This window comes from Antechinus flavipes, chromosome 2 (assembly GCF_016432865.1).
Source record: "Antechinus flavipes isolate AdamAnt ecotype Samford, QLD, Australia chromosome 2, AdamAnt_v2, whole genome shotgun sequence".
Lineage (NCBI taxonomy): Eukaryota > Metazoa > Chordata > Mammalia > Dasyuromorphia > Dasyuridae > Antechinus > Antechinus flavipes.
In genome coordinates this window covers 150,016,638-150,239,230 of record NC_067399.1, presented here as the reverse complement: position 1 = coordinate 150,239,230, position 222,593 = coordinate 150,016,638, and the positions used below count along the sequence as shown (strand labels likewise).

The window sequence follows — 222,593 nt, the reverse complement described above, 5'->3', positions numbered from 1 at the left end:
ACTATTAGATCCAGTGCAGTACTCTAAGAATTCAGTATCTTTTCGATTTTGACTGTCAGTCAATGTGCTTCCTTCCCAACTTTATGTCATTTGCAAATTTGCTCAACATACCATCTATGGCTTTATCTAAGACATTAACAAGGGTTTTAAAGCAGTTAGGAACAAGTTCAGATTCCTGAAGCACTCCATTGGAGACTTCTGATCACATTGATAGTGAACCATTAACAACTACTCTATGGGTCTGGCCATCCAGCCAGTTGTGGATGAGTCCATCTGATTAATTTATTATCTAATCCATATCTTTCCATCCTCTCTGCAAGAATAATATGAATTCATTTATCAAAAGTTTTGCTGAAATTTAGGTAAACTATATCATTGTCTTCCCTTAATCTATTAGTTTAATTATTCTATACAAAAAGGAAATTAGGTTAGTCTGTTATGCCTTGTTCTTGATGAATCTATCATACACAACCTCTGTTTTTAGAAATTTACTAAACATCTTTTTCATAAAGTTTTTTGAGATGTTTGCAGCCTCCATTTTCTTCCCTTTTCTGAAAATAGGGCAGCATTTGCCCTCCAATTTCATGGTACCTTTCATGATCTTTCAAATATCAAGGATAGTGATTTATAAATCACATCTGCCAGTTATTTTATGAACCAAGGAATGACCTTGTTCATTTGGGTCAATTTAGGGCCGTTAAATGGTGTCTTTACTTACCTTGATTGGCAACTCCTTGTTAGCTATTTTTGTTTTATCATTTCTAAAGGCCATTTCTTCTTTGCAGAGAAAACAAAGTGATAACTGAATAGTTTTGTTTTTTTCTTATTGTTAGATTTCATCCTCTCCTCCACCCCAAGCAAGGAAACTATCCATTCTTTGATCACTTTTTTCACCAAATGATAAAACTTTTAAAAAATCTTTTCTTAACTTTTATATCCCTTGCCTGCCTCAGCTCATTGGAGACACTGAGGGACTTAGCTTATTCTGATTTGTCTTGTATAATGTCTGGCTTTTCCCCTTTTTTCTAATAAAACTTCTCTCTGATACATTGTGACCAACATATGTAGCCTACTGGGCTTCTAAGTATAGAGATTTTCCCACATTTGAGTTGGGCTCCAAGCCATGTGACCTCTACATAAAACAGGCCAGAATATTTGAAACAAGATTGGCATGTAATTAAAAGAGATATACTGCAAGTTAAGTTGTACTGAGGATGATAATGAATACTCCAACTGTGATTCTCATTTTAACTGCAAAATAAACTATAAATATGACTACTATTCCTTTGCCTCAATTATGTTTCTCATTTTAATTGCAATACCACATAACTGTTCTATTGTTGTATCCCTGTTTTCCCACCAGTAAATGACTCCATTTATCACAGCATGTTCTGGTCTAAAATATCTGCTACCCTTTCCAATAAATAGTCTCTCTAAATCTTCAGGTGGTCTGTCAATGATCTTGACAATCAAATCTGTTTCTAATGGCTCAATCCCTTAGATTCATTTTTAAAGTATTCCCTATGACTAATTTATAAATAATAAATATAATTATATAATATAAATTTATAAAGAAATTACGAAGAAAATTGATTCTGTCCTTTTTGCTCCCATGAAAAGCATTAGGGAGAGAACAAAGTTGTGGATCAGCAAACAGGCACCCAACTTTTGACTCTCTTTCCCAATGCCTACCTGAACTCTCCCTTAACTTATAGAAAGGCATAGATTGAAATCCTTAGAGATTGCTTTCCCCTATCGGCTTCAAATGTACTTGCCCTAAGGATCCATATTTCTAGTTTAAAGCTCTGAAGTTAAGGTTAATTTTTAGCTATGGGAACCTCACCATGTTTGTTTGCTAAGTGTTTATAATTAATGTGTTTGTTCTTCATGATATATTTACCATAGAGCATTTTGTTTTATTATGATTTCTATTTTTGTCACATCTACCTCTTTGTAAGCTACATAAGAGCATGTTTTGTGTATCTTATCTATGATCTAGCTCAGAGCTCAAAAAAGCAACACTAAATAAATTTGAGGTAGATTTAATTCTTTCTCATTATTTATAGTGTCTCCACATGGAGACCAGATGACTGCCTCCTACTTAATCCTTTTCTAAGTGATTTCGCCAGAATAAGTATTTAAGTCAGAAGATATATTACACCTCATCTGATATTAACTTAAATTATTTATTATTATTGATCTCAATTCAATATATAAAATATATTATACATTAATTTAATTTCACATTACTATATTGATATCACAAAACAGTTATCTCTGTAACAGTATAATCTGATATCCAGGATCTCTTTAGTAAAAGTGATTTACTGAGTTTTGGATTGCATCTCCACCCCAAAATTCTGGAAAAGTCTCTCTACTGAAGAGCCCAGTAAATTGGCAGAGAGCTTTCAACATTTTACATAGAAAATCTCTCCTCTTTTTGAATGTATTTGGGACCATGAGAGAAATTTAGGTTTGGATTCAACTCTTCTACACTTTGGTTTAAATTTCCTTTCTTTATCTTTTCATGTCTGCCCTCTAGTTTTTACATGTTATTAACTGAGAACAGGAAGAAAGTAATAGAAAAACAGATCTCTGCATTTTTCCTTGTGCTAAACAATATATTGTTCCTGACTTAACTCAGGCATTTGACAATTTAAAAACACTTTCAAATACAAATAGATGGTCCTAGACAAAAGTGTCCTGGAGTCAGATTTAGAATTTTGGGGAATTCTGTTAAATTTCAGTATGGATATTTACACCTCAGAAATTGCTACAATTAGGGCTTGATTTATTGTTTTAATGATGTCTTGACTTAAGAATGCTAATAATACAGATTAAACTTAAATATGTGTATATATATATATATATTTTTTTCCTCCCTTCAGAGAGCCTGGGTATTAAACATTTACCAGAATTCTGTATTGTTTTATAAACATTGTTTGGGCCTGGTTATTACTAGCATACCTCTATATTGTTCTATAAGCACTGCTTGAGCTGAGCAGGAGTCTGGGAGGTGGCTCGAATGAAATCATCACCAGATTATAGTGTGATGATGATGATAACTAACATTTAAGGTTTGAAAAGCGTTTTGCATCCATTATCACGTTTGAGCCTCATACATCTGAGTGTACACCAGGGCTAACGAAAGGTTTCCAAAGTTTATTAAAAGCATTATCAATCTCTTTTTTAAATTCATGGTTTCCTTTCAACATACTGTAGGCATTTCTAGAATCTTAGTATGTATTATTTTACTTGTATGTACTTTACTTGTATGTACTATTTTAGACTTAAACAAACCTAAGGAGCCTTAATACACAGCATAATTAACTCAGTGAATAAGATTCATGATCCAAAAAATCTTAACAATCCTCCCATGGTTCAAATCCTTTCGACCTCTCACCTACTACATTTGTCTTATTGTCATTTATCTATTGAATTCATTCCCCATGTAGCTGATATTCCCAAAGACAAACACAACAGGGGGTTGATTAGAACAATTTCTGATTAATATGAAGTCCTGACTCAAAAGACTCTACTTGATGATATATTTTCTCGTTTTTGTATATGATGTATCCATGTACTAGAATGTAAGTCTCTTTAGGACAGGAACTGTTTCATTTTTGTCTTTGTATCTTTATCTCCCAATACAATGCAGGATCATTTCAGGCGTACAACTCATATCTTATCAGAATTTTCTGTTCCTAGGGCTCTTCCTAAAGTGAGGATGGGGAGGAGGGAGCTCCCCAATATCTCAAGCTAAGGAGAGTGCCCAAAACAATCATCTTTTTATTTTGTACCAGCTTCATTCTTTCTGGACTTCTCCATTGTACTTCTTTACTGGAAAACTTCCTTCCTCCCCTCTTCAACCTTTCATTTTCCTTTTGTGTTTTATTCCTTTATTACAGTATAAACTTCTTAAGGGCAAGGCCTGCCTTTTGCCTTTCCTTGTATCCCCAGGGCCTAGCACAATTCTTAGTATATGGAAGTAATAAAAGTGTAATGACTGTCTGCCATGTGATGATCAATTGAAGAAATTGAAGTTGTTTAGTTTGGAGGGGGGAAAAAGAGTTAGGATGTCATGGTGGCTTCTTTAAAGAGTTTGAAGAACCTGGAAAAGAGATTAAACTTGTTCTGTTTGGCCCAAATAACAGAACTAGCTAGATCAGTGGTTGAAAGTTGGGGGGAAAAAAAGGACAAACTTGGGCTTGACATGAATTTACTCAAAAGATAATTGGTTAGTTCCTTTTCACTGATGATCTTAAAGCAAAAGTTGGATGGTCATTTATTTGGTCCACTGTAAAGAAGATTTTTGCTAAGATATGCTACCCATCAAGACAAGATACCCATCAAGATCCCTCCTAATTGAGCTTCTGTTAATTTAGAAATTAATATACAAAGGGTTAATTCTTGATTAATTTGACTGATTGTATCTTTTAAAGGAGGGTATGGACATAGCCCCTTGGTGCCTCCTGGGGGATAGTTTTCATTGATTTTAACTAAAGTGGTTATCTTCCACTTATGAGGGAGAGACTTTTATAGAAGAAACCACTCCTTTGTGCTGTGAAGCATTATCCTTTTTGAGGAAAAAAATTTCTGTGTGGCATAGCTTATAATCTAGCCTGTTCTTCCCTCTCCAGGAAATTTAAACTCCCCTGTAGTGAAGAAAACTCCCACTTTAGTTCCAGTCCCACAAAGCTTTCTTAATTCTGAGTTAAGAAGAAAAAAATACAATTCCCACTCCTTAGCATCATAGGATCATAGAATTTAGAGAAGGAAAAGATTCTGAGAGCAGAGGTATTCTAATTTTCAGCATGAGTATTTATACTTCAGAAAGAGAAGAAGAAGAGAGAGAATTATCTTCCTAAATTCACTCAATCCCTCTTGGCATGTCTCTCAAGAGCTCTAATTCCCAACTGGTCTAAGGTGATCAGGAGTGACTGAGGAGCTTATCATTCTGATCAATATACTATTCCTTTTAGGACTCTTAGATCATTTCTCTCATAGTTGAAGGTGGCTAAATCAAGGGCCCCTGGTCCATGTCTTTGTCAGGTCATAACCCTAATTATTTTAAAGAGGTGTCCTTCCAGTAACTGATTTGAGCAAGGGGATAAGACTTTGTTTAGGAATTGATAGTGAAAGAAAGGCTGATTAGTTTCCTCTTTCAGATGAGTCCGAATGCTTTAGACTGCGATAATTTTAAAATGCCTTTTTAAATATTTCTAAAAGCAGAGTATGGAACTGTGCTTTCTTGAATGTAGGTTTTTTCCCATCTTTTTAACCCCTAGTCCTGTTCATTTTGTTGTTTGTTGATTTGAATTATATCAGCTTCTGCAAGTAATATGGAACTTATTACCTCTTGAGCCAGCTCATTCCATTTTTAGACTTTCCAACCCTGGTCAGAATTACAACACCAGAAACAAAATGAGCAAATTGTGAGTTTCCATTGTCCAGGATCACCAAAGACCCAAACCAATCTAAAGTGAGCTGATTTTTTTTTTTTTTTAATCATTATTTTCTTAGCACCACTTCTCTGGGGCACAAATCTTTGTTTAAAATTTGTTATTCACCTACAAGGGCAGCTAAATAAATCAAATCATCTAGCTCTAGATCAAGCTATAATTCTGAAAAGTCTGAAAAAAAGCAGCAATGTATCTGACTAATCAAGTAAAGAATATATGATAAAGCTATTTGCTAACCTGCATTGTTCCTGCTAGATACTGGTAGATGACCTATTTTCTTCCAACACAACAGATTTACTGTAAAATACCTAGGATCTTATATTTTGATAAAGCTTCAAAATTCCTAGCCAGAATGTGCTAGGCTTGGTTGTCAGAAAGAATCTTTTTAGGGATTTAATAGTTTGCTAAAACTCAAGCACGCCAACTAAAATGTCTTCTGAAGCAACCACAAAGTTTAGAGGTCACATAAAAAAATAATTTGTATTTTGGCATCCAAGAGACAGTCATCATCATCATCAAATAATATCTGTGTCATTATAATCATGCTACGAAGGATTGTGCTAAAAATAGTTTGAAATAAGAAATAGTTCCTACAAGTCTAAAGGCTTATATTCTAAACCCACACAGGAATGTACAGATTCCTGACTATATTACTTTCAAAGTCTATTCTTTCAACATCTGTTAAATTGGTTTTTCCATCTCTCTTACTTTTTTATTGATAGCCAATGGAAAAATCCCCTCCTCCTTATTCCCTTAGTTTTTATTCCAGATTTCATAAATAGGTTTTGTTTTTTTTTTTTTGGCTGAGGCAGTTGGGGTTAAATGACTTGCCCAGGGTCACACAGCTAGGAAGTATTAAGTGCCTGAGGTCAAATTTGAACTCAAGTCCTCCTGAATTCAGAGTGCTCTATCCACTGTGTCATCTAGATGCCCTCATAAATAACTTTTTAAAAAATACTAATGTTATATATATCTCAGAATTATAAAGTAAGTTGAAAAGGGAGGGGATGAGAACATTTTTTAAAGTTTTAGCAGAACCTGAGATATGTAGCAAAAAAAGTTGACCAATTAATCAACAATCATTTATTAAGAAATTTTTTGAACAAGACACTGTGCTAAATGATGGAGATAAAAAAAAATCTTATTGGTTGAATAAATCAATGAAATTATCCTATCCCATCCAAAGTAAGTGATAAATATTATGAACTAGCTAATTAATAGGTAGAAATTCAACCTGATTGAATCAATCATGCAATTAAATTCAACTAAATGTAAAAAGTACTTTACTTTAAATGTCTCTGGAAAGCCAGCAATCATTTCATACCAAAAGTGTTTGAATTGACTGAGGAACCTCAGTCATACCCTCAGAATTGTTTATAAATGTCAAGCCAATTCAGGACTGAAAGAATTCAGGCTCAAACTAGTGTCTGGTAGTGGAGAGGAGAAAGAACTTCCATTTAAAAAGAAATTACATGGGAAGAATGTTTGGGAATCTATTTGGGATGTCTGGAGTTTGGGAATCAAAGTAAACTAAGCAAGGCTTGAAACAAAATAGTAGTTAAGAGAAGGTTTGAAATAACAGTTGCTAAGAAAAGTTCCACAAGTAGATAAGGGCTGAGGGAGATGATAAAGTGATAATCAAAGATATGTTAGGATGAAATCATCAAATGGGGAAGCATGGAAGTGCATTAGATTGAGTCAGCTGGAGGTCAGAAAGACTTCAACCTTAGGCACTATCTATGTACAACTGGGCAAGTTACTTAATTTCTGTATGCCTCAGTTTTCTTATCTGTAAAATGGAGATAATAATAGCTTTTCCAATTATAGCTATTAAACAGTGAGAAATGGCATATCAAGAATAGAAAACCTGCCCCAAAGCCATGAAGACCCAATTAAGGGTTAAGTTTCACCTGTGACACATACTGACTATATGAACCTGTTCAAATTACTTAATATCTCAGTCCTCTAGGAAATTCTGTGAGGTTATAAGATGTTGTAAAGATCAGGAAAGGATGTTTCCTTCCAGACTGTTCTGTATACTAATGAAATCCTGAGTTTAGTCTCAGGCCCTATTTAATCTTTTTCTAATTAGAAAAATTAAACATGTGCTTAATTTACATTTTATTAGCACAATAATACATACATAATTTATATGTATATTGGAGGTTACATGTTCAAATTTTTTAATTGATTAAAGAAAAAAACAACTGAGTTTTTCTCTGGTCCATATACTGGAAAGTACAACACAATGAATCAAATGAGAAGCAGAAAGCTTGAGTTCTATTAATATGATGAATAATTAAACAGTTATATGAAAAGAGCTGACTGAAATTTAAGCTTCTCTGAAAAATAGGAAAGTAGTGGGACAACATAAAGTCCATAATTATTTACCAAAACTCTTTATGGGGTGAATGGATTATTAGAAAGACATTTTATCAGCTTTTCCTCAAATGATAGCCTAATCTCATCTTTCTTAACCGAAAGCATCACATATCACTAGTCAAAAAATGGGATTATCAATGACTTCTAATTATATCTACTTTATATATAAAATCTGGTTTTTTATATATATGTATATATACATATATACATACATATATATATTCTAGTTAGAAGGAAGAGGAGGAAGGAGAGAAGCTAGATATGAGGAAAAGGAGGGGGAAGGGGAGAAGAGGAAGAGAAATTGATAAAGAGGAAGGAAAAGAGGAAAAGATAAGGGGGGAAGGAGGAAGAGGAGAAAAGTAGAGAGGAAGAGATGGAAAAAGAGAAAGAAAAGGAGGAAGAAGAAGAGATGGAGAAGTTAGAAGAGGAGGAAGATGACAATAGGCATTAAGGAGACCTTTTCAGAATTGTTCATACAAACATGAGGATAGGCAGGGGAATGACTTGAGTATCTCAGGCCAGGTGGCTTGTCTGGAAAGAGAATAATGCACAGTCTTACTAGCTCAGTGAAAAATCAGGGTTTGACAGCCAAAGGGGGGAGACGGTAGCCCAAGGCTAGCTGACTGATGGGAGCTGGCTTTGGAGTAGCTGGCCTGCTGAGAAGGTAGTAGATATCATTTTCAGAGGTAGGAGGCAGTCAAGAATACTCTACCTTAGGATGCTGGCATCTGCTAGTTCTCGTTCTGTGTTCTTTGGAGGGCACCAAATATGGTGAAGGGTCTTGAGTTCATACCATATGACAATCAGTTGGGGGAATGAAAGAAGATATAGAGACCACATGATAACTGATAGCTATTTTAAAGTATTTGAAGGACTATACTGTAGTAGAAGAAAGATTAGATTTTTCTCCTCTTCAGAAGATAGAACTAAGAACAATTGATTTAAGTAAAAAAACAACAACAACAAATGGAAATTTAGGCTTAACATAAAGAAGGACTTGATAACAATCAGAAAGATGCAAAACTATAATAGGTTGCCACTGATGCCGGCTTACTGGAGGACTTCAAGCAAAAACAGAATGGCTGCTCATTAGGAATATTTAGAGATCCTTGCTTAGAATTGAGTTATATTGGATGGCCTCTAAGATCAGTTCCAGTCTTGATGTTCTGTGATTCTGTGGAATAAACTGTTTAGAGAAAATGAAAAGCAACTATTCCCTATCTCTATCACCATTCAATGTCCTATAAGAATAAAAATGGCACCAGAATAGAGAGAGGGCGACACCAAGTGGACATATGTGAGACCTAGAAAGATAAAGTACTCATTTTTGGAAAAGATGGAAAGTTGGTGAGAGATAAAGAAAAGGAAAGAAATGAAGCTCTGGAAAAAGAAAATAATATTGCTGAAGCATTAAGAGAAAATGCATTTCCTCAAATAAATTGTAATTTTTGACCTTCTTATTCATTGAAAGAGCTAAACATGCTTTTAATCATTCTAGCTTTTCTAAATTCTACCATCATTCCACTGAAGAAAAATGGCTGTTTGAATTAAAAAATATTAATTAGTTTGTAATTTAGCAGTGTCAAGTTAGGATGTGTAGAATTTTGGATCTTGCCCCTGATACATGAATTCTCCGTGTACGTAAATTATTGCTTATCTTCATCTGTATCAATAATAGGAGTTTTAATACTGGTTAGAGCTGGGCTAAAATAAAAAATGGATTATATTACTAGATTACCTCATTGTAAAGGATTGTAATGCACTACTAATTATATAGACGACATTATTTTTCAGCTTCAATGTAGCTGTGATTTCATCAATGTGGATGCTACTAAAATGGTGCAGATTACATCTTATCTATGCTTTGTTGTCCTGGGCTACTTTGATCCATATGTTCTAATATATATATTACAGGGGAGGTCCATAAAATGTAAGTAATCATTGTAATATAAAGTAAAACATTTTTATTTGATAGGGTTATGTTAAAAATGCCACAGGTTTTATCTTAAAACAAATATAATAATAAAAGCTGGAGCCCTCTTTAGCAAAAGAACAGAGTTACGTGGTGCCCAGTGTGGGTGGTCCTAGAGCTTCATGGCAAAAACCAAGTTAAAGAAAAAAAATTACTTCTGTACTATTTTAAGGCACATGTCTCATTGAAATAACTTTAGCAAAGTTGCAGGATATAAAATAAACCCACATAAATCATTAGCATTCTTATATATTATCAACAAAGTCCTACAGGAAGATATAGAGAAATTCTATTTAAATAACTAAAGACAGCATAAAATACTTGAGAATGTACTTACTAAGACAAACCCAGCAACTATATGCACACAATGACAATACAATTTTCATACAAATAAAGTCAGATTTAAACAACTGGAAGATATTAATTGCTCACAGGTTGGTTCAGTTAATATAACAAAACAGCAATTCTATCTAAACTAATTTGCTTATTCAAGCAATATCAACCTAATTATCAAAAAATCTGTAAATCTAGGAAAAAATATAAATTCATCTGGAAGAACAAAAGGTCAAGAACATCAAGGAATCAATTAAAAAATTGTGAAAAAAAAGTTGCCTTAACAGAACTGGATCTCAAACTGTATTACAAAGCAGTAATCATCAAAACAACTTGGTGCTATCTTTGAAGAAAATCAGGGAATTGAGGGTATAAAATTAATAAGTGGTAGCAGGAATTGACCATTCTATAATGACTCCATCTTGACTCAGTTCTGGAGCTGGTTAAGTTCCCTTTCTATTCAATTAAATCTTAGTACAATTTTTGTTTTATGAGAAAAATTTATTTAATGGTGGGAATCATGAGAAAACCTTATTGCTTTGTCTGAACCCAGTCCTGCATGGCTGGAAGCTGGACCATCTCTCCCTGATGCCTAGAGACCCTTACCTAGGTTATGTTGACTAGAAACCTGGTCAGGTCTGATGATTGATGCAAGGAGTTTTCTCACAATTATACATCTCAGGCGACTTATAGGTCTTACATGAAAACTGGTTCTATACTGCTCAAACATTTGTTTCCAAGTTCCTTTGACCAAATACAAACATTTGAGAGGAGTAGGACATGTCTTTTTCTGAATTTAGGGAATTGTGTCTGTTTACTTTCCCCCTGTCAACTTGGAAAATCACTAATCTTTCCTCCAATCAAAAATCAGATTATCTAATTTTGTATCTTGGTTAATTTTTTAAATTAATTGGTTTTAATCAATTAATTGTTTTTAATGTATAAAAATCTGTCTCCCTCATATTCAGAGTCCAGTGACAACAGTGAAAAGCCTGAGCCTGGTTTGTCAAGCAATTGGCATACATTGCCTAATAAATTGATGTGCTCAAAAGCTCAAGTCTTTATTTCCTCAATCAGTTCATATTTCATCTGCCATCTGTAAGAAAGTGGTAGATCAATGGAATAGAATAGGTACACAAAAATGATATAATAACATAGAGTTTGGCAAGCATACAGATCCAGGATTTTGGGACAAAAATTCATTCTTTGACATAAGCTGCTGGAAAAACTGGAAAGTAGTTTGACAGTAATGCAGTATAGGCCAACATTTCACACTATATAATGAGATAAAGTCAAAATGAATACATGGTTTAAGCTTCAGGGATGATATCATGAGCAAATTAGAAGAGTATGGAATATTTTATCTATTAGATTTGTGGATAAGGAAAGAATTTATGATCTAACAAAAAATAGCATTACAGAGTGTAAAACAGATAATTTTCATTGCATCATGCTAAAAAGGTTTTGTACAAACAAGACTATTGTAGTTAAGATGAGAAGAAAAACAGGAAATGGGGAGGAGGATTTTACGGCAAGTTTCTCTCATAAAGACCTCATTTCTCAAATTATAGATAATTGAGTAAAATTTATAGGAAAATGAATCATTCCTTAAGTGATAAATGGTAAAGGTTATGAAAAGGTAATTTTGAGAAGAAATTAGGGCTATCTATAATCATATGAAAAATGCTCAAACTCACTATTGTTTAGAGAAATGCAAATTAAAGTTAAACTACCACCTCTCATGTACCAACTTGGCTAATTTGATGGAAAAGGAAAATGACAAACACAGGAGGACAATGTAGAAAAATAGGAAGACTATGCAGGACTTCTTAAACTTTTCTGACTTGTGGTGCCCCCTTTTTGCCTGAGAAATTTTTATGTGACCCCAGGTATACAGGTATGGAAAACAGGTGTACTAATCAAACATTTACTGATAATAGATCATAATTTGTGATCCCCACATTCAGTTACAAGAGCCCATAAGGGGTCACAAATCACATTTTAAGAAGCAGGGAACTAATGCATTATTGATGGATTTGTCTACTGATCCAATCATTCTGAAGAGGAATTTGTATCTATGCCCACACTATAAAATTGTGCACACTCTTTAACATTTAGACTACCATATCTATATCCTAAGGAGATTAAAGAAAAGACAAATTTGGTACAAAAAAAAGGTACAAAATATTTATGGCTGTTGTTGTTTAGTCATTTCAATTGTATCTGATTCTTTGTGATCTCATGGACCTCTGCACGTGGGATTCTCTTGACAAAGCTATTTTCTTTTTATTGTGACAAAAAACTGGAAATTGAGGAGATACCTTCAAATTGGGCATTGGCTGTACAAGTTGCATTATATAATTGTGATGAAACAGTATTGTGCTATAAGAAATGATAAGCGGATGCTTTAAAAAAAACAAAACAAAACTCTGGGAAGCCAAGTGAAGTAAGTGGAAATAGGAAAACACTGTACAGAGTAACAATAATGTGTAATAATCAACTATGAATAACTTAGCACTTCTCAGAAAAATGATCCAAAGACAGTTCTGAAGAAATGATGATGAAAAATGCTATCAACCATTTAGGAAAAGAAGTGATGACACCTAAACACAGACTGAAATATATTTTCTTTTTTACTTTATTATTCTTGGTTTCTTTGTCTTTTGCAACATAGCTAATGTTTTGTATTATTGCACATGTATAAATCTATTTCAAACTGCTTGCTTTCTCAAGGAGGGGGAGAGGAACAAAGGAGGGAGAGAATTTGGAACTCAAACTTTTAAAAACTGTGGAGAATTTTTGTTTATTGCAAAATTAAATGTAAAAGCATTTGAAGATTTTTAACAGTCAGAAAATCCACTAATTATCTGTGTTATAATGGCTCTCTGGTGTTATTGCAGCAATACTTGTTTATGAACTAACTTCTCATTACTAACCACACATCACAATGCACGAACTATTTAGTCCCCAGATCCCTGGGTCAGAGCCCAGATTCCTGGAATGGGACCATAGACATGAAGATACATTATGAGTGATTGTATCCTTAATCCTAAAAACCTCTCAACATAACTTCACGGTTATAGGGTCAGGAGTAGTTTTTGATCCTTTGAGTTGTCTGGCCAGTTCATAACTGAGGTCCGGCTCATATCTGGTCATTCAAGAAATTCTGGACCTCACAAGCATTGTTCTGTCCCATTGAAGTATCTCAGCCTATTAAATAACTTCATTCATCAATGAAAAGAGGCATTTTCCTGTATTGCCCTAGTTATTATGACATGATGCATTCTGAAACCTGAATGAGATTGATTAAGTTAGGTTCCTTTCATAAGAACGATGGCTTTTCTTGGAACGACTTACGTGAGCTGATGCTGAATGAATTGAGCAAAACCAAGAGAACAACAATAGATTATGCAATGATTGATTGTGATGGACTTGGCTTTTCTCAGCAATATGTAATGTAAGACAATTGCAATCAACTTGGGATAGAAAATGTCATCAAATCTAAAGAGAGAGCTATGAAGACTTAATATGGATAGAAGCATAGTATTTTCACTTTTTTGTGTGTTTGGGTTTTTCTATTTTGTATTTTTTTCCCTTTTGTTCTGATTTTTCTTGCAAAACATGAAAAATATGGAAATATGTTTAAAAGAACTGAACATATTTAACCTATATCAGATTATTCTGTCTTGAAGAGTGGGGTGGGAAGGGAGAGAAGAAGAGAAATATGTTACGAAAATGAATGTTGCAAACTATCTTTACATGTATTTGAAAAATAAAATATTATTTTTTAATTTAATAAAAAACATTTTAAATAGCTTTTTTAATTGTGCCAACTAGGGGTATTTTTCTAGGCTTTTGAATATATTTTGAATGGAAATTAGTGTTGGATTTAATTTTTTTAATTAAGTAAACTGGGGCAGCTAGATGACATAGTAGGTAGAGTACTGGCCTAAATCAGGAGCACCTGAGTTCTAATCAGACCTCAGACACTTAATACTAGCTATGTGAACTGAGCCATTAAGTCTCTTAAACCTAATTGCCCCACAAAACAAGCAAACAAACAAAAAAGTAAATCAATCTCACTTCTCTTAGATAGTGAAGATACGCAAATGCTAGTCAGTGTTGGAATCTTTACAAACTGCTAACTCATTAGAGTTGATAGATTATTGATCTGATCTTACAAGAAGATATTTTGGGCCAGAACCTGAAACAAGGTACTAAGTAGAACTAATTGATACAATGCTTGTCTTCATACCTTTACTCATTGGAGTTCACAAGTATGGGACATTCACAAAATAAACTTTGTAACTTTGTGAATTCACCCTTGAAGCTCTTAGGGCCAGAGAGCACTATGGGAGAAAACCCATAATCCCTCTCTCTCGTATCCCACAATCCCTCTTTCTCGTATAAAACAGACAGAGGCTCTCGGACAGATTTAAGTGGAATTACTCCAGAAGCCCTCTCTCTGAGGCAAGAGAGAATTTTTTCCACTTGGCTGGCTGGTAGCGGAAGAAGAGTTTTCAGAGGAAGAAGCTATGAGTCGAGAGCTCAGTGAAGATTGAGAAGGCTCTCTCAGAGGCACAACCAGACCTTTGTGGTGGCTGGGCTCCTGCACCTCCCCCACTGAGACCAAGCTGGTCTGAAAGACTCTGCAGAAAGCTAGCTGAGCCCCAAGTGAAGGAGACAAGAGATTCATTCCATCTTTGTGCTGGCTGGAGGCTGAAGAAAGCAGAGGTGGAGGCTGAAGGACAGAACCTTTGTATTTGGAGACATTCGGAGGGTTGATCTCTGCTGCATCCCAGGATTTGCCACTCCAAGACTCTTTTCTTCAATTCTGTTTCCACATGATGCTGGGGTTTTCTCCCCTTCACTTCCCTTTTTCCTTTCCTGAGTTGTCTGCTGATCCTCACCTAATTTCTGGGCCAAGAAGACTTTTCCACTGGATCAGGATCAGAGACTTTTCCACATGAGTCAGGATCAGAGCCCCACGTTGGGCGCCACAATGTGAAGTTCTTGTTCTTCTTTAAAATATATATGTGAGTTCTCTCTGGGGGAGAGAGCTGGTTTCTCGAGGAAGGTTTTCTGGAGGCAGCCTTAGTTTCAGTTCAGATCAATAATTACCCCAAATGCAGCCAGGTGGTAAAAATACAAACATTTATTTTCTCCTTCCAAAGTAGCCTGGTTAATTGAGGCCTCTCTCTCTTCTTGGTTCCAAGAGCTCCCTCTGAATGTCTCCAAATACAAAGGTTTGTCTTTCAGCCTTTGCCTCTGCTTTCTTCAGCCTCCAGCCAGCACAAAGATGGAATGAATGTCGTGTCTCCTTCGCTTGGGGCTCGCCTAGCTTTCTGGCGAGCCTTTCAGGCCAGCTTCGTCTCAGTGGGGGAAGTGCAGGAGACCCAGCCTTCTCAATCTCCCGCTCAACTCTAGATTCGTAGCTTCTTCCTCCCAAAACTCTTTCTGCCACCAGCCAGCCAAGTGGAAAATATTCCGGAATAGATCTCTCTTGCCTCCGAGAGAGGGCTTCTGGCGTAATTCAGCTGAAATCTGACGGAGAGTCCCTGTCTGTCTGTTTTATACGAGAGAGAGGAATTGTGGGATACGAGAGAGAGGGATTATGGGTTTTCTCCCAAGTCAGGTCTTCAAGTTGTATGAATCAGACAACATCTTAGAGTTGCTAACAAAAGTATTGATAAGATTGTCAAAAAAAAGGTGGGGAGAGGATCATTTTAACAAATACTAGCACAACATTTATAATATTCTTCTACCTTCTTTCCGATTTCAGATTGTGTTTAAAATATATATATATATATATATATATATATATATATAGTCTCATTCCAGATCACCAGTATTAGGAACCATGGCTACATCTGATATCTTAAAAAATGCAGTGACATGATTATAAACTACATTAGATTCATCAATGGTAACAATTTGAAAATCAGTCATTATAGACACTTTCACACAATAGTATAAACACTTAACAAATACCCTTTTTTTTTTTTTTTTAATAGCTTTTTATTTACAAGTTACATGCATGGGTAATTTTACAGCATCGACAATTGCCAAACCTTTTGTTCTAGTTTTTCCCCTCCTTCCCCCCATCCCCTCCCCCAGATGGCAGGTTGACCAATACATGTTAAATATATTAAAGTATAAATTAAATACAATATAAGTATACCTGTCCAAACAGTTCTTTTGCTGTACAAAAAAAAATCAGACTTTGAAATAGTGTACTATTAATATCCCGTGAAGGAAATAAAAAATGCAGGCGGACAAAAATAGAGGGATTAGGAATTCTATGTAGTGGTTCATAGTCATCTCCCTGAGTTTTTTCGCTGGGTGTAGCTAGTTCAATTCATTACTGCTCCATTGGAACTGATTTAGTTCATCTCATTGTTGAAGAGGGTCATATCCATCAGAATTGATTATCATATAGTATTGTTGTTGAAGGATATAATGATCTCCTGGTCCTGCTTATTTCACTCAGCATCAGTTCATGTAAGTCTCTCCATGCCTTTCTGAAATCATCCGGCTGGTCATTTTTTACCAAACAACAATATTCCATAATATTCATATACCACAATTTATTCAGCCATTCTTCAATTGATGGGCATCTACTCAGTTTCCAGTTTCTAGCCACTACAAAGAGAGCTGCCACAAACATTTTTGCTAGGTGGATCTCTTTCCCTTCTTTAAGATTTCTTTGGAATATGAGCCCAGTAGTAACACTGCTGGATAAAAGGGTATGCACAGTTTAACAAATACCTTTTTAAAGAAAACATTTATGGTAAGTGACAAGCATAGTTATATAACATAAATGCAGATGGCTTTTTTTACACAATACAATTCACACAATACTTTTCACATCCCATAGACCTTTCACAATTCCTTTAAGTAAATTTATACCAAGTACCAGAGCAAAGCAAGAATCAGTTTAGGAGGAAAAAAAAAAAAACCTTCCAGTCTTCTAATAATCTGAAAAGCCTCAGGCAGAGCCCAGTAAGGGAGGGGCCCAGAGCCTCAATGAAAAATCTCAGTAGTGGGTAAATTACAGAGTCTCATGACAAAAGACTAAGACCCTGAACAGAAATCAGCATGTGACAGGTCTGGATTTCCTTAGCAGCAAGAGAAAAAAAGGTCTTGGGGTTAATACTACACAGGATCCATGCAAAGTAGAATTGAGGGGGCATCCAGGCAGCCCCAGCCTAATAGCATTCAAGAAGCTGGGGATGAACCACAAGGAGAGATAAGGCTAAATCATTCTTGTAGAGTTTAGTGTTAGCCATAAAACTCAAGCCCTAAGAAAGCTCTGCCTACATCATCTAGGGCTACAGAAGTATAGTTCAACCAAAGCTCAGGTCCCTGAACTCAGAATCTAGGTTGCAGATATGAGTAAATCAAAGAAAACACATAATATTATGAAGAAATATCTTGGATTGAGAAACACTCAATAGGTGAATCCTGAAGAGAGTAGTCCCACAAAAAATTCAAGTAGAGGGGGAAAAAATGTTCTGATCTCATGGATTACAAGAGTTTCTAGAAGAAGAAATGAAATAAAATGGAATAATTAAGGAAGATATAATGGTAAAGATTTGATAAAAAATGATGATAGGAAACCTTACACAAGAATTAAATGCTCTGCAAATCAGAGAGGACCAAATAGGAAATAAAGACTTAATGAAATATCAAAAGAAAAAAATTCCAACAGAATGAAAAGATTGAAAAGAATTTCAAAGTGAGAAATATAACAAGCAACTGATGTAGAAAACAAGTCAAAAGTGATAATTTAAGAATTATTTGACTTTCTTAAAATCATGATAAAAAAATAAAAGCACGGATTCTGTATTTCAAGAAATCGTAAGTGAAAATTCTTAAAACACAGAGGGCAAAAAGAAGAAACAAACTACTATGTACTTCCTGAAAGAAACCCCAAATAAATACTCCAAGAAACATCATAAACAAAATCCTGAGATTTTAGATTAAAGAAAAAATATGAAAAGCAGTAAAAACAAACAAAAAACAATAACAACAACAACAAAAAACCAAGCAAATATCAAGGAGCCACAGTGAAGATTATACAAGGCTTAACAGCTACCATTATAAAAAAGACAGGAATAAATATGATGTCCCAAGAGGCTAGATTTATCATGAAATAGAGGACTTCTACATATCACTGGTGAAAAGGGCTAAATTGAATAAAATTGTTTGAAACGGAAATACAAAAGCCAAGAGATAAATAGAAAGGTATACATAGTTCTTCAATTGGAAAAGACGTTGGGACAAACCGCTTATATTCTAATAAGAGGATAAAAACATGTCTTCTCAGAATTTTAATATCTTTAATGGTTATAGACAAAGGTAAATTTAACAGATCTAGAAAGCCTGGGATTATTATATTCTTTTCTGTTGATTTCAAGAGATAGAAATAGGAGAGACTGAGAAATAAAAGGAGGGGGAAGGGAGAGAAACCACTATTATACAGTAGAGATACATAAGTATTTAAACATAGAAGAAGTGGGGGGTGGGGAATAGACATTCCATGAATTTCACTTTCATTTCTACTGAACAAAGGAAGAATGAACACTTACAGACATATATACACACAGACACACACAGAGAGAAACACACACAGAATGAGATATAGAAATATATTAAATTCAAAAGGGGACAGAAAAGGAAGTAGGAGATTGTAAATTAGGTAGTGCAATAGAGTACCAGCAACAACAACATTTTCAGATTAATATTTGTGAAGATGTTTATTGTTTTAGGAAAACACAAATACTCCTGACATTTGCTTTTCTCTTAGAGTACATATGAGATTTTAGATTATAATTTATGTTTGACTGAAAAATAGGAGTGGTGAAGGAGAAAGAAACTGGTTTCCATTCAGAGAACTTCTCACAGAGAGGAAGTAAGGGTCTTTTGTATTTTTCCCAATAGCAGGTTAACTCAACATACAATCAGGTTATACAAATTTAAACAAAAAATCATTAGTGGTTTGGTTGCATTTTCATTTTAAAATTTTAATCCATCTTGCATTTTAAATTTATTTTTTACAATTATTTCTTCCATGTTCTCAACCATTGAACTATTTAACTAAATAAAACCTTAATATTTTCTAAGTAAACCATATTATTTGCAAAAATTATTTTATTTCTTCCTTGCCCATGCTAATTTCCTTAGTTTATCATCCTATTGTTATGGCAGTTTTTTCTAGCACTTTGTTAAACCGTAATGTTGATAATGAAAATTCTTGCTTCACTTCTACTCTTACTGGAAAGGCCTTTTTAAATTTTTCCCCATTACCTATAGTGTTTCTCTTGATTTAAAATAGATATTATTTACTAGACTGAGGATACATTCATTTATATGCATACTTTTTAGTTTTTGTTTCCCCAGAAATGGGAATTGGATTTTTCATAAACCTCATTGGTATCTACTGATAAAAATCATGGGATTTTTTTTTTTTTTTGGTTATAATTTGTATTATTAATGTGGCTTATTAATGTTTTGGTGTTCCTAATATCGAAAGAATCCCACATTCCTGACATAAATTGAGCCTAGTTATAGTATATATTTCTAATGTGTTGTAATCTATTTGCTAATCGTTAATTTAAAATTTTTGCATCAATATTCATTTGGCATAGCTTTCTATCACTGCTTTGTTCCTCTCTGGTTTAAGAATCAAAGTCACATGTTTCTAATCACAGAAAAGGATGAAAAAGATCCCTTATTTTACTATTTTTGCAAATAATTCATATAATATTTGAATCAATTGGTCTTTGTTTGATAGGATTTACTTGTAAATTCATCTAATCCTGGAGTTCTTTGCATTTGTAGCTTAGTCAATTCATTTTTCTCATAATAATGTAAGTAGTCTATGCCATTAATTTATGTATTTTATATTTTGGTAAATATTGATCCACTTCTTTTAAGTATTAGTTTTGTTTGAATATAATTGAGAAAAAAATTTCAGATAATTTTATTTCTTCTTCAATTGTATTGAATTCTACCTTTTCATTTTCAACATAAAGGACTTTCTTTTCCTCTCTTTAAAAAAATCAGATTAGCTGTATGCATATATATATATATATGTATATATATATATATATATACACACACACACACACACACACACACATATATATATATATATATATATAAACTCTCCTGGCTTTTATTTCCATTTCATTCATCTCTCCTTTGATTTTTCAGAATTCTTTTTATTATTTAGTTAATGCATTTTGATTTGTTGTTCTAGCATTTTTTTGTTTCAGGCCCAATTCATTGACTTGTTATTTCTCTCTTGATGAAAATCTTTAGAGATATAAATTTCTCCCCTAAGAACTATTTTAGTTATATCCTGTAAATTTTGTTGTATTGTTTCCATATTGAACTTTTTGATGAAAGATTTTTTAATTTTGTTTCTATAATTTGTCCTTTGACTCACCAATTCTTTATAATTAAAATAGGTCATCTACTAGTATCTAGCAGGAACAATTCAGGTTAGCAAATAGCTTTATCATATATTCTTTACTTGATTAGTTGGATACATCGCTGCTTTTTTTCAGACTTTTCAGAATTATAGCTTGATCTAGAGCTAGATGGTTTGATTTATTTAGCTGCCCTTGTAGGTGAATAACAAATTTTAAACAAAGATCGTCCTTGAGCTGGGTCTTGAAGGAAGCCAAGCATTGGGAAAACAACGAAGTAAATGAAACAGTCCTTCTCCTCCAGAAGCCAGCATTCCACAAGGAGAAATAACTGGTTTGCATATACATATAGCTATACAAATTAAGTGTATATGGGTAAGTTCAGGGTAATGGGGGACCCCTAGGCCCACTAAAAGCAATTTAGCTGAATTTTAAGGGAAAGGGGGGGAGTTTAAGAGGCAGAGGTGAAGGATGGAGGTTATTCCCTGAAAGGAGGGAGGAGGTACAAACAGCATGTGCCAGGGAGGCAGCAAATGGGAAATCGGGATGAGGCCAGTTGGTTGGACTGAAGAGGGCTAAATGAAGGGTAACGTACAGTTCAACCCGTAAAAGTTAAGTTGGAGACAAGTTATTAATGACTTAAGACTCCATCAAAAGAAAGCAAAAGATCTGTGTTAACGTAAGACTTTTAAAGATTTCCCTCCACCCCTAACTTCCCCCAACTAAATGCAAAGAAATAAAAAGCTCCAAGGGCCTCCTTCCCAGAGCCGGGTGGAGTCGGGTTTTGGAAATGTTCTTTTCTCTTTCAGGGTCGGCGTATGAAGACCAGAACTCCAAGAAGCTCTGGGAGATCCTCAACCCTGGAGGATCAAGTATGACGGCTTTGCTCCGCCCTCCTTCTCCCTCATTCGCTCGCTAGCTTCCTCCCGCTAGCTGCCTAGGCGGATCTAGGGACTCCAGACTCCAAGAGGAGGGCAAAGAAAGGGGCGGAGCCTCCGCATCAGTTCCCGCCCCTCAAAGACGCGGGGCATGACGGGACATCCAAGATGGCCGCGCCCATTTGAACCTCTTGCCCGAGCCGCTCGCGCGTCCGCCCGCTCGGTCTTCAGCCCTCCCGGATACTAGAGGCACCGTGTCGCCCTCCCGCCTTCCCCGCCACCGCCACCGCTTCCTTCACAGCCCGGGAGGGAGAGGGAGGGAGGGCATGAGAAGTTGCAGCGGCCGAAGAGTCACCGCGACGCATCACTCCGCTTGCCAGATCCCGTCCTCGCCCCAGTCCCCGCGTCTCCGGGGAGCAGCAGGGGCAGCGCCCGACGTTTCCTGGGTCACTCAGGTGGGCGCGCCCCCCTCCAGAAGGTGCTGGGGCTAGCCTTGCCCTGGGTTCGGCCTGGGTCCTCACCCGGAGCCGCCTTCTCCCTGTGTCCCGGGCTCACTTCCCTTCTCCCGCCAGCTTCATTTCACCCTGATGCCCGTGGCCCTGTCGTTTTTTTGGCTTAGAGGGTGATGGTTGGGGGCATCGGGTCTGCGGGCTGGAGGGCTGGCTCCGCTGAGGCAGTAAAGGCATGTGAGTGTAGTCTCGTGGGGGCAGCCCGGGCCTTGCCCTAAAACGCTTTAAGTTTTGTTTGAGGTGGGGGTGCAAAGGCAGATGTCTCCCCAGTCAGTGCTGGCAGTCTTCTGCCGGCGGAGAAACTTGCAACAACCACCGCGTTCTGCTTTCCCCTATGTACCTTTCCCTCTCTTCTCCAGTGTCCCCAGAAGTTCCCCTCCCCCTCCAGCACATGTGCCCGCTCCCTCAGTACCTAGGGATCGCAGAAATTCTATATGTAGACAAATATATAACATCTGTACACACACATCATATTTGGCGCGAGTATTTTTTCACTCTTAAAGCACTGTTCAATCAAACCAAACTGCCCTCATCTCAGACACCCCATTTCCTGACTGTGCCTGCCTCCATGGCCCACGCTGGTATCTTCTTACTTTTCCTTCTCGCTGTCTTTCTCTGTCTTTCCCTCCCTCTCCCTCACTTTTTCTCCTCTCTCTTTTGTCTCTGTATAGTGAGAGAGAACAAAATCTATAGATTGACAAGTGAATGTGTATACACATATTTACACACACAGAGAAGTATATATATCTGTTTACATCCTCTTAGAGGTTGTCTTTCTGGGTCTTCACAACAGCTCTTGGAGATATGTGTTCTTATTATCCTCATTTTAGAGATGGAGAAACTGAGGCTGAACGAGATTAGGTGATTTTGTTAGGAAGTATGAGACACACTCAAATTCAGATTTTTCTGACTCCCACGCCCAGCAGTATAAACATTCCTCCATATAGCTGCCACTCAACATATTTATAACACTATTACCATGGACCATGTTTCTCCACTGCCTTTTTTTCTTTAATGAGTTCACTTAGAGTCCTCGGTTTTTGAACTCACATCTTCCTGATGTCCAGTTCAGTATTCTTATCCATGCTTCATGCTGTTTCTTTAGATTATAGTCCTAATGAAATGCTATGAAAAAGCTGTCCTAAATTTTGAAGTATGAGGGTGTCTGTTTAATTTTTTCAAGATTTGAAAATAGAGGCAGCTTTGAGAACCAATTCATCAGATTACATCCTTCTTAGGTCAAATATTATTTTGGTAACATACATTAAAAAAAATTATTTCCCAGCAATTAATAAAATATAGGTTCTGTGATTTATAATCTGACTTTATAACCCCTTTGTGATTTTACAAGAACAACAGTTCTTGAATTTATAATACCTGACTGCTTTGAAGTCTATAAAACACTTTAAAATATATCTCATTTGAATATGCAATTTTTTTTAAAAGGAGAAACACTTTTCAGTGGAATTAAAAATGTCCATATCTAAATCTTTTTTTTTTTTTTTTGGACTGTGTGGGTTTTTCCCCCTAAATCTTTCTAAAGGTTTTATTTTGAGTAAAAGAATTATTTAGTACCAACATACTGTATCTTATTGATAATGTGCTAAGAATGAGTGTTTTAACTTTGGTGCTGAATAGACTATGATTTTGTCTTCTTTGTACCTTATTCAGTGCTTTACAATTCTGACCTATGTCAAATTTCAATTAAAATACATTAAAATATAAAAGATAGGCCTATTTGAAAATGTATCTAATTTCTGTCTTTTTTTCCATAGGATCATAAGTTTAGCGCTGGAAGAGAACTAAACCATCTTAGAGATCTAAACACAAACTTAGTGTTTGTGAATTTGTTTTTAAATATTTAGTTAATAGTATTTCAGTATAATTGGGTCCTTTGTAAGTTTATACATTTTATTTTATGTATTTAAAATCATTCTATGAAGGGGATCCATAGATGTCATAAGGCCACCAGGGTGTCCATGTCATCAAAAGGAACCCTCTGTCTAGTCCAAGCTCTTCAAGAACTAAATCAGAAATCACGTTTAAGATGTTTTCAGATTTGTCAATATCATCTAATTCCATAACAAGTTTTAATAGATTTAGTTAAAATATAAACTTCAGAGAATTTCTAGTATTGAAATTACTTCAACTAGTGTAGGAAGGCAGTTATAATTCACTACCTGTAATTTCTCACTGGTCACACATGTAATGTGATCAGTTAAGATCATAACTCTTAAACCTTATGTAAATATAAGATAATTGACACAGCCAAGCTTTACTTTCCAGATTTTGCCTCATGTTTCAGCTGCCTTTTTTTTGCCCTTGCAGTTCTCTTTCTCCCCACTTAGGGAAAGGGCCTAGGAATGCCTAGATTCTCTTGCCTTGACATGAATTCATGAAGACATGAATTCTTAAGCTTCTTGTTAGCCCCTTTTGAAGTATTAGCAGAGAACTTGGCACATTCAAACTGGTTAATTGTTGACTTTTATGAGTCAGAGGCAAGATTTGGATCCCAGTCTTTGACTCCAAGACTATTTCTTTATCTACCATGCCATACTTTCTCTTAGTTTGTCTATCTAGATAATTTAGTTATCCCTTCCCTATAGTAGAAGTTAGGGGCATGATACTCCTGCAATCTGGAAAATTTGCATAAAATGTTTTGGCCTTTCCTTTGTACCAAAGAAGAATTCTGAATTATTAAGGTATTAAAAGATAAAATCTGTTAGTATTATACATATAATTCTGTTTCTAAACTTTTTCTGTTTCTATGACCTCTTGTAATCTGTAGCTTCTGTAATAATCCCTTTAAATGTGAATTTGGAAATGGGAATTAATTATGCTGAATGTTAATATATCAAAACCACTGTGGAGAAAGTTGTAATGGGGAAGGAATAATTGTACTTTGAACTGAGAATTTGGTATTACCTTTACTTAGATGATTTTATTCAGTTTGGTCTTTGTAGTACACCATATTGCTAAGGGAAAAAATGACCTAAATGGTTTTGGTGGATTATCAAGGAGTATATGAAGCCACTTGGTGATTATGAAAATTTTATTTGCAATGTACACAGTGACTTCTGATTATCTACACATGATAAATTTTACATACTACATTTTTAGTGGCTCCCTGCCAATTTTTTCCCTACTCTCTCTCTTGGTGTATATTTATAGAACACAATTTAAGTTAATGTCAGATTCATGTTGTTGGTGTTGGGCAGGAGTCACCTATCTTATGGACTATATTATATAATATCAAAATTTTACTGAATATACTTGATGTTTTGAGAGACATGATTTGATTCAATCAAAAACTGAAATAAACCGTGATACAATATACTGTCCTAATTAAAAAAAAAAAAAATCAGGAACATAAATCTTTTGCAAACAAAACACTTCCAAAACTCAAAATCTAAGTGATTTTAAGCAGTTGTTTTAAGCTAACTGTGCTTTGATTCTCTACTTTTGGTGCAGATACAGAATTGACTGTAATAGTATATATAAGTGAGATTTCTGTCTATGTAATATAAATCTTATCAAAAGTTGTTTACTGTATTTGATAGCATTATTTCCTTTATCCTTAGGGAAGGGGAAAAGGAGACAAATAAAGCACAGCTGAATTATATTTAAATATCAAAAAGTTACTTGGTACTTAATCATTTTGATTAAAACATTTTAGTCAACTAGAGGCAGTAGTTTCAGTTAAACTTATGGCAGTTCTCAACAAATTACAAGTCATATTTTTGGTGTGTATAACATTAGCCTATGATCTCACAACTGTGGTCTTTAAATGAATTCTGCAAACCTTGTAAAATTCTAAACCACGGAGTAAAAAAGAAACTATGTATGTATAGAAAAATATTGTAAAGATCTGGATTCAAATTTAGGCAAATAATTTCAGTCTCAACCTGTTTCCTTACCTGTTACATGTACAGTGATATTCCTGTTAAAGATACTTAGGAGAGTTTTTATAAAACTTGTTCAAATGAATGGAACCATTAATTCAGGGGGAAAAGTTCCATGGCATAATGAATAGTGGGGACAGACTTTTAGTCTAGAAGACCATGTTTCATTCCTGCCTATGACATAGACACTGAGACCATGAGTAAGTTTCTAAATCTTGAAGCATCCCAAGTACTCTAAGACTGAAAAGTAAAGATGAGTTTCTCATCTCTACTAAAATAGAGAGTTTCCAATTCAGGAGTTCTTACACTGTTAAAATTATGAATAGGCCAAGACAATCCATAGTATATGTTTGCTTAGGCTAGAACTGTATACTAATTAACTGTTCTTTCATTTCCGGAGATAGAGGTTTTAGCCTTTGCTACTATAGAAAAATCAGTCTCTGGATCTGTTTTTTTTTTTTTTTTTTTTTTTTTTTTTTTTTAATGTAAAGAATCATAGATTATGAGAATATGATGTAACAACATACACAAACACACAAATTATAATCCATGGACAAGTATTCTGAATAATTTTATAGTATTTTTTGTTTAGCTTTGCCTCTGGATATGGACATATCTTTTATTTTAATGCAGAAATAATGTTGATATTTGGAACCCATGTCGAACATCTATGAAGAGAAGGTAACGATGATTGCAGCAGGGGATTTGCAGGAGTTTGTTCCTTTTGGCCGTGATCACTGCAAGCACCACCCTAATGCGCTGAATCTTCAACTTCGGCAGCTGCAGCCTGCTTCTGAGCTGTGGTCTTCTGATGGAGCTGCTGGTTTGGTGGGATCCCTTCAGGAGGTTACAATCCATGAAAAACAGAAGGTTCTATTAAATTTCCAGTTATATTTTGGAAAGCTAGAATAATATAATTATCCAAGGTAACCTGCATGCAAGCTGAGAAATGACATGCAATTTCTAGGATGGAAGTTATTAAATCTGGTGATAGACATTTTTATTAAGAGTATAAAATTAAAAATCTCCCTTAGATCAGAAGTTGCTAAAATGAGATTTCTGAACTTGTTTTCAAAAAATTGTAATAAATTAGTTTCATTTTGTTACACTTGTGTTCATTTAAAAATATTCTGAAAGGCTGTAGTTTTCATGAGACTGCCAAAAGGATTCAAGGTTAAGAACTCTAGATTTAGGTTGAGTCTTTTTTTTAAAATTTGTGTCCCAGAAATACAAACATCTCCATGTTTTGGTTATTATAATTGTGCTTTTCATGGAGTAAAAATTCATTTAATTATAATCTAAGTTCACTACTGCATACTCATTCAGCAAAAATTTGAGATTATTTATGGGGAAATGGAAGAAAATTGGATATGATCTTTGCTTTCAAAGATCTTAAATTTTATTAAAAGAGACAAGAAAACTGTCAGCATTAGTGCATATGAGTTTCTCTGCATGTTATTTCTGGTATCAGAGATGGGTCTGAGTAATATTTCTTGCATATTCTTTTTTTGCCATAGATACATATCATAAAGCTTGATATTAGTAAAATCTTAAGTTCCTGCTCATAAAGTTTTTTTAATAGTATAATTAAAATGTTAGGTTCTATATCCACAGTGTTTGCCTTTTTTAAGAATTTTGTAATAGTCAAGAATATTTTTACTCTGTTAATTAGTGAATCAAATGAGACACATTTTTAAAGGTAATATTTGAGAAGAATTTTGTTTTCTGAATCCTATTTCCATTTTTAAAATCTCTTCAGGAAAGCTGGCATTTAAGAAAAGGTATAAGTGATGTTGGAGAAGAAGTTGAATATGATGAAGAATTGTATGTGGCTGGTAATATGGTCATCTGGAGCAAAGGAAGTAAAAGTCAGGCTTCTGCTGTTTATAAAGCTTTTACAGTGGATAGTCCTGTTCTTCAGGTTAGAAATTATTTAAGTTTTAACACATGAATGACAATATATTGCTTAAATCCTCTCTCAGTACATTTTATTTTTAATTTTCTTCATATTTTTTCAACAATAGTAATATAAAATTTATAGAGTGGGATATTTTATGTAATTTATATGCTAAAAATAAAAGATTTTATTGTTTTGTTTATATTATGTCTTGTTTAGATTCTTTTTTGCTTGTTTGTAGAGGATATAAATTATCTTCAAAAAATGTCTTAACTTATTAATAAAATTTTAAAGAGACTTACAGAATTATAAAAAATAAGAGTTGCTCTTGGGGTAAAAAAAAAAAAAAAAGTTTTAATCTGTAGTGATGCTTTATCTAGCCCCTAATATTGCCTGAGATTGTAATTTGATGACAGGATTCTTGATATTTCCTTCTTTACCTCTGTAGATTTCAGGAGCCCTGGATTCACCTTTTATCTTTGCCGTTGGCTAGCTTTGAGATTTTATGCACCCTAGGCATTAATTACTTCAAAATGGGGAGATTGGACTAGATAATCTTGAAGTCTTTTCCTAGCTCTAAAATTTCATAAGCTTGTGAAGTTTCCTCCTTTGGATTTGAGCCTAACTCAGTAGGTTGCAGGATATTTGGCACCATGTACATATTCTTTGTCTAAAATCAGGAACACTCATCTTCCTGAGTGTAATTCCAGCCACAGATGCTTACAAGCTTTGTGACTTTGGGCAAGTCACTTAATCCTGTTTATTTTAGCAGTTTCTTCATCTATAAAATGATCTAGAGAAGGAACTATTCCAGTATCTTTGCCAAGAAAACTCTCAAAGGGGCCAGACGGACAGCAGTATGTTAGAGTGTTGGGCTTAGAATTGAGAAAATCTAGATTCCTTTCCTACCTCTAATGTTTATTAGCTATGTGACCTTTTTTTTTTTTATAATTTATTTTATTTTATAATAACTTTATATTGACAGAATCCATGCAGGGTAATTTTTTTTTTTTTTTTACAACATTATCCCTTGCACTCGCTTCTGTTCCGATTTTCCCTCTCCCTCCCTCCACCCCCTCCCCTAGATGGCAAGCAGTCCTATATATGTCAGATATGTTGCAGTATATCCTAGATACAATATATGTGTGCAGAACCGAGCAGTTCTCTTGTTGCACAGGGAGAATTGGATTCAGAAGGTAAAAAACAACTCGGAAAGAAAAACAAAAATGCAAATAGTTCACATTCGTTTCCCAATGTTCTTTCTTTGGGTGTAGCTGCTTCTGTCCATCATTTATCAATTGAAATTGAGTCTTTGTCAAAGAAATCCACTTCCATCAGAATACATCCTCATACAATATCATTGTCGAAGTGTAAAGTGATCTCCTGGTTCTGCTCATTTCACTTATTAGCTATGTGACCTTGGACAAGTCACTTGACCTCAGTCATAATAGCACCTTATCTTGCTGGGCTTTAAGGCTCAAGCAAGCTAATATTTGTAAAAAATGTGTAGCATAGTGCCTGGCACAGAATGGATACTGTATAAATCATATTCCTTTTTTTCTTCCACACTTACCTTAAAAGTCTTTTGCACATATAGTTATATGTTTTTGTAGCAATACTTTCTACCAACCTTCACTTTATTTTTTTCCTCACTTTTCAGGTGCTGTATCTAGTAATTGTCTATATGATTTTCTTAGATTTATATTTATTTATTTTTCAAGTGGATCTATGATTATATTGATTTAGAGGAACTGGTGAGGAACTTTCTCTCTGCAGATCAGCATCTTTAGCAGTGTAAGCATGTAGGCTTTAGACAATCTCCTGGGCACTAACCACCCAGTGTCAGAAGCCAGATGTTTACATCATCTCTCTGACCCCAAGGCAAGCTGCTTAATCTCTATGCCCTATATTGTATTGGTAGTTCCTTTTTCTCTTTGCTTTTTTTTTTTTTTAAGAAAGAAGGCCAACTTGCCTCTTGCCAGAGAGGTGATAGATTTAAAATACAGAGTAAGATACATATTTTTAAAATTAGTAGAAACTAGTTTTGCTGGACAGTGCATATTGGTTATGAGTCTCTTTTTTTTCTTTAAAAAAAAAAATTGTTCCTGAGGGTAGGCAAGGATAAAGGGATAAATTAATTATGTTTAAAAAGAAAAGGAAGCAGCACTTTCCATTTATTATTGTTTTGAGTACATCCCAAACAATGTCTTTGGGAACTGAAGAGTCGTATAAGAATATTTCTTGTAAGTGTAGTTATTGTGATGTTGAGGACCTTAATTAGGGCACAGAACATCATAGATTCTAAGATAAAGAATTATTTGAGGGAATTAAAAAAAAGATAATAAAATTTAATTTCAAATGATTGAACAGGAGAGGTTCAATTTTTTGTTTTTATTTTACAAATGAAAGTCTTAATGGCATCTCTTATTGGGAAGGAAGGAAAAACATTTCCTAGATACTGATTTCTTTTTTTTTTTTTTTAGTAAACTTGTTGTTTTGATTTTAGGCACTCTGGTGTGACTTCATTATATCACAGGATAAATCTGAAAAAGATGATAGTAAGTTTCTTTTTTCTTTGAACTTTATTTCATCTTGGGGTACATTCTGTCATCTATTTATAAGAGTTCTACTCTACCTAAGTTAATTTGTAATATTTTACTAATAACACAACTGTTTGCATATTGAAAAGATGTGGCTATAGGATTAAATAACATAACATAATATTAATAAAATAAATAACTTTTATGTTTTCTTTAATTTCAGATAGCAATGAAGTAGAAAAATGCATATGCATATTACAAAGTTCTTGCATAAATGTGCATAGCATGGAGGGGAAGGATTATATAGCTTCCTTACCTTTTCAGGTAAACTTGTTTAAAACTTTCATCCTTTTGCATTTATTTTCAGTTTATGGATAGTTTTATGATAAACTATTGCATATTAATGATCAGCAATATAAATACTGATCTTGTGAGAATATTGTCACTTTAAATTACTAAATGGTGATTATATTCCCTTCACTTAAGGTTTGTTCATCCTTTATGAGGGAAAAAAAAATTGTGTGGTGAATATCAAAATACTAAATCATAGTTATACTCTATAAGTCATTTTGATTAAAGTTGAATAATTGTTGATTTTATTGTTTTTTCATTATTGAATAATTACAGATTAACAAGAATAGTATTGATGAGGTTAAAATAAACATTTTTGAATGTTTAGAATGTTTAGATCAGGTTAAAAAATCTTGATTATATTAAGGAATTGTATATCTATAAAGTTACCTCTTAATCCTATGTTTCTTTTCTGTACATTATTAATTGTATACTTTTCTGATAACTTCATGTTGTTCTGAAAGCTTAGTACAGTGTTCTATTTTAAATCTTGGTTTTAATCATGAGATTTTGAAAGTACAAATACTATTTCATCCTTGGAGTAGCTAAATTAAAATATTTATAGAAATGATGTTCCTTTATTATGTCCTTATTGAAATAGGGAAAAATATCTCCAACTTACTGTTAGGATCCCAAAATTATTTTGTTAATGTAATGCCTTAATTCTTTTCTTTCCTCCTTCCCCTCCCAACTGGTAGGTGGCAAATGTCTGGCCTACAAAATATGGTTTATTATTTGAAAGAAGCAGTTCTGCCCATGAAGTACCGCCAAGTCCACCCAGGTATTCATTGAAGAATTTGAATTGAATTGAAAGAATTCACTTAGACTATTTTTTATTGGACTGTTGTAAAGCAACATTTCTTTTGTATTTTTTTTTTTTAGATTGATGCAGATAAATGTTTATTAAAAACCAGTTTGATAGTAATAAAAATAGATTACAGGTTTGAAAAAGAAAAATGAAAACTATCAGAAACCCCTAATTTTTTTTCTAAATATTTAATAATGCAAATTAAAACAACTTTGGGATACCATTTGAAGTAGAGTGAGGAAATATGATAAAAGATGTTGGAAAGACTATGGCAAATTAGGCTTACTAATTCATTTTTGGTGGAATTACAAATAGATTTAATCTATTCTGGAAAAGTTATTTTGAATCATGAATGGTTATTAAATTGTACTCTTTGTCCCAAATTTGGAATATATCTAAAGGGGTTACTTGTAGTAGAAAAAAAAAGTCCAAATATACAAAAATATGTACTCACTCTCTCAGGAGTAGTTGAAGAGTTTATGGTGTTTAATAAAGCAAAATTTCTTATAAGCAAATGTTTGGGAGAGACCATTTGTGGATATCATGCATTTTATTGACCATTCCTTTCATTTGGCATTTAATCATTTATTGTTTTGTGTTATTATTTAACTGTGTTTATGTCTTTTCTCCCTATTTACATTGTAAACTCTTTGAAAGCAAGGTATAGAATACCTTGCAAAATGCTAATGCACATAGTAGGTGTTTGGTGGCTTTTTTTTTTTTTTTTTTTTTTAAATAATACGGGGTCTCCTTATTTTACCCAGGAGATGGGTCTAGTACCAAAACTGATCAGCACAGAAACTTTATCCTGCTCTATTTGGTTGAGCTGAGATTATTTGCCCCTCTTTAGGCATCCTGGTAGTTCTCTTTTTCTATGATTAACCATATTGGTGCCAGACTTAGTGTACACAGTCTCCTGTCGCTCAGAACTCCCAAGCTAAGTGATCCAGCATCCTTAGTCTCCCTGGACTCAGGAACTTCAGGCATGTACTATCACACTTGGATCAGCATCATTTTTTTTTATTAATATTGGGTTTTTGAACTTTTTCAAAGGAAGAGATAAAAAAAGTACTTAAAATTCACTTTAAATTATAAAACCCTAAAAAGACTTCTCATGCTGCTAAATGAAGGGTATGGGTATGCTTCTTTCTGAGAAGATATAAATCTGTTAATATTTTGATTAGTATAGAGAAGTTGCTCATAGAAATATGATTTTATTCTAAATTTTAGTAGAAACAATTTAGTAGAAATAAAATATCTTTATTAATTAATAAATATTTATTAATTTTCTTCTGAATTGTGATTAGTGCTCAATGGGCCATTTTCAGTTCAATTCAACAGACATTAAGTACTGGCTAGCTATAGTGCAGAGTGAGATGGAATAGAGGGGCTTAATTATTTTGCTGTGCTGATGAACAAGTCATGTAATGATTGCCCAGGCACTTCTCTAAGATTGTTTATAAGCATTAAAGGGAACACCAGGAGTTGTCCTCATTGATGAAGTCACAGGTCTGAACATCCCTCAGAATATGCTTTTGGAAGGAATTATAAAAATTGGAAGAGGTTGGAGGTAATAAGTAAACTGGAAAAAAAGTTATAGTAACTAGGGTAGAAGCATTAGAATAGGTAAAGGAAAATTGACTTTTGGTCAAAAGTTAGCTTCTGTATCCATGTTTTTTTTTTAAATACATTTTTATTGATCATTTTTACATCACATTTATTTTCTCTTGCATTCCTTTTCCATCACAGCGTCCTCTCTTATAATTATTATTTTTAAGGAAAAAAAGAATACTATTTTAAAAAATCTGACATATTAATTGCTTCATGGATGTTCTTTTCCCCCATCCTTTACCTTTCCATATTGGTGCCAGATTTAATGCATACAGCCTCCTGTTGCTCAGAACTCGCAAGCTTAAGTGATCCAGCATCCTTAGTCTCCCTGGTCTCAGGGATTCCAGGCATATACTATCACACTTGGATCAATGTCATTTTTTTTTATTAATATTGGATTTTTGAACTAAATATTTTAGTGTATGTGTCAGCTTTCTTCATATCAATAGTGACTTTGGGATAAAAGCCCAGGAATGGAATCTCTAGGTCAGAGGTTATGGATGTTTTAGTCACTTAATTTGTATAATTCCACATTGCTTTCTGAAATAGTTGAACCATTTCTCACAGCCCTAACAGCAATACTTTAGTGTGCCTCTCTCTTCATATCCTTTCCAACATTGACTATTTTTGTCATATTTCATCATGCTAGTTTGCTAGATATGAGATAAAACCTCAGAGTTGGTTTGACTTGCATTTCTCTGACTGTTGGTCATTTCAAGCATTCTCATGTGTGGTTAATATCTACTTACTACTACATCTTATACAAGTTCTTTTTTGAGAGCTGTTTGTTCATATCCTTTGACTACTTATTTATTGGGAATTTGAGCTTTATAATTCTGATTGATTTTATAATTTAGAGCAGTCCTCTACAAGAAAAAATTAATTTTTGTGCTATATAATAATATAGTTATATTTGTTTTAGTGCTCATTTCATTTAATTTCTTTCTCTCATTTTTTTTTTCCTAGAGAACCTTTACCCACTATGTTCAGTATGTTGCATCCACTGGATGAAATAACCCCTGTTGTTTGTAAATCTGGAGGTAAGTGGATTTTATGCCTGTACATTGAGTTAAAGTGATTCATTAAAACTACAGTTTTACAATAAATTTTGTTTTTAAAATATATTAAAAGCAGTCATTTTTATGTGATAAAGTTCGGGATATGTACTTACGTGCCTCAAAACCTTTGTAGTATTTTAATGTGCTTTAATAGATGGTTTCCTGAGCTTTTGGCCAGAAAAATTTATTACCTTGTGCCCAGCTTTCTATTGATAATATCTGAACAATATCTGAATTTAGCTAGTTCTTAATTTGTTCTTTCTTTGATTTTGCAATCTAATTAGATTGTTTTTGCATGGTAAAAACTATATATTTTTTTCGACTGCTATCTTATCCTTGTAGAGTCTTCATCCCCAGTGAGGCATCATAGTAGAACTATAGTCAAATATTAAATACTATTAGAATGTTAATTTTTGAATCTACGATTAGGCCCTTCCTCATGAGTAGACCATAAATTAATGATTGGTTGGTTAACAAACCTGAGAATCTCTAGAAACCAATAGAATAAAAGTTGGTAGTTTTCTTGAATAGATATTAGTAATATCATGAAATTAAGGACAAAAATAAGATGTTAAACTTTCAGCTTATACTTTGGAAACATGCTATCCTCCTTTATTTTCCAGTTTTCTCATTCCCCCTCCTCCCTTTGGGCTTAGACTTTTGTTCTTCCATGTCTCTCTAGATATTTATATCTAAAATTTTTAATGTAAAATTTAAAACATAGACTTGAAATTCTATAAAGATATGAAGAAAGATTTTGTAATAACAATACAAAAAATTAATTAAGGTCACAAGGATAGATTTAGTTAATTTTTTAAAGTTATTATCTTGTAGTACTTGATACTTCTTCAGTTCACTTGTTTTGATTCATACATTTATTTTTGTACATGTCATTTCTTTTGACTAGATTATTAGCTCCTTGAGGGAAATATCAATGACTTATTTATTTTTATATCACCAACACAGATATGTGTATAGTGGGCAGTTAGTAAACGTTGAATGAATAAATGAGTGACTCTTTAAAGAAGTTGTTGACATTTGTGATCTGACAGTCATATTCCATTATTTTCCTGTTACTTAATTTGTTCATATACTAGATGTAGGGCAGGAGTGCTGGACTGATCCTGTAGAGGCCAGCCTACTGACAGAAGGAATTAGTAAATAGAGATGGCCCAATTGGCAGAACATTGGGAGCAGCTGGAAATTATGAAAATTCATTAAGTAGATTTAAGGGAATTTTTTTTTTTTTTTGGCTGAGGCAATTGGGGTTAAGTGACTTGCCCAGGGTCACACAACTAGGAAGTGTTAAGCATCTAAGACCAGATTTGAACTCGGGTCCTCCTGACTTCAGAGCTGGTGCTCTATCCACTGCGCCACCTAGCTGCCCTGGAAATTGTTTTTAATCAGTGACTGTGGAATATCTAGGTCACTAGTATAGATTTTGGAATTTTTATCTGTTATAAATGAGGACAGACTGTTCAATTTTCAATCCAACTTTAGTTAGGGAGATCATAATCTGTACAGTAGTAGGGATACATGTACATTTAGAAGAGACAAAAATGCAAGAAGGCTAGTAACGAAACCTGTGGCACACAAATGCATGAAGATAATATGTGAGGAGACAAATTAGACTTCAGAAATATCACGAAGAATTGTTGGGATGAGACCTATGATGGCAATATGGCCCTTAGTCAAAAGAAACAGAGTAGATTAAAAGGAGTGAGAGTAGACTAACACTGAATTTTAAGAATGTAGTTTCATGTAAAGAAATAATAGAACAGAGTGGGGAAAGAATAGTGGAAATCATTTGGATAAAGATAGGAGAGGCAAACATAGAAACAACATAAGTCATTATTCTATATATTCTATTAAAGGTGAAATAGATGAGAATTTTGGGAAATGGAACTTGAACCTGGCACAGTTATGATATAGGGAAATTTCAATTATTTGGACATCCTTCAAACTCCATTTTTGATTAAAAAAACATTTTATTTTTATTTATTTATTTTTTAATTATAGCTTTTTATTTACAAGATATATGCATGGGTAATTTTTCAGCATTGACAGTTGCAAAATCTTTTATTCCAGTTTTTCCCCTCCTTCCCCCCACTCCCTCTCCCAGATAGCAAGTAGACCAATACATGTTAAATGTGTTAAAGTATATAAAACAAAGCCATTTTAAAGATATGACATAAATATTTTTTGTACATGTAGTTCCTTTTCTTCTTTTTCTGAAGTATATGCCTAGAACGTAAAAAAAAAAAAAAAAAGTTTGTCATGGTTTAGTTCCTTAAGATTGCTGATTCATATTTACATTTTTGTGTTTCCCTTGACTTTTCTGTTTGTTTTTCAAAGTTTCTATGCAGCTTTTATCTTTTTGTCATGAATACTTGGAAACCTTCTATTTCATTAAAGGTTCATTTTTACTCCCTGTAGATTGATACTCAATTAAGTAAATAAGGTAGTTCTGATTGTTTATCTTTTACTTTTTGATATATTGTATTCTAAGGCTCTTTATTATTTTGTAGTAGTAGCTGCTAAATCCTGTGTGATCCTGACTGTAGCTTCTCAGTATTTGAATTGTTTCTGGTTGCTTGCAGTATTTTTTCTTTGAAGTGGAACTTATGAATTTTGGCTGTACTGTTTCTGAGAGATTTTGTTTCAGAGTTTCTTTCAGGAGATCACTGGTAAATTCTATTTTCTTTTTGCTCTCTGGTATTAAGAGATCTGGGCAATTATATTTTATGAATTTTTTCTGAAATATGTAGTTTCATATTTTGATTATGGATTTTTTTGGAAAACGTTAGAAATTCTAGTGGAAATGTGAGATAAAGTTCAACTTTTTCTCCTTTCTCCTTTGTTTTATGAAAGAAATGTGAATTTTAAAGAAGACGATTGGAAAAGAAATGAGAATAGTAGGGGAACAATGGAAAAGAAATGAAAGCTTTGGAACAATATTACTCAAGCAACAGACTTGTTGAAAATTATGGATCAAAAAAGTTAATCACTCACTACATGAGAAAAGAAATATAATTTAAAAATATTCAGGAAAAGTGTAAGGATTCATATTTTTAAAATTCATGTAGAAAATAGATCAAAAAGATCATTTAAGAATCATTAAATGATATAAAAGCCATAATCAAAATATGAGTCTACATATGTTTTAAGAAATCATAAAATAAATTGTCCAGATGTTTCCTTGAGGCTTTTCTTATATAAAAGAGCAGTAAATAGAGCTCTGGGCCTGGATTCAGGAAAATTCATCTTTGTGAGTTCAAATCTGACCTCAAACAGTTCCTGCCTGTGTGACTTTGGCCAGGTCATTTAACCCTGTTTGGCTCAGTTTCCTCTTCTATGGGAACTACAGAAGGAAATGTCAAACCACTTCTGTATCTTTGCCAAAAAAATTCCAAATGGGCTTATGAAGACTCAGACAAGACTGAAAAATGACAACATTTCTTATGTAAATTTTGGAATCCTTTTCTTTTTCTGAATTTACATCTTGTTGTTTCCTGTCACCATAATAGCACTTTATGGTGGGATTCTTTTTTGTTTGCTCATTCTTCCAGCTTAGGTATAACTTTGTACTTTGTATTAGGGATAGTTTGGTTACACAGCTGTTGACTTCTGGACTATTTACTTAGTGTCACTCAGCATGGGGTAGTGAGCAATAGAGCTACATGTTGATAACTTTTTCTACTCTTTGGCATGTCTATGCCAGATATGGCAACTCTTCTTGCCCAGGTGTACAGCCATAGACAAGTCTTCATTCAGTCCCTGAATTAGAATGTGTAGAGTATTTTGTAGAATGTGTAGAACTGTGCAGCGTATTCCTGGCTTAGGCCTGTCTCTCATGACTGAAAATCTCTCTTGTTCTCTTTATTGATATGAGATGGAAAAATACTTCATATAATTTTTTTCTTGGAATTTCCTAATCAGGATTATATTTGTTGTATTTACTAGATTTTGTGAAATAGTTGTCAGGAAGATAACTGGGTTTGGCTCTTCCATAAAAGAGTTATTTCTTGCTTTACATTAGTAACAGTTTTATCCATCAAATGGTGGAAGAATCAATCAAGTGAAATTATTTTCTGCATCAGATTCTTGTTGAAATTATATCCTGAATCATTCTTATTAAACATGGAAAATCTGGTTTCTAAAGTGGATGGAAATGAAGAGAACATTAATTTGAAGAGACTATCCCATCTTGGAATTTGCAATAGAAAGGGGGAACAAAATTGGAAATAATTTATTTTTTCTTCTGAGTTTTAGGGTGCATACGTCAAAAGATTCACAGATAAGATAAGTAAGATTTTACAAACTCATGTAGGGAAATTCAATCAGTCCAGAAGAGAGAGGAAACTTTGGAGGAAGAAATTCTTTAGAAACATTTATGATTAAAATAAAAATGGTGAATTGATCAAAGTAGTTCTTAACCTAGGATTCCACAGATAAATTTTAGGCTGTTTGTTGACTTGAATAAGAACAAATTTAAGGCTTTATCTCACTTATTTTCTTACTTTACTTTATTATTTTCTTTATGAATTAAAAAAAAATTTTAGAAGGGGTTTTTAGATTTTACCAGCTGTGAAGTGGTTCATGACACAAAAAAGTTTTAAGAATCTCTTACCTAAATAGAAATTGTGTTTGCCAGAAAATTTGCCGACCAATTTAAGTTTTGAAAAGACTTAGAAGATATAGAAGCAAGACTAAATAATGAACTATGGATTTTAAAGCATGAAATGGCCCTAGAAGAATGGTGTCAGACTTTCTTAAGCCTGGAAACAGTAGATGAGAAAGTAGTCAAGGTAGAAAAGGAACACAATTTAATAAAATATAATTTTGGGTGAAAAAGTTATATTGGGGAGAAGATGAGCATTAAAGAAGAAACTATCCTGATCTTTAGAAATGGGAGGGATGATAATTGGTGAGGAGGCAGAATAATTTAATAATTAATTTGTTTCTGTTCTCCCAATCTTAAAGATTTTGGAACTAGAAAGAACAGAAGAACAATGATTAATTGGGAATTAATATTCAGGGTAAGTTAGGAAATTTAATGTCACTTGGACCAGAAGGATTATATACAAAAGAACTGGTATATTGTTGCACTGTTGGCACTGATCTCTTGAAAGGTGTTCATAATTTGTCAATTACTGGGCTAGAACATCAGACCAAATCTAGTAAGATGAATTTTGATAGAAGTTAATGTCAAGTGTCTCATTTGAATTTTAAAAAATCAATTTTGTATTTACAAAATGGAGGAAATGTGGCTAAAAGTAGCAATTTGTCTGAAAAAGATCTGAGGTTTTTTTTTAGTGCATTATTGGGTCAGTATGAGTCAATGTGATCTGGCTTTAGAAAACCAATGTAATTATAGGTTACCATTAAAAAGGGAGAGGGCAGGAAGTATTGGAGAAATATTAGTCTTGCTGTATTATTGTGCTGTATAATCAAGTCAACATATATTTATTAAGCAACTACTGTGTGCCAAGGCTATGCTGTGTGCTTGATCTACAAAAGAGGGTTGTTCTCAAGGATTTCACAGTCAAGTGAGGAAAATGACCTACTATAAAAGGTCATTTTCTAATAACTATGTACATATGAGATACATACACGATAAGTTGATAATAATATTATGACATTATCATTAAAGAGAATTGTGAAGCTTCTTGTAGTAGTGTGAATTTTATCTGGGACCTGAAAGAAGCTATGAGACAGAGATGAGAATGGAAAGAATTCCAGGCATGGGGGGATAGTCCATAAAAAAATTTCCCAGTTGAGGGAAAGAATATAATGTGTGAGGAACAGCCAGGAATCCACTATCAATGGTCTAGAGAGTATTCCTACATTTTTTTAAGTATTTGAAAACATTATTCTGAAAAGGGTTCCAAAGGCTTTCTGGTATTTAGTAAGCACTTAATAAATGTTTGTTGATTGTTTCACTAGACTATCAAAGGGTAATCTATAACACACACACACACACACACACACACACACACACACAAAAGATTTAAGAACTCCTCATTTGGACCATAGTGTGCATAAAGGGAAATAATTTGTATGGATGTAATAAGGTAAGATAGTCTGGGACAAAATTTTAACAAGCTTTCAGTATTGGAGGAGTTTATATTTGGCCATTGGAGTTTGATAAAGGAATGACATAATCAGACTTTTACTTGATGAAGATCACTTTGATAATTGTGGGGAGAGACTGGAAACAAGGAAACCAATTAGGAGGCTATTGAGAAATGATCAAAGTTTGAATAATGGCTATGTCAGGAAATGACATGAAAGAGGGCCTTTCAACTGCCTATTTACATGGGAAGAATGAGAAAAAGTTGCTGAGAATGACACTGAGGTAGTGAACTTGAGTAATTAGAAGAATAAGGGTGAGTTCAGTAGAAATGAGAAGTTTGGAAGAGAGTGGATTTTTGAGATAGATAATATGTTCAGTTTGAGATCTGCTGAGTTTCAGATACTCCCTGAAGCTTTTTGTAATTCTGACATTCAAGTAAGAGTGTTAAAAATAAAGGATAAAGTATGCACTAAATTTTTAAAATTTTATATTGTATATTCCTTGCCCCAATTTTCTTTGTATTTTATGTGTTTTTAATGTTAAATCTTGATTCTTAGAAAATAGGGCTCCCATCTCTTTTAGTCAAGTATCTTATTGGTGACTGATTTTTAGTTGAACCTTTATTTTCATTATTATTGCTCTTTTTACTCTAGGTCTTTTTGGAACATCAAGGGTACAGTATGTTGCTGATAGTGCAATGAAAATTGTTTTTCTAAATGCTGACCCTTCTATCATAATGACATATGATGCTATTCAGGGTTTACATTCTCTCTGGATTCTGCGCAGAGTGAAACCTGAGGTAAGAAAACAAAAGTAAGTCAATGTTTGCCCAATTCAAAGTATTACAAATCCTTGTTCCCTGCTTATATTAAAGGAATGTAAGAAATATTTTTTTCTGACACATATTGCACAGCTGTGTGTTTAATAGTAGCTGACATATATATAGTACTTTAAATTTTGTAAAACACTTTTTATACTATTTCTTTTAATCCTTATAACACTTTGAGATAGCATTGTTAGGTGTGATCTCATAGCTAGTCAGTGTCAGAGGTAGAATTCAGGTCTTTTAGGTTCCAAGTATGTCATTGACTCCACTGTGACATGCTGCCTTTCCAAAAAAAATGTAGTCTGGGAGTCAGGAGACCTGAGTTCAAGTTTTATTTCTATCACTTTTTAGCCATATGACCTGTAGCAAATCAAAAAAAAAGATGGTGGTGGGGAAATAGTAGTATAAAATAAAAATTATTTAATTCTGAGATTAATTATTAATAAATGTTATATACAAAAGAAAAATACTCAAAAAGTCATTCTCATTACAAAAGTTAGTCTCATTATTGAGAAATTGCTGTTACAGTATAATTATTTTCTTTTCTTTTTCCTTTTTAAATTAAGGAACAAAATGTGGTTTTAAAGTTCTCAGAGCAAGGGGGTACTCCACAGCATGTGGCTACCAGCAGTTCCCTTACTGCCCATCTCAGAAGTTTCTCAAAAGGAGATTCACCTGTAACTTCACCTTTTCAGAATTATTCTTCCATTCACAGTCAGAGTCGGTCAACATCCTCACCCAGTTTACATTCTCGTTCACCTTCTATTTCTAATATGGCAGCTCTTAGGTAAGTACTAATGGTGGTTGTGCTAAATGACTTTCAAGTTCCAGGGAAAATATATAGTGTAAAATTAGGAACTTTGCTGTTGTTATACAATTTCAAAATTTTGCTGCAATGAAATACTTAGAATTAGTAAATAGGTAGTTTGTCTTTTATTTTAATTTACTTCCAGATTTATTCTGTCACTTTATTAAATCCTTTTTAGAAACTTTTTGTTTTCTCCCTAGTAGCCTTAATTTATATCATTAGGGGCAGTATGCTGATTAGCTACTGTTTTAGTAGTTCTTCATTGTTTGACATATTTTGAAATTTTCTGGTTTTATTCCTTTTTTATTTGCAAATGTAGAAATGTGGTAGATTACATGATCATAATTCAAACCAGGGTAAGTTATTTTGATTGTAGAATTAGTTAGCTTGCTAATAAAAGCTGAAAATAAAACTTCCCCAGCAATAGTTAAATGCTTTGTTGTATATTTAAGTTGGTTCCGGGAAGTACTAGCATGCTATTTTTAATACATTATTCTCAGAATATCCTAATCCTAGAATGTTACTATGTGTGTTTTTTAACTTTATGTTGATATTCCTTTATTGCTGCTGATATTCTGTATTTGGTTTTGCAGTCGTTCTCATTCTCCTGCCTTAGGAGTACACTCATTCTCAGGGGTGCAGAGATTCAACTTTTCAAGCCATAATCAGTCTCCAAAGAGGCAGAGTGTTTCTCATTCTCCAAACAGCACTTCTAATGACTCCTTTCTTGCACCAGAAATGGAGCCAATTGTTCCAGAACTTTGTATTGACCACTTATGGACAGAAGCAATTACCACTACGAGGTTTGTAGTGTACATTTTCAGTCTTTTCAGGAAAAAGCATTGATATTTGAAATAGTGTTTCATTGCCTAGAGAGTAGTTTTCTGTTTTACATTAATGACCTGTTTTTAATACATATATATACGTGCATACATATATACATAATGTGCATGCATATATATATATGAATAGGCTGGGTAGAAGGAGTGTGTCGTGCTCAGAGCAAGAAAATGGGGCTATAGGAATGTGACTGAAAATAGCCATATTAATATGTGGAGACTTGATTATAACCAGGATGAAAGTGATTGAAACAGTAGCCTCTTATTTTGGACAAAGGTTCTTAGCTTTTTTTTTTTTTTAATGAAATAGTCTTCTTTGGCAGTCTGATGAAGACCATGGATGCCTTCTCAAAATAATATTTTTAAATAATTGAAAAATATGCTAAATTTTAATTAGAAATCAGTGAAAATTAAGATAAAAAATTTCCCCCTTTCCAAGTTAACTTCTTAAACTTGAGTGCCATGAAATCCATCCATAGACCCCCATAAAATATATTGGCTAAGAGGAAGTATTTGCAGTTGTTAAAGAAAATAGATGTAGCCAAGTTATTTTTTGGGAGAACCTGGTAAGAAAAGGGGGAAAGGGAGTTAAAAGAGCAGTTGAATACAAGAGACAGGTTTTAGTTTCAAGACTGTGTAAGATGCTATCTTCTATCCCCCATTAAGATAATTTGAAGAATATGATTTACAGTTTGGTAAATTATACTTGTCAATTTGTGTCGTATAAAAGAACCTATCTTTACCTGACTTTGAAAATTTAAAATGTGTTTAATGAAAATGCGAGTAGAAATCCTATTTTGCCATATCAGAGTTCTTTGATCCAAATTTAACCCTCCCCCATTTCTTGTTGAATATTTTTCTTACATATTTTAACAATGGTTTGAACCAAACCACAGTGCTGACAATTGTTCTTTTTTTTTTCTTTTCAACATTTTTAGAGAGAAAAATTCTCCAGCTTCAAAAGTATTTATTACATCTGACCTCTGTGGCCAGAAGTTTTTGTGTTTTTTAGTAGAATCCCAACTACAGCTTCGGTAAGTGTATGGATATGCCTATATATGTGTATTTTAAGTTTTTATAGAAATGACTGGTATTTCTGCACAGATATTGACAAAAAAATTCCAAATTAGAAAGAAGATGGATAAAATCTATAAATTTACAAATTTTGGAAATCATTGCACTGATATAATCTGTTGATTCCTGAACCAGATGACCTAAGGTTTAAACCTGACTCTAACTCTGAATAAATAGATTTTGTTATTTAGGCCGATCCCTTGACCTTTGTGAATCTTCCTCAATTGGAAATTTGGGAGGGGGGTGTTAAGAATTTTTCCAAAGTTCCTTTTAGTTTTAGAAGTCTATAAATCCCTAACAAACATTTGTGGGTGTGAATTTTAAGGAAAATACAGAACATATCATCATAAAAAGTCTGAAATTCTCTCTCCCAGTTGTTTAAAAAATCCAATTTTTATAAAAACTTCTCCTGTTAGTATTGTTTATTGAAAGGCTTAGAGGCTGCAATGAAGGGAACACTGCATCAAGTTAGACTTGGATTCTAGTTCAGAATCTTCTGCGTACACATAAGCACATTCATACTCCTATAGTTTGGGTGATGCTTTTAAGTTTTCAAATAATCTTCCAACACATTATTTTATATGTTTCTCATAAGAAGCCTGTGAAATAGGTTTAGTCAACAGATGGTATTTCTAGTTTCCTCAGGGCTTTTAAATGACCTGGCCATCATAATTCACCTTAGTATTAGAATTAGATCAGAATCCAAGCCCTTTCCTATTCTTGTATTTCATCAACAAAATGTCTTAGCTTCTGAACTGAATAACTTAATCTTTTGAGATTAATTAGTCAATAAACATTAAGAGATTACTATGTACCAGGGTTTGAGCTAATATGTTTGTATGTATCCTCACATAATGAGCATAAGAAAAAGGCAAAGGACAATTTCTGACTTTAAGGAACTTATTACAAATAAGCTACGTATGGGATAAATAGGAAATAATTGACAGAAGGAAGGCATGAAAATTAAGCAATTGGGAAAGGCTTCATATAGAAGGCGGGCTTTTGAATTAGAGCTTAAAAGAAGCTACTGTAGCCAGTAGGTGGAGTTAAACTTGCATGGGCAACACCAGCCATAGGGGACAGCCAGAGAATATACCAAGAGCCAAGATTCAGTTTCAGAGTTTTGTATTAGAAAATTTTAAACATTTCCTATAATTCTTGTAAGGATAAGGTAGCAAGTCTTTAGTTCCCATCTCTACTGTTCTCATAGGGCCTTGAAAATGATAGATATAACCTTGTCATTTGTGCCCCTAATTTCATTTTTTTCTTGGTCTTTGTTGTCTGAAATTTCTACATTTATCATCTAGGCTTATTTTGTTAAAAATGTTTTATTGTGACCTAGAAAACCATTAACATTTCCATAGACAAAGAAGACCAGAAAATAGGAATTATGCATGAAATTCTAAATAAATTGTAAATTCTAAATGTTTCTTTTGAATTTAATGTGGTAGTACTACTATTGCCCTGCTTATAGTCCCTCTCTGAAACAGTGTCCTATGTTTATTTAACTCGTGTTAAATATGTTCTGGTCTGTTTATTTAACAATGTCTTAACAGTTTTTTCTTTTTTAGTAGCATTTTCATCATTAATCCCAACTTTTCCCATTCCCTCACATATGTGTATATGTATATGTGTGTGTGTGTGTGTGTGTGTATACATAGTTGTTCTAACCACATTGATCTTGTTTGTATGAAGGCATTTCAGTTTTATTTCACCGAAGTTGTGCTTCTTATCTCTTGTGATTCTCTTTCCCTTGTTTTCTCATGAATCATTCCCATCTTATAAGAAGTATCTATTCCTTTTCTTTTCATTTGTTGATAATAGGATCTTTTGCATCTAGTATAAATAACTTTTTGTGGTATTTGATATGAGATATTGGTGTAAGCCTCAGTTCTTAAAGACTGCTTTCTGATTTTCACAGCAGTTTTTGTTAATTAGCATGTCCTTATCATTGTGTTTTGTTTCATTAGATTTATCAAACATTGCTTTGCTTCTGAATTTTCTGTACCTAACCTGTTCATGGATGAATTTTTTAAATCAATATCAAATCCATATGGTCATTATTGCTTTGTAACACTTAAGATCGGTAATTCTGGGTCCCCTTTCTTCTTGCTTTGTTTCATTATTTCTCTTGAAATTTCTGACTTTGTTCCTCTAGGTACATTTTATTATAATTCTGTCTAGGTCTCTATATAATAATAGCTAATATTAAGTTTTGCAGAGCATTGCACATATATAATCTCCTTTGATCCTACCAGTGACCTTGTGAGGTTGATGCTATTATTATCATCATTTTATAGATGAAGAAACAGTGATTTGCTCAGAGCTACTAAGTGTGGAAGGGTTTGAACTTAGTTCTTTAATTCCATGTTTTGCAGTACTTTTGAAAGGATCTGGGCTTATTTTAAACTGTTGTGCCTCCTACAGCTTCCATAAGAATAGTCTCTTAGAAAACCAGTATAGCTATTGTGAATTATTTATTTGTTATTTGAGAGTCAATTTGGACTTGAAGTAAAATACACTAGTTCTATGATTTCATTGGTGTGAGTACACCCTAAACTGATATACATCACAATTCCTCTATGTTGGCTAATGCTGCATGATTCTTGTTCATGTTTTCATGAAAGGGATGCTTGAGATTTAAAATGGCTAGTTTCATGAAGTATTATGACAACTTTCTTTGCTACACAAATCTGGAGGTACTGGACATAAAATAGGAAATTATATTTTAACAGTCAGGAAATGACTTCTTACTGACCCTGGGAGTTATTTCCAAAATGTCTTTCAGTATAATCAGGCCATCTTTTAGTAGCCAAATAGAAATTAATATAAAATTAATAAGAACAAAAATGAGAAGAAATACATTGTTTAATTAACTCATTTTAAATTAATCTTCTTAAATTATTGATTCTGAAAAAATGGAAAATAAATGGAAGAACAAATATTGGCATAGATTATAACAGTTCCCTAAAGACATTTAACTGATGTAAATCCCTTGTTCTAATGAGGACACTTAAATAGCCTAGAAGCCATTTCATCTAACATGTAAGATTTTATTTTTTTTTGCTGAGGCAATTGAGGTTAAGTGACTTGCCCAGGGTCACACAGCTAGAAAGTGTTAAGTGTCTGAGAGCATATTTGAACTCAGGTCTTCCTGACTTCAGGGCTGGTGCTCTATCCACTGTGACACCTAGTTGCCCCATACATCTTATTATTATTACTTTTTTTTTTTTGCAAAGATATACCAAGTCATAAACAAATAAAAGATGAACTTTAGTTTTATGTGGCTTATTCTTTTTCTACAAAATTATTACAGACAAGGAGGCGTAGGAGACTTAGAATTACATAAATATTAGAGCTTATAAACATTAACTTTGTCATTTCAAAATGGGAGATTCTTTGAGCAGCAAGAAGTTGGTATTATAATAACTGAACTATATTAATACTGATATTTTTGATACAAATGAAGTCAGAAGACAAAAGGAAGTTTGCAGGGAGTAGGTTAACTCATTGGTCCTTTGTAAATTAGGCAGAAGCAGACTTGGTTTCATCTATACATGTATATACCTATTTTAATGACTTCATTGCAAAGATAGGCAACAGTGATTTGTACAAATTATAATTGGAAAATATTGTCCAGGATAAAGAAAGAATGAAGGCTTATATTGATTAGCTTTATAATTTTATGTTAGGAGTAGTTTCTTTAAGAAAGGTAGTGGAAAACTTGAATGTGGTGAACAGCCAAGTCACATCAAAAAGCTATACTGACTTTAGAGAGAAAATTATTTTGTTATTAATGTCATATTTGTTTCTTGATTAATTATTTGTACATGGCTAATTTAAAGCTATAAAGCTATGGTTAAAACAGTGTTGACAATGCCAAATTAGAAGAAAAAAATGAAGATTAGAAGGTATTATGAGCAAGTTCAATAGATCTAGCTTGACCTACTTAAACAAGTTTTTATTTTTAAGCTTTTTATTTTTTAAAACATATGTGTGGACAGTTCTTTAACATTAGCCTTTGCAAAACTTTGTTTTCCAATTTTTGCTCCCTCCTCTACGTCCTTCCCTAGATGGCAATTAGTCCAATATATGTTAAACATGGTAGAAATATATGTTAAGTTCAATATATGCATACATATTTATACAATTATTGTGCTGCACACAAAAAATCAAATCAAACTAGTGAAAAAAAAAAAAGGCAGAATAAAATGCAAGCAAGCAACAATGAAGAGTGAGAATGCTGTGTTGTGGTCCATACTCAGTTTCCATGGTCCTCTCTCTGGGTGTAGATGGCTCTCTTCATTACTGGTTTGAATCATTTCATTGTTGAGGAGAGCCATGTTCATCAGAATTGATCATCATATAGTCTTATTGTTGCCATATATAATGATCTCCTGATTTTGCAAATGTCACTCAGCATCAGTTCACGTAAGTCTCTCCAGGCCTCTCTGAAATCATCCTGTTGGTCGTTTCTTACAGAAAATAATATTCCATAATATTCATATACTATAGCTTATTCAGCCAGTCACCAATTGATGGGCATCCACTCAGTTTCCAGTTTCTAGCCACTACAAGAGGGCTGCCACAAACAGTTTTGCACATGTGGGTCCCTTTCCCTTCTTTAAGATTTCTTTGGGACTTAATCCCAGTAGAAACGCTGCTGGATCAAAGGGTATATATAGTTTGATAACTTTTTGAGCATAGTTCCATATTGCTCTCCAGAATAGTTGGATCCATTCACAATTCCATCAACAATCAAACAAGTTTTTGATGTTGAAAAATGAGAAAGTTATAAAGGAAAAACACCACTACAGCTAACCACAATTTTCTATTTTAAACTTGTGTAGGAAGATCTCTCTGTCTCTCATACACACACACACACACACACTCTCTCTCTCTCTCTCTTTCTCTCTCTCTCTCTCTCTCTCTCTCTCTCTCTCTCTCACACAGAATTGTTTCCTGAAAGAGCAAAGAAAAACCAAACTAAACCTTATTTCCATGTTTGGTAAGATTACTAGATTGGTTGATTGAGTATTGCCTCAAGGTCAGCTTTGAAGAAGTTCTTCAACAGAATGTTCTACGACTCTTATTTTTTGGCCATATGCTATTTAACAACTTCTTTTGGAAAGGGTTTTGGTTTTTTTTTGCCTTTTTCTGTACTATTTTGATAGGTCTCCAAGATTTGTTATACATGTATTATCATTAAATATGATAAAAACCTATGATAGGTGCTGTTGTTCCCATTTTATGGATGGAGGAAATGAGACTGGCAGAGGTTGACCGACTTATCCAGAGTTATCCAACTGAGTGATTGAGGCAGATCTTCTGGGCTCCCAAGGGTATAGGACTATTTCCCGTTTCATGTGTCTCGATTTAGGGAGGAAAAAAAAAACACACACACACACACACACACACACACACACACACACAAAATGAGTTTTACAATTGAGGCTTAAAACCTGTGTTGTGGAACACCTTATTTATTTCTGAACTGGAATTTGTTTTCAAGAATTAATAGTACTTATTTAAATTGACCAACAAATAGTAATAAGCGGGTTAATACTTTGATCTCTTAACTTTTTTTGGGGGGGGGGGGAGGAAAGGAATTAGATGTGAGATGATAAGGAGGAGAGAGACAGAAAAGCTAAATGAAATGAGAAAAATACTCATCAATGCAAGTAAGATTACAACATAAACTATTTTGGAAACATATTTGGAAATATGTCTTCAGCATATTTAATGATATTTGGACTTCTCTCCTTCCTTTGCTTGATGTCACTGTTATTTGAAGGAAGAAATACATTTTTGTTGTCACTGAACTTATTGTAAAGCTTTCTTTTTTTTTAATTCCTTTTTTTAGCTGTGTAAAGTTTCAAGAGAGTAATGATAAAACCCAGCTGATCTTTGGTTCTGTCACTAACTTACAGGCAAAGGATGCAGCACCAGTAGAGGCAAGTAAAAAAAAAAAATTGAATGTTATCAGGCCTTTTTAAACTTTCATGATAAAAAAAAAAAAGTTAGCTTTTGTTATATTAGCAAACTTAATTCGTTTATTATTTCTAATTTTAGAAAATTGATACCATGTTGGTCCTAGAAGGTAATGGAAACTTGGTACTATACACTGGACTGGTTCGGGTATGTATTTTATTGCATTTGCAATAATAGTTTTTTGTAAAATGCCATCTTTATTGCAGAACTGTCTTTATCATTCCTTTTACACCTGATAGTACTTTTAATTACTTGAATACAACTGTCATGTCTTTATGTCTTCTTTGTTCCAAGCTGAACATCTTCAAAATCTGATCATCATATGACCTGATCTTGAAACTTTTTTACCTTCCTTGTTGCCCTCTTCTAATGTCTAAAATGTGCTTGCATAGACTAAAAAGAGTATTCCAGATTTGGTCAGATCAGGGTAGAATATGGTACAGGAAAGACTTTCTTAAATGTAGACTAATTTCATTCATGTAGACTAATGTTCATTAGCTTATGTGACTTCCATATCAATTTTTAAAAAATCTGTATTGACAGAGAAGTCTACTAAAATTTCTGGATCTTTTTCTTAAAATTCTTTTAAAAATATTTTTTGTCTTTAAACCTTTACTTTCCAATGTATTCCTCCATTTTCCCTTCCCAGAGAGACATTCTTTATTTAAAAACAAAAAAACAGAAGCATAAAAAGAGAGGGAAATGTTGAGCAAAGTTAGCTATCATCTCATCTGAAAAATCTGTAGTGTTCCACACAGTAATCCTATTTCCCAGACTTTACATTGTTCTCTTTTACATAGCTTTTTCATCCTCACCAAAATGATTGCTTACTCTAATCTAAATTTAGTATTTTATTTTTTATATCTGTATCTTTAGAAGTTTTTCTATGTGACTAAAATGCACTCCTTTGCTTCTACTATGAAAATTCTTAGCTTTCTTCAGGGTACAACTTCTTTTGGAAAGTTTTTTTTCTTTTTTTAATTTCCCTAACTAGTAATGAAATCTCTGGATAAAAAAAGAGCACAGACATTTTTGTCACTTTCCAGGATCGTTAGACAAATTATCACCTCTATTAATAATGCATTAGTGTGCTTGTTTTTCTACAACCTCTTAAACCTTGGCTTTCTACATTTTTTCACTTTTGTTAATTTTGTAGATATGAGGTGAAAATTTAAACTTGTTTTAGTTTTTCTTTTAATTATTTGGAGTATTCTCTCAAATAATGACTAATGGTTTTTAATTCTTATTTTGAGAATTGTTGTTGATGTCCTTTGACCACCTAGTAATCAGTAAATATTACATACCTACTCTATGTCAAAATGGGAGGATACTGGCAATGGTGGGAATACAAAAAGAAGAATAAGATAGTCCCTGTCTGGTGTTCTCTTCTTTTTCTATATGATGGTTCTCTGTGGGAGCAGGTTTCTTGGGGAGGTTTCTGGAGGCAGCCAGTTAAAATTAATAATCACCTCAAACACAGCCAGGGATTTAAGTACAGTCTTTTATTTTCTCTTCCAAAATAGCCCAGTTAGCTTTCTTTGGTTCTGAGAGCCCTCGTTGCTAGTCTTTTGCCTCTGCCAGCCTCAGCCTCTAGCTCAACTCCGACTCCTGGCCATCTTCCAAACTGACTGACTAACTGACTGACTGACTGAAGCTCTTTTTATGCTCTTTTAGAGGTGTAAACTCAAAGGTTGACACCTCCTCTGAGAGTGGGATTATGGGAGATGTGAATTCACAAAGTTACAAAGTTAACTTTGTATATCTCCTGTACTTGTGAACTCCAATGTGTGAGCCTAATGTGTAAACTCTCTTAAAGGTGTGAGCTCTAATGTGTGACCTCTAATGTGTAAACTCTTAAAGGTGCAAACCCAAGCACACAAGCATTACTTTCATCAATTTCCATTGAATTATCACCTTGTTTCAAGTTCTGGCTCATAACACCTGTCCTCACGTTGTTAATTTAATGGGGGAGACAAACTGCAGAAAAAAATCTACAAAGCAACCTGTGTGCTGGATTAAGAAATGAGGGAAGGCACTAAAATAAGAGGAGTTGGGAGTGCTGTAAAAAAAAAATAGAATTTTAGTTGGGACTTAAAAGGAAGCTGAATTAAGTTAGTAGGTGGAATTAAGGAGGAAAAGTGTTCCAGGTATAGGGACAGCTAGAGATTTGGATAGAGTGTTTTGTCTGTGGAGCAGCCAGGAGACCTGTAGCACTGGATTGAAGAGTTTGTGTCACTGACTAAAGTGTAAGAGAACTGGAAAGACAGGAGGGGTAATAGGGAACAACAAAAGTTATTGAACAAAGGAGGGACATGGTTGCAAAAACCATGCCGTAGGAAAATTATGTGGCTGAATGGATGGTGGACTAAAATGGAGAGAGACTTGTGAAGTAGGCACTCATCACCAAGCTATTGCAAAAGACTTTCATGAGGTGATGAGGGCCTGCACTAAGAGAGAGGGAGGCATATTTAAGAGACACTGCAAAGATGGAATTGACAGATTTTAGTAACAGATGTGGGGGATGAGAGATGATGAGCAATTGAGGATGGTTCCCACAGGAGGTTTTGGAGAAAAAAATACTATATTCTATTTTTGGACATGTTTAGTTTAAGCTGTCCACTGGGCATCCAGTTTGAGATGTCTCAAAGGCATTTGGAGATAGGGACACTAGAGATGAGAAGGGAGTTTGGGGCAGGGTATGTTAATTTGAGAATCATCAGTCTTGAAATGGTAATTAAATCCATGGGAACTGATGAGATCCCTAGGTGTAATAGTATGCAAGAAATAGATGGAAGTAGTGAAATAGATAGAGAAAAGAAGTAATATACAGATTCTTTTGCTTAGAAAATATGATCTGGAACAAGATCTAGCAAAGGAGTATGAGAAGCTGTCAGGAAGGAAGACGACCAGAAGAGAGTCTCAAAAATCTAGAGAGAAGAGAGGATCAAGGAAGAAAGAGTGATCAGCAGTCAAAGACTGCATAGAATTCAAGGAGAATGAAGTTTGAGAATAACCTTTTGGATTTGGCAATTAGGAAAACAATAATAACTTTGTGTATTAGTATTATATAATGCAGTTTGAATGCTCAACAATTTCTGGTAGTCGTGATGTTAGTGGCAATAAGAGAGTTATTACAATATCCCCTTAATCGGCCACAGGTTTAAAAGTGAAAGAATTCACTTATTCCCAAATTATTAGTTGCAAAATGAAAGTTTGTTGCTGGATAGAAATCAGTTTGCTAAGGGACTGACTTCTATAGTGTCAGAGTTCTATTTGGAAATGGAGTTTTGGCACTGAGAGAATGCTCAGTGGACAGGGCCTTAGCAAAGTACAAGAGCCATCTGCAAAACAGCTTAGCTGTAGGAAGCTGTTATATTGGGTATCTTGGTGGGGGCTAGGATAGCCTGAGCTGATCAGATCAAGATTCCTCAATTGAATGAGAATTTAGAATTTCTATGGGAGTTGATTTGCCCCTGAATAGTATTGCTTCTTTTATTCTGGGAAGATGGGCTCTGTCTCTAGACTTCTTGGCACCTGGGAGATCCTGGTCTCTGAGATCAGAAAAGGGGACACAATCTCAGAGTGATGATCTTAAAGGGAACACAGCTTAACAGTTTCCCTCCCTCTTTATTATATTTGGTAAAATGGCATTTTTCTTTGTCATCTATCTATTTCATACTCATGGACTTTAGCCTTGGCAAAGGAAGAGGGAAGAAGTATCTTTTCATATCCTCTTTTAGAATCAAGAATGTTGTTTATAATTTCATAACATTCCCAACATTTGTTGTTCATTTTAAATTATGTTCATTGTTTTCTTGGTTAGAGTAACTTCAGTTTATATCAGTTCATGTAATCTTTCTATGCTTTCTATTTACTTGTTCATTGTTTCTCAAAACACAATATTTCATTTCTTTAATGTATCTTTTTAATCACTCACTCCTGAAAGTGATGGATGGATATCTCCTTTGTTTCCAGCTTTTGACAACTGTACAAAGTTGTGCTATAAATGTTTTAGTAAAAATGAAGTCTTTCTTTTATTATTTATCTCTTTGAGATATTTGTTTAGCAGTGGAATATTTGAGACATAGCAGTTGGACATTTTATTCACTTTATTTGAATGATTCCAAATTGCTGTTAAGAATGGTGGTATCAATTCACAGTTCCTCAGATAATGCATTAGGGTTTCACATGCCCTCCACATTGATTCTTCCTATGATATGAAGTAAAATCCCAGGGTTACTTTGACTTGCATTTGTTATTAGTGAATTACAGCATTTTTAATATTTTTACTTATAGTTGGCAGTTTTTTGAGAATTTTTTATATTTTTTATTTCTCTTGGAAAATGGTCTTTGTAGTTGTCTATTTATCCCAGATATCAAACTTTTATCAGACATTGATACAAATGTTTTCCTCTTTGACCACTTCCCTTTTTATCATAGATATATTGATTTTGTTTGTACAAAAAGCATTTCAATTTCAGGTATCCAAAATTATACATTTTATCTCTTATAATTGCCTCTAACTTCTCTTTAAGAATTTATCATCTCTCTATAACTATGAAAGATAACTGATTGTGATGAGATTTAGATTTAGGGAACCAAAATGAAATTAGGGTTCTGGTGGTCAGGGAGTTAAATGATAAGGTCTAGTGGCATGTTAGGGGTTCAGGGAACCAAATAGAGAGGTTTGGCTCCCCTGCAACCTCTTGGGATTCAGTGCAAGGTTAGGGAGTCTTGGGGACTCCCTTCTGGTGGCGCAGGGGTTCTCTGTAAAAGAATTTACAGATCTGAAAACCTAGATTGATAAAAGAGTTTATCATGTAGTATAGTATTCAAGGAGAATGAAGTTTGAGAATAACCTTTTGGATTTGGCAATTAAGAAAACAATAATAACTTTGTATATTGGTATTATATAATGCAGTTTGAATGCTCAACAATTTCTGATAGTCATGAGGTTAGTGGCAATAAGAGAGTTATTACAATATCCCCTTAATCGGCCACAGGTTTAAAAGTGAAATAATTTACTTATTCCCAAATTATTAGTTGTAAAATGAAAGTTTGTTGTTGGATAGAAATCAGTTTGCTAAGGAACTGACTTCTATAGTGGTTAGAAGTAAGGTTAGAAATCCTGACAGAGAGGCATAAAGTCTGTTTAGGGAAATAGGTGAGGGTAAAGAGAGGATGGCACTGAAAAGAGTATTCCAGTGGACAGAGGCTCCTTGGCATGTTAAGCATGGCATAGGATAGCATGTTTGGAACCTCTGCAAAGAGAGGGTTTTAGTTTGGCTCTTTTATGGCTATAAGCTGAAGGGGGCCCGAGGGTGGAGTCCCAAGTTGGCTCTTCCCCTGGTTTCACCTTGAGCTAAAATTTGAATTGAATTCAACTAGTTTCAGGACTGAGCCAACCCCACCCAGATAACAAAGAAGAAACTGTTTGTCTTTTGGGGCGAGGTCCCTCACTGAGGCAGAGTTGAAGGAGATATTTTTTACTTGAAGGATTTTCAGAGTTTCTGGGTCCCCTCTTCAATTGCATTCTCTTTTAAATTTTCTTGATAGTATGATTTTTAATAAGATATGGTATAATTTGAGTTTCTTGTGCTTTCCAGTGTAAATGGTCATGTAAAGTTATATTAAGTTATATATAATATAATAATAATTTATATTAAGTTATATATTATATATATAATATAATAAATTATATTAAGTTATATAATAATATATATTAAGAAATTGTTTCAATAAAGAAATTGTTTTTTGTTTGTTTTTGTTTTTGGTAATTTATGATTTGTAGTATATCAGATAATGAGTTATCAAGTTTAGTTATTTCTTTTTCTTTCTTGTCTATTATTCCATTGATGCACATTTCAACTTTTTAACCAATTCCAGATAGTTTTGATAGTTACTTTGATATAATATATGGAAGTCTGGAAATGTTACATTCCTTATTTTTCATTATTTCCCTTGGGAAGGCTTCTGGTATTTTCTATATTGTAATGTCGAAGAAACTGAGCAAGACAAGAGATTAGAGACCAATTCAGTAGTTTATTAAATGGAGAGAAATACTGGGACCAATGGATCCATGGTTGATCCCAGGGCTAGACGAGACTATCATCTCAAAGAGTCTAGCCCCTAGTATCGGGACAGCAAGCTTTTTATAGAATAACAAGAACAGTGACGTAGTGGAGGTACTTATGTGGGGATAACCTAATGGAGGGAGGTTACTGATGTTCTAATGACATCTAAAATGGATAAACCTTTATCTTGTCAAATATTAAGAATGTCTATAAAACCTTTATCTCAAACATTAAGAGAGAAAGGTTATAATCTAAGGTAGAATAACTAAATTGGACAATTGGAGAAACTGGGTCATGACATTAAAGGGGAACTTTGGCATAACAATATTGCATGTTATATTAGCTTATGGTTTTAGATAATTTTAAAAATTATTGTATTAAAAATCCTATGCTTTTGCTTTGTAGGAGTTTTAGCAAAAATTTTGTGCTTTATCAGAGGCTTTCTTCATTTATTATTCTGAACCTTTTAAAAATCCCCTTCTTTTTTCCTCTACTAATCTTTTTAATTAATATGTTTTGGAATCTTGTCAGAAATTGAAATCCACCTCATTGGTATATAGTTTGCAAAACTTCTCTTCATTCATATTCTCAAAATATGGTATTACAGTTTCCCTTTTTAGCTCTACATCTATTCCCTCATTCTGTGAGATCTTTTAAGGATGGATAGTAACTCATTAGTTAAATCTCCTCTCTCTAATTTTTCTAGATTAACTAATTTGGGGACTTAACATTAAGGGCACTTAGGGGCTCGATTACTATTTTCCTATTTATCCTGGATTTACTTTTTGTTAGCCATTTTCTGTTTTATCTTTTCCAATTCAATGATAATATCCTTTGCAGAGAAAATAAGCAAAATTAGTGTTGATTACTTCTGCCTTTGTTCCATCATCTATTCATTGTTGCAGTCTTCTTAAACTTCCCCCTTTTCCCAGCATAGTTCCAAAACCTCTTTTGTTGTTCTGGTATTTCTTCCTAATCAATTCCATTCAGGTTTTAGTACTTCTGACTGTATTCCTACAGGGCTGTTCTGTATTCATTCTTTATTGCTTATTTCTTTTTATAATATTTAATTTTATAATAACTAGCATAATAGAAATAATACGTTATTTCCAGTAATTAGTTGGTTTTGGAAGGCTCTATTCTGCCAACTTATTCTCGTTAGATAGTTTTATCTCTCTGCCTCTTATTTCACATGATTCCCAATTTGATTTCCCCTATAGAATATAGGCTTTGGCTCCTTCCTATCACTTCTTTGAATCCATTGAAATCTCTCCTTAAATCTAGCTTGCCTGCTAGATTATGTCCCTCCTTTCTCTTCTATCCAAAAATAAGATGGAGTATTCACTTTTCTCTAGAAGTCTTATCATTGCTATTTTAGCAAGTACACATGTTCCTTATTATTAAGAATTAAATTTCCTGGTTTTCATTCTACCTTTTTAAAAGTGGAAATTACTATTGACAAACCAAGGTTTCTGTTTTGCTTTTGGCAGAAGAATTGTTGATGATGTCCATTTGATTCAAGATCTTTATTCTTACACTATCATGCTTCATGAGAATTCTGTAATTTGTTTCCTTAAAGGCATTGTGTATTTTTCATTTTTTCCATTGTGGTCTGTAGTTTACTCTTGTCACAATGCTAGATCTGTTTTGGTCCCTGATGATCTTCATCTAGGTCTTTTCTATCAAGCTTCTGCTCTTTGATGCCTAGATTTTCCATATAAATATATATCTCAAAAAAAAAAAATATATATATATCTCATTAACCTCTTATTTTACCTTTCTTTCTTTCTTTTTTCTTTTTTGCTAATAAGGTTCATTTTTACAAAGCAATATTCCAGTCAAAGGTACCATTTCTTGATGCCTATTTTTTAGGCTTTGTATCATTGTGTTAATTCTCTTCATGGCAGAATATTATCTTTTCGTATTACATGTAATAGTCAACAAAGAGATAAGATATTACTTTTTTGTAGAACTGATGAGAAAAGAAACTACCAAATTGAGCAAAGAAAAGAATAAAATAAGATACTGAGATTTGTGTGGTGTTACTTTCAGTAAAAATAATCTTAAATAGCTAAGAAGACTCAAATATTTTTCCAGTGTTGTAGGATTCCTTTATTATATAATCAAAAAATGCTCTTAATGAAGTTTTTATTTTTTTTGTGGTAGGAAGCCTGAGATATAAAAGAGTATGCTATTCAGTCCCAAACTCTGAAAAATCTTAACAAACTGAAGAGATTTAATATGGAGGATATAGCAGCCAAAGTGTAGCTTAGCCAAGTTGGAGCAAAATGGCTGGCTTACCAAGTACTAAATTTTTTGGCTATAGCAACTTGTGAAAGTTTCTTCTGTGGAGGGATTTTGATCTTTATTAACAAAAAGAGTACTCTTATACTAATGGTATCATAGGTTTTTTAAAGAACTGTTAGAGTTTCTTAATCATTTCTTGATCAGTATCACATTAGGAAGAGTTTACACTTTTTATATCCTTAACCCACTTTTGACTTCTGAGTATTGTGCATTAACAGTTTAATACTGTAAACTCAGATTAGTACTCTCATTTTAAGTGATTTATTTATCTTCAATGTATTCTACTGTTTAGGATGATAAGAAAGTTTTGTTTTAAATTATTCATATATAATCATGATTATATGATATATATCATCAAAGTCAACATTTCCTTCTCCCTTCTCTTATTTATTTACAAAAGGTAGGGAAAGTTTTCATTCCTGGACTACCAGTTCCTTCTCTGACAATGTCAAACACAATGCCAAGACCTAGTACTCCCTTGGACAGTGTTAGTACTCCTAAGCCTCTAAGCAAACCACTTGGCTCCTTGGATGAGGTAAGAAATACATTTTTAAATGTTCAAAATTATCTTTGTAGTTACAGCTTCTATTAGCCATCTAACTATTTTAATTATTGCATCTTTCTAATAGTGAAAAAATCTAGAATAAAATGCAGGAATTGAGGTAATATTCCTTCTGGAAATAAGACAAAGATTTTGTTTGGATAATATCAAACTGCAGAAGATGTAGGTCTAGAAAGAGGGTCATAACGAAAGTTGTAGATAGGAGACATCTGTTTGTAAGGAGTAATGTTTGTAAGAAGTGAATGAATGGGTTAAATTACTTTTTAATGTGTTTTTATTTTTGTCTATGGAGATTTATTAGGTCATAGGTCATGAATTCTAATGGGAAGTAAATAAAATAAGATAAACAGTTAATAGAATTACAATAACATTGTTAGAAAGGAATATTTTTACATAATTAGATAAGAAAGACTTTAGCCCAGATTTGAACCTGTAAAGTCTTAAATTCCTCCTTTTGTAAAACACTGAATTAGAGGGTTTTTTTTTCCCCTTTTAAAAGTTAGCCCTTGACTTTAAAACATTCCATACATAGAATGGTTAACTGCACATTCAGCCAAGCAACAAACAGCTCATTACTGGGGACCAGGTATTTTCTTGTCATTTGGGTGGTGCTATTTTCTGTGATTGTATTGATTGTTTTCCATTGAACTTATGAGTAGGTCTTAGAATCCATTTTCCATTTGTAATATTACATGATAAGATGTGATCTAAGTTCCAAACAACTAATTTAAAATTATATCCTGTAATTCAAGCTATTTGTAAGTTGTAATCTTTATGTATCCAAATTTTCTGATTCTAGACTTCACCTTAAAAATTTAGTGTGTATAGGGGAATTACTAACTTTTCATACTGATTTCATTTCAAAGAATGGATTTTTTTTTTTCTTTTTACAGGTAGTACTGCTATCTCCAGTTCCAGAACTGAGAGATTCTTCAAAAGTTCATGATTCACCTTATATTGATGACTGTACTTTTCAGCAACTTGGAAGTTACATTCACTCTGTTAGAGATCCTGTCCATAACAGAGTAACACTTGTACGTATGTATTTTGTGAATAGCTATCTTTTAAAAAGATATATTATCATGATTTCAAATTTGATAGGATACATTTTCAGTTTGAAGAAGAAATTTTTCTTTTTTTTGTTTTGTATACCTTTGTCACCTGTTTAAATGCCTTGTATTCCTCAGCATTGTTTTCTTTACAATTTCTATAAAGATATGTCAGCCTAGATTTTGAAGGGCTTGCTTATTTTTTAAAAATTAAGTTATTAATTTTTCTTGCAGATTTTCCACCCTTTTTATTAGAATATTGATCACTCAATGCAGCTAAGAATTTAGGAATATAATAATGACTATTTTAAGGATCATTACTTGTATACTTTGATTCCAAAAGCTTGTTAGTATTTTTACAAGTGGGCTAAAAGTTATTTAGAAAATGAGCATATTTACAGATTGTTAGAACTAAAACATTTTTTAGAAGGTGTAGAATAACATCCTAATGGTTTTTCAGTGTTTTAACAGATTTACAAAGGATTTTACATAAACATTGTCTTGTAATAACATAGGCTGTTGATATTTATTATTTTGCATTATATTAATTTGAAAATGTTTATAAATAGGAATGTATGTTTTTAACTAGGAGTATGTAAATAAGAATGTATCATAAATAGGAATATTTACTTCCTAATAATTGTTTCTATTCACTTTACTAGGAACTCAGTAATGGTTCAATGGTTCGGATCACCATTCCTGAAATTGCCACCTCAGAATTAGGTATGATTGAAAATTAACTTAAATCTCATGCATCTATTGAGTTTGGTTTGAAGTATTTATAATTTGATGTAATCGTTACAGCATTAATATTACTCTATTTTACATCAGCAGTTTGGGAATTTGAAACAATTTTATTCTAAAAACTATTTTGAGCTAGTTCTTTTTGCAGTGTGGTTAAGAGTATGTTTTGAAAGGAAGATATATCTTCTTTTGTTTCTTTTTTGGAGGCAATCTTGATCATTGCTATTTCTCAGCATCCAGTTCCATTTGTTTGTTCTTTCAAAGAACAAACATTTGTTGTAGTCATTGTCTGTATTTTTTCCCTGGTTCTGCTACCTTTATTTTTCAATAGGTCATGTCTTCCCATGCTTCTTTGTGTTCATATTATTCAACATTTATTAAAATATAATAATATTCCTTCAATGCAGTTATCATAATATATTTGGCTATTTATAACATTACATGGTAAGATGTGATCTAAATTCCAAACAACTAATATAAAATAATTTAGAATTCAAGCTATGTAGCCATTTCCCAGTTGATGCACATTTATTTTGCTTATAGTTTTTTGCTATTACAAAAAAAAAAAAAAAAAAGCTGCTGTAAATATTTTGCTCCATATGCGATGTTGCATTTTATTATTGACAAATTATATGCATGATAGTGAAATCACTGAGTCAAAGAGTCTGGATGTTTTTATCATGCTTTTAACCATAATTCCAAATAGCTTTCCAGAGTGATTAGACAGTTTCTTAGTTCATTAACACTGCATTGATGTGCCTGTTTTGTACAACATTTCCAACATGAATTCTTTTCCTCTTTTTTTTCATCTGTGCTAATTTTGTAGGCATGATTCTGCACCTCAAAGTTATTTTGATTTGTATTTCTTTTATTTTTAGTGATTTGGAATGTTTTTATGGTTATTAATAATTTTTTCAATTCTTTTGAGAACTTTTATTTAATCATGTTAATTTCATGTGTGTAATTAAAATAATTTTTCTGTGGAGGAAGCAATTAAAATAAGAACTGATTTAAAGTTGTCCTGGCTTTGTACATAGTATTTTTTGCAAAGGAATGTCCTATTGACAATAAAAAAATCTAAGTAAAAAAGTATTTCTTTCAACATAATCAAACATAATTGGTTACAAGTTGTAGTAAACAATAATAGCTGATTTTTTTTTTTTTTTTTGGTGCTTTAACTGCAATGTAGAGCAGTTTACATAATCCTATGAGACATACAGCAACTCTGTTGGGCCCTATAGACATTATTAGTCAGTCCCTTTATATAGATAAGGGAACTAAGAGTTACAGAAGTTTTTTTTTTTTTTTTTAACATTAAAAAGGATTTAGTTGTTGTAAGACTCTTTAAAAACATGTAATAGAATTGGTGACTAAAACAAAATATTACAACCAAAATTAGCCATAGGAATTTTAAGTGAGTAACCTGGTACTGTTAATTTCTTCATTTAGTTCTAGTTTTGAAAATAACCAAGTGAAAGACATTTATTTATTTTCTTTTTTCTGACCTCTATAACACTTTGATGTCCATACATTTGGTTATCTGACTAAAAGGACACACCAAGTGAAGAATATTTATAAGAGGTATGGGACAATCTGGAAAGGGAAATTAAATTCTCAGTAGAAAAAATATGCTTAAAGTACAAATTAAGAGAAAAAATGGGTATCTAATATGGTGAAGATAATGAAAATTGATAGTTATTTTATGATCCAAAGCAATTCTTATCTTGGGGAATTAATTGAGTCATGTGTTTCCTTGAATTTGGTGTTAAGAGAAATTTTCATTGAAAAACTTCTCTTCCACTGGCATAATATATGATAGTTTGTCTTGATATATTAATATTTTTTTTGTCATAGCAGCTTTTTATTGAGTAAATAGTTCAAGGAAATAAGAATGACCTCTGTGTAGGCATAGCTATCATGTAGGTTTGCTCTAAAAGCTCAGGTGCTCAACTACTAGTTTGTCAGTTCCTCATTTCACAAAGCAGCAGTACCTCAGAGGCATCTAGCCCAGATTAGCTGAATTTTATTTATGCTTATTTCATACCTGTTTCTAATAAGCTTTGTTAACAGGTTTTTCAGCCCAAAGCAAATTAGAAAGTTGGCTTTATGGAGGAAGGCATACTGATTCCAGGAAGTAACATTAAAGGAGTATCTGCTAAACTAAAACAACTTAGCAGTCTCATAGCATTTACTTTAGAATCAGAAAATCCTGCATGATTCAGTAACCCTTGAAGATATATGCCATTAGGTGTCAAAAGTGCATGGACCAGAGGGCTGTATCGGAAGTCAGAGAGCACCTACTTAAAATCCTGCTGCACAGATGTTTACTAGCTCTTTATAGAGAGCTATACTTTTTCCACAGAATTTTAACATTTGCAAATGAGTATACTAGTGTTATCTCATTTGATCTAGTTTTGTGGGATAGATACTATCTTCATTTTACACATGAAGAAACTGAGGCAATGAAATTCAGTGACTTACCCAGAGTCCCACATCTATTAATTACCTGATTCACTTTTCCTGGCTTCTAAGTCTAGTGTTCTTTCTGCCACCAAGGTGCCTCTTAATACAGGGATGGGAGTAGCACCTACCTCATTAGGTTATTATAAGGCTCAAATGAGATAACATGTTTTGCAAACCTTAAAGCACCATATAGATGCTAGCTGTTGTTATAACTGGCATTACCATTATTATGGCATTGTTCAGTATTGGATACTGATCCAAGTAGAAGTTTTAACTGTTACTTATGTAGAGGGAATTCCTGATTGGGGAGAGAGAGAGACAGAGATAGAGAGAGGGAGACAGGGAGACAAAGAAGAAGAGGAGAAAAAGGGATAGTGTGAGAGAGAGAGAGAATGCTGAATCATCAAAAAAAAAGTTGTCATCTTTAATACTAATTATTTCAAAGGTGATAAGGGCAACAACCTTTAGTATTGTTAAAAATATATGTGTTTATATATATGTATGTAAGTAATATATATGTATATTATATACACATATACATATATAAGTAATAGAATACCTTTCTTTTGAACCACTTTTCCATCCAGTAAATGGATGGAAATGATTTGAGATCATTAAGTTGGTGATTTTTCATTTTGTTGTCTTTTTCAAACAGTGCCTAGTTTTTCACATCTTAAACATTTTAACAATTAATCTTTTTGAAGAGCGAAAAAAAGTGTGCTTAGAAAATATACTAAAACTAACCTTTGTCTCTGATAGTAAAAAAGTGTTTACAAGCTGTCAAGTCTATACTGCCAAAAGAGGTAGCTGTGCAGATGCTTGTCAAATGGTACAATGTTCACAATGCTCCAGGAGGACCCAGTTATCATTCAGAATGGAATTTATTCGTAACTTGTCTAATGAATATGATGGGCTATAACACAGACCGCTTATCATGGATCCGTAATGTAAGTCAGGCTCCTTTTTTCTCTTTTGTTTTTGTTTGTATCAACATAATATTTGCATAGTTAATGACACCACAATTTTCAGAATATAGTCAGGTAAATTAAATAAATCTGCATTATCTAAAAAAAAAAAAATCAAATGTATGAATAAAGTTTACTATTGCTTATTTTTATATATTTTGTATCTAAGTTGTTTAAGGCAAAGTTAATTTAAAAATCTAAAATCATTCCCTATATCTGTATAACATTAAAAAAAAGAAATAATTATAATTATTTCTTACTAGTAAAAGTAAATGGAAAGCAATTTAATGATTTTACAAGCATTACTTTTATCCTTTCTAAATACCTTTATATATGATGTTATTTTATTCTTATGCCATTCCTCGCAAGATGAGTCACTTATACCTAAACCAAGGCATCAAGAGATTACATTGTCTACAATCAAACAACTAGTTTGTATTATGATTGAATCTAGAACCCTTTTCTTCAGATTCCTGTCCCATTGAATTTTCTTTAAGCTAATATTCCCAATCTTTTTATACATTTATACATGTCTTTATACATGTACTTAGGAGGCCTATAGTTTGTGAGAACCACTTTATTACCTCTTGTTCTGTTCCTACTCTTCCACTCCCACAAAAAAAGGGAGAAAGATTTTTACAAGACACCCTGTACTTATTAGGCACTCCTAAACTTATTTACATATGGTTAAAAGAAAAAAGAGGGTTGTTTTCAAGGGACATTAATCTTTTACAAATAGTTCTTTAAATGACAAATCCAATTTGTCATCATGGGGATATAGCTTTACTTGCCTATAAGTTTAGCTAGCTGGTGCAGTGGATAGGGCACAGATCCTGCAGTCTGGAAAACCTAAGTTCAAATAGGGCTTTAGATACTTGATAGTTATAGTTGTATAACCCTGAACAAATCAGCCCCACTTGTTTTTCAAAAAAAAAATTCCCCTCAAAAGTAAGTTTAGTCTCTAGTAATGATAAATCAAAGCTCACCCCAACTTTTCCTCTGTTTTTAGATCTTTCCTTTTTCTCTTTATCCTTTTTAATTTCTGTCCTCCCCCCCACCTTTTCTTTTCTCCCTAATCTTAACTAAGAATATGCTTTGAAAAATATTCTTGCTTGCCATTTTTATCACTAGCATACACAATCTGATTCCTAGGTTAGAAGTTCTGTTTATAATATGACACAAAAAAGAAAAGGTTTAAGGAAGAGTTCATTTAATCATATAGCCTGACTTATTTACAGTGTAGCTCAAGCATTCATTAAATATCTACTAAATATCTTTAGTATGTCAGGTGCTGTGTTAAGGTTCAGTGTTTGTTGTTTGACTGATATGTATAAGAATAAGTTCAAATGAAGATGTTGCTGGGTTACCTTTATCAGGTCTTTCTTTAAAAGATCATGTTCCTTGAGAATAAATCTTATTGGGAAAATAAGAACAGTTTTATCCAAAAAGTTAGTCAAAACAATTATATATTTCCTCTTCTACATAAATATTCCATTCTTTTGAAATATAAAAATAAGCTGCTTTAGGTAACTTCCCTTCATCTTTTTAAAAATTGTTATATTCACTTAGGATACATGACTGATAAACATATAGCTCACCATATTTCATCCTAGGCAGAGAGCCAAAATTTGTAAGAGAGAATATTAATGATCATTTCCCCTTTACTTTTTCTTATTGTCATTTGAGGATCTACTCCATTTTCCACATTTCCTTCCATCATTCTTCAGTGATGAAAGTTAGAGAAAGCTCTCTAACTTGTCTGTTATGTAAGAGGACCACAGAAAGAGGAAATTTCATTTTTTGAGTGGAATCACTTTAATTTGTATAGTTAGTAAAGCAACATAGTTGTAATATTTGAGAAAGCTTGAGAATTATTCTTGTTCATTGGTAGTTGCTTGGCTTATGATGTATCTGAGAAATTCATTAGGTTGGAATTCTTTATATTTGTACTGTTCAAATATACTTGGTTTGGATTCTTGTTATATGTTTATGTGTACATGGTGTGTAACCTTTGAGAATGCAATCTATAAGGGCAAAGGCTGTGAAACTAAGTAGCTATATAACTGGGGAATTCACTTAAGTTCTTATTTCTAAAATGAAAAGGATTGTAATACTTCTTTCTAAATTTCCTTCTAGCTATATTTCAACCAGAGAATGATTGAAGAGGATCAAGTGGTTAGGGAGAAATTCCAAAGCTGTGTTAATGAATATGAGCACAGCAGAGCAGACTCCAAATAAATGTTTGTTTGATTCTAATTTTGCACCCTAGATTCCTTTAAGACTCAGCTCAATTATTATTGAGCGCAAGAGGCCTTTCCTTGTCCCTTTGCCTTAATAATTCCTTCCTTGCTATCTGCCATGTCAATTCCTTGTGTATGCTGATTCAGTTACATATTGTTTCCCACATTAGAATGTGGAATTGAAGAAACTTGGGTTTTCTTGGTATTCTTAAATCCTAGCCTAGTGCCTAGCAAAGAGTAAATTTAAAAAATGTTTCTTGATTAAGCATTTTTAGATTAACTCTTTTATTTCCTTCTACTCAGAGTAGGCCATGTGTTCTTGTCTCCTAAAATACAAAGGTGTTTTCTGGAGAATATTCCACCATTTTTTCCTGTGCTATTACTTGTTATAAATAATATGCCCTTAGAGGAAACATAATAGCCAGAACTGAGATTCACTATTTTTTTGTCTTTTCTGCAGTGTAAGAGCACTCATCGTAAAATTATAATTTACAGAGAGTGTTCTTCACAGAAGTATATGAGAAAGTTTTACAGATTAGGAAACACAGGCTCAGAGAGGTTCAATGACTTCTATACCATCCTATAATTTTTAAGTGCCAGAGCCAGAGCTTGACTTGAGGTTTTCTGACTCTGAAACCAGTGACTATTCTGCTGTTCTTCCATCTTCCTATCTTTATTGTTCTGCCTGTGTCAGTGGCAACTTCACTTTCCTCTGGTATAAGGTTAAAACTCAAGGTGACTCTTTATCCAGTTGACAGTAGCCTTTTTGAGAATACTGAGCCTTGGGTTGCTTATCCTTATTTTGTCTGAGATATACGTGTTGTTGTGGATATACATTTAGCCCAGGTGCCAGCTGTAAAATTGAAATAATTCCAAATCTCAGTATGTATTTTTTTTGTCTTGTGGTTTTAGGTGCAGGCACTTTAAAAAGTTATGGTTCACAACTTTAATTTATTTTTAATCTCCCATTATAGTGTGCAACAAAACCAATTTTGTTATTTATTTATTTTTGGCATTTTTTTCTTTTTAATTTTTGAGTTCTAAATTCATTTCCTCACTGACAAGGCAAGCAAATGATAACAATTATATATATGAAATCATGTAAAACATATTTCTGTATTAGCTATATCACCAAAAAACAAAACAAAACAAACCCCCCCCCAAAAAAAAAAAACAAAAACAAATTTTACTTCAATTTTTACTCAGAATTCATTAGTTTTTCCTCTGGATGTGGTTAGCTTTTTTTTTTTTTCATCATGAATTCTTTGGCATTGTCTTAATCATTGTATTGATCAGGGTAGCCAAATCTTTTAGTTGATCTTCATTACAACAGTGCTACTGCTATGCACAATGATCTTTAATTCTTTTTGTATCAGTTCACATACATCTTGTCATTTTTTTTTCTGAAACCACTTCCTTCTCATTTCTTATAGCACAATTAATACTCCATCACAGTCATATACTAGTTCAGTCATTCTTAATTTTTGAGCATCCCCCAAATTTCCAGATCTTTGTCACCACAAAAAGAACTGCAATAAATATTTTTGCATATATAGATCCTTTTTCTTTGATCTATGGGAAGTGGTATTCCTGTATCAAAGGGTGTGCAGTTATATAGCCCTTTGGCTATAAATTGTTCTCCAGATTGTTCAGACTAGTTCACAGTTGTACCAGTAGTTCATTATTGTACATGTTTTCCCTCATCTCCATCATTTGTTATTTCTAATAGGTTTGCGTTAGTAATTCAGATTTGTTTTTAATTTGTTTCTCTAATCAATAATGATTTAGAACATTTTTTCATGTAACTATAGAAAGCTTTGATTTCTTTTTCTGAAAGCTGCCTATTTATGCCTATTGAACATTTTTCAACTGGGGAATGGCTCTTATTTTTCAAAATTTAGCACAATTTCTTTAATACTTGAGAATTTTTTATCAGTGAAACTTGCTATAAAAATTTTTATATTACTTTATTGCCTGTGGTAAAATGTAGTTTCCCTGATTATCTCCTTTAATTAGATCTGCTTTTGCATTGTTTGAGATCATGATCACCTTTTATTACTTCAACTGAAGTATAATAGATTCTATTTCAGCCCTTTATTTTGTGTCATTCTATTTCAGTTATATGTCTTGTAAATAATATATTGTTGGATTCTTGTTTGTAATCCATTTCTGCTGTTCACTTCCATTTTGTGGGTGAACTCATCTCATTTACATCTACTGTTATGATTATTGTGTATTTCCTTCCATCCTCTTTCTTCTGTTTATTCTTTTCTTTCTCTTTTTATTCTCTCTCCTCAAAAGGCTGTTTTGCTTCTGACCACTGCCTCTTCTCTGTTTTCTCTTTTGTCATTTTTCTTACTCTTCCTTGCCATCCTTTCCCCTACATCCATATCTTTTATCTCCTTATCTTCTTGTTTTCCTATTAGTTAAGAGAGATTTCCAACTCAAAGTGTATTCTATCTTCTTCCCTCTTGAACCAATTCTAATGAGATTGAGGTTCAAGCATTGACTACCATCCTCTCTCCCCCATTTTTTCCTTTATTATAAGAAGTTTTCCTTGTGCCCTTTCCTCATTCTGTCTCTCCCTTTCCCATTCTCCCAGGGCATCTCTTTCTTCTTCCTTCCTTCCTTCCTTCATTCATTGACGATCGTCCAATTTAATTGACTCATCTTCATGCCTTTATAAAGGTAGACTCCTTCTAAACTGGCCTAATGATAAAGTTATTAGGAGATATATATATCATCTTTCCACATAGGTATGTAAACAATTTAACTTTAGTGAGTCTTTTGTGATTACTTTTTTTATGTTTACCTTTTTAGGTTTCTCTTGAGTTTTATGTTTGAATATCAAATTTTCTATTCAGCTTTGGTTTTTTCATCAAGAATGCATGAAAGTTCTCTATTTTATTAATGTCCATTTTCCTCTCCCCCTCCCATGAAGGATTAGTAGTTCATTAAATGTTGGATGATGAATTGACTGTCTCTTTAGCAGTAAATTAAAGTAGAATAATTTAACTCAGTTGTGGTACATAAGAATTCTTAAAATGTCTGTACATTTTGATTATGATATATCATGTGATAACATGATGCGGTAATACTTATTTATGATGAGATTTACTTCTTAACACAAGAATTACTGAGTTTCCTCTAATGAAATTACATAATAAACTTAAATTTTTGTTTCTTTTTTGGGGGGAACTTGTAATTTGTAGCTTGACTTTGAAGGATCTCTTTCTCCAGTCATTGCACCCAAAAAAGCAAGGCCTTCTGACACTGGATCAGATGAGGTAAAAATTGTGATTAGTTGGTATTTGTATTATAAATTTTTATTGTTTTATTGTTTCCATTGTCTGCCTACAGATACCTATTAAAAATTAGGTCAAATTTATATGGACAGCAGCCACATGCCATTAAGCATAAAAATAAAAATCTAAACCCAAATGTTTTGCCTTTAAGGCTATATTTTTCTGGTATCAAAGTCATTGATCAATTTGGGGGGGGGAATGAAAAAGGTATTTACTATTTTATACTACAAATAATTGGCTGATAAAACTTTTTACATTTGAGGCCATTATTGTAGCTTCTTTCTAAGACTAGAAGTTACAGATTGGTTTAGATTTAGCAAAAGAAAGAATTATCATAATGATGAAATCACAGGTCTTTAGGAACTATTTATGTCCAACCTCTAGCAAAACTTGCCAAGCTAGAATTGGTCTGCTCAGCCACAGTTGGACACAACTTTAGCAAAGTGATGTTATTTTCATCCTCTTGGAGAATGAAGAACAACCAATCAACCAGCTATAATGTAGTAGTTTGCAGTATCATAGTAACTTAATCCCTACCTGAGATTAATCTTTCATCTCTTTCAATTACTGTTTCAATTGCTATCATATAGTAGTTTTTTTTTTTTTTTTTTTTTTTGCATGCAGGATGCACTCCAATCCCCTCCCCCAACTTTATCACTCTTTTATCCATATATGAATTTTCCCCCTACCTTCCCAAATTTTTCTAAAGATGATCTGTCATAATATTTAATTCTGAATCATGGCAACTGTTTGGCTATCCTTGTTTGATATTTGACATTGACTTTTTTTTTTTTTTTTTTTTTTTGGTACTTTAAGATTTAATCTCTTAACTAGTAATACTTGAATTATCACAAATACTTTTTTTTTTTTTGGATGTTAAAGTGTTTAGTTTTTCACTAATGAAAAGTAACTACTAGGGATAAAATTATTTTTAGATTTATTAATAATTCATCTGTCTTTCTGTTCTCCTAATTAGGACTGGGAATATTTACTAAATTCAGAGTACCACCAGAATGTTGAGTCTCATCTTTTGACTAGAGCTTTGCATTTGAATCCTTTGGAAGTTTCACTGATGAAGGAGGATGCTTTACATAATCTTACTTTGGATTCTTCTACACTTCTCTTCACTCATATACCTGCTATCTTTTTTGTGCTTCATCTTGTTTATGAAGAATTAAAATTGAATAGTTTAATGGGAGAAGGAATTCGCTCACTTGTTGTTCTTCTAGTTCAATTGGCAAGGTATGTGCAGTTTGTATGTAGGTTAGAAATATCCTGAAGATTCTTGTGAATTTATACTGACTCTTAAAAATTTTATGAATACTATATAGCAACTTATGCAAATTAAAACTAAACATTTTCCCCAGTTTGTATACCTTCTACCAATTAACAGTATTTGTACAGTATCTTCAGCTTTTAGATTAATTGGGTTTAAGAAATATTTAGATTGTTCTCTAATTAAGCCTATCTTTGTTTGTTATGCTCTTAAAATACATTCTGACTACCTACCAGAGCCAATTGTGGGACTAGTGTAATGGGCTACATTGTACTATTAAAGGGAAAGCATTTATTTAAATTAATTAAGGCCATATGAGACTTGAAGCTTCTGCATTCACCTTTAAGTGAATGGTATTAAATACTGTTGTTTTGAGCATTAATCAATTTGTTCAGTTATTCATTTGTGTCTAACTCTTTGTGACCCCATTGACCATAGCTCACCAGGCCTTTTTAAGTTTATGTCACTATACATATCATCCTCTGCTGTCCCATTTCCTTTCACTTTCAATCTTTCCCAACTTCAGGATCTTTTCCAGTGACTCTTGTTATTATGTGGCCAAAATATTTCAGCTTCAGTATTTGATCTTCCAATGATCAGTTTGAATTAATTTCCTAAGTACTAACTAATTTGATCTTTCTGTTCAAAGGACTCTTAAAACTCATTAAAAGTGTTGATTCTACTGCACTTGATTTCATTATAGACGATCTCTTTCAGGCATAAGTTGGACCTTTGTTGGCAAGATAATGTTTTTGTTTTTTAGTATGCTGCCCAGATTTGCCAAAGCTTTCCTCCCAAGGAGCAAGCATCCATTCAGCTACACTCAACATCTGCAGTGATCTCTGAGCTCAAGAATATAAAATCTGACATTGCTTCCATTTCTTTCTATTTGCCAGGAAATGATGGGAACAATTGCCAAGATTGAGGGAGGGAGATGTGGTTATGTATTTTTTGTGTTTAACTTCAAGCCAGCTTTTACACTCTCCTCTTTCACCTTCATCAATAAGACTTTCACCTTCTACATTTTTCAACTTCCACCATCAGAGTGGTGTCATTTGCATATCCAAAATTGTTATCTTTCCTGGCTTTTGGTTCATCCAGCCTGGCATCACATGATGTACAACTTAAATAAGGTGACAATGTACAGCCAGTTTTAAGTGTGGTTTCTTATTTGGTTCTAACTGTTGCTAGTTCTTAGCAGACTAATAAAATCTGGTACTCTCTAATCTCTCTGAGAAATTGTCACATTCTGTTGTAATTTACATACTCAAAGGTTTTAATGTCTTCAGTTAAGCAGAAGTAGATGTTTTTCTGAACTGTTGATTTCTCCATAATCCAATAAATGTTGGCAATTTGGCTTCTAATTCCTCTGCTTCTTTGAAAACTAGTCTGTGCTTCTGGTAATTCTTAGTTCACATATTGCTGAAGCTTACCTTGCAGAATCTTAAGTATGACCTTGCTGGGTATGTGAAATAAGAGCAATTTTTCAGTAATTTGAACATTCTTTAACACTGCCCTTCTTTAGAATTAGGATATAAGCTTATCTTTTGTAGTGGCCACTGTTGAATTTTCAAAATTTGCTGGCTTATTGAGTGCAGCACTTTAACTGCATGATTTTTTGGCGGGGGGGATTTTGAAAAACTCAGCTAGAATTTTCTCACTTTGATTAAGTTTATTGTTAGCAGTGCTGCCTAAGGCTTGCTTAAAATTCATTCTCCAGGATGTCTGAATCCAGATCAGAAATCATACTCTTGTGGTTATTGGTGTTGTAAGATCTTTCTTGTGTAGTTCTTCTGTACTTGCCACCTCTTAATCTCTTCTACTCCTGCCAACTTCCCACAATTTTGTCTTCTATCATGCCCATTCTTGCACAAAATGTTCTCCATATATCTAATTTTTAATTTTCTTGAAGAGATTTCTTGTCTTATTCTATTTTCTTCTATTTCTTTGCATTGCTTGCTTGTGAAGACTTTCTTATCTCTCCTTGCTTTTCTCTATAATTCTTCTTTAAATTGAGTATATTTTTCCCTTTCTCCTTTACCTTTCAATTTTCTTCTTTCCTCAGTTATTTGCAAAACCTCATCAGCCAGCCATTTTGCAGTCTTGCTCTTCTTTTTCTTTGAAGTGTTTTTTGTACTTGCTTCCTTTATAATATTATGAACTTTTTCCCATAATTCTTCATATACTCATATTTACTAAATTTAATTGTATAAACAAATAAAATTGTATAAACTAATAAAAATTGTCACTTCCATATCATAGTCATAAGTGATGTTATTTAGGTTAAACTTACGTGATATGATGTTTTTTTCCTACTTTCTTCAGTTTAAATTTGAAATTTGCAATTTGAAGCTCATGATCTGAACCACAGGTAGCTCTGGGTCTTTTTTTTAACTGACTGTGTAGAATTCTTCACCTTTGCTTGCTAAGTATATAATTATTCTGATTTTGATTTTGACCATTTAGTAATGTCCACATATAGAATTGCTTTTTGGGTTTCTGGAAAAGAATGTTTGCTATGACCACTGGGTTATCTTAATAGAACTTAATTAATCTCTGCTTTTCTTCTCATGTTCCTTTCAAAATTCAGGCAAGAATTATTAGGCAAGCTAGGTGACACAGTGCTTGAGGTGCTGGACCTGGAGTCAGGAAGACTCATTTTCATGAGTTCAAATCTGGACTCAGACACTTACTAGCTGGGGGAGTCTGGGCAAATCACTTTACTCTTTTACCTCAGTTTCCTTGTCTGTAAAATGAACTGAAACATAAAATGGCAAACTATTCCAGTATCAAGAAAACTTCAAATGGGATGATTGAGAGTTGGGTGAAATTTTGAAACAACTGAACAATGGCAAGCTAGTTGTGTCTTTAAATGATAACTCAGAAGACATGTTTTTAAGAATAACAAATTTTCCTTTTCCCTTTTTAATTCTTTATTGTTTTAGGGATTTGCAGTTGGAGCCATATTTAGATTATTACTATAGAGATTATCCAACACTTGTGAAAACTTCCCGACAGTCATGCATAATTGATCAAGGTAAGCTACTGTAGCATTAATGATTTTCTAGGCAGTGATGTGTCATTTATTAGAATCTTTCTCAGTAAGTTTTCCTGTACTCTTGGAGTAACAGTTACATAAGATTTAGACTTGGCAACATTTTTTAGTAGCTCAGATTTAGAAACTGCTGACACTGTTGTAAATGTGCTTCCAATCTGTACTGCATATGTACATTTAGCTAAAATGACTTCATGATGGATAAACACCAAAGTTGCTTATGTAGTTTTTTCAATAACAGCTTTTTATTTTTCAAAATAAACAAAGGCAGTTGTCAACATTCACCCTTGCAAAACTTTGTGTTCCAAATTTTTCTCCATCTTTTCTTCTTCCTTCCCTAGATAGCAGGTAATCCAATATATGTTAAACATATGCAAATATGCTCTACATATTTCCATATTTATCATTTTGAATTGCTCATATTTAAACAATCTTTGATTTACAAGACTTGTGTTGTCAGAGCATTCATTTCTATAATTGACTTAAAAATCCTGGATTTCGCTTTTCTTAATAATTATTATCTTTAATGAATTAAGACATGAAAGAAAAGAAAAAAAATATTTAAATTTATTTAGATGCCTGCTATTTCTAAAATAATTGTTATATTTATTCTAATTCCTACATTTTTTTCATCTGTCTTGTTACTCTTAGAATATAATAATTTGAATCCCTTCCCTCTATTGTCTGGTCTCTGTGTAAGAGACAAATCTTCCCCACCAAGTTAGTCTTTTAGTATGATTGAAATTTGAACCTTGTGAAGCCAAAACCTTCATAGATTATTTGGGAAGCTTAACTTCAGCTCCTTTTTGGCAGACAGTGGGACTGATATTGCTGTGTATTTTATTACAGTGATAATAGCAGCTGGCATTTACATAGTGTCCTAACGTTTTCAAATTGCTTCACAAATGTTTTCTCATTTTATCTTTGCAACAGTCTTGAGAAATTAGTGCTGTTATCCCTCAGATAAAGAAATTGAGGCTGAGAGCAATTAAGTGATTTATTACTCAGGGTCATACAACTAGTAAATGTTTGAGGCAGATCTTCTGACTTCAAGTCTAGCACAATCCATTGACTCTATGTTGTCATCCAGCTAGTATTTACATTGCACTTTAAGGTTGGCAGAGTAGTTTACATGTGATTTTATTTGGTACTTAAAGTTTACCTCAGAAATAAGTGCTGCCATTATCACTTTTAACTGATGACAAAATTGAGGCAGAGAGAGATTGAGTGATTTAGGATTAACAGTTATGCTTTAAAGTTCATCAACTGCTGAGTCATATGCTATTTTACTTAATTTGGTATTAAGAATTACAAACTGATTCAAAAATTAAAATTTCTTTAAATGTCATTTAACAATCAATTGTATCATTTCTGCTCCTTTGACAGTGTTCCCTGTGGTTCTTAAGTTTAAGCATATATAAATATGGAAAAATCTCATTGAAAGTGGTGCCATGACCACATTGTATTTGGACTTTAACTTGAGATTCTGAGGGGAAAAAAAGGACTGATGGATTTTAGAAATGTGATATAATTTGCAGTAGAGTGTGTATATATATATATATATATATATATATATATATATATATAGAGAGAGAGAGAGAGAGAGAGAGAGAGAGAGAGAGAGAGAGAGAGAGAGTAAGGTTTAGTATAAATGAACCTCATCCCTACTAGCTTTGCCTCTCTCTCTTCAGTTACAAGTTTAGCGGGGTCTTAAAAGAGTTCTCTAACTTGAGATTTTAATTTGATTTATGTTTTGTACCATGCAGTATTTTCTCTAAGTAGAAGTGTTACCTTTCTATAGTGGAACTTTTTTTCTTTAGCATATAATATGAAGCACTGGTGAACATGTTTTTGTCTAAAATTCTAGCTAGTCTAAATATTTTTGAATACTGATTATCATTTAATATATCTTCATTTTACCCATTTATTAAATTACTTTATGTTATCAAAATTGCCTATCTTAGGAACCCCTACTCTATTGTGGGATGCAGTACTCCTTTTATTTATACTGCCCATGTTTCTATTCTGTAACGCTTATCTTGACACTTGTTACTATTTATTGTTGAGTCACTTTTCATTTGTATTCAACTTGTTGTGACCCTATTTGAGATTTTCTTGGTAAAGATACTGGAGTGGTTTGCCATTTTCTTCTCCAGATCATTTAATAGATAGCTAATAAGTGTCCGAGGCTAGACTTGAATTCGGGCTTCCTGCTCTTCCTGTTGCCAGACCCACCACTTTTCCCACTGCACCACCTAGTTGCCCCTATTCCGTTCATCACTGTAGTTACCATTGCACCTTTGAGCAATAGACTAGATGTTAGCTATTTACAAATTGAAAGTAGAACTTCAAATGTAAGTACAAATTTTGGGGGCAGTATGACTCCCAATAATCTCTTCCCCTTTATTAATTTTGATCTTTTTTGGCACTGACCTACATGATAGAGAAAGGGAATTGATAAACTTTTCAGAGATATCTTAGTAAGAACAAAATAGTTAAAAATTTTGATTCTGCTTATAGAGACCAGGAAAGTCTAAGATATGCCTGTAATACAACTGAGGTTTCATATAAGCCAATTTTAGAGGAAATGGAGGACCATCTTTTGACCAATACAGCTAAACTATGTATCTTTTATATTAGAATGGGGGGGGAAATGGTCTTCCTGTGTGCTAATGTGTTTTAAAATATCATCTACTTTAAAGCCCAAATAGGACTTATGCATCACCCTTCATTTTTTACACCTGAGCCTCCAAGTATATATCAGTGGCTGAGTTCTTGCCTAAAGGGTGAAGGAGCATCACCTTATCCTTACCTGTCTGGAGTCTGTGAACGAAGCAAACTCATAGTATTGGTATGTACTATCACAACTTTAACTTTTAAATAACTGTCAGTGTTTCAAAACCCCAAGCAGATACTGTTAAATATCTTAAATTTAATCAGTAATAAATATTCTGGAATCAGAACATTAAAAAAACAACAAAATCCTTAAAATTTTTCCGATGCCATTTAGTAAAAACTTCTCACAAGAGAAAAAAAAAAACTTAAAAGGGAAATAAATTTTGGATACATAAACAGGGTTTGTTTGTTTTTTAACCAACAATGTAGAGTGCCATTGAGATATTTTAAAAAACTGATAAAATTCTGATCAAAAGTAGGATTAATATAGGTTAGTCCTTTTTGTAGACTATTGAATGTGGCCTAAACATTAGTAAGGAAGTATAGTTTGGCAACATGATATTGGGAATTAAATAGTTTCTGATAATTTACATGCCTCTCCAGAGCATTTGATCCAATTATGAATTTTTTCCAGTCCCTTATATGAAACCATTAATTCAATTTTCATTCTCTGTCATAACTATTTTCTTCATTATTTTGAGAGGAAAAAATGCATGACATCCTTTAAGTATAACTTAGTTGTTGTTATAGCTTATGTAACCTTTGTGGGGGAGGAATATATACCTACATATTTTTTAAAAATATATATATATTTTTTATATTTATATATATATATTTGATTACACATGTGGATGTGGGAACTATAAATGAAAATTGTAAACTGAGTTTTTCCCCTTTTCTGTGCCTTTTGATACTATATTACTGTAATAGATTTTGTATGATGTGAATAAATTTATGTGTGATATTTTCTCCCTGCAGAGTGTTGCACTCTATATACTTGGTGATGAGAGAGCCGTTTCTAATGAAGCATCACAATATTTATGCAAAGTAAACTCAGGTAGTATGATGTGCTTACTATTTTGCTTCTTATTTTCATTAGGATAAAATGCAAGTTCCTCTGCATCATAGTTCAGGTTCCCTTCTTTCTGGCTCCAACTTACCTTTCAATTTGATTTCACATAGCTTTCCCTTTTTATGCTCGCTCTCTCTCTCTCCAGACCAAACATAGCTGTTTTGCCAACTTTTCATATTCTGTCTTCTATCTCTGTCCATAACTATTTATTTCTTCATGCCAATTTCTTCTTCACTTCCATCTATCAAAATCCTTGCTTTTCCTTCAAGTCTTAGTTCAGGTGCCAGTTTCCTTGGTTAAATCTTCCCCAATCCATTTCTTTAACCCCAAGCTGAAAGGTTTTGTTCCTCCTCTTAAATTTTTCTCCTTTCCCCTACTTATTCAGCCCTATTATACTTATATGTAAAATAGTTGCTATTTGAGTGTAGGAACTGTGTCCTTTTTTTGTTACAAAGATTAAATGTAATAATGAATATATTCTACTTTTCAAACTGTAAAGTGTTATATATGGTCCAGTTAAATATAATTAATAATAATAATAATAATCAATGATAAAATCTAGCTACTTCATGTAATAGAAAACTTGAATGCCATTACTTTCAAATTCAACAAAAAATAGAAATATTTAGCCAAATCCCTGAACAGTCTAAAAAACAGGAGTATATCAGAAATGGGAGTCAAAGCAGTGCAGAAAAAGAAAAAAAAAGAAAATTTTATATCCATCAAAAACTTTACTAGAGTATTGAGAAGCAGAGAAATTCGAGGAGACACAAGAAATATGAAAATTCAATCAAATAAGAAGCAAAAAGCTTGTACATTATTAATATAAAGAATGTTAAGAATTATTTCAAGGGAGGTACCTGAAACCTACCTTTTCTGCAAAACTGGAAGGCAGACAGACAAATTAGAACCAATTATAGGGCCTAAGTGCTTCACTGTGGTTCATGCGTCAAGGGAAAAAGCACTTGATCACCTTCCTTTCAAATGATAATCTGATTCTATCTTTTTTTTAATCGAAGATTTCATGTATCTTATTACCCAAAAATGAGAATATGAACACCCTCAAAAATTATATCTTTATGTACTTTATACACAACATTCACAAATACACACACACTCACACACTCTCTCTCTCTCTCTCTCTCTCTTAGAAAATAATATATTGACTGAGAAGCAAGAATATTGTCGTTCCCCCCCCACATCTCAGGTGTCTAAAGAGTACATTCTAACAATTGAATGATTATTGAACAAGCTATTTGAAATCCTTCCATCATTTAATGCAGTGCATTTAATATTTCTTGTATTGATTATTCAAAAGCCTGCAACTCGGTTCCACATTTAAACTTTTTTCACAAATTGTCAATATGTAAGACTCAGGTAGAATGAGAACTCTTAAGAGTATTTGCCATCCATGGGTAAAACTATTCTCTTTTTTAAAATATGCCACTGAAACAGTGATGCTAAGAATAATTTTACAGATAGTCTGGAGTAATGGGTGCAGTGCTGGCTTTAGAAATTGAACCACAGATCAGAATGAGATGTAGGTGTACTTAGCAATACGTTGAAAGTTTCTAGGCAAAATATAATGAAGAAAAGCTATGAAGGAGAAAACCATGGCTTAATTTTTCAGAGACTGTTTGACATCTTGAAATCAAGTAAGTAATTTCAAGCAATTAAGAGCTAAAAATGCTTAAATTATACTTTATAGATATTTAACTTACACTTTTACAAAATCTTAATTACACTTTTGGAACTGTAAAAGAGAGCATAATAGATTTTGAAATTTTCTTATCAAGAAGTAATACATTATCAACAAAGGGTCCATAATCTAAAAGAAGTTAAAAGAGTTGACAAAAAAGGAGGATGAAAATTGATATTTTCTCAATATACAATAAACACATAAAATCTTCACCAAATAATAGTAAACAGTAATAATATTAATAATAATGCCAAAAGCTGACGGAAAGGTTATGTGCCACTGAATTTGTTAAATGTCATTGAGAACAATCTGACACTGTGTGAAACTTATTGAAATTGGGGCAGCTAGGTGGCGCAGTGGATAGAGCACCAGCCCTGAAGTTAGGAGGACCCGAGTTCAAATCTGGTCTCAGACACTGTCTAGCTGTGTGACCCTGGGCAAGTCACTTAACCCCAATTGCCTCAGCAAAAAACAAAGCAAAACAAAAAAAAAAAAAAGAAACTTATTGAAATTACTTAGATCCAAGGAAGGAAATTAAAGACTTCTTCCTTCCCAACCACCCCACACACTATGGGTAACTTTTGTACAAACTTTGTGAACAATATGTTGACAAAAATGAGGAAATCCTGTGGCTTTTTTTGCTTATGATGCCAATTTAGAATCATGTCATTACCATCAGAAATTATGAATTATCCTCAAGGAGATTAGGTTTTGTGTTCATTAATGATTTTTTTTGCTCAGTTACCATGTTTTTATTATTTCATTCTTTTGCAAATATTTTCTAACCAGCAGTTTGTTCAGGGATTTGGCTTTAATCCAACCAACTTTTATTAATCATTTATTATTTAAAGAACACTAAGGCCAAGCAGAAAAATTTAGATGAGATTCACTTCCTGCCTTTGTGGAACTTACATTGTAGGAGGATCAAGGAACAAGGACAGATAGATACTAATATACCGTCACTGTTTAGAAAGGTATGAAATATAATACTACATGAGATATGCTAGAAATGCTACTCTTAAAAGGAAAATTTTAAAAAGTCTTCTGGAGGACGTGATTTTTCTTTAAAAGCTCAGCAGGAATTCAGTTTTTGAAGAGGAAAGGGAAAACATTGCAACCCTAGAAAGCAGTTTGAAGAAGGCAAGAGGGAAACCAATTTGGTTGGGTTCAAGCAATTTTTTGCATTCAGGGATACAGTTGCAGGGATATTGCAACTTCAGGTTGCAGTAAAATGAAAATCATTTAAACAAAGTAATGGTTTTGTGTTTATCCTTTCATTATGTATCAGTTATTTTCATGTACTGCTAAGATACTTTCCTTTATTTTAATCCATTTTTCCTTCTCACTTAAACACCATGAAAAACCATTTTTAGTAATTCATTAAAAGTGGATTACCAGGATTCTCCCTTGCAACCCATAATACCTCTCTATCTATCCATTCATCTAGTGGCCTGTAGTACTGCCAACTAATTTTTTTTTAAGTCTGGCAAAAACATTTAGACTCAAATGAATTGCATAGGAATTGAGTAGAATATTTTTCTTAAAATGACATAATTTTGTTGTTTCTTTTTAGCACCAAAAAAGAGTCAAGTGGACCAAAACGACAACAGGTAATTTTGAGCTGAGTTATTTTTGTTCTTACTTTTTAATTGATAAATTTAATAATTTTGTGTTTTGTTGTTTTTTTTTTTTTTTTTTTGGTAGATTTAGTTTCAGACATAGTACACCTGTTAATAGCCTAGCTGAAAAATTAGTACTCTGGATGACTAATGTAGGTAAGACAATTTTTTGTTACTTCTTTATTAAACTTAAAATTAATAAGTAGAAAACTGTACTTTTCCTCTACTATCTAATTAGTACCTGCCTTTTCTTTGCTAGAAAAGAGGAACATGTAAAAGGGAAGGGCTTTAAACAATACTTTCTGGAAATGTTCCATCAAATTATAGAATATAAAGTATAATATAAAGATCTATTTACTTTGCAAAAGGACACTGCTGTTTTAGTCATCTCTAATCTCTAGGAGGCATAACAGCTTGGAAGGCCATTCTATGGTCAAGGAACCTTCCTATCATTATACCTGTTAACTTTTGCAGTATTACAATGGTAATGGTAAAGACTGTCCTTAGAATGGAGACCATGAATTTATGTTTGAAGTCATTGACTCCAAAGAGCAGAATATATCTAGTAAAGTTTGAAAAATTATTCCTGATCCTCCTCCTTGTTGGATGCTGCTGTGGTAAGCTATAAATTAGCATTCACCAAGTAGCGAGGGATGTGATCTAGAAAGGGAAAAGGGGAAGTGATGAGTACTGAATCTTGTGATTTCTAGGACATAGCTCCATTTTTTTAGTTGGAAAGTTTTTTAGGTAGGCACAAGCTTTAATTACTCTCAGAACAGTAGAAGTGATGGTTTTTGCACAATTTTTATTAAGTAAATTCAAGATATTTTAGAAGGTTCTAAAGATTCTGTTTTTTAAAATGAGAGAAAAGTAACAACCCTCCCATAGTTTTGCCTTTTTTCAAAAAATTAATTTGCATGTGGAGAAATTCCTCTGAAACTCACCCCAATAGTTATCATTCTCTTACTCCTTTCCCAATCCTCATATTGTGTGTCCATTCCCTCCTTTTTCTCCAACCCTCTCAAAAAAAAAGAATAATCATCATATAGGATGTCAGCATAGGGATAAAATGACCATTTGAGCTCTATGTAAAGAAGCACTGTTATTTTATCTTATTTGTGAGAGATCTTCTGGAGCACATTTTGAGAGATCTTGATTGTAGACAAGAGGCTAACCTAAGTAATAAGTGTTAGATTTATGTTTTACTGAAAAGATTTTTTCTTTTTTTCATCTCTGTAAGGCTTCACCTTGAGAGATTTGGAGTCTCTTCCTTTTGGAGTTGCTCTTCCTATCAGAGATGCTATTTATCACTGCCGAGAACAGCCTGCTTCAGATTGGCCAGAAGCTGTCTGCCTCTTGATTGGGCGTCAGGATCTATCCAAGCAAGCCTGTGAAGGGAACTTACCAAAAGGGAAATCTGTGAGTGTCACATTTGTTTTTATTGAATTAATTGCTGGTTTCATAATAAAAGGATTTCATGCAGATATATTTTAGACACTTAGAATTATTGTTTGTATTACAGATAGGACAGATTTTCTATTTTACTAAAAAGTGTAAAGGAGTATGTGTTGAATTTGAACAAAGAATTGTATGCCTATTAAGGAAAATGTGTTCTACATGTTGTATATGTACACTACAGCTCTTAGTTTTTTTCTTTGTTCCTAAGTCAACAGTAAGGTCAGAGGGCAGAGTGTACAAAATCATAAGCTATCAAGACTTGAAAGGATGTGAGAGATCTCATGGTACAATGTCTTTTCATTTTGGGGAAAAAGTGTCTCAGAAAGATTTTCACTGACTTGTCCAGTGAATAGATTGAATAGAATCTGAGGAGATGGGAGAGCTAGCTAGAAGAATCCTTCCAGGCTCTTTGGTCTAACCCCTTCATTTTACATGCCAAGGGACTTTGGTTCTCTAGGCTGAGGGACTTAGCTGAGCTCATCCAAGGATTAAGGGTCAGCTGGAGCTAGTACTTTTGCCACAGATTGAACCCCTTGTGACCAGGAACTGAATTTGCCTTTTTTTGTATTTCCAGTACTTTAACTCAGTACCTGGCACTTAGTGCTCACTTGATGAATATTTATGGACTGAGTGACTTTTCTTCTGAGTTTTTCATTTTATTAACCCTTTCTCCTTACCTTAGACTCCCTTTACTTGCCATTATTTAAACACAACTTGGATTTGCTTACTATCTATAAATATGATAGCTCTGCCATTTAAAAATCTCTAATTGCTTCAGCTAGAAGTGATTTCTAACTTTTTTGAACCTCTATAACACTTCATTCCTCTCATATAGTTTCACATTCTACTTTATATTATATTTATTAACATGTCTCACATCTCTGTTTCCCTTTCTTCCTCCTTTCAAACCCCCAATTATTAGTCTCAAGGCCAGGTATTCTGTCCTTCATATTTGCATCCCTGTAGGGCTTTTCAAGTACTTTGTTTATAAATACTCACTAAAAACTTGCCTATTTGATAAGTTTGGGACTAAATTCCAGGATATTTGACTTCATTCTCTTATTAGGAATGCTACAAGTTGAGTATCATAAAGTGGTAGCTTGAGCTATAATATACAGAAAGTAAATTTATATTCAATCATATCTTTCATATTTTGTAGATAATTTATTATAAATTTTAAATAGCAAAAAAATCAACTTAGATTTACAACAGTTTTACTTTTTAAAAAGTCACTTTAACTATCGACAATTCTCATTTTATGTAAATGGAGTATGATGCAGGCATCTATGAAAAGCAGTTTTTATGAAATGCAAATTTGTCAGTGGAGGTGGGGAAGGAAGGTTGGGAACCCTCACAGATATATAAGGGCTAGAAATAATAGATGGAGGGCCAAGCCAAGCCAAGCCAAATGCCTGATCCTAGATGACCTCTCCATGTCTCAATTCTACTTTCATTTTGAGGGGCTATTTGTGGTGGTAGTATATGATACAGAGTGATGGGCTTAGGAACAGGAGCAGAAAGAAAGAGTGCAGTACTGGACTATAAATTAACTTATGTGTTTTATTGGATACAGATTTCTTTCAGAATTTTTTTGTGTAAAGTAAAATTTACATAATACAAATTTACATAAACTTGAGAACTGTCTGTGTTATTTTCTTCTATTTTCTCTTTAGTGCTTTTTTTTTCTTTTATAAATTTATAGTCTCTATTAAAGTCCCACCAAATAGATGTTTTATTATAGAATGGAGGTGGTCATAAGTTTTCAAAAGTGTAATGGCAGAATACAAAGTCTAACAACTCTTACCTTTATATCTTCAGTGCTTAACACATTGTCTGGCATACTGTAAGTACGTAATAGCTTTTTGATTGATTAGAATTCCTATTTTCTATTGCAATTCATCTCGACTTAAATATCACTTCTCATTACTGAATGAATTAAAAGTATTAAGAACTTACTATGTGCCTAATCTCTTGCCAGAACTCAATATAATTACTATTGAAAATCAATAACAGTGTATTAATAGAATATTATAGGTCATCTTATAAAACAGGAAAGTTCTAGAGAGATGAAATTCTGTAAGCATGAAAATTTAATGGGACCCATATCTTGCTCCATTTTTTATAGTATTTAAAGGATATTCTGTTTAATGATAGTTACTTTTTTAAGAATATAGTTTTAAAAATTGGCTTCTTTAAATTATGCTAGTAATTTTCAACATCCTACACATTGTAGAGGGAAAGAATGCAAAAAGAAGTAAAACATGACAATTCATTTAATCAGCTTCCCATTATAAGATTTGTCCTTGATTAGTTTCTGAACCTCTGAGGTTAATTATATAAATTTATATTGTTTATACCACCACTGAAAATTACTCATTATAATAAAATACTATTCTGTTTACTTTGTATTTGGTATGATGGTCATTTGAGGCTATTTAACTTCTTAATTTTAGTTTCAGTTTCCCGATAGCCAGAACTGGAAATTGGTGGTGATTTTAGGATGTTAGCCAGCCAGAGCACACAAATGGTTTTATTATGACTAAACAAAAACCTTATAAGTAACCCTTCAGTAAGCACACACATAGATATTTCCTGTAGTGACCTTAGCAAAGGTGTAACTTCTTTGATATTTCTGTTCTATGGTACATCTGCTATTGAGAAGAATGATTCAACTTTGGAGGAAACTCTAAGGCAATGTATTGATTTGAAATGTTATTGCTTGCTATACAGTTTTGCGAGGAGAAAGAGAAGAATCTAATTATTTCGAATAGCTATTAAAGTTATTTGGACATATGCCAAAAAGCCTTTCTAGCTTAATAAAAAGCTGGGAAGTAAGCCTTTTTATTGGGGAATAAGCAAAGATGGGTTATACTTAGGAGAAGAAGATATCTTCACCAGTGGGCATAATCCTGTTTGGGACATCTGTGAAGATTCAGAATTCAAAGTTGTCTTTTATTTGCAACCTGAGACCTGGGGCTTCAATTCAATTCAAAATTGAATGAGATTACTTAACTGGCAGTTTGAGCCACTCAATGTTGATTATGCGTTAGGCCTAGATTTCCGGTTGAAAAGAGATTATTTATCTTGGAAGTTTCCTTTAAAGACAGAAGGGTGTGCCTCTTCTAGGGAAGAGCTTGAGACCCCAGATGACCCTTTTTTTCATAGATTAAAGGGGACACAGTTTCAAGGCCCTCTCAAAGGTTAAAGAGGATGCAATTTGCATCATATTGCATAGTTCTTCTGTATTTCCATGGGCTGTCACTTAGCATATGATTAGGTGCCATGAAAAAAAAAAAGATATCCTCTGAACTTCGTTTTACCCCATAGTTCTATAAGATTATTTCTTTTCTTTTTCAAAATAAATATTCTAGTTAGCTATGTAATTTTTCTTATTTTTTTATTGGTTTTATCATTTCTAGATGATGAAGTACTAAAAAATCTTCCAATATTTAAAAAAAAAAATGATTGATTCTTCCAAGATTGAAATTTTTATTTGTAAATGTTGCTGCAGAATTAGGCATAATAGGTGCTTCCATTTTCTCTCCTCTCACTCTTTTCTTAATGCTTTATAATCCAGTTTCTAACCTTATCATTCCATCAGAATTTCTCTCTCCATAATTTCCAGTGTTCTTTTAGTTGCTAAGGACTTTTCTCAATCCTTAGTCTATTAGACCTTCTGTAACTTTGGACACTGTTGGTCCTTCTTCTTGATACTTTCTTATGTTTTGGGAACACCATACTCTCCAGGTTGTCTTCCTATTTTTAAGATCATTTTTTTTCTCTGTCTCCTTTGCTGTTTCCTCATACTCCCTAATTATAGGTTTTCTTCAGGATTCTGTGTGGACCTTCTTCTCTTCTCCTTTTTATACTACTTCATTTGATAATCTCATTGAAGAGATTAGTGGCAGGTTCAGGGTTCAGTGAACCAAACGAAGAGGTTTGGCTCCCTACTTCCCCTAGGATTTGGCACAGGGCAGGGAGCTGTGGGAACCCCCTTCTGGCGGAGCAAAAAGCCTTCATAAAGGATTTATTTATTTGTTTTTAAATAACTTTTTATTGACAGAACCCATGCCAGGATAATTTTTTACAGCATTATCCCTTGCATTCACTTCTGTTCCGATTTTTCCCCTCCCTCCCTCCACCCCCTCCCCCAGACGGCAAGCAGTCCTTTACATGTTAAATAGGTTACAGTATATCCTGGATACAATATATGTGTGCAGAACCGAACAGTTCTCTTGTTGCACAGGGAGAATTGGATTCAGAAGGTATAAATAACCCGGGAAGAAAAACAAAAATGCTAACAAATTACATTCATTTTCCAGTGTTCTTTCTTTGAGTGTAGCTGCTTCTGTCCATCCTTGATCAATTGAAACTGAATTAGCTCTCTTTATCGAAGAGATCCACTTCCATCAGAATACATCCTCATATTTTTATTGTTTTTGAGGTATATAATGATCTCCTGGTTCTGCTCATTTCACTCAGCATCAGTTCATGTAAGTCTCGCCAGTCCTCTCTGTATTCATCCTGCTGGTCATTTCTTACAGAACATTAATATTCCATAACATTCATATACCATAATTTACCCAACCATTCTCCAATTGATAGGCATCCATTCATAAAGGATTTATGAACCAGAAAAGCTAGACAGATGATAAGAAGTTTATTATTGTCATTGGGAAGTCAGCCTTGCTATGCATGAATAAAAAAACTAAATTCCTTGGTGGCAAGATCCTGACAAAGAAGTAAAGTTTCTAGCAAGGAAGTCCTAACAGAGAGGTATAAAGTCTTGTTAGGAAAATAGATGAGAAAGAAATAAAGAGGGAATAATGCTGAAAGAGAATATCATTTCAGTGGGTAGAGGGTTGCTGCTATGCCAAGGGGAGAGAGAAGTTCCTTGGCATAGCATGGCATGACATGTTAGGTCCTCTGCAAGGACTGAGCCTCAAGGTGGCTCATTTTATAATTGAAGCCTTGGCTGGAAGCTGGGGGTGTTCTTGATGGGGGGCTGGGAACAGTTTGAGTTGGAATCAGAATAGAAAATCTTGGAATTGAATGAGTGTCTTTGAGTTAATTTCCAATTCAGTGGGGTTACTATTTCCAGCTCAGGTTAAGTAGGAGTGGTACTGTACTCAACTAGCCCCACCTAGATGACAGAATGAAATTACTTTTCCTGGGGCGGGTTTTTTGCAGAGGCAGGATTCAAGGAGAGTTTTTCCTTCAAGGAGCTTCTCAAGTGCTTTAACTTATGGCTCACCCCCAAAGTCAGAGAGAGAGAAAGAGAAAGTTTCCTGGCTCCCCTTGTCCTCATCAGTTCCCATGGATTTAGTTATTCTCTCTTAACTGATGATTCTCAAAGCAGCCTACCTTGCCCTAGATTTTCTTCTGATCTTCAATTTCACATCTCCAGTTATCTTTTAGATATGTTGAACGGGATGTACAATAAACGTTAAATTCAATAAGTCCAAAACAGAGCTCAATATCTATTTATCCCTACTCCTCCTGACTTCCATACTACTATTGAGGGTAATACCATTCTCTTAGTCCTTCAGTTCACCACCTTGTTAACACAACCTCTGATTCTCAACATCCTTCTTCCCTCATTCAGTATGTTGCCACAGCTTGTTGATCTCACTTTTGCAGAATCTCTTGAACTTCTGATATTGTTGCCACTACAGTGTAGATTTCTATCACGTCATGCCTAGACTGTTATAGTAGCATACTGGTAGGGCTGCCTGCCTCAGGTTTCTCCTCAATCCTGTCCATCCTCCATTCAGTCACTAAAATGTTCTTCCTAAAGCACCCTTCATAACCTTGCCCCATTCTTACTTTGCAGTCTTACTCTTCATTATATATGCACTCTTTAAACCAGTGACACTGACTTCTGCCTCTCCACAAACATGTCTCTGGGCATGTCCTCTGGCTGCCCCTTATTCCTGGAATGCTGTTCCTTTTCAAATCCACCTACAAGAAGTCTTTCCCAGTTCTTTTGAAATCTAGTGCCTTCCTCTTTTTCCTGAGTATAGCTTGTTTGTACTTTTTTATCTTCCCCAGTAGGTTGGGAGCTTCTTTTCGGCAGGGATTACCTTTTCCTTTTTTTTATTTTATTTTTTAATCCTAGGACTTATCAGATTATCCAACACACAGTAAGTATTTCGTAAAATTTTATTGACTGAGAATTGTCAGGTTCCAATATATTTACAACTGAGTACGTTCTTTATATAGACTCTTGACAGTGTTCAAGTGATGGACTTGATCTGTAATTCATTCATAAAAGGAACTACTGAATAAAAAAACTTCTTCCTTCCACCAATACAAAGTAACACCTCAGCAAATTGTAGCCTTAAGAATTACCTGGGTTACTGAATAGTTAAAGTGCTTTTACCAGGGTCATACAACTAGTTAAACTCATGTCTAATCAGACTTTGAGGCCAGCTCTCTATCATGCTTTTAGTGTTTTTTAGTTACTTATCTTGTTGGGATAAGTCTCACTAAAAGCTTTCCTGAATTTTAAGAAAAGCAAGCAAAACTATTCTTAATTTGTTTATCCTAGTTATTTGTTTTAAATAGTTTTAAATGTATTTGATTATAAGGTAGTTGTATTTTTATGTGCTATACTTACTGATTATGCTACAAGATCCCTTTTAATCAGTGAGTATACTGCTAGTTATTTTTAGGACTTAAAACATTATTTTATTGTTTTAAACTATTAGGAGGGGGATCTTAGCCATATTTTTGTTATATATGTTATGTATTTTAGTCATATTTGTGATCTATTTTATGTCAGGTTCTTCATTAAAAATGTATTTCTTACTTATTCCTAAAATGCCCAGTTTACAGGAATGAATTTCAGTTAAAAAAAAAATGGGACCATATTTATGTATAAGTGCATTGGGAGAATAGGGTTCAATAGGGTTCAAAGGTCAATTGCCTGGACACCAAAATGGGTTCTCAAAGGAAAAGATTTTACTATCCTGTAAAGCAGGATGGGACCAAACAGCATCTAAGGACTACTTGTTCTAAGGGGGTACTCTAGGATGGGTATTTTATACGGAAAGATGGGGGTTGGGGAGAAGATGTTACTCTTTGCTTATCCGTTAGACCCTCTCTTGGGAGAAGTTTATTTCTTTACCATTGGACAGATTTTGAGATAAACAAGGAATAGAAACACAGAGCAGCACTCAAGCTTCTTGGTATTCTGTGTAGTAAGACCTAAGCTTCTTGCACCTGGGTGTGTGGGTAACCCATGTCCTGGTTACCATAATCCAACCCTCCTGCACCTGTCCTGGTGGGCAGCAACAACTTGTTTTTCTTTCTCTCTCCCTAACTACAAACAAAGTCCTGCTGGGGCCATTCTGTAAGAATTTCAGTAAAAACTATTTGAACCAATTTAAGTTTTATAGTCTTAATGGGAGTTAATTCGTTTTGTATTAATGCTTAATATATTAATACAATTAGTTAATTGCATTAATTTTAATTTCTGAGTATGAATTCTGAATGATAACCATAACACTTTATAAAGTCTGTCTTTATGCTCAGACTATAAAATTTTGGACTTCTGGGTTGTTTCTGATTATGTAGCTCAGTAGACTCAGATTTTGTAAGTAAAGAACCACTGTTGTGATCTTTTTCTTCTCAAAAACGCAGCCAGGTGATAAAAGTTCAGATCTTTTATTATCTCCAATATAGCCCGGTTAGCTTAGAGGCCTATCTCTCTGCTTGGTTCCAAGAGCTCTCTCCGAATGTCACCAAATCCAAAGGTCTGGTCCTTCAGCCTCTGCCTCTGCTTTTGCTTTCTTCAGCCTCCAGCCAGATCCACTCTTCACTCGGTGAAATCTCAACTTGTAGAGTCTTCCTCTCTGAAGAACTCTCCGACTGGCCCATTGGCCTATTTATGCTCCTTCCAGAGAGAGGGATTATGGGTAGTTCTACTTAGTACCTTGTTTCAGGTTTTGCCCAAAACATCTTCTTGTAAGATTAGATCAACTCTAATTAGTTAGCAGTTAGTAAGGATTCCAACAAACCACCTCTTCTCCATATGTTTTTCTCTCTCTTTCTCTCTCTCTCTCTCTCTCTCTCTCTCTCTCTCTCTCTCTCTGACATACCCACACATCCCTTCCATACATATCCCATTAAAAAAAAGATTGCTTTGTTTTTGTTTAATCTTAGTCTATTAGTTACAATCAAACCTTGAACCAGCTTTCTTTTGCATCAAAAATAGACCTGGACCCAGCTTTCTTTTGAACCCCAAGAAGTGAGCTCATCATTTTCCCCCTAAATTTATAATTTTCCCATCATCATCATCATTAGTTTTGATATTCTTGTAGTTGACCCGCCTGTGGTGATAACCTTTGACAAAACTTTGCTTCTACCCTCACCTTTGCTCTTTGAATCATTAATTTTTCCTGCTATGTTAGTTCAGGCCTTTAATGCCTAGACTTTGTCTCCAAATTAGTAGTAGTTCCTCACAATCTCTTTTCCTTCTATTCTATATATTACTGTATTGCCAAGTCAATCTTGCTTAGATGTCACTTAGATTATGCCACTCCGCTGCTCAAAAATCATCACTAAATCCATTTGCTTTCTAAATTAAGTCTGGCTTTCGTGGATTTCTGCAAAATGGTCCCAGCCCAACCTTTCAAGTTTTGGTTTATATTACAGAGTGTAATCCACTTTAATCTGGCCAAATTGATATACTTTCCATATTTTAAAAATATAATAGTATTTTATTATTTATTTTCCCCAAGATGACTTTACATATTTTCCACATCATGAAAAGTTCCAGTTTTGGTCACCTAACTTTTCTCACACAGTTCCCTGTGTTTGAAATACCCTCTTCCCACCTCTTTCTGTTTATCCTTTTGTTTATTCTTTCAAATCAGATACCATATCCTTTTTAAAGCCTTCCTAATCTTTGGCCAGAAGTGATTCCTCCCCCCCCCCCACACACACACACACACTTAATCTATTTACTTTTTTGATATTTTAATTTATATTATTTCATCTTCTAGATTTGTGAGTTCTTTGAGGACAGTGAGCATACTTTAATTTACTTTAACATCTCCTTGAATGCTTAAAACAGTATATTGCATAGAATAGGTATTCAATAAGTATTTGTGCAATCATTAACAAAATAGTTTCACCTATATACCATGCTGGTCATAGCTTGGTACACTCATTTGGACTGAGGTGATACTTAAACTCTGCTGTAATTGGGACTCTGGTCAATTATAATGAGATTTATTTGCCATTCCTGTTAACAGCATGTCCCTGCCCATATTTGACAAATGTACTTAAAATCTTAAAGTGTTTGTTAGGATGGTGTTTGGAATGAATAGTCTATATTATTTTTAAAAATCCACAATAAAGGAACTATAAGTAAAGGCAGAAGAACTGTATAGTTATGTATATAATCCCTTAAAGTTTTGAATGATGTTAATAAAAAGTATCCCGATTATGTTTCAGATATTTCTTTCATACTTCAATAAATCCATGATTTAATCCATGTGACTTCATTTTATAGAACTCAACCCCTCAGAGATTGTTCTACCCACCTTTCTGCTCATGATTGCCTGGGGTTGGTTATTCAAATGATTTCTCATTTTATAAGTCCAGCAGACCAGAGGTTCCCCACCCCTGCCTTAGTAGAAGGTTTCAGGAGTTCTTAGCAAAAGGTTATTACTTGGTGGCCAATCTTGAATTTTGTTAAATCCATATATATTGGTTTCTTCACTTAGCAAGGTAGCATATTGGTCACTTCTACATCACAATGAGACATGAATTGGGACTTTTGGAGAAGTTCTTGGTAGTGTTATAAAGAAATTTTCTCTTGCAAACTTTTGCATTGTTTTCCTTAATCATAACAGTAATTTCAAGAAATAAGAAAACTACAACCATTTGTTTATTTTAACTCTTATTGACTTTATACATAAGAAGACAAAACTTTTTGATCAGTTACTAGGGAGCAGAACACAAGTTCTATTAATTTGATTCTTTTTATTTACAGAATTTGGGTACTTTGTGAAAAAATCTTGTCTTTATAAGACACAAAACATTTTAAAAAGTAAAATTGCTTTTTTTTCTTCCAATAAGCGAGGGTGGAGTTTCCTGCTTCAGAAGTGCACTCTAGATAAGAGTGTTTTTGCACTTGTGATGGTAAATCTAGGTTCATTTGGTGAAAACTGCTATTTATACAGATAGAAGAGCTGTTTGATTCCAATATATACAGAGAATTTGTTAACTGAACTTCTACTGTTATTTTGACTTTAAACTACATCATATATCCTGGTAACGTAGAACAAAATTTTATTCTTTATAAACTAGAGCAATATATTTTTCATTTATGTTTATTAAGAGAAGTGCCATATTCTGAAGTATATGCCTTACAAAGGTCCCTAAAATGACAGTTACCAAAATATGGTGTTAAGCCTTTTGACTTTATCTGAACAAAATAACTGTAGCTGTAAATTGTAAAGAGTTGTAAATTTAATCATTTTAAGTTGTTTTAAAATATTTATTATTTTTTAATATTGCTTTAATTTCCCTATGTATTCCCACCCAGAAAACCTTCAAAGAATAAAAAATAAACGGGGAAAGAAAATGCAGTTGAGCATAAACTAACCAACACTATCGGAATCCAGCTCCAATGAAAACTGAGATTGTGAATCTGAAATGAATATTTCAGGCCAGGCAAAAGATGTGCTTTGCAATCTCCACTTATTAATCTGAGAGCCAGGGTTTATATACTCTTTAAGTTATTGTTACGTTAACACCAGCTATCTCCAGGTGATGCTGTATACCTTCCGGGGTTAATGCATACTTTGACATTTCAATTCCATCTTAACTAGCAGTAGCAAGATATCTGTTGTAACAGGTTTGTCAGTAATAGAAATGATCAATAGCAAGGTATCTGTCAAAACAGAGTTGTAAATAGCATAGTTGTGATGCCTTGTTCCTATCACATGCATTCTAGCCCTTTACGGCTGCTTCTTTTTTACTCAGAAGTTGAATTCTATGAACTTCAGTTCCCATAAATGACAATGATTAAAAAACATACCATGAAGCACAAAGGACTAGGCCAATGAGTATAAGAATGATACATGCAAGAGGAACAAAATGCAAAGGCAAAGAAGTCAGATTTTTACAGGATTTAATCTTTTTTAATCATTCAGATATTTGGTTTGTTATGCTATCAGAATCAATTCCAGGGACAGTACTTTTTGTCATGTTTTCTGCCAAGGCAGTTAACTGAGATATATCCCAAGTGAGCTTGGAATTATGTATAGGTCCATTTATTCTTTTCCTAAGCTGTGTCACATTGGTGGTATCATTATCCCTTCTCTGTGGAGTTATGTGTACATGAGTGAATCTATAATCACAAGTTAGTTGTGAATTGAATTTCCAAATTATTTACGTGATCCCCTAATCATTTTAATGATTGTTCCATTAACCCAGTCCTTGTTTTAATTCATTAAAGCTTATAATACATTTTTTACTAATTGATCTGCAAATTGGGCAGTCTGAATAGATTCTCTTAGAGCTATAGCTGAAATGGCAAGTGAAGTAATAATGGCTATAGCTGCTAGAACTCCAGCAATTAGTAATCCAACAAATTTCCTTTTCCTACTTCTTTTGTTCTCTAATTTTTTTTTGATGTTATCTCAAGTGTGTTCACCTGCTGACCTGTATCAAACTGATTGAAGTATCCAGTGGTTGATTCAGCTCCTTGAAGTCGGTCAGTGCAGCTGTAACTGACCAAAATCTAGAATAAGAAACAAATCTACAAATAGAAGTTAGGATAATCTGAGATAGAAAGACAAGCCCACAAGGACTGCTATAAGAGGTAGAGAGGCCAGTGTAAATTGGCCAGCAACTTTTCAAGTAATGAAATGTTTGTGTCACAGGCGACACAGTACATACAAATGTTAAAGATGTTTTAGCTTTAGCTTCAACAAACAATAAAAAAAATTTAGGTCTTACAGTCCATCATGCTAATGTTCTGTGTCAGAGGATTCCCAAAACTGTGATGAGGTTTTCTTGTGGAGTCAAAACCAAACAGTTCAATTCATAGGAAATAAAGAGGAAAAACCTCTTGAGTTCTCTATAAAAGAGGCTATGGATTGCTCTACCTTCCCAGTCAAACAAGAGAGACAGATGAAGGTACCAAGGAAACATTGAGTTCCAAGGCTGAAACAGTCTTTATGATCTTGAGATTTCTGATGATGAGCTTATTCTGGAAGAATGGTGTTACTGAGGTCAAAACCATAGTGAGTCAGGAGATGGAGTATAGTATAGGAGAAATAGCATGAAGACTGTATTATAGATAGTATTATAGTATACAGAAGCCTGGAAAACTAGGAAGGGCTTTAAAAGCCAAGAAAATTTTATATTGAATCCAGGAGTTAATAGGAGCCCCTGGATTTTTTTGAGAAGAGGAGGGATGACATAGACATTTGATTTAGGAAGGTTGCTTTGCCAGATGAGGACAGAACAGATTAGAATGAGGAGAGACGGGCAATAGGAAATATAGGTAAGAGGTGATGGCAATCTCAGTTAGCGTTATCCCCTGTGTGTGTAGAAAAAAACTACTTCTGAAAGCACTTTTTTCCTTTTTTGCTATTCAAATCTATACAATGTTCACATATCCTGAATGCTCAGTAAATGTTTATTGACTGACTCTCACATTGTGTTGTTCTCATTAAGTCTGTGGCTCAGGTGCTCTCATCAGATGTGCCTTCAGGAACTGAAGCAGAGGAAGAAGATGATGGCATGAATGATATGAATCAGGAAGTCATGTCACTGATATGGAGTGAAGATTTAAGAGTCCAGGAGGTTCGAAGACTTCTCCAAAGTGCTCATCCTGTCCGAGTCAATGTAGTACAGATGCCAGAAGTTAATGACCATGAATACATTGAAGAAAAAGAAAACAGGCAAGTAGACTCAATGGTATTCCATTAGCCATTACTTGTGGTGATCTTTTTCTTCTCAAAACGCAGCCAGATGATAAAAGTTCAGATGTTTTACTGCCTCCAATATAGCCCGGTTAGCTTAGAGGTCTATCTCTCTGCTTGGTTCCAAGAGCTCTTGCAGTTTTGTCCTTTGCTTCTGCCTCTGCTTTCTTCAGCCTTCAATCCAGCTCCAAGTTGAATCTGCCTTGCCTCTGAGAGAGGGCTTCTGGCTCTCAATCTACCAAAGTGCTCTGTGTCTGCACCAGAGTGTTCCTCTCCAATCCAGCTGAACTCTCTTCCGCCACCAGCCAGCCAAGTGGAAAATATTCTGGAATAGATCTCTCTTCACTGGCCTTATATCTGACGCTTCTGAGAGAATGAGATTATGGGTTTTCTTCCAGAGTGCTCTCTGACCCTAAGAGCTTTAAGGGAGATGTGAATTCACAAAGTTACAAAGTTTACTTTGTGAATCTGGCAAACTTGTGAACTCTGATGAGTAAAGGTGTAAACACAAGCATTGTACTAATTAGTTCTACTTAGTACCTTGTTTCAGGTTCTGGCCCAAAACATCTTCTTGTAAGATCAGATCAACTCTAATTAGTTAGCAGTTTGTAAAGATTCCAACAATTACTTATATGCAGTCTTTTAAATTTGAGTTTTGACTATTGTTCTTTTAGCTTGGAGTATGCAAATTTTTACTATCTTTACAACATTAATGAGATATTTTAAAGAAATATTGTTTCTTTTACAAGTTCAGGTTAGCCTAGCACATTGTAAATGTATTCAAAATATCTTAGTATTCTAAAAGTAGATTCTGGGAATCTTCTTTTGAAATAGATAACACTCTATAGATTTTTGTATCTATGGCATAAAACATTGGTCACTTCCCATTTGTGTATAGATTTTGAGTACTTGCTTACACCAGATGGTTTAATGTTATGCTAAGCAATACCATATTTTCAAAATTCTTAAAATAATTCGATATAATTACAATATTAAATCATCAGTAAGATAACAGGGTGTTTGTTGAGATTTTGAAGTTGGAGAGATTTGTAGGAAAAAAAAGTGTATGAGTACTAAATGTAAAATAATTAAAAGAAACAACTCAGAAAGTAAATCTCATATTTTACTTTAGGGGTTTAAAGATATTTAAACTTCTATCAGCATCTCCATCCCTAAGCAGCTCCTAAACTGGGTGTGGTACAGTTACTGTAAGTAACCTGGAAAGCATCTGATATAAAATCAGGCTGTGGGGATTCCTGCCATTCTTTCTTCTTGTCATCCGATGCAAGCCCCATTCTAGCCCTCTATGTAGATATATCATAAATGGCAAAAGACACTCTGATCCTGTTCAGCCACATGAAAAAAAGTTTTAGAATTGGAGGACAAAGATAGCAGCAATGCATTGTGAGCTTAACAACAAACACTTCTGTGGGCTTCTGTGCCTGAATAAAGAACTAGAAAGGTGTATAAAATAAAAAATCAACAATAACAAAAAGCAGTAGATATTATGACTCTATTCCATCTCAACATTCTTATTTTCTGAGATATTTAAAAAAATTATTTGGGGTACCATTCTTTGTATTCCATGCTCTAAGTATACTACCTGACACAGAGATGTTTAATAAATATTGGTTGACTAATTGGCCCAACTCAACTACAGTAATGCACCCAAAGGTTATCTGTTTAGGTTTTATCTATTCCATGACTTTTTTTTTTCACTGTAAAAAGTTTTCTAAAAGGGAAGTGTGTTTTGCAAGGAAGAATCCTCAGTATGTTTGTGAAGAGAAAAAAGAGTTGGGAAAGAGAGTTAACATGAGAGGAATGAATATGTGCAAGAAGTGAGGGATGCTCTATTGTTGGATGCTTTGACTTCTGACACTTAAGTAGAAATCTTTATAAGCGATATCCTTTAATGCAGGACATCCTGAGCTTCAGCTTATATGACTGTGAATAAAGTACAATTTCAGAGTGGTTTTAGCTTTCATAAAATTACATCTAATTCTTGTACTACAATGTGTGGTATATAGTAGATGCTTAGTCACTTTATTGATTGATCTCTTTTCTGGTACACTATAAGAGTGAGAAAACTGTTGTAGGCAATGGTGCAGCTTGTGAGACACCTTTCAGAGTCATTGTTTCTTCTTTATTTATAAAATGATTTCTAAAATTTTTATTAGATCCCTAAAATTTAATGAACTTGTTTCTGACCCTGTCTCCAGTACGTATAACCTGACCTCAATAGCTGCTTACTCAAGCAGTGTCCAGTTTACAAAACATATTTTAAAATACCATTTCTAAGTCAGTTATTTATAATATATCTTGCAACAGAAACAGTGATTTAAATGATAAAGTACTAGGATAGCTCATAAACACTCATTTTATCTGTAATGTAACTGAACAGTACTAAGAGTACGGAACTATCCTTCATAACAGAGTTGCTATGTGAGAAGTCATATTTTCTTTTAATATAGCTTTAACAACAGGCGTAACCATTCCCTTTCCAATCATTTCCTGTGCCAAGTCAGAGCATTGCTTTGCCAGAATTTCTGCGTGTCCTTTAACAAGGACATAAAAGGAAGAGTTTATAGCAGGAGTAGTTAGTAGTGATAATGGTAGTGAATTTACTGATAAGATGATCCCTTGAAAATAAGAAATATTCATAAATTGAGACCTGCCAATTTTTCCTTTAGTAGCTGAAATAAAACTTCATCTAAACCACAAAGTGAAGAAATAAAACTTTCCAGTATTTGGGATGTTCAAAGCATAGGCCTTGAAACCCTTGTACCATTTTTGGTATTTTTCTTTATATTTTATCTTTGCACTTATCTCAAACTCCTCCTTAGACTTGAAGTTATTTATGTGGATGCTATTCCCCTAATTATATCCTCAGCTACTTAGGTCTTTTCTGTTTTGTATCCTGAATCTGTTTATTTGAACCCTTATATTTTGTGAGAATTAAGGAAAAGCTTTCTTTCTGAACACTGGAGGTTAATTAGTTCATAGGCTAAATGCTTTTCACATAGGAGATATAGATAAAAGAAAAATGGGTCATTCTCAAAGATATAGAATACAAATTCGAGTAAGGATATTTTTGTAGGACATCTGTTAAAGGCAAGAAAATACTCCTTCTACATTGTGAGTTGGCATCAGCTTGAGATATATAAAATAGTTTCTTCGTATGAGATTGATAATATTATATTTTGCTTTTTAACTTTTCATACCTATCATTAATTTTTATTTTCATCTTAGGTTGCTCCAGTTGTGTCAGCGAACTATGGCACTTCCCTTGGGGCGAGGAATGTTTACTTTGTTTTCATACCATCCAGTTCCAACAGAACCGTTGCCTGTTCCTAAACTGAATCTAACTGGTATGTTGTTGCCCAAAGGGCAGAAATAAGAGCAATGAGTGGAAGTTGAAAAGACATAAATTTAATCTTTTATAGAAAAACTTATTAATGATTAGAGTTATTTCAAAATCAAATAGGTACCTCGGGAAGCAATTATTCCCTTTGAACTGGAGTTCACCAAGCAAGGGGAAATGACTGCTTATATATTATTCTGTAGAGGAAATATTTCTTCTGATATATTTTCTCTAGATAGTCCAAATTGCCACTGAGGTTCCATGCAACTCTGTTACTCTGTGACATTGGTCCTCTGGTGACAAACAGATTGCCACTAGTTCTTTCTTTGAAAACCTCTTTAGCTTAAAAGGTTGAGATAGAGTTTGTGCTTCATTGTCCAAACATTTGAGAACTAATGATTACCCCTTAAGGTATTAGTGAAGGATTGTATAACATTTAGCATAGTAATGACTCTTTTAAGATTCAGTGAATGATCTCATTTCAAGAAATATTTAGCAAACACCTTTCTTCTATTGTCTAAAAGTAATTTAAAGTATTTATGGTAACACACACAGATATTCATTAAGCTAAAAAAAAATTCTTCCATATGTAGTTGATTTGCAGAGATCTTTTACTTACTCAAAATTCTTCTTTAATACCTGTACATGATACTGTATTTCCTATTCTCAGTGAAAATTAACAGCATGTGTTGAATTAATACTAATTTCATTAATCATATGTAGTAAAGTAAACTATTTTCTTGGCTCTGATGCACATCTTAATGCTAGTGTTGAAGTGCCTTACTGCTTGGCAGGCTATTTTAAGAGTCAGATTTCTGAAAGTGTATTCATGACCAGATTCACCTATAAGAACTTGTCACCAGTCATATTATTTCATGTGTTTTAACAAAGAAAACTTGTTTAGTTTAACTCTCTTTGACCCTGATTTTAAAGACAAGTTAATTAATTTTTGGATTCAATTTTTGAAGGCTTACAGAGCCTTAACAAGAATTTAGGAATTAAGGGGTTAATAATGTAGAATATGAAGAAGTCTGTTCTATTATGGAGTTGGAGCTAAATTTAGCTATTTGGCTTGTGTTAAGTAATTTTTTTATTTAATGTTTTAATGTTAAATTTTCTTTTGCTGAATAGGACGGGCACCTCCTAGGAACACAACTGTGGACCTTAACAGTGGAAATATTGATGTGCCTCCCAACATGGCATGTTGGGCTAGTTTTCACAATGGTGTTGCTGCTGGGTTAAAAATAGCACCTGCTTCCCAGATTGACTCAGCTTGGATTGTCTACAATAAGCCAAAGAATGCAGAATTGGCCAATGAATATGCAGGCTTTCTTATGGCCTTGGGCTTGAATGGGCACCTTACAAAACTAGCTACTCTTAATATACATGACTATCTGACCAAGGTGAGAATCTTAATTGGAAAGAGAGAAACCTTAGCATATATTTTCTGACTAGAGTCTGCTAAGCTAGATCTTCTTTAACAATGTTGTATTATTTGACTCCTAGGATTTATTGTGAATGTAAAACTTTAGAATTAAAGGTTATTTTCTCCCTTGTAATTTTTTATTTTTTATTTTTATTCAATTCACTGTTTTAGGGCCATGAGATGACCAGCATTGGACTGCTTCTTGGTGTTTCTGCTGCTAAGCTAGGCACAATGGATATGTCAATTACTCGACTTCTCAGCATCCATATACCTGCTCTCTTACCTCCAACTTCAACAGAACTTGATGTCCCTCACAATGTTCAGGTGGCTGCAGTGATAGGCATAGGCCTTGTCTATCAAGGGACAGCTCACAGGCATACTGCTGAAGTTCTGCTGGCTGAAATTGGTGAGATCTTAATTGGTTTTTAATAGAATATTTCTTCAAGTTGTATTATTACAATCAATATTAAATCAACATTAAAATAATGATAAAGTTAGAAAAAAGTAAGATAAGAGGTTTGGTTGAGAATGAAATAGTTCTAGAACTTTTTTCCTGATTCCAAAACAAATCACCAAGGATTTAGTAAGCATCTATTCTATGCCAGCCATTGTCCTAACTGCTGAAGATAGAAGGAAAGATAAAGGACAGTCCCTGCTCTCAAAATATATCACTGTTGTCCATATCTAGGCATTTACCATTGCTAAAGTATAATGCCGAAGAAACTGAGGCAAGCTAGAGATTAGAGAGTATTTAATATTTTATTTGAAAGGAGAGATTTACTGGAAGCAAATGGATCCATGGTTTGATCCAAGGGCTGAATTGAGACTATCGTCACCAAGAATCCAGCAAACAATGAGAGTTCTCAATGACCTATATACATGTGGCTCAAATACAGGGGCTAGATCGAGGCAGGGGCAGAGTTAGGGTACTGAGAACAGGAATGGGACTCTGATAATTCAGTTCTGACAGGGTGAGGGGAGGCACTGGGGGATATCTGATAATTGGGATTACAGAATGGGGAGAGGCACCCAACATTCTGATGATGCCTACATTAGAAGGTTTTTCTCCTTATCTGGATCATCATAACCAGGAGGCAGGGGTGGTTGAACAGAACAATTATAAACTGAGGCAGAACAAATAGGGAAACCGAGGCAGGACAATTATGGAAACTGAGGCAGGGCAATAAAAGAGAACTGTGGCATAACATTCTACACTCTTCTGAATATTCAAATCATTGAATTACCTTCCTCTAGAAGGTCTTAGCACTATAATTTTGACCAACCCTATGTAAAGCAAATAAACCAAACCAAACCTAAAAAAATGCAAGGACTTATGGCAAAGACCAATCTCTTCCTGATAACCCCAGAATTATTAGCATTAAACAGCATATGTGTGTACCCAAATTGCATATTGTCCAGAAATATTTTCAAAAAGACAAAAAAAAATTATTTTCAGAGGCTCTTTAAATGACCTCAGGATGACCCAATACAATCCATTAAAACTTAGATAGAATATCCTATACAGAATATCCTAATATCACATAAAAGTATCCAAGAGGTTCTTAAAACTATTAAGCTTTTAGAAATACTATACCTCATATTGATAACAGTAATAAATTTGTTTCAGTAAGTCCACAAGTTATCTTTCATATTTAACAGAAACATTTTTAAAAGGACAGGGAAAAACTATTATTTTCAGAAGCTCTTTAAATGATGGATATAATTTCAGGGTACAATTAATTAAACTTATACAGAATACCGAATTCCACATAAAAGAATCTGAAAGATTCTTTAAAATATCCTTTAAACAGTAGAAGTAATTAATATTTGAACCAGCAAGAAGCTGCAGTTTGTTAAAAAATAAAAAATAAATGAAAAAACACCATCTTAATGGGGGAAGAGGGATTAGATTGTCTCTTTCTACATGGTCGCCCTTCCCCAATTCCACCATGCTTCCCGACTCCAACTTCTTACAGCTAAACTTTTTAGGGTTCCATTTCCCCCAGGATCCAATTTGCCAGCTAAAGACAGGCCCCTACCTCGTGGGGTATCTCCTTTCCCATGGCAAATGGCAAATTCACTAGGGTTTGTGCTTTTTTGTTCCCTATTTCTAGAAAGCCATTTTCCTCTCTCTTTTCCTCTTTCTCTTACACCATTTCTTCCTGTCCCATCTCTGTCTCTCTTCTCCCAAAGCCTACTTGCTCAAACATTCTCTGACATACTTTAAACCCTCCCAAACCAGTAATTCTTCTCACTAAATGCTCCATTTAAACTATTATTTGCTTTTGCAGATCAATCTCTCTTTCCCTTGTTTTTACCTTACTTTTTAAAAAAAAAAAACTTTAAATTTCAGGATTCACAAATAACATTGAACCAAATTTCATAAAACTTACCCAACAGAGCTGACTAATGTTTAAGGCATAACTCATAGTTTACAAATTACCCAGTATTTTTAGAAAGCAACATACCATCTAAGTAGGGAGACACAAACACAATCTCCCAAAGTAAGCATTTTGTTTTAATAACCTATATTTTAACTTAAAATCCAAACAAAAACAGCTTTAAATTCCCAGTAATATAAAACTGCTTTTCCTATCATATTTCAAATAATGAATTTCACTAAATAATACAGTTTTTTTATTTTTTCCCTCTCTGGCCTTACGTGGCCATTATTCCCAATGGACTTTTTCTTAAGCTCCAACTTTGGCCAGAGTTGGAGCCTTTAGAAAAGTCAGACCTTTCTTTACCTAATTAGAGGCACATGACCCTTTTTCAGGCAAGTTAACAGAACTTCACTTCAACAAATTCTTAAGATCTTATACTCAGAGATAATTTTACTGTTGCCTATGCAGGCTAGATTTAGTTATTTCCCACAATTTTAAAACTGCCCAAAAGAATACTCAGAACAAATCTGGCATGCAAAGGCAATAGTAAAATTATTTCCCATAATTTCAGAATCATCCTAAAATTCCTAATCAAATGTTTCCTGCAGCTTGAGTTTCAAAGCAATTAGCATAAACTCCTTTTGTTCTCCAGAGGTCTTATCTAGGCTAGCCCAACCCAAGCCAAGCCTGAATTTTAAACTTCTTTAAGGAAAAACCCAATTGCCAGTTTTTAAAATACTTATAAATTATCACATGCAAATTTTATACTAAGTACAGTTGCAACATTGAAATAATCAATTTCCAAATTTCTTGATCATTGTTCTTAAAATTTTAGCAGAGCTCTTAACCAACAGGACAAACAAGTCACACAGGACACAGACATAGATTGCGCAGTTATAACATTAAACAAAATATTTACACACTGACCAGGGGCTATCTGGAAATCTTAGAATAGCCCTGAGGGAAGTTGTTGCACTTCAAAAGTCTTCCCTTCCAGAATCCAAACAGAGCTTTTTTTCCAAGCTCCAATTTTTGGTGCATTTCTTTGCTTTTACAGAGAATGCCCAGATTAAAACCAGGCAAAACCAAAAGGTACTCAGAACCAGATAGTACTCAAAAGGTAACTCAGAACAGATAGTACCCAAAAGGTACTTAGAACCAGATAATACCAAAAGGTACTCAGAACCAGATAACACCAAAAGGTACTCAGAATCAGATGGTACCAAAAGGTTCTTAGAACCAGATAGTACCCAAAAGGTACTCAGAACCAGATAGTGCCAAATGGATCCATGGCTTCTCAGAGTTGTATGCTCATCAGCCCAACTTTTACCGGGGACCAGATTTGCTAATAATCAGACCTGATAGAACACTTAACCTGCAGGGGTTTGAAACCAGATTCTCCCTTGGCCAAATGGAGGTGTCCACCATCAGGCATCAGGCACAGTTGTGGCTGAAAACTGCTCTCTCTTGGAGGATCTAGAAAAAAATCCAGAGGGCCAGCCTTTCCAAGCAAAGAACCCTGAGACCCAGCTGCCCTGAGACCCAAAGTGGAGATCTGAAGGTCTTCTAATCTCTAACCCTGCTCTTATTTTCTAACATCTCAGTGGGAAGTCTCCAAAATGTAATGCTGGAGAAACTGACGAAGATAGAGATTAGAGAGTATTTAATAATTTATTTGAAAGGGAGAGATATACTGGGACCAAATGGATCCATGGTTTGGTTCCAGGGCTGAGTCAGACTATTGTCATCAAGAATCCAGCAAACAATGTGAGTTCTCAGTGACCCATATACACGTGGCTCAGTCATGGTGTAGATCGAGGCAGGGGCGGAGTCAGGGTGCTGAGAGTGGGAATGGGACTCTGGTAATTTGATTCTGACAGGATGAGGGGAGACATTAGGGGTATCTGATTACAGAATGGAGAGAGGCACCCAACATTCTGATGATGCCTTTTAAGATAGAAGGTCTTTCTCCTTATCTGGATCATCATGATAAGGAGGGAGAGGTGGTTGAGCAGAACAATTATAAACTGAGCTAGAACAATTAGGGAAACCAAGGCAGGACAGTTTAGAGAAACTGAGTCAGGACAATAAAAGAGAACTGTGGCATAACAAAGTAGTAGAAGGAATGTGATAGCAAGTCACTTAATTCCTCAGTGCCTTAAGCAAATCTTTAAGACTCTAAATCCCAGAGTTGTAGCTTAACTATATTATAAAGATGAATTTCCTCTTCTGGATAGTGTTATGCTATCAAAATCCTAGTTCCTTTCTCCTTTTCTCCTCTTATGAGAGTTTATGACATAATTTGTTTACAAATGTTAACTTGTAGTATCCATTTTAATATGGGTATTATCTTCTATCTACTGAGTGGCCTCCTTGCTTTTCTTTGAGCAAAATAATCCATCTCTCTATTCCAGGCATTTTTACTAGGTGTCTTGTATGCATAGAATATTTTCCTTCCTCATCTCTGCTTCCAAGATTCACTGACTTTTCTTAAGTCCTAGCTACAATATCGCCTTCTTCAGGAAGTCTTTCTCAATCCTTCTTAAGTCTAATGCCTTCCAAAAACTGTTGATATTTATCACATATATAGCTTGTTTGTACATGGTTGGTTGCCTGTTGTCTCCCCTATTAGATTGTGAGCTCTTGAGGGTAGGGACTGTCATTTGCTTTTCTTAACTTACCCAGTACCTGATACTTAATAGGTGCTTAGTAAATGTTTTTTGATTAAATGATGGCTTAAGTGTCCCTATTAGGCCCATATCCCAGAGAGCTCATAAAGGGAACTAAAAATTGAGAAGATATCCATCAACTAGGGAATGGCCGAATAATTTATGGTATGGGAATGTAATATTCCATTATTACTGTTTTATAAGAAAATGATGAGCAGGTTCATTTCAGAACAACTTGGAAAGACTTACAAATAAACTGATGCTGAATGAAGTGAGCAGAACTAGAAGAACATTGTTTATACTAAGAGCAAGATTGTGTGATGATCAACTATGATAGACTTAGCTCTTATAAGCAATCCAGTGATCCAAGATTCTTCCAATAGAATAGGAATAGAAAATGCCATCATACAAAGAGAGAACTATGGAGACTGAATGAAGATTGAAGCATATATTTTCATCTTTTTGTTTTTCTTGTCACTTTTCTCTTTTGTTCACATTTCCTTCACATCATGACTAATATGGAAATATATTTAAAATGATTGTATGTGCATAACCTGAAAAAAAACTCAAACAAATGACTTTTTCTTTTTGCCAGAACATGTATGAAGAAGAAGCATTACCAGATTTGCTTTAAACATTATATTCTTGAGTTCTAATTTTGTCATTTTTTGCTAGGCGTTTAGCTAAAACTTGTGACATACCAAATTGTGACCACTGAATAGTGCCTCCCTTTTTTTCTTTAAAAAATATTTTATTAGTACTTTTAAAGAAAATTCCTGAAACTATCCACTGTACCTTTTAAACATTTTTAAAATTTATTTAATTATTATTAATGCACATTGCTTTATGAATCATGCTGAGAGAAAAATCTGAACAAAACCATGGGAGAGAAAAAAACAAAATACAAAAAAGTAGTGAACATAGAATAGTTTGTGTTGATTTACATTCAGTTTCCATAGTCCTTTTTCTGGATGCAGATAACATTTTCTATCCAAAGTCTATTAATATTGCCTTGATCATTGAACCACTGAGAAGAATCAAGTCCTTCATAGTTGATCATCACACATTCTTGCTGTTATTGTGTACACTATATTCCTGGTTCTGCTTGCTTTGCTCAGTATCAGTTCATGTAAATCTTACCAGGTCTTTCTAAAATCAGCTTGTTCATCATTTTTTATAGAACAATAATATTCCATTACCATCATATACCACATCTTGATCAGCTTCCACAAAAAGAGCTGCTACAAACTTTTTTTTTTTTTAAACTGAGGCAGTTAAGTTGAAGTTAAGTGACTTGAATGGAAACAATTGACAGCAGAAGTAGAGGGCTTAACTTTTTTTTTTTTTTTCCTAAGCTAGGCAATGGCGGTTAAGTGAGTTTCCCAGGATCACACAGCTGCCAATCCTGCCATTGAAATAGAGTGGGAGAGCAAATGAAAGCCAAGTTCCTCAATGGAACTTACACTTACCCAATAGAAAGGGAGTACCCCCATGAGGTTGGGGCATGCCCTTAGCTGACAGGCTAAATCTGAAAGGGACTTATCACCCTAAAAGAGTTAACTATGAGGAAAAGAAGGGGTTGGAAATCATAGTGGAGTTAGGGGAGATACCAAGAGGCATGTGGGAAGGGGAAGGAGAAAGACACCACAAGGCCTGGGTAGACTGCCCCAAAGGAGGGCAGCAGCCATGAGATGTCCCACAAGTAGAGCTTATAGGGAAAATTTAATCTTAGGGACTTTCCTGGGATTTTTGACAGGGCATGGCAGGGTGAAATTGCTTGAGGCAGAGGGTGGGTCTCAGGAGTTTGATGTAACTTGGTTTTCAAACTGGACCAGCTCCCCAAATGTGAGCTAAACTGATTTCTGTCAGAGCCATCTGAAGCCTGCTTGCCCCAGGGATCAGTTCCTCTATTAACCACACCTAACCTCATCATAATGGTTGGATCTTTTCAAAACTGTACCAGTTATGCATTAGTGTCCCAATTTTCCCACATCCCCACCAACATTTATCATTAACTTTTCTGTCATCTTAGCCAACCTGAGAGGTATAAGATCTTACCTCAAAATTATTTTTATTTGCATTTTTCTGACCAGTAGTGATTCAGAGCATTTTTTCACATGACTATATAGATGGTTAATGTACTCTTTTCCAATAGCATTTTTAAATAAATAAAATAAACTACAAAGAATTACAAGTTTGCTATTGAAAAATAGCAAAAAAAAGTTTCTTTTAAATTCAAGGATATGAATTTTAGGAATCTCTGCTACATACTTTTTTTTTGGTAGCTTCATCAGCTGCTATGGTTTTAACTATCATTTCTATACTAAAGACTCGAGAGGTCTATATATCCAGCTCAGCCTCTTCTCAGTTAGTTTTAGATTACCAACTTCCACTTAGACATCTCAAACTATATTTCAGAAACATTTTAAACTCAATATATCTAAAACTGAACTCATTATTTTTTTACTGTAGACCTTTCCTTTTTAATTTTCTTGGTGCTTTTGAGAGCACTAGTTCTTCTAGTTACTCAGGGTTTGCAACCTTGATCTCATCCACCCCTTTTTTCATTCTACATATTTAAATCAGTTGCCAAATCTTGCTCTTTCTCCTTTCAAAACATTTCTTGTATCTTATATCTCTCCCCACATATAACTATCATCTTAATTTAGATCCGATCACTTTTTGCCTAGATTATTGCAACAGCACTTCCTCCTTCCCTTTACCTGATATTCCCTCTCGTCCTTTAAGATGCTATGTAGTTATTATCTTTCTTCATGAAGTCTCTCCTGATTCTCATTCTTCCTATTCTTAATAGCTAGTGACTCCCTTACAAATTAGTAACTCTCTTACAATCTACTATTTAGCTAATTTATAAATATTTGTATTTATTGACATAAAGACATATTTTTATAGGAACTTGAATGTAAGTTCAATACAAGTAGGGATTATTTCATACTTTTATTTGTATTTATAATGCCAGCACATAGTGGATACTTAACTAATACTTGCTGATATTGATTGATACTTTTGAAAAGCTATGTTCATCAATTTATTTTGGTTTGTGTTTTCTTGATTTTAAAATTTAAAACAATCTGTGTGACATTTCCACTGAATAGAGTAAAGTACCAGGATTATTTTCTTGAGAAAATTGGAAGTGTTTTGTTTTAGTTTTAATGATTAATATATTTGCCATCATAGGATTGTTTGTTTTTCTTCCTCTGGCTGCAAATAATCTTTTCCAACAAGTAGTATCTCTGTTCTGTATTACTAGATAGACTGGTTAAGATATATAGCTATGTGAGGGTAATTTTAAAAACTTAGTTTAAACAACCATAATATAAGGAAGACAAAAATATTAACGATAATTTTAAAACTAATCAATGTTTCATTAACTGAATTTTTTCCATTCATTTTTCCTCAAATTCCATCATGTGACAGAGTTTACAAAGTAGCCAAAATTTGTAAATTAAAGAATTAATTAGGATTTTCATTGCCTAATAATTTGTCCATGGTAAGCATCATTTGTCACTTATCCACAGGTAATTTTTTGACTAGTCATACATTAGTCATCAGCAGCATTAATTTCTCTTATAATTAGAAATTTAATGTCTTAAAAATTATTTACAATGTTAAAATGTTAGAAGGGCTATTTGAAACTTTTTTCTTATGTTTTAAAGGACGTCCCCCAGGTCCAGAAATGGAATATTGCACTGACAGGGAATCATATTCTTTAGCAGCTGGTTTGGCACTGGGCATGGTTTGCTTGGGGGTAAGCATTCTTAATTCTCAAAGTTTAGTTCTGAAATTTGTGTTAAAACAGTTGGTGTTATTTAATCTTTCTTTGAAGCTCATTCTATCTTATTCCAACAGCTTAATCTCAACTATTCCTTCATTTGTGGATTTTAAAGAAGTACCAGGTTTTTAGTCGGAGAATATCTGGGGAGTAAATATCTGATTTAAAGAATCTTGTCTTTACTGAAGTCTACTGTTTATTTGTGGAACAAGAGAACAGTAAAAGAGAATTGAATGATAAAGGCTCAAAGTATCTAAGGCAGAATGCCCAAACTAGAACTTAAATGCATAAATAGTTAGACTGCAAACTGATGTTTTTACTCATCATTATGGGGGCAAAGAGCCTGAAATATATAAAAGTATCTGGTGTTTATTGTCACAGGTACACAGTAGCCTTCTCTTTGCTTGTTTGATTTATATGTACATACATGTGTATGTTTAAGTGTATATCCATGAAGAGTCAGCTTGGTGACTCAGTGTAGTCAGGAAAATCTGAGTTCAAATCCAGCCTCAAACACATAATAAACTATAACCTTGGGCAAATCACTTTGCTTTAATTCCCTGGAGAAGGAATGGCTTTGCTACTCCAGTATTTTTGCTAAGAAAACCACATGGCATGGACAGTATTGGTGTGCTATGATACACAAAAAGTCAAGCAGGACTGAACAACAGATGTTTACATATGTATGTATGCACACAATTGTGTGCATATGCGTGTGTATTTTTATACTTAGATATGTATATGCATAAACACTCATACAAAATGGATATATGTGTACATTTAAAATATAAATATTATACACATATTTATAAAATAATGGTATGAATCCTTTCATGCTATAGAAATAGACTCAGTTTTAGTCAGAGGTTATATTTGACTAGATTTTTTTTACATTTAAAAACTTTTGTAGCTGATAGAGGACTGGAGCTCAGGAGAGAGACTAGAACTGGAGATATAAATCAGGGCATCATCTGCAAAGAAAATGAGCCCATGGGAATTGATGAAATCACCAAGTAAGATAGTATACAGCAAGAACCAGAAGAAAGCCCAGGACAAAGACTTGAGGGACACTCATAGTAGCAGGTATAACATGAATGAAGAACCAGTAAAGGAGACTAAAAAGACTAAAAATGTAAAGGGCTTCAGCAAATCCTTCCCCTAACTGGAGGTATTCATGAAGAGATTAGATTATCACTTTTTAGAAATGTCATAAGCAAGATTCATAATCTGGGGCCTGTGAACTTGTTTTTTAAAAATAATGTGTAACATTCTTTGCAAACCTTAAACTATTATGTGTTTTCTGCATTTAAAATCATTACTCTGAAAAGGAATCCTTTAGTTTCATTAGATTACCTGCAAGGGACCATGACCAAAAAATGAATAATCCCCCATTATAAGAGGATATTTATGTAGTAGGGAAGCATTGGTCTAGAAGATGACTGAGGTTCTTTCCTTTTCAATAGAGAGGGATGATCTGAAGTTTTGTTTATTTTCTGAAGTGTTTGAGCACAGATTGTGGCTTATTTTTAGTTCATTTCTTTAATTAGTAGTTATGTTTTTTTAATCCATGAAATTTGTTTTAAAATAGTTCTTTTTTTATTATTTCAAGCATGGTAGCAACCTTATAGGCATGTCTGATCTCAATGTACCTGAGCAACTTTATCAGTATATGGTTGGTGGTCACAGGCGCTTCCAAGCCGGAATGCATAGAGAAAAACATAAATCTCCAAGTTATCAAATTAAAGTAAGTCTATAAAGTAATGCAGATAAATACTAGTTCTTAAGTTTTCATATTATTTGGGAAGCCATTGAAAATAAGTATTTTTTGAGTGATATATGAATAAATTGGGGAATATGTTAACTGGCTAATTCAATCAGAATTCAGAATAATTTTTTTAGCAGAAAATAAATTCACAAATCATGTATATAAATTGGAATTGACTTCAAAAATTATCTTTTGATAGGAAGGTGACACAATCAATGTAGATGTGACTTGTCCCGGTGCAACTTTAGCTTTGGCGATGATCTACTTAAAAACTAATAACAGGTATTGATGTTTATAAATTTGTCTCATTAAAAATTTCCTGAGTAAAAAGTGAAAAAAAAAAAGTCTTTTATTTCTACAGTCATAAAGCGGAAAGCTCTTTAAATTCTTGTATTCTGGGTGAATCCCTAATTATCAACTCCTATATACAATATAGATTTCAGTTATGGATCATAAATTTTGGATGTTAAAAAAAATCTGACATTATCCAATTCTCAAAAAGTTCCAGATTTTAAAGTTTTTGAAATTTCTGTACTCACATATTTAATATTAGCAAAACAACATGTTAGGTCATTTATTTTAAAATAAGTCCAAATTCTCCTCATCATATATAAAAATATTTGGAATCTTTTTTAACTTAACAACAACCAAAAAAAAAAAAAAAAACCAAAACTTATCATTAACAAGTTGCTTATACTGTTCTTTAAGAGAGAACCCTCTTTCCTATCTCCAAACCTATCATCCAAAGCCTACTTCATATGTAATCTTCACCCATAAAATTTGTGCTGATCCCCTCATGAATGAAAAACCTCTTCCTTCTATTGGCCTCTTGTTACTTATTGTATCTGAGGTACATATGTTAACCTATTCTCGAGAGCAGGAAATGAATCTTCAATTTTATATTGCTCTCAATGGCTACTATGCTGCATTACAAACAATAGATGTGCAGAAAGCCTGCATTGTTCGGTTTGCATTGCAGATAATTTCAACAGAGCAAGAGTTTTCTTTACTGTGGGAAATTTTAACTTAGCTGGGTAAATTAGCTAAAGTGTCTCTACTGTGAATTTAGTCAATTTTGTTAGGTTATTGTAAGTTTAAATAGAAACTATGAGATAATTGGTTATTAGGAGAGTTTTCCCAATATCCTGAGACTTTTGCTCAATAATAATAAAATAATCAACAAGCATTAGTAAAAACTAGGTATTGGGCACTATATGAGGAGCTGGGGTTGCAAAGACAAAAATGAAGCTTTGCCTTTAAGGGCTTTTCTATTGGAAGATAGAAAAAAAAATTAATAATTGAGCATAATTAACACAATAGTTGAGTATATGGATATTTTGTGATGGGATATTTTTGTGTTGCTTTTTTTAGAGACATAATTTGATTCCATCAGTTATCTTAATTATATTATTCTACTTAAACAGATCTATTGCTGACTGGCTTCGAGCTCCTGATACAATGTATTTGTTGGATTTTGTGAAACCGGAATTTCTTCTGCTGAGGGTATGTACTATGTCCCTCTAAATCATAATGTGATGGAGACAGTGACCATTATTTCAAAGTTCAATTTGTGTATTCTTCCAAAAGACATTTCTAATGCACATTATAAAACTACTTCAGTAATAAAAAGGGATTTAAAATATTGCCATTCTACTTAAGTTTATTTCTGTTTAAAAATATTACTTAAAAAATGAATCCTGAGTTTAAGAATTAATTTCTAAACAATTTTGTTGAAGCCTGCCATTTTAGAAGAGTTTCTGTGCTTAAATGGGAAAGGAATTGGGGAAGGGAGAGATTAGGTGAAAGTAATTTAAATTTTCCTAAATTATTTTGAAGAATGTCTGAAAAGGGAATTGATGTATGAGGCAGTGTATCCACATCTAGTCCTGGGAAAATCTGTTTAGAGTCTTCCTTTTTTATAATCAAAGGTGTTAGATATCCTCTCTATTTTATCCTTTATCCCCACCTTTTCCCAAGAAAGCATGTATAGTAGAAAGAATAATAGACTGTGTTAGAAGACTCTTAAGAAAATCTCAGCTCTCTCATTTATTCACTGTGAGCCTGGGCAAATTACTTCATCTCTAAAACTTCCCTTGAATGCAGAATTGAGGAGATTATATTGAAGGTTTTATAAGCTGTCTATTTCTCCTACCACATAAAAGGAGGGATAATAATGGCAATGTACTTCCTGGTAGTTATCCCTCTGGGTAGCACTAAAATGTATCCCTATTTTCCTAAAATATATGTCACTAATATGCTGCTCATCTATTAAGTAATTTAACTGTGTGGTTATATAAGTGTTTATTACCAAATAGCTAAGAGGCAACCAAGTGGTTCTTTTAATTAAGTTTCATATGGAAACTCTTGACTATCTGGAGTTTATCATAGGATTAGTTATTAGAAAATACCAGAAAGTCCTTTTAATTATTATTATTTCAAAACTTTATACATTTTTATTAACCTTGAACTTTTTCTGATCCTTTTCTTTAAGACCCTTGCTCGATGCCTGATTTTATGGGATGACATTTTGCCTAATTCCAAGTGGGTTGATAGTAATGTTCCACAAGTAAGTATATTTGCTAGATTTTGTTAAATTTTTGGCAATGATAACCATTGTTCACAATTATGTAAAACATAATTATTTTAGCTTACAAAGTACTTTCTGCACAACAGCCCTATGAGGTAATATAGGCATTGCTATTTCTAATTTAGAAAAAACTAAATAATAATAAAATCAGTACTTTATAGGTTATTGTTTTTTTTTAAATCACATTGTTCTGTGGAGTAAAAGAATGAAAGGATCATTGAGGTGCAAAAAGGATACAGGGAAATACAGATTAACTTGTAAATTTAAAGAATAAGGATTAAAAAAAAGATCTAGGAGTTGAATTATTACTCCATGAGCTAAAGCTCCTGACCTAGAAGGAAATAACTATCTTTTGTGAGAGAGAATAATAACGATGATGTTGATATTTACATTGTGTATGTATATTATGGGCTGCGCACTTTGTTAAGCACTTTACAGTGATCTCAAGAACTTGAATTTTGAATGGTGAAAGGGAATGATAAAGGGCCAAGAATGGGAGATGAATTTCAATCAAATCCTTAAATAGATAGTAAAGCAATAATGAGAGATGGGGAGGTGAAGCACAGAGACACAATTGATTATGGATCAAATAATTCCAAAAAAACCAGGCTTTGTCATCATTCTAATAGACAAGGCAGAAATCAAAATCATTGCATTGTCCTTAAAGGAATCATAGACGGTAAACCAATATGTTAAATATATGTTAATGAGTTTGGAAAATTCCTTTATTGGATCATCCTCTTGTTAATAAAAATATAGCTTCAGTCTATATGCAGATTTAGTGCTATATCAATTCCATTATCAAAGGGGGTACTTTATGTAGGTAAACAAGTAGTAATAGAATTCATTTTGAGGAACAAAAGGTCTAAAATCTTAGGAGAAACAATGAAAAAAGAATGAAAGGAGACTTATCACATCCAGATTTCAAATTAAATTATAGAGCAATAGTAATCTAAACTATGTTACTAGTGAAAAAAATAGACTATTGAAATAGAGTAGATGAAGAATAGTAATAATAATAGCTAGTATGAATAGAGCATTTTAGGGTTTGCAAAATGCTTTATATTTTACTTCATTTGATCCTCAGAACAACTCATTTTATAGCTGGGGAAACTGAAATTGAAAGAGGTTAATCAACTTGCACCATGGATCACACAACTAATAATTATCTGAGGGAAGATATGAACTTAGATCTTTTTGATTCCATGGCCAACAATCTGTCCAGCCTAACTGCTCTTAAGAGAAGGAAAACATCAGAAGTAATAGAATCCAGAACCCCAATGTTTGATAAACTCAAGAAAAAATTATCTAGGGAAAAGCTGGAAACTAATTCACTGAGAAACAACTTTCCAGTAAGGAGATTGGACTTTGAACTACATTGTTGATTCTTTTTCAGTGAGAATTAGCTTATCTTTTCTCTCTTCCTAACCTCTAATTCTATCCCCACTATAATCTTTTCTTAAGAAAAAGGTCACTTGCAAATTCCAGGAAATATTTAATTAAAAGTTACATATTTTTAAAATTTAGGTTTGGACTTAATAATCACATATCAATGGATTAGTTAAGAATATAAAGGATCAAACTGATGCGATTAAAATATGGAAATATGGGTACTATAATAAAATGATTTGAGAAAACAATATCTGTAAATATATATGTGGCATGTCATTTTTTTTTTTTTCACTTAAATGTGCAAGTTGAAAACAAGTCACAGATATCTAAGGATGATTACTTTATACTTGACAGATCATAAGAGAAAATAGTATTTCTCTTAACGAAACTGAAATACCATCCTCAGAGGATCTGAACTTGGAAACTCTGGCGTAAGTACTGTAATATGAAAAAGAGTTGAAAAACCCAATTCCTATTCAATACATACCCTTTATTTTATAAATTTAATTTTGCATTTTTTAGTTGATAAAAATGTACCTCTACTCCCTCTCACTTTGTGTGTCACTTCCTATCTTCCCCATTGATAAAAGAAAAAATAAAACCAAATATACATATTGTATATTTATATATACAATAACAAATATACATAGCAAAGCAAAACAAGTTCCCACATGGGCCATATCCAAAAGATAAATGATACATACTTTAAAATAATATATATATATATAAATGTAAAAAAAAGAAATAGTATGTAAAAATGAGAGATAATTAAGTTCACTTTCTTTTCCCCAAACATTATTAAATACATTCATGACTGAAGATAAATGTTATGTATATTCCCTAAGGCTTTGTCCTTGGCTCTCTTTTCTTCTGCCTTTATATTCTCATTTGCTTTTGCAGATTCAATTTTCATTTCTCTTTCTTATGTTCCAAGTATACTTTTAAAGTATAATTACAAAATTTTTAAAGTTTTTTTCTTCTATTTTTAGGCAAGCACATGTCTATATAATTGCTGGAGCTTGTTTGTCTTTGGGTTTCCGATTTGCTGGTTCAGAAAATTTAGCAGCATTTAATTGTTTGGTAAGACATTTCTCTCTTTACTCTATTCCTAAATAACCTTTAAAATGTCATTTTTAACTTTGAAAATTTCCTCTTCCCCTTTTTTATAGTATAAGTTTGCAAAAGATTTTATGAAGTGTTTGTCTGCACCCACAGCTTCAGTGGTAAGTTTGTTTCTTATTTCTTTAGAAATATAATGAAACTCTTAATAATGCACATTCATAGACATTAAGGGAAAATTCAGTGATATTTTATTGCCACATTATTAATTATAACTTTAGTATTGCAACTTAGAATGGAATTAGTTATTTCTCTTTTTTCTGTTGTTAATGCTACTTCTCTCCTAAATGGGGTAGATTGCATATTATTATGTAAAAGAGATTAAATAAGAAAATGGCCTCATGTCTTATTTGCTCTATAGAAACTCATGCAATGTTAATGTATATTAGTTCTTACATTTTAATTTCTTTAGTTAACCAGGCTCTTTCCATAGAATTCAATTAAATATTCATTTGTTAACATGAGTTTGTTAATTTATTTGTCAGCCAGTATTAGGCACTCAATTCATTTAAGACCCAGTTCTTGTCCTTGAGGTTTTTCTAATCTATTGATCCACTGACAATACTGTGTTTCTTACAGAAATTATATAAACTTGCAATTCTTTCATGTTGGCCAATTTAGATGTGATTACAAAGAAGTATAGTAATAATAATTTTAATATTGTGACTTCATTTATTGTACCTCAAGACAGGCCATTATAACCTGGAAACTTGCCTAAGTGTCGTGCTCCTCTCTCTTGCCATGGTGATGGCTGGCTCTGGAAATCTGAAGGTTCTCCAGCTTTGTCGCTTCATGCACAAGAAGACTGGTGGAGAAATGAACTATGGTTTCCATTTGGCTCATCATATGGCTCTTGGACTTCTCTTTTTAGGAGGAGGCAGGTAATAAGTGAAGTTTTTTTAAAATACTTTTTCCTGAAAAAAAATTACTTTAATCTTTCAGGTTCATGGAAGATTTTGATAAAAAATGTTACTCCTTAGTTTTGACAGTGAACTACAAATAATTTCAATAATTTGGATTGGTTTTTTTTTTAGCCTATATTGTAGTCTGTTGAAAGCAATATTTTTTAATATATTCACTAGCAAATATATAAATAGATCTATATCTGTATCTGGCTGCACACATGTATGCACACACACATACACACTCTCATACTCTGAAGTCTACTTATTTTATTATTTTGAAGGATTTTAGTTCCTGAAAGTAAGTTATAATGTATTATTGAACATTTACTATTATTTAAACCAAGAATTGTAATTTGAAATTCTTAACTGTCAGAATGAAAAATAAAAACTGGCTTTTGTGGTTGCTCCCAAAAAAGCAAAAAAAAAAAAAAATAGTCATACTTTTGAACATATGCTTCCTTTCATTTTGATAGCAGTTTCTGTATCTTTGGATAAAACATGCCAGAATTCTTAAGGAAGATAAAAATGTTGCACAGTATGCTTATTTATTTGGAGTTTGTAAGTAAGAAAAAGAAATTATTTACTTGCAGCTAGTTGACCTATATAATTTGCCATATTTGTCAGAATATAGGTCACCTTTTTTAACCCCTATATGGCTTTCATAGATTCTGAAAGAGCTATGGTGTTGTCAGATTTTGTTTTGGTTTGTTTTTTAAACTTATGCCTACACCTTTTTTTCTGTTTAAAGGGATTTCATTTTATGAATGTGTCCTAAATTTGAAGGTATAAGGTTGGCATGGGGCTGATACATTATATCTCAGGCCAATTCACTATTTAATTTAATTACATACTCCATAATTTAATTATAAGTGCACCAAAATAAAAAGTATATGTGACCTTAAATGATTGGCATTATTGTTTGCAGAATTTTACTTCCAACTAGAAACTGGAATAAAGAAGTAATAAAGAAAAGTTAAATGATTCATTTTATTTTTACTAACAATTTCCACATACATATGATAAAAATGTATGTGTGGCATCAAAGGAGTCCACAATTAATATGTCCTGCCTCAGTGATCTTGGTGTAAATACATGGCACCATGACAAATTATGAATTGAAATAATCCTTCCACTGTATTTAGTATATTCAAGTCACATATCAAAATGATAGTTTTCTGCCTTAATCAAGCTTTGAAAAATTGTTGATATTATTAAGAAGAAATAAATGAAAAGCTTAGAAATGGACTGTACAAAGAAAATTTCAGAGAATGGGCAGATTTTAATTCTTAAAGAAGAATCTTATGGGAATGCCATTTAGATATACAACCTAGAAACTGAAGGATGGAGTAATTGTAGTTTTAGATGTCTGCTCTTTTTTGGTGTGTACTTTCTTTTAGTATTTATTAAGTATTAATTGAAAATGCCTTTTAAATTTCAAAGTTCCATAGAATTGCATTTTTATTGTTGCTACTTAAAAACTATGTCATTATTAATGACTCGATATTAATGCATTGCTCTAATCACAGACCTATAAGTGCTCTGGGACTTGAACTTACTTTGCTTTTTAAAAAATTTTCAGATCAGTGTTCTTTCTGTTCTCTGTTGCCTTTCATTTATTATAATATTGAATTTAAAAGAATGATTATGTAGATTACTACTGATGAATATCCATCTGAATATCTTTCTCCTGATGACAGAATTTAGGTTCAGATAATCTGTTCAGAAATATTTAATGAGTAGAAATATGAAAGTAAAACTCGTTTGTCATTTTTGTGGTTACCATAGCTTGTCTAATAAAAAAAATTCCATTGATTTAAAAAAACAAATGTAAAGTAATATTGAGGGGAAGATTTGATTCTACTTCAAGTCCATTGCTTAGTTAATGTCAGTACTTTGAGGAAATCACTTAGCAATTTACTTAACTATAAACTGGGCATGAGAGATGTTTTGGACAGAAAGCCAGCCTTGGAATCAGGAAAATTTGGCTTTTAGTCCCACTTCTGACACCGTGGCTCTTTGATCCTCCATATCTCAGGCAAATAAGACAATAAAGTGAATGCTTTGCATAGAACAAGTACTTAATAAATATTTGTTGTATTAATTTAATCCCCTTTCTGTCTTGCCATACCTTTTCACCTTTAAGTCGTTGTGCAGGCACATACAAATACACACACACATACACACATGCATGCATGCATTTTGGTATTTCTATATCTTTTGTGCATGCTTTTGGTATCCATAGCCTAAGCTAATTTTGAAAAGCCTAGGGTCAGTAATTATGATTAATTGTTATGAAATTAAAATATAGGGCTTTTTTGTGCAGCATGATAACTGCAGATATATATATATATATATATATATATATATATATATATATATATATATATGTGAATTGTACATGTTTAAGAAATATTGGATTACTTTGGCTTAGAGGAGAGATGAGGGAAAAGAGGAAGAAAAAATTTGGAACACAAGGTTTTGCAAAGGTGAATGTTAAACTGTCTTTGCATATATTTTGAAAATAAGCTATTTGAAAATAATTAAAATCAAGGATGATTATTTTATATCTAAAATATGCATTTGCAATCTGATGGATAAAAATTTAACTTGAAATTGTCACAAATTCTGTTACTCTCATTGAAGAAAATTAGTGTTAGGTAATTCAAATTCTACTGCAGGAGGAAACTTGAGAAATAAAACAACACAAAAGTATAATGTAGAGTTGGAAAAGACCCAGAGACTATTACTGTAACCCCACATTTTACAATTAAAAAACCCAAAGACCCGTACAAGCCATAAATAGGAAAACAGAGATTCAAACCCAGACCAACTTTTTTTTCTCTAAAACACAAGATGATCATGCTTTTCATTTAATGTTACTAATTGGATATAGAAAAATTATATATAGTTCAAGGATGGAAGTATAGAAAATAGTGGTGGCATATTGTGACATAAGGTGAATTGAAGTGTGCTGTCTGTAATCTAAGATTTTTGTTAGTTTAACAGCTTATTTATATGGCAACTAAGTGGCATAGTAGATAGAGCTCAGAACCTGAATTCAAATGTGGCAGACCCTTTCTAGTTGTGTGACTCCAAGCAAGCCATTTAGCCTCTTTGAACCTCACTTTCCTTGTTATAAAATAAGGATAATAATAGGACTTAACAACATCCCAAGATTGTTGTGAGGATGAAATGAGGAGATATATAAATATTAACTAATGTAAGGAAACCACTGAAATTTCAGACAAAAATATACAAAAAGCAACATAATTGCTTAATTAAAGAAATAGTTGTTCCTATGAGCAGCAGCATCATGGAGTAGACATTGTCTCCAATCTCCATGAACTCTCAAACCTCTTCAAAACATAAGTTATGTGCCAAAGATGAAGCAAATTTGGTTGTTTCTATAGTTTAAGATACCCAAAATTCAAAAAAAAGTTTAAAAAAAACAAAAAACTTAAAATCTAGGAACTGAGGATCACAGACCCTGAGTTCACTTAGCACCATTTCCTCTTCACACTACTGATAGTTAGGCCACACTAGGAGGTCCAAAAACACAACACAGGCTTATATCAAAACACACTTCTATATGCCTTTTTCCTTTTCATCTTTCCAATGTCTTAGAGGCCTAAGCTTCATATTGCAGAGATTTGCTCTTGCATTGATAGCCAAATTCCTCACCATCTGAATTCACAAATATAACTTCATCTGAGTTTCAAGAATGCATAGACAGTTAACACAATTGGCAGATTTCATTATCCCTCCATCAGTTTTGGATATCTAACTAAAAGGTAAACAAATGGGAAAATATTGAACTGGAAAAATTTATAGAGAAACTATACTTTAGATTTTATGGTGTCTTTTAAATGAGACAATAAAAGAATGTATATATATATATTTCTTTGTACTGCATGGAATTTTTTTCATTTGAATTGACCCTGCATTTTGGCACAGAAATATTGTAAGCAAATATAAAAAGGCAAAAATAGTCAGTATGTCCTTTATAGACCATAATGGAATAAGAATAGAAATTGATAGAAGGGTCACGAACAAAATGTACAGACCCAAATTGAGACTTAATGAACTTTTAAAAAATGAGTTGAGTAACTATGTAAAAAAAATGGGTAGCATTTTTAAAAATTAAGTAACATATTAAAATTTCTAAGATTCAGATAAAGGGGAAATAAACATAGTCTTACAATTATCAATTAAGGCATATTAGAAAAAGAAAAGATTAATGAACTAAATAAACATTAGAAATTAGAAAATCATCAAGTAAACAAGAACAAAAAGGCATGGAGATATTAAAAATTATAGAGGAAATGGATAAATAGAAAACAGCTCCATAGAGATGATTAATAAGACTAAAAGCTGATTCATTGAATAGATTATTAAAATTGATAAAACCTTACCTAATTTGATTAAAAAGAAACGAGTTAAATCAATAAAATAGCAAATGTGCAAAGTTAAAGTCATAGCAAAACCAGAAGAAATTAAAATTATTAGAATATATTATGCAGTTATATGCTAACCAAGCTGAAAGCAAAAGAAATAGAAAACATTTTTGTTTTACTTTTTATTGTTATTTTTTTCTGTACATTCTGTACTTTTTATTTATACATGTCCATTTTTTTTAAATACACATTTCTTTATGAATCATGTTGGGAGAGAAAAATCAGAGCAAAGGGGAAAAACCACAAGAGAAAAAAAAAAAAGACAGAAAGGGGAAAAAGTGAATATAGCATGTATTAATTTACATTCAGTCTCCATAGTCCTCTCTCTGGCATTTTCTATCCAAAATTTGTTGTAATTGCTTTGGATCACTGAACCATGAAGAAGAATCAAGTCTTTCATAATTGATCATAACACAATCTTACTGTTACTATGTACAATGTATTATTCCTGGTTCTCTTTGTTTCACTCAGTATTATTTCGTATAAATGTTTATAGGCTTTTCTGAATAAGCTTGTTCATCATTTTTATTTGTTCTATAGCATTATTTTATTGTTCTATAACAATAATATTCTATTACTTTCATATACTATAACTTATTCAGCCATTCCCTTGTTGATTGGTTTCTTCTCATTTTCCAACTTAAGGGCTGCTAGAAACATTTTTGCATATGTGGGTCCTTTTCCATTTTCTTAGACTATAGACGCAGTAGTGGCACTAATGGATCAAAGGCTATGCACAGTTTTATAGCCTTATGGGCATGAAAATAGAAAATATTCAAACTCTTGGAAGACAGGTAGAGATTTTAAATAATGCTGGCTTAGAAAAGGAAATAGATCCAACTGTAAATGAACTAGCCCACCTTTACCAGTTTTCCTTTCCCCTGAAAATCTCCTGGATTTGAAGAATTCATAGGAGAATTCTGTCAAAGATTTGAAGAAGGGTTTGTACCAGTGCCCACAAATTATTGTTTTAAAAATTAAGAAAACATCCTACCAGAGTCCTTTTATGATACAAATACAATCCACTACCCAAATCTGGGAAAGATAAATTACAGAAAGATAATTGTAGGCCATGTCATTAATGAACATTGATTCAAATTTTTAAAATTAAATCCTATCAGACCACAGTTGTCCAAGAACTCATTCATTATGATAAGTAGAATTTATACCAGAAATGTGAGGATGGTTCAACATTTTATATAGTCATAACAAAACAGTAATAGAATGGTAAATCTCCTTCCAGATAACCACAGAACGCATAAAATATTTGGTGATTGACCTCATAAAGTACACAAAAAACCTGTATAGATTCAATTACAAAGCATTCCTTAAAAAAATAAATAAGAATCTAAATAGGTGTATGAATTTTTAGTCCTCATGATTCGACAGTGCCAATATGGTAAAAAATGGCAATTTTACCAAAATTAATTTATACTTTTAGTGCTGTATCAGTTAACTTATCAAGAGGATACTTTACAGAACTTGTTATAATTTATTCAAAAAAAAAGAAAAACTATGTATTAGAACATTAAGAGAAAAGAAGTAAGAACTCTCACTTTTAGATCTCACACTATATTCAGTTACTATCTGGTGTTAGTTAAGAATAGAAAAATAGATTATTGATACAGAGTAGAAAAAGGAAATTTAGAAATAGTAGAACCCTTTAAGCCAGTGTTTAACAAAGTAAAAAACATATGCTACCTAAGGAAAAACTTTATATTTGATTAAAAATGTTTTGGAAAGCTACAAAGCAGTTTCACAAAAATTATAGATTTAAACCAATACCTTAGATCATATACCATGGTACATTCTACATGTATATGTGTCCATAGTGTTAGTGATCATAAAAAGATTAGAAAAGAAGCAAATCCTATTCCTTTCATATGTAAATATAGAATTTGTAAAAGTATTATTATTTGGTTTTGTGTTTAAATGAATATCTATCCAGAAATTTTAATTATGTGATTTCATTTTTCTTTATTGATTTATTTTACAGTATGCTGAAGAACAAAAAGAATGCTATTTCAAGTTTAAAAGAGTTTTTTTATTCCTTTCTGGACCACTAGAGTGTGAGAGTAAATGTGTTGCTATACTACTCTTTTAATATTTGTGATGTTTTCTGGTTTCATGTTTGGAGAACTCCAAAGTTTGGAGAAACTTTGTTTCTTTTTGAAAATTAAATTGAAAAGATTTTGAAAATAGATAAGTAGAAACTTTATTATTTTTAGAATCTTACTTCTTTAATCTAGGGAATCATTAGTTGACTTTGTTTTCATTAATTCTAAAATGTGTCTTAAAGAAAGCTTTTGTTGACTTGGGATATATTTGTTCATCCAACCAATCATCTTCCAAATTGCTACAATATCCAAACTGAGTTTTTCAGCAGTAACTTGCAAACTGGGTCCAGCTGTAATATCTGTAATAAATTTTTGAATCTTGTTTTGCAGATATTCCTTGAGTACTTCAAATTCTTCAATTGCTGCTCTTCTTTGTGCACTTTATCCCCACTTTCCAGTTCATAGCACTGACAATAGGTGAGTTGGATGATTTATTCAGTGTTCTGTTTTCATAAATTATTTAAGGAGAAGTTTTCTAATTGCTTTTAGTTTCATAGGAATGTAGTTTTAAATTTTAAAATATGGAAACAACGGTCCTTTCATTTGAAGAGACTTATTTCTTATTTCACTTTTTAGAAATTTACTTTCTCATATCTGAATTTACCTTTCAAAGTTTTAAATCTTGGGATTTATGTAGAGATTTCAAGGTGTCTGTAAACTTGAAAAGAAAAAAATTGTACTATTATTCAGTTTATATATACATGTTTCATATATGTGTGTGTGTTTGTCTTTTAAGAACATTATTTTGAGAATAGGTCTATCCATATAGTTCAGGTTGCCACAGGGTTCCAAAACTTCTAGCTTAAGATAGAACAGGATGTTGTCAGAATCAAACCTATTTATTTCCTAATTAGCCATTTTCCAGTTGGTTATTACTAGAAAACCAGTTTAAAATGCATAATGTACTAATGCTGCATTATGTTAATAGATTTCTTTGTGTTTTAAAAATCTTTTGTAATTTTGCTATGATATGGTTTATTAAGACTTCAAATATTAAATATCTTAAAGGAAGTTTTTGAAATTAATTTCCTGTAATAGTTTTATTAGACATATATGATCGACCAGGTATCTTTAATCTTTTTCAGTATCACTATTTTAAAAATTAATATTTCAAACTGTTTGATAACATTAAATTCTGCTTTCTATATTTATATTACATCTTATGTATTATAATGATTATGTGTATATTTATGCAAAAATTTTGAGTGTGCATATATATGCCATATTTTAAAAGATAATTCTGTTTATTTCTAGATATCTGAACTAATGGCAGGTATAAGATCATAAATACTAGAAAATGATAAGTCATTTATATATCTTTTTATTTATCATTTTAGGGAACCAGGTCATTTACATGGGTGCTTTTTCTTCTGAATGAATTTAGCCCTTACTCCCTGTTAACTCTTCTCTGTTGTTGGCAGCTTTGGGCCTTGTTGGAAGTCTCTATTTGCCATGACAACTAGAGTTGATTATGATGTGAAATATTTATTAGCATCTTATGCTCAAGTAGCTAGATTTTCTGTATCACCTGGTTAATATGACCAAATTTGATATGCAGGTTTCCACATACTTTTGAAATTACCTTTTTAAAAATGACAGTACTGAATGGTATGGGAAATAGGAAAATTATGTTCTTTTATTACTCAGTGGAAATAAAGTATGAAAGCAATGCTATTTTTCTAGTACAAGAATTAATTTAAACTTGTTTACTCCTTTTAAGGTAACTAGATAAATTGAGACTCACTATTATAATAAAGCCTACTCACTTTGGGATTACTAACCCATAAATAAGATGATCTCTGGTTTTTTTAGTGGTAACAAGTATGTTTACCTAGTGATATGAATGAATGACAGTACCCTGAGCATAATCATAGTTTTCCTTTTATCATAGAAAACTATTTTATAAGTTCAATGGTTAGGAGGAAGATGTAATATAATACAGTGTGAGTTCCATGAGAGAAGGAATTGTTTCATTTTTGTCTATGTGTCCTTTACACCAAGCTTGGTGCTGGGAGGAATCTTTGAGGCCATAGAATTCTATCTAGCCTTTTCAGTTCACAGATGAGAAAATTGAGACTTAAAAAAGTTAAGTGACTTGTCCATGGACACATAGGGAGTAAGTAACTTTATGCAGATTTAATTCCTGGCCTTTTGACTCTGCATCCAGCCCTCTCTCATAGTGAGTGACTGGCAGTAAAAACAAACCTGTCTATGTACATTTGTCTAATCAATATTACTTCTACATCTCTCATGGTTCTCTTCTGTTTTTTCTCCAGTTTCTAGAGAACGAATTTCATCATTCTCTGACATCAGGCATATTTTAGACTTTATTGCTCATCTACATGGTAATACACTCATTGAGAGAGAGGTTTTAGTTTTATCTTTCCTAAAATTAAAGTTTATTTCTCCGTACCATGACCCAGTGCTAAGAGAGATTTCTTCAGCTTTAGTTGTCATCTTTTCTTTCCACCTCAATCTTTTCTACTCCTATAGTTACAACCTCTTTCCTGGACTCTTTATGCCATTAGCTTTTAATTGGACTCCTGACTTCTAGTTTCATTCTTTTGCAATTCTATCTTTAAACAGATGCCAGAATAATCTTTTTTTTAAGAGCACAATATAACTGTGTCTTCTTTGCTCAGATTCCATATTGCTTCCAGGATAAAATTAAAATTTTTCATGTTGACATTTAAAGTTCTTGGTTTGGCTCCAGCTTAGCCTTCCAGATTTATTTACTCCCTTTCACTTACTCTGTTTTGCAGCCAGATTTATCTGTCACCTTTTCACCAAACATCTCCAGTCTCCCTGCTTTAGCACAGGCTGGCCTTTGTTTCTGAAATGTATTCTTTTCTCATCTCTACCTCTTGGGACTCTTAGCTTTCTTCAAAACTCAACTTGAGTGCCACTGTGATCTACTGGAGGGTTTTCCTAATTCCCCCAGTTGTTAGTGATCTCTTCCTCTACAAATTGTATTTATCTGTTTTAATGTTGTTTGCTTTCAGTGTTCTTCAGGTAATGAGGGCTTGTACCAGCATGTGGCAATGTCAGAGGAGAGAAATAGACTCATTTGAGATGTGTTAAGAAAGTAGAAAAGATGGGGCTTGACAGCTAATTGAATAGGAGGGATTGTTGGGTATATGTACAATAAATTCTGCCTCTCCCAGCACAGGCAGATATGTGTGTGTTGGCATATTATCTCATCTGATAGAATGTAAGGTCCTTGAGAGCAGGGCTTCTTTTTCATTTTTTTTTTTTTTAATTTTGTAAATCCTCTTTGCCTAGCATAATAGCTAGAACATAATAGGTACTTGACAAATTCTTTTTGATTGGTTGATTTGTGGATTTGTTGAATTTTTTATGACTTTAGTGAAAAGATATAACATGGCCTAGTCAATAGTTAATTTTGGTTCCAGGAAGACCTAAGTTGAAGTCAGACCTTATTTCTCCCCCCCCTTCTCCCCTGAAACTATTGGGTTTAAGTGACTTGCTTAAAGTCACTTAACTAAGAACTATGAAGTGTCTGAGGCCAGATTTTAACTTGGGTCCTTCAGGGCCAGTATTCTATGCACTGTGACGTCCAGCTGCCCTTTCAAGTCTCATCTCTGACACCTACTGACTGTGTTACCGTGGGCCAATCATATTACTTCTTAATGTTCTATGCACCTCTTTAAGATCATAAGTTGCACAACAGATCTTCAATGGTACAGTTTCTTCAAATCAGTGACATCACAAGTCTAGCCTTACCCCTTATAAGCTATTAATTGTCTATATACTTAACAGTTTTCACTGAGATAATTTTGCCTCTTGCCTATGCTTATTGAGTTAACTATTCAGGTGCTTATTGGTTTTATCTGTCATTTCATAGCAACTGTCTTCTAAAGAGTGAACAGGAAAGTGATTAGACAATAGAAGCTTATGGATTTTGGTTTTAGATTAGATTAATTTTACAGAAAAGAAAAGAAATTATCAGAAAGCATAAAGAAGTACAGAAATTTTGTATGTTCTTTCTAATGGTGGTGTTAGAATTTACCAAGGTGAGGTATTTAGTCATATTACTTTATATAGTAGAAAAAAGGAAATTCCTTTATTGATTTATAAACCTTAAAAATAGAAGTAAAGATGACTTTATAGATCTTATCTTCCTGTCAAGGATCTTTATGAAATAAAGCAATCTTCGGCTCCCCTTAAATAAATCTTTGTGTGAAAAAAGAAAGAAACTGAAAGCCTTACCATCAAAATGGTTATTTTGGTGAAAAATAACTCAAAAATTCCTCTTTCAAATTATGACTTTATAGGGAAAATACTTGTAGGGAATTTTAATCTACAAATCTTATCATTATGCCTTCAATTTTTGGCATTCTAATAATCCAATAACAGTGGAGATATTGACAATCTTTGCTTTACCCCTTAGTATTATTGGGACAACTTTAAGTGTTTCTTAGTTACAAATAATGTTAGCAATCATAAAAACTATTTGGTGCTAGTTTTGAAATTAGAAAATTAGATCATTGAAATAAACTAAATGAAGAATCAGCAACAATTGAAGTTAACAGAAGTAGGTAAACCAAGGAACATAAAACACTGTAGAAAACCAGAAAGAAATTTGGTAGCAAAATTTAAATTTAAATCAGCATCTTGTACCACATACCACAGCAAGATAAAAATATACATCCCACTAAAAATTTAATATACAATCAAGTCAGGTACCATTTAAATTATAGAAATCATTTTTTTAACAGATACCTTTATTTAACTCATGATAACACTTTAAAGTAGATAGTTAAATATTATTATATCATTACTTCACAGAAGAGGAAACCATGACTTTCAGAGGTCAATGATTTGTCCTAGGACATAGAGCTTTTAAGTGGCAAAGCTAAAATGAAAATCCAGGCCTCTGATTTCCTTTTTTATTGTGAACTTAATAATCAACAAACTTTCCAACATATAAAGACATTTTCCCTTGAAACATCTCTTGAGAGTCTAATGTCTAAAATATGTTAAGAACTAATGCAAAAATATAAGACTAAAAGCCATTCCCTAGTGAATATAAAGGATAGAAATAAACCATTTTCAAAAGAATTATTGCAAACTATTATTAAACACATTGACAGTTTCTCCATTTTCTGACTTATAATAAGAAAAGTGAAATCAAAATAGTTCTGACGTTTTATCCTCACTCCCAGGAAAATGGCTAAGACACAGAAGAGAACATTCAGTTTTAGAAGGGGCGGTGAGTGGAAAAAAGCACACAGACAAAATGTTGGTCTAGCCATCCTTAAAAGCAGCTTATAACTGTATCAAGAAATGACTGAGTCCCCATACCCTTTGATCTTTTTATCCCATTGCTAGACACATATTTTTCACGAGTTCAGAGGGAATCATGTGACTGGATGTCTTATAAACTCTGGTGTTTTTATATATGTGTGTATTTATGTAAATATAAACATATACATGTATACACATACACACATGCATATGTGTACAGCATGATACATTTCATGTATGCAGTCACATGTATATACATGTATGTGTGCATACATGTGAGCACATAGACATATATCCAATAAATTTAACATGTTACTTTTGAAGCTGAACCACTTGTTGATCTTTCCTTCTAAATTTCCTTGTTTTCTTCTGTGCATTAAAAAAAAAAGCCTCTCTTCTTTAATTTCCTCTTTTTGTAACTATTGCTGCTACCATTCTTCTGCCCATAATTCACGCACCCTAATGCCCCCCTCCCCTCAATACAAAAAAGGAAAAATGCAAATAAGTATAGGCAATCAAAAGACATTCATTCACACATTTATTGTATCCAGAAAGGCATGATTTATTGTACAACTTGCATCTATTATCTCTTCCTTAGAAAGAAGGTAGGATCACTGAGTCCTCTATAATCATAGTTGATCATTGCATTGATCAGAGTTGTTGAATTGTTTTGCTTTGTCATTTTGTTGTTAATTCATTTAGCTCTATCTGATTCTTTGTGACTCCAGAGACTCAACTATATATGAAGTTTTTTGATTCTGCTCATTTCACTCTGCATCAGTTCATACAGTACTTCCCAGGATCTTTTGAATCCATCCCTTTCACCATTGCTTAGGGCAAAATCCCATTATATTAATATATTGGAATTTGTCCTGCCATTCCCCAATTCATGAACATCCCTTTTATTTTTAATTCTTTTCTTCAACAAAAAGAGCTATCAATAATTTTGTGTTTATGAATCATTTATCTCATTCTTTAAAATCTTTAGGTTATAAGACTGATAATGGTTTTGCTAGGTCAAGGGATATACACAAGTTAGTGACTTTTTAAAGGCATTGATCCATATTGTTTTCCATAGTAACTGAATCAATTCACAATTCTACCAACAGTTTACCTATGTGCCTATTTTCCCACAATTCCTTCAATAATTATGTTTTTTTTTCTTTTTTTTATTATCTTTTCCAGTCTGGTAGGTGGGAAGTGAAACATCAGAGTTGGTTTATTTAGCATTTCTTTGAACAATAAATGCAGTCTTTTTTTCATATGATTGAGAGCTTGGTTTTCTTCCTTTGAGAATGGACTGTTCATATCCTTTGTTGATTTATATTTTAGAGAATGGTTGTCATTCTTATATGTTTGCTTCAGTTGCTGATATAGCTTGGATTTGAGGCATATATCAAAGGAACTTCCTGCAAAGATTTTTCCAAGTTAACCAAGTATTCCATCTCTAGTATTAACTGCATTGATTTGTTTATACAAAAACTTAAAAAATTTTTATCAAAATTGTTTATTTTTTGTGATCCTATGAACTCTTCTCCTATCCATAGTTCTGAAAGCTATTTTTATTTTCTTCTTTGCTCCTTTAATTTATTTATAATGTGACCTTTTATATCTAGGTCATGTATCCATTTGGAGCTTATTGTGGTATGTGGTGTGAGATGTTGTTCTAAACCTAATTTCTGCCAGACTGCTTTCCAGTTTTCCCAGCAGTTTTTGTTAAATGGTGAGTCCTTAACTCATTAGTTGCGGTCTTTGGATTTATCAAACGCTGTGTTGCTATGTTCTTTTGCTCCTGTATCATACTTAATCTGTTCCCTTTGATTGACTTTTCTATTTTTTTAGCCTCTACCTAATAATTTTCATGATTACTTCTTTATAGTATGGTTTCAGATCTGGTACTGCTAGGTTCTTTTCTTTTTGACCTTTTTTTTTTTTTTTCATTATTTCTCTTAAGAATCTCCAATTTTGTTCCATCAAATGAATTTAAAAAATATTTTTCCTAATTCTTTAATCCTTTAGTAGTTTTATTGATTTATCACTAAGTAAATTAATTTAGGTAGCATTAGTATAATGATATGGCCCAATTATGAACAATCAGTATCTCTCTACTTGTTTTGAGCTGACTTTTAGTAAAGAAGGCTTGTATTTATGCTTAACTGCAGAGCATTTTTTGTAACAGAAAAGAGTTGGAGACAAAATTAGTTATCCATCACTTGGGAAGTGAAGAAATTTTAGTATAGCACAACATTGTGAAATATGACTGTCATAAGAAACATTAAATGGAAAGGCTACAGAGAAGCTTGAGAAAACTTACATGAACTGCTGTAAAGTCATATAAGTACAATAAGGAAATGAATATATACATTGACTATTGTTCATTCAGTTTCAGTCATGTCCAACTCTTTATGACTTCATTTGAGGTTTTCTTATTTGGTAGGCATATTGGAGTCGTTTGACATTTCCTCCTCCAGCTCATTTTACTGAGGCAAACAAGGTTAAGTGATTTGCCCAGGGTTACACAACTAGTATGTGAGTCGAAGTCATATTTGAACTCTAAAAGAGAAGTCTTCCTGACTCCAGGCTCAGTGTTCTACATACTTTGCCACCTTCCTGCTCTTATAAATTTACTGCAACAATGCAATATAAATATTCCCTTACAAACTGTTGTAGTTGTATCCCAGAATTTTGGGTATATTTCTCAAATTGTTCTAAATTTTTTGTTAACAATAATGTGTTCTTTTTATAAGTTATTATGGATAATGCTGATTTTACATCATTTTTATTTTTCAAAATTTCCTTTCTATCTTATCTTTTCCAAGATGTATCTTTTATAATAAAGAATTTTATAAGAAGATGAAAAAAAAAAAACAGTACATCAACCAAGTTTGACACTGTTATGTTGCACATTTATAGTTTCTTTTTCCTCTGCAGAGGTAGAAAGGAAATACTTTCTCATATCTCTTTTTTTGACTAAAACTTTTTGATAATTATAATTTTATAATATGCTGTTTTTTTCCCCATTCTTCCCATTTATATCACTATGGTTATTATGTGTATTGTTTTCCTGGTTCTGATTATTTCATTTTGCATCAGTTCATATCTTTCTTCCCTTGTATTTAGAGTCTTCATTTCTTATGGCACAGTAGTTTACTTTTATATTCATGTGCCATAATTTGTTTGGCCATTTCTCAGTCAATGGGCATCTTCTTTGTTTCCAGCTACAATAAGTCCTGCTATAAATATTTTGGTGTATTTTGGAGAATGTAGGAACTTTTTTGTTTGTTTGTCTTTGACTAACTTGGGATCCCTAGCAATAGCATCTTTGGGTCAAAAAGTATGGATATCTAGTCCTACCATAAGTGAAAATCGCTCTTTAGATTGATTGAACCAGTTTACCCCTTCAACATCAGTATATTAGTTTTCTGTCTTTCTAAAACATTTTCACTTGTTCTTTAAACTTTCATTATCTAGGGTTAATATTATTTAGGATAATGTAATTTAAACTTCATTTAATCCATTGTTAATAAGCTCCTTGATGTATAAGTTCAGTAATGTATATTTATTATACATTCTCTCACATAATCACTTCATTTTAAAATGCCTCTAAGTATTGTGAAAGAATTATTCTTCTTAATATTCTAATTCAATGATTTCCAAAGCTAGATGTAATACATGTAGCTTTGCTTACATTCTATTAAGAACATAAATTTGTTTCTAATTTAGCTATTACATGTGTGTAAGTTTAAAAGAGATCTGTTAATGTCACATGAAGTTTTGTCTTATTATTTATAAGTGTTTGTGGAGTTAAATCACTTTTCCCAGTAATTGCTTTTATGCTATGCTGATCAGTCAGCATATACACTTATAGACACAAATATATTTATTGTTAATATTAATATTCATTTATTATCTTATAGTGCCTTAAAGCCTTAAGGCATTTTTCAGTTTGTTTATCGCTCTTAAACAATATCTGTTTTTACAGTTGCCTTGATTGCCATTTCTGCTTTTTTTTTTCTTCAACTGAGGAATACATTCTACTCCAACCCCTCATTTTAACGCTAGATATCTTCAGATTGTTTTTTTTTTAAATAGAACAAATTTTAGTATTTTACTTTCTAATGTATTCTGTTGTGCTTCTCCATTTTGTATGTGAGTTCATACCATTCACATTCATGGTTATGACTATTGGGTTTAATTTTTCCCTCCATTAAATTTTGTTAGAATTTTTTCCTCACATTTTTTTGAAAGAAAGAAAAAAAAAATCAGCACTTGCAGCCTGATTTTAAGTATTTCTTAGAATAATCTGATTTTCCCCATTGAGAAAAAAAAAATCACTTGTCTGCCTTCTCTTCATCTTCTTTTTTCTATTTAAATAATGTGTTAAATTTTATTTAAAAAATTATACATGTACATTCATTTTTTACATATTTCCATGTGATCCATGTTGGAAAGAAATCAGAGCAAAAGGGAAAAACCACAAGAATGGGGAGGAAAAACAAGGGGAAAAAAAGTGCGCCTTCATTCTATAGGGTTCTCTCTCTAAATGCGGATGGCATTTGCATCCAAAGTTTATTGAAATTGCATTGAATCATTGAATTGCTGAGAAGAGCTAAGTCCTTGTAGTTGATCATCACAGTCTTGCTGTTGTTGTGTACAATGTTTTTCTGGTTCTGAGCACTTCATTCAGCATCAGTTCATATAAATCTCTCCTGGCTTTTCTGAAATCAACTTGTTCATCATTTCTTATAGAACAGTAATATTCCATTGGTTTCATATACCACAACTTATTCAGCCATTTCTCAATTGATGAGTATCCACTTATTTTCCAATTCTTTGCCACCAAAAAATAGAGCTGCTATAAATTCTTGTGCACATGGTGGGCCCTTTTCCTTTTATGATCTTTTTGGAATACAGATCCAGTAGTGACACTGCTGGATAGTAATACAGGAATCACTTCCTTCATCTTTTTTCAACTTTTCTTTGTTACATCCAGACAGGGTTATGATTCATGAGGCTCTCTTCTCTGCTCTTCTCCTTCTTATAAGAGTATGATGAATTTTTAGGATAAGTTATTCTTAGATACAATCCATTTTCCACATTATTTCAGCCTTTATTGTTGGTGAGTTGTCCTGGATAATTTTGTTTAGAATTCCTTGAAATGTGTTTTGTGTTTCATCAGCACTTGAAATATTTTCCTTATAATCTTAGAAACTTTGGAGCTTCAAAATAACATTTCTTGGTGAATTAACCTTAGTTTTTCTTCATGGCGGAAGTACTGATACATTTTTTTAATATTCTAAATTTTCCTTCCTCTTTCTAGTATTTGTTAGTGTCTTTTGATTTTATAATTCTACCATCTTAAGATATTTTGTTTCATTTTACTTTTCTAGCAGACTAGTGATTTTTTCCATTTTTCTCTTCAAGTCTTTATTTCTTAAATCAATTTTTTAAAAATTGTAAATTTCTAACCAGTTTTACTTTATTTTAAGAATTATTGTATCATTGACCCTTTGGATTCTTTCTCCATTCCATTTTCAGGGTTTTCACTTATTTATTTAAAATTTTTCCTTTTCTGGTCTAAGTCATCTTGAATTTTTTCATTAAGACTCTCATTTCTCTACTTATCTCTTTCTATAACTTTTGTAGTAGGCTTTCCAACATCTAAAGAGATCTAGGTTCTTGTGCGTTTTGTATTTTCTGGGTTTCTAATTGTGTAATTGCATAATTATCCTCTTTTCATGCAAATTTCTCTTGACATTTTTGTTCCATAATGGGTTTTTTTTTAATATGAAGTAATTTTTAAAATTTATTTTTGCTTTCTCTTTTTCTTGAGATTTGATGGGTTTCTCCCATCTCTCCACACCCTCTTTAGAAGTTTTCTTCCTGGGAACAGGGAGATAACTTTTTTCTTTCTTTTATTAAATTTTTTTAAAAATTTTAGTGCATTTCTAGCTGTTTTGAGATGACAAGGTATATCTGGACTTAGACACAATTTCCCATATGGCTCTAAGTCATATAAATTGTTTATCCATATGTTCTCATTCTCTATATATTCAGATGATTTTTTAAAGCAGTGATAAGTGTAGAATTTTATATGTATCTTCACCAAGCTTTGTTTTCCTTTATAAAGTGTCTTGTTTCAGTTTATTCTTGTTTGTAGATGGCAGTGAGAAACCTGAGCACTAAAGATTAAATTAGTGGCATATTCCACTTTGGGAATTGTACCAATCTGGAAAGATTTTTATTATGTTTTACACAGACTTTTCTCTCTGAAGACATATGAAGAGGCTCATTAGTATGAGGTTATCTAGTAATTAGATGATAAAAGTGTATTATGTCTCATGAAACCACTGTCCTGTACAGTCTCCTTGTACTTCAGTATTTTTGGCAGAGTATCAAAAAAAGACGAATATTAGAAGTTTGTACAGTTTTTTGGATTGTCTATATTTCTTATCAAATACATTATGTACATATTTAACTGTTAGTATTCTTAATATATCATCTTTGTCTAAAGACCTAATTGCATTATTGGAGAAACTGAACCATAGCCATATTCTTATTCTCAGTATAAATGAAAATAAAAAACAAAGATGTTGCAATTAAATGGAAGAATGGCTAGCAGCTAAGATAAATAGCAAAGTTAGTTTTATAGTATGAGCACAATCAACAATAAATCTTTTAATTTATTATTACTTTTGACATCTAACTCTAATGGTTGTGTAAGCTCTGAGGCAAGCAAACTTGTGTAACTCTGATTATATAAGCATTGAAATATCAAAAATAGAAATCAATCAAAAAGCACTTATTCTACACTTTCATTTTGCCAAACACTGTAGTAGAATTTGGAAATACAAAGATAAGAATGGAAATAGTGTTTGTTCTTAAGTAGTTTCTATTATATTGGGAAAATAAAAGTGTACGGATAGATACATATTAGGCAGATCAAAATAGATCAAAGACAGTTTTGGAGGGAAGAATGGAAAGCACTAGCAATTGGGGACAATCAGGAAAGGCCTCATGTAGAAGATACTTTTGCTAACTTGAAAAAACTAGCAACTGAGAGGCAGATGATATGCAAATATACAAAGTTAAGATGGAATACTATTTAAAAGGAATAAGAAAAAATTTAATTTGGCTGGATAAAAGAGTACATGGTGGGATATAATATTATGATAAAGCTGGGAAAAAGGAGGAGGACTAGATTATAAACAACTTCAGATGTTATATTAATAATGAATAAAAAAGTATGCTATATGCCTTAGAATTTATGCTATAGGAAAGTAACCTTGACATCTCTGTGAAGACAGTGGAAAAGGAAAAGACCAATCAGAAAGCTGTTGTAGTACTTTAGCAGAATGATGCTATGCAGAACTAGAATGGTCACTTTGTGAATGGAGGAAAAGGCATGTATTTAAGTATTGTTATGGAGAGTAAAATGTCAAGATATGGTAACCGATTGAAAATAAATTGTTGAGAAAAGATATTGTCATCTTTGGAGTCAAAGATGCACCTGAGTGACTTGAGGATGGTGGTTCCTAAATTATAGGAAAATGTAGAAGACAGTTGTGTTTGGGGGAGGGGGAGAGATGAGTTCTGTTTGAAATCAATTGAGGTTCAGGTATCTATGGGACATGTGGTTTGGAATGTCTAATTGGTTGATATTATAGGACTAGAGAATAGGGCAGAACTTATATATAGGTCTGAGAGTCATCTGCAAGAACATAATATAACCTGTGAAAGTCATGAGGTCATGAAATTAGTGTAAAACCTACCTTTTTGATAACAGCAGTGTCTCTACTGGGTCTGTATCCCAAACAACTCAGAAAAGGAGAAGGACCTACATGTGCAAAAAATGTTTGTAGCAGCTTATTTTTATAGTGACAGGGAATTGGAAATTGAGTGGATGCCCATAAATTGAGGAACAGCTTAATAAGTTGTGGTATATGAATGTAATGGAATATTATTGTTCTCTAAGAAATGATGAGCAGATTGTTTTCAGAAAAGCCTGAAAAGACTTTCATGAACTGATATTGAGTTAAGTGTTCAGAACCAGGAGACCATTATACATATTAACAACAAGGTTATGTGATGATCAACTGTGATAGATTTGCTTCTTTTCAACAAAGCAATGATTCAAGACAATCCCAATAGATTTGGGATGGGAAAATGCCGTCTGCATCCAGAAAGAGAAACCTAGAGACTGAATGTGAATTGAAACATAGTATTTTCACCTTTTTGTTGTTGTTTGTTTTTCCTTGTGTTTTTTTCCCCCTTTTGATCTGATTTTTCTTTTTCCTTCTTTCTTTTCTTTTCTTTTCTTTTCTTTTTTTTTTTTGGCTAAGGCAATTGCCCAGGGTCACACAACCAGGAAATGTTAAGTGTCTGAGACCAGATTTGAACTCAGGTCCTCCTGATGCTCTATCTATTGTGTCACCTAGCTGCCCCATGATCTGATTTTTCTTGGACAACATGACAAATGTGGAAATATATTTAAAGAATTGAACAGAGTTAATCTATATCAGATCGCTTACTGGCTTGGGGAGGGGGAGGAGATAAGAGAGGAAGAAGAAAAATTTGGAAGACAAAGTTTACAAAAATGAATGCTGAAAATTATATATTATTTAGAAAAAATAAAATACTATCATATTATGCAAAAAGCATATCTGGTATTTAAGAAATCATTGGTAACTTTCAAGAGAAACATTGTAGTTGAGTAAAGAAGTCTAAAGTCAAAAGACTTTAAAGTCTTTTGAGTCAAAAGAGGGTGTTAAGAGAGACAAGGAATACATACCATTTCATGTTTAGGACTTTGGATTTTAAAGAGAGAAGAGCTATTGAATGATAAACTGGCTCTTTCAGTAAGCCAGGTATTCTAGAAGGCTGAGGACTAACACAAAGGTACATAGAGTAAGAGATAGAAAAGCATGTAAGAACAATAAGAAGACTAATTTGGCTGGACAGTAGAATGTGTGCAGGGGAGTAGACTAGAATAATACAATCAAAAGTAGGATAGTACTATTCTGTTTTTTAGAGGACCTTGAATTCTACATAGAGGAGTTTGATCCAGACAACTAAGTTTCAGTTAAAGCAAGAATTTGGAAAGCCTGTTTATCTACTCCCCAATTACAAAATGTGTGTTTAGACAAGGAAATGAGGTTGATAAGTCTTGGTAGACTAAAGGTTTGCATAGAATCTCTCCTTGATATTCTGTTCCCTTCAAAAGTGTTAAGATGAAACATTAGTTACAGAAACGGACTCTAGATGGCTGAATGAAGTCTTATTATTATTTCTCTCATTTTGGGCTTGTAGAAAAATGAAAATTTTAGAGACTATACAGTTTTTCTAACCCCATACCTGTATTTTCTGTTAATAGGTATCATCTCCAGGCTCTTCGACACTTGTATGTACTAGCAGCAGAACCAAGACTTCTTGTTCCTGTTGATGTAGATACAAATACACCTTGCTATGCATTATTAGAGGTTACGTACAAGGTAATTTTTTTCTCCCAGGTGTCCCTCTCCTTCCTCATCACATACATAACTTATTTAGTGTCTTAGTTTATTTCACCATTTTCCCCACTGTCATTCTTTGTTATGATGCTTCTGTGTTAATCTTTTTTTAAAAATTAAATAACACCAATTATCCAAGTAGTATGAAATAGTAGAAAGAGTGACTCCAAGTGAAGGACTTCGGTTAGAATCACAGCTTTAGTTTTTTACTTCCCTGAGCCTTAGTTTTCTCTTCTGTAAATTGGGGGAGTTGGACTAGATAAGATAGGATTAGAGACCTAAAGTTTCAATTACCTCTGAATGTTAGAATTAGAGGTTGATGGCTCCTATAGTCTATTGCACAGTTAAGATTTTAGTTATGAATAAGACTCTGCTACTTTACTCTAGTCAAATTGTGTTTGATACTTTTTTGTATTTCTATAAAAAAGTGTTGTCTGAGGTCTAGATGTTCTGTCAGTCTTTTTCACCTATTTTTTTCTTGATTGAAAAATGTTGGGGGGAAAAAAAGTGTTGTATTGTTTTACATGTGCCCTCCTAAACTGTTCAGCATGATGCAGAGTACAAGGTAGCTTGGGAATCTTATTCAGGGAATTAGCAATTTAAGATACACAAATATATTACAAATCAGCATATGCTTTTTCATATTATGTACCTCTAAATTAGAGAACAATGTTGATTTTGGCTTTTGGTGGTTAATGAGACATTTAATAAAAGAATCAATGGGAAATTGAGTCTTTTTTACATTCTGGCTTCCATCAAGCACACTGTACTGAGCTCTTCTTCCTTTGATGATACAAAGGGTACTCAGTGGTATGAAGAAACAACAGAAGAGCTAATGGCACCTACACTGCTTCCTGAGCTTCACCTTTTAAAACAGGTAAGTTGGGATAAGATATGGTACTTCCATTTGTGAATACATACATATATAATGAATTAGTTTAATCAGAATAACACTAAATATGTGAAAAATTGTTTCCTTTTCCCCCTCCCTCCTGCATTATGGAAAATGTCACCTAATTATAACAATTTCAGGTTTTAAAATGCTAAACAGGTCGTGTAGTGAGGTTATTTACTTTCATAGAAATTTTGAATATTAATCAGTACATTTTGATTAAGCATCTACTCTTTGGCTACCACTGTGCTAAGCACTTGGGGATACAAAAGAGGCTAATGTCCTTGTGAAGCTTGCAATCTAATTGGGGCAAACAAATATATATATATATGAAGTGAGCTTGTATACATGATTAATAGAAAATAATGAAAAGCTCCTGAATTAAAAGAGGTTAGGAAAGGCTTCCTCTAAAGGACAGTAGTATTTTAATTGGGATTTAAAGAAAGTCAGGGAGATCAGTAGTGAGAGTGGAGGAAGGAGAGTGTTTCTGTGCATGGGGGACAACCAGAGAAAATGCTCAGAGCAAGAGTGATGCAGTGTCTTGTTTGCATAACAGCAAAGAGGCCGTTGTTACTAGGTTAAAGAATATGTGTTGAACAATAAGAGATGAGGAAACTGGAAAGGTTGGAGGAAGCTAAGTTATGAAGAGCTTTGAATGCCAAATAGAGCATTTTGTTTTTGATCCTGGGAGCAATAAGAAGTCATTGGAATCTGTTGAGTTGGGGTCATATGATCTGACCTAGGTTTTAGGAAAATCACTTTAGTAACTGAATGGAGAATGGATTGAAGTAGAGAGAAATTTGAGATAGGTAGCCTAAATGTAGGCAAAAGGAATTCATCTGGTTATATTCCATAGCACTTAGAAATAAAGCCACTTAGCTAGTCTAGAAGTGCATTCCAGTTTTTATTAATATCATTTCTTTCAAATAATTTAAATCTTTCTTGCTCTAATAAGCATATCAATATTTATATATTTATCTTGACAGATTAAAGTGAAAGGCCCACGATATTGGGAATTGCTTATAGATTTAAGTAAAGGAATTCATCACTTGAAGTAAGTACATTGAAATCTGTGTTGTACCCTTTTGTAGAGCATAGGAGATGTTCAAATAGAAAGATTGTTTTTATTTAAACAATAATTAGAATATTATTTTATAACTAATTTTACAACTAATAATAACTAGAATATTAATTAGGCTATTTGTTATGTCATAAACTTAACAATGAAATATTTTATAGGCTTGTCCTATTTTATGAATAAAATAAAAGAATATAATGACCTGCAAGAGTTTTTTCAGAACTAATGCTGTAGTTATATGATAATTGAATTCAATAAACAGTGAGTAGTACATGTTATATTCATAATATTGTACTAGGCTCTGAGAGAAAGAAATGAAACAAGTCGTTGTCTTCAAGGAGCTTATATTCTACTGCCATTTATATAGTGTTTTTACTACCTGCAGATATACATATATGCATATACATATATTTATTCAATGCTTTACAAATGAGCTTTATTCTTACAAAAATCTGTGAGATAAATATAACAGACATTATTGGCCCCATTTCTAACTGAGGAGTTAAATGACTTTCCTGTGGTCATATAACTGTTAGCGGCATCAGAATAAGTCAGGTCAAGCTGTCATACATGAATTAATCATCTGCTATATGCCAGGCACTGTGTTGAGCATTGGAAATACAAAGGAAGGCAACAAATAGTTCCTTCTCTCAAGGATCTCTTACTGTCTAATGGAGGAGATGCTGTACAGCTAATTGTGTACAAACAAGATGGATAAGATGAATCAGAGAGCATCAAAAGAGAGAAGATACTAAGATTAAGGACAAATAGTCACAATGCTCCGTCCTCCTCCAAAGTCCAGACAAACAAGTAACAGAAATGAGAGGCAGCAAAGTATTCTGAGCAAATAGCCTTGTTTTCTTCCAGGAACTAACCCTGGACTCTGGAAACATAGGAGCATTCTACTGCAGATCACCACACTTTGTAACTACCAAGAATTACCAGTAACAGTGTATCCTGAATTCAATCTTGTTTTCTTCCAGATCAATTCTTTCCAAAGATGGGGTTTTATATGTGAAACTCAGGGCTGGACAGCTCTCCTACAAAGAAGATCCAATGGGCTGGCAAAGTTTGTTGGCACAAACAGTCACTCATAGAAATTCTGAAGCCAGAGCTTTTAAGGTAATGTTGATAAACATAAAAGGAATAAAGAATAGGAGAAAAAGAACAGTTACAACGCTAGTTTCTATTGGTCTTTAAATGTTTTTTCTTGGTGACTCTTTGTAGTGAAAGACTGATTTGTCTAATAGTGACTGGTGTTTGGGGTCACTCATGGTATTATGTGTAAACCTATCAGCCTTCTTATTCATGTTTATCTTCTAACAGCAGAAAAAGTGGCATATTATATGTTTAATAACATTACTTTTTAGGAATTTAGTTTATCCCATTAGTTAATCCCAGTACTGGTCAAGATTTGTCTTTTGTCAGGTATTGTCACACTCAAAAATTTTCTTTTTTCTAATACATTTATATACTTGATGTTAATATAAAAATTTTAGAAGTTTTAAAAATTAGTAAACATGCCATAAAGCAACCAAATTCAAATCTTTAACCTTTAAGTTCCTTGAATTTGATATTATTGTTGTGGATAGTCTCTGAAATCCTTTCTAACTCTGTCTCAGGTATTTTGAAAAGAGCATAGAATATACTGAAAACTTCTGTTTTATGACTTTTTAATTATTCTTTCTTCCTTCTTTCAATATGATTTTTGGTTTTTTTTAATAATCAAATTTTTTTTGAGCCTTAGATTAATTTTAATCAGACATTCATTGAGAATATGGAGTATGGTCTCTTTGAGAGAATTAGGAGAAGTTTTTTATGGTTAGTGTTTAACAGATATACAGCCTAATTTCTTACTTGCTTATCCAGATGTCATATATACTCTTTTAGCAGGAATTTGAATAAGCTCCATTAAATTTTCTTTTTGAGCCTAATAGGAGTTTTAGTGAATTATAATTCAAAGGAAAAAGGTCTGTTATATATAACTATATACTTAAGTTGGAGCAATGAATAACTCCTGAGGCTTATTTATATTCTCTTTTCTTTTAGCCAGAAGCTATTTCAGCTTTCACCTCTGATCCAGCACTTTTGTCATTTGCTGAATATTTCTGCAAACCAACTGTGAACTTGGGCCAGGTATTTTATTAAAGTATCATTGCTCATTTTTTGTTGTTGTTGTTGTTTTTCCTGTTAGTTTATGGACAATAAAAAAGCATTTTTTAACCTTTAAAAATTGATAGCAGCAGAATGAAACATTTCTCTGTGAAACAAAGGGGAAAAAAAAGAAAAGGAAAAAACTGTCCATAGTCTTAAAGCTTCAGTAATTGAATTTAAGGATATAAGAAATGCGTTGAGAATTAAATAAGAAATCTATTTATAGCCTCATGTTTTGATAGTGGCATTAAAGAATGATTACTAAAAGGTACTTTATCATCCATCATGATAGATTTGTTAGGGACATGCTCTCAAAAACCTCATTTCCTTTAATAACTTATAGTATACATCTTTCTGGATTTAACTAAGACATTTTTGAACTTATATTTTTATTTTCACTTGCTTGTATCTCTTGAGATAATATGTTCCATTGATTTACTGTCCATCCTACAAAATTCAACTTGTGTTACTGGTCATAATACTGTTGCTTATATAATATACAATACTACCAACTACATAAAGTTCATTTCATTATGAAGTTTTTGAAGTCTATGCCAATGGGAATATAGCTCTGGCAGGTTGTACTATGTTGAAAAAAGCTTTAAGTACAGCCTCTGCAACTACCTGCTTTCTAAGAACCAATTTAGTTTATTATAGAGAAGCCCATCCACTAATAGGCTGGCTACTTTGGTGATAAATTCTTTGCCCATAGAAGTTCAAGAAGCAAAAAAAATATTTTAAAAGCCCTCAGTGCTGTGCAGCCTTCTCTTTCTGTGATGATGGTATAGAAGAATAATGAATAAGATTGCAGAGTGCTACATTAACTTATATATTGGTGTTCAAATATTAAATCCTTGTCCAGTGACTGAAGATTGGATTTAATTCCTTCTCCTGGAAGAATTGAATTATATCAGCCTCATCATTTCACTATAAAACTATCTAGTAGGCAGATATAAGTTGCTCATGGTTTTATTTGGAAAAGCAAATAAAGAAGTTGATAGTTGGTTTCATCATCTATCCATAGGCAGTAAGAAATGCCATTTCATGAGATGCTGTCTTCTCATAATGTAAGGTTCATGATAAATATTTTCAAAAAGAGACCATCAGGAAAATATTTATAACTTATATATATACACACACACACATATATACATATATATAGCTATTTCAAAGAATAAAAAGGTAGAAAAATTTTATTGAAGAACTTAATAAGGTCTTCAAAATTGAATTCATATATATTTTGATAGTCAGTAACTTCAATTCAAAGTTAGATATGTGAGGAGAGCAGAAAGTACATTGGAAAAGTTTGAGTAGTCACAACTTATATAATATTCTCATACTTAGATTTCACATATATCCTTTCCCAGAAAAGAATCAGAAGAAAATGGAAATCCTGAGACTCAAATTATAAATCAAAAATTAAATTGATCATTTATTGTTCTTTTTATAATGCATCCTATACATATTTTTGATCTTAGTAAAATACCATTTTCATCCTGTTGCTTATTCTAGGGCTTATTATTTTTAGATTAAATTCCAAATTCCTTAGCTTAACAGAGACAAACTAATTTTTCAATCTTTGTATCTTCTACTATTCAATATAATCCCTCCAATGTAACCAATGTACTCTCTTCCTATTCCTCTCCCCATGTACTACTCCAAGCAATTTTCCTTTGACTATTTCTTCTTTTAGACTTTCACTCATGCTATATTCCTATATCCCCACCTTTCCTTTCATTTTTCAGTGACTTCTCCTCTGTTACGTCTTAAGTCTTTTCTTACTAATCCTTTCAGATTTCATTTCCTTCTTGATATCTTTTTCATCCTTTGTTGATATTTCTTATTTCTGAATTTCTATAATACTTCTTTTTAATGCCATTCATTTTTGTAGCTTAATACAGTTAGCTGGTGCTTCAGTATAGTATAGAGGTGACTCCAGATCCTTAAGTGTTGTGTCAACAGAATACACACTCTACAAGATGTTTAGAAAAGCTTACTATCTGTAATCTGAGGTTTAGCCTACATTTGGAAGGTCTCATCACCAAATTAGCCACAAATTGATGGTATATTTGTTGTTTTTTGGCCACAAGAGCTCTCAGAAAGAATTTATAATCTGTTTTGGGAACAAAATATATCTCTGAACTCTGAGATCTTTGAAATACTAGATTAATCCAAATTATATTTTATTGTTATTTATGTTTCAGATGTTTCTTTCAGTCAAGTAGACTGTAAGATACATATTTAAGAAATAAGGTTGCCATGTTTTTTTAAAAATATAATCCACTTGCATTATATATAATGTTGTATCACAATGTTACCATAATACATAATACTATCCCTTATGGTATTTAGTATAGTACTATGTAGAGGATATACTTAATAAATATCTATTCAATTAAGAATATGTGTATTCTGTACATACTGTTTGCAATTTTTTATCTTTCAGAAACAGGAAATTCTTGATCTCTTTTCTTCAATACTTTATGAATGTGTCACTCAGGAGAATCCAGAAATGCTGCCTGCATATATAGCAATAGATCAGGTACTTGATAAATGGAGAGTGGGTTTGGGGAAAAATGTTTTGGTGTGATTTTGTGCCTTTTTTCCAGTAAAGTTTGTTAACTTTATTGGTTTCTTTATTCTTTTCAGAAATAAGAATCTTTTAAATATGGTCAGTGTCATCAAATATTCACAGAACATTTAAAAGAGTCATCCCTACATATTAATAATGGCAATGATAATAGTTAATGGTTTGCTTTAGATAATTTTGTGAAGTAGGCAAAGTATGCCTTCTGTGTTTCCAGTCTCTCTTTTTTATTTCCCTTCTATTCTATTTCCCTTCTATTCTTCCTTTGGGGAATCTATTTTCTTCCCCTCAGATATCTGGTTGCTTCATATTTCCCTCAGTCCAAGCTTTCCAGACAAATCAGATAAGCTCACTCATAAAAAGGTAAAAATGACTGATAAAAAGACTTAAATTGTTTTCCTATTCAAATAATTTGCATTTTAACAGGAAATAAAGCAAACCAGTAAACTAATCTTTAATGATGAAATCTCTGCCATCAAAAAAAGTACATATTGAAAGGTATTTGTAAACAAAGCAATCTTTTTGATAAGACTTATCTTTTCAAAACTAAATTTTTATTCATATCTTTTATTTTTGTGTCACTTCTATTATTAGGTACTATCTACTAGAAAACCATCTTTTATGAAAAAGAATAGAAAAGGAATAATAATATTAATAACTGGTATTTATATGGCACTTCAAGGTTTGCAAAATACTTTACATATGTTAACTCATTTGGTCCTCACGATAAGCCTATAAAATATGGAAGCTGTTAACATCCTCATTTTATAGATGAGGAAACTGAGGCAGATCATGATTAAGGGACCTTAAAATCTCAGGTTGGGTTTTGTATCAGAGCTTCTAGATTTGGGTATGATGCTACCTAACTGTCTCTGAGTAAAAGTCTAATGTTGTATGCAGTGTTTCACAGTGATCTTTCAATACCCTTCCCCTTTTCAAAGAAGTAGAGGAAGGTACAATCCCCATTTTAAGAATAATGACATTTGTCTCATACCTACTATGTTTCAGGCACTGTGCTAAGCATTCTACAAATATTTGATTTGGCTCTGTTTTACTGATGAAGAAACTGAGGCAGACCCAGATTAAATAACTTGCTCAAGTCACAAAACTCTTAAGTATCTAAGGAAGGATTTTAATCAGGTTTTCCTGACTTCAGGCCTGGCCCTCTCTTCACATCATCTCTCTACTTCTAAATATATGGAGAGGACTCTCAAGATGATTCACCGATGCTACTTTCTCTTCCTCACTCTTTAGCCTGGTATTAAGGCTTAAACCTGTCTCCAATCTACTTTTACAAATATCTCATATTGTTTCCCTTTCCTTTTATTTTCCCTATCAAACTGAAATACTAGGTGTTCATAGAATTCACCATTAATTTCCTGTCTTCTCTCATATCTTTACACAAACTATCCTAGACACCTAGAATACATATTCTCCCCATCTCTGCCTTAATTAATAGTGCAGAAGCTACCCTTTCTTAGAAATCTCGTCTCTGCCCTCCTACTAGTATTCTCTTCCTCAAATTATTTTGTATTTATTTATCCATGTAAATATATTAGGACTTTTTAAGAGTAGGGCTTTCCCCCAGCCTTTCATAGAGTGAGAAATCTTGGGATTGAATTGCCCAGGTTTTGTTTAGCTTTTCCTTCCACCCCTTTGCCCATCTCTTATCCCTCCAGATTTGTTTATCCCTATTTTGAGAGGTTAAAACTCAGCAAATATTTAGAAGGGGTATACTAGATATTACAACACATTCTGAGTCCTGGAGATACAAAATCAGGAAAATAAACTTCCTCAAAGAATGGACGTTCTGAACGTCTAAAGATCTGAAAGCCATAGGATAATTGGGCTAGAAATGAAGTATATTGTTTTTTACTTTATCATGGCTTTACTGGCCTTTGTTGTTTTTCAAAGGTGATTGGTTTCAACTTGTTGGAGGCTCTTCTTGGCACACATCCACCAAGACAGACAAATGGACAAAATGTCAGTAATAGCACAGTAATTGACACATAGTACGCATTTAATGTTTATTGACGGACTAATAATTACATCTATAGGGTAAAAGCCACCCAAAATGGGGAGAAAAATGATTCACTTGGCAATGAAGTATTACTTAATGCATCTAAGTTATTAAATTGTCATAGGAACCTTATATATCTATGTATACAAGAACTTCACTTATTCATAAAAATTGGGTATCCTGCTCTAGATTAAATATCACTTTTTGTATTTTGTTTTTTCTTTTCAAGGCTGTCAGAAGATTAGAAAGAAGGGAAATGTCTGAGACTTTTGAACTTTGGCAAATAAAGTTGGTATTAGAATTCTTTAGCTCCAGAAGCCACCAGGAGAGAATGCAGAAGATCCCTAGTCGAGGACTTTTTATGAACTCTGAATTCCTTCCTGTGATGAAATGCACTATTGATAATGCTTTGGATCAATGGTTACAAGGTAAGTGAAACATAAGATAACACTGATTTTTGATATACAGTGTGTTTTTAAAATTTCTTGGATGAGGGAAGAATTGTCTGAATAGAAGCCAGATCACCTATCTAGAAATTAAAATTTCTGTTTGAGGGATCTGAATACCTATTTTAACCACAGCTTCTAAAAAATGTACTCAAACAAGTCTGAAACAATGTTTTTTGAATTTGAAGCTTTAGTACATACTCTAAATAGGTAAATGTCACACATCTAAATTTTGTTTTCATCTTCCAGAATTTGTACATAAAATATATTTACTATGTATATGGACATTAGGGAATATATTTTCTAATTATTTCCTGTGTGCTCACTTTGTCTTAGCTGTTATATTATAAGTAATTTGAGAATGGGCATAATTTTCTTCTTCTAAAAAAAAATTTAGTGTTGCATGTAGAGTATGTATTTAATAAATGTTATTGATAAATGAATTTGTATTTCTTCAGCTCCATAAGTAAATTTTAAAGATTAAAGTAATTAATTTAGGAACTTTAATCGTGTACTTAATATTGATAGCTTGTCGATGGAAATGAAGATTTGATTCACAGAGGATTATTGTTTTATTATATAGGAAAGGTTATTTCTTTTATAAGTAAAAATGTAAAGTGAGAATTTCTTGAAAAGTTTCTCATAGAGCCTTAATTGATCAAAGATGGACAGAAGCAGCTACACCCAGAGAAAGAACACTGGAAATGAATATAAACTGCTTGCATTTATGTTTTTCCTCCCGGGTTATTTATACCTTCTGAATCCAATTCTCCCTGTGCAACAAGAAAACTTTGGTTCTGCACACATATATTGTATCTAGGATATACTGCAACCCATTCAACATGTAAAGGACTCTTGCCATCTCAGGGAAGGTGGGGAGGGAGGGAGGGGTAAAATCGGAACAGAAATGAATGCAAGGGATAATGCTGTAAAAATTACCCTGGCATGCGTTCTATCAATAAAAAATTATTAAAAAAAAAAAAGTTTCTCATATAAAAGGTACATATTTTAAAAGGTGCATATTTTCATTTAAAATCTTCATTGCCTTGTTTTTAGAAGCATAGATGCATGCATATATATATATATATACATATATATATGATCTCAGCCACCCAGGGTGAGCTAATGCTAGGTTTTAATCAAAACAGCAGACACACTACTACAGTTTTTCAAGTGAATATAAAATAGTAATTGTTGAAACCATGGTTTCATCTGGCAGAAACACCAAGAGACAACAACTGGGTGGTACAGTGGATAGAGCACTGGGCGCAGAGTCAGGAAGAGCTGAGCTGAAATTTGGCCTCAAACACTTACTAGCTTTGTGAACCCAGCTTATTTCATCCCTACTTACCTTTTCTCATTTGTAAAATATGGACATACTGAAGAAGGAAATGTCAGACTACTCCAAAATGTCTGCCAAGAAAACTCCAAATGGAGTTGTGATTGAATAACAATAAACCTCTCTAAAAACTAAGCCATAAAGGAAATTGTATGTGAAGCCCATGTCAAAAGCTACAATTGTAATTTCATATTTGCCATAGTTGTCTTTGTGTCTATTATCTACTGTAAATCTGACATTTTTTCTCAGACTTAAAGAAGTTACATTTCACTAAAAAATAATTTGTATAAGTTTCTAATTTTAAAATCTGACCATCTAGTAACTTGAATTAGAAAATGAAACCTTTAACCTTATTAACATTTTCTTTACTTTCATGTAATTTAATACTATTTTAGTTTTTTTTTTTTTGTTATATTTATTCATTATTTATCTTCCCAACTAGATTTTAAATTTCTTAAGTGGAAGGATCACTCATACCTCTGTATTTCCATCAAGCATGATATAATGCTGAACAGATGCTAGGTATTCAGTAAATGTTTCATTGATTAATTTACTAATAGAACTAAGAAGCAATAAAATTTTTGTCTCAGAGATAAGGGTCAGGAACCTTAAAAATTGTTGCAGTGATTTGCATATGGTAGTCATTGAATTACTTGTATCTCAAGTTGAACTGAATTGACTTGTAAGACACCTCCCATTTCTTACTGCTAACTTTGTGAACAGATACACAAAACTACCTAAAGTCCTCTTTCATACTTAAAAGTACATAATAATGATATAATGATGAAATGTGCTTTAAGATTTATAAAACACTTTTTCTTACAAATACCCTATGAGACAAATACCCCGTTAGAGAAAAGAAAAAGTCCAGTAACACAGCTTATATTTTAAGGTGGGATTCAAACCCAAGTCTCCCAGACTCTAAATCTAGGACTTTTGTATCTATATCATGGAATCAAACTAGAGATTATAGAGAATTATTGTGTAAAATACATTTGCTTTTTATTTTAGCCTTGTAAGTTTTGAAAATACTGAACTTAAACATCTAATAAAATAAGCATTTCTGTATATAAAGTAGAACAGGAAAAAAATACTGTGACAAGAAACTGCAAATCTCTGTCCTTTCTCCTAAGTAAATACTTTGACTTTACAAGAAATTCAAATGAGATACAAGTAAATATTTGGTAGTTCTTCTGAAAAGATAAGTAAAATAGGGAAAATATATGTAGTGTCCTTAGCAGTAAAAATTTTGACAAAGGATTAAAATCATATAAATTATTCAGTTCTTATTCAAGTAACTTGGATTTTTAAAGCCTTCTCATCTTGAGAATTTTTGTAATGAATTAAATGAATTTTATTATTGTAGATAATAGAGAGCAGGGAGAGATGTCTAAATTATTAAGTGTCAGAATAAGGATCCAAAAAGGTGTCTTTCAGTTCTAAAGTTGTCTTGATTTAATGATAATATACATGTATTAATATGCATTTATGTATATAAAACTAATGTCTTAGAATATTTGAAAGATTGTCACAAGATCTTTTACTCTGGAGGGCAATCACAGGCTATTGGTATTGAAAGACCCCTCAGAAGCCATTCAAGTCTAACCTGGGTGCCAATGAGAATCTCATAGCCAACAAGGGGTCGTCTGACTTTTCCTTAAAGACTTCCAGTTAGAGAAAACCCTTTGTTTTACTGAGCCAACCCACTCCTTTTTTGGATACTTCCAATGACATTAAACCAAATTATGCTTCTTTGAAACTTTTTATTGTTTTTAGTTCTACATTCTTCTGACAAGCAGAAAAGGATATCTATATGATAGCCCTTGAAATATTTGACACCATCTTCTTGTATCCTTTTCTCATATAGGCTAAAGATCCTATTTCTTTAATTAAGCCTCTTATGCTATATCCTCAAACCTCACCATCCCGATTTTCCTCCTGTAGACATCTTATCTTAATCAGTAACTTCTTAAAACATGACACACTCAATCAAATGAATTTAAGATATCTAACAAGAACAAATCATATAATAGGGCTATCACATCATTATTTTTGGATGTTCTGGTGTTCTTATTGCAGCCTAAATCATTTTAGCTTTTTTGGCTTTCATATCACAGTATTCTCCATTTCATTGCTTTTAAAAAAATATGCTGGGACAGCTAGGTGGCACAGTGTATAGAGCACCAGCCCTGAAGTCAGGAGGACCTGAGTTCAAATGTGACCTCAAACACTTAATACTTCCTAGCTGTGTGACCCTGGGCAAGCCACTTAACCCCAGTTGCCTCAGGTGGAAAAAGTTATGCTAAATCTTACATATTATTTTCAGAGCTATCCCACTTGTCTGAACTTCTCTCTGTTTTTTTCTGTGTATTTAAAAGGTTTCTCCCTCATCCCCTCCAAGAGTGACCCACTTTGACCAGAGGCATGCTGTTTTAATCTCACCTCATACCAATTCAATAGAATGAAAGAAAGGATGAGAAAGAACCTTGTAATAAATGATCATAGTTAAGCAAAGTGAATCCATACAGTGGTCATATCCAAAAATGTTTGTCTCTCTTTTTGCACCTTGAGTCCATTGCCATTATAAGAAGGTGGTAATCATCTGGATATATGTGGTTGGTCAGTGAGTTGATTAGAGTTCTTATGTCTTTCAAAGTTATTTTTCCTTGTAGTGTTGCTTTTCTTATATAAATTACTCTGGGTCTGTTCATTTTGTGTCAATGCCAGTTCATGCTAGCCATAATTCTCTAAAATAGTTATCTTTTAGTATTTCTTAAGGCATAACACTATTCCGTTACATTTATATAACCACAGTTTGTTAAGCTGATCAAGAATTATCTAAGAGCCAGTCCAAGGCATTCCCTTAGATTTTACTTCTTTACTTTTTCCTCTTTTAATTTTCCCTTCAAAGTCAGTAAATTTGTTTTACTTGCAAAACTTCCCTTCCTGACATTCCTTTTATTTCCCCCTTAATTTTCTCTTTCTCCCATCCTTATTTATTTCCCTATATTAAGTTTGGTGTTTTTTCATACCAAATCATTTTGCATGTTCTATCCTTTATCTTTTTCATATAAGAGTACGGTTCTTCTGAATGTGGATCATAACATAACATTCTCTTTTTGTTGTTGTTTGCTTGTATTTTGTTTTTTTTACTCATTTACTTTCCTTTTTTTGATCTGATTTCTCTTGTGCAGCAAGAGAATTGTATAAATACGTTTATACATACTGGATTTAACACATATTTTAACATGTTTAACATATATTGAATTGTTGCCATCTTGGGGAGGGGTGGGGAGCAGGAGAAGAAAATCTGAAACACAACGCTATGCAAGGGTAAATGTCAAATTATCTGTGCATATGTTTTGGAAATAAAAAGCTTTCTTTTAAAAAAAAGTAAGGTTCTTCTGATTCTCACTCTCCCCCTTTCTCCATGTTTTTATATTCTTTTCCCACATGCTACTTATGAAAAGCATCAAGTTCTTTCCTCCTTTCTATACTTGTAACCATTAACCATCTCTTTTCTCTCTTCGGACATTCAGAATAGAAAGTCTGCTCCAAGATCCTCTATTTAGCTTCCACAATACTCTTTGAAGACATTAGCATTTTGAAGTGACACTTACTGCTTCTATGAATGCTGGTCCTAGATCATCTTATACCTATTTCCACATGCTCAAATAAGTGTACTTTTCTAAGTTTCTCTTGACTGCTATGTTTACATTTCAGAGTTCCTAGTCATCTCTGGACTTTTTTATCAAAAAAGCTTTGAAAGCCCTCTATTGCATGGAAAATCCATTTTTCCTGCTGTAGGATTTTTTTAATAGTTTTTTTTTTTTTTTTAATTTACAAGATGTATGCATGGGTCATTTTTCAGCATTGACCCTTGGAAAACCTTTTGTTCCAACTTTTCCCCTTCTTCTCCCCTCCCCTCCCCCAGATGGCAGGTAGATTAATATATGTTAAATATGTTAAAGTATATGTTAAATAAAATATATGTGTACATATCTATACAGTTATTTTGCTGCACGAGAAATTGAAATAATGTAAAATTAATCTGTGAAGGAAATAAAAATTCAAGCGGACAAAAACATCTCATAAAAAATGCTCTGTAGTGGTTCACATTCATTTCCCAGAGTTCTTTCACTGGGGGTGTAGTTGGTTCTATTCATTATTGAACAAATGGAACTGATTTAGTTCATCTTATTATTGAAGAGAGCCACGTCCATCAAATTGATCACCATAAAGTATTGTTGTTGAAGTATATAATGAAGTGTCCTGCTCATTTCACTCAGCATCAGTTCATGTAAGTCTCTCTGAGCCTTTCTAAAATCATCCTGCTGATCATTTCTTACAGAACAATAATATTCCATAACATTCATATACCACCGTTTATTCAACCATTCTCCAATTGATGGGCATCCACTCAATTTCCAGTTTCCAGCCCACCACAAAGAAAGCTGCCACAAACATTTTCTGGTGTAGGATTAAACTTACCTTTGCAGAATCACCTATTCCTGCTTATAAGCATAATAGTAGTCCATTGCAATCATTTTTTGCCTTTAGAAATATAGTATTCCAAAATTTCATCTCATTGTAGTAAAAACGAATTCACCTAGGGAACCTTTTTTCTGCCAAAGATCAATTGGATATTTTTAACATCATTCAAGGGCCACATAAAATTATCAACTTACAAAACTCAAGAAGTAGGAGGTTGTTATATTTAACTTTCAGCTCATTCACCCTCTGGTGGCCTTAGCAAGTGATTTCATGGGCCATATAAGATTGCGGACTAGATATTCTCCATCCCTATTATAGATGCTTGCAGTATTTTTCCTTGACATGGAGACTAGATATTGGCCATGTCATCTCTTGAACTTTCCCTTTGGGAGTTTTTTTTTTTAGTTTTATTATTGTTCTTTGGTTCTCTGCTATATACCTTACTTTATTCATCCTCCCTGCCCCCCTTTTTATCCCCACCTCCACCATTGAACAACCATATTTTCTCATTCAGAATTATAGATAATTTTGCTGGATATAATATTTTTGGCTACAGGCCTAGTTCTTTTGATTTTTTGGTAGATATGATTCCAGGAACTGCAGTCTTTTATTGTGGCTGCTGCTAAGTCTTGTACAATTAGCATATTGAATTTTTTTTCTTGTTTCTTGCAAAAAAAAAAAAAACAAAAAACCTTTTCTCTTTGATCTAGGGGTTTTCCAAATTTGGCAATTATATTCCTGTGTGTTTTTCACAAAGGATTTCTTTGAGTTGGTAGTTGGTGAAATTTTTGTGTTTCTGTTTTCCCTTCATGTTCTATAATTCCAGGGCAATTTTCTTGGATTATTTTCTGCATTATTGTGTCAAGGTTCTCTTTATGGTCACATCTTTCCAACAGTCCAATTATTCTTATCTTTTCTCTTCTTGATCTGTTCTCCACATCTGTCATTTTTTTTATAAGATGTTTTACATTTTGTTCTATTTTCTCATTCTTTGTTATTATATTATCATACAAATATATCTTATTCTATATTACTTATTATGTTTTGTTATTCCTTGGTATCTCATAGCTTCACTGGCTTCCCTTTGCCCAGTTCTAATTTTCGATGAACTCTTTTCGTCTTTTGAGGCTTTGTACCTCCTTTTCTAGTTGGTTAACTTTTTTTTATAGTCTTGGTTTTTTTGGATGGTTTTTATTTTTCTTTTTAGTTTTTCCTCAATGTCTCTCATTTGACTTTTAAATTCTTTTTTGAGTTCTTCCATAAATTCTCTCTGGGCAGGGAACCATTTCAGGTTACTCTTTGAGATAGAAGCTTTTTTACTGAAATGTTCTCTGAAGATGAACTCTGGTCTTCTCTGTTCCCCAAATATGTTTTAACGGTGGGGTTCTTTCTTCTTTGCCAGTTCATTTTTTTTTTTTTTTTTAATAAGAGATATTAGTGTTAGCACCTCTTATCATTGGGTAGGAGGCCATGGTGCTTAGCTTCCCTTCAGCTTTCTACTCTGACCAGGAACCTCAAACTAAGAGTGCCAAGCTCCAGCAAGTGCCCAGAGCCAGCAGCTCCCTTGCTCCATTGTCTCTGCATTTACTGGTTGCTGGTTCCTTCTCACCCAGGCCATGTCTCAGCTGCACAGCTGGGCCTGACATTCCCAATCAGCAGAGGGTCACTCTCTCTTCCTGGATTCAAACATAATTCCACAAACAGTCTGGAGGTGAAAGTGTGTGTTGTTCCCACTAAGACTCCAGCCTTACCCAGCTAGCCTGAGGGGTCCCCACTTGATGATCCTTTGGAGCTAGCCTGGAGATATTTACACTTCAGACAGGTTAGTCCTCAGCCTGGGGATTCTTCAGCTATTCTTGGGTTGGGAGACTGAATCTCCAGTCTAATTGATTTTTTTCATCAGTCTGTGTTCACCCTGAGATGCAAATTTGTTCCATTTGTGGGGGAAATCTGGAGAATTTGAAATTTATCAACCTACTCCACCATCTTCCCAGAATACTCCCTGAAGTTTCTTTTAAGAAGTGACCTGTAGATTCTTTATGATGTTTTTTTGACATAGGCCATTTTTTAAAGTCATAATTATCAGAGAATTCAAGGATTTGAAAATTATTTTTCCTTAACTAGTTTTCCATGATTTATGCCAGATAACTTATATTTTCTTGTTTTCGGTCTTGATTTTGTCCTACTATTTCTTGCTATCTCATAGAATCATTAATTTCCATTTGATCTATTGTAATTATAGAATCCATTTCTTATATAAGATTGACTATGTTCTCTTTTAAACTATTTATTCTTTTTCCAGTTCTTTATACTAGCATTTTTATTCCTTTTTTAAAAGTCTTTTCATTTAAGTATAGAAATATAATCTTTATGGAAAACTAATGTTTCCTTTTGAGTTTCTACCTGCAGTTGTTAGGGAGTTAATTCTCCTTTTGGAGTATATTTAGATTTGCAAGATTTTCAATGTTATTATTTTTTTAATCCCAGTAGTTTTAATCCTGAATTAGGGCTAAATGTGTTGGAGCCAGGCTCTGTCACTCATTGTATACTTGGGGTTTTATCATTGGCCCAATTTAATCTTGTCCTGACTTCCCTTAGTTAATCCACTGACCTGCTTCTCAAAGTTAGCCCACCTTCCCTTAGGGTTTTTAACATTTAAAGCACTGAATCTTCTAAACAAAATCTGGAGCAAGCATCTCTAGGTTTAAGCTGTGTAGGTCTCTTTGTTCAATGATGCAGTTCAAAGAGGTTTCCAAGTGCCCATGGGAGGTTTCCTGACCTCTATGTCTCTGGCTATTTCTGGTCAAACTAGGAAATTGTCCTTTTCTTGTGCTGGCAACCTCTTTTCTTATTGCCCTCAGGCTTCTGGACCTCTAGTGTAGTTCTGAGGTGAAGTAGAAGAATTCACTTAGTGTCATGTCCTTTTGGGTTATTTTATTATTATTATTATTATTTATAATTATTTATTATTATTATTATTATATTATTATTATTATTATTATATTATTATTTTTTATTATTATTATACCGTCTGGTATAAACTCTAGGGATTTTGGTGGTAAAATTTTATGGGAGCTCATTTTGGCTAGAAGTTCTTATCTTATACTTGTACATTTTAATTTTTTTTTAACCCAAGACTTGTAATGGGCTGAGGCTCGAATTGATGCACTGAGGTCCCAAGCACGTGAGGCTAAATAGTAATTGGACTATACTCTATTAATATATAAGCTTGGAGAAAGAATGGCCCCCGCCCACTCTTTGTGCAAGTCCTGATGTGTTGGAAATGACGTTTTTGGTGGGTGGAGGCAAGGGAGTGGAAAGGGAAGCGGAAGGAGAGACTGCTGACTGGCATCTTGACACAGCTGCTCACATTGCGATTGCGAAAACCCTTTATCTCCAATCCCCCTCTGCTAGCTGGCTTCCTGTCACAGCTGCCCATATTGCTATCGCAATCCTTCTTGCCCATATTGCTACCACAATCCTTTTTCACCTCTTCACTTCAATAAAGATTGAAGATTTTTCCCTTAACCTGAATTCCTGACTCCGGCTGATTTTAAATACGCGGTCATCACAAAGACTCATTTCATTTACTTCTTCTTAATAAATTACTTATTGAAAAGTAACCTAATATAGTATTTAAGTGAACTGAAATGAAATATCAATACTTTTTAATTTAAAGCTCAGCTCAAATACCAATTCCTATATGAGGCATTTCTCGATGTCCCTCTGTCCCCCAAATCCAAGTCGTCTTATATTTTAAAATATATTTTATATACAATTACAATTATATACAAATTACTGAATTTGAATTCAGACTGAGTGCTCTATCTACTGCACTATAGCTGCCTCACTCTAGAATAAGTATCTGTTTTCATGTACACCATTATATATCTTAATCATCTAGTTTATTTTTTTCTTTAACAGCTGGAGGTGATGTGTGCCTGCATTCCTATCTAAGTGGCCAGCCCACAGAAGAGTCTCACCTAAGCATGTTGGCGTGCTTTCTGATTTATCATTCTGTTCCTACCCCAGGGCAGCTGTCTGCTGGAGGATTAGAAGGTAATTAGTCCGTCTTTTGTGTAAAATTGTTGGATCATAGAGCAGATGTTGGAAAGTACCTCAAAGGTCCAACTTTTCCTCATTTTGTGGTTGAGGAAACTGAGGCCTATTCAGATTAAATGCCTTGCCCAAGATCACATGGGCAATAAGCAAAAGAGGCAGAATTTGAACCAAGGTGCTCTAACTTCAGAGGGAGCTTTCATTTTCACTTATCTTCCATTTTGCATCCCTTTTTGTTTTAAGTGCATTAATTCTTATTTTTTTGGTGTTGTAATTGAGAATATTCATCATATGAATGTTATCATACTGCATAATTTTTAGGTGTATAATCTGACATAATTTTAATGATAGTCATTATCCCACAGTTCCTTTATTTGTGTCACATCTAATTTCTGCCATGTTTTTTGAGGGGAAAAAAATCAAATTTTTCAAGACTCCAAAAGATGACCTTCATTTTCCCCATTTGAGATATTTTGGAATATTTTTGGGTCCTTCTGTATTTGATATGGATGATAATAATATTTTAGTTTTAGTTCACCTGTTTGTCTTGTATATTCCTTACAAAAAGACAAAACTTGTTTTGTGTGTGAAAATGTAACAACATTCAATAATGTAACACAAATTAACTATCTCATAAATAGATTTTTATTTATTTCATTAAATATTTCTCATACTTGAGAAAGTAAGCAATTGTATATCATGCAAAACATATTTCCATATTCAACATCTTTTAAAAAAAAACAGGCAAAAAATAAAGTTTTAAAAAGTATGCTTCAGTATGCACTCTGAATTCATCAGTTCTCTTTCTGGAGATAGATAGCATTTTTTTATCCTGCGTCCTTGAGAACTGTTTTGGATCATTGCTAAGTCTTTCACAATTGATCATTCTCACAATATTGTTGTTTCGTGCACAGTGTTCTCCTAGTTCTGCTCAGTTTATTTTGCATGAGTTACATATGTCTTCATATGATTTTTCTGAAACCATCTGGCTTGGGTTTTTGTTTGTTTGTTTTTTGGCTGAGGCAATTGGTTTTAAATGACTTGCCCAAAGTCATACAGCTAGGAGGTGTTCAGTGTCTGAGGTCAGATTTGAACACAGGTCCTCCTGACTTCAGGATTGGTGCTCTATCCATTGCACTACCTAACTGCCCTTGGCTTGGCATTTTTTAATAGCACAATAGTACTCCATAACAATCATATATCACAACTTATTTAGCCAGTTCCCAATTGATGGACTTTTTCTCAATTTCCCCTTCTTTTCCACTGCAAAAAAAGAGCTATTATAAATATTTTTGTATAAATAGATTCCTTTCCCTTTTCTTTGATATCTTAGGAATACAGATTCAGTAATAGTTTTGCTGGGGCAAAGAATGTGCACAGTTTATAGCTCTTAGGACATAGTTCCAAATTGTTCTTTAGAATAGTTGGATTAGTTTACAACTCCATTAACAGTGCCTTAGACATATTCCTCTTGCCATTGTCATTTTCCTTTTTTGTCATGTTAGCACAGCTGATAGGTGTAAGATGGTATCTCATTTGTTTTAATATGTGTTTCTCTAATCAGTAGTGAATTAGATCACTTTTTCATGAGACTATTATGAGCTTTGATTTCTTTTTTCGGAAAACTGCCTGTTCATATCCTTGGAACATTTATCAACATTCTGATATGATAGGAACTTTTAATTCTTAAATAGTGTGAACTATAAGTTCTAAGGTATTTCCAGTTGTAAATCTAAGTCTCATATTGATTTTAAGATCTATCTTGACCTACATATTAATAAGAGTTTTTCTCTGAAATTTTCATTTTTCTTGGAAGAATTACATGTAACTGAAGATTCTGAGAATTAGGCTATTATGAGTAATATATTAAATTTCACATAAAAATTATGGTAATTTAGTTTCACTCTTCAAACCAACAATTGGATCAAATATAGGCAAATTCCTTGCTGTTAATTCTGTTCAAAATGATTAATTTCAAAATAAAAGAAACACCTACACAATATAGGATGGTATGGCATGTGCTTGTGAAACACAGTAGCATTTTCTTTTCAATATGACAGTAATTGGAAAATCTACAAAGTAGCCAAAGTAGAATTAAATGAGTGGAATTTAAAATATTGAATTTAGTGCTTCTGTTTGACTAGAAACTTTTCAAATGAACTAGAGTTTGTTCAATCAGCAATTATTTATCATCTTTACAGAAGACACTTAAAAATAATTTTGGACATTAATAAGAGACTAAATAAAGATAAACTGCTTACATTCAAATATGGCAAGATAACAGATTTGTCCTATCCAAACTCTTAAGGTCTGGGAGTACTTTCCTTAGGTATTGGTGATCTTGAGAAAAGACTGGAAAAAGGGGGACAGAGATGAATAAAAAGGAAGGTTCAGGAAAATTATCTCACATAATTAAAGAGTAAAAGTAGACAGCTATACAAACAAGGAGAGGAAGTAGCTGACACTTTGTCTTAAATCTCATTTTAACTGGTCAGAGTAAGAAAAAATATACACCGTTGGGTACAGAATACATTTCACTCAAGGGGGAAGTAAAAGGGATAGAGGATGAGGAAGAAATTAAGGAAGGATCTATACTAAGCAAAACCACAAGGATCTATACTAAGCAAAACCACGGATATACAAAAATATTTATTGGTTTTTTTTTTTGTTTTGTTTTGTTTTGTTTTGAGACAGCTATCTGAGACAGGGAATCTGAAGAAATAACCATATATTGGAGAATAGATCAACAAATTGTAGTATATAAATGAGATGAAAGACTATTGTGCTGTAAGGAATGATGAAGGAAATAGTTTGAGAAAAACTTAGGAAGGCAAATTAGAAATGTTGTGAAGTGAAGTGAACAGAACCAGAGAAACAACTTATACAGTGATAAAGGATAAAGGAATATAGTTTTGAATAAATTCCATGATTTTAGAAAATTAATGATGAAAAAAGTTACCCATTTCCTAATAAAGTAGTGATGAACTTAAATTATGTAAAGTATATTTTTGTATATGACCACTGCATGGATTTGATTTACTTAATACACTTATTTGTTCCAAGGTGGTTTTTTTGGAGAGGGGAGCAGTTAGGAGAGGAAGTTGAAAGAAAAAGGAAGGGGTGAACAGTAATAATCCTTTCCAAAATTCTGCTGAAAATTTTTTTAGTGCGCAGAAAGAAGTTCAGAAGGAAACACAGACAAGCAAAGGATATGAACAGACAATTCTCAGACGAAGAAATTAAAACTGTTTATAGACATATGAAAATATGCTCCAAATCATTATTAATCAGAGAAATGCAAATTAAGACAACTCTGAGATACCACTACACACCTGTCAGATTGGCTAGAATGACAGGGAAAGATAATGCGGAATGTTGGAGGGGATGTGGGAAAACAGGGACACTGATACATTGTTGGTGGAATTGTGAACACATCCAGCCATTCTGGAGAGCAATTTGGAACTATGCTCAAAAAGTTATCAAGCTGTGCATTCCCTTTGATCCAGCAGTGTTTCTACTGAGCTTATGCTCCAAAGAGATACTAAAGAAGGGAAAGGGACCTGTATTGCCAAAATGTTTGTGGCAGCCCTGTTTGTAGTGGCTAGAAGCTGGAAAATGAATGGATGCCCATCAATTGGAGAATAGTTGAGTAAATTGTGGTATATGAACGTTATGGAATATTATTGTTCTGTAAGAAATGATCAGGAGGATGAATACAGAGAGGACTGGCGAGACTTACATGAACTGATGCTGAGTGAAATGAGCAGAACCAGGAGATCATTATATACCTCAACAACGATACTGTTTGAGGATGTATTCTAATGGAAGTGGATCTCTTCGATAAAGAGAGCTAATTCAGTTTCAGTTGATCAAGGATGGACAAAAGCAGCTACACCCAAAGAAAGAACACTGGGGAATGAATATAAACTGCTTGCATCTTTGTTTTTCTTCCTGGGTTATTTTTACCTTCTGAATCCAGTTCTCCCTGTGCAACAAGAGAACTGTTCGGTTCTGCAAACATATATTGTGTCTAGGATATACTGTAACCTATTCAACATGTAAAGGACTGTTTGCCATCTGAGGGAGGGGGTAGAGGAAGGGAGGGGGAAAATCGGAACAGAAGTGAGTGCAAGGGATAATGCTGTAAAAAATTACCCTGGCATGGATTCTGTCAATAAAAAGTTAATTAATTAATTAATTAAACAAACAACACAAAACCATAGGATGGAACAGACAATTAGGTCCCTTTAGGATAAGTAACCCATAATAGGACATGCCATAGTGTCTGTTCTAAAAAACATCCTAGTCCATCCTTCCACTTCCATCATCCTGCTATGTAGAAACCCTTAATCCTGAAATTGGGTAAAAGGATTATTGTACCAGATCAACCTGAAAACTGAAACAAAGACCTTGACCAATCAAAATTTTGCCCCAATCCCTATCCTATTCCTCACTCCCTAAAACCAAATAAACTGTGTATACTGTTTAAAAAAAAAAGAAAAAAAAAAGAAACACAGACAAGAAAGAGTTTTGAAAGTAATGTAATGAAATTTTTTTCACTTAAAATCTTTTTTTATATGGAAGTGCTCTAAATCTGTAAAGTTCAAAAGTTTAAAAAAATAATTTTGAACATGAAAAGCCTTCAAAGTGATACTGTGCTTTATGCAATCAGATGTTTTGGGTTTGTTTTATTTTGTTTTTTTAATAGACAACAAAAAACAGGATCTTATTGATACTTTTCAGTCTCTTTAATGATGTAAAAATATTCTGTAGCTTATCATTCATGAAAGTCAACTTGTTTCATCCGTCATACTATTCAAAGACTACTATAATGAATGCATAAATTATTTTCCTAAAATTTTTGAATAAATGTGACAGTATCTAAATAAATAAAATTCTTGTAACCTCTAAGAAATTAATTGATTTAATCCTTTAAATATTCAGTCCTATCCTAATATGCCTTCCTAGGGTAAAAGTAATTCATGGGGTGCTTGAAGGCTATGCCAGCAGAAGTTGAGTTTCTGCAAAGATAGAAATGTGAAACAAGTTATTATTTATTGGTCATTCAAGAATTTCACCTAGCAAATTACAGAGAGGGTTTTCGTCTAGTTGGACCCAGGATGAATGAATGATTACTAAATTTTTTTGGCAACTCGGAAAGACTAACTACAAAGTTACAGAACTGTTTTGATCTGTGTTAAGAGGGGGATTATTCATGCTGTCAACCTGATGAATCCTTTGAAGTAATGGAGTAATTTAAGCATCAGAGAGAGGATGTGTAGCCATCTATTATCTTCTGCTTCATTTAAATGAAGGAGTTGACAAGTAGAACTTTCTTCTAAATTATTAGCCACACTTTCCTTTTGCATAAATAACATGCAGAATGACAATATTCATGTACATTTTCTGTTCTTGATAATACCTCATAGTATTATTTTACTTTATAAACATTTTCTTGAAAAGCAGTTCATGTAAATAAAATTATCTGTCAACGTATTAACATGATTCAGCATTGTGGAAAAGCACCTGAATAATAAATCAGAAGACCTGAATTTGAATCCAGTCTCTACCACTTACATAATTGCATGACTTTTGAACTTGTTTCACCCCTTTAGCCTCTGTTTTTTTCCTCTGTAAAATGATATGAACTAGGTGATCTCTAAGGTTTCTTGCAGGTAATTGATAAAATTGTGACAGTTAAGTGCACAATGGATAGAGCATTAGCTCTGAAGTCCAGAGGACCATTGTTCAAATCCAGCCTCAGACACCAGCTTTGTGACCTTGGGCAAGTCATATAGTCCTGACTTCCTCACTGTGTGTGTGTGTGTGTGTGAGAGAGAGAGAGAGAGAGAGAGAGAAGGAGGGAGGGAGAAAGAGCGAGAGATTGGTATGTTGAATTTCATTTTAAGTCAAGGCATTTATTTCTATATAGAGTATTTCTATATGATATATGTAGTATATATATATATACACACACATACATATACATATATATATATATATATATATAAAAGAATATATGTGTGTGTATATATATATGTATATGTATAGGAATGTGTGTGTACATATATAGGAATAACTATGTGTATGTGTGCACGCTTATAACGTGTGTACATCTACGTTTTTTTTTTTAACCTGTTTCCCTTTCTGTTTCTTTAGGAAGCATGAGTTTTTCTGAGCTACTTCTAAAATTCAAGCAACTGAAGATGCCAGTTCGAGCATTGCTAAGATTAGCTCCTTTACTTCTTGGAAGTCCACAATCAATGGTACTATGATCACCCTAGTTAGCAGACCTCTCCTGGATATCAATTCTGCACAAAAGTGACCAAACATCAAAGCCTGAAGTATTATTTATAAGTTTGAAATAGAAATATGAAGAAAAATGAACTACAAAAACATCAAATTGTATTTTAAAACAAATGTTTTCAATGTTACAGAGAGCTCAGTTGCTGTTAGAATATGTAAAAGTGAATTTAAAAATAACTTTACTTTTGTAAATAAAGTTTTTGTTTTCAAAACTATCTTGTTAAGTATTTTAGTTTAGAAGTGGTTATACCCTTACTAGACTTCATTTTTAAATTCTGGGGCAACCTGAAGTTCAGGAACTTAAGAAACACAACCTCTACCCCTCTCTTTCTATAGCAAAAAAGTTTTTTTAAAAATTGGCAATTTCTGTAATTTTACATTGATCTAACTTTGTACCAAGGTTCAAAAATGTTTTGCTTAGCTCTTAATCAAGTAAAGGAATAATTAGTCATAGAGTATTTAAAGAAATGTTTCAGTGGAAGAAGTTCATTGATGATTCAAAATTGTCTAACAGCAAGATTTAGGCTAGTATTAAGGTAAATGAGAGTTGGAAAAATTTCTGTCAGGGAGGATTCCAGTACCCAGGGTGTATTTCTTTTTATTTATTTTTGGGGCCCTTTGAGATCCTGTTTGGTTTAAATGTTTTATGTTCCAAGGGGCCATTCATCATTTTTTTGTTTGTTTGTTTGTTTTTCCATAGAAACAATTAGCCCAAAGATCAAGATAGTAAAGATTTCCCAAATCCCTGACTAATGTGACAAGTGCCTTAGTAACTGAGAATTTCCTCCTCAAGGTTCTGTTTGATTTAGGAGCCTCATTCAGGAGCTTTTTTTCATTTCTGAAGGATTCAGAAATTTAGTCGCTGTTTGACATAAAAACAAGAAAACCAAACTTGGGCCCATTTTTCACAGGTACATGTAAGATAAAAGTAGATTTTAGGGGATACACAATAGCAGTTTTCATAAAGGTTATTTAAGCTATAGGAGTTTTGAAGGGAAGAGATTAAAAGTTTTTTCTGCCTATTTCAGCTCCTGTATTCGTAGCAAAAGCATTTCCAAATGAGAGATAGTGTGTAATAAATCAGTATGGGGGAGGGGGAGGAGAGAAGAAGAAAACCAGTCAACAAGACCTCAGTCTCCTTTGCTGGATCCTTTTCTCCATCTCACTTGTTAACCACCCATGGGTAGATGTCTTCAAGACTGTGTCCTGGGCCCTCTTGCCTTTATCCTATTTCTCTTGGTGATTTTATCAGCTCTCATGGATTCAATGCAGATGATTCTCAGATCTATTTATCTAGACCTAACCTCTTTCCTGACTTCTGATCTCTAGCTGCCTATTAGATTACCTTTACCTGGATGTCTCAAGAACTTTTGAGTTTGACCAACAGGTGCAAAACTCAACTCATTATCTTCATTTTATTGCCTCAGCACAAAGAATAGAGCCTGGATTTTGGAAGACTCAAATTCAAATCCAGCCTCAGACATTTACTAGTTGAGTATAACCTGGATATTAATAGCACTTTTCACAGAGGATTGTTGTGAGGATAAAATAAGTTGGCATATACAGTGTTTTGCAAACCTTACAGCTCTGTAAATGCTAGCTTTATTAATTCCTTCCTCAGCCTCCCCTCTTTTACCACCTTTGACTCTGGTCCCCTGGGAATCTCACTGAGTGTGTACACTGACCGGCACCTTTTCACCTCAGCCTTTTGGAATCTCGAGGCTACAGAGGGTCCCACAGCCTGCCTATAGCAACGACATTGACCCAGCATCCTGCCCAAGCTGCCTGTAGTCCTGCCTACCTGGCAACAGGGACCCCAGGACCTCATTTCAGCAGTTTTCAGCACAGTCGCAGTTCAGACCCAGGAGCCAAGCCAGTTCAATGGGGCTTCCTAGCAGCTGCTCTGAGTTCCACCTCCCCTCTGACCTAGACTTCCACTGATGAAGCTTCAAGCCCTGCTTGCCTGGGGGCAGCAACCCTGGGATTTTAAACCAGCAGCTATCCTCCACCCGTCCCTTTGATGCAGCTAGCTTCCTTCACAGAGCCCTAAGCGCTGACCCTCTGCAGTCAAAGCCCAGAACCCTCTTCTGCAATTGAGTGCCCTGTCAACCTCGTGATAGAGACCCTAAGACCTTCTCATAGCAGGTCATAGCCCAGCCCTAAAACTCAGAGACCCTCTAACCTCTGAGATTATCTTTAATTCATTCAGAGCCCGACATGTAGCTACAGAGCATACCTCCCCAGTGGTGATTCATACACAAGACCCTGTTCCTGACCAACTTCTAACTGGACCTCAGCATCTCGGCCCGTTCAGGTGACGTGGAATCAGAGACAGCTCAGCAGACTTGGGCAGTACCCCCAACCTGCTGAGACCCACTTCCCCCTTGCAGCATTGCCCATCCTCTGCCTGACCCAGACCTTGCTGTTTCCTGAAAAGCAGAGACTCCATTCCTGACTCTGCATTTTCACTGGCCGACCCATACCTGTAACTCTCCCTTTCCATTTCTGCCTCCTGGCTTCCCTGGCTTCCTTCAAGTCCCAGCTGAAAATCCCATGCTCTATAGCAGGGCTTCTTAAACTTTTTCTACTCACAAATCGTTTTTGTCCAAGAAATTTTTATGTGACCCTGGAAATAGAGGTATATACAAATCAAGACATTTACTGGTAATATAACAATTTCACAACCCCCACATTCAGTTACAAGACCATTTGTGGAATTACAAACCACAGTTTAAGACGTTTGGTTCTACAGGAAACTTTTCCAGATATTACTTAATCTTATTTTCTTTCCTTTTTTTTTTCCCCCTGAGGCAATTGGAGTTAAGTGACTTGCCCAGGGTCATTTAGCTAGGAAGTGCTAAGTACCTGAGGTCACATTTGAACTCAGGTCCTCCTGATTTCAGGGCTGGTACTCTATCCACCTAGCTGCCCCTTAATCTTATTTTCTAACCTCTGAGATTATTTTTAACTTATTTATCTATCATCTTGTTTGTGCATAGTTGTTCACAGGCCATTTTCTCCCTTAGACAGTTCTTTTGGGGTAAGAGATTGTTATTTGTTTTGCCTTGCTTTATATCCTGAGTGCTTATTTAGTACAATGCTTAGAACAAGGTAGGCCTTAGTAAATGCTTGTTGACATGCCTTTAATTGATTGAAAATGGCTTTACAACTCACCCCTTTTATGATGATGCAGGAAGTGTACTATCAGTGGTGAACTGGATATTAATGGGGTACTCTGCGGTTGGAGAATGTTTAAACAAATTGTGCCATATGAATATAATATACTGTAAGAAATGACAAGAGATTGTTCAAAAAAGTAGGAACCATTTTATAAAATGATGCTGAGGTAAATGAGCAAAACAAGAAGAATGATTCATGCATGATAACATTGTATGACAATTTGACTTTGAAAGACTTAAGAAGTTTCACCAGGGAAATAACAAAGTATGACTCTGAATGACTCATGATAATGGAGCATCCTGCCTTCTTCCTGAAAGAGTGATGGATTCAAGATGCAGAATAAGGCATACATTTCAAAACATGGACAATTGGAATTTTGTTTTGCATGAGCTACATGCATATGGATTGCTGTTCCTTTTAAAGGAAGAGTTGGTATTAGGAAGAAGAAGAAGCTAGGATGAGAAATTGAGCGATGTTTAAGTACATAGAAAAGAGCAGAAGACCAGAATCACAGACAAGGACAACTTTGAAAATTGCACATTAAATTTATTACATATTTAAAAAAGAAAAATGTAACTAAAAGATATTTACAATTTCATATACAAGCCTCTTTATATGGAAAGTCTGTTTTACTTGGTGTTTATTAAGTACAGAGTAAAAATAAATTTAAAAGATTTTTATAATGTTGTAGTTAAGTATATAAATTATTGCTCTAGTTCTCACTTCTTTTTTCATTGGTTCAGATATGTCTTCTTTCTCAACATTCATTCTTTCATCATTAGGTAACTTTCATTGATAGCAACACTCCATTTTCCATTAGTGGCTCTACTTAGTTTTGATATGAACTGAAATCTTTTGGGGGGAAGGATTGGAAGGACCCTGATGTGAACTGTCCCCTTTATTCTTTGGGGGAAAGGTGATAGGGGTCTCAAATCCTCCCAGCCTCTGGGAGGGGCCACATCCATTCAAGATAAGTAATCTCATTCAATTTTGAATTGAATTTAATTGAAAATCAGTCTCTCAGATTCATCCAGGGATTGACACCGGCTCATGGCCAAAGATCAAAGAAGGGTAATAAAAGGCGACTCTGAAAGCTCACTCTTTGCTAAATGCCATTCTGGACTTAGCCCACTGATGAAAATATTTTCTTCTCAGTGTAAACCCATCTCTGCAAAAATCATCTTAACAGGGTTCTTTGCCCACTAAGAAAGCTGTCTTCTTAGCAAATGTCTTCTTAGTGCAAATGAATCCCTTCTTTGCCACAAATCTCATGCCCATATTTATTGGGGTTTGCGAATTCTTTCATAAAACCTGCGCAACGGGCCAAGGGGATCCCATTGCTGTTTGGGTATCTCTTACCTTAGATTCTCGCACTTCATCAGTTTCAACACTGTGAAGTAGCATGATTCCCCCAAAATAAACACCCGAAATCTCATCACCATGCAGACTTATAGTTTTTGATACTCAATTCCTTCAGCCTCTTCTCCCCTCAGATTGAAGGGTTGCAGGGTGGAACAACAAATACCTCCCGAAGCATCCCTTTCTAGAGAGCTCAGATTAGAATTTTTCAGGTTAACACTTCATGTTTCAAAAACATCTTTGCTTGATTTCAATTCAGTGGAACACTGTGTCCCCTTAAAGTTTTTCTTATGTATACCCCTAGGGCTTAGAGCAGTACTTGGCACTTTGTTGTTCACTCTTTTTCAGTTGTGTCTGATTCTTATAATTCTCTTTTGGGATTTTCTCAGCAAAGATGGTGGAATATATTGCCATTTCCTTCTCTAGTTCATTTTACAGCTGAGGAAAACAAAATTAAATGACTTGCCCAGGATCACACACACACTTCTAAGTGTCTGAGGATGGATTTGAACTAAATAATTTCCTAATATCTTTGTAGCTAAGCACATGACACATGGTAGATTTGCAGAATGAGTATTTTTGACATTTTGCATCTATCATATGTCATATACTTAGAGACAAAGATAAAACAAAATCCCTGTTTAATGTGATCCCTGTGAGTTTCAGAAGGTTCTGAAATACTTGAATGATCATGTTTCTTATATGATTTAGATAAGTCTTGTCTGAGATTTACCCATATTTAGGTTTTTCCAGTATTTGTAGAAAAAGCAGAAATAAACATAATTATCTGTCTTTTGTACAGCTTACATTGTACTTTATGAATTAGAGGGCAGAACCAAAACCTATTTAATAGATAAGGAGGGAGAGCTATGGTAGAGCAATGACTTCCTAACTTTTTTAGTGTTAAAACATTCAGCCATTATTTGATTTCATAACATTTGCTCCAAATGCAGAAAATGAAAACAAAACAAAACAAAAACCCGGTACATAGCGTTCTTCCCTTCCCTCTCCCCCCCCCCCCCCCAGCCCTTAATTAAAGAGGGAATTTAGCAAACATTAAGCATCTTTATGATGTTCAATGTAGCTTTCAGGCCCTGGGGATACAAAACCAGATAAAACCATTCTCGCTCTAAAAGAGCTTAAATTTAACAAAAATCAGGACTATATAGCATGATATTAGATAAGTAAAATGCAAGGGTATAGTATTCTCTTCTCTCAACTGTAATCATTTTCTGGGAGCAGATTTCTTGGGGGGCTTCTGGAGGCAGTCTTTGTTTCAGTTCTGATCAATAACCACCTTAAATGCAGCCAAATGTCAAAGTCCAGTCCTTTTATTTTTTCTTCCAAAATAGCCCAGTAAGCTTTCCTTGGTTCCGAGAGCTCTTGTTGCTCGTCCTTTGCCTCTGCCAGCTTCAGTCTCCAGCTCTCTCTGAATCTTGGCTCTGAATCTTCCCAACTGACTCCTGGCTGAGGCTCGTCCTTTGATATGCTCTTTTAGAGGTGTGAACTCAAAGGTTGACTCCTCCGAGAGTGGGATTGTGGGAGCTGTGACTTGTGAATCTCCTCCACTGAACTTGTGAATCTCCTGGACTTGTGAATCTTGAGTACTAAATACATTAGTCAGCCAGAGAACTGCTAAGCACGATGCTAAAATTAGACAACCGACAAAACTTTATAAGAATCCTAACCCAAGGGAAGCCACAATGATAAAGAAAGCTTCATGGAAGAAGTGGCGTTTGAACTTGAGCCTTGAAGGATGATGACAAGGATTATAAAAGAGAGATGAGAAGGAAATATATTCCTTCCCCCCCCCCCCCCGCCCCCGACAACAACATTTTCACCATTTATTGAAAATACTTCTTCAAACAAAGTTACAACATACTGTTAATTGTTTTTGCTGGTGCAATGAAGGACAAATTCAGGTGTTGTTTAGAAAACAAAGAAATTTTTGTAAGAAACATTTATTTCTGTCCTTTGTGATATGTTGAGAACTTGGACATGTTTTATATTTATTCTTGATGTAAATATGACAATAATATTACATAAAACATTCATTGGTTAGGTTCCCCCCCTACTTTTAATGATTCAAATTCATTTTCTTTTCTGAAACAAAAAATTCCCATCACCAAGAAAAAAGCAGATACTATCATACTTTATAATTATATCATAAAGCAAAACATATACTAGATATAGATATGGATTTAAATGTATTGGGACCTTGTGTAATCCATTTCTATTGAAATCTCCTAAACCCAAACATCACACATTTGGAAGCAGATAGCCATTAATAATGAAGAAAAAAAAAGATCCCCAGACAACAGAGGAGACTACATTAAGTCAAATGACTGAATGAGATGAGCTTGCCTTTGAACTTGCCACAACTGCATTAATATGAGGTCACCAGTGAGGGGCTGCTGGTTGTAGGAGTGCTGATTATCCCTTAACCAACTTAATACTTACCTAGGAAGTCTTAATTGGGCTTTATGATAGTGAGGGGATTTCTGAATCACCAGTGGGATAGTATTGACTCATGACCTGTGGGAAGTTACTTTTGTGAAACCTTAATTTTTCTTTGAGATATTTCATTAGAATTTCCCATTTTCCTGACCAGAGAACAAAATTGCAGGTTTGGTAGTCTCAAGATCATAAAGTGAGCTCCCAATGGTTTTTACAAAGGGAATATATTCCAAGTATGGAGGGAAGTTTTTGCCAGTATACTGAGGCAGGAGAACAGAGTATTAAATTAAAGAACTAGTCTAATGTTTGAAAAGGGATAATTAAAAAAAAGGGGGGGTGGAGGCAAATAGATACCCGATCTGAAATCAAGAAGACTTTTGTTTGTGCAAAAATTTTTCATTTAAAAGGTAATCAAAATCATCCACTTCACATTCTGAAATTCTCTCAATATCTAGTTTGATCACAAGTTTTTCCCTTATCCATAGCTCTTACCGTAAACTTGCTATTCCATGCTGCCCTAATTTGTTTATGGTATCACCCAAGTTTTTATCTAGTGTGCCTAGTTTTTATCTTATTTTGATATATAGTGTGAGATGTTGTTCTCTGCCTGATTTCTGCCAAACTACTTTCCAGTTTTCCGAGCATTTAATATGCTTTTATTTCATAAAAATGTGCTTTTTGTTAAGTTGTTTTCAGTCACATCTGACTCTTTATGACCCCATTTGGGGTTTTCTTAGCAGAGATAATGGGTTTGTCATTTCCTTCTCTAGCTCATTTTACAGATGAGGAGCTAAGGCAAACAGGGCTAAGTGGCTTGCACAGAGTCACAAAGCTATTTGTGGGCAAAATTGAATTCAGAAAAATGAGTCTTTCTGATTTCAAGCCCAGGGCTCAAGTCACTGTCTCCTGGCTACTCACTCTTTATTAAAACAAGGACACCTACATTTGGGTAGGTAATATGAAATGATATCCTTTAAGAGAAAATACTCTTTAGAGTAAGATTTAGTGATAGTAGCATCCAGCAATAAATTGATGTCATTTTGCCTTTTCTTTTCACTCTTTGCATGGTTTGGAGTTCATAAAAACTTAATAAATTATTAAATTGCCACACCCTTATCATTTGTGATATGTCATACCTCAACACAGTTCTGTGAGCCGCTTCTGCTATTGCTTTGATATTCAAAATCTGTTTTAGAAGCAGCACATACCTTTATACTTTTCTGCAAAAACAAGGGAACAGAAAAGGAATAAATACTAATATAGTGTCTACTACATGTCATGCCTTGTACAAAGCACTTTACAAATTTATCTCATTTGATTTTCACAGGTGTTGTTACCATCTCCATTTTACACTTGAAGAAACTGAAATAAACAGAAATTAAGTGACTTACCCTGGATAACACAACTACTCAATATCAGAGGACTGACTAAATTCAGGTTTTCTTGCCTCCAGTACTTATTGTTGTTTTTGTTCATCCTTCATTTTTGAAGATGACCCTAATGACATCATGGGATGATGTCTTGATTTGTGTGTGAAATGACTTTAAATGAGGCAGAGTTGCACTAAGTCATCAGTCTTTCTCTCTCTCTTCCTCAGTCCCTTGACAATCCAAAAGTCTGTACCACTGGCTATGGTATTGGATACAACAGATTACCTTGTCTTCTTCAATGTCTGACCAAGCTCTGAATTCTCTGGAGTGCCTATTTTAGCCACTCTCACGGCCGTTAGAACAAATGGTTCTCATTTGTCCTTTCCAGTAGGGTATAAATAAAAAATAAAGTTCTTAAAAAAAACAGAAGGATTAGGGACAAAAAAAAAGAACCCCTTCTAGATTTAGAGGAAAAGATGTAAGGATGCTTTCATTGGCTAAAACGCCAATGTAAAATCTGCATATTTTAATAATTTTACTGGCCTAAAATGAAGTTGGTTTACAAATGATAAACAACATAAATTTTTTTGTCCCTTTTAAACTTTTAAAAACAGTTCAAAATTAATTCAGTTTGCAAATGCTCTCTCACTTCCCTTGAAATAATAGAAACACTCTAGGGCAGCACAAAATTAGGATAAGGAACATATCATGTAAATGGTCAAAAACAACTGTTTTAGAGAGAATAATAGTTTCTTGCTTGTGGCAACCAGATCTTAGCAGAGGTACTAAGGGAAAGTATACAAGAGCACTATGTCATGAGTCGAATTATTTCTACATAGCTTATTTTCAAATTTATCTATCTGATCCTTAACTCTATTGACCATGTCATACTGGTTGTCCTGTAGACATTTCAAATTCAATGTGTTCCAAACAGAACTAATTAAATTTTCCCCTAAGCCCATCTCTCTTCCAGATCTACCAGTTTTGTCAAAGGCACTGCTCTCCTTGCAGTCACTCAGGTCTGCAACCTTTCATTCACTTTCACTGTAAACTATCATATCCATTGCCCAGTCTTATTAATTCTTTCTTCACAGTGATCCTTTTTCTCTATTACTATGATTAGCCCCGTACTTCAGAGCTTCACTTCTCTCTTGGAATATTCATTTAATAAACATTTATTACATTTGGTATCATAATGGTTTTCTAATCGGTCTCCAGGCTTCAAACCTTTCCTCTCTCTAACAAACATCCCCTCTACAGAGCTGCCCAAGTGATTTTCCTAAAATATCTATGACTATGTCATACCCTTCTTCAATATTCTCCTATTGACTTTTGAATTCAAACACAAACTGCTCTGTCATTTAAAACCCTTCACAGTTTGGCTCCCATCTATCTATTTATTATACATTCTTCTTCTTTATATACATGGCCTTCTTTCTCCTATATGGATGCTTTTGTTTTGTGCCTAGAATATACTTCCTTCTCACTTCTGCCAAGTTCTTTTCAAGGCTCATTTCAGTCTCTGTCTCTGGCAGGAGAAGCTTTTCCTGATTTTCTGACAGCTGTGCTGGCTCTTCTGCTCCTGAAAATTACCTGTATTTATTTTGTGCATATTGTCTCCCAGATAGAATGTAAGCTCCTTGAGGACAGGGCCTGGTTCATCGTTGGCTTTGTATCGATAATGCCTGACACTTAGTAAATGCTTGTTGGAATGAATTTGTATTTTATGAATCATAATAACATCTACATACATTTGAAAAATAGTTATATATGGCATGTATGAGGCTCTGAAAAAAAGGCATTTTGACTTACTTATTTTTAATTTTTTGGACTGAACCTATGATGTGATTGATATATGGAAATCTCCCCTTACAAAACATCAATTCGGTCATAGAAAAATAGATGGGGCCTTGAGAAGTTAAAGCCTTTGCACAGAGTCTCAGAGCCAGCATGTGTCAAAAGTGGTACTGGAATCCAGGTCTTCCTGATGCTACCTCTCTGTCATACTATTATTGAATAAGATCCAACTGGTCCCATCCAGCAGCTTTCAGTATGGAAAGTATGGTCAAAACAATAAAAGATTGCATCTTTATTCTAATTCTAAATCAAGCTTGTTTTGAATTCAACAAGTGCAAAAAGGTTCTCTTTCTCTGATATATGTTAAAGAAAAAAGGACATTAGGTATATTCATGGTTTTGTCGGGCAATTCAAGGTATCCATGACACCAAGAAAGCTTTATTAACTTATTCTTTTGATGGGAAATTTGAAAGCACAATTAGCACCATTCATCAAAAAAAAGTCTTTAATCTAGTTGGCCCTTGACTCAAAATCAAAGTAATCATGCAACTCAATTTTGGGACTTTGTCATGTGTTTCCTCTAAGGCTCACTGTAATCTCTGATGTGTGAAGTCTCCATAAATTGTACATATTTACCTACTGTAATTTTCAGGGTCTAATTTTCTCCCCAGGAAATTCCCTTTGAATTACAAGTAACTGCTGAAAAAGGGATCCTAGGAGTCACTAGTTCCACCCTCCCTTCTCTTTTCCCTTTAATAAATCTTCATGAATTATGAAGAATAATTTGCATAAACAGTTCTAATCACCCTGGAAGAAAATAAGACATGGACAGACAGAGAAAACTTATTTGGGTGGGGGCTGATGACACAAGCAGAAGAAAATTCTATATATCCAAATGTCTCTAACAATCCCTTTTGTGGTAAAAAAAAAAAAAAATGGAAACAAAATGAGTACTCATCAACTGGAGGAATTGTATGTAAATGTAATGGACTACTATTGAATTATAAGAATTAATGAAATGAAAGAATACAGAGAAACACCATACATAGAGCCAAGGCCAAAGTGAATACTTCCCCCTCACCTCAACTCTGTGTTCTAATATGCTCCCCATATTCTCTATGCATATCTATGCAGAAAAACTTGAATAGACTCATGAATTGATGTAGAGCAAAATAAGCAGGATTCAGAAAACAATCTATATAATGACCAGAACAACATTGAAAAACATCAGAACTCTGAACAATGCAGTGAGCAGTCAGGATCAGAGAGGGCTGATGATAAAACAAGAATCTTCATCTCATCAGAGAGCCAAAGACCACAGGTGCTGAGTAAGGTGAACAATGCATCAGACACAGCCAATGTGTTGGCTTGTTTTGCTTAACTACTTTATCTTAGAAGAGAGGATTCTGTTTTGGGGAAAGGTATCATTGAGAAGAGATGGTTGTGAGACAAGATAATAATAGTTAAGAAGTCACAAAGTTGTACCTGGTGAATTGTCAATTCAATTCAACAAACAATAGGTACAGCCTCTATTATAAGTCTTTTCAAATTTAGCCCTAGCTGTCATCTAGGTCCTTGGAGGGCAGATGCAAAGTCTATCATTGAACCCATACTTTATGTTCTATAGGCCTTCAAGAATAAAGAATCAGCCAACCGTCCTCCTCTTGCCCCACCATATATATAATTACATACTTTGATAAGGTATCATCAGAATGAAAGAAGATATGTTGATAAATAACAAAGATTCAAAACTATTTATTTAAATGCATAAAAGATGGAAGCTAGTGCAGAGACCATAGGATCAGTAGAAAAGGACTGGACAGCCCTATCAAGAATAGTATCGAGTTTGCTAATGATCAGCAAAATTAGCTAAGTGCTAAGGACAGGACAAGGAACTTTATTTTTTAGTTAAGATAGAACAAATGAGGATCTAAGAAGATCTAAAGGGTCCTCAAACTACAGCCCGCGGGCGAGATGTGGCAGCTGAGGACGTTTATCCCCCTCACCCAGGGCTATGAAGTTTCTTTATTTAAAGGCCCACAAAACAAACTTTTTGTTTTTTCTATAATCCAGTCCTCCAACAGTCTGAGGGACAGTGAACTGACCCCCTAGTTTAAAAATTTGAGGACCCCTGAATAAAGCCACTGCTTAAAGCAGTTGGGTCAATGGAGAAAAAGTAGAACTACTTAAACTTTTATATTACTTCACTTTTTCTCCTTAAAGGATAATGATCTTTGGACTGAAAAATAGAGAAAAAATTAGCTAGACCACAGTTAAAACTGCAAATAATTAGGAAACTAGAGAGCAATTTGTTATTGACACTGAAATCATGTCACCAAGTGAATGGCACCCCATTGTACTGAAAAAGCTGCTCATGGTCTTAGACATGAAGATAGGTAAATGTCTTGAATTAAATAAAAAAGGAAAAAGAAAAAAATAAAGATTCTTCATTCTCTAGGTTGGCGAGCTAGACTTGGATGTTGAGTGCATTACTAACAGAATAGTTAGGAGTCAGGTATTTAGTAGGAACAACTCATTTCAAAGGCATTGCAGGACCTCTCATTCTCAAGAATATTAATTCAATGGTCCCTTCTCTCATGGGCCAGAGTCCTGGACTGGAGATGGCCCCATTGCCCTGCTGACTAAATATCCTAATTTCTGGGTTTCTCTTCATTGCTGCTTGAATGATCTTAGAGCTGGACTTTGGCTGTGTTTACCACTTCTTTGGCAGCTAGATAGGATGCTGGTCCTGGGCCTGAATCAGGAAGACTCATCTTTCTGAATTCGAATCTGACCTAGATACTGACTAGCTGTATGATCCTCAGTAACTCTCTTTGCCTCAGTTTCCTCAATTGTAAAATGAGCTGTAAAAGAAAATGGTAACCCACTCCAGTATCTTTACCAAGAAAACTCCAAATGGTGTCATGTAGTCAAACATGACTGAAATACCTGACCAGCAACCAATTCTCAGTGATTGAAGTGGCCTTTTGTAGGAAAGACAGAGAGGTGACAACTATACCTGGAATGATAATATTAATAATAATAAGTAACATGTATATATATAACCCTTATTAAATGCCAGAGACTGCTAAGCTATTCTAGTTATTATCTCACTTGATCTTCACAACAATTTTGGAAGGTAGATGTCATTAACTCCCATTTTATAGATGAGAAAACTGAGGTAAACAGGAGGTAAGTGACTTCCTTAGGTTCACACAGCTACTTAGTATCTGAAGATAGATTTGAACTTAGTTTTTCCTGATTCTAAGCCCAAGATTTGATCCACTATGCCACCTAAATACAAAATGGAATGCGCAAAAGAGATGCTGTTTTAAATTGTTGTTGTTGACTTGTCTTGCTCTTCATGATCTCACGGATCAGGACATCCATGGCTTGTGTGTTTTTTGTTGCATGTGACTTTTTTTTTAAATTTTTGTTTTGTTTATTTTTAGCAAAGATACCAGAGGGATTAGCTCCTTTTCCAGCGAATTAAGGCAAACAGAGATTAAATGATTTTCCCAGGATTACATAGCTAGTGAGTATCTGAGGTTGGATTTGATCTTCCTGACTCCAGGCCCAGCTTTCTATCCAACGAACCATCTAGATGCCTTCAAAAGAGATGCTAGCCTTCCCAAATAAGGGCTATCAGATTGGTGATCATGAGGTATTATTGGCCACTGCTAGTAGAGTGAAATTTCTTAATTTTCCTGATATAACAAGAAGAGAAGAAATCTAATTTACAACTATACCTCTGGATGGAGGTCTGGGATTTGCAGACTTGATTTCCTCTTGTAAAAATGAAGACCCAAAATGCTAACATGTAGCTGGTAGATATTTTTTTCCTTAATTAAATACAAAAAATACTAAGAAGCATCAGTCTTAACTCTTGGAGCCACCAAGCAAAAAGATATGGGGTAGTATCAGGTGTTGGATGACAAGACTTGCCATGTGGAATTCTTGCCCCTTGTAGTAGGTCTAAACATTCTCTCATTGATCTCTTCATGTCTTAGGACAAAAGGATCATGGAGGTAGATGCTCAGAGAGGCTAACTTTAGGGATGCATCTGACCTGGCTATAATATTCTTAGTTCTGTTTTAGAGTATGTGTTGCAAACTCCTGCGTGTTAGGATTTCAATTATTTGAAACCCAAAGGCTAAATTTTAAAAAAGCTTCAAATTCCTCCATAGGCAGTTCCTTGTTTACCATGACTTCTTCCAACACCTCCTGCTATGAAAAGCTATTTTTGTTCAGCAAGAAAGTGGTTGCTATATTCATATAATGTGCACATATAATGCTGATCTCTTGTCAGGAGTGGAGAGGTGTGGGGAAGGATTCTTGCAAAGGTGGAGATTAAAAGTTGTCTTGAACAAGGGTGATTTGAAACAAGTAGTAGCTAGGGTAGATGAATTAAAAGCCAGTTCCATTTCATAGTTACTCTACTTCAGGTAACCTGGTTTCAGGCCTGTTGTTCACACTTTAGATTAACCACGGATAACCACATTCATTTATAAAGATCCCTATATGACTGTTATTTCCTGCTTTCAAGGGTAGGTCACAATGTCTTCACTCTACAATATGCCTCATTAACCATTGGTTGTCCATTTATTGCTGCATTCATAAATTATAAGAAAAGTAGAAAATTTTTTATAAGATTGTTTCCTGGCCTCTAGAAGCTCCTAGATGCAGAAATACAGACAAAAAAGTGGAATTGCAGCTTGCTGCCTCTGAATTTTTGATATCTCTTTGATGAGGAATAGGTCTAGAATGTATGGGATGAACGGAACTGGGGAAGCTCCCTTAGAGCAGGAGGTATTCAGGTTTAGAATTTTGGGGTCATCAACTGATTTTGCCCACTCCCTCAAATTCCTGCCCTATCTAGTCAAGCCATTTTGTATTGATTCTACTTCTATTACATCTCTTAGATCTACCCCCCTTTTCTACATCCATACAGTCACCACCCCAGTTCAGTTCTTCAGTACCTTTTGCTTGGACTATTGCAATAGCCCATTAACTGGTCTACCTGTTTCATCAAATCACCCCCACATAGCTCCTGACATCTAGTCATGGAGCTGGAGAAGTGTCAGTACCTCCTTACTATAGGATCAAATACAAATCCCCCTTTTTGGTGTTCAATGCCCACTTCAGTGTGACTCCTTTTCCCTCCTTTCTTTTTCTTTTCATCATCATTTCTCTACTGCTCAACAATGTTTGCTTCTTCTTTTTAATGATATTTATTGAAAATTAAGGACTTTCAACTTTCACTTTACCATCATCCTCAATTCAATGAATATGACCAACCCAATTTTTTTGGATTCAGTGAAATAAGCACTTTTGAAATGTCTAACATATCAGGAATTTGGGATGCAAAAATCCAAAAGGTTATACAGTTTAAGATGATATTATTTTTGCTTGTGTGAAGTTAGTTCCAAAGTGTTCCCTTCAGATGTGTTGCCTTGTAAGGCTGCTGAGGCTGTGGTTTAAAATGTAAGACTTGCACTGTCACAGTTCTGAGTAACCAAACCACCAGAGAAACTTTTTATTGGAAGAGTGGTTGAAAGAGAGTCTTTTCCCCTTAGTCTTTTCTTAACCCTCATATATGCATATGCATGTTTGCATGACAAGTAAATGTATACAGAGAGTTTCTAATTTGTTTATCTCTCTCCTGAACAAGAGATAGAATAACAAGATGTAAATATAAAGCATTTTCTTAACATTTAAGCTACATTTCCCATGGAACATGGAGAAGAGATCTTAACAAATTGCTGGATTTGAGTCTTAATATATAAGCACTTCTTTAGAAAACTTCCCTTCTCTGGCATTAAATGTGATTTGAAAGGTCCCTCTGTCTGGGGATAAAGAGATTAGAATAATAGAAATGTGACTGGTTCTTAGATATATCAATGTTTAGGCTAATATTTATATTTAAGACACAATCAGCTTTCATTTACCACTTTTTGGATTAATATCAGTAGTAACTACTTCATAGGATTCCTGTGAGAATTACAAAATGCTTTGTAAATCAGAAAGTATTATCTATACATGAGCTAGGGAAGTGTAAACCTTTTCCAAACTGAACTATATAGCATACCTATGACATATAAATTATGTGTAATTATTTGGATGCCTCTTAAGGCTGTGTCCTTAGGTTTCTTTCTTTAACTGTTTCCTTTGTGATCTTATCTGGTACAATTTATCTTTTCTAGGAAGATGATTCCCAAATCTAGATCTCTAGCCCTGATCTGGCAGTTTAATTATAATTAGAAAGAATTCAATATTTTTAGTATTTTTGTTGATGAATAAATCTTATTCTTTGTATTCTTATTGGTTTTACACATAAGAGTGCACTAGCTACTACAAAATTTTTCAAATTTCTTTGAATTTTTAAGTGAAATTCTTAAAAAAAAAAAAGGGAGGGAATATAGTTTAGCATTGGTCCAGCTATTCTGCTAAGCAACTGAAAATTATGCTAAATAGGATAGAAACTGGATCTGTGTTTTTATTAATAGAAGAAACTTTGAGATGAAAGAACTCTTTCTACCAGTGTAGATTAGCATCTTCTCTGAAACTTACAAAATTGCATAAGTCAGTCAAGTGATTTGTCCTGTCAGAGACAAGATTCAACCCTAGTATTCCAGGTTCTAAGGTCTACTCTACACACAATACATATTGCTTATCTTGTTTTTGCTAAACAAATTAAAATTTTCATACTCTATGACCCTTAGATCACATAGATAATCATATGCTCCAAATAGATCAAAAACAAAAAGGTCCAATATAGATGTAAAAACCTGTGGTTTAAAGTACCCCTCTTTCCACTAATAGATTTATGGAAAATGGGTTCATTATGAGGAAATCTGACTCCAAACAGTCAGGATTGGGATTTTGCCAAATTCTCTGCTCATTATTTCCCTTCCCCAATAATTCCATAAAGTAATAAGAAAAAATAAAATGAAGTCAAAACACTAGAAAAAATGAAGAAAGCATAATCTCATAGTAAAAACAACTGACCTGAAAAATAGATCAAGTAAAAATTAAGTAATTTTTGTTAAAACCAAATAAAAGTTAAGAATCATTGGACTATCTGAATGCCATGATCAAAAAAAAAAAGTCTTGACATTTAATTTCAAGAAATCTTTTAACTTCCCAGACCTTCATCAAAACCATTTGGTAGTGGCTAAGAGGAAGAGTAGTTAATCAGTGAAATAGGTTAGGTTCACAGGGCAAAATAGTCAATAACTATAGCAATCTAATGTTTGACAAACCCAAAGACCCCAGCTTTTGGGATAAGAATTCACTGTTTGACAAAAATTGCTGGGAAAATTGGAAATTAGTATGGCAGAAACCAGGCATTGACCCACACTTAACCAAGATAAGGTCAAAATGGGTTCATGACCTAGGCATAAAGAATGAGATTATAAATAAATCAGAGGAACACAAGATAGTTTATCTCTCAGACCTGTGGAAGAGAAAGGAATTTATGACAAAAGAAGAACTAAAGATCATTATTGATCACAAAATAGAAAATTTTGATTATATCAAATTGAAAAGTTTTTGTACAAACAAAACTAATGCAAACAAGATTAGAAGAGAAGAAATAAACTGGGAAAACATTTTTACAGCCAAAGGTTCTGATAAAGACCTCATTTCCAAAATATATAGAGAATTGACTCTAATTTATAAGAAATCAAGCTATTCTCCAATTGATAAATGGTCAAAGGATATGAACAGACAATTCTCAGACGAAGAAATTGAAACTCTTTTTATCCATATGAAAAGATGCTCCAAGTCATTATTAATCAGAGAAATGAAAATTAAGACAACTCTGAGATACCACTACACACCTGTCAGATTGGCTAGAATGACAAGGAAAGATAATGTGGAATGTTGGAGGGGATGTGGGAAAACAGGGGCACTAATACATTGTTGGTGGAATTGTGAACACATCCAGCCATTCTGGAGAGCAGTTTGGAACTATGCTCAAAAACTTATCAAACTGTGCAAACCCTTTGATCCAGCAGTGTTACTACTGGGCTTATATCCCAAAGAGTTCTTTAAGAAGAGAAACATTCTGGCAAGAAAGTTTGTGGCAGCCTTTTTTGTAGTAGCCAGGAACTGGAAACTGAGTAAATGCCCATCAATTGGAGAATAGCTGAATAAATTGTGGTATATGAATATTATGGAATATTATTGTTTGGTAAGAAATGACCAGCAGGATGATTTCAGAAAGGCCTGGAGAGACTTACATGAACTGATGCTGAGTGAAATGAGCAGGACCAGGAGATCATTATATACTTCAACAACAATACTATATGATGATCAATTCTGATGGACATGGCCATCTTCAGCAATGAGATGAACCAAATCAGTTCCAATAGAGCAGTAATGAACTGAACCAGCTACACCCAGCGAAAGAACTCTGGGAGATGACTAAGAACCAGTACATAGAATTCCCAGTCCCTCTATTTTTGTCCTCCTGCATTTTTGATTTCCTTCACAGGCTAATTGTACAACATTTCAGAGTCTGATTCTTTTTGTACAGTAAAATAACTGTTTGGACATGTATACTTATTTTGTATTTAATTTATACTTTAACATATTTAACATGTATTGGTCAACCTGCCATCTGGGGCAGGGGATGGGGGAAAGGAGAGGAAAAATTGAAACAAAAGGTTTGGCAATTGTCAATGCTGTAAAATTACCCATGCATATAACTTGTAAATAAAAAGCTATTAAAAAAAGGATATTTGTTAAGTGTTCATACTATTGTGTGAAAGTGTCTATAATGACTGATTTTCAAATTGTTACCATTGATGAACCTAATGTAGTTTATAATCATGTCACTGCATTTTTTAAGATATCAGATGTAGCCATGGTTCCTGATACTGGTGATCTGGAATGAGACCATATTTTTTTTTTTTTTTTTTAACACAATCTGAAATCGGAAAGAAGGTAGAAGAATATTATAAATGTTGTGCTAGTATTTGTTAAAATGATCCTCCCCCCACCTTTTTTTTTTTGACAATCTTATCAATACTCTTGTTAACAACTCTAAGATGTTGTTTGATTCATACAACTTGAAGACCTGACTAGCATTTGTGTATCTTCACTATCTAAGAGAAGTGAGATTGATTTACTTTTTTGTTTGTTTGCTTGTTTTGTGGGGCAATTAGGTTTAAGGGACTTACTTGCTCAGTTCGCATAGCTAGTATTAAGTGTCTGAGGTCTGATTAGAACTCAGGTGCTCCTGATTTAGGCCGGTACTCGACCTACTATGTCATCTAGCTGTCCCAGTTTACTTAATTAAAAAAATTAAATCCAACACTAATTTCCATCCGAAATATATTCAAAGGCCTAGAAAAATACCCTTAGTTGGCACAATTAAAAAAGCTATTTAAAATGGTTTTTATTAAATTAAAAAATAGTATTTTATTTTTCAAATACATGTAAAGATAGTTTGCAACATTCATTTTCGTAACACATTTCTCTTCCTCTCTCCCTTCCCACCCCGCTCTTCAAGACAGAATAATCTGATATAGGTTAAATATGTTCAGTTCTTTTAAACATATTTCCATATTTTTCATGTTTTGCAAGAAAAATCAGAACAAAAGGGGAAAAAAATACAAAATAGAAAAAACCAAACACACACAAAAAAGTGAAAATACTATGCTTCTATCCATATTAAGTCTCCATAGCTCTCTCTTTAGATGTGATGACATTTTCTATCCCAAGTTGATTGTAATTGTCTTACATTACCATATTGCTGAGAAAAGCCAAGTCCATCACGATCAATCATTGCATAATCTTGTTGTCACTGTGTTCAGTGTTCTCTTGGTTTTGCTCAATTCATTCAGCATCAGCTCATGTAAGTCGTTCCAAGAAAAGCCATCATTCTTATGAAAGGAACCTAACCTAATCTCATTCAGGTTTCAGAATGCATCATGTCATAATAACTAGGGCAATACAGGAAAATGCCTCTTTTCATTGATGAATGAAGTTATTTAATAGGCTGAGATACTTCAATGGGACAGAACAATGCTTGTGAGGTCCAGAATTTCTTGAATGACCAGATATGAGCCGGACCTCAGTTATGAACTGGCCAGACAACTCAAAGGGTCAAAAACTACTCCTGACCCTATAGCTGTGAAGTTATTAGGATTAAGGATACAATCACTCATAATGTATCTTCTTGTCTATGGTCCCATTCCAGGAATCTGGGCCCTGACCCAGGGATCTGGGGACTGAATAGTTCGTGCATTGTGATGTGTGGTTAGTAATGAGAAGTTAGTTCATAAACAAGTATTGCTGCAATAACACCAGAGAGCCATTATAACACAGATAATCAGTGGATTTTCTGACTGTTAAAAATCTTCAAATGTTTTTACATTTAATTTTGCAATAAACAAAACAAAAACAAAAACAAAAAAACCCTGGGAAGCCAAGTGAAGTAAGTGGAACTAGGAAAACACTGTACAGAATAACAATAATGTATAATAATCAACTACAAATAACTTAGCACTTCTCAGAAAAATGATCCAAAGACAATTCTGAAGAAATGATGATGAAAAATGCTATCAACCATTTAGGAAAAGAAGTGATGACACCTAAACACAGACTGAAATATACTTTCTTTTTTACTTTATTATTCTTGGTTTCTTTGTCTTTTGCAACATAGCTAATGTTTTGTATTATTTATTATTTGTAATATTTCAGAGTCTGATTCTTTTTGTACAGTAAAATAACTGTTTGGACATGTATACTTATTTTGTATTTAATTTATACTTTAACATATTTAACATATATTGGTCTATCTGCGATCTCGGGGAGAGAGTGGGGGGAAGGAGGGGAAAAATTGGAACAAAAGGTTTGGCAATTATCAATGATGTAAAATTACCCATGCATATAACTTGTAAATAAAAAGTTATTAAAATTTTTAAAAAATGAAGATTTCAGTGAACCACACACAAAAAAAAGACTAGAGTTGGTGGAGAAACTTTGAAATTCAAACACAGAAGTAAAGAGAAATAAAAAAGGTAAACATTAATGAACAATAAGGGCTAAATAAGAATAAAGTGATTACATGAAAAATATGGGAAGATGATAGCATGTGTCCTCTCTGCTTCCTATCATCAACTGGGTTTAAAGAAGTAATACAAGAGTGTTTCTTTTATGTTTTTATGATTGTAAAAAGAGAATAGAGAGGGAAAGAGGAATATATTAGTGAGGGTGCAAGTGGAGGAGGGGAGATTATTTTACATACTCAAAATATACAAGTAGACGTGTACAAACTAGGAGGAAGGGATAGAAGAGAGCAGCTGACACTTGAATCTCACTATCATCTGAATTAGTCAAAAGGAAGAAGAATGTATATATACATACAGAATTGGCTATAGAAATAAATTTCATACAATAGAAAAGTAGGAGGGAAAGGGAAAGAGGGAAGAAGAGAAAAGATAGAATAAACTAAGAGAGGAATTCATCTTCAGCATAACAACTTCTAAGGATAAACATATACACAGCTCTTTTTGAGGTGTCAAAGGATGGAAATTTGAGTAAATATCCATAAGTTGAGAAATTGATGAATAAATTATAGTACATAAATATGATGGAATATAACTGTGGTGAGCTTTTATTAGTGTAATGGCCCTCCAGGATTCCAGAGGACTAATAATTAAACACACTAGGAAATCAGCATAGAAGAAACAAATATTACTTAGGACATGGTCAAAATGAAAATTTTCTTTGCTTAGCTAAGCATGTATCATTTTTTTTTCCTCTTGCTTTTTCAGTTGGGTGGCAGGGAGGGAGGATGCAAGAGAAGGAATAAAGCAATAGAGAAAGCCATTTTTTGTTAGAAAATAAAATACAATTTAACTTAAAAAACACTTTTTAACTTGTTTCTTTTCTATCTTACCAGTTTCCTTAGACTTCACTCTTCTGTATATACAGTGAGTGATACTGACGTCTTTGCTGTTCCTTGAACATGACACTCCATCACCAACTTCTAAGTATTTTCACTGGTTGTTCCCCATGTCTGGAACTCTCTACCTCCTCATTTCTGCCTCCTGGTTTACCTAGCTCCTTCCAAGTCTTTACTAAATCCCAACTTCTACAAGAAGCCTTTCCTGGTGCTCCTGAATCTCAGTACTTTCCCTTTGAGTACCATCCTCTTTTCTATTTCCAGTTGGAGAGACATAAAAAAAAAAAAAACAACTTTTACTCATTCTTTTTGTTTTTATAGTGTAATCACTCACAATATGACCCCTCCTTAAAACTGTACTTTTCATTGTGATAAAGAAAAACAATTGAGGAAAGCCAAGTAACAAAGCTACTATATCTGCAACATTCTCGGTAGGCCCCAACTCTACTGAGAGGAAGAAGTTATATTTCATCATATGTTCGCCAAGATGTACCAAGATATTTACTAGGACAACTCATGATCTGACTCCCTTTTAGTACTACTATCGTATTTGTTCTTCCCCTAAATCTTACTGAAGTAACACGTCTTCCCATATTTCTCTGAATCTCATTTTCATTATTTTTATAATACAATAATTCATTATATACATATGCCATGATTGTTCCAACTATTCTTTAGTTGAAGGACACCCATGATCCTCAGTTTTGCTTTGTGAAAATTTTGGCATATATGGGGCCTTGCTGTCTTTGAGGGACATATTAATATTACTATTAATAGTCTTCAGAAGAGCTGTGTGTTGTGCAGCTAGGAGACTGGGTTTTTGAATCTAAAAAACCTAGATTCAAATATTCTTTCAGGTTTTTACTAGTTCTTTGACTATGCACAGATCATTTAACCTCCTGTAAGCCTGGTTATTTATATAAGAAGGATGATAAAAATCTATAATATTGACCACACAGTTTCAAGTGAGATATTATATGTAAAATAAGTTGCAAAAATGTTATATAAATATCAGTTATTATTAAGATTATAATTCCTAGCTTCAGTGTTTTCTCTCATTTGTACAGGCTGAGATGGCTGTTTCCATTTTAGTTGACTGTGCAATGTTATTAGTATTTGTACTGATACAGCTTTTTCATTGAGTTTTGAAACATATCAAGGTAAAATTATACTTGTAAAATAACTGGCATTTTTTTTAAAGGGCAACTGTAAGAATCCAGCAATTATGTAAGCTTCTTAGCATCCTAAACTATCCCTTCAATGGGGAATAGATGAAGGCTCTCTAAAGCCTAGTATTCAAGCATGTTCTACATTCCATTGCCTATTATAAGAAATTATCCCCAGAGAAATTTGTGTATTTACTCTCCTGCTGAATCAGGGACTTGTTTAAACATGTTGACTCCATAGGACTTTCTTGTACTGACCAGCTAACAATCTGCATTGTATCAACCCCATGGTACTTGGAGGAGTGACAAGGTGTACAAAGGAGCACAATAGCAGGTCATTAAAACAATCTAACTTTATTATGAATGATTCTGGAAAATGGCGCATGATGAAATATCAAATAAATCTTTAGAGGGTTCAGAATATCCCACTCATAACCACAAGAATGTTCTTGGCAAAGCAAAGATCCAAAAATATTAGCATGAGTTGTGTCCCCAACATGAATACTGGGCATTAAATTTTTCATTCCTATCTTTGTCATATATTCAGTAAGGACAATGAGGCTCGATTCTGGATTTTGCTTAATTCAATGAAAAATTGAAAACAAGTGTTCAAAGAATATGTTGTTTTCAATCATTTTTGGGTGTGGCTGATTCTCCATGATCCTTTTTGGGGTTTTCTTGGCAAAGATAATGGAGTTGTTTGCCACTTCCTTCTTCAGTTCATTTTACAGATGAGGAAACTGAGGCAAACAGGGTTAAGTGACTAGCCCAGGGTTACACAGTAAGTGTCTGAAGTAAGATTTGAACTCAGGAAGATAAGCCTTTCTGACTGCAGACAAATTATGGCACCACCTAGCTGCCACTCTGAGATAATAATAATTTGAATAGTGCTTTAAAATTGTAAAGCACATTACATAGAATATCTCATTTAAATCTCATAAAACCTTGTGAAATAATTGCTAGTATTATCCTTATTTTATAAATGAGGAAACTGAGACATTCTAAAGCTTGCAGGAATCCTTATGTATGGATTAGTGGTCCCTGTTCCTATTTGAGTTGATTCTACTGTACTAATATTATCTACCTACCAATATGGCATTGAAATTCAGTGAAGGGAATAGGCTAGCCAACAAAAAACCTTGATCTGCAAGTCCTCCTAATGAGTGTTAACTCTCTGAAAGACAATAGGATGAAGTGTCAAGATATAAACTTATAGTCAGCTATCTGTATTTAGTTCTATTATAAGGCAAAATGATAATCCATTTTGACTGGGAAATACTTTTCAATTCTTGTATTTTTTTTAAAGTCACAATCAGCCCTGATTGTTTATATTTCTGTGTGGCTTATTCTTTTGCTTCATTTTAGATCTAGGAAAATGTCAATTTAACTTTAAGACTGATTCAATTAAGAGTAAAAATATAACCAAGATTTTTAAAATATATTTGCATTTTTCAAGATTTTTGATATGGTTTTGAAGTAAAAGGAAAATGTTTGGATATTTCAGGAATGTATGAAGGAAATGAACACTTGAGTAATAAGCTAGGGAAAGAAATGAAGATATAGAACCTTGTGATCAAGAATTGTAGTTTGCAAACTGGGGGGCCAAGTAAAGGCAGCATAAAATATACTGAGGGCAAGCAATGTAGGTACTTTTAAATCAACTTTTAAATTCATGATGTGAAAAATAATACAAGAAGTGATCAAGAATATTCAGTTGTGTAGGAAGGAAAACTTCATGGTCAACCTTAAATTACTAACAGGGAAGACCCTAACATCATTGTTGGTGAAACAAATATCTTCCTCCCTAGAGGACAGGATATAGCTTGAAATAAATTCACTTTAGGTTTGGGGGAAGCTCACAAACTGATTTCTTTCTCAGTCCCACCTCCCTCTTTTTGAAGACTATTACTCCATATCTTACACAAGCTGAAAATGTCATGGCCATTCACAGGCTGAATCCCTTGCATCATATGAACTTTGATCTGCTGTTTCCTCATCCCTGCTTAGGCAGCCTGATGTTCTCCCTCCTGCTGCTTCCCCCAGAGGCACACCATATTGGTGTCAGATTTAGTGAGGACTCCTAATTTAGCTCTACTACAGTTTAGAACTCTGGAGAGATCCATTAGCCTCAGTTCTACACCTGGTCAATTAGTTCCCATTTTAACTAATTAATTTTGTAACTAGGTTAAAAGCATTGTTAAAATGACTTTTTGATTGTTTTCTACTCTTTGTGACCCCATTGGTGGTTTTCATGGCAAAAATACTGGAATGGTTAGCCATTTCCTTCTCCAGTTCATTTTACAGATGGAGAAACTGAGGCAAATAGAATTAAATAACAAGACCATACAGCTATTAATTATCAGATGCCATATTTGAACTCGGGAAGATAAGTCTTTCTGATCCTAGACCCACCCTTTTATTCACTTCACCATCGAGCCATCCCATGAAAATGAAAGTGTAACAAAATTTAAAATTACAGACTTTTAGAAACAGGATTTAAAATTTTTTTCATTTCAAATTCTAGGGTCCAGTGATGCCCTAGTTATAACTTTGCTTATCATTGTTCTTTGTTGTCTGCATTTCTAATCATTTTACAGTGTTTGTAAAATATTTTAAATTTTTTTCATTTTTGTGTTTATTTACAATAATATATCATGATAGAATGCTTGTTAGACTCAGGCACTCTAGAATAGGGATGGTTCTTTTTGAGTCAGTGTGCATCATGGAGAATGGAGGAGGCAGTGCAAGTAGCTGTGGGTAAAGAGGTAAAGTCTCTAGCTATGAGTGCATCAGCCTTGTCAATCCCACTCACTCAGACAACCAATGGAAACATCTCAAAATATAAATATAGGATACTTAAATACTTGGAAGGGAGGGTGAGTCCAATTAAAGCATGATTTCTACCCCATGTGGGACAAAATCCCTACAATAAACTTCGTTAAGATATTTGCCACATCTCTGGAATAGCAACTACTGAAATTTATCACTTTACCTAGTCAATGAATGGCATTTTTCTGGAAACTGTCTTGATAAGAATATCAAGAGATAAAAAAGAGCTAAGAAAATGGAGGTAAAAATCAGGGAAAAGCATACAAAACAGTATAATAAATACAGAGGCATAGATTTAGAATTAAAAGGGACCTTAGAAGTCTTTAAAGTTCAATTTCTTCATTTTATAAAGAAATTTTAAGCCTGTCCTCTCCCTCTCTCTTTCCATCTTCCTCTTCCTTTCTTTCTCTCCTTCCCCTCTCCTTCTTCCCCTCTCTTTCTCCATATATACAAACACCCAAATGCCATGTCAACATGCTCCCACCTATCTCCTAGCTGCTCTGTTCCTGCCTGCCTGGCCTAGAGAGAAATGCCATTCCATTGTGTTCCTTCTCCGGAGGCTTGGCCTGGCCTGAATACCTGCGTTCAGGGAAAGCAGAGAAAAGTCTTTCTATGAATTTCTTCACTGACACCCTCCTTATTGAGTTGTCTAATGCCCTGGGAAGACTTCACTGTGAATCCAGATTCCTAGGAATAGCTTGCCTGAACTTATTCCCTAATGACTAGCAACTCCCATCTAGTAACACCCTCCCCATCTCAGTATTACTGAACCCTTGCCTTCCATTCATATCCCACAACCTGCTCCCTTATTTTCATTGTTACCACCTTTGCCACCACTACTCCATGTCCTATTCTAAAACTATGCACCTTTTCCACTGTGTTCTTTGGAATAACTGCTCCATATGCAATAAACTTACTTTCATCTTAAATTTTTTCTTTTTCCATTCCTAAATTCTGATTCTTATTTAGATCTAGCTCTCTTGTGACATAGCCTCCTTGAGCACCTTTTCCATCATAAGTTGTACATTTACTCATTACCGCCATTCAGCAGTTGAGGTGAGAGACTTGGAATACTCTATATTCCCCTATTATCAGTTCCAAGTTCTTCTGGCTTTTTCACTTCTCCATTACTTGAGGGTTGCCACTGTGCTCTCCGTCACTGAGACTTATGATCTAGATGTCACTATTGACTTTTTACTCTTTCTCCCTACTCATCTCCAAATCAGTTGCCAATTTTTACTGATACTCCCATTGTATTATCTCTTGTATATGCCCCTTTCTTTCCACCGATGCTATTACAGCATTGGTGCAAGATCTCATTCTCCTCTCACTTGGATGACTCACTATAGCTTACTAGTTGTCTCTTTCCAGTCCATCCTCAGTTGAAAATTTGTCTTTCTTAAAGCACAAGTCTGACCATATCACTCCTCTATGTCATAAACAGCAATGTTTCCCCTTCACCTCAAGAATAAAATTTGCTATCATTTAAAACCCTTTATAACCTGATTCCCTCTTACTTTTCAAGTTTATATATATATGTGTGTGTGTGTGTGTGTGTGTGTGTGTGAATGTGTATATTTACACACACTTATACACATACATATAATTCTTCTTCCTGTACTCTGCAATCTAGTGATATTGGATTTCCTGCTATTTCTTTCACTCATGATTATCCATCTGCCAACTCTGGGAATTTTCACTGTCTCCCATGCCTGGAATGCTCTCTCTCCCAATCTCCATCCTCAAGTTCCAGATAAAATACCCCTTCCACTAGAAGCTTTTTATAATTCTTCGTAATGATAATGCCATTCCTCAGTTGATTATCTCCACTTTATCTTGTAGTTATCTTGTTTGTACATTGTTGTTTACATGTTGTCTCCCCCATTAGAGTAGGAGCTCTTTGAGAGCAGGAATTGTCTTCTGCCTTTTTTGTATCTCCACTGTTTAATACAATGTCTGGCATGTAGTAGATACTTAATAAATAGTTGCTTATTTATTGACTGATTAAATGGAAGTCAAAATTCTAATCTAGTACCTCTCACTCTAAATATTGTGCTCTTTATTTATGATACCACTCTGAATTTACATGTGAAGGAAGTATGGAATAATAGGAAAGGTGATGGATTTGGAGTGAGAAAAGTCTTATTTCAGTTTTGCTGCTTACAATCTATGGGTAGATTCTGGACCTAAGAGTCTCATCTGTAAGATGAGTAGGTACATCAGATGGTTTCTATTCCCCTCACCATTGTATTTAATTTTAATTCATGCTTTTTGGGTTTACATCACACTTATGAATGACTATATATCCACTCCCTTATCCACAGAACCTTCTTTTATAAAAGCAACAAAAAAGAAAAACTTCATTAAAACCAAATGACACAGCAATCATATATAGGTACATAAAATAATCCACATTCATGACTTCCATTCTGACATTGAGGGATGGAAGGAAGTGTGTTTTCTTAACTCTTGTCTGGAGCCCTATTTGATCATTATTTATAGTATCAGTTTCATCTTGCTATTCTTAACATTTATATTGATTTAGTTATTGAATTTTCCTAGCTCTGTTGACCTTATTCTGAATCAGTTTATACACCTTATCAGGTTTCTCTCTCATGTATATAACTTCTTATTGTATAGTAATAGTCTATTATACCTATTAAGGTAACTCAGATGTTCACCCATTGATGGGCACCTGCTTTAGATGATTTCTAAGGCTACTTGCAAGTCTATATTTTATAGTCCCATGACAAGATGTCTCTCTAAATTTCAGCTCTAAAAAGCCTATTATCTTTATTCAATGACAGAGGAGAGACATAAAAGAAAGAGGGAATGATGTGTAGATTTGTTTGATTGGAAGTTGAGTATGGTGGGTACGCATCTGTAATCCCTGCTCAGGCTAAGACCGGTGGATTTCTTGAGTTTAGGAATTCTCAGATTCAGTGGGCTAAAATAGTGGGGTATATGAAATAAGTCTGACATTAAAATGGTAATCCCAGAACTAGAGTGGAATATGAGGTTACCAAAGGAGAGGTGACCAGGCCCAGTTTGGAAATGAAGCAGATCAAAGATTTTGAAGCAACTAGGTGGAAAGAATGTTGGACTTGGAGGTCTGTAAATCTTGAATTTATAAGTAACCTCAGACTATTATTAGCTAGATGACTCTGGGAAAATATTCCAACCAATCTTTGCCACAGTTTCCTCATTTGCAAAATGGTGATAATAATAGCACCTATCTCCTGGACTTGTGAGGAGAAATGAAGAAAGTATTTACAAATCATGTTGTAGACCTTAAATATATATAGTAATATATATCATAAATGCTTTCATATATATATATATATATATATATATAAACACTATTTTCCTGCTCCTTATTCTCCTCCTCCTCCTATAATTATGTTCTAAGTGAAATTGAACTGGATCAATGAACAATAAAATATCCATACCTGAAGTGAGCGAGGGACACAAACTAGAGAGAAAGAGAAATCAAAAGAGAGAATAAAAGGAAGAAAAGGAAGGAAAAGAAAGAAATGCTTGATTGAACTTTGGCTTTAAGACTCTTCAAGAGATTACCCTTTTAAATGTGCTATTACCTCTTACTTGATCTGGGTGGAACAAACCAAAGGCTACAGTTAAAGTTCCTTAGTGTTCAGTGTAGTTGGGCTGGGTTACTGTCTGCCCCAGAAAAGACTATTCCTGTGGGTCCAGAAATAAGAGGAAGATCCCTTACAGAACAGAAACTTTAGCTACTAGAATAATGAAGATAAAATACAATGTAAATGTGGAAGGAAATGTGAGACAGGAATTGTGCCCATTGATTATATTCACAAATCAATTGCAGCAAAAGTTAAGGGTCAGAGAAAGGAGGAAGTATAGTCTAAGGCAGGATAGAGCTCAAAAAAGTGGGTATCCAACAATATCTGAATTTGACCAAGACGAATTTAGGCTGTGTCATGTTCCAGGATGTGAACATATATTTGCAGGTTTTTAAAACCTAGGGTTGTGCTAATCCCAGTTCCTTGTACCCCTGTGTGAACTTCAGCAGTGGACAGCTCCCAGCTGCTGCTGAAATAGCAGTATCTAAAAGAAGCCAGAGAAGTGTAATTACTTGTTTCTTTTCCAGCACAGAAAGATGATATGGAATCTGAATGGATGCCTTAAACTTGCTATATGCTTTTAGTAAAACTTCTGCTTGGATGTGGAAATTCTGTGAGAGAAAAATGAAGATTTAAAATGCTAGTGATCTCATAAAGTTTATAAGATTTTTCCAGAATTGACTTTGTCTAGTCCTGCTTTAAAACTCAGATTTCTTTGTACTCTTTGCATCCTGAATTGCTGGATAGATGAAGTAATTTGATTTAATGATCCCTCTATAGCAATGATTAAATGATTATAACAATTAAGAAGGCTTACAGGACTAAGGAATGACTTTTGAGCAACAAATCTTCAAAAATGAATGCCTTCCTGGTTGAGATTGCAAAATTATTATTTTAACTCACAGAGATTCAAGAAAAGTAGCAGCAATACTCTATAATGGGTAGTAATCCATCATGAACTCAGATCCACCCCACCCCACCCCCGCTCTCCCTCCCCCATTACATTTCAAGACAATTGAGTAATGGAAAGAATGAATTTATTCTTTTTTTCAGATTCAGTAGTGTATTTGTGGTATAAACAATGCTGCTTAGGGACAGGTAATTAAATGGATAGATGAAAGAATGCAATTTAAAGACAAGTTTTAGCCAGCTTGTATGGATTTGTCTCTCTCTTAGCATTGCTGTCCATTAAAATACAACATTGAGTTAGAATATTTCTACTTCAGATTTAAGCTGGGGGTAGATAAGAACAAATTTTGGTTTTGAGGGGCTCATAAGTTTTAAGAAATAAGGAATGATAGACTATTAAAATGTTAAAACTGAAAGGAGGCTTAGAGATGATCAAGTCCAGTTCCTTCATTTTATAGGTGATGAACTTGAGACACTAACTCATGATCACACAGCTATCAAGTAGCAGAATCATAATAAGAATATGTATCTCCTGCTTTTCACGAGTCCCCCAAAGACCTCCTTTATCTTTCTTTCTAAACCAAGCTCTGTATTTGTGTTTCTATTTAGGTTACCACTATGCTTCTAGTTAACCAGTTTTACAACCTTTGAGTCACTCTCAACTCTTCCTTCTCTAGGTTCCCTCTTATCTAGTTGGTTGCCAAGCTCTGACAATTCAGTCTCTGGAACACTCCACACATCCATATCCAGTTTCCCACTTTCTGTAGTTCAGGCCTTCATTGGTCTCTCTAAGGCTTGGCAAGCTTCAATTTTTTTTAAGCTGCCAAACTTATATTCCTAACGTATAGGTCTTGCCATATCTCCTCATCCAAGAAATCTCAATTTTGCTCTGGAATAAAATGTGAATACTTCTTTGTCATTTAAAATTTTCTATATCTGGCTTCAATCTATCCTTCCAGCATGACTGCTCATTATTCTTCCCTCAATGATTGAATGTTTTAGCTAAACTGACCTATTATTTCTGTGTTCCATGTTCTACCTCCATTGATTTGTGCAGGCTGTCCTTGAAAACACTCTCTTTCTTTTTTTATTTCTTTCTTGAAATCCTTAACTTCCTTCAAAATTCAGCTCAGGTGTCATATAAAAAGGCAGGTATTTTCTGATTCCCATCACATAGTTTTGGTTCCTCCCTGAACTTAATTTGGGGTATATGTATGTAGATTCACAATGCAACTGCAGCAAGATTGAAGGGTCAAGGCAAGAAGGAAATATAGTCTAAGACAGGGTAGAATCCAGAAAAAATGGGTATATGACAAAATCTGAATCTGAACAAAGTTTATATTGTGTCATGTTCCATGACATGAACATGCCTGCAGGTTATGTGTGTTACATGTATGGAAATTGATATCTAGATATTGATACATGTATATACACATATACACAATATATCTTAATATTTACTTTTTGTTTATTTTTAGTAGAGCTCCTTAAAGACAGGGACTGTTTTTGTTTTTATATCCTCAACTAGCAAAGTGCCTAGTATATTATAGGTGCTAATAAATACTATTGAATGAATGAATCAACTTGTATATTTTGTAACTCTATGATCTCAAATTATACAAGGAGCAAAAGGCTAAGCTAATGCTAGGAAGGCTATCAATTATATAACTGGACTTTCTGAAAGGGGTGAGTTGTCTATGGTTTTGTTCTTTACTTTAAGTACAAAGATGTTAAGGAAGGCAACAGTCATGATGAATATAGTTCAGTCAAAGAGATTTTGTGTTAGCCTGAAGGGCAGGGTTCAGTCACACATTTCTGGGTTTTTAAACCTGCATATTTTCATGAAGCCAATAAATTTAACAAGTTGAGATGACAATTTAAGCTAACTAAAGTATTTGTTTTCTTTTTTCCCCTCAATAATTTTTTTCAAATATATGTAAAGACAGTTTTCTATATTCATTTTTGTAACATTTTGTGTTCCAAATTTTTCGTCCTTCCTCCTTTACCTCCCTTCCCTGCCCATCTTCCTTTTCTCCAAGATAACAAACAATCTGATATAGATTAAACATGTGTAATCATTTTAAGGATATTTCCATAGTTGTTGTGCTGTACAAGAAAAATCATACCAAAAAGGAAAAATAAACAGAAGGGAAAAAAAAGCAAACAAATATAAAAAATGAAAATACTATGTTTCAATCCATATCCAGTCTCTCTCTTTCTGGATGCAAATGTCATTTTCCATCACAAGTTTCTTGGAATTATCATGGATCACTACATTGTTGAGAAAAGCCAAATCTATCATGGTTGATCATCACATAATATTCCTGTTGCTTTGTACAATGTTCTCCTAGTTCTCACTTCACTCAGCATCAGTTCATGTAGGTCTCTCCAGACTTTTCTGAAATCAACCTGCTCTTCATTTCTTCTAGAACAATATCCATTATGTTCATATATCATAAACCATAAGTTATTCAGCCATTTCTTAACTGATGGGCACCCACTCAATTTCTAATTTCTTGTCACTACAAAAAGAGCTGCTATAAACATTTTTGTATTTGTGGGTCCTTTTCCCTCTTTTCTGATCTCTTTGGGATATAGACTCTTTGGGCATAGTTCCAAATTGCTCTCCAGAATGATTAGATCAGTTCACAATTCCACAAACAATGCATTAGAGTCCCTGTTTTCCTATATCTCCTTGAACATTTATCATTATTTTTTCCTGTCATCTTAATCAATCTGATAGGTGGGAAATGGTACCTCAGAGTTGTCTTAATTTTCATTTCATTTCATTCTCATAGTGATTTAGAGCATTTTTTCATATGACTTTAGATGGCTTTAATTTCTTCATCTGAAAATTGTCTGTTCATATACTTTCACCATTTATCAATTAGGGAATAGCTTGATTACTTACAAATTTGAATCAGTTCTCTAGAATATTTATTTTTTGATTGACTCCAAATATTTCAAACATGAACTCTAATATTCACCTCTTGCTAGTCCCCTCTCAGAATTGGTTTTCTGTTCAAACTGAACTAGTGTTCTGTTCTATTTCTACTTCTTGACTTGCCTGACACTTCTTTATAGTAACATATTTTTAAAGTCAGAAAGGTATTTAGAGGTCATAAGTCCTGTGTTTTCATTTTATAGGTGAAGTAATGAGAGGGGAAGTGGTTTGCTCCAAATCAAATAATATGTAGCAGAAATAGGATTTGAAGGCAGGTCTTCTTACTCCTATTCCAATACTCTTTTTCCTTCTCCAGGATCTTGTCTCAGACTCACTTATTCCTGGATGCCCACTTTGGGAGAAACATCTCTCTTGCCCTTCACTCCATTCATTAAACTATGGAGGGCTGTATCAACAACATGTACTCCCTCCACTGTGGTGCTTGCCTCATTTCCAGTGAGAGGAACTGAATATAAGATTTAGTCTAAGAAATGGGCAAAATAGAGAAAAGGATGAATAAATGTGGAAGCTAATGGGCAAGGAGATTTGTGAAAGAACTTTTCATCAAATATAGTAAACAATTCAGAATCCAGTCATGCAGAAATAATACTTGACACGGTGCTTTTAAGTTTGCAAAATACTTTATATCCATTATCTCATCTCAGACTCATAACCCTTTGAGACAGGTACTACAGACATATTTGTTCCCATTTTACAGATAAGATACCTAAGATTCAAAGAGTTTACGTGACTGGTCCATGGTCACATAGTGAGTAAATGTGGGGTAGATTTGAAGCCAGATCTTCTTATTTCAAGTCTAGCACTCTAACCACTATACCATACTACCTGCAAGAAATGTTATATAAGTAGTACTGTACAAAATTTGTTTTTTGTAATGAATCACTATGACATTCTGAAGGGCCTTCTGAATCACCAAATAATATTAAACTGAGTATTATTTTAGAGTTGAGTGTTATGAGAATGTGCCATGCCAAAATAACCTCATTTCCTTTGATATGGGGGTTTCTAGACTAGCAGCTTAAGAAAATGCTGTGGAAATGGTGTGTGTGTGTGTGTGTGTGTGTGTGTGTGTGTGCGCGCGTGCGCGCGTGTGTGTGTGTGTGTGTGTGAATTGTGGCCTAAGAAGTCCAGTAAAGGAATATGTCTTATCACTGTCAGTGAAAGGGTGAATTCCAGCTAGTATAAAAGCAAATATTGGAGAAGAAAAGGGGAATTTAAAGATTCTTGAGACTAAATCATAACCTCAGTTGTAAACAAAAAAATGAATAACTGTGTGGAAATGTGAAAAGGCAAAGCAATCTGCTTGAATTCTTAAAGCCCAAAATAAAGGGAAAAGATGAATGTGCTTCCCTGAAGATAAATGATTTCTGGGAAAGTTATTTATTTTGTCAAAAGTGTGCTTTTACAATTTCAAAGGTAGTATTATATCTGGAATGAAGTATCTAACAAAAAATCTCTTTTTCATTTGGTACATGGGCCCTAACTGGATTATAATTTAACAGTATGACACATATCACTCAGTCACAACTTTTTCCCACAATCTGAAGAGGGATATTACAAGAGATTACTGAGAGGAGTCAGTGAAGAATGTAAGCATTATCATCTTTGGAGTTTTATGTTCTCATTATGTCTATGGATGTGCCCTTCACACACCAGTTTAATTATGATATAATGTCACTTTCCATCTGGATATAGGATTAAAAATTACAACAGAATGCAGAGTTGAAACCAGTGTGCTACAAATATGCTACAAATACAGCTTTGACTCTAGAGCTATGGCATATCTCTGACCTCGCATTTCTTCCCCAGGAAGGGACACATGCATTCTTTCAGGGACAAATGTTTCCATACTTCCTTCCCAGGGCTCCCAGAAGCACGGATCAACATTTCCAATGCAAGACTCACAGAGGGTCAAGTCTCATCTTCTTCACATAACACTGAAGTTTGAATGTACTCTTAGCCAAGACAATCTTCCTCTTTCCCTTCAACTTATTTGCGGTTTTGGCCAGCTGAATTGCCATCATTGGTAAAAAAGATTTTTTAAAAAGTGAATTTGTTACAAATGAATGAATGAAATTAGGACTGGCCCCAAATCTTTGTCTTTGGCCCCTTAATCTTTAGTACCCTGTCTCCCTGTCTCTATGTATTAAGTTTTTATATATTTCATTTTGAATATGAATAGAATTAAGTACACACTTCAACTCACAAGATTATATTTTCACAGCAGAAATATTTAATTTAGTAGACAAAAGAAACACAGGGGTTTTGATTTATCAGTTCTGAAATACAGTTAATCTAATTTACTTGATAATCGGTAAAGTCCAGAAGTCAATGTAGTTCAGGGTAAAGAGCAAGTAATTGGAAATCCAGAGACCTAAGCTGGGTAAAATAATTTTTAGGTCCCTTTCTCTTTATATCCAATGGTCCCTCATTGAAAATTGTCACCTGATTATAGGTGATAGATTATAACTATGTTGGGAGCATTCCAGAAACAGAAAATTCTATGATGATTAAAGTTCTTCTGATAATCACTGTCTATCTAGAAAATTGTCTTCAAGTATTCAGAGGGCTGTCATGTAAAAGGACTTCAATATAAAAGGTGTTAGACTAATATTGCTTCACCTTGGGGGAAGAAATAGGAGGAGTGACTAAGTCATGAAAAGAAAAGCCATTGCTGACAACTCATATTACAAGTCAATAAAAGGCTTTATTTTAGCTCATAATGATAAGCTTTGGCAGAAAGTTATTATCAGTTGGCATGTAAAGAAAGGTATTTTTATGGGGCAAAGGATTCCTGGATAGGAATCATATTCCATATGTATTTTTATTATGTAGAAAATACTTGGTTATTATAAATTCACTAGTCTTAGTGGGCAGTTTGTTTGGGTTCAAGTGAGGGAACAGGGACTCTTTAAATAGATACTCTTTCATTGGTCTTAATGGTCCAGGACAGGCTGTTCTCTTTTTGTTGTTCTTATAAAAGGTATCTGAAAAAAGAAGGCAAAACATGGAGTTAGTTTTGATTTCCCATTAACAATATGAAAAAGAGATATTCAAAATAGGGTAATTCATTTTAGTAAGAGGAAAATATAGGGTTTCTTTCTCTCTTCCACCACAAGCTGAAAATTTAATATTAATGTAAATGTGATAACAAATTGTTCAAGGCAGGCTGGGCATGTTCTGTTTTATTAAAGGGTCCTACTGTAGGCTTATATGAACTATATTCAGTCTTGGGAGAGCTTAGCCTCTAAAAAAGAGGGATCAGATTCTTGTCATCATCCCTGGCTCTTTATATATCAATCCTGGAACTCTGGGGAATATTATCTAAAGTTTAGGTTTGACTCTTGTCTAGGGTCTTTTCTGTTGTTTTGTCCTTTGTGCTTAAAGAGGACCAAAAATGAGTTCATAATACAGGGATCAATGTACAGAGTGTCCCACTGTGACCAATTATTACCAATATCACATGTCAGGCACAAACAGTCCATATGACCATTTGGGAGGGAAATGTTTCTAATTTCATACATCTCATGTTTCTTTTGAATTATCATACTTCTGCTTTGCTCACAGGGGTTCCTCTAAAGGATTAGAAAGATGCTTGATATACAGTTTTGATCAAGATTAGCTATTTATTCTTTGAACAAAAAAATAAAGATTCACAACTATATGATGACAAAGACTTAAATAATGAGACAGTTACAACTCTCATTTCCCTTCATCTCAGCTTTGCCCTACCTTAGGGATTCTTTTTAATACATACTTTGGCTTGGACTCATCCATCTATTGGTGGTCATTTTCTCAAAAAAGCATATAGTTGCAGGAAATTCCTCTTACTATCAATCACTTTTGACAAGAAGACTTAGGAACTAACAATTAGACCACAGTTGAATGGGATAACTTAGAAAGTAGTTAAGTCCCTCCCTCCTCCTGCCCCCTTCACTATAGGTTTTTGAATAATGGCTCGTTGACAACTTATAAAGGATATTTTAAAAAGGATTCTTGTCAGTGTATGTTGGATTAGATGGCATTTGAAAGTTTTTCTGATTCTGAGGTCCTGTATGCTCTGTGCTAAGCTCAAAAGTTACAGAAAGAGTTTAAGGCACAATCTCATTCTGAAGGAATTCATAATCTAGTTGAGAAAAGGCCAATGTTTCTTTCCTGTCCTATTCCCAAACCCTAAGGGTAGGTATTTTCCAAGAAGATTCCATCCTTGGCCCCCTGTTTCTCTGTCTTTAGCAACTTGATTCATTCTTATGACTTTAATGATCACTTTCATGAAGATGACTCCCATATCTATATTTATCATTCTGACCTCTCTTCTGAGTTTTAGATCCACATCTCCAAATGTCTACATAATAGCTGAATGTTCCACTTCATACTCAGTATGTTTAAAAGCTGGACTTATTTCTGTATCTTTTCCACTAAAACTGATTCTGACTTTTTTTTTCCTCATGGTTTTTCCCTTTTATTCTGATTTTTCTCTCCCACCATAACACATATGGAAATATGTAAAAAATGAATATATATATATATAATTTTAAAAATTAAAAAAAAAGAAATGGGTTCCTCAACTTTATGGGAGGTCCAACTCCTGTGTGGATCAACTTTCTGATATCAGCTATTTCTTCCCCAGGGCTGCAGTGCTATATGGAACAGCTATTGCTTCATTAGTCTTTTGTGCGATTGCTGACATCTGTGCTAAATAATCCTATGCAAACAAAGCAACACTCAATACACTATTCTTGCCAAACCCTCAGGTTTCCTTAGAACCCAATCATTTGGACTAAAAAAACATTTACCAAGGCAAGTGTACTCTTATGCATTCTTAAAGATGTTCACAATCTGGCACGCCCCTGCATTTCCAGTATTATATCCCACCATTTCCTTTCCTGTACTTGATGCTCTCAAGAGGTGGAGCTTCTAACCTTTCCTTGACGTATGTACACCTTATTAGCCTGGAGAAGTCACTTAACTTTTCAATATTCTAGATAATTCTTTCAGACCTTCATGGATAGAGGAAGATTTCTCATCTGGGAGTTAGTTCCCTGTAGAAGTAAAATTAAAGGCCTACTTCTCTCATGGCATTGCACCACACTCTTCTCTCTCCCTCTCAGTCCCTCTTAGCTCCTCTCTCCTTCTCAGTCCCTCTTATCTCCTCTCTCTCCTTCTCAATTCCTCTCAGTTCCTCTCTCTCCCTCTCAATTCCCCCTCAGTTCCTCTCTCTCCCTCTCAATTCCCCCTATCTCCTCCCCTCCTCTTCTCTCCTCTCTCTCTCTCCCCCTCTCTCTTTTTGAAGGAGAGGGGATTGAGAAAAAGGGAGAAGATTATCCCTGACCTTACAGGATCTCAAGACATCTTGTACCTCATGAATCCCTTAAAAGTATTCTCTTTGGCTGCCCAAAATACTGAATGACCTCTTATTTTCAAAACTGATAATCAGACATTATATAATCAGGGATATTGGGGACTTACTGAAAAGATTTCTGCTTTTGATTGGGACTTTCCATCTCTAGCTCTCTTTGGTTTTTCTCATAAGCCAGGGTAAAGAGGTACATTGTTCTTTAACTTTTGTTGTTCCTAATTATGTCTAGTATCAGAGTGGAGCAAAAACTTTCTTTCTTTGAGACTTTAACTGTCAAAGTCTCTTTTTACAAAAGTTTCATATCTCCTAAATCAGTGAAATCTCTAAGTGTCATTACTAACACTACCTCTCTAACTTCCTTCAAAACCTCCAACAAACTGCCCCAACCTAATCCATAAAAAAGACTAAACAAAGCAAAAGTCTCTGAACTGCTCCACAAAATTAAAAAAACAAAACAAAACAAAAAAACCCATCCCCAAGCAACAAAAAACTCCCTGGCCTGTATTATTTTGGTGTACCAAATTTCCTTTTCACTAATTCCTATGGAGTGGGGCTATTTTCCTATCAGTATGATTGGGGATATAGAATTAAAAGGAAGTTTTAAACAATAATCTTGCTTCAATTCCAGGGTCTTCAGACTGACTCTAATACTCACAGAGTCGAGGGGACCTTAATTCAACCCCCTTACTGGATCAGTTAAGAAACTGACCCCCAAAGAGAATAATGTTTCAGTTATTATTTTTCATGTATGGAACTTCTCAAAAAAAAAAAAAGTACCTCTCTGAGACCTAATAAGTCTTTTCTTTCTTCCTCTTCTAAAGAAACTGCTATTACATCCCCTTTCACTTTTGCACCCATACTGTATTCTCAGTTCTGTAGGTATGTCATCGCAGATCCGTAATCAGACCCACCTTTTACCCCGAGGTACTTCTTGGATATAGGAGACTTTCCTATTGGAAATGTGCCCTTTTGTCAGGGGGCTGGGTCCATTTTTTTTTTTTTTTTAATCTTCTCCAAGACTCATTCTTTCTGCTATAAGATAATGCCATGCAGAATCTATCCTAATAGAGGAAGCGTTCCTTTGCCCATTCCCCTCCTCCCTTGTCCCTCCCATTTCTTCTGTTTTACAACCTAGAAGAGGAATCAGCTGTGTGAGCCAAGAGCCAGGACCAGAGCCAGCTGTTCTGCTTAGGGAAAAGGTAATTTACCTTCACACACCTACAGACTACGTCCTGAATGTGCAGGTCGACCAACGCTGGTCACTTTCCTTAAAGTCCACCAAGAGCACTTTATCATTTTGAGAAGTCTTATGATTTTCTCCCGCTTCCCGGGGAAGAAACTTGCATTTACTCCTTATTTCCTGGCATTATCGGTCTCGGCAGCGACCCACCCAGCTGAATGAAGGTGTAGCGGGCTGTTGGGAGCCCCTGGTTCCTAGAGGTGGACTAAGTATCTTTTGAACATATTTATACACGTGGCTGGAAGGAGGATGTTTTTTCGGACTATCAAAGGGACTAGCAAGAGAAACATTGTGGGGTCTCTTTTCTCAGGTTTTTTTTTGACCCTAGAATGAGAAGACGGAGTGGAAACGGGATAGGGGAGGTAAGCGCTCCATTCCTTTTATCCTCTAGGTCTGGCCAATGTCCATGCTGTTCCCATCCCTTTTCAACTGAGCATCTTTGCGGGAATGCTAGGAAGTTGCTCCAAGGGGGAGAAAAGAGATCCCACCCGTGAGCAGGTCCAGTGAAACAGGGGTATGATGGCCACAGGCCAAGAGAATCTGGGATTGGGGGCTGGGGAAAAGCAATGAGGTTCAGAGGGAGAATGAAGAAGCCGGAGAGAAGAAAAAGAAGGGCTTCCGGTTTCCTTTTCGAGATTTCGCCCAAATTTGAAACAAACCAGTAGCGAGCGCGGGCACCAATAACCGCGGCACACAAGTGGGGAGTTTCTATTCTGACGTTTCTTCTGGCGCCCGTTACAAATAGCCGGGTGGCTGCGCTTGCCTGGAGGAAGGAGTCACCAGCAGCTGTAGGGAGGAGGGAAGACGGGGAACGGGACCCGGACCCGGGGATGAGGGCTCTCTGGAGCTCCGGACCCCTCAGTAAGGCCAGGGCTGGACAGAATAGAAGCATGAGTCGAATTAGCATTCTCCCGGGCTGAGAGATACATCAGTCCGAGCGCCCACTCAGTGCCTTCCTTGCAGAGGTAAGCTGGGATGACAGTTTCTGCGCTCCAGCCAGGTTTGGAGCGACCCTTCCTCTATCCTTCCTCCAGTACACTATTACAGTTCTCTTTTTTCCTCTTGCCTTTGATCCCAATCCTCGTCTGCCCGCACCTATTTGCCCTAAGATGATGGTGGGGGAGGGGGCATTTGAGGTCCAAAGGTGGGAGAAGACTGGAGCAAGTGTGTCCCCCGTGCCTGAACCCAGTAGGGATCTAGGGGCTTTTCCAGAACTACGAAGTGGAGCCAGGAGTAAGTGGGCAGCTGCGTGGTGAGAAAGAGCTGGGTTATTAGGAGAAAGTTACAATTTATGCGGCAGACTGCCTGGCTGTGTAAGTGAGAGTTGGTAGGGTGGTTAAAACCAGACTGCCTCACTTTCCTTTTTGTCGACTTTCTCTGAATAATCTTCGCATACAGGAGACCAGGTGAGTACTAACCCTGGGCAACTGCAAGCCGGGATTTATACCCTCGCTTCATAAGAAGGATTGGGGAAGGGGCAGCATCTGTCCTGGTTGCCTGATAATGCTGAATCCCCTTAACGTTCGCTACCTCTCCTCTCATACCTGGAATGTGGGACAAAAATTGCTCTGTCATCCCCACTATCTCTACTTCATTCCTATTTTTAGGAAACACCCCCTCCCCCACTCAGAGAGCTCCAGGCAGTCGCGGGCTGGAGGGGTACGGGAGGAAGATGATTCAGACATTTGCAATGTTGTGGAAGATCTAGAATGGAGGGGAATGAAGTATAAGAGCATTTCCTCCACATTACCTAAAAGGACTGACTATCATATCGGGAAACATTGTCAAAATTATAATTTGCGGGGCTAATTGGTTTAAGACATTCCATAATCACCAGGCAGGGAATTGTCACTGGTATCCTCTCTGCTCTAAGGAGAAGGTCCTATGGATTTAGACCCTAATTTAAAATGGGTCATTATCAAAACATTTTAATGGGAAAGTGTGGGGGGGAACCACTCTTTGAACAGACTTATAATGTGATAATTATCATTCTTAATCTCAAACTATTTTTCTTTTCTGGTTATTTCAAATACTGCCTCCCTGTGGATCACAGTCCACACATCCTCTGGATTAAAGATGGGCTGTCCCTAATCTTATTGAGGAAAAAAAAATTTGAAAGGAAAGCTGTTGTAATCGGGTAGAAACTCTCAGATCAGTCAGGGACACACTTCCTGTAGAAGAATGCACATTATGAATGAATTTTCAAATCAGCCACTTGGACACACCCATACCCTCTTCAGACTGGTTTGGGATGTGGGGGGAGGGCTGTCATTTTATTAATGACTGCCAGCAAAAGATTTCTTTAGGAATGTGAAATCAATTCAGTCTTGATCTGGAAGTTCTCCAATCATTTGTATTAAGTTGTATTTGTTTAAGAATCAAAACAGCTCTTTTTTTTTTTTTAAATAACATTTGCAAAATCCTAGTCTTATCTGGTTAATTTTCTTTGAAACAGTCAGAAGATTGCAAAGTCATTTTTGTGATGCTTTCAGTCAGAAGCTTTTTCAGTTCTCTTTTAACATTTGATTTTTGGTTCCAGTCTGATTACCCAATGCTCTCCTCCATGTAAGTGAGCCCTGTAGGCAGCAAGGTAAGGCAAACTCTTAGGTTACCATATGTCCATGGTGTAACAAAGAGCTCTTTAACATTTAGAAATAAATGTTCATATTTTTAATTGCAGAAAATCTGATTCTTCATGTAATTGAGGTGCTTCTTGCATGCACATGTTCTACAGTGATAGCTTAAAGAGTTTGGCACAGCAATACACAATGCAAGGGGGAAGTATAATGAAACCTTGCCTTGAGGAATTAGATTAGTAATTAGATTAGATCTGTGATTTCCTCAACATGTAAGAAACTCTTGGTTTAGCAACTCACTCCACTGAGAGATTACAAACTGTCTATGACTTGGTAGAGAATTTTAAAAGACTGGATGCGAGATTTTATCTGTTTAGGGAGCTCTTGGTGAGGCTATATGTGTCTACACCTTTCTCCATTGGTCCTAATGATCCCTTTATACACAATAATCCTCCTTATATGGGAAAACAGTTATTATGTTCCTTGGCAAGTTATTTTCTCCTTAGATCCTACAACTATTCTTCATATGTGTGTGTATACATATTCATATGTATAGGCAAATCAAAACCTCTGTTCCTATCAGTGATCAATGAAATAGCATGAAAAATTGGCACTATGCTTTGTGTATAGCTAGGACATATGATGCTAAACCTACTGGCCAAAGGTCTTATAGCTGCTGCAACATTAAGAGCCAAAGAAGAGAACAAGAAATGAGTGAGAGCATCATCACTATTAATAACACCTGGCTTGCAATCACAAAGACAGAGAATTTTAGGAATAGGAAATAGCTGCTCCAGGCACACACATTCATTGTTTTATCTATTTTTATAATAGTTTCTAAATTTTAAAAATATTTGCAAAGATAGTTTTCTTTTTTGTATTGAATTTCTTTTTTTATTATTAAAGCTTTTTATTTTCAAAACATATGCATGAATAATTTTTCAACATTGACTCTTGCATAACCTTGTGTTGCAAAATTTCCCTTCCTTTCCACCCCCTCTCCTAGATGGTAAGCAATCCAATCTAGTTATACATGTTGAAATATATGTTAAATGCAATATGTGTAAATATATTCATACAATTATCTTTCTGTACAAGAAAAATCAGATCAAAAAGGAAAGAAAATGAATAAGAAAACAAAATACAAGTGAACAATAACAAAAAGAGTGAGAATGTTCTGTTGTGATCCACACTCAGTTCCAACGGTTCTCTCTCTGGGTGTACATGGCTCTCTTCATCACAAGATCATTAGAATTGGCCTCAGTCATCTCATTGTTGGAGAGTCACATCCGTCAGAATTGATCATCTTAAATTTTGTTGTTGCCATGTACAGTGATCTCCTGGTTCTGCTCATTTCACTTTTCATCAGTTCATGTAAGTCTTTCCAGACCTCTCTAAAACCATCCTGCTGATTGTTTCTTATAGAACAATAATATTCCATAACATTCATATACCATAACTCATTCAAATGTAATGCTGGAGAAACTGAGGCAAGATAGAGATTAGAGTGTATTTAATATTTTATTTGAAAGGAAGAGATTTACTGGGACCAAATGGATCCATGGTTTGGTCCCAGAGCTGAATGAAACTCTCCAAGAATCCAGCAAACAATATGAGTTCTCAATGACATATATATACAGACTCATAGGGTAGACTGAGGCAGGGGTGGAGTCAGGATGCTGAGAGCGGGAATAGGATTCTGATAGGATGGGGTAAGTGCCAGAGATGGGATGACATAATGGGGGAGAGGAATCCCAGAGATGGGGAAAGGCATTCTTGATAAGAGGTATCTGATATTCTGATAGCTTGGTATAGGGAGAGGCATTCTGATATTCTAAGATATAAACTCTTTTATCCTTATCAACTATTCTGATTAAGAGGGAGGAGTGGTTTTGCAGGATTGAGCCCAACAATTATAAACTGAGGCAGAACAATTAGGGAAACTGAGTTAGGACAATAAAAGAGAATTGTGGCATAACACAATCATTCTCAAACTGATGGGTATCCACTCAGTTTCCAGTTTCTTCCACTACAAAAAGGAATGCTACAAACTGCAAAGATAGTTTTCCACAATCACCCTTGCAAAAACCTATGTTCCAATTTTTTTCCCTCTCTTCTCCTCACCTCCCTCCCCTAGACAGTAAGTAATCCAAAATATGTTAAAGATGTGCAATTCTTCCAACATATTTCCACATTTATCATGCTGCCTAAGAAAAGTCATATCAAAGAAAAAAAATGAGAAAAATTTTAAAAAGCAAACAAAAAAAAAAGCTAAAAATACAATGTGGTTCACATTTAGTCCCTACAGTCTTCTTTTTGGATGCAGATGGCTTTCTCCATCAGAGTTGATCATCACATAATCTTGTTGATATATATTAATTTTTCTGCCTGGAAATTCTTTAGGAAAATTCCTATAATGGTCAGATTACATCTGGAATATTATAATTCCATTTTAGCACCTGAAATATATTGATAAATTAGAGTTTATATAAAAAGGAAGATAGTATGGTTAAGGATTCAGAAACCAGATTGTGTGAACATTTGCAGGATTTAGAAGAAATATGAGAACTGTGCTCTATGATATGAAATGCTATGGTGTTACTCAGAAAGGGGATTAGAATTATGTTGTGTAACTTTGAAAGACAGAATTAGGGCCAACAAGGAGAAGCTATAAAATGATCTAATTAGTTTCAAAGAAGAATTAGTGAAAAATCAGAGTTCTTGAAAACTGGAACAGGCTATTTTGCTAACTAGTGAGCCTGATGTTTTCAGAAGTGTTCAAGCAGAAGCTGAATGCTTATATGTAAGGTGTACTAAAGAAGTAATTTCTATATCAATTCAGAGATTGGGCTTGTTAACCTCTAAAATTCTTCCAAATCTAAAGCTCAAGGACTAAATTATGTCTCCATAGGTTACAAATAGAACCGTTCTTACTTTTGGATTCATGAACTTTAAAAAAAATTAACTATATTTCATTATACTTGGTTTCCTTGATATTCCAATATATTTTATGTATTTCAAGACATAACTTGAGTAGACTTTACCAGACTACCAAAGGAATATATGAAACAAAACTGTTAATAACCCTTATTTTTTAAACAATATATGGGCCCATGGGTAAATTTAAGCTTTAATGGTCCAGATTGTCTATCGGAAGCTCAAGCTAACAAGAGGCTCATAGAAAAGAATCCTATGGAATCCTAAAAAAAGTTTTTTTGAGGGAGTTCTGAGGTATTCTTTTCTATAGGGCAATCCTTTCTTTCCCCTAGCATACCAATATGTCTATTCTTCTGCTTTCCATTCTCTCCATCTTTATAGGGTTTAGACCACAGGTTCATCAGGCCAAGAAAAAAGATAAAATAGGCCAGCTTAGCAAGTAGAACATCACTGGAAAGCAATATGAGAAAGCAGATAGAAAATAAAGCAATTAACCTTGAAGAAAATCACAAAACATGGGAGTCCTCAAGGAAGGTAGATACAGAAAAAGTCTGCTGGGTCCTGGATGGAGTTAATACCCAACTTGGATGAAGCTAGGTGAGTGGTTTATAAGGTAATTCTCTGTCAAAAAGAACTAGATATTGAGGGTAGGGAACTGGGAGGGGCGCTTGGACCTGAGATGTAGGTCAAGGCTCTATACAGGTACTGACTCATGCCTGAAGAATTGATGGTTTAAATAGATATTCAAAATCCTGACAGGTAGAAAGTAACTTTAGGAGCTATAGCAGGTTATGGTCTAATATAGTGATTCAGAAGTTTTGAGGTTCCTTGGGGTTTCGTCATTTAGCAAGTTGAAGAAGCTACCTGTTCTTTATAGGGTGCTATTACTAATTGTACTTTCCTTTCTCTTGGGGTGTGTGTGTGTGTGTGTGTGTGTGTGTGTGTGTGTGTGTGTGAGAGAGAGAGAGAGAGAGACAGAGACAGAGACAGAGACACAGAGAGAGAGAGAGACACATGCACACAGAAAGACACACAGAGATACACACACACACACACACACACACACAGATGTCAGATAGGAGGCAGAAATAACCAGCTGAGAGGTTTACCAGGCAAGGCTTTGAGGTCTACCATAGCAATAGATATTGATCTCTTTGTTGGGCAAGGACCTCTTGTAGTGGGTGCTCTAACTGGTGTTGCCTTTTCCCTTTCCTCTGCTCCACTTCTCTATAGATAAGGAGTTAGGAAAACCAAGATGTAACTATATAGTCCTAAAATGAAGGGATATATTCTCCCTTTAAAAATTATTAAAAATTCCTCTCCATACTGTCTTTCCTATGACCCTAATGTTAAGGAGATTGGTGATAATTACTAGGCATCCTTTTTTGGTTATATAGCCCAAAAGTCAACTTTCTATTGTAAAATTGCTTCTACAAGTAAGAAGATAGCTACTGATAGTAGTGTTGGGATGGGAGGGAATTTGTCTCTTCTACCCTCACTCTACCTCCATTACCTGTGATGGTAGAATTGTGAAAAAACAGTTCTCTCTCCTAGAGTTACTAATGAAGATGGTAAAGTGGGTGTGTGTATTTCTCTTCCTTCCTGTATGGGTAATGACTAGATGTACCTGGACCACAGAATTTTAGTTGGAAGAGACTTGGGTGGCCATCTAGTTTGAGTTATACTTGATCAAACACTCTCTCCAACACACCCCAAAATAGACCTTCAGCCCTTGCTTGGAGACCTTCAATGAAGAACTTCTGGAGAGCTTGAGGATTAGGTAGGAAGGAGAATATACCCTTCCTCTACTCTTCCTCAAACAATGATGGGTAGTTGCTAGTGTAGGTTCTTCCTTTTGTCCACACCCATTTTCCTTCCTGTATTGCTGGTCTGACAAAAGGAGAAAGGTCCACCCACTCTGGATGCTTCAATATTTTTGAAGTGGCAACTTTGGGAGGAGGATGCTGGCTGTACCACACCCATTTCTTTCCTCTGGGGGGTTGCTGTTTCTGGGGAGAGGAAGCAAAAGGAAGGGAGGAGGAGGATGTGGGTGATTGTTTAGTGGGCCTTTGGCTATACTCATATTGGCCATAGTAGTCTCTTTAACATGATGCTATTGCTGAGATAGAATAAACAACCTTGACATGAAGGTCTGCTGCCTTAGGGAAGTGTGTTAAAGGAGATTCTTTACAAAGAAGAGGGAAAGAGTTCCATCTAGGAGACCTCCCCATCAATTCTTTACGTCTTTAGCTAAGATACCTTTTTTATGGCTATGCTTCATGCCAGGATGAATATGAGAGAACTGATTATGAAGGTACTTTGCAGACTCTAAATTATAACATAAATATCAGTCATATATCCTCATCCTCCTCATTATCATCATCATTACTATAATGAAATCCAGAAGCCAAATTATGTTTGATCCTCTTGTGAGAACCCTAGCTAGTAGGATCAGTTGCTTCCAGATCAACAAGGAATTGTTGCCAGGGATTGTGCCAAGCATTGGGATAAAAGGAAAGGCAAAAACCAGTTCCTGTTCTCAAGGAGTTCAAAGTCTAACAGGGAATTCACTTGTAAATAACAATGTATACAAGAAATATGTAGGATAAATTGAAGGTAGACTCAAAGGGAAAGCATTTGCATTAAGGGGGAACCAGGAAAGGCTTCTTGCAGAATATGGGATTTTATCTGGGATTTGAAGGAAATCAGGAGATGAGGAAGAAGAGAATTTTAAACATGGGAGACAGCCTGTGAAAATGCATGATCCTGTGAAAAGCAATAAGGATGCCAGTCTTACTGGATTGCAGAATCAATGGTGGGGAGTAAGATGTAAGAAAACTAGAAAAATAAGAAGGGGTTGGGTTATGAAGGCTTTTAAAAATCAAATGAGATTAAGTGTTAATTATTTCCAGTTTCTGGAGCTATACACTCAAAAAATGAACTTTACATTCTATTGGAGGAGATAGTGTGTACACATGTAAGCATATACTGATAAGTACAGGAAGTGATTTGAGGGAGGAGATACAGAAGTTCGAGGCATCAGGAATGACTTCATATGGGAAGTTGCATTTAGGTTGAATTTTGAAGGAAACTAATAATTCTATGAAGGGCAGGAGTGAGGAGGCAATAAGACAACCAACACTAAGATGGAAGAGGAAACAACATTTGTGAGAGGTGGCAAGAAGGCTGGCTTGGATGAACCATGGAGGGCACAAAGAGGAATAACGTAGAATAAGCCTGTATTTAACATGCATACACAAGTATAATACAAAGTATATACAGATATAATACAAAGCTACTGCTCCCCTATTTTTGTTTTCTCCCCTATTAGAATATAAGTTCCTTGAAATTAAAGAGTCTCTTGTTTTTCAACTTATAGTACTTTTCATATAACAAGTGCTTAATATTTTTTTCTATTTAAAAATAGTTTTAGATTTGTAACACATCAATGGAATTAGTGTCCTGTAGCTAGATTTCAAGTCAGGATGGCTTCAATTCAGATCTTTCCACAGACAGTTACTAGCAATGTGACACTGGGGGAGGAAGAGTAAAAAAGAATCAGAAAGGATCTTTAAGGACTTGAGCACCAATGTGGATCAGTGGATATGATACTGCCATCAAATTTTCACTAAACATTTCTTAGCACTTACTAGGTAGAAGATATTGTTTTGGCCAGTGACTACTAGCTAGGTCATTGCAGAGTCACACAGTAAAGGTTAAAATCTAGCCTTACATTCTAAATAGACAGCCAGAACTATCTTCTTGGATAGGAATATAACTCTCAGATCTAGTATGGCCCTAAAATCATATCAAGTTGTTTAACACAAGATAGGCAAGCCTCAGGGCAGTTAGATAGTACAGTGGACAGAACTCCAGGCCTGGATTCATCTATATGAGTTAAAATCAATTAGTGGCTGTGTCATTCTGGGCAAGTCATTTCATTCTGTTTGCCTTAATTTCTTCATCTGTAAAATGAACTAGAGAAGGACATGTCATACTACTTTAGTGTCTTTGCCAAGAAAACCCAAGTAGGGTCAGGAAGAGTTAGATATCACTGAAAGGACTAAATAACAATAACAACAACATTAGACAAATGAGTCTAAGCTCATTTCACTGAAGTCCATCAAAAAGAAACTCATAGTCTAGAAGATTTGTGTTGCTTTAATTTTGAATACATGTAAGTATATTTGATTTTACCATGTTCTTATAAGGGCAATAGTTTTTCCTCAACCAATTTAGAAGAATTATTCATTAAGTATTTCTCTTATTTTAAAAATTAATGTTATTTTTTCTTGATTAACAAGAATTTATTTTCTCTCCTTTTTACTGCTTCCACATTAAACAATTAAAAAACCCCTCATATAAATATGTATTGTTAGAAAAAACAAACTTCCATGATGACCATGTCCAAAAATATATCTGATTCTACTTTCTCAATCCATCACCCTTCTGGTACGAGTTACATAGAATACTTCATTTTAATTCTGTGTTTTTTCATTGCATTGATCCAAGTTTTCAAGACTTTCGAAGTTGGTTTTCTTTATGATGTCATGATATAAATTGTTTTCCTAGTTCTATGTATTTAAGTCCAGGTCAGTTCTTAGAGATCTAGTTTCCTTTGAACTGCTAGTTTTGTCACTTATCACAATGCAATGATATTTCACTATAAACATATATCATAATTTCTTTATCCATTCCTCAGTATATAGGCACCCCCTTAGTTTTCAGATTTTCTTGCTACTAGAGAAAGGGCCACTATAAATATTTTCATATATAAAGGTATCTTTCCTCTTTCTTTGGTTTCTTTGATGTATAGGTCTAGTAATATTATCATTGGGTCAAAGGGTATACACAATATCATGACTTTGGGAGCTTAAAGTTCCAAAAATGCTTGGGCCAATTTGCAGAGTCACCAACAGTGCATTAAAATACTATTTTATACTAGTCCTCCCAACATTTGTCATTTTCTTCTTTTGCCACCTTTGTTATCTGTTGGGTTTGAGATACAACTTTGGAGTTGCTTTAATTTGTATTTCTCTAATTATTGGTGATTTGAAGAACTTTTTTTTTTAAAACGGGTTTTGATAAATTGGGTTATTGGTAGCTTCATTTGAAAACTACCCAGTCATATATTTTAACTATTTATTAGTGAATAGCTTTTAGTGTTATATACATTTCACTCAGTTCTTTGGATATGAGATCTTTATCAGAAAAACTTGCTGCAAATATTTTTCCTCTTCCTTATGTTTCCCTTCTAAATTTAACTTCATTGGTTTTGTTTGTACAAAAATGTTTACGTAATAAAACTATTTTATCTTCTGTATTTCTCTCTAGTCCTTTTTGTTCATCAACTCTTCCACTATCCCCACATCAGAATTTCTTCTTGCTCCTTTCATTTGTTTAAAATGCCACATTTTCTTGAGGAAGGGTCTAAATCATGTATCGATTTGGAACTTATTTTGGTATATGAGGTTAAATGTTGATTGATTTTTCATGTAGTTTCAGAGAGACTGATTTCTAGTTTTCCTGGTAGTTTTTGTCAAATAGTATCCATAGCCATCTCTTGGGGTTTATTGAATGGTAAGCTCCTAGATTATGTACCTAACATTTCACTAACTGATATCTATAGTTTTTGTCCAATACTAAATAATTTTGGTGGTTATTGATTTGTAATATAGTTGAGATCTAGGAGAGCTACATTTAGGTACCAATCAGGGGAGGAGGAGCCATCATTTCTGGAAAAAGTGTCAGTAAATGATCATATTGGTCCACTCTCCAATCCCATGACTTCCCAGGACAAAACACATTTCCTCAGCTGCTAATATTGTTGTTGACTCATTTCAGCATTTAACTCTTCATGATCCCATTTGGAGTTTTCTTGGCAAAAATACTGGAATTTTTTGCCACTTCCTTTTCCAACTCATTTTACAGATGAGGAAACTGATTAAACAAGAATAAGTGACTTGTCTATTGTCACAGAACTAGAAAATGTCTGAGGCCACATTTGAAAGCAGGTCTTCTTGATTTGAGGCCAGTAATCTTATGCACTGTACAACCTCACTGTCCTCAGCTATTACTACCCTATTTTTGTTGTCTCTCCTATTAGAATATAAGTTCCTTGAAAATAAAGACTGTCTTGTTTATTGACTTGTAGGATTTTTCACATAAGAAGTACTTAATACTTTTTTTTTCCATTTAAAATAGTTTTAGATTTGTAACATACCAATAGAATTAGTATAGTATAGTCTCAAGTCAGACTGGCTTCAAGTCAAATCTTTCTACGGACAGTTATTAGTAGTGTGACCTTAGGCAAGTCAGTATGCTTTAATTTATATTCAAAGTTTCTAGAGTCCTAACTGATATGGAGAACAAAAGGTTTTACAGAATACATCTTCATTACTTAAATTTTTCTCTGAATTAGAAAAGGTATTGGAAGTCATCTTTTTTTTTTTTTTTTAAATAACTTTTTATTGATAGAACACATGCCAGGGTAATTTTTTACAGCATTATCCCTTGCATTCACTTCTGTTCCGATTTTTCCCCTCCCTCCCTCTACCCCTTCCCCCAGATGGCAAGCAGTCCTTTACATGTTGAATGGGTTACAGTATATCTTAGATACAATATATGTGTGCAGAACCGAACAGTTTTCTTGTTGCACAGGGAGAATTGAATTCAGAAGATATAAATAACCAGGGAAGAAAAACAAAAATGCAAGCAGTTTATATTCATTTCCCAGGAAGTCATCTTAAAATCAATAAAAAAAAACTGAGGACCAGAAAGGTTAAGATCACACAGCTAATTAGAGACAGAGAGATAATCACAGCCCAGATCTCATCCATTTTCCTCTACAGGTCTTGCTATCTCTCAGAATTCATTTATCTTGTTTATTTAATAAAAAAAACCAGGATTTGTTTCTCATAGCAGCTGAATGGTACTTCTGTCTTTGACTGTACATGCCTGAGGAAAATTATTGCCATAATACCATCAGATTTGTGAAACCATGAAGTGTTCCATTTAAGGTAATTTTGAAGTTTGCAAACTCACAGAAGCTTAAGGCAATCTTTCCAGGATTCTTTTCACCTTGCTTGCCCAAATTACTTTCATTCCATTGTTTCTCAGAGAATGCAAAGAGAGTTGCTGTTTGAGTTTTCCTTTAAAAGCATGTTCCACCCCTCCTCAGCCAAAAAAACCTGAAATTTCCCTGCAGAGAATATAGTACGATGGCTTAAAAAGCCACCAAAGGATGTGTAAACCTAGCTTGAAATATGGGTTTATTGGCACGTTCATTAAAACCAAACACCAAATAGAATTTGTTAAAAGAAAAAAATGGGAGTAGTAATCATTGATCTCAAAATCAAAATTAAAAAAAAGATTCAATCAAAAGAAATCTACATTATATATCAGCCACATTAATATTAAGATATGATGTGTATACATACATATATACATACACACACAAGATATATGTGTGTATATCCACCGTGCTTAATTGCAACCTACTTGGGGAAAGTGGTGGGAAGGAAAGGGGAAAAAAAGAATAAAGTAAAAGTGTACAGCAAAGAACAAAAGAAAAATCTATAAGGAAGCAAAGAAAAGATGGACTGCTGAAGACGATGCTTTCTATTATTATATATGATTTCTTGAAATGGAAATTTATTGCTACATATTTTGAATCCTCTCATGTTCTGCTGTGCACATGACAATTTTTTCCATCTTTCGGTCTTATTTCCCACTATTTTGCATTTAAGTTTTAAATACATGAATACATTAAAATAAAATTAAAACATTAAAAAGAAATAAAACTCCCCACCATTTAGAGGCAATGGGTGTATTCACAGATGCTTTGTGTCCTGAAATTTATGGTTGTACTGATTTTGGGGGAGGGGAGGGGAGGAGAGAGTAGGGGAGAGGAAAGCCATTGACAAGAAGTGATTTGCCCAGAGTTATTAAGCATAAGTGTCTGAGATTGGATTTGAACTTGGGTCCTTCTGATTCCAGGGCTGGTGCTCTATCCATTGTGCCACCTAGCTGCCCCCTTTTATTTTTATCTTTCCATTTTTCCATCTATCTATTTAAGCACCTATACCTTTATTTTGTTTTTTATTATTGTACTGATTTTTCTATATTTTGATAATGATTAAAAAAATAAAAGGTCAGATCTGGAAAATTCTGAGCACTGTTAAGTTCAAAAACATATTTGGCATACTGATAGTGTTGTGCCACAGTTCTCTTTTATTGTCCTGACTCAGTTTCTCTAATTGTCCTGCCTCAGTTCCTAATTGTTCTGGTCAATCCTGTAAAAAATCACCCCTCCCTTCTAATCATGATGATCCAAATAAGGAGAAAGATCTTCTATTTTAGACATCATCAGAATGTCTGGTGCCTCTCTCCATTCTGTAATCCCAATTTATCAGAATGCCTCCCCCCACACTGTCAGAATCTGATTGTTAGTCCCCCCCTACATTCTGACTCCACCCCTGCCTCAGTCTACCCCTGTATCTGAGCCAAGTATATATATATATATGTCGTTGAGAACTCACATTGTCTGCTGGATTCTTGGAGACGATAGTCTCATTCAGCCCTGGGACCAAACCATGGATCCATTTGATCCCAGTAAATCTCTCCCTTTCAAATAAAATATTAGCAACTCTCTAATCTCTATCTTGCCTCAGTTTCTCCGGCATTACAACAGAAAGATAAACTTGTATGGGTTGGGCTGCCTTGGCCCAAGAATTTATTACCTGGAGTCGGCTCTGTGAACCTCCTTTAGAATGCCAAATCTTTGACTTCAACTCTATCACTTTTCCCATTAAAGTTTACTTGTATTGAAATGATTTTTATTTTCTGCTAGATGGTACAGTGAATAAAGTGCTGTGCCTAGAGCCAGGAAGACCTGAATTCAAGTTTGACCTTGGACACTTATTAGCTGTGTGACTCAGGGTAAGTCAATCCTGTTTGCCCTCAGTTTTCTCATGTATAAAATGGGAATCGTAATAGCACTACCTCACAGAATTATTGTGAAAATAAAATAAACTAATACTTGCAAAGTACTTAAACAGCACTTAGAACATAAGAGGCATTTGATAAATCTTATTTCACCCCTTCCTTTCATTTGTTAATTCAATTTGTCCCTTAATAATAGAATTTGCCTCCCAGGGAAATCAATGTTAGTCTTATTTGTTCTCATTTTCTTCTTTTTCCCGTACATAATACAAAGGATGTTTCTAATGTTGGAATCTGGCCATCTGGATTACTTGTGTTATATACCTCAGAGTTTTTGTGACTACAAACTATCTTCAGTCACTTATGTTTTTCACAAGAAGCTCCAGCGTTTGCATGGAGTTCTACTGTGTTTGTGTTGAGTGAATCACACTGAAATAACTTTCCCAGGCTCACATGATAGAATCAGTGGCAGAGCTGGGATTATTAGAATGTTGTGTTTAGTCTAATATTGAGATCTAGCTAGGTTCAGAGACTTAATGTAAAGGCAAGTATTCTTACCTTGTGACGTAGTTGCCTCATATCTGAATTACAGTTCTATTCCTTTGAGTATTGAAATATAAAGAAACCCAGTGAAACAGAAAGCTTCATGGTAGAAAGATTTCTTTGACAGATGTTAGTTGTCTAGAGTGGGTGGTGAGGAGGTAAAATTCTTTGGTGTCTGTCAAAGTTTAAGCATTATGTGCTCACTATTGAAATTGATTATTTAAACTATGGCAGTAGTTAAGAACCATTTTCATCCTAGGAGAGGCATTCACCAGCTCTGGAAAGTTAGGCATTTCATCAACATTATATAGGATTTTTAGCTCTAGAAAGATCCTTTAGATGCTTCTGTTTAACCCTATTACTTTGCTATTGCTCAGTAGTTTTCAGTTGGGTCTCACTCTTTGTGACCCCATTTGGGGTTTTCTTGGCAAAGATATTAGAGGAGTTTGCCATTTTCTTCTTTAGCTTATTTTACAGATGAGGAAATTGAGGCAAATGGGATTAAGTTACTTGTCAAGAGTCACATACCTTTTAAATATTTGAAGCCAGATTTTAACTCAAAAAGATGAAACTTTTTGTTGACTTTTTTGTTGACTCCAATCTGGCACTCTATCTACTACCACACTTAGCTGCCCTTATTATTTCACAGATTAGGGAGTTGAGCATCATTGTGGTTGTTGATTGCTCTGGGCCCTAAAGCATGTTTATGTAGTAAATCATAGCACTTACATTCACTTGAGCTATAAATAAGAGGTAGGTGTTATCATTATCCCCCTTTTGCAGTTGAGGAAAACTGAGGCAAACAACATTTATCTTCTTTTGTTTTGTAATTGTTGTTTCTATTTATATTGTTCTGATGTTTTTGCTTACTTAATTTTGCATCAGTTCACATAAATTTTCCAATGTTTTACCTTTTATCAAGCCTAAAACTTTTTTTTTTTTTTTTTTTTTTTTTTGCAACTCCTACCTATAGTACCCAGTTCTGCCCTCTGGGACCAAGTAGAAGGAATCTACTATATATCAAGTCTCCAAATACTTGAAGATGGCTTTCATGTTTCTCCCCTCTCCCATATCTTTTCATGGCAAGAGATTCCCAGTTCTTTCATCTGATTCTTCCATGCCATGATATTGGTACAAGTCATCATTCTTGTCTTCTCTAATGGCAATGAGTTCCTATAATCTTCTTTCATTAATTTAATTAATCAGATTAGATCATTGTCGTCTGGTCTTGATGGGATGAAAGTTAGGAATAAAAGTATTAGTGTTAGGAAGACTCAATTATCCTGAGTTCAAATTTGGCCTCACACACCTACCGGCTATATGACATTGGATTCATCATTTAACTTTGCCTCACTTTCCTGATATGTAAAAAAGAGCTGGAGAAGGAAAAGGCAAGACCACTCTAGTGTCTTTGCTAAGAAAATGCCACATGGGATCATGAAGAATTGGACACAAATGAAACATTGAACTTGACTTCAGATCCAGTGTTGCCCCATTACATTCATTTGCCATAGTTTTAGAACAAAACCTTTAAAACATGTAACAAAATGTTAAATTTTTAACAGTTACAAGGTGATCATTTACCCCTACAGGTAGAATTTCAGAAGTTATTTTGAGCTTCCAGGAAGAGGTTTTGGAGTGACCTGTTCTACAAGATATTTTTAAGTACACACTTTTTCACTTTGAGAAATTAATTTTCTTCCAGTTTCCTCATTTACAGTAAGCCATATTGCTAACCAGCTTCATTCAAAAAAGGAAGTGGTTTACCTTGAAAATTGCATTCATAAAAAAATGAGCCAATTAAAAGAATGTAAACTGAAATCATTTGAAAATAATCTATCTCTTTCATTTTTTCCTTTGTGTCTTTATGAATTTCAATGCATAAATGTATTTATTATTATATTATTATCCATGTTGTCAACAGAATCAGAAATAATACTTTAATGAATTATATATTATATGAAATAAATTACTCCATTCTGGTTTTTTTTTTTTTTTTTTTTTTTTTTTTGAGCAGTAATTGTGCTGTTCTGGCTACTTTGTAGCAGCAATTTCTTCTCATTTGAGCAAAGGGAACTATGATACATTTAATTTGGGTTCTCCTAAATAATTTGTTGAGTGTCCACAGAGTTCTAAAATTATAAGTCATGTTTTCTTGGTCAAATTTTTTCTCAGTCTGATAAACTAACATAGATAAATACTTGGTTATTTTATCACAGGTACTTGATGGTTGTGTGACTTTGGACAAATTATACCTTCTGAGTTTTTTCATTTGTAAAATGGTGCTAACGATAGTATTGATAGCATTGGCCTCTCAATTATGAGACTCTAATGAGCTAGATAACCTATAAAGAATCTTGAAAGCTAAAGTTCTATATATTAATAATATGATGATGACAATAATGGTTAGTAGTAGTAATCTTTATATAGTTTTCACCTTTTTTTCTTGAGGTTGGGGGGAGGGTGTTGGTAGAGCAATCCTGGAACAAGCCACTCTCAATTTATTCTTTTATAGTTGATGTTCTCTGAATGGTTAGAGGCAGATGAACAATGAAGAGAACACTGGGTCTGCAGTGAGGAAAACTTGAACTAAAATTTGACTCTTACAAGCTATGTGCTATAAGCTAGTCACTCTGACTCACTTTTGTTCAATTGTAAAATGGGAATCAACTGCATCTATTTACCAGGATAGTTGTAAGGATAAAATGAGATAACATTATAAAATGTTTCATAGACTGCCTGACATATAATAGGTATTTAATAAATTCTCCCTCCCTTCCTTCTTTTCTTCCTCCCTTCTGTTCTTCTCTTTTTTTATTCCTTCCTCTCTTTCCTACTTCCCTTTTTTTGCACAAATGGATAAAATAACTGCTTTTTATATTTAACTAAAAGTACATGTAAGCTCAGCTTCCTTGGGCTTGATGAAAAGTATCCATGGCACAACTTCAATAACAGTAAGAATGATATTAACTTCAGCTTTAGAGATTGCCATCATCATCTATTATTATGCTTAAGATTGAAAAGTTAAATAATATCCCAGAAGGAAACCATTATCATCACCATTAAGTCTATAGTTATAGCAGATTCCTTTTAAGGATCTCAAAAGTATTTTAATTTAACATAATCATATATATTTCACTGGGATCAGGTTCTATGTATAAGTCTAAGAGAGATCTTATGAAAAGAGCCTTCAATTTAGAATCATGAGTTAAAATCCCAGTCTGTCATTTAGAACTTGTTTAGCCTTGGTCAAAAAACAGTTTTGCTATCCCTCCTACCCCCTGAGTCTGTCTTATCATCTGTAAAATAAGAAGGTTTGAAAAAATGATTTTTAGGTTTTCTTCCAACAGGAAATCTATGATCTCATGATAAGAAGAGAATTAAGGAAATAGTCATGAATAATTTATAGTCTCACATATCAACCCATTTCTACATTACCCAATGAAGCATACAGAATAGAAATGGAACTAATCTATTCCTCCATTTTTGGGAAAAGTATATGTAACTTATTTGGTTTAATCTGTAGCCATCACATCAATTCGATAGAATAACATTTTATTAAGCCCTTATTGTGGGCAGATTTTCATACTACATGCTGAAAGTATATTCAAAAATTACATATATATATTTAAGAGTTATTTTTCTCTAGGACAAAGGATCTTTAGTCTTTGTGCCTTTTGTTTTGGGAGTCAAGAGACCTGAAAGCCAGAATTTTTATCCTGCTAGCTGCTCTGTGACTCTAAGCAAGCCCTCTAATTTCTCTGAGTTTCATCATTTTTCATCTATAAAATGGTGATTTGGATTGGATAATCTCATTCCCACATAGGCAAAGGTATTTAAGCTTGGTTATAGTGCCATCTACTGGTAGAAAATACAATCACTAGGCTAGGCAGGTATAGTACAAAAATTTGTACAGAACATAAAGCAATCATCAGCACTCACACACATACATATATGTACACACACATGTTGTCTTACATATATACACATATATGTTTATACACACACATATATAGCTCATCTCAGAGTTCTTTTAGGATCAAATGGCATTGTTCTCTT

General features: G+C 33.9%; 1 protein-coding gene across 1 annotated transcript; it reads left to right on the top strand.

The window, feature by feature from the left end:
* The first annotated feature begins 21,832 nt into the window (after nucleotides 1–21,832).
* ANAPC1 (anaphase promoting complex subunit 1) lies at nucleotides 21,833–163,600 on the top strand. The gene is made up of 48 exons (XM_051975808.1): nucleotides 21,833–21,918; nucleotides 26,508–26,744; nucleotides 27,634–27,795; nucleotides 30,278–30,329; nucleotides 30,535–30,635; nucleotides 31,361–31,443; nucleotides 34,048–34,121; nucleotides 40,869–41,014; nucleotides 41,608–41,828; nucleotides 42,443–42,652; nucleotides 43,627–43,722; nucleotides 49,626–49,716; nucleotides 49,835–49,900; nucleotides 58,535–58,669; nucleotides 59,590–59,730; nucleotides 60,408–60,468; nucleotides 63,712–63,899; nucleotides 69,370–69,444; nucleotides 70,439–70,704; nucleotides 73,684–73,775; nucleotides 76,496–76,644; nucleotides 77,448–77,526; nucleotides 80,814–80,850; nucleotides 80,945–81,015; nucleotides 82,100–82,278; nucleotides 95,017–95,243; nucleotides 98,514–98,632; nucleotides 99,757–100,028; nucleotides 100,223–100,457; nucleotides 108,782–108,873; nucleotides 110,507–110,641; nucleotides 110,862–110,944; nucleotides 112,087–112,165; nucleotides 113,154–113,228; nucleotides 114,996–115,072; nucleotides 115,631–115,721; nucleotides 115,811–115,864; nucleotides 116,448–116,641; nucleotides 123,567–123,653; nucleotides 137,878–137,995; nucleotides 138,813–138,890; nucleotides 139,892–139,959; nucleotides 140,967–141,105; nucleotides 142,033–142,119; nucleotides 144,584–144,679; nucleotides 146,974–147,172; nucleotides 156,948–157,082; nucleotides 163,242–163,600. The coding sequence occupies exons 2-48, from the start codon at nucleotides 26,532–26,534 to the stop codon at nucleotides 163,355–163,357; spliced, it is 5,844 nt and encodes a 1,947-aa protein (XP_051831768.1). The 5' UTR covers nucleotides 21,833–21,918; nucleotides 26,508–26,531; the 3' UTR covers nucleotides 163,358–163,600.
* Nucleotides 163,601–222,593: the final 58,993 nt, after the last annotated feature.

What these genes read in the sequence shown, in the direction of transcription:
- ANAPC1 (XM_051975808.1), top strand. Translation starts at nt 26,532, where the DNA reads ATGTCGAACATCTATGAAGAGAAGGTAACGATGATTGCAGCAGGGGAT. An exon ending in GTACCGCCAAGTCCACCCAG is followed by an intron (nt 31,444 to 34,047) that starts GTATTCATTGAA and finishes TTTTTTTCCTAG; the next exon opens with AGAACCTTTACCCACTATGT. An exon ending in AGTTCTGCTGGCTGAAATTG is followed by an intron (nt 100,458 to 108,781) that starts GTGAGATCTTAA and finishes TATGTTTTAAAG; the next exon opens with GACGTCCCCCAGGTCCAGAA.